Below are 288,358 nucleotides of genomic sequence, written 5' to 3'. Positions count from 1 at the left end.
CAGAAGACCACCAGTGCCTCAGCTTACACAGACAGGTCTATTCTCAACACAGAATCATTCAGTCTGGGCTATCAGATCTCTGAGGTATACAGTAAGTGGTTCAATCAGGCCATTAGAGAGCAGAGGGATTGAAACCTTTCTGTCTGATCTTCAGCTCTCCCTCCAACAGATGAACCTGCCAGCAGCATTGTTCAGTGGAGCATATGGTGTCTTAAAGGACAGGCCCAGTCGCCATCAGACTGCTCTGCCTCTCTGTTACGCCAGTCAGTGACTGCAGCCACTGCAACCATATTGCTACACTTTCCATATGCCCCTTTTCCTAAGGGCCTGAGCATCTGCTTTCCCTGCCCTGTGTTTGGATAGCGTCACAAAGACCTTTTACCTGGTGCATCACTTTCCACATGCTGAAACCCATGGCTTTTTTTTCTGACATATGCCCCATTGTTTTCATATCAGCGTCTTCTCTTCATAGGTCAAAGACATGTGTAAAATTTTAAAAGGTCATTATTATTGTTTGGAGAATGCAGGACTGCCAGATGAGGCAAGAGTAAATACTCTGAGGAGAGAAGTGGCATCCTCGTGATGGGGTTGAAGTGCTAGAAGCATAACAAAAGCAAAAGCACTTCCAAAGGGCATTTGGCCCTTCACATTCTGCTATAGGCTTTGCAGATATATTGTGTTAGGCCCTTACTTTGAAATAAAATGTATATTGCATGCTGTTTCAAATGTCATCTTCTGTGAATGCCAAGTTTACATTTTCTATGCCGTATTTAGCCAGGGGAATGCATAAGGACCTTTCAATCAAAAAAGGAACCTTCTTCTAGACTTTGTATTAATTATGAAAATGCATTCAGGGCAAGGCCATCGAGATGTCTAGTAGCAATTGGAATTTAAAAGCTTTTTTTGCTTGTTATTTTTAACTTCATACTTTTGGAAATCCCCAATGCATTTCAGGGGATTGCTTCCACAGTCCAATTAGCATTTGGAGCAATTACAGTGTAGAGGAAGGCCACTGTAATTTACCAAGCAAGAAATGTAACTGAACGAGGGTCAGGGTGTTTGGTTGTGTAACGAAGGGGTTGAATAGAAACTTGGCCAAATAGGGGCTTTCAGGAATTAGGAACACAGGTTAGGGTGAGGACATTTAGCTATGTTTGCAATATCTTTATTGTAGCCCTATTCTGTGCTTTTAAAAATATTTTAGCAGGTGCTGCTAAATGGTGGCTGGTATGGTGAAGTGTGTGTATAATGCGTAGTTTATATTACTTCCAGGAGAACGACTTCCCCCCTCTCATTGAAGCCATGAAGTTCAAGGCCGACCGTGGTACTACAGGCGGTTGTTTCCAGAAAGCAAGGTCCCCCATTATAGTGACTGGGAAATGGCAATCTTCGTCGTGAATATTAGTGTAAATAAAAAAACATTTTGAAGACAATCATGGTACCAACAATTGCTTCTTGTAATGGTTTTCTTCATCTGAAGGAGAGGCGGACCAAAGCGCAGCGTGGTGGTTATTCATATTCTTTAATTTATAAAGAAACTACACATGAGATAACTAACAAAAACAACAAATGTGAGAAAACCTAAAACAGTCCCATCTGGTGCAAACACAAAGACAGGAACAATCACCCACAAACACACAGTGAAACCCAGGCTACCTAAGTATGATTCTCAATCAGAGACAACTAATGACACCTGCCTCTGATTGAGAACCATACTAGGCCGAAACATAGAAATACCCAAATTATAGAAAAACAAACATAGACTGCCCACCCAACTCACGCCCTGACCATACTAACTAAATACAGAACACAGGAAATAAAGGTCAGAACGTGACACTTCTATTACACCAGATGTACAGGTACAGTATATACTGTAGCAGTTTAATAGGATTATGTAGTTAAATGGCTATTTGGTGACATTATAATAATTGTTGTTCGGCTAGCCAATGATTGGCTTTGTTAATTGTATGTTGTCAGAGTGGACCCTGTCTAGATCTGTTGACTGTGGGTTGGGATAGAGGTCGCCAATCGCTTAGCATCCTTGTAGTCTACAATTACAGGCAACGCATGCACCACTGAGAAGTGAGAATGTTACGGCACCTCAATGTTTAATGAGTAATTATCTCGACTAATGCCCACACTGTGTCTCAGCTGTCAGCAATCTCTCAGACTTTAAATGTGAGTCTGGTGTAAACTTCATAATTGCCCTCAATGTGGAGCCATGAATAATTTTACATTTACATTACATTTTAGTCATTAAGAATACACTCTTATCCAGTGACGTACAACTACTGCATTCATCTTAAGATAGCTAGGTGAGTCAACAACACATCACAATCATGTAAAAGTACATTTTTCCTCAACAAAGTTTTTATCAGAAAAGTCAGTACTAGTAGGAAAAGACAAGTGCCTTTTGGGGGGGATGTTGTCGAGCGTGAACCTGCAGGAGTGAGTCACTGCTTTGATGTTTGTAGAGAACGACAGGGTGTTGTCCAGGGTCACGCCAAGGTTCTTTGCACTCTGGGAGGGGGACACTGTGGTGTTCTCACACCCTGACCATAGAGAGCCTTTTTATTCCCTATTTTGGTTAGGTCGGGGTGTGACTAGGGGGGGGGGGGGGGTCCTATCTGTGCGCCTCCATATCCCAGTACGTCCTGTGCCAGCTCCCCGCACTTGCCGTGCAGAGTATGTCATCTGTCCGGTACCATGTGTGCCGGCCCCATGCATCAGGCCTCCAGTGCGCCTCCCCAGTCCAGAACCTTCTGCGATGGTCCACAGTCCGGCCAGGCAGGGCGGCCAGTCCCGCTCCAAGGCCGGAGCCTTCATCTGCGCCGGTGCACAGTCCAGGCACGGCGGCAAGGTACGGCGCGGCACGGCGGCCAGGCTTGGCGTCCAGTCCCGTTCCAAGGCCGGAGCCTTTGTCTGTGTTGGGGCCCAGTCCGGGTACGGCGTCCAGTCCAGATCCAAGGCCGGAGCCTTCCTCTGCGCCATTGCCCAGTCCAGGCACGGCGGCCAACTCAGCTCCATGGCCAGAGTCTTCCTCGGCGCCGGTGCCCAGTCCGGATTTGGCTTCCAACCCAGCTCCATGCCCGGGGTCCTCCTCTGCGCCGATGCCTAGTCCAGGCACGGCGTTCTACCCGGCTCCATGACCGGACCCGTGGTCTGGGCGGGGGGCAATGACCTGCACCGGAACCGACACTAGACCTCCCTGGTTGTTTTCAGGTTTTGCAGCCAGAGTCCGCACCTTTGGGGGGGGGGGTACTGTCACGCCCTGACCATAGAGAGCCTTTTTATTCTCTATTTTGGTTAGGTGGAGTGTGACAAGGGGGGATGGGTGTGTTCCTGTCTAGGTTGTTTATTTCTATGTTAGCCTGGTATAGTTCCCAATCAGAGGCAGCTGTTTATCATTGTCTCTGATTGGGGATCATATTTAGGCAGCCATTTCCCCACTGTGTTTTGTAAGAGCTTGTTATTGTGTTGTTATTTTCCACCATAATTTGCTAATAAATTCATTAAAAATCCTACAATGTGATTTTCTGGATTTTTTTGAAGTGTAGTTGAAGTGTACCTATGATGAAAATTACAGGCCTCTCTTATCTTTTTAAGGGGGAGAACTTGCACAATTGGTGGCTGACTAAATACTTTTTTGCCCCACTGTATACCTATCTATCCTATATATATCCTACCCTACCTTTCTAAGGTCTTCGAAAGCCAAGTCAACAAACAAATTACCGACCATTTCGAATCCCACCATACCTTCTCCGCTATGCAATCTGGTTTCAGAGCTGGTCATGGGTGCACCTCAGCCACGCTCAAGGTCCTAAACGATATCTTAACCGCCATCGATAAGAAACATTACTGTGCAGCCGTATTCATTGACCTTGCCAAGCCTTTCGACTCTGTCAAATCACCACATCCTCATCAGCAGACTTGTCAGCCTTCGTTTCTCAAATGATTGCCTCGCCTGGTTCGCCAACTTCTTCTCTGATAGAGTTCAGTGTGTCAAATCGGAGGGTCTGTTGTCTGGGCCTCTGGCAGTCTCTATGGGGGTGCCACAGGGTTCAATCCTTGGTCCGACTCTCTTCTCTGTATACATCAATGATGTCGCTCTTGCTGCTGGTGAGTCTCTGATCCACCTCTACATAGACGACACCATTCTGTATACTTCTGGCCCTTCTTTGGACACTGTGTTAACAACCCTCCAGGCGAGCTTCAATGCCATACAACTCTCCTTCCGTGGCCTCCAATTGCTCTTGAATACAACCAAAACTAAATGCATGCTCTTCAACCGATCGCTGCCTGCCCAACATCACAACTCTGGACGGCTCTGACTTAGAATGTGTGGACAACTACAAATACCTAGGTGTCTGGTTAGACTGTAAACTCTCCTTCCAGACTCACATCAAACATCTCCAATCCAAAATGAAATCTAGAATTGGCTCCCTATATCGCAACAAAGCATCCTTCACTCATGCTGCCAAACATAAAACCGACCATCCTACAAATCCTCGACTTCGGCGATGTCATTTACAAAATAGCCTCCAATACCCTACTCAATAAATTGGATGCAGTCTATCACAGTTCCATCCGTTTTGTCACCAAAGCCCCATATACTACCCACCTGTACGCTCTCGTTGGCTGGCTCTCGCTTCATACTCGTCGCCAAACACACTGGCTCCAGGTCATCTACAAGACCCTCCTCTGTAAAGTCCCCCCTTATCTCAGCTCGCTGGTCACCATAGCAGCACCCACCTGTAGCACGCGCTCCAGCAGGTACATCTCTCTGGTCACCCCAAAACCAATTCCTCCTTTGGCCGCCTCTCCTTCCAGTTCTCTGCTGCCAATGACTGGAACGAACTACAAAAATCTCTGAAACAGGAAACACTTATCTCCCTCACTAGCTTTAAGCACCAACTGTCAGAGCAGCTCACAGATTACTGCACCTGTACATAGCCCATCTATAATTTAGCCCAAACAACTACCTCTTTCCCTACTGTATTTATTTATTTATTTTGCTCCTTTCTACCCCATTATTTCTTTCTCTACTTTGCACATTCTTCCCCTGCAAATCAACCATTCCAGTGTTTTACTTGCTATATTGTATTTACTTCGGCACCATGGCCTTTTTTTTGCCTTTACCTTGCTTTATCTTGGCCAGATCACAATTGTAAATGAGAACGTGTTCTCAACTTGCCTACCTGGTTAAATAAAGGTGAAATAAATAAATAAATAAAAATCCACTCATCAACTGGTCTACGGGGGCTATCATCGGCTGGAGTCTATTCTGCCATGCCACAACCTGCCCCGGGACGTCTTCCTGGGTCCTCGGAGGTGGCTCCGGTCCTCTCTGACATTCCCGCAGAGTACCAGGACCTCCGGGAGGTGTTCAGCAAGGCCCATGCCCCTTCACTTCCACCGCACAGCCCCATGACTGTCGGATTGACCTTCGCCCTAGTACCATTCCACCCCGGGGACGTCTGTACTCGCTGTCGGGTCCAAAGAACAAGGCTATGGAGAACTACATTGGGGACTACCTAGCTACAGGATTTATCCTTCCCGCCTCCTCTCCCGCTGGTCGCAGGGTTCTTCTTTGTGTAGAAGGACAAGACCATACGCCAGTGTATTGACTACTGGGGACTCAACGATATCATAGTGAGGAACCGTTACCCGCTACCACTCATTTTCTCAAAACTCCTACCACATGGTGCGGATAGGGAGAGGGGGAGGAATGGAAAACCACCTTCAATGCCCCTTCCGTGTTACAAGCTCTGGTTAATGACATTCTCAGCAACAGACTGAACTGGTTTGTCTTCATCTTCCTTGATGACTCCCGCTCCCCCCAAGAACACGTGCTCCATGTCCGGCAGGTTCTCCAGCGCCTTCTGGAGAACCAGTTGTACGTTAAGGTGGAAAAGTGCAAGTTCCATCGCTCCACTATTCCCTTTCTGGGCTACATCATCTCTGCTGGGAGTGTCCAGATGTATCCCGATAAGGTGAATTACATTGGCCTCAGCCTATATCCAGGGTGCTGCCGCAACGCTTCCTGGGGTTCGGCAACTTTTATCGCTGCTTTATCCGGGGTTACAGTACCCTGGCCTCCCCCCTGTCTACCCTCACCTCTACCAAGGTTCTGTTCATGTTGTCCATGGCCGCTGACTGGGAGTTCTGGGACCTTAAACACAGCTTCACCACAGCTCCAATCTTGGGTCATCCGGACTCTTCCCGTCAGTTTCTGGTGGAGAATGATACTTTGGATGTTGGAGTGGGAGCTGTCCTGTCCCAACATTCTGCCCTTGACCTTAAGCTGCATCCCTGCCCCTTTTTCTCCCACAGCCTCAACACCACAGGGAGAGGATTTACAATGTGGGGAATCGGGAGCTTCTCGCGGTGAAGATGGCATTGGAGGAATGGAAGCACTGGCTCGAAGGGGCGGACCACCCATTCATTGTGTGCACCGACCACAAAAACCTGGAGTATCTCCGCACCGCCAAGTGCCTCAACTCCAGGCAGGCGAGATGGGCCCTACTGTTTACCCAGTTAAACTTTTCCCTCTCCTACTGGCTGGGGTCCAAGAACATCAAGACGGATGCCCTGTCTTGCCACTATAACCCCACGGCTACTAGCCCAGAGCCCGAGACTATCCTTCCCACCATGTGCTTGGCGACGGCACTCGGCTGGGATATCGGGAAACAGGTCTGGGAGGTGCAGCGGTCCCAGCTGAACCCTGGTGGGGGGGGGGGGACAGATAACCAGGTGTTCGTGCCTTATGCTGTCCACTCCACGGTCCTGGAGTGGGCCCATTCTGACCCCCCATCTGATGGGAATACTGCCATCCTGACCATGCTAGATCGCTTTTTCAAGGCCATCCATTTCATTCCTTTCCCCAAGTTACTCTCTGCCAAAGAGACGGCCCAGCTTATGGTGCAGCACGTCTTCCAGATCCATGGACTGCACGTGGACATGGTCTCCGACCGCGGCCCTCAGTTCTCGTCCCAGTTCTGGAAGGCGTTCTGCACCTTCATTGGGTTATCAGCCAGCCTGTCCTCTGGGTTCCACCCCGAGTCTAACGGCCAAAAAGGTATTAGGTGAACAATAGGTAAGTAAAGAAATGAAAACAACAGTAAAAAGACAGTGAGAAATAACAGTAGCGAGGCTACATATAGTCACTGGTTAGTTGGGCTGATGGAGGTAGTATGTACATGTAGATATGGTTAAAGTGACTATGCATATTAGAGGTCGACCGAATAATTAGGGCCGATTTCAAGTTTTCATAACAATCGGAAATCGGTATTTTTGGATGCCGATTTTATTATATTTTTTTACACCTTTATTGAACTAGGCAAGTCAGTTAAGAACACATTCTTATTTTCCATGACGGCCTAGGAACGGTGGGTTAACTTGTTATGGATGCAATCCCACTAACGGAATAAGTGTCATCAACAACCGCTGAATAGCATAGCGCTACATTCAATAAATATTACTAAAAATATTTATATTCATGAAATCACAAGTGCAATATAGGAAAACACAGCTTAGCCTTTTGTTAATCCACCTGTCGTGTCAGATTTTGAAATTATGCTTTACGGCGAAAGCAATCCCCTTACACTGTGTATAAGACAGTAGTTTTTTTGGAATTGTTAGTTAGATTACTTGTTCGTTATTACTGCATTGTCGGAACTAGAAGCACAAGCATTTCGCTACACTCGCATTAACATCTGCTAACCATGTGTATGTGACAAATAAAATTTGATTTGATTTGATTTTTGATTTGAGTCAGGGTATATGCAACAGTTGGGCAGCCTGGCTCATTGCGATCTAATTTGCCAGAATTTTACGTAATTATGACTTAACATTGAAGGTTGTGCAATGTAACAGGAATATTTAGACTTAGGAATGCCACCCGATAGATAAAAGACAGAATGGTTCTGTATTTCACTGAAATAATAAACGTTTTGTTTTCAAAATGCTAATGCATTAATGATCAATGGCTCGTATTTCTGTGTGTTATTATGTTATAATTAAGTCTATGATTTAATATTTGATAGAGCAGACTGACTGTGCGATGGTAGGCAGCAGCAGGCTCGTAAGTATTCATTCAAACAGAACTGTTGTGTGTTTTGCCAGCAGCTCTTTGCAAGCACAGCTCTGTTTATGACTTCAAGCCTATCAACTCCCGAGATTAGGCTCGTGTAACCGATGTGAAAATCCTAGCTAGTTAGCGGTATGCGCGCTAATAGCATTTCAAACGTCACTCGCTCTGAGACTTGGAGTGGTTGTTCCCCTTGCTCTGCAAGGGCCGCGGCTTTTGTGGAGCGATGGGTTACACTGCTTCGAGTGTGGCTGTTGTTGATGTGTTCCTGGTTCGAGCCCAGGTAGGGGCGAGGAAGGGACGAAAGCTATACTGTTACACTGGCAATACTAAAGTGCCTATAAGAACAATCAATAGTCAAAGGTATATGAAATACAAATGGTATAGAGATAAATAGTCCTATAAATACTATATTAACTACAACCTAAAATGCTGATTTGAATGTCATTGAGAAAACAGTGTCAAATATTTTTTTTTCGCTAACATCCTTTCTGAATTTAAAAGTAATCCTCTAAGTAATCATCTAGTTTTTCAAAAGTATCTGTAATCTGATTACATAACATAACGGATAACAGTTAACATTTTTATAATCCCTTACATGTAAACCGTTACTCCCCAACCCTGTCTGTGCTTCCAATGAGATTACAGTATGATTGCTCAGAGGGCCTTGAAATTATAAAAATCCATATCAATTGAGACAAAAATAGAATGAGGTGTCTGTTTTATAGTATGAAAGGATAACGTGGACTTTGTGCCAGCTCTTAGGTTAAGCAAAAGGTTAAAACCATTTCATCCATGAGGGAAATGTTCTCCCCATGAATGTATTTGTACTCTGGCTGTTTGCCATTTTTAGGAGTCCCCACAGTACAGATCGCTCAGCCGGCTGCTGCCCTCCCCCCTCCACTACCACCCCCTTCGACTTGGATGGAGCTGCCTGGACTGGTGGACTGGTCTCAGAGCACTTTGCCTTCCACCTGGGGAGGGACACCCTCAGAAAAACACCTACATGGAAATGCAATTAAAACCGTATTTCCCTGAATACAGAGAGTGGGGTGTTTTGGGACAGTGGCTGCGAGAGAGAGAGACATGCTGTTCGATGGCCTGGGGAATGGAACCTAAGGGGGATAGAGAGGGAAGTGGGGTGCACCTCTCACACAACACTTCAGCAAATCAACACCGCTCGTCACCACGTTCAACTCACACATAGCATTCAGACCACACATCTGCAGTATATAAAATGCATTTCCGCTGAAATAATCATAGACTGTCAAAACAAAATGGATGGGGCCCTTGGTGATGTCACCCAATCGTTTCGTATGTGAAATCTCAGTGGTGCATTTGAAGATCAGGAAGTGTTGTTTAAGCGTGTCGCCATCTTACTTCATTGAGGAGTTTTTGGAAATATTGCATGTGCAGTTTGAGCTACTCTAGGAAGTGATGTTGTAGGCTAGCTAAGTGCTGCTCCATCTCATTGAATATCTCAAGTTGAAGGCTGACCGGGTACTGCAGGCTGCCATTAGCAACTCAATTATCCTTATAACTTCTTCTGTGTGCAATTTTCAAATAATCGGTTCAATGACACACAGTATAATGCTTCAATGATGCTAAAAACATTCAAGGGGTCAAAACAATCACACCAGCTAGGGGAGATGTTATATAGTTGTTACAAACGTTGAGAAATAATAGATACTGAAAAACTCATAATAGCCTAAAGATTGTGGCAGTAGTGAGATGGCAGTCATTATTTGTTGTTAGTCTCCTACCTGAGCCTTTTCTTTTACTTCTTTGCACACGCCTATGCTAGGCTAGCACTAATTTCAGCCGACCAGTAAAGTCATTACAAGGCAGCATTCCATCCATTTTTGGACATTGGCAAGATTCAACCATCTCCTAGTCATGTGTTCTGTAAATTTCAAGAGCTAAAGGGGACCTGTAATTGCTGAATTTGGCCTTGTTTTTGGCTTGCTCCTCAAGAAATGCTGGCGGAAGCCAAATGTGAATTGGCTTGGGGGTGTGTTTGATATGGTTGTTTCCTGGGTGCAGGGTCGGGGAGTAACATGGATTACTTTTAAATTCAGTTAGGATGTTTGTGAAAAAATATTTGCCACTTCTGTTTTCTCAATGACATTCAAATCAGCATTGAAAAAATGTGCAAGTTTAACTTTTTTCCACCTGAGCAAGTCAGAGACCACTATGATGACACACCAAATGTGTTTGATTGATCACGGGAAAAGAGCAGGAATGGGCATTACTAGGCTACAGCCCAAGTTACGTCTTCCAATGGTGTGACTTCAGTCGGCATCCAAAGATTATCCAACTTGAAAAAAACACTTGGAGTTAAGGATGACAGCAGTGGTGAAGTCTACGATGATACAAATATCACTTATAGTTGATATCTACATAGTGCATTGATGTGAATCACACTGCTGCTCTCTCATTTAGCTACTTGCGCCTCACTGATAATGTTTGTTGTGGATGGCTGTTTACAAATATAAATGTATATTTGAACCCAATAATGGTTGAATTCAATAAGTTGAAGCTGCCTATCAATCATTGTTTTTGAAACCAGTGGACAGCCAGTCAAAAATGCGCTCTTGCATAAGCTATTACCAATGGCAGTTAGGGTAAGTCATATCTTACACACAAGCAGGTACTACGTTGAAGTTTGAACAGATCACATAAAACCTACCCAATTATGGTCTCCCCATCAAACGACCTGGCATCTGGCAATAGCATCTAAAGTCCTCTCCATCTGTCGAAATATGCAGAATTGAGGCAGAGTTCATCAGTGACGCATGGAATGAAAAGGGTGTTGCAAATACTAGACACTTCTTCTGTACTGTATTATTAGTAATCACCTTCAGTCCCACATTGTCAATGTATTGAGTGCCAGGTCACTCTCCATTCAAAGATGTCAGTATCAAGCCTGTCTGTCGGTCAGGACTAAACCTACATAATGCTTGTCTCCTCATCAATGACCGTTGGTGAGCAGGCAAGAGGTGAGGCTGGAGGTAAGGTCTTTGCCAGCGCCCCATTGATGGGAATGGCAGCGTAGATCAGCTCAAGACCCTTTATCAAAGACACTGGTCGGTCACACACAAACACACATATGAAGCACTGATTACATTATCAATGGTGGTTATGATTAGCATGGTGGAACCAACCTGATTGCTGCCACAGGAAGACCCAGAGTTACCTCTGCTGCAGAGGATAAGTTCATTAGTTAACTGCACCTCAGAAGTTGCAGCCCAAATAAATGCTTCACAGAGTTCAACAGACGCATATCAACATCAACTGTTCAGAGGAGACTGTGAATCAGGACTTCATGGTTGAATTGCTGCAATGAAACAACTTCTAAATGACACCAATAAGAAGAAGAGCCTTGCTTGGTCCAAGAAACACAAGCAATGGACATTAGACCGGTGGAAATCTGTGCTTTGGTCTGATGAGAACAAAGTTGAGATTTTTGGTTCCAACTGCTGTGTCTTTGTGAGACAGAGTAGGTGAACAGCTGATCTCCGCATGTGCGGTTCCCACCATAAAGCACAGAGGAGGAGGTGTGATTCTGCCGGGGTACTTTGCTGGTGTTGTTGTCTGTTATTTATTTAGAATTCAAGGCACACTTAATTAGTAAGGCTACCACAGCATTCTGCAGCGATATGCCATCCCATCTGGTATCATTTGTTTTTCAACAGGACAATGACCTAACACACTTCCAGGCTGTGTAAGGGCTATTTGACCAAGAAGGAGAATGATGGAGTGCTGCATCAGATGACCTGGCCCCAATCACCCAACCTCAACCTAATTGAGATGGTTTGGGATAAGTTGGACCGCAGAGTGAAGGAAAAGCAGCCAAGTGCTCAACATATTTGGGAACTCCTTCAATACTGTTGGAAAAGCATTCCAAGTGAAGCTGTTTGAGCGAATGCCAAGAGTGTGCAAAGCTGACATCAAGGCAAAGGATGGCTACTTTGTATAAAAATGATGAAGACATCAAAACTATGGAATCACGTAGTAACCAAAAACGTGTTAAACAAATCATGATATATTTTTGATTCTTCAAAGTATAAAATAGTAAAAATAAAGAGTGAGTAGTTGTGTCCGAACTTTGGACTGGTACTGTAAACACACACACACACACACACACACACACACACACACACACACACACACAGAGTTACAGTAAACACACACATACGGACATACTTACATACACAACACAGAACAGGAAGGTCAGGGTTTCAGATGTGCATTTGAGATCTGTAGATATGTATTGGCTTCCCAAAACTAACACCCAGGCTTTAGCTCAGCAGGCTAACACAGTGTTATTGGTTAAACCCAGTGGGTGGACACCAGCCTACCGTAGCACTCGGTGTATGGCACATTTCTGAGAATGCAGACGAAGTCTAGAACCCTGATCCGAGGCAAGGTGGAACTGGTTTCTACTAGAACGTTCTCTGTGTTGACAAGATGGAGAACATCTCGGGAGTGGACCTCTCTCATCGCCTCAACTAGCTACCTCAGAATGACCTAGAGAGAGTGGGGGGGGTATGAGAGAGGAGGGGAGGGGAGTGAGAGAAAGAGATCATGTGAAGTTAAATAGAATGGTAAATGCAGCGATCATGCTGGTTCTGCCAGGCTAGGTTCTGAAGGTGAATTGCATGTTTGGTTTTAAACTGGAAATCTCTTGAACAACTGCAGCAGGCAATCCTCATAAACAACGTACTTCCTCATCTTATGAGGTAGTGGTGCGTGAAAGGTCCTGTGACAGGGTGATACAATAGACAGCCAAATTGCATTATGTTATAAAGAAAGGACAACGTTTTTTGACAATCCACTTCACAACCAAAATGACTCTACAGTCTTAGAAAAAATGGTTGTGCAGCTGTCCCCATATGTGGACCCTTTTTGGTTCTACCTGGAACCAAAATGGGTTCTTCAAAGAGTTCTTCTATGGGGACAATCAAAGAACCCTTTTGGTTCTAGATAGCTCCTTTTTTTCTAAGAATGTTCTACTTGTATCTGCTTGGCTGGGTAATGTACCTACTAGTTACAACTTTTCACATAACACACATTACCATTGTTGATGAAGCCGTTTGTGTCATCAGGGTACTTACTCTGGTCCCGTGTAGCTCAATTGGTAGAGCATGGTGCTTGCAACGCCAGGGTTGTGGATTCGATTCCCACAGAGGACTTGTATGGCAGAAAAAAAAGTATGAAATGCATTCACTCACAACCGTGAATCACTCTGGATAAGAAAATCTACTAAATGACTCAAATGTAAGCTGATTCTAGGTTGTCACTAGTAACCAAAGTCATAAACCCAGTCTAGTTTTTCCATTTACCTTCTTAAAATGTGATTTTAAACCTAAGCCTAACCTTAACCACACTGCTAATATTATGCCTAACCCAAACCTTAATTTTGTTTTCATGAATTTTTACAATAGTTTAACTTTGTGGCTCTGGTAACTAGTGGAAATTCAAATTCTATAATTCTAAACAGATTTAGACTTACTGTATCTCCAGATTGGATTAGATTCAGGCCAGTGACATCATTATGGTTTGTTGCTCCTAGTTCACTATATTAGTCAGACTCAGAAATGACTTAAAACCTTGTGACTAGGGGGCAGTATTTTCATTTTTGGAAAAATAACGTGCCCGTAGTAAACAGGATATTTTGTCAGGACAAGATGCTAGAATATGCATATAATTGACAGCTTGGGATAGAAAACACTCTAAAGTTTCCAAAACTGTAAAAATATTGTCTGTGAGTATAACAGAACTGATGTTGCAGGCGAAAGCCTGAGAAAAATCCAATCCGGAAGTGCCTCATGTTTTGAAAGCGTTGTGTTCCAATGCGTCCCTATTGAGCAGTGAATGGGCTTTCAACCAGATTACTTTTTCTCTGTATTCCCCAAGGTGTCTACAGCATTGTGACCGCATTTATGTTGAAGAATACCCGTAAGCGGCTACATTGCGCAAGTGGTCACCTGATGCTCCCAGAGAGATTCTCACGTAAAATACATTATAGCCATTATTCCAATCGGTCCTACTGAAAAACGAATTGTCCTGGTGGATATATCATCGAATAGATATTTGAAAAACACCTTGAGGGTTGATTATAAACAACGTTTGCCATGTTTCTGTCGATATTAGGGAGCTATTTTGTAATATTTTTCGGTGTTTGTGACTGCAATTTCAGGAGATTTCTCAGCCAAACGTGAAGAACAAACGGAGCTATTTCATCTGAGATGACAGGGTGATTAAAAGGCTAAGCTGTGTCTCAATATATTTCACTTGTGATTTTCATGAATAGGAATATTTTCTAGGAGTATTTATGTCCGTTGCGTTATGCTAATTAGTGTCAGTCGATGATTACGCTCCCTCATGCGGGATGGGGAGTCACTAGAGGTTATTAACAACCACCATAGCTGCATCCATTATTTAGTTTTGCCCGATAAAATTCAGAAAACACATGTATGATCTACGAACTAATGTTAGCTAGCCAGTAGCTAGCTAACTAGACAGCCTCGCTAGCATTATCAAATGATAACATTAAATACAGTGCCTTCAGAAAGTATTCATACCCTTGACTTATTCCACATTTTGTTGTGTTAGTGTCACGATCGTCGTAAGAAGCGGACCAAAATGCAGTGTGGTATGTGTTCATGATGATATTTTAATTAAAGAAAGCACTGAACACAAAACAATAAACAAAAAACGACCGTGAAGCTATAAGAACTGTGCTGACACAAGCAACTAACATAGACAATCACCCACAACCCACAATGACAAAACAGAATACCTAAATATGGTTCCCAATCAGAAACAACGACTAAAACCTGCCTCTGATTGAGAACCATATCAGGCCGAACACAGAAACAGACATACAACATAGAATGCCCACACAGATCACACCCTGACCAAACTATGGTCAGGGCATGACAGTACCCCCCCCCCCAACAAGGTGCGGACTATGGCCGCAACACCTGGGTAGGCATCTGTCCGCGGTGACGGCCCTGGCACTGGACGTGGCCCCCACCCCACCATAGTCTTAGTCCCCCTTAGTAGCGTCCTTTGAGCGGCAACCCTCGCCGCCGACCTAGGACTGGGCCCCACTGGACTGAGGGGCAGCTCCGGACTGAGGGGCAGCTCCGGACTGAGGGGCAGCTCCGGACTGAGGGGCAGCTCCGGACTGGCTGACGGCTCTGGCAGCTCCTGGCTGGGTGGCGGCTCTGGCAGCTCCTGGCTGGGTGGCGGCTCTGGCAGCTCCTGGCTGGGTGGCGGCTCTGGCAGCTCCTGGCTGGGTGGCGGCTCTGGCAGCTCCTGGCTGACTGGCGGCTCTGGCAGCTCCTGGCTGACTGGCGGCTCTGGCAGCTCCTGGCTGACTGACGGCTCTGGCAGGTCCTGGCTGACTGACGGCTCTGGCAGGTCCTGGCTGACTGACGGCTCTGGCAGGTCCTGGCTGACTGGCGGCTCTGGCAGGTCCTGGCTGACTGGCGACTCTAGCAGCTCTGGACAGACGGGAGACTCTAGCAGCTCTGGACAGACGGGAGACTCTAGCAGCTCTGGACAGACGGGAGACTCTAGCAGCTCTGGACAGACGGGAGACTCTAGCAGCTCTGGACAGACGGGAGACTCTAGCAGCTCTGGACAGACGGGAGACTCTAGCAGCTCTGGACAGACGGGAGACTCTAGCAGCTCTGGACAGACGGGAGACTCTAGCAGCTCTGGACAGACGGGAGACTCTAGCAGCTCTGGACAGACGGGAGACTCTAGCAGCTCTGGACAGACGGGAGACTCTAGCAGCTCTGGACAGACGGGAGACTCTAGCAGCTCTGGACAGACGGGAGACTCTAGCAGCTCTGGACAGACGGGAGACTCTAGCAGCTCTGGACAGACGGGAGACTCTAGCAGCTCTGGACAGACGGGAGACTCTAGCAGCTCTGGACAGACGGGAGACTCTAGCAGCTCTGGACAGACGGGAGACTCTAGCAGCTCTGGACAGACGGGAGACTCTAGCAGCTCTGGACAGACGGGAGACTCTAGCAGCTCTGGACAGACAGGAGACTCTAGCAGCTCTGGACAGACAGGAGACTCTAGCAGCTCTGGACAGACAGGAGACTCTAGCAGCTCTGGACAGACAGGAGACTCTGGCAGCTCTGGAGAGGAGGAAGGCTCTGGTAGAGCTGGACAGGCGGGAGACCCTGTAGGCAACAGACGGAGAGGCAGCCTGGTGCGGTGGGCTGCCAACGGAGGACTGGTGCGTGGAGGTGGCACTGGATAGACCGAACCGTGCAGGCACACTGGAGCTCTTGAGCACTGGGTCTGCCCAACCTTACCTGGTTGAATGCTCCCCGCTGTGCTGGCGAACCGGGGACACCATGCGTAAGGCTGGTGCCATGTACGCCGGCCCAAGGAGACGCACTGGAGCCCAGATGCATAGAGCCGGCTTCATGGCACCTGGCTCGATGCCCACTCTAGCCCGGCCGATACGAGGAGCTGGAATGTACCACACCGGGCTATGCACCCAGCACCGGGGACATGCTCCACAGCATAACACGGTGCCTGCCCGGTCTCTCTTGCTCTCCGGTAAGCACATGAAGTTGGCGCATGTCTCCTACCTGGCTTCGCCACACTCCCTGTGTGCCACCCTCAATACATTTTTGGGGCTTCCTACCGCGCCGCCGTGCTGACTCCATTCGCTGGTATCCCTCCTCACACTGCTCCAGAGAATCCCAGGTGGGCTCCGGCACTCTCCCTGGGTCGTCCTCCCAAGTAGTGACACAGTCCAGATCTCGCTCCCATGTCCAGAAATCCTGAATTCGCTGCTGGTGCTGCTGCTGCCCATTACCACACCGCTTGGTCCGTTTGTGGTGGGTGATTCTGTCACGATCGTCGTAAGAAGCGGACCAAAATGCAGCGTCGTATGTGTTCATGATGATATTTTAATTAAAGAAAGCACTGAACAGTGAATACAAAACAATAAATGAAAAAATGACCGTGAAGCTATAAGAACTGTGCTGACACAAGCAACTAACATAGACAATCACCCACAACCCACAATGACAAAACAGGCTACCTAAATATGGTTCCCAATCAGAGACAATGACTAACACCTGACTCTGATTGAGAACCATATCAGGCCGAACACAGAAACAGACAAACTAGACATAGAATGCCCACTCAGTTCACACTCTGACCAAACAAAATGGTCAGGGCGTGACATACAGCATGAAAATTCAATAAATATTTTTCCCACACATATACACACAATACCCCATAATGATAAAGTGAAAAAATGTTTTTGGAAATATTTAATTTACCTAAGTATTAACACCTCTGAGTCAATACATGTTTGAATCATCATTAGCAGCGATTACAGATGTGAGTCTTTATGGGAAAGTCTCTAAGAGATTTGCACACCTGGATTGTACAATATTTGCTCAGTATTCTTTTAAAAACTTCTAGCTGTTTCGAGTTGATTGTTGTACTGTACATTGCTAGACAGCGATTTTCAAGATGATTTAAGTCAAAACTGAAACTAAGCCACTAAGGTACATTCAATGTCATCTTGGTAAGCAACTCCAGTGTATATCTGGCCTTGTGTTTTAGGTTATTGTTCTGATGAAAGATGAATTTGTCTCCCAGTGTTTGTTGGAAAGCATACGGAACCAGATTTTACTTAGCTCTATTCTATTTATTTAAGTCGCAAAAACTCGTTAGTTCTTCGCAATGCCAAACACACCCATAACATGATGATGCCATCACCATGCTTGAAAATATGAAGTGGGGTACTCAGTGATGTGTTGTGTTGGATTTGCCCCAAACATAATGCTTTGTATTCAAGACAAAGTACATTTCTTTGCAAAATGTTTTGCAGTTTTGCTTTCGTTATTGCAAACAGGATGCATATTTCAGAATGTTTTTTATTTTGTACAGGCTTCCTTCTTTTCACTCTGTCATTTATGTTTGTATTGTGGAGTAACTACAATGCTGTTGATCCATCCTCAGTTTTCTCCTATCACAACTGTTATAAAGTCCCCATTGGCCTCATTGTGAAATCCCTGAGTGGTTTCCTTCCTGTCCGTCAAGTGAGTTAGGATGGACGTCTGTATCTCTGTTGTGACTAGGTGTATTGATACACCATCCAAAGTATAATTAATAACTTCACCGTGCTCAAAGGGATATTCAATGTCTGCTTTTTTATTTTTACCCATCTACTAATAAGTGCCCTTCTTTGCTAGTCCAATCTTTGGGGTTGAATCTGTGTTTGAAATTCACTGTGCGACTGAGGGACCTTACAGATAATTGTATGTGTGGGGTACAGAGATGAGGTAGTCATTTAAAAATCATGTAAAAAACTATTATTCCACACAATGAGTCCATGCATCTAATTATATGACTTGATTAGCACATTTTTACTCCGGAACTTATTTGGGCTTGACATGACCTTATCTTGATTTATTTTACCTGTATATAACTAGACAAGTCATTTAAGAACAAATTATTATTTTACAATGACAGCCTACCCCAGTCAAATCCTCCCCTAAACCAGAAGACGCTGAGCCAATTGTGCACCGCCCTATGTGACACAGCTTGTGATCGAGACAGGGTCTTTAGCATTGAGATGCAGTGCCTTAGACCACTGCGTTACACATGGTTAAGTACTTGTTTACTCAAAACATTTGAGCTTTTCATTTTTTATTAATTTGCAGACATTTCTAAAAACATGATTCCACTTTGACATTATGGGGTATTGTGTGTAGGCCAGTGACACAAAATCTAAATTTATTCAACTTCAAATTCAGACTGTAACTGTCACGGCTTCTAGGAGTAGTGGGTGGAGGAGTCAGGTGCAGAAAGCAGGGTTAGTAATAACGTGGGTCTTTATTCCAGGAACAGAGTAACGGTCACGCCAAACACAAGGGCGCATAAAATACCACGTCCAAACCAACAGGACGAAGCGGTCCGGAAAAAGGAACCCACAAAAATCCACACACATGAACAGAAAAACAAGCCCGCACAAAAGCAGGCGGGCCTACAGGGTTTAAATAGCCCCAAAACAAACAGGTGAAACTAATCAGACAAAACTAACTGAAACAGAAAAGGGCATCGGTGGCAGCTAGTAGGCCGGCGACGACGACGCAGAGTGCCGCCCGAACAGGAAGAGGAACCATCTTCGGCAGGATTCGTGATATTAACACAGCAAAATGTGGAAAAAAAATCAAAGGATGTGAATAGTTTCTGAAGACACTATAACCAGCAGTATCTAGATAATACACAATTAACTTGTATGAGCTATGACCTAACTAAGTTGCAAAGATATAGCTAGCTATTTATCTATCAACCCATGCTAACGTTAGCTAAAATATTAGCTAGCCTGCCTCGCTAGCTAACGTTAGCTAGCCTGCCTCACTTTATCATAAGATACTGTGGCTACCTACATTACCGGCTATAATGTCATAACTAGCTAAGTTATGTCATTATACTCCAGTATCTTTGGTTATACTCACCAGGCATGATCAATCCGTATAGGGCTTTTCAGTCTGCCATCCTTTGAACGCGTTCGGGGCGATTTAAGTGGGCCCCATTTAATGAAGAGAAGCGAAGTGAGCAGAGGGGCGATTTGCACGTTGAGCTTGTCAAAAGAGGGCATAATTGTAATTCAATCCCAACCTTAATTTTCTTGTTGTGACCAACCGAGGTTCCAAACTTTGTTTTAGATTGGACTTATTTTATGACTAAAATTATCTTACACTTTGTAGCAGGGGTGTAGCCAGAATAGATTTTTGGGATAGGCCTAGAAAAACTTGGATAGGCATTTTTTCTACTTATTTATTTAATTTATTTTGCGACGTGCACTGCATATTCTTTTGTAATATAATTGTTTTATACTGGTGCACAGTACTTGGAGCAACCTCGTTACAAATACAAATAATTACATATTAAAATAAGACAGTAACTTTAGACCGGTTGCCAATTTGCAAAAACATAAAACTCATCTTCAGACGCGTTTTAATCTCGATGGGCAAGCAAGCCTATATTTGATGTTACAATTTATACCACGGCGGGCAGTAGTACTATAAAATGGTACTTTACCTTGAGTAGACGTATCATAAGGAGTGACCTATATCACAAGGCACAGACAGCGAGTCTTTGAGTTGAATGTGGTGATGATTTCATCATAATCCAATGTATCTGTAAATTGACGCTCAAAAGACAGCAAACTGAAGTGGTTCAGCCTGGCGCTTGTCATTGATGTGTGAAGACTATTTTTTATCATAGCTATTGTTGAGAAAAGTCTCTCCACATTGCATGATGACATTGGAAGTGTGACAATGATCCTTAACAGAGAGTTTATATTAGGGAAAATATAATCAGGGCAACTGTCACGTACATTCATTACGGAGGAAAAGTCACTCTTTCCCATGTTCATTTTACGACTCAACTACTGAGTAAAAACAGGGAATTCAGCGTCGTCAATTGATATCGCGTAATGATCGCATGTGGTCTTCAGCTGCTCTTTAAGGCCGCAGGTTTGGGATTCTATGGAAAAGGAGGCTGCCGGTTGCATGATCCAATATGTGTCTTCTTGAAATCTTGAGTTCAACTCAGTAATCTGTCTGTTTAGAATATTTGTCCAAAGTTGCCTCAGGTCACTGTCACTCATGATGCTGGATGTTTTCCCTAATGAAGTTATGACTATACTGTCTGCCAATTTTACAGGCAGTTTTCGCTGCTGTGATGCACTCCCATCCCAATTACTAATATCATGCTTAATCATCATCTCTCTAGTTAGCTTGAGAACTTTATCAAAGTCTCCCCCTGAGTTATCTCTGAACGTAGAAAAGCTGCTTTTGAGGATTTCAATTAAACCAATACAGTCTGTCATTGATAATGTAGAGCTTTGTAATCCCTTCGTAGCAAAATCACTAGTGTCAAACAATTTACTAAACGTGACTAACAGTAATAAAAAATTATTGTTCTGGATTTGTTGTAAGAGGGCATCGGCTTCTAATTTGGTTTGTCCACAAGCCTCTGAAAACTGCAAGAACCTTTAAAATGACATCTAGCAGTAACAGCACTTTACACACAGACCCTGATTTTGAACTCCTTCATACATCTGTGGATCTTTCTAGCTCTGGAAATTGTCTATCGTGATGCAACACTTTCTGTACTTCTAACCTCAGCAAAAAAAATAAACGTCCCTTTTTCAGGACTCTGTCTTTTGACAAAAATTTGTAAAAATCCAAATAACTCCACAGATCTTCATTGTAAAGGGTTTAAACACTGTTTCCCATGCTTGTTCAATGAACCATAAACATTTAATGAACATGCTCCTGTGGAACGGTGGTTAAGATACTAACAGCTTACAGAAGGTAGGCAATTAAATTCACAGTTATGAAAACTTAGGACACTAAAGAGTTATTTCTACTGACTCTGAAAAACACCAAAAGAAAGACGCCCAGGGTCCCTACTCAGCTGTGTGCACGTGCCCTAGGCATGCTGCAGGGAGGCATGAAGACCGCAGATGTGGCCAGGGCAATAAATTGCAATGTCCGTACTGTGAGACTAATAAGACAGCACTACAGGGAGACAGGCTAGACAGCTGATCATCCTCGCAGTGGCAGACCACGTGTAACAACACCTGCACAGGATCGGGAGATCCGAACATCACACCTGCATGACAGGTACAGGACTGCCCGAGTTACACCAGGAACGCACAATCCCTCCATCAGTGCTCAGACTGTCCACAATAGGCTGAGAGAGGCTGGACTGAGGGTTTGTAGGTCTGTTGTAAGGCAGGTACTCACCAGACATCACCGGCAGCAACGTCCGCTATGGGCACCAACCCACCGTTGCTGGACCCGACAGGACTGGCAAAAGTGCTCTTCGCTGACGAGTCACAGTTTTGTCTCACCAGGGGTGATGGTCGGATTCGCATTTATCGTGAAGGAATGAGCTTTACACAAGGCCTGTACTCTGGAGCGAGATTGATTTGGAGGTGGAGGGTCCATCATGGTCTGGGGCGGTGTGTCACAGCATCATCGGACTGAGCTTGTCATTGCAGGCAATCTCAATGCTGTGCGTTACAGGGAAGACATCCTCCTCCCTCATGTGGTACCCTTCCTGCAGGCTCATCCTGACATGACCCTCCAGCATGACAATGCCACCAGTCATACTGCTCGTTCTGTGTGTGATTTCCTGCAAGACAGGAATGTCAGTGTGTCAGGAATGTCAGTGATCTTTATATTCATCTGCTAGTATGGCAAAATACGTGGAAGGCGCAGAATGAACTTCACCTTTTATCCTCCACAGTGACAATGATGCTGCACACTCCAGCAACTCGTTCTGAATTTCGGGCCTCATAAGTGTGGCATTGTGAGGTAGCTCTTTAAGCCTGTTTTGTATTTCTGAGTCCTACTTTGACATGAAGTTGAAGATGTCTAAAAAGTTACCTTTGTTGGTTGCCTGTTCGGTTTCTCTATGCCCTCTAAGTGGAGTATCTTGCTTTGCACACATTAGAACAATATCTACGACCACTTTAACATGAGCAGTTTATTTCTATAAATCCATGTTTGCATCAGCATGTATTTGGTTCAACACAGTCCCACGACTTCTAGGCCCATGGGTCGCCTTGTAGGATCAAATTTTTGCCAGGGCACTAGCATGTAATTTGCCATTCTTGTATTTGCAGCAAGCATTTCTTGTGAGTTTCCAGTTTTGAAATCCATCTCGTATACATCTGAATTTGACATTTGCCCCAGGAAAGTGCCTACAAAATGTACAATGAATTGCATCTTTTGCTTTACTGTACTCAATCCACACGAACTGGTCATACCTCCTTGAGGATGAGCAGCATGATTTGCCATTTATCATACTCGAAGGGAACTTTGCTAGCTTTGGTTGACAGGCTGGTTCATCAACGGCAAGCAAATCTGTCGGTGTCACCTATTAATGTCTCAATCTGGAAGCTTATTTTCTGGCACACACTCCTTTTCCTCCAGATGTCTATTTTAAATAAACCTAGCGATCAACATTTGGCTTGTCATTGCTATAACTACTAAATTGCCTGAGCTGGTGAGTAATTTCGAGTATGCTAGCGTGGTAGAGCTTGCTAGCTTATGTGCTGCAAAGTTTAGCCACGTGACGTTGCCAGGTTGTTGAGGTAAACCACATATGAATAAAATTAAAACGCAACCAATAGTCGGAAGCCAACTTGATTGTCACGGAGTATTTATTTGTTACATTATAATAAAATGACCCATAGAAAATACATATCACATGCGTTTCTTTTAAAAATGTAATAAAATAAAACAATTCATATTGAATAATTTCTGGGATTTTTTGGGGGTAGGCCTGAGATCAATCTGAGTAGGCCTTGACTACATGGCTACGCCGCTGCTTTGTAGTACATTTTGACACCAGAGTTGGACTCATATCGATGCCACATTGGCCATTTTCAAAAGGGATTAGTTGCTTTTTAGGGGCAGTCGTTCTTAAGCCTTTACACTAGGGGAAATTGGCCTTCTTGTATATAGCCAAATTGAAACGTTTTAAATAGAAGAAATATAAAAAGCACATGACTGACCATGGCAACAATTGAAAGGGAACACTTTTGTAGTGTCCACACCTTTTAGCCAACACTTTTATCCAAGCAAGTCATGCGTGCATATATTTTACATATGGGTGGAACCATTAATTGAACCCACAATCCTGGTGTTGTACAGTGGGGCAAAAAAGTATTTAGTCAGCCACCAATTGTGCAAGTTCTCCCACTTAAAAATATGAGAGAGGCCTGTAATTTTCATCATAGGTACACTTCAACTATGACAGACAGAATGAGAAAAAAAATCCAGAAAATCACATTGTAGGATTTTTTATGAATGTATTTGCAAATTATGGTGGAAAATAAGTATTTGGTCACCTACAAACAAGCAATATTTCTGGCTCTCACAGACCTGTAACTTCTTCTTTAAGAGGCTCCTCTGTCCTCCACTCGTTACCTGTATTAATGGCACCTGTTTGAACTTGTTATCAGTATAAAAGACACCTGTCCACAACATCAAACAGTCACACCCCAAACTCCACTATGACCAACACCAAAGAGCTGTCAAAGGACACCAGAAACAAAATTGTAGACCTGCACCAGGCTGGGAAGACTGAATCTGCAATAGGTAAGCAGCTTGGTTTGAAGAAGTCAACTGTGGGAGGAAATATTAGGAAATGGAAGACATACAAGACCACTGATAATCTCCCTCGATCTGGGGTTCCACGCAAGATCTCACCCCGTGGGGTCAGAATTATCACAAGAACGGTGAGCAAAAATCCCAGAACCACACGGGGGGACCTAGTGAATGACCTGCAGAGAGCTGCGACCAAAGTAACAAAGCCTACCATCAGTAACACACTACGCCGCCAGGGACTCAAATCCTGCAGTGCCAGACGTGTCCCCCTGCTTAAGCCAGTACATGTCCAGGCCCGTCTGAAGTTTGCTAGAGAGCATTTGGATGATCCAGAAGAAGATTGGGAGAATGTCATATGGTCAGATGAAACCAAAATATAACTTTTTGATAAAAACTTTGCATCCAAAGAACACCATACCTACTGTGAAGCATGGGGGTGGAAACATCATGCTTTTGGGCTGTTTTTATGCAAAGGGACCAGGACGAATGATCCGTGTAAAGGAAAGAATGAATGGGGCCATGTATCGTGAGATTTTGAGTGAAAACCTCCTTCCATCAACAAGGGCATTGAAGATGAAACGTGGCTGGGTCTTTCAGCATGACAATGATCCCAAACACACCACCCGGGCAACAAAGGAGTGGCTTCGTAAGAAGCATTTCAAGGTCCTGGAGTGACCTAGCCAGTCTCCAGATCTCAACCCCATAGAAAATCTTTGGAGGGAGTTGAAAGTCTGTGTTGCCCAGCAACAGCCCCAAAACATCACTGCTCTAGAGGAGATCTGCATGGAGGAATGGGCCAAAATAACAGCAACAGTGTGTGAAAACCTTGTGAAGACTTACAGAAAACATTTGACCTCTGTCATTGCCAACAAAGGGTATATGACAAAGTATTGAGATAAACTTTTGTTATTGACCAAATACTTATTTTCCACCATAATTTGCAAATAAATTCATAAAAAATCCTACTATGTGATTTTCTGGATTTGTTTTCTTCTCATTTCGTCTGTCATGTTTGAAGTGTACCTATGACGAAAATTACAGGCCTCTCTCATCTTTTTAAGTGGGAGAACTTGCACAATTGGTGGCTGACTAAATACTTTTTTGCCCCACTATATGCGCCATGCTCTACAAACTGACCAGACCAAATACTGACAGGACACTTTGGAGATTGTGTGGACATTGTCAGTCAGACAAAAGGTGAAGACACAACAGTTCACCTGACGCACGACTGAATCTAAACATTACACTTGATTTTATATGCATTTTAAATTTACTCTACTTTTCATAGCATTTGTCAATAACGAAATCTGAAAATACGTAATAAGAGTATTGATGACAATTTTGGGGTGGGTGCAACATAAAAATATTAAGTATTACAAGTGGACACACACCTCTCTAAACTGTGGGCAATTCCTAAGTAGTGTCACTGCACTTCTGTGAAAAAAAAAGAGCCTTTAAACATAAGGTGCTTTTTTTCAGCTGCGTTTTTTAGCTGCACTTGTATTTTTTGTTTGCAACACAGCCCTGCATCCCCATCATCACACAATTGCTGTTTACTCAATCCAAAAACATCCATTATAAATTGCAATCTGGGTCAGGTCTCAGGTCGGCATCCTTTTAAAGCTTCTTCTATTGCAAACATGACTAGCTAAGTTGTACAATATCATTTTACAGTGATAGACTTTAACAAGGCACTTCAGACAAACATAGAATGGAGCCATGAGTGCAAGTTCCATGGCAAAGTGCGTGTTTCTTCACAATATGACAAACATGGGCCATTCTTTTCAGGACAACACAGGGTATAACGTATACATCAAATATAGCGATCATAAATGTTAATACTGTAAATGACATGAGTTTTAAAATATGGAAATGTGAAGTGCCCATTTGAACTCACTGGTGTGTGGTTTTCTTGTATGACATAAAATCTGTATTTATTACAATCCTCAATGTCTCATCTTTCAGAGCACATCGACTCCTCTCGATTTACAGCATTCCTCTCACTAAGACAACAAAAATGTGCAAAGGTAGCTTAATTAGTGTGAGGGATGTGGGCATATTTCTGGTTGCGCGTGGTATACAAATTTAGAATGGCTGTTCGTTGAATCCCATACATTGCTGTAAAGTGAAGAGCTTGGGCTGTGACATCATAAATAGTAATAGTATGTTAATGCACAGCCTCTGAGTTTCAATTTAGGCACTTATCAGTGACCAAATCTGCCATTTTCAACCTGTATTCGGGATGGCAGGAGCTATGTGTGTAAAAGAGCTATGGCTAAGAAAATGTGTCCAGTAGACTTTTTAATTGGTTTGAGTGTAACACTCGTCGTTGGTGGAAGGAAGAGTTGACCAAAGCACAGCGTGGAAAGTGTTCATGATATTTATTTTTCAAGAAACACTCAAACAAAAATAACAAATCCAAAAATCGAAAGTGAACAGTTCCGTCAGGCACAGACACTAAACAGAAAAGAACACCCCACAAAACCCACAACTTATACAGTGCCTTGCGAAAGTATTCGGCCCCCTTGAACTTTGCGACCTTTTGCCACATTTCAGGCTTCAAACATAAAGATATAAAACTGTATTTTTTTGTGAAGAATCAACAACAAGTGGGACACAATCATGAAGTGGAACGACATTTATTGGATATTTCAAACTTTTTTAACAAATCAAAAACTGAACAATTGGGTGTGCAAAATTACTCAGCCCCTTTACTTTCAGTGCAGCCCATGATGATCATTATGGGCTGCCCAAGAGGCCCATGATCACTCTGGATGAACTGCAGAGATCTACAGCTGAGGTGGGAGACTCTGTCCATAGGACAACAATCAGTCGTATATTGCACAAATCTGGCCTTTATGGAAGAGTGGCAAGAAGAAAGCCATTTCTTAAAGATATCCATAAAAAGTGTTGTTTAAAGTTTGCCACAATCCACCTGGGAGACACACCAAACATGTGGAAGAAGGTGCTCTGGTCAGATGAAACCAAAATTGAACTTTTTGGCAACAATGCAAAACGTTATGTTTGGCGTAAAAGCAACACAGCTCATCACCCTGAACACACCATCCCCACTGTCAAACATGGTGGTGGCAGCATCATGGTTTGGGCCTGCTTTTCTTCAGCAGGGACAGGGAAGATGGTTAAAATTGATGGGAAGATGGATGGAGCCAAATACAGGACCATTCTGGAAGAAAACCTGATGGAGTCTGCAAAAGACCTGAGACTGGGACGGAGATGTGTCTTCCAACAAGACAATGATCCAAAACATAAAGCAAAATCTACAATGGAATGGTTCAAAAATAAACATATCCAGGTGTTAGAATGGCCAAGTCAAAGTCCAGACCTGAATCCAATCGAGAATCTGTGGAAAGAACTGAAAACTGCTGTTCACAAATGCTCTCCATCCAACCTCACTGAGCTCGAGCTGTTTTGCAAGGAGGAATGGGAAAATATTTCAGTCTCTCGATGTGCAAAACTGATAGAGACATACCCCAAGCGACTTACAGCTGTAATCGCAGCAAAAGGTGGCGCTACAAAGTATTAACTTAAGGGGGCTGAATAATTTTGCACGCCCAATTTTTCCGTTTTTGATTTGTTAAAAAAGTTTGAAATATCCAATAAATGTCATTCCACTTCATGATTGTGTCCCACTTATTGTTGATTCTTCACAAAAAAATACAGTTTTATATCTTTATGTTTGAAGCCTGAAATGTGGCAAAAGGTCGCAAAGTTCAAGGGGGCCGAATACTTTCGCAAGGCACTGTATATGATCCCCAATCAGAAACAACGATAGACAGCTGTCTCTGATTGGGAACCACACTCGGAAAAAACAACAAAGAAATAGAAAACGCAGATTTTCCCACCCGAGTCACACCCTGACCTAACCAAACATAGAGAATAAATAAGGATCTCTAAGGTCAGTGACATTGAGATTCATATCTTTGTACTGAATGAATTGCAAACTACAGGAGAGTCAATAAGGATCCTCATCCTTGGAAGTTAAACCATGCTCATCATCAATTAAGAGTAAAGCACATTACATGGAATTTTGAGCTGTTTCATCTGCTCCTCATGAATAAAGGCTGTAAATGTTTTTTCGACAGGTTTTATTCTTTCAGATGAAATATTTACAATCTGATAACAGCCATGAAAGTCTATAATGACTGGTCCTATCAAGTAAGAGGTCATTGTTAAATGTTTTACATATTGTCTCCCATCATTGCTTTGTGTGCAGTCCTACCCCCCCCCCCCCCCCCCCCCCACACACACACACACTAAGGACACACCCCAGTGTTAAGGATCAGCGTGGCAGACGTGTCAATGCCTACTCTTACCAACTGGGGGCGGCCTGTCAGGAAGTCTAGGATCCAGTTGCAGAGGGGGCTGTTTAGTCCCAGAGTCCTTAGCTTAGTGCTGAGCTTCCTGGGCACTATGGTGTTGAATGCTGAGCTGTAGTCAATGAATAGCATTCTCACATAGGTGTTCCTTTTGTCCAGGTGAGAAAGGGCAGTGTGGAGTGCAATTGAGATTGTGCCATCTGTGGATCTGTTGGGGTGGTATGCGAATTGGAGTGGGTCTATGGGGGGCGGGAGTATGCTGTTGATGTGAGGCATGACCAGCCTTTCAAAGCATTTCATGGCTACTGACGTGAGTGCCACGGGGCGGTAATCATTTAGGCAGGTTAGCTTCGCTTCCTTGGGCACAGGGACTAGGGTAGTCTGCTTGAAACATGTAGGTATTACAGACTCGGTCAGGGAGAGGTTGAAAAGACACTTGACAGTTGGTTCGCAAATGCTTTGAGTACACGTCCTGGTAATCTGTCTGGCCCAGCGGCTTTGTGAATGTTGACCTGTTTAAAGGTTTTGTTCACATCGGCTTCCAATAGCGTTCTGGTTGGGATATGTATGTACAGTCACTGTGGGGACGACGTCATCAATGCACTTATTGATGAAGCCGATGATTGAGGTGATGTATTCCTTAATGCCAATGGATGAATCCCGAAACATATTCCAGTCTGTGCTAGCAGTCCTGTGGTGTAGCATCAGTGTCATCTGACCACTTCTGTATTGAGCGATTCACTGGTACTTCCTGTTTTTGTTTTTGCTTGTAAGCAGAAATCAGGAGGATAGAACTATGGTTAGATTTGCCAAATGGAGGGCGGTGGAGAGCTTTGTATGCATCTCTCTGTGTGGAGTAAAGGTGGTCTTCTTTTTTTCTCCTGGTTGCACATGTGACAGGCTGGTAAAAATTTGGTAAAACTGATTTAAGTTTGCCTGCATTGAAGTCCCCTGCTTCTGGGTGAGCATTTTCTTCTTTGCTTACGGCCTTTTAGAGTTGGTTGAGAGTGGTCTTAGTGCCAGCTTCGCATTGTGGTGGTAAATAGACGGCTATGAATAATACAGATGAGAACTCTCTTGGTAGATAGTGTGGTGTACAGCTTATCATAAGGTACTCTACATCAGGCGAGCAATACCTCATGACTTCTTTAATATTAGACATCACGCACGAGCTGTTATTGACAAAAAGACACACACCCCCACCCTTTGTCTTACCAGAGGTAGCGTCTCTGTTCTGCCGGTGCATGGAATATCCCGCTAGCTCTATATTGTCCATATCTTCGTTCAGCCACTTCTCGGTGAAACATAAGATGTTACAGTTTTTAATGTCCCGTTGGTAGGATAATCTGAATCGTAGGTCATCAATTTTATTTCACAATGATTGCACGTTAGCAAGAAGAAGAATGGAAGGCAATGGAGTAGGCAATGGAAGTTTACTCGCTCTTCTCCGGATTCTCAGAAGGGTGCCCCATCTGCAGCCTCTTTTCCGGATTTTCAGAAGGGTGCCCTATCTGTGACTCTTTTCCGGCATATTTTCTTCACGCAAAAGGCGTGGATCTGGGCCTGTTCCAATGAAAGCAGGATATCCTTCTCGTCTGAGTTTATTCCATTCCACGGTGAGTAATCGCTTTGCTGATGTCCAGAAGTTATTTTCTGTCATTAGAGACAGTAGCAGCAACATTGTGTACACAAAACGTTAAAAATGAGTTACACAAAACACAAAGAAAATAACAAAATAGCACAATTGGTTCGGGGAATGTAAATCGTCAGCCATTTTTTTCGGCACCATCTTATGTTTTTCATTAGTCTATTGTTGATACAGTCCCAAAATGTTTTGCATGTCAGTAATCAAGTTTTCACTTATCAGTAATCATGCTAAATGCCTCATACTGGCATTATTTCTGTATTTTTAAGTTATATATCTCAAAAGCGTAATTTCTGAAAATAATATTGTCTATATCAACAATGGACAATTGGATGGAGTTATTTTAAGTGTTTCAAGATAACAGCTTTCAAAAGGCTTCAGAGGGCTATAGTTTTACACCAACTCATACAATTAACTGTTCTTGACTTGGGGAAGTGTAATGTAAGACGTGTTTTTGTCCATAGTGTACATAACAGGATCTTCCATGTAGCTAATTATCATGTTTTCCAAGAATTTAAATCATTCATTTACATTGTGTAATTTGGTTCTCTCCATGGGTGAGGATTGTGTATGAATCATGCCTGTAAATTGGAACTTTATTTAAAGGTGGCCAATTGAATTGTTGAGCAACGCATCAATGGTGACATACATGGTTAGTTTCTTATTATACAGATCAGTGGTGACCTGTCACGCCCTGATCTGTTTCACCTGTCTTTGTGATTGTCTCCACCCTCCTCCAGGTGTCACCCATCTTCCACATTATCCTCTGTGTATTTATACCTGTGTTGTCAGTTTGTTAAGCGTACTAGTGGTTGTCCTGTCAGCGCCTGTCTCTGACCCTTGCCTGTCTCTGACCCTTGCCTGTCCTGAACCTGCCTGCCTGACCACTCTGCCTGTCCTGTACCTTTGACCCTATCTGGATTTCTGACCTCTGACTGACCTGAGCCTGCCTGCCGTCCTTTGCCTCTGTTGCTGTAATAAACATTGTTACTTTGCATCTGGGTCTTACCTTATCCTGATAGTGACCCATCATTAAGGGCAGGTTGGGCTCATTTGAGCACCACATTTTTTGCATGTTATTTTGGCATTAATATGTGTCACATGTCAGTTTGCAAACATTGTAAAAATATATATCATTGAGTTAATAAAGCCGCATACAAACATGGTCTCTTTATTGTTTTCTTGAGTAAAGAAGCTGCAAAATGGGAGTGATTCAGCCTAGCTCAGTGCTTTCTGTGGTGGTGGGGCAAGGCAGCAGAAAATACGGTATTCTGTCACTCATGGGGACAGTCTAAGGGTAGAGCTAGAAAATTCAAGCCCCTTCGGTGCTGCCATAGTTACATTAGAAGTGCGTGTCCAAGAAGGCTCAAGGTCATTGGCCACAGATAAAATGATGTCAAATCACATATCTACAGTAGCTTTGAATGGACTGATCATGTCAACATCTTAGCTAGCAGTCATGAATCAAGTTGACAATCTACTTGCAAATTCTTTTTAATCCTTGTCATATGAAGAGAAATTATAGATAAAATGTATCGGTGCTCATTGGCCATAAACATTACACAAGTTGGAAATCGCAATGCAATAATGAGTGGTTTGTAAGGAATCAGTGCCTAACTGCAAGCATTGCAAAGCAATCATTTGCCCTCTATTCAATGGAGTGGCAGTGTTGTCCTTCGTCTAAGATTAAGGGTCTCTTTTCCTAAATTTGGAACTCGGCCTCTTTCTAGAGCTACAACCTGAAGATCAACCTATTTTTTTCTTCGAATTCCCAGTTGTCTTGAAAGTACCATAAATCCAGAAAAGAGTTTGATGACAAAATCTGTTCAAGAAGGACCGTCATGCCACCTTCCTGTTCAAGTGAGCACATCACAACAAGGTGAGTCCAAAAATGTTATGTATGCTGCTGCATAAATGATTTAATATGCCAGGGAGATATGTATACTGCAGCTAAGAAAGTAATACTAAGTGTATGTTGTGTTTACTGAAAAATGGTCCAATTCACACCCTTATCAAGAGAACATCCCTGGTCATCCCGTATACTGCCTCTAATCTGGTGGACTCAATAAACACAAATTCATTGTTTGTAAATTATGTCTGAGTGTTATTGTGCCCTAGTGATCCATCAAAAAAAATTAATTGTTCCGTCTGTTTGCTTTAAATAAGAAGAGGAGGGACAGGTTGTGAGCTTTGGGCAAAGGTTTGACTCTGTAGGACAGACAGGTTCTGTGAAAACTCATTGATAGTCTCCAGAAGGGTTTTAAGAGCTTGGTCATGTTGATTGTGCAGGGCACCTTGACCAATGAGCATTTGGTAGAGAGTCAATGGCCAGATCCCACTGTTAAGGGGAGCGGCACAGGGGAACCCAAGTGCAGACTCAGACAAGGAAACAGAAGGTATTTATTGTAACACAGGGAGATATGGAGTGCAGATCCGGGGAAGCTTGGATGAGTTGTAGGAAACCAGATGTGGAGGCTGAGGTTTGAATGTGCTGGGTTGGGACAGGTTAAACAGGTCTGGAGAGGAATCCAAGGGAGTGGTGGTATGGTGAGATGTGAGACAGGAGCCAGAGGCAGGGCGGCAAAACTGCAGTGAGAGGATGAACAGCGTCGAGCAGGGTAACAGGATCTTTAATAATAATAATAATAATAGCTAGAAGCATGACTGAGTAGAGATTACGATCTGGCAGAGTGGAAGTGGCAGAACTGAGTATTTGTAGAGGTCTTGATAATGGAATGAGTTGCAGCTGGTAGAGATCTGCTCTGACTCCAGTACACCTGTCTCCAACCACAAAATCACACTCAAACAGAAAGGGAAGGGGAGAGAGAGAGAGCGAGAATGTACTGGGGGAATGGCTGCAGGTCAAGCAGACACCAGATGACCACTAGGGGGTGTGGCAGGAGCAGATGTGACACATTGTTGGCAGAATAGATGGATGCAGTTCAATGCATCATCAGTATAATTCACCAATACATTTCTTGGTAGTCCAAAAAATATTGCTATCAGTATTTACATATTTCCCAAAATCCATTCAGGAGTATTTTGTGTCTTTTGGCAAATGAGTTCTAATGATCTAAATTTGCACTGTCGTAGCTGCCTGTAAACACAAAGTCCAGTTCAAAGTGAATGACGGCAGGCCCGTGTGGCAAATGGCTTATTTACATAAAGGCCTCCGGTAGCTCTGATTGGCTATGGCGCAGTGTGCCTAGTCTCCAGTCCTGGATGAGATGTTTTTATTAGGTTTTATTTTACTGCAGTGTCTATTAATAGTCCCACTCTATATTGCTGTAGAATATACATAATTCCCAAACATTCTAAGAATTTATGAAAACGTTTGCCAGAAAAAAAAGATTTTAAAAGGATGTCATGTTGCTAAAACTATGTCAATTCCACTTTAAAGTACATGTAACCAGTTACACTTATTTCACCATTTTATTGTTCATGATTGTGTTTGTGTACTGTATGTTGTACTTGGTGTGATCACTTACTGTGTAGCCAATCAGATATATTATATTTATATGACAGTAGTTGAATAAAGACTGAGAGAACAACTCAAATGAAATTATCATGAACTGATTGCCATTACCATAGATAATCTGAAACACTCTTCATATGGTATTCTCCTACTGTAACTGCAAAAGGTCAAATATACTGAAAGTGTTAAATTAGATTGTTATTTGTCATATGCGGCCTTAGAGTGAAATGCTTACTTACAAGCCCTTAACGAACAATGTAGTTCAATAAATTTGACTATAAACTAAAATAAATAAACAAAAGTAAAAAAAGTAACACAATAAAATAACATTACGAGGCTATATAAAGGGTGTACCGGTACCGAGTCAATGTGCGGGGGGGTAGAGGTTTTTACATGTTGGTAGGGGTAAAGTGACCATGCATAGATAATAGACAGCGAGTAGCAGCAGTGTAAAAACAAAGAGGGGTGGAAGCTGTTAAGGAGCCTTTTGGACCTAGACTTGGCGCTCTGGTACTGCTTGCCACGCGGTAGCAGAGACAATTTAGGGACTGATCCAAGACAATGTCTGTGGATGTTCCAATCACATTGGCATACTTACATTTGTGAAAAACGGAAGTCATTTTTTCTAAAGTAGCAGAGTCAAAGAACTCAAGGGGGAAGCACAAAAGCACATTCACATTTACATACATGGTTGTACTTCACCAACATTATAGTTAACACCTTTATATATCAAACGTAGGTAAGTAATCCAAACTTCTGGTGAACACTTTTGTAGACTGGTGGCCTGCCAATGGTGTAGTCAAACTATGGTTATATACAGATGACATTTGTACTACACCATGTATCATAATGACTAGCATCCATTTTTCAATGCGTTAATAGTAGTAGAGGCATTGTTCATTATCATGAGCCTATTTTACAATACAAATGAATCCTGACCCCCTTTGGTGTGTATGGAATTAGTTATGCATGTGCTTGAAGAGAGATCCTGTCTGCTGTGTCACCAAACTAAATTCCATTTCCTCCCAAACGGGACAGCAGGACAGCCCATGTCATTGAGCCACTCATACTCAATTACCTTAGGGTCAACAAAAGGAAATTGGCTTGAACATGGATCATTTTTAATCCTGCGGGGTGTATGAATAATTGACTCATCTTATTTCCTAAGGTACAGGCTCCCTCTGTACGTCACATCATAGTAATCTAAATTATAAGAAGTTGGGGCCTGTCTTACCTGAGTGTGGTTTTAATCATCAGTTTGTGTGATACTGCCTTAGTGCCGTGTGCAAAGCCTACTGACGGAATCTTTGACTTCGATGTCACTTCACCTTCCAGCACAGTTCAGGAGGTGAGTGGACAAAGTATTATCCAACACATGTGGAGGTGTGGCCAAGGAGATGCCTTTGTGAAGAGCTCAGAACAGCCAGGATCTAAAAGGCACTGTCACAAAGGCAAACACATTCAAATTAATTATAATCAGTATAGCACATCAGCACTCAGTACCATAAAATCATTTTTAGTGAATTTGGTGAATTTCTACATGAACAACGTAAAACACTTTAAACACCTTATAATGTGTCATATAAATGCTATACATTAATGCAACATTACAAGATCATGATGATCGCATCTGCTGATGTAAAAATGGCTTTATAAATACATTTAATTGATGAGAATGACATCACAGACTGTTCAATAGATGATCGCAAGGACATGGCTGAGTCATCACTGAATCATCACAGTTACACCACTATACCATGAACAGTGTACTGTACCATCATGAAGTTGCACGGCAGCATCAAAACACAAACAAAACCGCTGTGAGAACTCATACCTATCAAATTGTATAGTTTATGGCTAGGTTTTGCACAGGAAAGAGACAGGGGACAATTTGAGGCTGAAGGAATTATGAGTGATCCCACGACAGTGAAAATAAAGAATCATTAACTATTTGCGTTGTAACAATAAATGAAGGCACTCGCCAATGGGCAAATAGGCTGCTTGCTTATTGTTTCATCTCACAAGGGAAATATAGCAACAATTTAAATCGAAAGACATTTCTACATATGTAAGAATTAGAAACAAAAAGATTGCCTAATGCAGTCAAACACCTGTTCATGGATTAATTATGCATATCTAAATCACAACGTACAGCAAAAAGGCATTTCCTTAAGATTTGAATACCTTTGGAAATGATATCCGCCATGATCAGTTTCTGTCTCCTACCTCTTATATCTACACTATTCTGTCAAGGCCTTGCCTTGTCAACACAGGAAATGGTTAGGCAAACCAATAGCCATATAGAGATGATCTGTAATGTGTTATACCATTATTACAAGAGGCAGTTTTTAATGTGTAGAGAATTTGCCAAATTGACTGCCTGCTGTGTATGGCAATGGATTACAGTGCTCTCTATACAGTTATACTCCCATAGTTACGACTGTGGTATGTAATCGCAGTCATTAAATTGAATAGCGACTGAAATATTTATTTTCGGACTTAAAGTACACTGCTCAAAAAAATAAAGGGGACACTAAAATAACACATCCTAGATCTGAATGAATGAAATATTCTTATTAAATATTTTTTTCTTTACATAGTTGAATGTGCTGACAACAAAATCACACAAAAATGATCAATGGAAATCAAATTTATCAACCCATGGAGGTCTGGATTTGGAGTCACACTCAAATTAAAGTGGAAAACCACACTACAGGCTGATCCAACTTGGATGTAATGTCCTTAAAACAAGTCAAAATGAGGCTCAGTTAGTGTGTGTGGCCTCCACGTGCCTGTATGACCTCCCTACAACGCCTGGGCATGCTCCTGATGAGGTGGCGGCTGGTCTCCTGAGGGATCTCCTCCCAGACCTGGACTAAAGCATCCGCCAACTCCTGGACAGTCTGCGGTGCAACGTGGCATTGGTGGATGGAGCGAGACATGATGTCCCAGATGTGCTCAATTGGATTCAGGTCTGGGGAACGGGTGGGCCAGTCCATAGCATCAATGCCTTCCTCTTGCAGGAACTGCTGACACACTCCAGCCACATGAGGTCCAGCATTGTCTTGCATTAGGAGGAACCCAGGGCCAACCGCACCAGCATATGGTCTCACAAGGGGTCTGAGGATCTCATCTCGGTACCTAATGCCAGTCAGGCTACCTCTGGCGAGCACATGGAGTGCTGTGCGGCCCCCCAAAGAAATGCCACCCCACACCATGACTGACCCAACGCCAAACCGGTCATGCTGGAGGATGTTGCAGGCAGCAAAACGTTCTCCACGGCGTCTCCAGACTCTGTCACGTCTGTCACGTGCTCAGTGTGAACCTGCTTTCATCTGTGAAGAACACAGGGCCCCAGTGGCGAATTTGCCAATCTTGGTGTTCTCTGGCAAATGTCAAACGTCCTGCACGGTGTTGGGCTGTAAGCACAATCCCCACCTGTGGACGTCGGGCCCTCATACCACCCTCATGGAGTCTGTTTCTGACCATTTGAGCAGACACATGCACATTTGTGGCCTGCTGGAGGTCATTTTGCAGGGCTCTGGCAGTGCTCCTCCTGCTCCTCCTTGCACAAATGCGGAGGTAGCGGTCCTGCTGCTGGGTTGTTGCCCTCCTACGGCCTCCTCCACTTCTCCTGATGTACTGCCCTGTCTCCTGGTAGTGCCTCCATGCTCTGGACACTATGCTGACAGACACAGCAAACCTTCTTGCCACAGCTCGCATTGATGTCCCATCCCGGATGAGCTGCACTACCTGAGCCACTTGTGTGGGTTGTAGACTCCGTCTCATGCTACCACTAGAGTGAAAGCACCGCCAGCATTCAAAAGTGACCAAAACACCAGCCAGGAAGCATAGGAACTGAGAAGTGGTCTGTGGTCACCACCTGCAGAACCACTCCTTTATTGGGGGTGTCTTGCTAATTGCTTATACTTTCCACCTGTTGCCTATTCCATTTGCACAACAGCATATGAAACATATTGTCAGTGTTGCTTCCTAAGTGGACAGTTTGATTTCACAGAAGTGTGATTGACTTGGAGTTACATTGTGTTGTTTAAGTGTTCCCTTTATTTTTTTGAGCAGTGTATGATTGTTGTTTGAGTCTAATTAGGCTTCAAAAAGCCATCAGTCATAATAATCTAAGACATCCAACTTGAGACCCCTGGTGGAAGAGTCCAAAAAATATATCCATGAGAGCTTGGCCCACTCACCACAGTAGATGAAGGCCTACTCTTTCAGAGATACATAAGATATACCTTTATGTTATTTCCTCAGAAAATCAACTTAGAATATTTAAAAAAAGGTTACTTTTGTCCATCACCATTCAAGACCTTTTCCTACTTGTTCCATTAATATTGCATGCAGTCCATAAGTAGCTTTTGTTGTACTTATCAAATAAATGATGCATTTGGTATGAACGCCTGAGTGAGGGGCAGCCTTGAAGGATATTTTGAAAATCTCTGCTCAAACTGATGCATGTCAGGTCGGGGTAGATTCTTCCTCTTACCATTATGCTGTGATGGATGCTGGCTCATTTGTTGGTTGCCAGAGTTAAGAGAAGACAAACATTAAAGACAAGGAAAAATGATGAATGTACTTTACAATATATGAGGCTGCAACATTTCAGTCATATCAGAATACATCAACAAGTCTGACAAGACAACAAACAGTATAATGTATTCTGGCACACAGAGTTAATCTCACTTGTTTGTTTGAGAAGTCTAAAACGAAAGTACATTAACATTGCATGAATACAACACTTGGGAGAAGAAAAAAACACGTTTCTGCCGGTCCAACAAAATGTTTACGACTACACCCATGGGGATATTGGTTGTGTATTTTCAAATTGACCAAAACACAAGCATACGGTACACACGTTCTCCACTGCAGGACATGCTGTCACTGCTATTCTCTGTAGATTCCTCTATCTTTCTAAACCAAGCACACAATTGGTAAACAGGTAACAATCATTGATGTCTCTCCCTTTGCCTGCTTTTCCTACCTACTTTATCCTTCCTCCATTGATTCCTGCCTCCCCTGGTCTGAAATTGACAGCCATCCTTGACAACCTAGACTGATAGCCACTACAGTCCTTATATTGTACTACAGTATGAACACAGACTAATTCACCCATCTTTGCTCTGTCTCACTCCAATGCAAATGTTAGTGCCAGTGACTAACTCCAAGAGGTCTGGCGGTAGCTCATCCCCACACTTCACATCCACTTTGCTGAAAGGGCTTAGTGGAAGGCTTGGGCTGAGAGAATCAAAGGTGTTATTGCAGTAAATCTTGACACCAATCTTAAACTAAATGTTATTTTGATATGTTCTCACCACATCTCCTAGCTTGCGAGATTGTGCCCTTGTTAACACACAAGCAGGAAAAACATGGGGAAATGCTTGAACCAATTTCTCATCTGTAGTTCGGATTTATGGGTTGTCTACTACCTCCAACACAGGAGTAAAGTTACCACCAGCAATATCGTTCCCTAGTAGCAATGTAGACACTACACCAACACGGAAATGTCCTGATAACAAGTCTGACAGTAAGTAGACCCAGTGTAGTGGTACAGGTACTGTTTTTGTCTCTATACCCTGTATTATGACATGCGAGCCACAATACATTTCACGAGACCAGGGTAAAGCATCAGTAACAATTACTGACTGCGCCGCCCCGGTGTCTCGTAAGATTTGGATAGGCTTTTGATCAGCTTGTTCTCCGGTTAAGGAAACACAACCGGCAGAGATAAACAGAGCATAGACAGGATCCGGTTTCTAAAATGCTGAATCAATAACTTGTTCCAATGGACGAGCCAAAGACTTATCCCAAACTTTTCATTTTTGGGGACAGTGACAGGGACTGTTTCAGTTTATTTTTCAAAACTGGGCAGTCTGCAATCACGGGACCCTTTTGGTGACAATAAAAACATTCACGGATTTCGTGAAAACGCTCAGGGTTGTCAGAGGAAAAGCGACCTGAACGAGGCTCTGATGACATAATCATCCGTCCTTTAAAACGAGGTGCACCAAAGACATTCCTGTGTGTCAAAGCGTACTCATCTGCCAACACTGCTGCTTGGGCCACTTTCTGTTCATTTAAATGAACTACAATTCTATCTGGGAGGTTGCTTTTAAAGTCCTCCAACAGCATCAACTCCCGAATATCAGCAAAGGTGTTACCTGAACACCAGCGATTAAACAGAGACTCTTTGTCCCTAGCAAACTCAAGGAAAGTACTGTGAGATGGTTTCTTGTGGTTCCTGAAGCGCTGTCTATAAGCTTCAGGCACCAACTCATAAGCCCGCAACACGGTAGCTTTAACGGTATCTTAGTGTAAACTGTCTTCCAGGAAGAGAGCAGCTACTTCTTTCTGGGCTTTCCCAGACAATTACATTGCAACAGGAGCGGCCAAACATTGAGTGGCCAATGCAGCGCAGCTGCCACGCGCTCAAACGCAGAGAAATAGGAATCAACTTCAGACTCTCGAAATGGAGGGACTAAAGCAATATTTTTACTCACATCGAAGTGGGCTTGATGATAAGCAGCTTGTGGAGTCGCACTGGAGCCAGCGTCTAGCTCTAGTTGTCGGATCCTCACCTCATTGTCAGCTTAAATTTTCTTATTTCAAGTTCAAAATTAATCTGTTTCTTATATTTTTGCTGCATTTCTAAACGGGCCAGCCTCACCTTCAGCCTAGCGGTCCCGTCTGAACGACCTGAAGCAGAAAATAAAGGGTCAAATCGGGGCAATGTAAAGGGGGTACGAACAAGCCCTTCCTCCGCCCTGTCCTCCGACTTGGCATCGGAAGGTCTACCAGTCTCCTCTCCTTGCAATGAGAGAATTCGTTCTCTCATTAAACCCTCCCTGACTAACACCAAAAGCTCAGTCTTAAGGGCTTTCTCAGGTATAACGCATCCATAATGGTCAGAAATAGCTATACGGTCTACTTTACGAAACCTCACCAAACAAACAATAGAGGGCGCTTCAAAGTACTTGGGGCAGTCATCTTGTACACAGCAATCTACTGAACACACAAACTAAACAAGTCATCCAAACTCTGAACCCACCATCAAACCTCAATCACTAAACACAGAGAGCTCAGAGCAGCAGGGTTCGGTGGGTTTAATGGAATGATCCCGGATGAGCCCCCATTATGTTACGCACGCCTCTATGAAGAGGGAACACAACACCCTGCTACAACTCAACTCTCCGTGAAGTGAAAGATGTATGGACTGTAGGTGTGAGTAAGGATGACAAAAAGGCAGAGAATTTACCGTTTACTAGGAATGAATTCCGTCACACGGTAATATGTGGAGAAGGGGCTGGACGGAACCAAAGCAAAGAAAGTAAATCTCAAAGCCCACTCTCCTACCTTACCTGCCTACCCACTACTTACCTAATTTAGCACCACCTGGTGCCCTAACCAAAATACAGGGGGTGGTCCGCCCAGGTCTTACCTAGTGTGCCAAGACAGTGAATATTCTACAGGTATATGTATGCCCGCGGGCCTCTTGCCTAAGCACTCCCTAGGTGCCTTCCCCTTTTATAGCTTCAGAAGGCATTGGAAATTGGAGACAGCTGCATCCTGACGAGGGGGCGGGGTCAGCTCTCCAATTAATCGTAGAGTCGACCAATCAGCTGCTGGGGGATTTCAGGAAGCCACAAATACACAAACTACAACACAGAAACTGGGGAACGTAACACTAGCTAAAGGCAATAAAAATGGAACAGTGTGGCCACTGTTAGAATCCCCCCAGTCGAGAGCTTGTATGTGAGTGGCTTATAAAGCACTTGACCAAAAACCTTGCACACTGTACATTGTCTATGCGTGTGTGTCTGCTTAAGGAAACATGTGGGTGTGAGGTAAGAAACGTACAGTACATCAACATACGACACAAGACTGACTTCATGTTACCTTTGCAATGGAATTCCTACAGCTTTTCTTTTCCCAGTGGTAAAACAACGGTCTAACATTGAACTGATTCCAGAATTGCATGTGCAAAAACCTGCAGAGATTTTGGCTGACAGAATATTGGTATTCACAGAATACTGGTCTTTAAACATTCAGTATTACAGATAAAATGCTACCGGTCAAAAGTTTCAGAACCACTACACATTCAAGGCTTTTTCTTATTTTGACTATTTTCTACATTGTCAAATAATAGTGAAGACATAAACTATGAAATAACACATAACATATGGAATCATGTAGTTACCAAAAAAGTGTTAAACAAATAAAAATGTTTTATTTGAGAGTCTTTAATAGCCACCCTTTGCCTTGATGACAGCCTTGCAAACTCTTGTCATTCTCTCGTCCAGCTAAACCTGAAATGCTTTTCCAACGGTCTTGAAGGAGTTCCCACATATGCTGAGCACTTTTTCCTTCACTCTGCAGTCCGACTCATCCCAAACCATCTAAATTGAGTTGAGGTCGGGTGATTGTAAAGGCAAGGTCATCTGATGCAGCACTCCAACACTCCTTGATAAAATAGCCCTTACACAGCCTGGAGGTGTGTTTTGGGTCATTGTCCTGTTGAAAAACAAATGATAGTCCCACTTTGCCCAAACTAGATGGGACGTTGTATCGCTGCAGAATGTTGTGGTAGCCATGCTGCTTAGGTGTGCCTTCAATTCTAAATAAATCACATACAGTGTCACCAGCAAAGTACCCCCACACCATAACACCTCCTCCACCATGCTTTACAGTGGGAAATACACAGAGATCAACCGTTCACCCACAACGCGTCTCACAAAAATCTCCAATTTGGACTCCAGACCCAAAGGACAAACTATTATTCTAAAGAAAAACCATTGAATGAGTGTTATAAAACTTTTGACCGGTAGTGTATATTCAGTGATACAACATCACATACATTGACATCAGATGACATTATCAGTAAATACTTGCTATTTATTTAGTAAATGTTATAGTACAGTACCAAAGCAGTCCTTCCTTGTTTGTAGCTTCATTTGAGTTCACTGTTATTCCGGTCAGAACAAAGCAATCAAATCGGAGAATTTTGGGGGGGAATTTAGATGGAAACCCATGCACACACATGCATTCCAACATACATGTCATATTTGCCTGAGTCAACTGGTTTAAGGAATGGTTTTAAGCAGCAATCGTATATTCACTCCTGAGGGTTTCAGTATTCATGAGAATGCATTCTCAATAGGTTGTACTGTACATCAGTGGCGGTCAGTGCAGTTTATGATCAGGGAGGATTTTTTTTTATGAGCATGCCTTATCTCTATCACAGCATATTGGACGACTGTCATTCATATGCTATTCACCCAGTTTAATGTAACATTGATAGGTTTAGGTTACTACTGTATATGATCCTCGAATTTGCCCATAACCCATCATGAGGTTGATACAATCTAGCCTAGAAAATAAAGTTTATAACGTATGTACACAGGTCGAGGGACTAATTGGAGAAATCAAGATGACAGACAGTGACACATTCAATACCGCCTTGTACGCTCTTGCCTGCATCTAGCTGAACTTGGGTGTAATCATTAGTGCAATGAGAGCCTATTTTGGACAAATTCAGGTAGGTCCTTCCCATTTTGTTCCGTTTCCTTCTGTTTAATAAAAGTTTTGCAACAGGATCAGCGGAATGAATACCCCCCTGATTACCCTCACACACAGTTCACGTTCATACCATACAAGCAGCAGCATCACATCTTGGCAGTCTTCCTCTCACATTTTCCCTTCACTTGTGGAATTTAGTGCACAACACAACAGCTGGCTAAATTTAAATGTATAATTGGTCGTGTCCAAGCTGAACATTCAATACATTACTGTGAAAGTTTATGGAAGGGGGTGAGAACCATGAGCCTCTTAGGTTTTGTATTGAAGTCAATGTACCCAGAGGAGGATGGAAAATATCTGTCTTCCGGCTACACCATGGTGCTATCCTACAGAGTGCTGTTGTGGCAATTGTAGACCTTCATTGCGAAAGAGTGTGTTTAATCAGAAGGCCAGCATCCAGAAGTCGCCTCTTCACTGTTGACATTGAGTCTGGTGTTTTGCGGGTACTATTTAATGAAGCTGTCAGTTGAGGACTTGTGTGGTGTCTGTTTCTCAAACTAGACACTCTAATGTACTTGTCCTCTTGCACAGTTGTGCACCGGGGCCTCACACTCCTCTTTCTATTCTGGTGAGAGCCAGTTTACACTGTTCTGTGAAGGGAGTAGCAGACAGCGTTGTATGATATCTTCCGTTTCTATGCAATTTCTCACATGGAATAGCCTTCATTTCTCAGAACAAGTATAGACTGACGAGTTTCAGAAGAAAGGTATTTGTTTCTGGCCATTTTGAGACTGTAATCGAATCCACAAATGCTGATTCTCCAGATACTCAACTACTCTAAAGAAGGCCAGTTTTATTGCTGCTTTAATCAGGACAACAGATTTCAGCTGTGCTAACATAATCAATTAGCCTTTTAAAATTATAAACTTGGATTAGCTAACACAACGTGCCATTGGAACACAGGAGTGATGGTTGCTGATAATGGACTTCTGTACTCGTATGTAGATATTCCATTAAAAATCCCGCTACAATAGTCATTTACAGCATTAACAATGTCTACACTATTTCTGATTCACTTTTAGTTATTTTCTTTCAAAAACAAGGACATTTCTAAGTGACCCCACACTTCAGAACGGTAGTGTACTTGCTTTTTTGTTAAAACCTCTTGGAACCACCCATCCCGGATCCGGGATAATTGTCATCAACTGTAGCCACCTTAGTGTAATCTAGTGTGATCTGGTTGATATCCATTTCAATGGGCAATAGGGATGCATAGAAAGACAGGGGTTTCAAAATAAGAGTCACTTCCTGATTGGATTTTTCTCAGGATTTCGCCTGCAATATCAGTTCTGTTATACTCACAGACAATGTTTTTACAGTTTTGGAAACTTTAGAGTTTTCTATCCTAAACTGTCAATTATATGCATGTTCTAGCATCTGGTCCTGAGAAATAGGCAGTTTACTTTGGGAATGTTATTTTTCCAAAAATAAAAAGTGCCCCCTAGCTTCAAGAGGTTAATTAACTAGTAAATAGTAGACGACAGCAAAGTGTGTTGACATAATTGCTAACTTGTTAACCTTTTGCGACTAGCTTCCCGATCCGGGAGCGTATCATAGCCTCAAACGAATTAGCATAACACAGCGGACATAAATACCCCTAGAAACTTTTCCTATTCATGAAAATCGCAAATGAAATATATTGAAACACAAGCTTAGCCTTTTATTAATCACACTGTCATCTCAGATTTTCAAAATATGCGTTACAGCCAACGCTAGACAAGCATTTGTGTAAGTTTATCATGGCATAATGCTATGCTAGGCTCTGCTTACAGCAGGCAACATTTTCACGAAAATAAGAAAAGCAATCAAATTAATTTTACCTTTGAAGAACTTTGGATGTTTTCACTCAGGAGACTCCCAGTTAGATAGCAAATGTTCCTTTTTTCCCAAAATATTATTTTTGTAGGCGAAATAGCTCCCGTTTGTTCATCATGCTTGGCTGAGAAATCGACTGGAAAATGCTTCCACTACAACGCCGAACTTTTTTCCAAATTAACTCCATAATATCGACAGAAACACGGCAAACGTTGTTTAGGATCCATCCTCAAGGTATTTTTAACATATGTATTCGATAATATATCCGTCGAGGCAATTGGTAAAAACGGCTACCTCAGTATTTTACGCAAGATTTTCTCCGGGAAACACCATGTGACCACTCGCTATATATGGTCCCTTACAGCCATTCTCCATTGGAAATGCCTAAAAAGATGTCACAATGATGTAGACACCTTGAGGAATGCGTGGAAAACATAAGCTCATTCGTAGCTCATTCACAGCCATATAAGGAGTCATTGGCATGAGGCGGTTTTAAAAAATGCGGCACTTCCTGATTGGATTTTTATCTGGGTTTCACCTGTAAAATCAGTTCTGTGGCACTCACAGACAATATCTTTGCAGTTTTGGAAATGTCAGAGTGTTTTCTTTCCAAAGCTGTCAATTATATAAATAGTCGAGCATTTTTTCGTGACAAAATATCTTGTCGGGAACGTTTTTCATCCAAAATGCTGCTAGTTAGTTTTGCTACCATGTGGGTTTTAGCTTACTTGAGCCTGCCAACTAAGGAGTGTTAATTCACCTGTTTCCATACATGGTTAATTTTAAAACATTTATCTTACCAAGGATTTGTTTAATCTAACTGCTTAACTATTTATCTATACATGGAATTGTATTTGTTATTTTTTTTACTCATTTCTTTCTCATCTTTACTGGAAATTGCCACGGGCACGATCTGATGTGTGGAGACATTTCACGGCAACTAATGTAGAAGGAAAAGCTGTGTACATGTGCAAATGCTGTGCCAAATCATATGTAAAGAATGCAACAAATATGCAGAATTGTAACGGTCGTCATCTGATGAAGGATCGGACCAAAGCACAGCGTGGTAAATGTTCATGATTTTTATCAACAACTGAACACTAGAACGAAAATAACAAAGTGCAAAATGAAACCGAAACAGTCCTGTCAGGTGCAGAACACTAAACAGAAAACAACTACCCACAAAACACAGGTGGAAAAAGCTACCTAAGTATGGTTCCCAATCAGAGACAACGATAGACAGCTGTCTCTGATTGAGAACCATACCCGGCCAAAACATAGAAAATTGAACATAGAATGCCCACACAAATCACACCCAAAATAGAGACATAAAAAGCTCTCTAAGGTGACAAGAATCATCTGGCCAAGTGCATAAAGTTCCCTCAGCGCTCACAACAAGCAACCTCTGAAAAAAGTCCCTCTACTTCTATTCAAGATGAAAATGATGAATCAGACACCTTATTGATAGCAACAGCTCATGGTCCTCTTGGAATCAGAAGTTTTTTTTTACTGAATGGAGAAACTTAGTCAGAGAAATGCTGATAAATGTCTTGCTCGAGTTGTGTATGCAACTGGTTCACCTCTGATGCTCACAGGCAATGTGTATTGGAAGAGATTTCTGAATGTTCTTCGCTCAGCATACACCCCTCCAACCAGACGTGCTTTATCTACTAATTTGCTGGATACAGAGTTCAAGTGAAGGTCAAGCAATTCATAGAGAAAGCAGACTGTATTGCAATCATCTCTGATGGGTGGTTTGAATGTTCGTGGGCAGGAATGATTAACTACATAATCTCCACCCTTCAACGAGTATTATACAAGAGCACAGACACATCGGTCTCTACATTGCAGATGAGCTGAAGGCAGTCATCAATGACCTTGGACCACAGAAGGTATTTGTACTGGTGACAGACAATGCTGTGAACATGAAGGCTGCTTGGTCTAAAGTGGAGGAGTCATACCCTCAAATCACACCCATTGGCTGTGCTGCTCACACATTGAATCTGCTCCTCAAAGACATCATGGCACTGAAAACAAAGGATTCACTCTACAAGAGAGCCAAGGAAATGACTAGGTATGTAAAGGCTCATCAAGTTATAGCAGCAATCTACCTCACCAAGCAAAGTGAGAAGAAGAGTACCACATTGAAGCTGCCCAGCAACACCCATCGGGATGGTGTTGTCATCATGTTTGACAGTCTCCTGGGGGGGAGGAGTCTCTCCAAGAATTTACCATATCACATTCACTGCGAGACATTGTGTAATTTCTCACACTACAAAGGGTAAAGTGTGCGAGAATAGCGGGAGACTGGCAGACATGCAGGGAGACAGACATGTTCTTGGTGCTTTCTTGAAACAGCAGGCCCAAGGAGGCCCAAGGAGGCTCACAGCTCACAGTAATATAAATGTGTAGAGGGGTGCACAGTGTGCAATCAATGAAAATGTGTTATCCTTCACGGAAAATGAGACAAGGCCAATGAGTCTCAGGTTGAAACAAGTATTCATTGTATCATTTTATTTTAACCTCTCTTGGGTAGGGGGCAGAATAGTCAAGTATCTATATCCACACTAAAACGAGTCCTATATTGACATAACCTGAAATGCCACTCAGTAAGGAAGAAGCCACTGCTCCAAAACCGCCATAATAAATTACATTGAAAATGCATTGAAAATGGGTCCCACAGACCCGAACACCACAGAAGGGTTAATCATTTTTCATATTACATGCACAACTCATAGTATGAAAACTTCAGCTATGTAGTGTGTCTACTTTTCAAGTCACAGTATTTCCTTCATAACATTTTTAATGTCATGACAAAATAACAAAACAAAATTACAATATTGTTCTATAGATCACCTCTGACCATACCCCACATTTTATGTTTAAAATATTGTTCCAGTATTGGCTTTTAAACGTGTTAGAGTTTCAGCAGCAAAAGGTCATTTTGAGAAAAAGCACATTCCTTTCGTGAATTTCAAGAGCACAGGGCTGGATTTTCTCCCTTGATTTACAACAGGACGTGAGTGACAATTCCCACCAGTTCTTTCCTCCCCACTCTATGGGTGAAAGCGAGTCTGATTAAAGTTATTCATTGCAAAACTTGATCTGACCTATTTCGATTCTCGTGGTCTGTCATGACATTCCCCCTCTGGTGGGTACAATCTTGGAATTATTCTGCAATTTGCAACCCACGACAACAATGACCATGGGATGTCCTGGTTGTGGATCGTCATGACAGTTCCACTCTGGTGTGTCAACCTGCTAGGATTTCTGCAAACTGCAGACCACCACAAGAATGGCCATGGGATATCCTGGTTGTGGATCATCATTCCAGACCCGTCGTCCTGTTGTCCAGGCTTGTCACGCCCTGACCTCAGAGAGCCTTTTTATTTCTCTATTTGGTTAGGTCGGGGAGTGATTTGGGTGGGCATTCTAGTTTTTCTATTTCCCCGGTTACGATCTACGATCCGGTTCCTCCGGCACCGATCCATGGTCCAGATCCTCCGGTGACGATCCATGGTCTGGTTCCACGGAAGCGGAGGGATCAGCGAGCGGAGCGGACTCTACGCCCCGAAACCGCCACCGAGGCTAGATGCCCACCCGGACCCACCCCCAAGGAGTCAGGTTTTGCGGCCGGAGTCCGCACCTTTTGGGGAGGGTCCTGTCACGGCCTGACCTTAGAGAGCCTTTTTATTTCTCTATTTGGTTAGGTCGGGGTGTGATTTGGGTGGGCATTCTAGTTTTTCTATTTCTTTGTTGCCGGGTATGGTTTCCAATCAGAGGCAGCTGTCTATCGATATACTTAGGCAGCCTTTTTTCCACCTTTAGTTTGTGGGATCTTGTGTGTAGTTGCTTTGTGCACTGCGTGTAGCTTTACGTTCATTTTTTTATTTTGTTGTTTTTTCGGTGTCATTTAAATAAAACTAAAATTCACGCCTACCACACTGCACCTTGGTCCAATCCATCTCTAAACAATCGTGACAAGGTGGATCTACACAGTAACTTAGGCAGACAATAACGCACAACACTCCCGCAATACATCATTACATTTCCCCAAATGAGCGGCATTGTGGCACTAATTGGTGGATGTATGGGGAACTTTGTCAAATAAATGTAAATAAAAAAATAAAAGAACAATCAAAAATGTATACTAAATATAGTTACCACACCATAATCATCTAATTGGACTCTATTCTATATACTTCCCATGGTCTTGGCTAAATGACTCTATCATGGCATTTTGTCTGTCTTAATATCTAAGGTAATCCTACTTAGTGGTGTGTTGCTTAGGGTACTATCCTAAGTTGATAACTTAGTCCACTCTGAACATTGATGCTTTGTTTCCTGAGACGGCCACGGTGCTTGCGGAAGTGTCTGAAGGAGATGAGAAGTTCATCTTAGCTGCAGTATCGCATGACTCCAAGGAGGAGTGAAGTTGCTCACTCACAGAGACTGCTGGCTAGAAATCATGAAACTAATGGTCTATCAAGTTTGAAGATTTTTCCGACCAGGTGACCAGTGTGGCATCCTCAACCATTGTGCCACTGAAGCAAACACAGCCTATCATTGGAGGGTGGTATGTAATGGCTGGAGACTCAGCCAAGCCACACCGGAAAACCTTAGTTTCGTTGAACTTGCCACACTGTCATTCCCCACCAATGGCGGACGCGTGACCAAGTTCACTAGGGGTTTGTATGTTGCTGTTGCCGTTTTGTCATTGTTGCATAATGTATTGCAGCTAGCCTTTGATGAAGGCAGTGGTGTCAGTGGAGATGGCATGGTTACTTGTGACCATACTTGGTTGTTTTTCCAATCCATTAGCGGTACCAAACGATGTATTTAAACTATCCCAATCAGCATCTGCTCATTGTCAATGCTAGTCACATACACAGGGTAGATAAGTGACATGCTCTGGAAGTTCAGATTTAGTAGGAGATGCCTGGTGAGAGGTGAGGTAGCCTGAATGAAACCTCGAAGTTTAGTGTCGCATCGTTTCATTTTTAACCAATGTTTTGCTGGGTCCCCTGCCCTTTGAGTTAGTCCATTAAGTTTAAGACATGAGGGAAATAGTCAAGCCTGAATCGATCAGAGCATCACAGGTTAAGTTGTCCTCAAAGACTTCTTTGAGGTATGGCCTCTGAGTTCATTTTCCTTGTCATATCACCAACAAAGTGGAGTGGGTGTTCACAATGGTGTGGTGTGTTATCTGTGTCAATTGTCAAGATAGACTGGCGTACTTCGTGATCAAGTGGGTCACTATCAGAGTGTGAGTGGAATCTGCTATTGCGATGTTACTTACCTTGTGTGTCGCAACATTTGTATCTGAGTCTATAACCAAAGCCGTGGGCTTGTTTCTTGATCGAGCGGGCACTGAACTAGGTTGAGTGAGAGCGGGGGTCATTTGATTAAGTCCTTGCTAATGGAGTTCATTTTGGCGGTTATTTTCTCCAGTAATTTTCACTTTTGATGCCTAAAAAGTTGTGCTCGCAAGCTCTCTGATTTCTGAGATTGTCAAACATACGTGGGCTGTAAGGAGCAAGCAGTTGATGAAGTTAGGCTACATGTTCGACAGAAACATTTCTTTGAATGGTAATAGCTCTTCCATCCTGTTTCAGTGAGTTGGCCAAAGTAATCTGAAAGAAGCCTTTGGTAGTATGCTTGCGGGTGTTCATTCTGATCTTGTTTGACAGTGTTAGCCAGCGAGCAGTCGTGTTCGCGATTTGCAGAGCCACTGAATTCTATTTTCAAAGCCGTAACACGTTTTGAATGGTCGTGTTGTTGTGTTGCACGTGTTGCTGTTGTGGACAGAAATCTTGTCATGTGTCTATTTGACGTTCGCTTCAACAGGTTAAGACTGTCAGTATCTGTAGCATTCGGATAGCCATCCAAGGAGACCTCTATGTCTGCTAAGAATGTCTCAGTGTCGTTTGGCTTCCATGGAAGCGTTACCCTCTCCCAAATTAAACTCTATAGATGTTTTAGGTATAATAGGTATTAATCATAATCTTGTATCATATCAACATTCTGAACAGTTGTAAACTCCTTGCATATGCAAAAACCCGAGCATTACTTATGATTCAGTACTACACAAATTGGTTTAATTATTTATTTACTAGCTAATTAAATGGGAACACAGGATAAACACACACACACACACACACACACACACTGCATCGGTTATTGACTGAAGACTTAATAGGCTGAAAACAGGTCCCTAGCAGAATAACAACAACATGTATGCTTATTAAGGAGAGAGAAGGACAGAGACACTTAACTTTTAAGGCTAGGGGGCAGTATTCGGAAGTTTCAGGTGCCCAAAGTAAACTGCCTGTTAGTCAGGCTCAGAAGCTATGATTGGATAGAAAACACTCTAAAGTTTCTAAAACTGTTAAAATAATGTCTGTGAGTATAACAGAAATGATTTGGCAGGTGAAATCCCGAGGACGCTAAATTTTTCTGAGGCCATTGGACTTTTCAATGCCTTTCTATGGGAAAGTCTAATAATTAGGATTGCAGATTGCAGTTCCAATGGCTTCCACTAGATGTCAACAGTCTTTAGAAATGTGAGTATTCATAGTATCAAGTATCATAGTATCCCTCAGAAGGACTCTAGTCTTTTGGCGTGCGTGAATGAGTGCGCGCTCCTTGTTATTTTTCTCCGGTATTGATCACAGTATATCCCGTCTTAAATTTGATTTGATTATTTACATATTAGGGTACCTAAGGTTCGATTAGAAACGTTGTTTGAATTGTTTGGACGAAGTTTACAGGTAACTTTTTAGATTCCTTTGTAGGCATGTTGGAACAGGTGTATTTCTGAATCAAATGCACCAAATAAACTGACATTTTTGGGATATAAATGTTGGAACAGGTGTATTTCTGAATCAAATGCACCAAATAAAGTGATCTTCAAAGGTAAGTGATTTATTTTTTCGCTATTTTTGAGTTTTGTGACACCTGTGCAGGTTATGAATTCATGTTATTAATGCAGGAAGTGGGTGAGGCGCTTTCCTCAGATGATGAAATGCTATGCTTTCGCCTTAAAGCCTATTGTAAATCGGACAAAGCGTTTCGATTACCAAGATTCTAAGCTAAAGTGCATAACACTTGTATTTTTATGAATGTTTAATATTACTACTTTTGTATTTTGAATTTCGCTCTCTGCAATTTCACCGTATGTTGTTGACGTGGGACGCTAGTGTCCCAATGGCCTGAAAGAAGTTAACATTACCACATTCAGAAACTACACTCACTCAGAAACTACACTCACAACAACCATGTACTTTGCACATGAACCGCTGCCCGCTTTGAGCAATAAAACATTAATGTATTGACGTAAATTTGCCTGGGATCTCTCAGCAGCCTTGGGAAGGGGGTTGGGCCTTGTCACGGCACGCTGGTAAAGCACTGATTGTCCAAAATGGTTCAAACAACTCTTCTCCTGTTGTCCTTGGTAATTGTCCGGTATCCGGTGACTTGTCGTGTGGTCCTGAACAGAACTACAGAGTTGATTTTCCTCCCATTCGCTCTTGAAGATGCCTATTTGAAGATAGGCTAGCTAGCCGTATTGATGGTTCCCCAGTGGGGTGGTGAGAGTAGCGCAATATGATGGTTTGAGCAGAGCAACAGGATGGTCCCACCTAAATTAACTTCCGAAGATACTTTACTTAGGACAGCTTATCAGCCGTACCAGTTATTGTCCGGGAGGTGAGTTTGTCTCCACCTCGTGTTGAGATTCGAAGTTCAAACCATTTTAACCTCTTGAAGCTTGTGGGCACTATTTTTATGTTTGGAAAAATAATGTTCCCAAAGGGCCAATTTCTCAGGACCAGATTCTAGAATATGCATATAATTGGCAGATTAGGATAGAAAACACTCTAAAGTTTCCAAAACTGTTAAAATATTGTTGCTGAGTATGACAGAACTGATATTGCAGGTGAAACCCTGAGAAAAATCAAACAGGAAGTGGCTTCTACTTTGAAAACTCCATGTTCCATAGCCTCCCTTTGCTTATCTATCAACCAGATTCCGTTTCCTATCGCTTCCTCAAGGTGTCAACAGTCTTCAGACATAGTTTCAGGCTTTTATTTTGAAAAATGAGCCAGAAAGATAACATCGCGTCAGGTGGTCACATGAGTTTTGCTCGCGCAACAGAGTTTGGACAGCTATTGTTTTTCCCTCTCCTACTGTGAAAGACATTTGCGGTTGATATATAATCGATTATATATTTTAAAAACAACCTGAGGATTGATTATAAACAACATTTGACATGTTTCTGTGGACATTGCGGATATTATTTGGGATTTCTGTCTGCGTTGTCGTGACCTCTCTTTCCTGTGGATTTCTGAACATAACGCGCCAAACAAACGGAGGTATTTTGGATATAAAAATAATCTTTATGGAACAAAAGGAATATTTGTTGTGTAACTAGGAGTCTCGTGAGTGAAAACATCCGAAGATCATCAAAAGGTAAACGATTAATTTGATTGCTTTTCTGATTTTCGTGACCAAGCTACCTGATATTAAGTGTACTTAATGTTTTGGCATGCAAACGCTTGGATTGCTTTTGCTGTAAAGCATAATTTCTAAATCTGACACGACAGCTGGATTAACAAATGGCAAAGCTGCGTTTTGCCATATTGAACTTGAACTATAATTTTTTTTAAATATTATGTGAATGTGGAGCTCTGCTATTCAGCGGTTGTTGATGACAATTATCCCGCTAAAGGGTTGGGTAGCGTCAAGAAGTTAAGCGCGCAGTTTCATCTTCACGCTTTTCTGGTCTAATGTGTCAATTCATAAATCATCATTTATACCTTTTGCTTGAAAGGGGTGGTTCTGGCAGGCTGGCACGCTCCCTGACCTCACTTTGGGGTGGTGATTACTCACTGTGCAAAGTTATGGAAAACAATTATCTCTTATAGCTTCTTAAATCACATCCTTCTCTCAAAACCTGTTACGGCTAGACGTAACCCCTCGAAAAACATCCGGTGAAATGGCAGAGCGCCAAATTCCAATTAAATTACTATAAATATTAAACTTTCATGAAATCACACATGCAATACACCAAATTAAAGCTACACTTGTTTTTAATCCAGCCAACGTGTCAGATTTCAAAAAGGCTTCACGGTGAAAGCAAACCATGCTATTATCTGAGGACAGCACCCCATCAAACAAACAATCATATTTCATCCCGCCAGGCGCGACACAAAACTCAGAAATAACAATATAATTCATGCCTTACCTTTGAAGATCTTCTTTTGTTGGCACTCCAAAATGTCCCATAAATATCACAAATGGTGCTTTTGTTCGATTAATTCCGTTGTTATATCTCCAAAATGTCAATTTATTTGGCGCGTTTGATCCAGAAAAACACAGGTTCCGTCTCGCGCAACATGACTACAAAATATCTAATATAAACTTGTTCCAAACAACTTTCCTAACACAAGTTTAGGTATTTTATAACATAAATAATCAATAAAATTGAACTGTGTTCAATACTGGAGAAAAACAAAGTGGAGCGAGCCTTCAGGTTGCGCGCCCCAACCACAACAGTCCACTTGACTCGACCCTTGTTCTGAACAGTCCTACTTCTTATTTTCTCAAAGGAAAAATATCAACCAATTTCTTAAGACTGTAGTGGAAGCGATAGGAACCGCAAGCAAGTGCCTTAGAAATCTAAATCCACATAGAAGCCCATTAAATAGTTACCTAAAAATAAATCCTGGATGGATTTTTCTCAAGTTTTCGCCTGCCATATCAGTTCTGTTATACTCACAGACATTATTTTAACAGTTTTAGAAACTTTTCTTTCTAAATCTACCAATGATATGCATATCCTAGCTTCTGGGCCTGAGTAGCAGGCAGTTTACTTTGGGCATGCTTTTCATCCGGACGTGAAAATACAGCCCCCTAGCCGAAGAGATTATCATCTCCACCCAGCACTGCCAGAAGAGGACTGGCCACCCCTCATATCCTGGTTCCTCTCTAGGTTTCTTCCTAGCCACTGTGCTTCTACACCTGCATTGCTTGCTGTTTGGGGTTTTAGTTTCTGTACAGCACTTTGAGATATCAGCTGATGTAAGAAGAACTTTATAAATACATTTGATTTGACATTGGCTGATGAAAAAAGGGCTTTAGAAATACATTTGAATGAATGATTGATTAGTGTTCTATAGATTGCCTCTGACCATTGCCCATGTTCTACGTTCCAAATATTGATTCAGTATTCACTTTTGTAAGTGTTAGAGTTTCAGCAGCAAAGGTCTATTGAGACAAAGCACATTCCACTTGTGCATTTAGAGTGCACAGGGCTGGATTTTCTCCATTGATTTACAACAGGAAGTGAGTGTCAATCCCAACTAATTATTTCCTCCCCCTCGACAGGTGAAAGGCGGTCTGATTGAAGTTTTTCATTGCAAACCTGATCAGACCTATTTGGATACTCGTGGTCAGTCATGACCGTCCCCCTCTAATGGGTTCAATCTTCGAAGGATTTGTAACATAGACGCTGGGAGTCGAAAAAGCAGGTGGTAAGTTTAATATAACATGGAACAATGCAACGTAGGAGTAGTGTCTGTGCAAAACTGAAAGTGCGAACCACTGCTTTTAATCATGGCAAGGCGACCAGAAACATGACTGAAAACAAACAGTGTAGCTATTCCTTCAACAAGGCAATCAAACAAGCTAAGCGTCAGTGTAGAGACAAAGTAGAGTCGCAGTTCAACGGCTCAGACACAAGACATATGTGGCATGGTCTAGAGTCAATCACGGACTACAAAGAAAAACAGCCACGTCGCGGACACTGATGTCTTGCTCCCAGACAAACTAAACAACTTCTTTGCTCGCTTTGAGAACATACAGTGCCACTGACACGGCCCGCGACCAAAACCTGTGGGCTCTCCTTCACCGCAGCCAACGTGAGTAAAACCTTGAAACGTGCTAACCCTGGCAAGGCTGCCGGACCAGACGGCATCCCTAGCCACGTCCTCAGAGCATGTGCAGACCAGCTGGCTGGTGTGTTTACGGACATATTCAATCAATCCCTATCCCAGTCTGCTGTGCCCACATGCTTCAAGAGGGCCACCATTGTTCTTGTTCCCAAGAAATCTAATTGAGCTAAACAACTATTAACCAGTAGCACTCACTTCCGTCATCATGAAGTGCTTTGAGAGACTAGTCAAGGATCGTATTACCTCCACTCCGCCCCCAGGTGGTGAGGGTAGGAAACAACATCTCCACCCTGCTGATCCTTAACATTGGGGCCCCACAAGGGTGTGTTCTCAGCCCCCTCCTGTACTCCATGTTCACCCATGACTGCATGGCCATGCACGCCTCCAACTCAATCATCAAGTTTGCAGACGACACTACAGTGGTAGGCTTGATTACCAACAATGACGAGACAGCCTACAGGGAGGAGGTGAGGGCCCTCAGAGCGTGGTGTCAGGAACATAACCTCACACTCAACGTCAACAAAACCAAGGAGATGATCGTGGACTTCAGGAAACAGCAGAGGGAGCACCCCCCCAATCCATATAGACGGGACAGTAGTGGAGAAGGTGGAACGTTTTAAGTTCCTCGGAGTACACATCACGGACAAACTGAAATGGTCCAACCACACAGACAGCGTGTTGAAGACGACGCCACAGGTCATCTTCAACCTTAGGAGGCTGAAGCTATTTGGCTTGTCACCAAAAACACTCAAACTTTTACAGATACACAATTGAGAGCATCCTGTCAGGCTGTATCACCGCCTGGTATGACAACTGCTCCGCCCACAACCGTAAGGCTCTCCAGAGGGTAGTGAGATCTGCACAATGCATCACTGGGGGCAAACTACCTTCCCTCCAGGACATCTACACCACCTGATGTCAAAGGAAGGCCAAAAACACCATCAAGGACAACAACCACCTGAGCCACTGCCTGTTCACCCCGCTATCATCCAGAAGGCGAGGTCAGTACAGATGCATCAAAGCTGGGACCGAGAGACTGAAAAACAGCTTCTATCTCAAGGCCATCAGAATGTTAAACAGCCATCGCTAACATTGAGTGGCTGCTGCCAACATAGACTCAATCTCTAGCCACTTTAATAATTAATAATTGGATGTAATAAATGTATCACTAGTCACTTAAACAATGCCAGTTTATATAATGTTTACATACCCTACATTACTCATCTCATATGTATCTACTGTACTCTATACCATCTACTGCAACTTGCCTATGCCTTTCGGCCATCGCTCATCCATGTATTTATATGTACATATTCTTAATGATTCCTTTACACTTGTGTACATAAGGTAGTTGTTGTGAAATTGTTAGATTACTTGTTCGATATTACTGCATGATATTACTGTCAGAACTAGAAGAACAAGCATTTCGCTACACTCGCATTAACATCTGCTAACCATGTGTATGTGACCAATAAAATGTGTTTTGATTTGGGCCATACCCATCCCAGTCCACCAGGTTCAGGCGCCGACCCCTCTGACGGAATAGGCGGGTGCTCCCTTGACTTCCAGGTGGGGCGAAGGGGTGTCGTGGAGGACAGCATCAGCAAGCATGGAACATGGAAGTCTCACTGCAGTGGCGGTCTGCCTGCTCCTTCTGACTGTGGACGGCACGCTGGAGTCTCACGTGAGCCTCACTCCACACTTCTTCTACGCGCCTGAACCACTCATCAACTGCAGGAGCTTCAGTCTGGCCCGGAATCTACGGAGCTGAAAACCCAGAACACACTGGAAGGGAGTCAGCCCAGTGGAGTACTTAACAAATTCTGGGTGTACTCCACCCATGGAAGGAATCAGGCCCACTTTCCCTGCCGGTCCGGACTGCTCAGGAACCTCCCCAGCTCCTGGTTCATCCTCTCCGCCTGCCCGTTGGAATGAGCCCTATGCCTTGAAGTGAGGCTGACTGTGACCCTGAGCTTCATGCCTGTGATGTAAATTGGGGCCCACGATCGGAGACAATGTCCTCCGGAAGGCCATAATTCTTGAAGACCTACTGGAATAGTCCCTCAGCGACTATTCCAGGAGGGAGACCAGAGAGAGAAATGAAATGGCAGGATTTAGATAATATATCCACACCTACCAAAATGGTGGTGGCACGGGAAGGGGAATGAGTTTCCCTGCTGGAACATGCCGGGGGGACTTGGTTTGAGCACATAAGGAACAGGAGTTGACGTAGCGACTAATGTCCTGTGCCAAGTTAGGCCACCAATACTTCTCGGAAATTGGGTAGGTTGAGAAATACCTGGATGTCCAACGATGACAGCTGTGTTTGCCCAGGTCAGCAGCCGATCCCTTATCTTTGTGGGAACGCAGATGCACTCAGGGGGACAGGTAGTGGGAGGGGGTCCCTCTCCAGAGCCTGGCAGATGTCCACATCTAGTTCCCAGACTACAAGGGCTACAACTCGAGAGGAAGGGATTATGGATGCAATCTGGACAGGACCCTCTCCCAAATCATAGAGACGGGACAGGGCATCAGCTTTGGTGTTCTTTGAACCTGTGCGATAGGTCAACGTGAAGTCAAAGAAAAGGGCCCATCATGTTTGGTGCGGATTCAGCCTCCTCACTGTCTGTATGTTCTCCAGGTCCCGATGGTCGGTGAGGATAACGAATGGGTCCTTGGTACCCATTCGTCTCCACTACTCTAATGCCAACTTCACTGCCAGGAGCTCTCGTTCACTGACGTTGTAATTCCTATATGCAGGGGACAGTTTCTTAGAGTAATAAGCACACAGTAATTATGTGGATTACCTCGTTGTTGAGACAGAACTGCACACACTCCCACCTCTGAAGCGTCCACCTCCACCACAAAGGATATCGTGGGATCTGGGTGTTTGAGCAATGAGGCGGAGGTGATACGTCCCTTCAGTAGGCTGAAGGCCTCGCCAGCTGCTGGACTCCACACCAACCTATGAGGACCACCCTTTAGGAGAGAGGTGAGAGGAGTGGCGATGGAGCTGAAGTTCCTGATGAAATGGCGGTAGAAGTTGGAAAACCCCTTTTTTGGTGGTTGGGACTGGCCATGGCCTGACCACATCTACCTTCTTGACGTCCATCTTAACTCCTTGCGGGCTGATTTAGTAGCAGAGGAAGGAGACAGCCTCCTCATGAATCTGGTACTTCTCTGCCTTGACAAACAGTTGGTTAGCGAGGAGGCGTTCCAAGTCTACTCAAATGTGAGCGATGTGATCCTTGTTAGTGTTCAAATACTGGAGAGTCGAGACCAAATCACGGACGCTGGACAGAGTGGATTTCAGTTGTAACAAAAGGCAGTTTTAATGAGTATAAAGATATCTTGTCCTGCAGTTTAATGTGCACGGACCTATTCGCATAACTCAGTAGGGAGTTAGGTGAAAAAGCGACCTATACAAAGGTTACAATCATTTTTATACATAGAATAAAGTAGGTAGAGTCTTGTCGCCTTCTGGATGGTCCTGAAGGGTTGGAGGCGGACCTGCTCTAGCCAGAGCAGGAGCCCCATTGGTGCACAGCAGAGTCTTCTGTTCTGAGCACCCGACCAGTAGAGGGGGGTTGAGATGTGTGTGTTTATACAAGGAGATATTTGTGTGTCAGGGGATCGTGAGGCAGGACAACAGAGAGGGGGCAGTTTTATGGCTGGGTGTATGTGTTCTTGCGATGGAATGTCTTTGTTTCCTGGGGTCGTGAGACAACAGAGCTGAGGGGGTAGTTTTAGGGGGGTAGTTTTATTGCTGGGTGTGTGAGCTGGTTCCTGTTTTAGCAGGGGTACGTAAGATGTCTTGAGTCAGGCGGTTTAGTTTGGCGCTGTATAATATATGAGCTATGTGTATGAATACATATATATATATATATATATATATGACATCCTCCAAGGTAGCCGAGTAGATCAGGATGTCATTGATATACACGACCACCTGGCGTCCAAGCATGTCTCGGAACAACTCGTTGACGAATGCCTGAAACACTGACGGAACATTGGTTAAGCCAAATGGCATCACCAAGTACTTGTAGTGACCAGACATTGTGCTAAAAGCTGTCTTCCATCAGATGCGGATGTATGCATTCTGCAGGTCCAACTTTATAAAAAAACGAGCCACGTGGAACTGGCACCAACGGAAGAGGTTAGCGGTACTTGGTGGTGATTTCATTGAGTCCTCTGTAATTAATACATAGGTGTAACCTGCCATCCTTCTTGGCCATGAAGAAGAAACCTGCCGACATTGGAAAAGTGGACGTGTGGATGAAACCTTATTGGAGCACCTCATGGATGTATTCCTCCATGGCCTGTGTTTCAGCCACCGACAGAGGGTAGATGGGGGGCACAGAGCCTGTCAATGGCACAGTCCCAGGGGCGATGAGTAGGGAGACAGGTGACACAGGTTTTGGAAAATAGCTCCCGCAGGTCCTGGTACACATCCAGGATGTGGGGCTGAAGGGCAACCACAGGACTCTCAACCAATTGGAACCACAGCGGACAGGGAAGCAGATCCTCCAGCATTCGGATGCCCAGTCTTGATTTTGATCCTCGACCATGAGATGGTGGGGTTGTGGCATTGAAGCCAAGGGAGGCTGAGGATGATCTTGTGAGATGGTTCACTGTTAATGAAGAAGGGGATGTTCTCCTGACTCCAAGGTGGGGGTGAATGGTTTGGTGATGTGTGTGATGGTCCCGGAACCTGATGGCCAATTATCGAGGGCTTGAACCGGGAAAGGAGAGGAGAGCGGATATGATGTGATGTTGAGAGAGGGGGCAAGGGTCTGGTCAATAAAGTTCCCAGCGGCACTGGGATCCACTTAAGCTGTTGAAACAGTACATGATGGACAGTCAACTAGTTTGATCGACATTAAAAATGGTTTGGCAGAAAGTGATGAATAGGGGATACACACACCTGCCCCAGGAGGTGGAAGATCACGTGACCGTCCCTCTGCTCTCGTGGATCCTGAGTTGGAACGTATCGGACACCGCTGGGGCTGGTGCCCTCCTTGACCACAATAGAGACAGAGCCTCAGCTGTCTCCGTCTGCATCGCTCCTGCGCGGGGAGGCGTGTGACTCCTACCTCCATGGGTTCAGGCTCTGATCCAAAGTGTTCACTGAAGGAGGGAGAGAAGCAATGAGAGTGCCGATGCTCCAGAAGAAGATTATCCAGACAGATGGCCATCACGATGTGTGTCCAAGGAGAGGTTGTCGCCTCGACAGGCCAGTTCTGTCTGAACCTCCTCGCGCAGTCCTCTTCTGAATAGCGCCAGCTCATTCCATCCCCTGGATGCTGCTACTGTCCGGAAGGTGAGCGCGTACTCGGGAGCCGTCTGCTCCTCCAGCCGTAGCTAAGAGTAGGTGCTCATCCCCCTCTCTGCCCTCCAGTGGATGATCGAAGTTACCTCTGAACCGAGCTATGAACCCCTCATACGAATCCAGCTCATCCTCTCCTCTCTCCCAGACAGCCATGGCCAATTCCATTGCCTGCCGCGTCTAGACATGAGCAACATAAACAATACTGCCGGTGGAAGGAACCTAAGGGAATGCCAGATGAAGGGGAGGTAATGAATGAGGTAATGGAGTCCAGGTGTGCTTAATGATGAAGTGCAGGTGTGCGTAATGATGAAAGCCATGGTGTGTGTAATGATGGTTCACAGGACTGGTGGGTAGTAAAACGTAGACATCGAATTCTGGAGAGGAGCGGGAGTAGACGTAACAAGATTTTGCAAGGTACAACCCACCACAAGAATGACCACGGGATGTCCTGGTTGTGGATCATCGTCACAAAAGTGTTAATGTTAGAAGAAGGCTGCAACCAAAAAAGTGTTTAACAAATCAAACTATATTTTATATTTCATATGCTTCAAAGTAGCCACCCTATCCCTTGATGACAGCTTGACACACTCTTGGCATTCTCTCAACCAGCTTCATGAGGAATGTTTTTCCAATAGTCTTGAAAGAGTTCCCACATATACTGCAAACTTGTTGGCTGCTATTTCATCACTCTGCGGTCCAACTAAACCCAAATCATTATTTGGGCTGCAATTTCTGAAGCTGGAAATTCTAATTTATCCTCTACAGCAGAGTTAACTCTGGGTCTTCCTTTCCTGTGGCGGTCCTCATGAGAGCCAGTTTCATCATAGCACTTGATGATTGTTGCAACTGCACTTCCCTTTGCTTTTTTGAGCTGTTCTTGCCATAATATGGACTTGGTGTTTTACCAAATAGGGCTATCTTCTGTACAACCACCCCTACCTTGTCACAACACAACTGATTGGCTCAAACAAATTAAGAAGGAAAGAAAATCCGCAAATGTACTTTCAACAAGTCACAACTGTTAATGGAAATGTAATCCAGGTGACTGCCTTATTAATTAAGCTGTTTGAGAGAATGCCAAGAGTGTATCTCAAGTATAAAATATATTTTGATTTGTTAAACACTTTTTTGGTTACAGCTTTATTCTAAAATTTTACATTTGTTACCCCAACTCAATCTACACACAATACGCATAATGACACAGCTACTACAAGTTTGTAGAATGTTTTTGAGAAATTATAAGAAAGCAAAAACAGAAATACCTTATTTACATAAGTAGTCAGACCCATTGCTATGAGATTCAAAAACAATTGGCTATGATTTGGAAAGGCACACACCTGTCTATATAAGGTCCTACAGTTGACAGTGCATTTCAGAGAAAAAAACAAACAATGAGCTTGAAGGAATTGTCCATATAGCTCTGAGACAGGATTGTGTCAAGGCATAGATCTGGGCAAGTGTACCAAAAAGCATTGAAAAAAAAGTTGTGAAGAACACATTGGCCTCCATCATTCTTAAATGGATAAAGTTTGGAACCACCAAGACTCTTCCTAGAGCTGGTCGCCTGGCCAAACTGAGTAATCCGGGGAGAAGGGCCTTGGTCAGGGAGGTGACCAAGAACCAGATGGAGCTCCAGAGTTTCTCTGCAGAGTTGAGAGAACCTTCCAGAAGGACAACCATCTCTGCAGCACTCCAGGTCTTTATGGTGGAGTGGCCAGACAGAAGCCACTCCTCAGTAAAAGGCACATGATAGCCCACTTGGAGTTTGCCAAAAGGCACCAAAAGATTATCTGGTCTGATGAAACCAAGATTAAACTCTTTGCTCTGAATGCCAAGCGTCACATCTGGAGGAAACCTGGCACCATCCCTACGATGAAGCATGCTGTGGGGATGTTTTTCAGAGGCAGAGACTGGGAGACTAGTCAGGATCGAGGGAAAGATGAATCAGAACAATGCACGAATAGGGAGTTCCTGGATGAACACCTGCTCCAGAGCACTCGGGACCTCAGACTGGGGTGAAGGTTCAACTTCCAACAGGACAACAACCCTAAGCACAAAGCCAAGTTAATGGATGCTTGGCTTTGGGATAAGTCTCTGAGTGTCCTTGAGTTGCCCAGTCAGACCCTGGACTTGAACCCAATCTAAAATTGCTGGAGAGACCTGAAAATAGCTGTGCAGCATCGCTCCCCATCCAACCTGACAGAAGTTGAGAGTATCTGCTCAGAATAATGGGAGAAACTCCCCAAATACAAGCGTGCCAAGCGTGTAGCGTCATACCCAAGAAGACTCGAGACTGTAATCGCTGCTAAAGGTGCTTCAACAAAGTACTGAGTAAAGGGTGTGAATACCTATGTAAATGTGATATTGCAGTTGTTTTATTTTTAATACATTTGTAAAAATGTCTAAACTTGTTTTTGATTTGTCATTATGGGTATTATGTGTGGATTGATGAGGATTTTTAAAAAAATTGAATCAATTTTAAAATAAGGCTGTAAACTAACAACGTGGAAAAAGTCAAGGGGTCTGAGTACTTTCCTGAATGTTCTGTATATTAGGATAATTTAGGATTTAGGCTGTACACCTTCATAAGCAGGACACAGTCTACACATTGCTTTGCGGAAAAACTATTTAATACGTAGCACATGATTGCAATTTGCCAGAGAAGCCTGTTACACCTCTGGGCAGCCAAATGTTCTGAGTTTTAACTACAAAGAACATACAATTGTTACAGTGCCTTCAGAAATTATTCACACACATTTTTCCACATTTTGTTTTTTTACAGCCTGAATTGATTGTTGAAATCTTTACAAATGAATTACATATTAAAAGCTGAAATGTGTTGAGTCAATAAGTAGTCAACCCCTTTGTTACAGTATGGCAAGCCTAAATAAGTTCAGGAGTAAAAATGTGCATAGTAAGTTGCATGGACTCCCTGTGTGCTATAATAGTGCTTAACATTATTTTTGAATGACTACCTCATCTCTGTACCACCCACATACAATTAACTGTAAGGTCCCTCTGTCGAGCATTAAATTCCAACCAAATAGACCAGAGAGGTTTTCCAATGACTCGCAAAGAAGGGCCCCTATTGGTAGATGGGTAAAAAAGCAGATTTAATACCCCTTTGAGCATGGTGAATATATTAATTACACTTTGGATGGTGTATCAGTACACCCAGTCACTACAAAGATACAGGCATCCTGCCTAACTCAGGGGCCAGAGAAGAAGTAGTCCACTCAGGGATTTCACCTGTTTGTAACTAGGCACTAAAGTAATTTTGCAAAAAATGTGGCAAAGCAATTCACTTTTTGTCCTGATTACAAAGTGTATGGGGCAAATCCAATACAACACATTACTGAGTACCACTCCATATTTTCAAGCATAGTGGTGGCTACATCATGTTATCGGTATGCTTGAAACTGTAAAGGATTGGGGAGTTTTTCAGGATGAAAAATATGTACAGAATGGAGCTAAGCACAGGCAAAATCCTATAGGAAAACATGGCATTGGTAGAAGAATTCACCTTTCAGCAGGACAATAACCTAAAACACAACGCTAAATCTACGCTGGAGTTGCTTAGCAAGAAGACAGTGAATGTTTCTGAGTGACCGAGTTACAGTTTTGACTTAAATCTACTTTAAATGATATTGTAGACCTGAAAATAAAATGGTTATCTAGCAAAAAAAAAAAAAAAAGATCAACCACCAATTTGACAGGTTAAATGATTTTTTAAGAATAATTGGCAAATATAGCACAATCGAGGTGTGGAAAACTCTTCAAGACTTACTCAGAAAGACTCAAAGCTGTAATCGCTGCCAAAGATGATTTTAACAGATTATTCTAGAATGAAGGTTTGGTTGTTTAGCTATCAGGAAGAGGCGTCCAGAGAATTTGCAATGTAGCCACTCTGTATTTTGAATGCCTTTGAGTTAAAGGGATTGACTGACAGATGCTTTATAAACAATCAATCAAGCACAGGCTGTCACCATCCAAACCATTCATTTTCATTGGCCTTTGATTTTTTTTTTTTACACTTTTTAAAATAAATTATTTATTTTGCCATTGGCATTTTTGTTATTGTTGTCGTTGATTTGACTACTTAACTTGTTGAAAGGATAAATAAACATGTTTATATTGCCATGCTCAAAATGTGTTAATATTGTAGAAATCTTTATCTGTACCAAATGGTTGGGGGTAATTGTGGGTTTATTGTGTTCATGGTTCATGGTGTTCAGGTTTTTTGTTCTTATGTTTTAGCACAGATAAAATGGAACTATCTGCATGTTGTTTTAGTGTGAAGGTTGTTAAATGTCCTTTGTTTGGTTCCTCTCTTCTCTGTGGATGGTTCACCAACCAGTTATAATTAGAATAGATTTAACTCCCATCTGCTCTAAATGTAGTTGACATGAAAGTCATACTGTATTGTCTGATATGTAGTGACAGAAAAAAATCTGCTATTACTCTGTTTTTATCCCAAGGTTTTGACATGAATGAGTACTATACATTATGCAAATTGATAAGATTAACATTTTGTGAAATATTCATACAAAGGATGTTTACTTTAGTAAACCTTTTATTCCAAACGTACACATTCAAACCTATTTACAGTAATTAACATGCCAATGATTCATTCATCCTGCTCTGAATCTGAGGGTCACATAATAAAGGGGACATTTTGTGTTGAACAAAATCAAAGTTTGTTCCACTTACCATGCAAATATGGCGTGTTTAGCCCATCAAAGGCAAACAATTTCCTTTTTTCATTGCTGAATTATGTTTAGAATAGCAATGCTTATAACTGTTAGCAAAATAAACAGAATAGCGATTGGAAAAACCATTCATCATTACCATATATATATACAATGTTTTGAATATGAAATTACTTTACCCAGTTAATGCATACTAAGTTTAAAAAGTTTCTTAAAAATATTCCGTAAACTGCAGAAATCATTTTGATTATTAGATAGCTAATGTTGTCAGGTTGTCAATAATTTCAATGTATGGGTTCATTCTGTCTGGCTATTTTAAAATGAAGTTCCTACACAATTCGATTTAGAATCTCTCAAAGATGTGCTTCTAAAACTCCAGAGTGTAAAAAGTATTAACAAACATTCTCCTACTACCACTAAACCATTGAAAAAGAGACTGAAAAATCTGTGAGAAATGGAAATTCTTAATAGAAAAAAATGTCTGACAGGGAATAAAAAAGGATGTTTCAAAGGGGTAAAGTAAAGTTATGCTTACCCACAAAGCAAATTGCTCTTGAGTTCATTGAAAGGCATTATGTGAGGAAAGCCTTGTTTTTGTGGTCTGACAGTTAGAGTTATCAGGGAAGGCAGAAGCTCATCCATCTGAGTTTGTGTGCAAGGATTAATCCACAATCACATACCTTTACAGAGGTCTGCTGCCAGTGCATCTCTGCCATCAATCACCCTATATCTCTAGCACAAACGCACTCTCACAAGTACGTACGCACACACAAATTAACTCAAACACACACAGATTTACACAATTATGAGCAGTCCTTGACTTTAATGGGAGCAGTGTTCTCTTCCTTTTAGTAAGGAAGCAAGTGTTTTGCTTGTCTTGTCTCTCATTTTCGCTTGTCATTTTGAATGTGGTCATCTGACATCTGATTGAGTGCCTTTTTGCAGTGGCAACAGCATGTTTACAAAAACACACATCTAGGTATCTTTAATAGTAAACAAAGCTCCCAAAGACTAAAAACATGAGCATATATCATTGTCACAGTCGTGTCACAGTCGTGTGTATAGGTGGCAGGGAAGTCAGGCGCAGGAGAATCAAAACTTGGTGGAATGGAGTAGTTTAATAACTTAAAACACATAACACAAAATACAATGAAACAAAGTGGGTGCGAGGACCCGTCGGGCACCAAATACAAAACACGAATAATGAACATAAAACAATCTCTGACAAAGACATGAGGGGAAACAGAGGGTTAAATACACAACAGGTAATGCATGGGATTGAAACCAGGTGTGTAGGAAGACAAGACAAAACCAATTTAAAATGAAAAATGGATCAATGATGGCTAGAAGACCGGTAACGTCGACCGCCGAGCACCGCCCGAACAAGGAGAGGCTTCGACAGAAGTCGTGACAATCATATTATAGCATAATTTACAGTAAATGAACACACCTACTCATTCAATGGTTTTTCTTTATTTTTACTATGTTCTATATTGTAGAATAACAGTGAATACATCAAAACTATGAAATAACACATATGTAACCAAAAAAGTGTTATACCAATCAAAATATATTTTATATTTGAGATTCTTCAAATTAGCCACCCTTTGCATTGATGACAGCTTTGCAAACTCTTGGCATTCTCTCAACCAGCTTCATGAGGTAGTCACATGGATTTCATTTCAATTAACAGGTGCGCCATGTTAAAACTTCTACAGGATCAGTGTCCCAACCTCGGGATGGTTGAGCTAACGTAGGCTAATGTGATTAGCATGAGGATATAAGAAACAAAATAAATTCCCAGGACATAAGAAAATCTGATATGGGCAGAAAGCTTAAATTCTTGTAAATCTAAATGCACTGTCCAATTTACAGTGAAAGAATACCATGCTATTGTTTGAGGAGAGTGCGCAATTATGAACTTGAAAATGTATGAATGCTGCTTCCATGTTTTGGCCAAAGCCTGGGCTAGAATGATTCATTATGGCCTTTCTCTTGCATTTCAAAGATGATGGTACAAAAAAACAAAAACATGTTTTTTTCTTTGTATTTTACCAGATCTAATGTGTTCTATTCTCCTACATTCATTTCAAATTTCCACAAACGTAAAAGTGTTTCCTTTCAAATGGTATTGAGAACATGCATATCCTTGCTTCAGGTCCTGAGCTACAGGCAATTCGATTTGGGTATGACATTTTAGGCAAAAATTGAAAAAAAGGGGGTGGATCCTTAAGATGTCTTTCCTTCTTAATGCGTTTGAGCCAATCAGTTGTGTGGTGACAAGGTAGAGGTGGTACAGAAGATAGCCCTATTTGGTAAAATACCAAGTCCATATTATGGCAAGAACAGCTCAAATAAGCAATGAGAAACGACAGTCCATCATTACTTTAAGACAAGAAGGTCAGTCATTATGGAAAATTTCAAGAACTTTGAACGTTTCTTCAAGTGCAGTCGCAAAAACCATCAAGCGCTATATGATAACACTGTCTCTCAAGAAGACGGCCACAGGAAAGAAATACACAAAGTTACCTCTGCTGCATAGAATACGTTCATTAAATTTCATTACAGCCTCAGAAATTGGAGCCCAAATAAAAGCTCCACAGAGTTCAAGTAACAGACACATCTCAACATCAACTATTCAGAGGAAACTGTCTGAATCAGGCCTTAATGGTTGAATTGCTGGAAAGAAACCGCTACTAAAGGACACCAATAATAAGAAAATACTTGCTGGGCCAAGAAACATGAGCAATGGACATTAGCCTAATGGAAATCTACCCTTTGGTCTGATGAGTTCAAATGAGAGATTTTTGGTTCCAACCGCCGTGTCTTTGTGAGACGCGGAGTAGGTGAACGGAAGATCTCCTCATGTGTGGTTCCCCCCATGAAGCATGGAGGAGGAGGTATGATGTGTGGGGCTGCTTTGCTGGTGACACTGTCAGTGATTTATTTAGAATTCTTGGCTATTTGACCAAGATGGAGAGTGATGGAGTGCTGAGGTCCTCCACAATCACCTGACCTCAACCCAATTGAGATGGTTTGGGATGAGTTGGACTGCAGAGTGACGGAAAAGCAGCCAACAAGTGCTCAGCATATGTGGGAACTTCTTATTTACAATGACGGCCTAGGAACAGTGGGTTATCTGCCTTGCTCAGGGGCAGATCGACAGATTTCTACCTTGTCAGCTCAGGGAATTCGATCTAGCAACCTTTCAGTTACAGGCCCATCATCCTAAAGGATACCTGCCACCCAATGGTTCCATATATGTTATTTCATAGTTTTGATGTCTTCACTGTTATTCTACAGAATAGAAAATAGTAGAAATAAAGCAAAACCCTTGAATGAGTAGGTGTGTCCAAACTTTTGACTGGAATTGTATATATTTGGTACTATATATATATATATGTAGGAAATAAATATATCATTTGTATAAATATTTATATATATATATATATACAAATTATGTTCTATATATTGACATGACATGTACTGAAATATCAAGATATGGTCTCCTGAGGCATTGTGACTTCAGGTCTCTTTCCTAAGCAAAAGGATATTCTGAAACAAAGCAGTACCCTCACACCAATAACCAATATTGTTTCATTTTTATTGGTGTGAGGGTACTGCTTTTTCAACATTTCACCGCGTTACAGATATTCACCCACACATTTTCTGTTGTATCGACATTTTGTAATGTTTATCATGATGACCAATGGACACAGATCCAAAAACAGCGACAATGGTATACCATCAACTCTTCAATGTTATCCACTTTACTTGGTTGTATGTGATTTGTAGTAAAATGTTGTTGTACATTTTGAAAGTTGTGAAGTGGTGATGTTTTTGTTCTTTATGCAGGATTAGCTCAGAGGAGTATTATGAGTGCTATCTAACCTCCAAACAAGCTTCAATGCCATACAATGCCATACAACACTCCTTCCGTGGCCTCCAACTGCTCTTAAACGCTAGTAAAACCAAATGCATGCTTTTCAACCGGTCGCTGCCTGCACCTGCATGCCCGACTAGCATCACCACCCTGGATGGTTCCGACCTAGAATATGTGGACGTCTATAAGTACCTAGGTGTCTGGCTAGACTGCAAACTCTCCTTCCAGACTCATATCAAACATCTCCAATCGAAAATCAAATCAAGAGTCGGCTTTCTATTCCGCAACAAAGCCTCCTTCACTCAAGCCGCCAAGCTTACCCTAGTAAAACTGACTATCCTACCGATCCTCGACTTCGGCGATGTCATCTACAAAATGGCTTCCAACACTCTACTCAGCAAACTGGATGCAGTCTATCACAGTGCCATCCGTTTTGTCACCAAAGCACCTTATACTACCCACCACTGCGACTTGTATGCTCTAGTCGGCTGGCCCTCGCTACATATTCGTCGCCAGACCCACTGGCTCCAGGTCATCTACAAGTCTATGCTAGGTAAAGCTCCGCCTTATCTCAGCTCACTGGTCACGATGGCAACACCCATCCGTAGCACGCGCTCCAGCAGGTGTATCTCACTGATCATCCCTAAAGCCAACACCTCATTTGGCCGCCTTTCGTTCCAGTACTCTGCTGCCTGTGACTGGAACGAATTGCAAAAATCGCTGAAGTTGGAGACTTTCATCTCCCTCACCAACTTCAAACATCAGCTATCTGAGCAGCTAACCGATCGCTGCAGCTGTACATAGTCTATTGGTAAATAGCCCACCCTTTTCACCTACCTCATCCCCGTACTGTTTTTATTTATTTACTTTTCTGCTCTTCTGCACACCAATATCTCTACCTGTACATGACCATCTGATCTTTTATCACTCCAGTGTTAATCTGCAAAATTGTAATTATTTGCCTACCTCCTCATGCCTTTTGCACACATTGTATATAGACCCCCCCTTCGTTTTCTACTGTGTTATTGACTTGTTAATTGTTTACTCCATGTGTAACTCTTTGTTGTATGCTCACACTGCTATGCTTTATCTTGGCCAGGTCGCAGTTGCAAATGAGAACTTGTTCTCAACTAGCCTACCTGGTTAAATAAAGGTGAAATAAAAAATAAAATAAATAAAAAAAGTGGTTGAGTGATGCTCTTCAGGTAAATCACTCAGAGTGATAATAATGTACCTCTGATGGATTATTGCTCCTATTAGGGGACTGAAAATTATGGTTTCAAACTAATCGGCCATGCTGATGTCACAGCTCTGGCTTAGAAACTTCTACAACCCACACCAGGAAAACATGAGCTGGCATCCTTGTGATACTGTATGTACTGCACTGAGTATTGATGTCTCAACCTGACCATAGAAAGCCTTTATTTTCTATGGTGGAGTAGGTCAGGGTGTGACTGGGGGGTGTTCTAGTTTATTATTTTATGTGTAGTCTAGTTTTTGTATTTCTATGTTGGCCTGGTATGGTGCCCAATCAGATGCAGCTGTCTATCGTTGTCTCTGATTGGGGATCATACTTAGGCAGCCCTTTTTCGCACCTTCAGTTGTGAGATCTCGTCTTTGTTTGGTTGCATATTTTTGCACGACAAAGCTTTTCGTTCGTTGTGGGTTTTTTTTCTTCGCTGGTTCACATTTTAATAAAGTATGATGAACCCAAATCACGCTGCGCCTTGGTCTCCCGTTACAATTGATGAGCTGCATGAATAGCCAAAGTAGTAAAGAAAATGTGCTGTAGTCCGAAACTTTAAATATATTTAGCAGTCTGCATTATATGATTTGAACAAATTTCATATTTTGTTTTTGTTTTTTCTATGAAAGTACAGAGTGAATTTACATTGCGACAACGACTGTGGAGGTTGGCGAACTACACATTTTTTACTGCCGTAATTTTGCAGTGTAACTGCAGTTATTCTGTAATTACTGAGTCCAAAATACCACAGTTTCAAAACTGCAGTCTTTTTTGTAAGTGTTCACAGGAGTTCACTGAACATTGCAAAAATGAAAAACAGATTAAATATTTGTGGAATATAACAGAAAAAAATTGAAACATAAGTACATTCTTTGAAAATATTAAAATGTGGTTTTCCAGCATTGAAGCCAGATTAATATTTTAAGCAGAAATGCTTTGGTTGTGCTGCGCTACAGAGAGCACTTTTTAAACATGTTGTGTTTCTGTCCAGCGGGGCCGTGGGCTCAGAGCACTTTGGCTGCAGCTTGGCGGTGGGAGAATGGCTTCCGTCCAGCTGAGATAATGGAATTGGTGTGTTCTCCCTGGGATGCGCTCCTGACTGGAGTCAGTTCTGTTAATAGCAGGAGCTTCAACTTGCAGACCCCTACTCTGGCTTGGGCGGCACATGGGGAGGAAAGAGGAGAGCAGTACATGAGGCAGTGTGAGTAGCACAGGCAGGGCAATGGATGTATAATGAATGAACCAGGGGCTGGAACATACAGACAGAGATCTGTATGTAATGACGAGATGATCATGTTTCCACCCTAACAATGGAAGCCGTTGTCCCAAAGGCAGAAAGGCAGGCTACATACTTAAGTCCAAAATAAGCCCATAGAAATGCATTGGGCTTATTTTGGACAGATTTTGGAGAGAGTGAAACCTCTTAATTCGCCTCTTCCTCTCTGCTATAGTTCAGAATTCTTCTTGGAGCTGCTAATATGTAATCATAAAAGAGACAGGCCCACCACACTTCACTCCAAATGACTCACAATACAAATACATCAGAAAAGCCAAGAGCACATTCTGTATTAAATACCTTTGGTGGAAATATCCTACTGGCCAGACCCTTTTGAAGCACAATCGCAACTGCTCTGCATAGCTTTTCACCCCCTATGTACTAAACCAATCAAACCGTTCTGCGGCAGTAACTGGTTGTATAAGGCTGGGCAATTTGCTATGGGAAGGTACAGGAATACATAGCAGTTGTGTTGTGGCATCTGTTTTCACACACAGATCTATCTTTGGGTAAGTGTGAATCAGAATGATTAGGTGCTTTAATACCCGATGATGAAATAAATAAAAAGTCATGGAATATCACAGTATCTTCATGGATATTACTCTTCTGTTTTGAGAATAATCTATTGCAATGTGAGCATGGTTGGGATCCAGTATGAGTCTATGCGGGATGCTCCTCAACAACCTGTAACAGTGCCTTGCACCCCCAGAAGGGAGAGACTGTCTGGTCCCTCCCATGAACATGTTGCTAGTATTCGATTGCAAATCTCTTCGCTCCATCTCATGCCTTCAGATATAATGGTCAAGCCGATGGTGGCTGTGTGGTAAATATTGATGGCAAATGCCAGCTGGATAGATTAGTGTGCGTTTTTGATTGTGGTCAATCCTATTCCGGATCAGCGTGGGCAGATGATATAAATGAGGCTCATTGTCTTCCAGCTCAGCTCAGTGTATGAATTCAGCATGATGTATTGCACACACTCTGTAGGAGGAATCAGGCTTAATCTTCACCTCCAGTTAATTACTGCAGACAAACAGAATGGACCACCAGAGACTCTTTTCTGCTGGCTGCCTCAAACCAGAAGAGATTTCCCCCCCACCAGCTGATTTGGTTTAAACTCACAGTAATCTTTGCTGCAAAACAATCTGTTTTCTCTATTATCAAATGCATTTTCACATGAGCTGAACAGATAGAGAAGGCTGTGTCTGTTCTCACTAATTACAGTGATTATTACTCAGTGATGACATAATAGGCACTCAAACACATTCACCACACACTTTGCTGCTACTGTCTATTATCTATCTTTTTCCCTAGTCACTTTACCCATATGATATGTATTACATATCTACCTAAATGACCTCTTACCCCTAAACAACAACTCGGTACTGATACTCCCTATATACAGTGCATTCGGAAAGTATTCCGACCCCTTGACTCTTTCCACATTTTCTTACTTTACAGCCTTATTCTAAAATGTATTAAATAAAATAACAAATAAAACAGAAATACCTAAATACTTATTTACATAAGCTCTCCCTCACTCTGCAGTTATTTTTCATTTTTTACACTCAAGTGTACGCTCGTCTATGACTGTTGACACACAGGCGAGACACATAGAGTTCACATCTTGTACTGAATGCCAACTCCCTGAAACTCCAACATGTGCAGCTTCACCGGGAGCCAAGTCCTTCCCCACTGAGCATAACATGTTAGGATGATGACACTCTTTATAGGCCAAATTACAAGACTGATGATTAAACACATGGCTGTTCACTCACACAAAAACAAGAGTCCTGCTGCCTGCAGTCCAAATAACTATTGTATGCCAGAGATTCATTGGACTATATCCCATCACATACATCACACCATACAAGCAAAATGTTTTCTTCATTTGTTTTTTGGGGGTTCAGAATATGTGCAACAAATCATTTCTATATGCATACATGTACAGTATAGTATATTCTCATGTTAGACTTTGTAATAGAGAGCGAGATAATATTTAATCACCAAATCCGGAGGTCTAGGATAAATTAGAATGGAATATACTGGAAGGTTCTATCTTGATTGTTACTGACTCTTCTCTAGGAGAGATTTGGAAGCTGATCTGAGGATGTTCCCTGATGTCTCAAGCTAGGCATCTCCGGGTGCCATATGGCAACATTGAAAGGCACGGCTGTGTATGGAATAGAGAGAGTGTGGTAAACAGGCCACATTAAACCGAGCTATGTGTGACACTTCACAGCCAGAGTCTCCCTCCTCTTTGTAGTCATTATTGTATGAAAGTGCTGACCAAAGCGATTGCACCGCAGCCTGTGATCTCAAACACTCGGACATTTTCACCTGTCTTTTGTGGATGAAAACATTGACATCTGCAAAAACAAAACCAGAAGTAAAAAGTCGGCTGTATACGCAAGAAGGGGAACAGAGATTATTAGAGGTTGTGTTCGTTGTTATGTTATGTAGTTATATGCTCAGTCATACATTCTTCATTTAAATAATACACACCCCAGGAATATATTATTGCATGAAGAACAATACATCACTATTTTAATGTTTATTTTGCATGTGACCTTCTGTGAATAATGGATATTCTTAATGGAGCAAAATAATCTAACATTGTTTCCACATTATAATGACAATAACTTTCAGAAAATACTCATATATACTTTCATGGACAGTGCATCTCAGTTCATAAAGTGTACATTGCTGCTGGCTCCGTACTGAAACTGAAGTATACCACTTGAGAGTACTAATCGCCTCCTAAGCATGTCTGGTGAGTGTTTCTCTGTGCATCAATGTGCCTGGTGATGGTCTGTCTAATGTGAGTGCTATGGCTATGCCTGTGAGTCCCTCCTCACTACACTCATCTGGTCGCTTCATTGCACCCTAGGAAATATTTCATGATCTCTAAGTGACTAAAACACACTGTGAGCATTTTTGATCAGATCTTTACATTTTAATCTTCATAAGATGTTTAAAAAGTTTGAAGTTCTTTGCCCCATGATTCATTATGCATACTCTGGCATTCCATTTTGAGAAGTCGTATATTTTCTGCAGGCCACCATTATTATTTTAGTATTATTAAACTCAGCAGAGACCTTGTCTTGTCATCCTCCAGTGTCACTCCGTAATGGTCCTGCACAAAAAGTCTCCTGACTTTGCAGTTCAGTAAATGTTTTGAGACAACAATTTTATTGGCAAGACCTTAAGAGGGACCCTGTGCACATTGTCAGTGTGACAGCCCATAAACGCCACAGGCTATCTTATGATGGACCACTCAGATTATATCTTGTGATCAATCTTCAATCAGACCAGCTGTCACAAATTTCACCAGAGACTTCTGGTGAATGGGACTCATTTATTTCTGTCCCGGATGGATATGCCTTTTGCTGATTCCACTGGCACTTTCACCATAAAAAACACACACAAAAACATAGATTTTGGGGTCTGAGATGGGACACTGCGGTGGAAGGATACAGTGAATCAGGAGACTAAGGGTGTGCAAACAATGAAACATGATGTTTGATAATAAATTCTGAGTATGGCTTACAGCCAATGATGGTAGTGACTTACTCTCTCCAATCAGATGACTCCCTAACTAACAGCACAAGTCATCATAATGTCAGTATATCAAAGGCTGTGTGAATCTCTACAAACAGCAATAATATCCAGAGAACCTAGTTAACATTCAAAAGGTTGAAAATTGGCATACAAATTGTTGTATGTCCATCCAGTGGCCTGTTATGCCCTGATGTCTCAAGTTGCAAGTGAGGCTTACATGAGAAGAAACTTGTGAGATGAGAAGGAACTGGCTGACAGGACTGGCCATGATGAGATGATTGGGACTCAACAGGGTAGAGCAGCAGAGACGTTGGACTTTCACCTGTGGTGCTTGCTCACACGTTGCCTGGTGTGTAAGTTTGATGTGCACGTGACACAAGTAGAAAGGGATAGTAGCAATAGGATTAGTGGCGGACTGCCGGCAGATGTATCTCCCCCCTCTGACAATCACACAGCCACTGATCCTGCAGGGAAAAGCGATGGTCGCTGGGATTTCCATGTTCACCAATTAGCTTTGCTCTCCTGCCTGTCCGTCATGAATCATAAGGGATCTTGATCTCCTAATGGGGACATTGAGAGACTGTCATGTTGAACTTGGGCTATATCCTGTTAATGTAACGCATTAGTCAGTGATGTAAGAAATAGGCTGAGCTGATCGGCACTGAGTGATCTCATCATATGATCTGTGGAGGGAAATGGAACATTCCTGCATTATGTTATGATAGAAGTTGATTGGCTGAGCAAGAGGGATGATTGAGGAAATGTGGTTGTGAATTTTATCTGAAGAAAAGCTGTACTGCATTTCCATAGTGACACATAACATGGGTCATGGGTCTGCAACTTGTTAAACAATCATGTCAGAATCTGTGATCTGTGTTACATTGTACAGCAGGTCAAGTTAAAGATAGAAACATCACTGAGGCCTATGAATATGATATAGTTCCTTCAGAAAGTATTCATACCCCTTGACTTATTCCACATTTTGATGTGTTACATCCTGAATTCAAATGGTATTAAATGTGTTTATTTTCTCACCAATCTACATACAGTACAATACCCCATAATGACAAAGTGAAAACATACATTTTTTAAATGTATTGAAAATGTAATGCAGAAACATCTAATTTACATAAATATTCAAACTACTGAGTCAATACATGTTAGAATCACCTTTGGCAGCGATTACAGCTGTGAGTCTCTCTGGCTAAGTCTCAAAGAGCTTTCGACACACCTGGATTGTACAATATTTGCCCACTATTCTTCTTAAAATTCTTTGTGCTATGTCAAATTGGGTGTTGATCATTGCTAGACAACCATTTTCAAGTTTTGCCATAGATTTTCAAGCAGTTTTAAGTGGAAACTGTAACTCGGCCACTAAGGAACGTTCACTTTCTTCTTGGTAAGCAACGGCAGTGTAGATTTGGCCTTGTGTTTAAGGTTATTGTCCTGCTGAAAGGTGAATTTATCTCAATGTGTAATGGAAAGCAGAATTAACCAGTTTATCCTATTTTGCATGTGCTTAGCCTCCCCAGTCCTAAATGATTACAAGCACACCCAGAACATGATGCAGCCACCACCATCCTTGAAAACATGGAGAGTGGTACTCAGTAATGTGTTGTATTGGAATTGCCCCAAACATAACACTTTGTATTCAGGACAAATGAAATGCTTTGCCACATTTTTTAGGTTCTTGTTACAAACAGGATGCATGCTTAGGAATATTTTTTTTATTCTGTAAGGGCTTCCTTCTTCTCACTCTGTCAATTAGGTTAGCATTGTGGAGTAACTACAATGTTGTTGATCCATCCTCAGTTTTCCTTAAAGGGATATTCAATGTCTGCTTTTTAAATTTTTACCCATCTACCAACACGTGCCCTTCTTTGCGAGGCATTGGAAAACTCCATGGTCTTTGTGGTTGAATATCTTCTTGAAATTCAGTGCTCGACTAAGGAACCTTAAACATAATTGTATGCGTGGGGTACAGAGATGAGGTAGTCATTCAAAAATCATATTAAGAAACACTATTATTGCACACAGAGTGAGTCCATGCAACTTATTGTTGAGCAAATTTTTACTCCTGAACTTATTTAGCATGGTAATTTCCTGACCATCTTAAATAATTATACCCCTTTCAAAAACTGTAGAACTAAGAACAGATATAGCCCTTGGTTCACTCCAGACCTGGCTGCCCTCGACCAGCACAAAAACATCCTGTGGAGAACTGCAATAGCATCCTGTAGTTCTAACTTCAAAAGGTTTTGGGACACTGTAAAGTCCATGGAGAACAAGAGCACCTCCTCCCAGCTGCCCACTGCATTGAGGCTAGGTAACACGGTCACCACCGATAAATCCACGATAATCGAGAATTTCAATAAGCATTTCTCTACGGCTGGCCATGCTTTCCTCCTGGCTACCCCAACCCCAGCCAACAGCATCCCCCGTAGCTACTTGCCCGAGCCTCAGCTTCTCCTTCACCCAAATCCAGATAGCAGATGTTCTGAAAGAGCTGCAAAACCTGGACCCGTACAAATCAGCTGGGCGAGACAATCTGGACCCTCTCTTTCTAAAATTACCCGCCGCCGTTGTTGCATCCCCTATTACCAATCTGTTCAACCTCTCTTTCTTTTTCTCCAAGATCCCTAAAGATTGGAAAGCTGCCGCGGTCATCCCCTGCCGCGGTCATCTCTAGACCCAAACTGTTATAGACCTATATCCATCCTGCCCTGCCTCTCTAAAGTCTATTTTCACCTCCGGATGAAAAGCATGCCCAAAGTAAACTGCCAGATGCTAGTATATGCATATCATTTGTAGATTGTGATAGAAAACACTCTAAAGTTTCCAAAACTGTTAAAATAATGTCTGTGAGTATAGCAGAACTGATATGGCAGGTGAGAACCTGAAAAAAATCCATCCAGGAAGTGAGATTTTTTTATGTTTGTAGTTTTCCTTTGACTGCCTTTACAGTATCCAATGACTTAGGACTCAGATTGCACTTCCTATGGCTTCCACTAGATGTCAACAGTCTTTAGAAATAGTTTCAGGCTTGTATTCTGAAAAAATTAGAGAGTAAAACCACTGTGAATGAGTGGACCCTGCAGTGTCCCAGTACTGTTTACTATGCGCGACCGAGAGTGCACCTTTCTTGTTTTTCTTTTGTATTGACGAAGCTATTGTCTGGTTGAAATATTATTGATTATTATGACTAAAAACAACCTAAGGATTGATTATAAACGTCGTTTGACATGTTGAGACGAACTTTACTGACACTTTTGGGATTTTTCTTCTGCCTGTTGTGACCGCATTGGAGCCATTGGATTTTTGGAGATTTTTGGATATTAAGAGGGACTTTATCGAACAAAACAAACATTTATTGGGTAACTGGGAGTCTTGTGAGTACAACCATATGAAGATCCTTAAAGGTAAGTGGTTAATTTAATCGCTATTTCAGCCTCTACTTGGCTGGTAACTGTAATGTTTTGTGTGTTGGGCGCTGTCATCCGATGGTATGCTTTCACCGTAAAGCCTTTTTGAAATCTGACACAATGGTTGAATTAATAAGAAGTTCATCTTTAAGCTGATGTATAACAATTGTATGTTTTCAAAAAATGTATTTTGCGAATTTCTGTTTTTGAATTTGGCGCTCTGCAATTTCACCGGATGTTGGCCAGGTAGGACGTTAGCGTCCCACACCCCCTAGAGAGGTTAATCAACAGATCACTGTTTAGAATAAAACTGTTACTGTGCAATCCGGTTTTCGAGCTGGTTACTGGTGCACCTCAGCCACGCTCAAGGTACTAAATGATATCATAACCAGCATCAATAAAAGACAGTACTGTGCAGCAGTCTTCATCAACCTGGCCAAGGATTTCGACTCTGTCAATCACCGTATTCTTATCGGCAGACTCAATAGGCTTGGTTTCTCAAATGACTGCCTTACCTGGTTCACCAACTACTTCGAAGACAGAGTTCAGTGCATCAAATCGTTGGGCCTGTTGTCCGGACCTCTGGGGGTCTCTATGGGTGTACCACAGGGTTAAATTCTCGGGCCGACTCTTTTCTCGGTATATATCAATGATGACGCTCTTGCTGCTGGTGATTCCTTGATCCACCTCTACGCAGACGACACCATTCTGTATACATCTGGCCCTTCTTTGGACACTGTGTTAACTAACCTCCAAACGAGCTTCAATGCCATACAACACTCCTTCCGTCTCCTCCAAATGCTCTTAAACATTAGTAAAACCAAATGCATCCTTTTCAACCATTCGCTGCCTGCACCCGCCCGCCCGACTATCATCACTACTCTGGACGGATCTGACTTAGAATATGTGGACAACTACAAATAACTAGGTGTCTGGCTAGACTGTAACTCTCCTTCAAGACTCATGTTAAACATCTACAATCCAAAATCAAATCTAGAATCGGTTTTCTATTTCGCATTAAAGCCTCCTTCACTCACGTCGCCAAACTTACCCTAGTATAACTGACTATCCTACCGATCCTCGACTTCGGCGATGTCATCTACAAAATAGCTTCCAATACTCTACTCAGCAAACTGGATGCTGTCTATCACAGTGCCATCCATTTTGTTACCAAAGCCCCTTATATCACCCACCACTGCAACCTGTATGCTCTAGTCGGCTGGCCCTCGCTACATATTCATTGCCAGACCCACTGGCTCTAGGTCATCTATAAGTCTATGCTAGGTAAAGCTCCACCTTATCTCAGCTCACTGGTCACGATAACAACATCCACCCACAGCACACGCTCCAGCAGGTATATCTCTCTGGTCATCCCCAAAGCCAACACCTCTTTGGCTGCCTTTCCTTCCAGTTCTCTGCTGCCAGTGACTGGAACAAATTGCAAACATCACTGAAGCTGGAGACTTTTCTTTCCCTCACTAACTTTAAGCATCAGCTATCTGAGCAGCTAACCGATCGCTGTAGCTGTACATAGTCCATTTGTAAATAGCCCACCCAATCTACCTACCTCATCCCCATATTGTTTCTATTTACTTTTCTGCTGTTTTGCACACCATCATCTGCTCATTTATCACTCCAGTGTCAATCTGCTAAATTGTAATCACTTCGCTTCTATGGCCTATTTATCGCCTACCTCCTCACGCCATACACTTTCTTTTTTTTCTATTGTGTTGACTGTACGCTTGTTTATTCCATGTGTAACTCTGTGTTGTTATTTGTGTCGCACTGCTTTGCTTTATCTTGGCCAGGTTGCAGTTGTAAATGAGAACTTACCTGGTTAAATAAAGGAGAAATAAAAAAATAAAAAAAAATAAACTTACCATAACAAAGGGTGAATACATATTGACTTAGACATTTTAGCTTTACATTTTAATTCTTTGTAAACACATTTAAAAACATCATTCCACTTTGACATTATGGGGTTTTGTGTGTATGCCCGTGACAAAAAATGTCCATTTAATTTTTTTTTTTATTCAGACTGCAATGCAACACAATGTCAAAAAAGTCAATGGGTTTTCTGAAGGCACTATATATACACAAACATTCAAAAGTTTGGGGTCTCTTAGAAATGTACTTGTTTTGGGCCTCCCGGGTGGCGCAGTGGTTAAGGGCGCTGTGCCACCAGAGACTCTGGATTCATGCCCAGGCTCTGTCGTAACCGGCCGCGACCGGGAGGTCCGTGGGGCGATGCACAATTGGCCTAGCGTCGTCTGGGTTAGGGAGGGGTTGGCCGGTAGGGATATCCTTGTCTCATCGCGCACCAGCGACTCCTGTGGCGGGCCGGGCGCAGTGCGCGCTAACCAAGGTTGCCAGGTGCACGGTGTTTCCTCCGACACATTGGTGCAGCTGGCTTCCGGGTTAAATGCGCGCTGTGTTAAGAAGCAGTGCGGCTTGGTTGGGTTGTGTATCGGAGGACGCATGACTTTCAACCTTCGTCTCTCCCGAGCCCGTACGGGAGTTGTAGCGATGAGACAAGATAGTAGCTACTAAAAACATTTGGATACCATGAAATTGGGGAGAAAAAGGGGTAAAAAAATGTAAAGAAAAACGAAATGCACTTGTTTTGAAAGAAAAGTTCAGAAATACAGTGTAGACATTGGTAATGTTGTAAATGGCTATTGTATGGCTGCTTTTTTAATGGAATATCTACATATATCTACAGGCGTACAGAGACCCATTATCAGCAACCATCACTCCTGTGTTCCAATGGCAAGTTGTGTTAGCTAATCCAAGTTTATCATTTTAAAAGGCTAATTGATCATTAGAAAACCCTTTTGCAATGATGTTAGGACAGCGGAAAACTGTTGTTCTGATTAAAGCAGCAATAAACTGGCCTTCTTTAGACTAGTTGGGTATCTGGAGACATCAGAATTTGTGGGTTCGATTACAGGCTCAAAATGGCCAGCAACAAATATCTTTCTTCTGACACTCGTCATTCTCTTCTTCTTCTGAGAAATAAAGGCTATTCCATGCAAGAATTTTCCAAGAAACGGAAGATCTCGTACAAGAACAGCGCAAACTGGCCCTAACCAGAAAATAAAGAGGAGTGGGAGGCCCCGGTGCCCAACTGAGCAAGTTGTGTCCACATTTGAGTCCAACTTGAGATTTTTGGTTCCAACCTCTTTGTGAGACGCAGAATATTTTAACGGATGATCTCTTCATGTGTGGTTCCCACCATGAAGCATGGAGGAGGAGGTGTGATGGTGCTTTGCTGGTTATGCTGTCATTGATTTATTTAGAATTCAAGGCACACTTAAACAGCATGGCTACCACAGCATTCTGCAGCGATACGCCATCCCGTCTGGTTTGCACATTGTGTAACTTTTATTTGTTTTCAATAAGACAGTGACCCAACACACCTCCAGGCTGTGTAAGGGTTATTTGACCAAGAAAGAGTGTGATGGAGTGCTGCATCAGATGACCTGGCCTCCACAATCACCCGAAGGAAAAGCAACCAACAAGTTCTCAGCATATGTGTGAACTTCAAGACTGTTGGAAAAGCATTCCAGGTGAGATATAATGCTAAGAGTGTGCAAAGCTGTCATCAAAGCAAAGGGTGGCTACTTCGAAGAATCTAAAATATATTTTGATTTGTTTAACACTTTTTTGGTTACCACATGATTCCATACAGTATGTGTTATTTCATAGTTTTGATGTCTTCACCATTATTCTACAATGTAGAAAATAGTTCAAATAAATTAAGCCCTTGAATGAGTAGGTGGGTCCAAACTTCTGATACTCTGTTTATATATATATTTATATCAGCACAGTACTGTTCATGTGACCTTTCACAATCTACGGAGCATCAGGTAAACACAACTGATGGAACCTATCCAGCATATTACATCTCTGCACATCTTTCTACTCCATGCATTGAATATTTGTATTCTTAATGTTAACTTTATATATCATGTGCTTTGTTCTTCAAAATAGTTTAAATATATTTCCCCAAAAATGTATTATGTTTGAGATGTAAGATTACGTCAATCACAGCAGGCATTTTGTCATGAAGTGGTTGTATTCCTCAAGTACGGATGTGACTGACCATACTAGGTGGCATGCAGACATGCTGCAGTACACACAGATCAGGGGGAGTGATTGTATTGCAGTGTCATGTGTTGTGATTGTGTTGTGCCTGGAGTGTTCCCAAGCCCTGTGCATTGTGTGGGGAGCAGATCAGCCTGGAGCTGCCTTGACAAGCACATCCATCAGTGCAGCATGCTCAAGTCCCCGTCAGAGTAGCTGTGCTGCCTCGTACAACGAGGGAGGAGAGGTGTCACTCTTAAACAGGATATATGGCCTCGCACTGAGACACAAATGACAGAGTAAATACATTACAGTGGTGCAAGTCACCTCCATGGCTACATCTCTGTACTCCTGCCTCTGTGGTGGAATCAACGCAGCATACCAAGTTACTTTAGGAGAGCCTGCCAACAACATCTCTTACACACTCACATTAGATTAGCCTGCACCCCATTCATTTTATTTATTTTTTTATTTTACCTTTATTTAACCAGGTAGGCAAGTTGAGAACAAGTTCTCATTTACAATTGCGACCTGGCCAAGATAAAGCAAAGCAGTTCGACAGATAAAACGACACAGAGTTACACATGGAGTAAAAACAAACATACAGTCAATAATGCAGTATAAACAAGTCTATATACAATGTGAGCAAATTAGGTGAGAAGGGAGGTAAAGGCAAAAAAGGCCATGATGGCAAAGTAAATACAATATAGCAAGTAAAATACTGGAATGGTAGTTTTGCAATGGAAGAATGTGCAAAGTAGAAATAAAAAATAATGGGGTGCAAAGGAGCAAAATAAATAAATAAATTAAAATTAAATACAGTTGGGAAAGAGGTAGTTGTTTGGGCTAAATTATAGGTGGGCTATGTACAGGTGCAGTAATCTGTGAGCTGCTCTGACAGTTGGTGCTTAAAGCTAGTGAGGGAGATAAGTGTTTCCAGTTTCAGAGATTTTTGCAGTTCGTTCCAGTCATTGGCAGCAGAGAACTGGAAGGAGAGGCGGCCAAAGAAAGAATTGGTTTTGGGGGTGACTAGAGAGATATACCTGCTGGAGCGTGTGCTACAGGTGGGAGATGCTATGGTGACCAGCGAGCTGAGATAAGGGGGGACTTTACCTAGCAGGGTCTTGTAGATGACATGGAGCCAGTGGGTTTGGCGACGAGTATGAAGCGAGGGCCAGCCAACGAGAGCGTACAGGTCGCAATGGTGGGTAGTATATGGGGCTTTGGTGATAAAACGGATTGCACTGTGATAGACTGCATCCAATTTGTTGAGTAGGGTATTGGAGGCTATTTTGTAAATGACATCGCCAAAGTCGAGGATTGGTAGGATGGTCAGTTTTACAAGGGTATGTTTGGCAGCATGAGTGAAGGATGCTTTGTTGCGAAATAGGAAGCCAATTCTAGATTTAACTTTGGATTGGAGATGTTTGATATGGGTCTGGAAGGAGAGTTTACAGTCTAACCAGACACCTAAGTATTTGTAGTTGTCCACGTATTCTAAGTCAGAGCCGTCCAGAGTAGTGATGTTGGACAGGCGGGTAGGTGCAGGTAGCGATCGGTTGAAGAGCAAGCATTTAGTTTTACTTGTATTTAAGAGCAAATTGAGGCCACGGAAGGAGAGTTGTATGGCATTGAAGCTTGCCTGGAGGGTTGTTAACACAGTGTCCAAAGAAGGGCCGGAAGTATACAGAATGGTGTCGTCTGCGTAGAGGTGGATCAGGGACTCACCCGCAGCAAGAGCGACCTCATTGATGTATACAGAGAAGAGAGTCGGTCCAAGAATTGAACCCTGTGGCACCCCCATAGAGACTGCCAGAGGTCCGGACAGCAGACCCTCCGATTTGACACACTGAACTCTATCAGAGAAGTAGTTGGTGAACCAGGCGAGGCAATCATTTGAGAAACCAAGGCTGTCGAGTCTGCCGATGAGGATATGGTGATTGACAGAGTCGAAAGCCTTGGCCAGATCAATGAATACGGCTGCACAGTAATGTTTCTTATCGATGGCGGTTAAGATATCTTTTAGGACCTTGAGCGTGGCTGAGGTGCACCCATGACCAGCTCTGAAACCGGATTGCATAGCAGAGAAGGTATGGTGAGATTCGAAATGGTCGGTAATCTGTTTGTTGACTTGGCTTTCGAAGACCTTAGAAAGGCACGGTAGGATAGATATAGGTCTGTAGCAGTTTGGGTCAAGAGTGTCCCCCCCTTTGAAGAGGGGGATGACCGCAGCTGCTTTCCAATCTTTGGGAATCTCAGACGACACGAAAGAGAGGTTGAACAGGCTAGTAATAGGGGTGGCAACAATTTCGGCAGATAATTTTAGAAAGAAAGGGTCCAGATTGTCTAGCCCGGCTGATTTGTAGGGGTCCAGATTTTGCAGCTCTTTCAGAACATCAGCTGAATGGATTTGGGAGAAGGAGAAATGGGGAAGGCTTGGGCGAGTTGCTGTTGGGGGTGCAGTGCTGTTGTCCGGGGTAGGAGTAGCCAGGTGGAAAGCATGGCCAGCCGTAGAAAAATGCTTATTGAAATTCTCAATTATGGTGGATTTAGTGTTGACAGTGTTTCCTATCTTCAGTGCAGTGGGCAGCTGGGAGGAGGTGTTCTTATTCTCCATGGACTTTACAGTGTCCCAGAACTTTTTTGAGTTAGTGTTGCAGGAAGCAAATTTCTGCTTGAAAAAGCTAGCCTTGGCTTTTCTAACTGCCTGTGTATAATGATTTCTAGCTTCCCTGAACAGCTGCATATCACGGGGGCTGTTCGATGCTAATGCAGAACGCCATAGGATGTTTTTGTGTTGGTTAAGGGCAGTCAGGTCTGGGGAGAACCAAGGGCTATATCTGTTCCTGGTTCTAAATTTCTTAAATGGGGCATGTTTATTTAAGATGGTTAGGAAGGCATTTAAAAAAAATATCCAGGCACCCTCTACTGACGGGATGAGATCAATATCCTTCCAGGATACCCCGGCCAGGTCGATTAGAAAGGCCTGCTCGCAGAAGTGTTTCAGGGAGCGTTTTACAGTGATGAGTGGAGGTCGTTTGACCGCTGACCCATTACGGATGCAGGCAATGAGGCAGTGATCGCTGAGATCTTGGTTGAAGACAGCAGAGGTGTATTTAGAGGGGAAGTTGGTTAGGATGATATCTATGAGGGTGCCCGTGTTTAAGGTTTTGGGGAGGTACCTGGTAGGTTCATTGATTATTTGTGTGAGATTGAGGGCATCAAGTTTAGATTGTAGGATGGCTGGGGTGTTAAGCATGTTCCAGTTTAGGTCGCCTAGCAGCACGAACTCTGAAGATAGATGGGGGGCAATCAGTTCACATATGGTGTCCAGAGCACAGCTGGGGGCAGAGGGTGGTCTATAGCAGGCGGCAACGGTGAGAGACTTGTTTTTAGAGAGGTGGATTTTTAAAAGTAGAAGTTCAAATTGTTTGGGTACAGACCTGGATAGTAGGACAGAACTCTGCAGGCTATCTTTGCAGTAGATTGCAACACCGCCCCCTTTGGCAGTTCTATCTTGTCTGAAAATGTTGTAGTTTGGAATTAAAATGTCTGAGTTTTTGGTGGTCTTCCTAAGCCAGGATTCAGACACAGCTAGAACATCCGGGTTGGCAGAGTGTGCTAAAGCAGTGAATAGAACAAACTTAGGGAGGAGGCTTCTAATGTTAACATGCATGAAACCAAGGCTATTACGGTTACAGAAGTCGTCAAAAGAGAGCGCCTGGGGAATAGGAGTGGAGCTAGGCACTGCAGGGCCTGGATTCACCTCTACATCGCCAGAGGAACATAGGAGGAGTAGAATAAGGGTACGGCTAAAAGCTATGAGAATTGGTCGTCTAGAACGTCTGGAACATAGAGTAAAAGGAGGTTTCTGGGGGCGATAAAATAGCATCAAGGTATAATGTACAGACAAATGTATGGTAGGATGTGAATACAGTGGAGGTAAACCTAGGTATTGAGTGATGAAGAGAGAGATATTGTCTCTAGAAACATCGTTGAAACCAGGAGATGTCATTGCATGTGTGGGTGGTGGAACTAATAGGTTGGATAAGGTATAGTGAGCAGGACTAGAGGCTCTACAGTGAAATAAGCCAATAAACACTAACCAGAACAGAAATGGACAAGACATATTGACATTAAGGAGAGGCATGCTTAGTCGAGTGATCAAAAGGGTCCGGTGAGTGGAGGTTGGTTGGTGATTTAGACAGCTAGCCAGGGCATCGGTAGCAAGCTAGCATAGGATGGAGGTCTGTTGTTAGCCACCTCCTGCGCTCCGTCAGTAGATTAGTGGGGTTCCGTGTGGTAGAGGGGATCAATCCAAATCACACAACAACAACAAAAATAAAAACAATAGATATAGTTATAGAGGCCCAAGAAGAAAACATAATAATAATAATAAATAAAAAATATTTTAAAAAAATTGTCCGATTGTCTATTCAGATAGCAGCCGGTAAGACAGCTAACGGTTAGCAGGCCGCAGATGGGCGTTCAGGTAACGTCGCGACGGAGGAGCCAGCCGAATATCTCCTTCGGGTAGATAACGTCGGCAGTCCAGTTGTGAAGGCCCGGTGGGGCTCCGCGAAGGCAGCAAAACGGGTCCGGATAGGCGACTGCAGCCCAGGTGCGATTGATGGAACTCAGGAGTGATTGACGGAGCTTGCTAGCTCCGGAACAATTGATGTTTCCTCCGGAATCGACGAAGGCCGATAGTCACACGGATAGCAGCTAGCTAGCTGTGAGATCCGGGCATGAATGTCCAGAGAGCAGTCGAAATCCAGGGACATGGAGAGAAAAATTGGTCCGGTATGCTCCGCTCCGAGCCGCGCTGCGCCGTACAGAACTGGCGATAGACTTTCGAGCCAAAGGATAGCCGATGACCACAAACCGTGGTTAGCTGAACACCAACGACTTGCCAGTAAAGGAGCCAACTAGCTTCTGAACTAGCTTCTGGATTAGCTACTGGCTAGTTTCAGGCCAGCCTCCTGGAGTTTCTGGCTAGCTTCTTGGAGGATTACAGATCTGAGGTAAATAATACTTTTTTATAAATATACATTGGTGAGGCGGGTTGCAGGAGAGTGTTTTGAAGATGAGTTGATGGAAAATAAAAATAAAATGTATGTGAAAAAGTTGTAAATATATATATATACAGGACACGACAAGACGAGGACAAAAGACGTCTGAACTGCTATGCCACCTTGGAGAAGAAAAATGAATTCATGATCACATTACAATAGAGCTATACAAATGCTCAAATAATTTAGAATAGGTGTTCCGTTACAATAGCCTATGACTCTTATGCAATCACATAAGTTCAGCCACCACCTTACACACTTACATCCACATATACATTAATGTTATGTACATGTCACATTTGAAAATGCATCAACATCCTGATCCTAGTAACACCCTGACAAATCAATTCAAATAAAATACATGTAATTTGATACATACCTGTTTCACACCATGGTCAGGCTATGCTCAATTAAACAAATACTTTGAATAGGGTCCACCCCCATTCACCCAAATACTGTACAGGTCACATACTTACCAACTTGGGAAAAAAGGTTATTGTAACAGTCCAGGCATCTCCCATGTTTTAACAGCCGCCAAAGAGCTTCCTTCCTCCAAAAATCAGCACAAGCAACATCCATACAGGAATGACATTGACCACACCCTTACTTCATTCACAGAACTTACACCCCTCCAACAAAGATGCCTTCAGTTGACGCTCCTCAGAGGAGAAAGGGGAGGACCATCCTTCTTACTGAAATTTCCTAAAAATAAAAATAATGATTATTTTTCATTATTTTCAGACAAGACAACACTAAATACAGTGGGGCAAAAAAGTATTTAGTCAGCCACCAATTGTGCAAGTTCTCCCACTTAAAAAGATGAGAGAGGCCTGTAATTTTCATCATAAGTACACTTCAACTATGACAGACAAAATGAGAAATGAAATCCAGAAAATGACATTGTAGGATTTTTAATGAATTGATTTGTAAAATAAGTATTTGGTCACCTACAAACAAGCAAGATTTCTGGCTCTCACAGACCTGTAACTTCTTCTTTAAGAGGCTCCTCTGTCCTCCACTCGTTACTTGTATTAATGGCACCTGTTTGAACTTATCAGTATAAAAGACACCTGTCCACAACCTCAAACAGTCACACTCCAAACTCCACTATGGCCAAGACCAAAGAGCTGTCAAAGGACACCAGAAACAAAATTGTAGACCTGCACCACTGAATCTGCAATAGGTAAGCAGCTTGGTTTGAAGAAGTCAACTGTGGGAGCAATTATTAGGAAATAATATTTTTTAGAAATATGTAACTTTCACACATTAACAAGTCCAATACAGCAAATGAAAGATAAACATCTTGTTAATCTACCCATTGTGTCCAACTTTACAGCGAAAGCACCACATATGATTATGTTAGGTCATAGCCAAGTCGAAAAAACACAGCCATTTTTCCAGCCAAAGATAGGAGTCACAAAAAGCAGAAATATAGATAAAATTAATCACTAACCTTTGATGATCTTCATCAGATGACACTCATAGGACATCATGTTACACAATACATGTATGTTTCTTCAATCATGTGCACATCCATATTTATTTGATTCCAAAACATCCGGTGATTTTGTAGAAAAACTCACAATAAACATTGATAAAAGATACAAGTGTTATTCACAGAATTAAATATAGATTTCCCCTTAATGCAACCGCTATGTCAGATTTCCCAAAAACTTTAAGGAAAAAGCATAATCTGAGAACGGCGCTCAGAACCAAAAACAGCCAGAGGAATATCCACCATTTTGGAGTAAAGAGAAGTTAGAAATAACATTATAAATATTCACTTACCTTTGATGATCTTCATCAGAAGGCACTCCCAGGAATCCCAGGTCGACAATAAATGACTGATTTGTTCCATAAAGTTTCATAAAGTCCGTTATTTATGTCCAAATAGCCACTTGTTGTTAGCGTGTTCAGCCCAGTAATCTTCATAAGGCGCAGGCACTTAATCCAGACAAAAACTTGAAAAGTTCCATTACAGTCCTTTAGAAACATGTCAAAAAATGTATGGAATCAATCTCTAGGATGTTTTTAACATAACACATCAATAATGTTCCAACTGGAGAATTCCTATGTCTTCAGAAAAGCACTGGAATGAGAGGTAACTCTGTCGGGAGTGCGCGTCATGAGACCAAGGCTCTCTGCTAGACCACAGACTCAAAGAGGTCTCATGAGCCTACATGAGGTTCAACAGCCGAGGTGAAGAGTGGTAGAGGGTAACGTTTTTTAACTGTGATGTCATTAAGGCCCCGGTAGTCAATATAGTACAAGGGGCTGGCAAAAGGTAAGTCAAGGCAGCCAATGAGTCATTATCCAAATCAGAGTCAGGAAGGTACAGGACAGGCAGGCAGGATCAGGGTCAGGACAGGCTGAAAAGTCAGAACTGGGAAGACTAGGAAAAACTAAAACTAGATCACAGGAAACACGGGAACATGCTGGTAGGACTTGATGGGACAAAACGAACTGGCAACAGACAAACAGAAAAAGCAGGTATAAATACACTGGGGATAATGGAGGCAGATGGGAGACACCTGGTGGGGGATGGAAACAAGCACAAAGACAGGTGAAACAGATCAGGGTGTGACACACATCTAACAAAGGTCATTTACAATCACATTTGCACTACACTCTCCACGCAGGTGACATTGCACACATATCATCCTCAACAATCAGTACACAATTTCCCAATCCATAAAATATAATGATATAACTTTGGAGCACTTTGACATGATTATTGGAGCGTTTGTTTGAAGCACAGCTGTAATTCTCAAAGCTACTCCCACAGATAATAAAGTGGCATGAGAGACTGTCTGTCAGTGTGCTGGAGGACACAGACATCTAGCCTTGCTCTACTTCCTTCCTCATTCCCCCACTCAGCATGCCTCGTGGCTCATCCAAACATTATCAGATACGAATAAACCACCCAAATATAGTTGTCGCTCTCCTCATTCACATTGCAATTAGAAATAGTGTCAAAAGCCATTTAGTGGTGTATTTCATAAACATGGTGGTCTTTTAATGTTGCCATGTACAATGATGCTAGCAGATACAGTGCATTCGGAAAGTATTTGGATCCCTTGTGTAATGCTCCGGGTGTCGTGGGTGTGGAGTCAAACGCATGAGACAGAGTGCAATGCTGTGCGTCTTTAATAGCACCAACACACCACAGGGTGCTCACAATAGTAACGGCCCCAAACACAGGGAATGAAAATGTAAAATGGTAAAATCAAGACCAGACACTAACGCGTACCTCTACAACAGAGCCGAAGGTTACACTGAAATAATCCCGCGCGCCGACACCGGCCTTGAGGTCGCCCCGGAGGACGAGGTGCAGGGCGATCCGGATGGAGGCGATGGCAATCCCTCAACATGGATGGATCCAAGATGTCCCCCACCGGTACCCAGCACCTCTCCTCCGGGCCGTACCCCTCCCAGTCCACGAGGTACTGCAGGCCCCTCACCCGGCATCTTGAGTCCAGAATGGCCCTGATCGTATACGCCGGCGACCCCTCGATGTCCAGAGGGGGTGGGAGGGACCTCCGGCACCTCACTGTCCTGCAGGGGACCAGCTACCACCGGCCTGAGGAGAGACACATGAAACGAGGGGTTAATACGATAATAGGAAGGGAGTTGTAATCGATAACACACCTCGTTTATTCTCCTCAGGACTTTAAAGGGCCCTACACACTGCGGACCCAGCTTCCGGCAGGGCAAGCAGGGAGGTAGGTTTCGGGTCGAGAGCCAGACCCTGTCCCCCGGTACAAACACGGGGGCCTCACTGTGGTGGCGGTCAGCACTCCTCTTCTGCCGTCCACTCGCTTGTTGTAGAGATTCCTGGACGGCCCTCCAGGTCTCCTTGGAGCGCTATACCCATTCCTCCACGGCAGGAGCCTCGGTCTGGCTCGGATGCCATGGTGCCAGGACCGGCTGGTACCCCAACACACACTGAAAAGGGGACACGTTAGTAGAGGAGTGGCGTAGTGAGTTCTGAGCCATTTCAGCCCAGGGAAGGTATCGTGCCCACTCCCCTGGCCGATCCTGGCAATACGACCGCAGAAACCTACCCACCTCCTGGTTCACTCTCTCCACCTGCCCATTACTCTCGGGGTGATAACCGGAGGTCAGGCTGACAGAGACCCCCAAGCGTTCCATGAACGCCCTCCATACCCGAGACGTGAATTGGGGGCCCCGATCAGAAACGATGTCCTCCGGCACCCCGTAGTGCCGAAAGACATGGGTGAATAACGCCTCTGCAGTCTGTAGGGCTGTAGGGATACCGGGCAACGGGAGGAGACGGCAGGACTTAGAGAACCGATCCACAATCACTAGAACCGTGGTGTTCCCCTGAGACGGCGGAAGATCGGTCAGGAAATCTATGGACAGATGTGACCATGGCCGCTGTGGAACGGGGAGGGGTTGTAACTTCCCTCTAGGAAGGTGCCTAGGAGCCTTACTCTGAGCGCACACTGAACAGGAGGAGACATAACCCTTAACGTCCTTAGCCAAAGTAGGCCACCAATACCTCCCCTGAAGGCTCCCCACTGTCCTCGTCACCCCAGGGTGACCCGAGGAGGGTAGGACGTGAGCCCACCAAATCAGTTTGTCCCGAACACCAAGCGGCACGTACCTTCGCCCCGCTGGACACTGAGGAGGCGCGGGTTCAGCCCGTAACGCCCGCTCGATGTCCGAGTCCACCTCCCATACCACTGGTGCTACCAGCTTTGAGGCGGGAAGGATGGGAGTAGGTTCGGTGGACCCATCCTCCGTGTCGTAAAGGCGGGACAGTGCGCCAGCCTTTACGTTCTGGCAGCCCGGTCTATAAGACAAAGTAAACTGGAACCGGGTGAAGAATATGGCCCACCTTGCCTGACGTGGGTTAAGTCTCCTAGCTGCCCGAATATACTCCAGGTTCTGGTGGTCGGTCCAGATGAGAAAGGGGTGCTTAGCCCCCTCAAGCCAGTGTCTCCACACCTTCAGAGCTCTAACCACCGGTAGCAACTCCCGGTCCCCCACATCATAGTTACGCTCCGCTGGGCTGAGCTTCCTTGAGAAGAAAGCACAGGGGCGGAGTTTTGGTGGCGTACCCGAGCGCTGTGATAGCACGGCACCCACCCCAGCCTCGGACGCGTCCACCTCCACTATGAATGCTAGAGAGGGGTCCAGATGCGCCAACACGGCGCATCAGTGAACAGCGCCTTCAACTTGTTGAATGCTCCGTCCGCCTCTGCTGACCACTGCAACCGCACCGGGCCCCCCTTCAGCAGTGAGGTAATGGGAGCCGCTATCTGGCCAAAACCCCGGCTAAACCTCCGGTAGTAGTTGGCAAAACCCAAAAACCGCTGCACCTCCTTCACTGTGGTTGGAGTCGGCCAATTACGCACGGCCATAATGCGGTCACCCTCCATCACTACCCCCGAGGTGGAAATGCGATATCCCAGAAAAGACACGGCTCGTTTAGAGAACAAGCATTTCTCAGCCTTGACGTATAGGTCATGCTCCAGCAGTCTACCAAGCACCTTGCACACCAGAGACACATGCGCGGTGTGAGTGGCCGAGTAGATCAGAATGTCATCGATATAAACAACCACTCCCTGCCCGCACAGGTCCCTGAGAATCTCGTCTACAAAGGATTGAAAAACGGCTGGAGCATTCTTTAACCCATACGGCATGACGAGGTACTCATAGTGGCCTGATGTGGTACTAAATGCGGTTTTCCACTCCAGACTATACGCGCTCCTGAGATCCAGTTTTGTGAAGAACTGCGCTCCGTGGAATGATTCCACCGCCGTAGCGATGAGAGGTAGAGGGTAACTATACCCCACTGTGATGGCGTTTAGACCTCTATAATCAATACACGGACGCAAACCTCCCTCCTTTTTCCTCACACAAAAGAAACTCGAGGAGACAGGTGAAATGGAGGGCCGAATGTACCCCTGTCCCAGCGACTCCGTGACATATGTCTCCATTGCCAACGTCTCCTCCTGGGACAGCGTGTACACGTGACTCTTGGGAAGCGCAGCGTCTACCTGGAGATCTATCGTACAATCCCTTCCCGGTCGATAAGGTGGTAATTTTGTCACTTTCACTTTACTGAAAGCGATTGCCAAATCGGCATACTCGTGGGGAATGCACACCGTGGAACCCTGGTCTGGACTCTCCACCGACGTGGCACCGATGGAAACTCCCAAACACCTTCCCAGAACACTCCTCTGACCACCCCTGGAGAACCCCCTGTTTCCACGAAATTTTAGGATTGTGCCGGGCCAGCCAGGGAGTCCCCGGCACCACTGGAAACGCAGGCGAATCAATAATAATCCATAAAGTTCCCAGCTGCGCCTGAATCGACTAGCGCCCTATGCTGGGAAGAGGGAAAAAAGTGAAGAAAAAAGGTTCAAACAAACATGTGGCCAACAGGGGGTTCTGGGTGAGTTTGATGCTGACTCACCTGGGGTGACCGAGAAGCGTTCCGCCTGCCATCTCTACTCCCAGACGGACCCCCCCAGCACCGATCAGATGTGTGTCCTCTCCGACCACAGTTGGTGCAGGGAAGGCCTCCTCCGGTACCCCTCGGCGCAGCCCCTCCCAACTCCATCGGAATGGGAGCGGAGGGGCTGGGTGGTGGAACGCACAGGACCCTCTCTGAACGCCCGCGGGAAGCCAGCAGATTGTCCAGTCGAATGGACATGTCAATCAGCTGATCCAGTGACAGAGCGGTGTCCCGACACGCTAACTCCCGGCGGACGTCCTCTCGGAGACTACACCTGTAGTGGTCCATAAGGGCCCTGTCGTTCCACCCAGATCCTGCTGCCAAGGTCCGGAACTCCAGCGCGTAATCCTGGGCGCTCCTCCTCTCCTGCCTGAGATGAAATAGTCGTTCTCCCACCGCTCGGCCGTCTAGAGGGTGATCAAACACGGCACGGAAGCGGCAGGAAAATTCTGGGTAGTGCTCCCGCGCTGAGTCTGGGCCATTCCAGACTGCGTTCGCCCACTCCAGAGCACGACCTGTGAGGCAGGAGATGAGGACACTCACCCTCTCCGCTCCTGAGGGAGTGGGTCTGACGGTGGCCAGGTATAGCTCCAGCTGAAGCAGAAACCCCTGGCAACCCGCCGCCGCTCCATCATAAGCCCTCGGTAGCGTCAGACGGAGGGTGCTGGAGTCGGGAGATGGGGATTCCGGAGCCGGGGGTGCCGAAGGTGGAGAGAGGAGACCACTCCTCTCCCATCGGTCCATTCTCTCCATCACTTGATCCATCGCGGATCCGATCCGATGGAGGACGGTGGTGTGGTGGAGAACCCGTTCATCCATCGATGGGAGAGGGTTGGCTGCTGCTCCTGCTGACTCCATTCAATTTCGGGTGCGGGATTCTGTAATGCTCCAGGTGTCGTGGGTGTGGAGTCAAACGCAGGAGACAGAGTGCAATGCTGTGCGTCTTTAATAGCACCAACAGGGTGCTCACAATAGTAACGGCCCCAAACACAATCACGACCAGGCACTAACACGTACCTCTACAACAGAGCCGAAGGTTACACTGAAATAATCCCGCACAACAACCAGGCGGGCTAATAAAGACTATCTAATCATACATAAACAGGTGCTACCAATAAACATACAAGGAGGGGGACAATCAGTGGCAGCTAATAGGCCGGTGACGACGACCGCCGAGCGCCACCCGCCCGGGAAGGGAAATCACCCTCGGTCGGACTTGTGACACCTTAACATTTTCCACATCTTGTTAACGTTACAATCTTACTCGAAAATGGTTGAAATAAAAAACGTCCCTCATCAATCTACACACAATACCCCATAATGACAACGTGTAAACAGGTTTTTTGATTTTTTTTGATAATGTACTAAAAGAAAAAACGAAATATCACATTTACATAAGTATTCAGATCCTTTACTCAGTACTTTGTTAAACCTCTCTGGGATATGTGGGACGATAGCGTCCCACCTGGTCAACATGCAGTGAAAATGCAGAGCGCCAAATTCAAATAAATTAGTCTAAAAATTCAACTTTGATTAAATCACACATTCAAAATACCAATTTAAAGCTACACTTGTTGTGAATCCAGCCAATGTGCCAGATTTCAATTTTATTTTACAGCGAAAGCAAACGATGCTACACTGCTCAAAAAAATAAAGGGAACACTAAAATAACACATCCTAGATCTGAATGAATGAAATATTCTTATTAAATACCTTTTTCTTTACATAGTTGAATGTGCTGACAACAAAATCACACAAAAATGATCAATGGAAATCAAATGTATCAACCCATGGAGGTCTGGATTTGGAGTCACACTCAAAATTAAAGTGGAAAACCACACTACAGGCTGATCCAACTTTGATGTAATGTCCTTAAAACAAGTCAAAATTAGGCTCAGTAGTGTGTGTGGCCTCCACATGCCTGTATGACCTCCCTACAATGCCTGGGCATGCTCCTGATGAGGTGGCGGATGGTCTCCTGAGGGATCTCCTCCCAGAACTGGACTAAAGCATCCGCCAACTCCTGGACAGTCTGTGGTGGATGGAGCGAGACATGATGTCCCAGATGTGCTCAATTGGATTCAGGTCTGGGGAACGGGCAAGCCAGTCCATGGCATCAATGCCTTCCTCTTGCAGGAACTGCTGACACACTCCAGCCACATGAGGGATAGCATTGTCTTGCATTAGGAGGAACCCAGGGCCAACCACATCAGAATGTGAACTCACAAGGGGTCTGAGGATCTCATCTCGGCACCTAGTGGCAGCCAGGCTACCTCTGGTGAGCACATAGAGGGCTGTGCGGCCCCCCCAAAGAAATGCCACCCCACACCATGACTGACCCACCGCCAAACCGGTCATGCTGGAGGATGTTGCAGGCAGCAGAACGTTCTCCACGGCATCTCCAGACTCTGTCACGTCTGTCACATGTGCTCAGTGTGAACCTGCTTTCATCTGTGAAGAACAAATCAAATCAAATTTATTTATATAGCCCTTCGTACATCAGCTGATATCTCAAAGTGCTGTACAGAAACCCAGCCTAAAACCCCAAACAGCAAGCAATGCAGGTGTAGAAGCACGGTGGCTAAGAAAACCTCCCTAGAAAGGTCAAAACCTAGGAAGAAACCTAGAGAGGAACCAGGCTATGTGGGGTGGCCAGTCCTCTTCTGGCTGTGCCGGGTGGACATTATAACAGAACATGGCCAAGATGTTCAAATGTTCATAAATGACCAGCATGGTCGAATAATAATAAGGCAGAACAGTTGAAACTGGAGCAGCAGCACGGTCAGGTGGACTGGGGACAGCAAGGAGTCATCATGTCAGGTAGTCCTGGGGCATGGTCGTAGGGCTCAGGTCCTCCGAGAGAGAGAAAGAAAGAGAGAAAGAGAGAATTAGAGAGAGCACACTTAAATTCACACAGGACACCGAATAGGACAGGAGAAGTACTCCAGATATAACAAACTGACCCTAGCCCCCTGACACATAAACTACTGCAGCATAAATACTGGAGGCTGAGACAGGAGGGGTCAGGAGACACTGTGGCCCCATCCGAGGACACCCCCGGACAGGGCCAAAAAGGAAGGATATAACCCCACCTACTTTGCCAAAACACAGCCCCCACACCACTAGAGGGATATCTTCAACCAACAACTTACCATCCTGAGACAAGGCTGAGTATAGCCCACAAAGATCTCCGCCGCGGCACAACCCAAGGGGGGGGCGCCAACCCAGACAGGATGATCACATCAGTGACTCATCCCACTCAGGTGACGCACCCCAACCAGTGACGGTATGAGAGAGCCCCAGTAAGCCAGTGACTCAGCCCCTGTAATAGGGTTAGAGGCAGAGAATCCCAGTGGAAAGAGGGGAACCGGCCAGGCAGAGACAGCAAGGGCGGTTCGTTGCTCCAGAGCCTTTCCGTTCACCTTCCCACTACTGGTCCAGACTACACTCAATCATATGACCCACTGAATAGATGAGTCTTCAGTAAAGACTTAAAGGTTGAGACCAAGTTTGCGTCTCTGACATGGGTAGGCAGACCGTTCCATGAAAATGGAGCTCTATAGGAGAAAGCCCTGCCTCCAGCTGTTTGCTTAGAAATTCTAGGGACAATTAGGAGGCCTGCGTCTTGTGACCGTAGCGTACGTGTAGGTATGTACGGCAGGACCAAATCAGAGAGATAGGTAGGAGCAAGCCCATGTAATGCTTTGTAGGTTAGCAGTAAAACCTTGAAATCAGCCCTTGCTTTGACAGGAAGCCAGTGTAGGGAGGCTAGCACTGGAGTAATATGATCAAATGTTTTGGTTCTAGCCAGGATTCTAGCAGCCGTCTTTAGCACTAACTGAAGTTTATTTAGTGCTTTATCCGGGTAGCCGGAAGGTAGAGCATTGTAGTAGTCTAACCTAGAAGTGATAAAAGCATGGATTAATTTTTCTGCATAATTTTTGGACAGAAAGTTTCTGATTTTTGTAATGTTACGTAGATGGAAAAAAGCTATACTTGTCAAAAGAGAGATCATGGTCCAGAGTAACACAGAGGTCCTTCATAATTTTATTTGAGACGACTGTACAACCATCAAGATTAATTGTCAGATTCAACAGAAGATCTCTTTGTTTCTTGGGACCTAGAACTAGCATCTCTGTTTTCCCTGATTTTAAAAGTAGAACATTTGCCGCCATCCACTTCCTTATGTCTGAAACACAGGCTTCCAGGTAGGTCAATTTTGGGGTAAAATATATGGTGAAAACAATAGTGGTCCTAAAACGGAGCCTTGAGGAACACTGAAATGTACAGTTGATTTGTCAGAGGACAAACTGATATCTTTCCGACACATAAGATCTAAACCAGGCCAGAACTTGACCGTGTAGACCTATTTGGGTTTCCAATCTCACTAAAATAATATGGCGATCGATGGTATCAAAAGCAGCACTAAGGTCTAGGAGCACGAGGACAGATGCCTCAGTCTGATGCCATTAAAAGGTCATTTATCACCTTCACAAGTGCAGTCTCAGTGCCATTATGGGGTCTAAAACCAGACTGAAACGTTTTGTATACATTGTTTGTCTTCTGGAAGGCAGTGAGTTGCTGCTCAACAGCTTTTTTTAAATGTTTGAGAGGAATGGGAGACTCGATATTGGGCAACATTATTAGATATTTTTGGGGTCAAGGTTTGGCTTTTTCAAGAGAGGCTTTATTACTGCCACTTTTAGTGAGTTTGGTACACATCCGGTGGATAGAGAGACATTTATTATGTTCAACATAGAAGGGCCAAGCACAGGAAACAGCTCTTTCAGGAGGTTAGTTAGAATAGGGTCCAGTATGCAGCTTGAAGGTTTAGAGGCCATGATTATTTTCATCAATGTGTCAACAGATATAGTATTAAAAACTTGAGTGTCTCCCTTGATCCTAGGTCCTGGCAGAGTTGTGCAGACTTAGGACAACTGAGCTTTGGAGGAATACGCAGACTTAAAGAGGAGTCTTAAATTTGCTTTCTATTGATCATGATCTTTTCCTCCAAGAAGTTAATGAATTTATCACTGCTGAAGTGAACGCCATCCTCTCTTGGGGAATGCTGCTTTTAGTTAGCTTTGCAACAGTACCAAAAATACATTTTGAATTGTTCTTATTTTCCTCAAATAAGTTTGAAAAATAGGATGATCGATCAGCAGTTAGGGCTCTTCGATACTGCATGGTACTGTCTTTCCAAGCTAGTCGGATGACTTCCTGTTTGGTGTAACGCCATTTCCTTTCCAATTTTCTGAAAGCTTGCTTCAGAGCTCTGGTATTTTCTGTATACCAAGGAGCTAGTTTGTTATGACAAATGTTTTTTGTTTTTAGAGGTGTGACTGCATTTAGGGTATTGCGCAAGGTTAAATTGAGTTCCTCAGTTAGGTGGTTAATAGATTTTTGTACTCTGACGTCCTTGGGTAGGTGGAGGGAGTCTGGAAGGGCATCTAGGAATCTTTGGGTTGTTTGAGAATTTATAGCACGGCTTTTGATGATCCTTGTTTGGGGTCTGAGCAGATAATTTGTTGCAATTGCAAACATAATGAAATGGTGGACTGATATTCCAGGATTATGAGGAAAAACATTAAGATCCACAACAATTATTTCACGGGACAAAACTAGGTCCAGAGTATGACTGTGTCAGTGTGTAGGTCCAGAGACATGTTAGACAAACCCACTGAGTCGACACCGAAAGCCTTTTGGAGTGGGTCTGTGGACTTTTCCATGTGAATATTAAAGTCACCAAAAATGTGAATATTATCTGCCATGACTACAAGGTCCAATCGGAATTCAGGGAACTCAGTGAGGAACGCTGTATGTAGCCCATGAGGCCTGTAAACAGTAGCTATAAAAGTGACTGAGTGGGCTGCATAGATTTCATGACTAGAAGCTCAAAAGACGAATATCTTTTTTTTTTGTAGATTGAAATGTGCTATCGTAAATGTTAGCAACACCTCCGCCTATGCAGGATGCGCGGGGGATCTATAGTGTTACTTTTCTCCCTCTAAATATTACCTCCCTCAACTGGTTTTGAGTGGATGTTTTGATGCTGTGCAGCTTTTCTCCTTCTTTCATGAAAACGTGTAAGCTCATGATATGAATCTCACTTTGGCAGGACTGAAACACTGCTTTGCATGAGCGGCTGTAGTGCTCTGCTCTCCTATCGCCCCAAGGCATGCAGTTGATTTGTCACCAGCATCCTGTGACTCATCGAAATACTGCAAAGACCCTCTGAGTTAACGTTCCCTATCTACATGCTTCGTCACCATGGGAACAGGCTAAGGCACAACAGGGCATTAAAGTTACCTCACCATGACTGGAGATTAAAGCACACACATTTTTTGGAAGAAAACTATTCAAATGGAAATGGACTGGCCATTGCATCACCACTGTCTGATAACAACACACACTGTCACCACACCCGCTTAAATTCCTCCTGAAAGGAGAAGCAAAGTAAACAGGCAATATTTAAGTAATTGGCTTTAGAATCTGTAGCTTTATTCATTTCATTTCCAGGCTGAATCAAAGGAACTTGACCTCGCCTGTCAGATCGTCTTCACTCTCGCTGTGATGAGAGATGGAGAGAGCTAAAATGTTCTCACAAGAGCTGGGAGAAAATACAAGTTTAGTCAAATGTGAAGGAACAACTCATTATAAAAATGAAACATCAGTTCAACTGAATTTTTTTACATTTAAAAATGAATTTTGGCTTCACATATTCTCCAACAAAAGAGCACTTTGTGGATAAATGGTTAGTGTTACAGAAAAAAGGATATCTTCCTCGCACTTCTCAATTCTTTATGCAGACAACTTACTGTATATTCCCATGAGGGTACTTTTCCTTTCTTACAGGAAACTGTGAAGAGGAAGTCAGAAGGTTATCAAGTGCTTTTCTCTTTCACTTCCATAACATTTAGCAATTTTTCTCCCGTGGATAAACCCAGAAAAATAAAGCTCTGAACAAAATGTAATACATCCACACTGTGAAGCTAAAGCAGTTGAGAGCCGGTTGTAAACCACCTCCCCAATTCCCAGGCCTACTAAAAACACATTTCCATCAAACATGTGTAATATAATGGTACTGAGAGAAACATGCCTAGTACCCTATTGGATTTGGATTGTACTGCACTGCTGTATGGAACCTACAACAGAGATATGATGGTGTGGGTCGGTAAGTAGCTGCGATGTTTGAATCTCCCTTATTGAACAGACTGTTTGTGTCTCCCTAGATTAACAGATTGCTAGGCAAGTCCCAAACCAAAACCACAAAGAGAAGCCTCCCAAAGGGGATCCAAAACTAGCAGCACTGGTGCAGCAAACAGGTGAGATACACAGAGAGTGAGAGGGAAAACGAGCAAGTATCTATTAAAGGAAAAAGTCCAATTCCAAAAGGCTTTGTGGAGTTCGAGGATAATGCCGAAAGCAAACAAGCTGGGTTTAGATTGCGAGGAGGCGTATTGTTAGGCCACTGAGGCTTCTCACAGCCCAAGGAGGGAGACAATGATCTTCAATTACCAACATCTCTGTTTAATTTAGTGAAGACATGGAGGGGAGAGAAAGAGAGGGTTTTATTCTGTTAAGAGCTGCAGGGAGATGGAAAGAGTGGTTAGACCTTTACTTAGAGGGAGAAGGAGATGGACACAGGGAGAGAGGAAGAATGAGACTTTTAATTAGTCAAGATCGACATGGAGAAAATGTGTGAGGTCTAATTAGATCTGATAGACAGCAAGAAAGTAGGTTTCATTCTGAGTGAAATAGCTCACCAGAGAGAGAGTTATGTCACTGTAAAAGAAAGTTATAGATTTTATATCGTTGACAGCTGACATTTGCGGGGTAAACCTGTCATTATATGACGTGATCATGCTTCGTTTTGTGTGTCAGCTTTATAAATGTAGGCATGTGTTGGAGTTGGAATTACCATAAAATACAAAGAGTCATGTTCCAGAAAGGTCCTTTCTCTGAAATAAATCATTTCTCCCTGAAAGATCGTGGCACTGTTGCTCACATGAATTGAGAAATATAACTTTTTGATTCATAACAGAGAAATACAGTAGACTGAAATGCATTAATTAATACATCAATAATAGGAACGCCTGCATCATATACTTTAAATGAAGTCAAAGAGTCTACCTTTGAACAACTTTCACAACTTCAATCAAATCAAGTATGGGTGTGCACCTGCCATTTTAGAATGAATACATATAGACCAGTGGTGATCGGTAAAGTTCAAGATTAGGGTTTGTAGGTAGTCTGTACAGCATCTACAGATGGTCTATCCAAATAAAGTTTCACTGACAATTTTTTTTAATGAGCTTGATTTTTATTACGGTCATTCATATTCCATTCACCCAGCTCAATGTATTTGTATGTATTATGGATCAGTAGCTGCCCAAAGCAGCAGCTACTCTTCCTGGGGTCTAGCAAAATTAAGGCAATTTATACCATTTTAAAAACATTACAATACATTCACATATTTCACAACACACTGTGTTCCCTCAGGCCCAAACTCCCCCCCTACCACCTATATACAGTACTAAATCAATGTGTATGTATACTGCATATGTATAGTGCATACTTGATGTGGAATAGAGTTCCATGTAGTCATGGCTCTATGTAGTACTGTGTGCCTCCCATAGTCTGTTATGGACTTCGGGACTGTGAAGAGACCTCTTGTGGCATGTCTTGTGGGGTATGCATGGGTGTGCGAGCTGTGTGCCAGTAGATAGATAGACAGCTAGGTGCATTCAAAATGTCAATACAGAGCATCTCTTTATTATAGACAGACTTCTCCCCATCTTAGCTACTACTGCATCAATGTGTTTTGACCATGACAGTTTACCATCTAGGGTTACTCCAAGCCATTTAGTCATCTCAATTTCCACATAATTTATTACACAATTTAGTTGAGTGTTTTGTTCCAAATACAATGCTTTTAGTATTAGAAATATTTAGGGCTAACTTATTCCTTGCCACCCACTCTGAAACTAACTACATAGACACTCTGCCTTTACTCAAAGTTAGTGGCATGTCGTTAGTGAAAATTGAAAAAAGCAAGGGGCCTAAACAGCTACCATGGGGAATTCCTGATTCTAACTGTATTATATTAGAGTCTTCCATTAAAGAACACAGTCTGTGTTCTGTTAGACAAGTACTCTTTATCCACATTCTAGCAGGGGGTGGAAAGCCATAACACATACGTTTTTCCAGCAGCAGACCATGATTGATAATGTCAAAATCCACACTGAAGTCTAACAAGACAAACTGTAGAACTAAGAACAGATATAGCCCTTGGTTCACTCCAGAACTTACTGCCCTCGACCAGCACAAAAACATCATGTGGCAGGCTGCACTAGCAATCGAATAGTCCCCACGATAACTTTTCAGCGAAGTCAGGAACAAACACACGCAGTCAGTCAGGAAAGCAAAGGCTAGCTTTTTCAAACAGAAATTAACTCCAAAAAGTTTTGGGACACTGTGAAATCCATGGAGAACAATAGCACCTCCTCCCAGCTGCCCACTGCACTGAGGCTAGGTAACACGGTCAGCACCGATAAATCCACGATAATCGAGAATTTCAATAAGCATTTCTCTACGACTGGGAATGATTTTTTTCCTGGCTACCCCAACCCCGGCCAACTGCTCGGCATCCCCCGCAGCTACTTGCCCAAGCCTCCCAGCTTCTCCTTCACCCAAATCCAGATATCAGATGTTCTGAAAGAGCTGCAAAACCTGGACCCGTAGAAATCAGCTGGGCTAGACAATCTGGACCTTCTCTTTCTAAAATTATCCACCGCAATTTTTGCAACCCCTATTTAGGGATCTCTTTCGTATCGTCCGAGATCCCTAAAGATTGGAATGCTGCCGCGGTTATCCCCCTCTTCAAAGGTGGTGACATTCTAGACCCAAACTGTTATAGACATGTATCCATCCTGCCCTGCCTGTCTAAAGTCTTCGAAAGCCAAGTTAAAAAACAGATCACAGACCATTTCGAAACCCACCGTGCCTTCTCCGCTGTGCAATCCGGTTTTCAAGCTGGTTACGGGTGCACCTCAGCCACGCTCAAGGTCCTAAACGATAACATAACCGCCATCGATAAAATACAGTGCAGTGCAGCCATCTTCATCGACCTGGCCAAGGCTTTCGACTCAGTCAATCACCGTAGTCTTACCGTTGACTCAACAGCCATGGTTTCTCTAATGATTGCCTCGCCTGGTTCACCAACTATTTCTCAGACAGAGTTCAGGGTGTCAAATCGGTGGGCCTGCTGTCCGGACCTTTGGCAGTCTCTATGGAGGTGCCACAGGGTTCAATTCCCAGGATGACTCCCGTCTCTGTATATATCAACGATGTCGCTCTTGCTGCGGGTGATTCCTTGATCCACCTCAGACTGCAGACGACACCATTCTGTATACATCTGGCCCTTCTTTGGACACTGTGTTAACTGACCTCCAAACGAGCTTCAATGCCATACAACACTCCTTCCGTGACCTCCAACTGCTGTTAATCTTTAGTAAAACCAAATGCATGCTTTTCAACCGTTTGCCGCACCCGCCCACCCGACCAGCATCAGTTTTCTGGATGGTTCTGACTTAGATTATGTGGACAACTACAAATAACTAGGTGTCTGGCTAGACTGCAAAACTCTCCTTCCAGACTCATATTAAACATCTCCAATCCAAGGTCAAATCAAGAATCGGCATCCTATTTTGCAAACAAAGCCTCCTTCACTCACGTCGCCAAACATACCCTCGTAAAACTCACTATCCTACCGATCCTCGACTTTGGCGATGTCAGCTACCAATACTCTACTCAGCAAACTGGATGCAGTCTATCACATTGCCATCCGTTTTGTCACCAAAGCCCCTTATACCACCCACCACTGCCACTCTAGTCGGCTGGCCCTCGCTACATATTCATTGCCAGACCCACTGGCTCCAGGTCATCTATAAGTCTATGCTAGGTAAAGCTCCGCCTTATCTCAGCTCACTGGTCACGATAACAACACCCACCCGTAGCACACGCTCCAGCAGGTATATCTCACTGGTCATCCCCAAAGCCAACATCCCCTTTGGCCGCCTTTCCTTCCAGTTCTCTGCTGTCAATGACTGGAACAAATTGCAAAAATCGCTGAAGCTGGAGACTTATATTTCCCTCACTAACTTTAAACATCAGCTATCAGAGCAGCTAACTGATAGCTGCAGCTGTACATAGCCCATCTGTAAATTGCCCACCCAATCTACCTACCTCATCTTTTGCACACCATTATTTCTACTTGCACATCACCATCTACTCATCTATCACTCCAGTGTTAATTTTCTATATTGTAATTACTTCACTACTATGGCCTATTTATTGCCTTACATCCTCACACCATTTGCACACACTGCATATAGACTATCTTTTGTCTATTGTGTTATTGACTGTACGCTTGTTTATTCCATGTGTAACTCTGTGTTGTTGTTTGTGTCGCACTGCTTTGCTTTATCTTGGCCAGGTCGCAGTTGTAAATGAGAACTTGTTCTCAACTGGCCTACCTAAAATAAATCAAATAAAAAGCTCCCACAACCATTTTGTCATCAATTTCTCTCAGTCAATAATCTGTTATTTGTGTAAGTGCTGTGCTTGTTGAGTGTCCTTCCCTTTAAGCATGCTGAAATTCGTTTGACAATTTGTTTTCTGTAAAATAGCATTGTATCTGGTCAAACACCATTTTTTCCAGAAGTTTACTAAGGGTTGATAACAGGCCTATTGGTCGGCTATTTGAATCAGTAAAGGGGGCTTTACTATTCTTGGGTAGCGGAATAACTTTAGCTTCCCCCCAGGCATGAGGTTACATGCTCTCTAGTAGGCTTAAATTGAAGATGTGGCAAATAGGAGTGGCAATATCGTCTGCTATTATCCTCAGTAATTTTCTGTCCAGATTGTCAGACCCCGGTAGCTATTCATTGATGATAGACAACAATATTTTTTCACCTCTTCCACACTGACTTTAAGGAATTCAAAAGTACAATTCTTGTCTTTCATAATTTGGTCGAATATACTTGGATATGTAGTGTCAGCGTTTGTTGCTGGCATGTCATCCCTAAGTTCGCTTATCTTGCCAATGAAAATATCATTAAAGTAGTTTGCAAAATCAGTGTTTTTTTTATGAATGTGCCATTTTTTCCCCCTAATATTATTTAAGGTGCCCCAAATCTTTTTACATTCATTCTTTGTATAATTAATCTTTGATTCATAGTGTAGTTTATTTTAATTTAGTTTAGTCACATGATTTCTGAATTTGCAGTGGGTTTGCCAATCAGTTGGGCTGCCAGACTTAATATGTCAGCTCCCGGCATCTGTGGTAGAACAGTCGGAAGCAGTCTTGTTATGTCCTGTACTCGTGCTCCTTGGTAGTACAGGGTTTTTGCCTTGGGGACTGAGATGTTTCTCACCATAGAGCTGCCTATGATGACAGCTGGTGATGTTGAATGGGCCGGTCTCTCAGGCAGCCTCGCGGTCTGGTGAGGCTGGGAGCACCGAGAACCTGAACCCGAGGTAGAATCCACCGGAGAGGGAGACAGAACCGAGGACAAAGGCGCAGGTACCTCTGGATCCGATCTTGATTGGGAAGCCACCAAGGAGGAAGGCGCCCGGAACCTCTGGATCCAAGGTGGCAAAGCTGTTTCTAGCCTGTGTCAGTTATGTGCTCTACATCTCGATGAAGACCCCCATTGCCAGAGGATGCCTTCTTGGACTTTGTCGGCGAGTTGCTAAGAGTAGCTACTTTGCTCCTGTTATCCTCTGCAAGCAGTTGCTACATTGAAAGTCAGCATATATATCAATGATGTTGCTCTTGCTGCGGGCGATTCCCTGATCCACCTCTACGCAGACGACACCATTCTATATACTTTCGGCCCGTCATTGGACACTGTGCTATCTAACCTCCAAACGAGCTTCAATGCCATACAACACTCCTTCCGTGGCCTCCAACTGCTCTTAAACGCTAGTAAAACCAAATGCATGCTTTTCAACCGATCGCTGCCTGCACCCGCATGCCCGACTAGCATCACCACCCTGGATGGTTCCGACCTTGAATATGTGGACATCTATAAGTACCTAGGTGTCTGGCTAGACTGCAAACTCTCCTTCCAGACTCATATCAAACATCTCCAATCGAAAATAAAGAGTCGGCTTTCTATTCCGCAACAAAGCCTCCTTCACTCACGCCGCCAAGCTTACCCTAGTAAAACTGACTATCCTACCGATCCTCGACTTCGGCGATGTCATCTACAAAATGGCTTCCAACACTCTACTCAGCAAACTGGATGCAGTCTATCACAGTGCCATCCGTTTTGTCACTAAAGCACCTTATACCACCCACCACTGCGACTTGTATGCTCTAGTCGGCTGGCCGTCGCTACATATTCGTCGCCAGACCCACTGGCTCCAGGTCATCTACAAGTCCATGCTAGGTAAAGCTCCGCCTTATCTCAGTTCACTGGTCACGATGGCAACACCCATCAGTAGCACGCGCTCCAACAGGTGTATCTCACTGATCATCCCTAAAGCCAACACCTCATTTGGCCGCCTTTCGTTCCAGTACTCTGCTGCCTGTGACTGGAACGAATTGCAAAAATCGCTGAAGTTGGAGACTTTTATCTCCCTCACCAACTTTAAACATCTGCTATCTGAGCAGCTAACCGATCGCTGCAGCTGTACATAGTCTATTGGTAAATAGCCCACCCATTTTCACCTACCTCATCCCCATACTGTTTTTATTTATTTACTTTTTTGCTCTTTTGCACACCAATATCTCTACCTGTACATGACCATCTGATCATTTATCACTCCAGTGTTAATCTGCAAAATTGTAATTATTCGCCTACCTCCCCATGCCTTTTGCACACATTGTATATAGACTCCCCCCTTTTTTTTCCTACTGTGTTATTGACTTGTTAATTGTTTACTCCATGTGTAACTCTGTGTTGTCTGTTCACACTGCTATGCTTTATCTTGGCCAGTTGCAAATGAGAACTTGTTCTCAACTATCCTACCTGGTTAAATAAAGGTGAAATAAAATAAAATAAAAAATGGTCCACATTGTCCTGGAACAAAGCAAAGTAAACACAACTCCAGCAATGCTGAAAACGTTCAATAGCGGCCTCCATTTGAGTCCGCCGAGCCAGCTAGGCTAGCTGGGCTTTTGCGTCTCTCCCCCTATACGGAATCTGTCAGGATCCAATAACAGATAGCAGCGGGGCTCCCAGCAATTTAGCCCAACAGAGCCGCATGATTCAAAATAAAATAAAAGTATAGAAAAACGCTGTCATAGAAAAACATTGTCAGCTTTTAAACCAAGGTCTTTAGTTCAGGTTTCGGCGTTAGACAGCGTTCAACTGCCTTCAACAACAACAAACATACGTCGTGCTCTGATGACGTACTTGTCTTTAACTGCCATTTCCTGAATGTCAGAAACTTCCCACATGCCTTTTGTAACATAGATAGTTTTAGACTACTAAATTGTACTCAAATTTGCCCTATATATACTATGCATTCAGAAAGTATTCAGACCGCTTGACACAATGATGAAAATAATCATGGCCTCTAAACCTTCAAGCTGCATCCTGGACCCTATTCCAACTAAACTACTGAAAGAGCGGCTTCCTGTGCTTGGCCCTCCTATGTTGAACATAATAAATGGCTCTCTATCCACCGGATGTGCACCAAACTCCCTAAATGTGGCAGTAATATAGCCTCTATTGAAAAAGCCAAACCTTGACCCAGAAAATATAAAAAACTATCGGCCTATATCGAATCTTCCATTCCTCTCAAAAAAAATTTGAAAACCTGTTGCGCAGCAACTCACTGCCTTCCTGAAGACAAACAATGTATAGAAATTGCTTCAGTCTGGTTTAAGACTCATAGCACCGAGACTGCAGTTGTGAAGGTGGTAAATAAAGGCGTCAGGCTCTGCATCTGTCCTCGTGCTCCTAGACCTTAGTGCTGCTTTTGATACCATCGATCACCACATTATTTTGGAGAGATTGGAAACCCAAATTGGTCTACACGGACAAGTTCTGGCCTGATTTAGATCTTATCTGTCGTAAATATATCAGTTTGTCTCTGTGAATGGTTTGTCCTCTGACAAATCAACTGTAAATGTTGGTGTTCTTCAAGGTTCCGTTTTAGGAGCACTATTGTTTTCACTATATATTTTACCTCTTGGGAATGTCATTCAAAAACTTCATGTTAACGTTCACTGCTAAGCGGATGACACACAGCTATACATTTCAATGAAACATGGTGAAGCCCCAAAATTGCCCTTGCTAGAAGCCTGTGTTTCAGACATAAGGAAGTGGATGGCTGCAAACGTTCTACTTTTAAACTCAGACAAAACAGAGATGCTTGTTCTAGGTCCCAAGAAACAAAGAGATCTTCTGTTGAATCTGACAATTAATCTTGATGGTTGTACAGTCGTCTCAAACCAAACTGTGAAGGACCTCGGCGTTATTCTGGACCCTGATCTCTCTTTTGACGAACATATCAACACTGTTTCAAGGACAGCTTTTTACCATCTACGTAACATTGCAAAAATCAGAACCTTTCTGTCCAGAAATGATGCAGAAAAATTAATCCATGCGTTTGTTACTTCTAGGTTAGACTACTGCAATGCTCTACTTTCCGGCTACCCGGATAAAGCACAAAATAAACTTCAGTTAGTGCTAAATACGGCTGCTAGAATCCTGACTAGATCCAAAACATTTGATCATATTACTCCAGTGCTAGCCTCCCTAAACTGAATTCCTGTTAAGGCAAGGGTTGATTTCAAGGTTTTACTAATAACCTACACAGCATTACATAGGCTTGCTCCTACCTATCTTTCCAATTTGGTCCTGCCGTACATACCTACATGTACGCTACGGTCACAAGACGCAGGCCTCCTAATTGTCCCTAGAATTTCTAAGCAAACAGCTGGAGGCAGGGCTTTCTCTAATAGATGTGAGAGACGCAGACTCTGTCTCAACCTCAAGTCTTTACTGAAGACTCATCTCTTCAGTAGGTCCTACGATTGAGTTTAGTCTGGTCCAGGAGTGTGAAGGTGAACGGAAAGGCTCTGGAGCAACGAACCACCCTTGCTGTCTCTGCCTGTCCTGTTCCCCTCTCTCCACTGGGATTCTCTGCCTCTAACCCTATTACAGGGGCTGAGTCACTGGCTTACTGGTGCTCTTCCTAGGAGGGGTGCGTCACTTGAGTGGGTTGAGTCACTGACATGATCTTCCTGTCTGGGTTGGCTACCCCCCTTGGGTTGTGCCATGGTGGAAATCTTTGTGGGCTATACTCGAGCTTGTCTCAGGATGGTAAGTTGTTGGTTGAAGATATCCCTCTAGTGGTGGGGGGCTGTGCTTTGGCAAAAAGTTATATCCTTCCAGTTTGGCCCTGTCCTGGGGTATCATCGGATGGGGCCACAGTGTCTCCTGACCCCTCCTGTCTCAGCCTCCAGTATTTATGCTGCAGTAGTTTATGTGTCGGGGGTCAAGGGTCAGTTTGTTTTATCTGGAGTACTTCTCCTGTCTTATCCGGTGTCCTGTGTAAATTTAAGTATGCTCTCTCTTTCTCTCTCTCGGAGGACCTGAGCCCTAGGACCATTTCTCAGGACTACCTGGCATGATGACTCCTTGCTGTCCCCAGTCCACCTGGCCGTGCTGCTGCTCCAGTTTCAACTGTTCTGCTTGCGGCTATGTTGCCTGTCCCAGACCTGCTGTTTTCAACTCTCTAGAGACAGCAGGAGCGGTAGAGATACTCTTATTGATCGGCTATGAAAAGCCAACTGACATTTACTCCCGAGGTGCTATCTTGCTGCACCCTCGACTGTGATTATTATTATTTGACCATGCTGGTCATTTATGAACATTTGAACATCTTGGCCATGTTCTGCTATAATCTCCACCCGGCACAGCCAGATGAGGACTGGCCACCAATCATAGCCTGGTTCCTCTCTAGGTTTCTTCCTAGGTTTTGGCCTTTCTAGGGAGTTTTTCCTAGCCACTGTGCTTCCACACCTCCATTGCTTGCTGTTTGGGGTTTTAGGCTGGGTTTCTGTACAGCACTTTAAGATATCAGCTGATGTGAGAAGGGCTATATAAATACATTTGATTTGATTTTGATTTGTATTTGGGGAGTTTCTTCCATTCTTCTCTGCAGATCCTCTCTACTCTGTCTGGTTTGATGGGGAGCGTCACTGCATAGCTACTTTCAGGTCACTCCAGAAATGTTTTATCGGGTTCATGTCCGGGATCTGGCTGGGCAACTCAAGGACATTCAGAGACTTGTCCTGAAGCCACTCCTGCATTGTCTTGGCTGTGTGCTTAGGGTCGTTGTCCTGTTGGAATGTGAAACATTGTCCCACTCTGAGGTCCTAAGCAGGTTTTCATCAACGATCTCTCTGTACTCCATTCATCTTTCCCTTGATCCTGACTAGACTCAAATCAAATCAAAGTTTATTTGTCACGTGCGCCGAGGCTATATACAGACACCGGTTAGTCAGGCTGATTAAGGTAGTATGTACATGTAGATAAGGTTAAAGTGATTATGCATGTAAGATGAACAAAGAGTAGCAGTAGCGTAAAAGAGAGGTTGGTGGGTGGTGGGTGGCAGGACACAAAGCAGATTTGTATTTACTAATTTCCCCTTTATTTAACCAGGTAGGCAAGGAAAATGCAAAAAAAAGGCCATGGTGGGGAAGTAAATACAATATAGCAAGTAAAACACTGGAATGCTAGATTTGCAGTGGAAGAATGTGAAAGGTAGAGACAGAAATAATGGGGTGCAAAGGAGCTAAATAAATAAATACAGTAGGGGGAGAGGTAGTTGTTTGGGCCAAATTATAGATGGGCTATGTACATGTGCAGTAATCTGTGAGCTGCTCTGACAGCTGGTGTTTAAAGCTAGTGAGGGAGATAATTGTTTCCAGTTTCAGAGATTTTTGTACTTCGTTCCAGTCATTGGCAGCAGAGAACTGGAAGGAGAGGCGGCCAAAGGAAGATTTGGTTTTGGGGGTCACCAGTGAGATTTACCTGCTGGAGCGCGTGCTAATGGTGGGTGCTGCTATGGTGACCAGCGAGCTGAGATAAGGGGGGACTTTACCTAGCAGGGTCTTGTAGATGACCTGGAGCCAGTGGGTTTGGCGATGAGTATGAACGGGCGAGTGCCAGCCAACGAGAGCGTACAGGTCGCAGTGGTGGGTAGCATATGGGGCTTTGGTGACAAAACGGATGGCACTGTGATAGACTGCATCCAATATATTGAATAGGGTATTGGAGGCTATTTTGTAAATGACATCGCCGAACTCGAGGATCGGTAGGATGGTTAGTTTTACAAGGGTATTTATGGCAGCATGAGTGAAGGATGCTTTGTTGCGAAATAAGAAGCCAATTCTAGATTTAACTTTGGATTGGAGATGTTTGATGTGAGTCTGGAAGGAGAGTATACAGTCTAACCAGACACCTAGGTATTTGTAGTTGTCCACATATTCTAAGTCAGAACCGTCAAGAGTAGTGATGTTGGACGGGCGGGCAGGTGCAGGCAGAGATCGGTTGAAGAGCATGCATTTAGTTTTACTTGTATTTAAGAGCAATTGGAGGCCACGGAAGGAGAGTTGTATGGCATTGGAGCTCGTCTGGAGGGTTATTAACAGAGTGTCCAAAGAAGGGCCATAAGTATTCAGAATGGTGTCGTTTGTGTAGAGGTGTTACAGAGACTCACCAGCAGCAAGAGCGACATCATTGATGTATACAGAGAAGAGAGTCGGTCCAAGAATTGAACCCTGTGGCATACCCATAGAGATTGCCAGAGGCCCGGACAACAGGCCCTCCGATTTGACACACTGAACTCTATCAGAGAAGTAGTTGGTGAACCAGGCTAGGCAATCATTAGAGAAACCAAGGCTATCGAGTCTGCCGATGAGGATGTGGTGATTGACAGAGTCGAAAGCCTTGGCCAGGTCAATGAATACTGCTGCACAGTAATGTTTCTTATCGATTGAGATATGGTTTAAGACCTCGAGCGTGGCTGAGGTGTACCCATGACCAGCTCTGAAACCAGATTGCATAGCGGAGAAGGTATGGTGGGATTCGAAATGGTCGGTAATCTGTTTGTTGACTTAGCTTTCGAAGACCTTAGAAAGGCAGGGTAGAATAGATATAGGACTGTAGCAGTTTCGGTCAAGTGTGTCCCCCCTTTGAAGACAGGGATGACCGCAGCTGCTTTCCAATCTTTGGGAATCTCAGACAACACGAAAGATAGGTTGAACAGGCTTTTAATAGGGGTTGCAACAATTGTGGCAGATATTTTTAGAAAGGAAGGGTCCAGATTGTCTAGCCCGGCTGATTTGTAGTGGTCCAGATTTGGTAGCTCTGTCAGAACATCAGCTGACTGGATTTGGGAGGATAAATGGGGAAGGCTTGGGCGAGTTGCTGTGGGGGGTGTAGTGCTGTTGACCGGGGTAGGGGTAGCCAGGTGGAAAGCATGGTCAGCCGTAGAAAAATGCTTATTGAAATGCTCAATTATAATGGATTTATCGGTGGTGACAGTGTTTCCTATCCTCAGTGTAGTAGGCAGCTGGGAGGAGGTGTTCTTATTCTCCATGGACTTTACAGTGTCCCAGAACTTTTTTGAGTTTGTGTTGCAGGAAGCAAATTTCTGCTTGAAAAAGCTAGCCTTGGCGTTTCTAACTGCCTGTGTATATTGGTTTCTAGCTTCCCTGAAAAGTTCCATATCACGGGGGCTGTTCACTGCTAATGCAGAATGCCATAGGAAGTTTTTGTGTTAGTTAAGGGCAGTCAGTTCTGGAGAGAATCAAGGGCTATATCTGTTCCTGGTTCTACATTTCTTGAATGGGGCATGCTTATTTAAGATGGTGAGGAAGGCATTTAAAAAAAAATAACCAGGCATCCTTTACTGACGGGATGAGATCAATATCCTTCCAGGATCCCCCGGCCAGGTCGATTAGAAAGGCCTGCTTGTTGATGTATTTCAGGGAGCGTTTGACAGTGAAGAGTGGAGGTCGTTTGACCGCTGACCCATTACGGATGCAGGCAATGAGGCAGTGATCTCTGAGATCATGATTGAAAACAGCAGAGGTGTATTTAGAGGGCATGTTTGTTAGGATGATATCTATGAGGGTGCCCGTGTTTACGGCTTTAGGGTGGTACCTGGTAGGTTCATTGATCATTTGTGTGAGATTGAGGGCATCAAGCTTAGATTGTAGGATGGCTGGGGTGACCCGTTAAGGTATAGGGGGCAGCATTTTCACTTTTGGATAAATAGCGTGCCCAATTTCAACTTCCTGCTACTCATGCAAGGAATATATGATATGCATATGATCAGTAGATGTGGATAGAAAACACTGACGTTTCTAAAACTGTTTCAATCATGTCTGTGACTATAACAGAACTTATGTAGCAGGCAAAACCCAGAGAACTAACTGTTCAGATTTTTCTTTTCTTTTTTGCCTCTGACCGTTCCCTCTGTTGTCTTTGCCAAGGGATATTTGATAGGGCCCATTTTACAGTTCCTACGACTTCCACTGGATGTCACCTGTCTTTGGAATTTGGTTGAGGTTAATCATTTGTGCAACGAAGAAGGAGCACATCCTTGAACAAGGTTACACTGTTGAGTGTTGCGCAAGATGAAAAAAGGAGCATGGTTTGTTTACTTGCTGTATTGAATACAGATTGCCCCGTCTACAATTTGATCGATTATTAACGTTTAAAAATACCTAAAGTTGTATTACAAAAGTAGTTTGAAATATTTTGGCAACGTTTATAGGCAACTTTTGAAATGTTTTGTAGTGACATTGTGTTTTGGTAAGCTGTTTTCTTCTGGATCAAACGTGCTTTATAAATGGACATTTTGGGTATACATGGACAGAATTAATCGGGAAAAAAGGACAAATTGTGATGTTTATGGGACATATTGGAGTGCCAACAAAAGAAGCTCGTCAAAGGTAATGCATGTTTTATATTTTATTTCAGCGTTTTGTGTAGCGCCTGCTACGCTAGCTCTTTTGTTTACTACTGGTTCAGATTGGTCCATGCTATCAGATAATAGCTTCTTATGCTTTCATTTTAAATTTTAAATTTTAAAATCTGACATGTTGGCTGGATTCACAACGAGTGTAGATTTAATGAAAGTTTGAATTTTATAGCATTTTATTTGAATCTGGCGCCCTGCACTTTCACTGGCAATTGGCCAATTGAGACACTAGCGTCTCCCTATCCTCAAGAGCATTTTCCAGTTTAGGTCGCCTAGCAGCCCGAGCTCTGAAGATAGATTGGGGACAATCAGTGTACATATGGTGTCCAGAGCACAGCTGGGGACAGAGGGTGGTCAATAGCAGGCGGCAACGGTAAGAGACTTGTTTTTAGAGAGGTGGATTTTTAAGAGTAGAAGTTCAAATTGTTTGGGTACAGACCTGGATAATTGGACAGAACTCTGCAGGGTATCTTTACAGTAGATTGCATCACCGCCCCCTTTGGCCGTTCTATCTTGTCTGAAAATGTTGTAGTAAGGGATGGAGATTTCAGAAATGTTGGTGGTCTTCCTAGGCCAGGATTCAGACACGGCTAGAACATCCGGGCTGGCAGAGTGTGTTAAAGCAGTGAATAAAACAAACTTATGGAGGAGGCTTCTAATGTTAACATGCATGCCAATGCTATTACGGTTACAGAAGTCATCAAAAGAGTGCTCCTGGGGAATAGCAGTGGAGCTAGACACTGCAGGGCCTGGATTCACCTCTACATCACCAGAGGAACAGAGGAGGAGTAGGATAAGGGTACGGCCAAAAGCTATGAGAATTGGTCGCCTAGAACGTCTGGAACAGAAAGTAAAAGGAGGTTTCTAGGGGCGATAAAAGACTTCAAGGTATAATGTACAGACAAAGGTATGGTAGGATGTGAATACAGTGGAGGTAAACCTAGGTATTGAGTGATGATGAGAGAGATATTGTCTATAGAAACATCATTGAAACCAGGTGATGTCATCGCATGTGTGGGTGGTGGAACTGAAAGGTTGGATAAGGTATAATGAGCAGGGCTAGAGGCTCTACAGTGAAATAAGCCATTAAACACTAACCAGAACAGCAATGGACAAGGCATAATTACATTAAAATTAATTAACAACTTGTTATGGCTAGGAGTCCCTCAAAAGGAACCCCCCCCCTCCCCCCATTCAGCTGAAAAGGTGGCACGGGAAAATTCAAAAATATTTTGGGGAAATATTTAATTTTCACATATTAACAAGTCCAATACAGCAAATGAAAGATAAATATCTTGTTAATCTATCCATCATGTCCGATTATTTTACGTTTTACAGCGAAAACACAACATATATTTGTTAGATCACCACCAAATAAAAATAAAAACACACAGCCATTTTCCCCAGCCAAAGATAGAGTCACAAACGCAGAATTAGAGATAAAATGAATCACTAACCTTTGATAATCTCCATCAGATGACACTCATATGACATCATGTTACCCATTCCATGTATGTTTTGTTCGATAATATGCATATTTCTATCCACAAATATCGGTTTACATTGACGGCATGTTCAGATATGCCTCCAAAATATCAGGAGTAATTACAGAGAGCTACTTCAGATAACAGAAATACTCATCATAAACTTTGACGAAAGGTACATGTTTTACATAGAATTAAAGATACACTGGTTCTTAATGCAACTGCTGTGTCAGAGCGACTCTACCATAAAGGCCTGATTAGTGCTGCAGAGATGGTTGTCCATCTGTAAGGTTCTTCTATATGTTCTTGGTCACCTTACTGACCAAGGCCCTTCTCTCCCAATTGCTCAGTTTGACTGGGCGGACAGCTCTAGGAAGAGTCTTGGTGATTCCAAACTTCTTCCATTTAAGAAGGATGGAGGCCACATTGTTCTTTGGGACCTTCAATGGAACCTTCTTGTGCCTCAACACAATCCTGTCTTGGAGCTCTACGGACAATTCCTTTGATCTCATGGCTTGGTTTTTGCTCTGACATGCACTGTCAGCTGTGGAACCTTATATAGACAGGTGTGTGCATTTCCAAATCATGTCCAATCATTTGAATTTACCACAGGTGGACTCGATTCAAGTTGTAGAAACATCTCAAGGATGATCAAAGGATGATCAAACAGATGTACCTGAGCTCAATTTAAAGTCTCATAGCAAAGGGCCTGAAAGTTTTGTTTTTTTTGCAAATATTTCTAAATGCCAGTTTTTGCTTTGTTATTAGGGGGTGTTGTGTGTAGATTGAGTATTTAAATAAAAAGTATATATTTAAAATAAGCCTGTAACGTAACAATGTGGAAAAAGTGTAGTGGTCTGAATACTTTCACAAATGCACTGTATCTGAGGTTGAGACAACCTAGCCTACAAATTAATTATAATCATAACATTCAGTAGGTGCACAGGTCGAGTGAACATTTCTATTGGACAAATTATGTAGGTTCCTCCCCGTTTCATTACATTTAGGAAATGTTTTGCAATTTAATCGACAGAATGAATACACCCCTGATCACCCACAAACACAGTCCATTTTCATAGAAGCCAAAGCATCATCACTATGCTTGTGGTGTAATTCCTTCTCGCTTCTCCCCCTGTCACCCTTTCTCTTCTCTTGTGGACTTCAGTGCACAACACAACAGCTGTCTGTGAGCAGGAGCAAAAACCTCTCCAAGCCAAACCTTCTTACCATAACCGTTACACAGCCTACATCGTTGTCACCATATTGTCACCATATTAATGTTATAGTGAACAAACTACAACCAACACATTAGTAAACCAACAATCCAATGTCTACAATCACGCAGTACAATGTACAGCAAGTAGATTAGCAGTTGCACTGGCAGGCTCCAGTGGCAATAAATTAACAAAACCAAAAGCTTACTTTGGCTTGGAAGATTTGCAGTGCTGGATAGCCTTAGTCAGCTACCTAACATAAATAGCATTCCTCTCTGTTTTAGTATGGTTGTTTAGTAGGCTAAATTAGCTTGCATTAGCTAAGTAAGTGAAAGGTAAATTAACACATGTAAAAAAAATACCATGAAACATAGCTTGTTCTCCCTCCCTTTTTCTGCTGCTTGTCCTTTATTTTTGAAGTAATTAATCTGTTCGACTATTTTCTCTCTTTGAGTCAACTACTCACCACACTTTATGCAACACCGTATTAGCTAGTTAGCTGTAGTCTATGTTTACAGTACTAGATTAATTATCTGATCCTTTGATTGGATGGACTGAACATATCAGTTCATACTGCAAGAGATCAGATAGGTTAGAGGACGTTCTCCGGAAGTCGTCTATGGAAGTTAAGTACTTAAGTAGTACTTTCACATGTTTTTACTTAAGTAGATTTTGGGGTATCTGGACTTTGCTTTACTCTTTACATTTTTGACTATTTTTTATTTTACTTCACTACATTCCTAACGAAAGGAATGTGCTGTTTACTCCATACATTTTCCCTGAAACCCAAAAGTACTGGTTACATTTTAAATGCTTATTAACAGAACAGGAAAATGGTCCAATTCACACACTTAACAGGAGAGCATCCCTGGTCAACACTACTGCCTCTGACCTGGCGGACTCACTAAACGCACATGCTTCATTTGTAAATTATGTCTGAGTGTTGGAGTGTGCCCCTGGCTATCAGTAAATTTTTAAAAAACAAGAAAATGATGCCATCTGGTTTTCTTTTTATAAGGAATTAGAAATGATTGTAAGTTTACTTTTCATAAGTAAGTATAATAAGTATATTTTAGCAATTACATGTACTTTTGATATTTAATTCAGTATATTCAAAACCAAATACTTTTCGACTTTTTCTCAAGTAGTATTTTACTGGGTGACTTTCACTTTTACTTTTTATGAAGGTATCTTTACTTTTACTCAAGTATGACTATTAGGTACTTGTTCCACCAGTGATGAGAACCATTAGCCTCCTAGTTTTTCTGTTGAAGTCAATGTGCCCAGAGAAGGACAGAAACTAGCTGTCCTCCTGCTACCCTAGAGGGTGCTGATGAGGCTACTGTAGATCTTCATTCAAAACAGTGTGTTTTAAACAGTTATTTTGTGATGTGAATATATTTAGTATAGTTTTATCTAAAAATGATAAGTAGGATGGTCCTCCCCTTCCTCCTCTGATGAGGTTCTATGATACAGACACACCTGTAGAAATAGTTTAATCTAAAGCTGCTTAACAGCCCAGGTATGTAGTTAATCAGAAGCGCTGCTCCTTTTGATTTCTGTTTGGACAGAAGGAACAGGTCCTCTGGGAATGTCCCTGTCAGCATTCATCTTTTAAATGAGAATCCCTTCTCCCCTCCATCATATAGGCTGTCTGTCCTTTTTGCAGGAGCTGTCAATTCTGCTTTCTCTGGCAGTTACAGCATCCCCAACCTAACGCAGTGCTCTCCATCTGTATCCCCCACAAACATCTTTACAAACCCATTAGCCAGGCATCAACCAATCACAGTTTTGCTGTTTGAACTCCCCAACTGTCTCCATAAACACAAAGCTAAGAGCTAACACTTTGCTCTTCCTCAAACACTTCAACAGACAAGGCTGCTGCTGTCCAATTGTTCATGTATCCACTTCCAGAGACCTAAGCCTATATACACCACTTAGTGGACACAATCCTACACTATCTGTCCGTACATATCCATCAACAAAAAAAATTCACCTTTATTTAACCAGGTAGGCCAGTTGAGAACAAGTTCTCATTTACAACTGCGACGTGGCCAAGATAAAGTAAAGCAGTGTGACAAAAACAACAACACAGAGTTACACATGGGATAAACAAACGTACAGTCAATAACACAATAGAAAAATCTGTATACAGTGTGTGCAGTTGAAGTCAGGAGGTAAGGCAATAAATAGGCCAAGTAATTACGAAGTAATTACAATTTAGCAATTTACACTGGAGTGATAGATGTGCAGATGAAGAGCAAGTAGAAATACTGGTGTGAAAAAGAGCAGAAAAAACAAAACAAATATGGGGATGAGGTAGGTAGTTGGTTGGATGGGCTATTAAACCTCTCTGGGATAGGCGGGAAGCAAATGTCCCACCTGGCCAATTAAAAAATGCTATAAAATTCAAATGTTCATTAAATCACACATGTAAGATACCAAATTAAAGCTTCACTCATTGTGAATCCAGTCAACATGTCAGATTTCAAAAATAATAATAATAAGCTATTATCTGATGATAGCACAACAGTAAACAAAGAGAGAATAGCATATTTCAACCCTGTTGGTACCACACAAAACGCAGAAATAAAATATAAATCATGCCTTACCTTTGACAAGCTTCTTTTGTTGGCACTCCAATATGCCCCATAAACATCACAAATTGTCCTTTTGTTCGATTAATTCCGTCGATATATATCCAAAATGTCCATTTATTTGGCGCGTTTCATCCAGAAAAAAACAGCTTTCAATTTGCGCAACGCCACTACAAAATATCTCAAAAGTTACCTGTAAACTTTGCCAAAGCATTTCAAACTACTTTTGTAATACAACATTAGGTATTTTTAAACGTTAATAATCGACCAAATTGAAGACCGGTCTATCTGTTTTCAATCCAGGAGGATCACAAACTAAGGCTACTTTTCAAATCAACTCTCAAACACTACACATAACGTTACCCTGTTCCAAGATGTCCGTACTTCTTCATTGCACAAAGGAATAACCTCAACAAAATTCCAAAGACTGGTGACATCCAGTGGAAGCGGTAGGAACTGCAATCAAGTGCCTTAGAAATCTCGTTTCCCAAAGACAGTGAATAGACGGTGACCTAAACAAAAACAATCTGAATGGTTTTGCCTGCTACATAAGTTCTGTTATACTCACAGACAGGATTCAAACAGTTTTAGAAACGTCAGAGCGTTTCCTATCCAAATCTATTAATAATATGCATATCTTATATTCTTGGCATGAGTAGCAGGAAGTTGGGCACGCTATTTATCCAAAGAAGTTCATATGAGTCTGGAAGGAAAGTTTACAATCTAACCAGACACCTAGGTATTTGTAGTTGTACACATTATTCCAAGTCAGAACCTTCCACAGTAGTGATGTTAGTCGGGCGGGAATGTGCGGGCAGCGATCGGTTGAATAGCATGCATTTCGTTTTACTAGCATTTAAGAGTAGTTGGCAGCCACGGAAGGAGTGTTGTATGGCGTTGAAGCTCGTCTGGAGGTTAGTTAAAGCTTGGTCGCAAATGGGACTTCCAAATGGACAATGACCCCAAGCATACTTCCAAAGTTGTGGCAAAATGTCTTAAGGACAACAAAGTCAAGGTATTGGAGTGGCCATCACAAAGCCCTGACCTCAATCCTATTGAAAATTTGTGGGCAGAACTAAAAAAGTGTGTACAAGCAAGGAGGCATACAAACCTGACTCAGTTACACCAGCTCTGTCAGGAGGAATGGGCCAAAATTCACCCAACTGATTGTGGGAAGCTTGTGGAAGGCTACCCGAAACGTTTGACCCAAGTTAAACAATTTAAAGGCTAATGCTACCAATTACTAATTGAGTGTATGTAAAACTTTTGACCCACTGGGAATGTGATGAAATAAATAAAAGCTGAAATACATAATTCTCTCAACTATTATGCTGGCATTTCACATTCTTAAAATAACGTGGTGATCCTAACTGACCTAAGACAGGACATTTTTACTAGGATTAAATGTCAGGAATTGTGAAAAACTGATTTTAAATGTATTTGGCTAAGGTGTATGTAAACTTCTGACTTCAACTGTAGGTCTGTAAGTGTTTTAGGGAGCGTTTGACAGTGATGAGGGGTGGTTGTTTGACCGCGGACCCATAACAGATGCAGGCAATGAGGCAGTGATCGCTGAGATCCTGGTTGAAAACAGCAGAGGTGTATTTAGAGGGCAAGTTGGCCAGGATGATATCTATGAGGGTGCCCGTGTTTACGGATTTGGGGTTGTACTTGGTAGGTTCCTTGATAATTTGTGTGAGATTGAGGGCATCTAGCTTAGATTGTAGGTCGGCCGGGGTGTTAAGCATATCCCAATTGTAACGGTTTTCTTGTGGTGATGGAGAGGCGGACCAAAACGCAGCGTGGTTATATTAATTCATGTTTAATAAAAAAAGATAAACACGAACACTACAAAACAATAAACGTGGAAAACCAAAAACAGCCCTATCTGGTGCAAAACACAGAGACAGGAACAATCACCCACAAACACACAGTGAAACCCAGGCTATCTAAGTATGATTCTCAATCAGAGACAACTAATGACACCTGCCTCTGATTGAGAACCATACTAGGCCGAAACATAGAAATACCCAAATCATAGAAAAAGAAACATAGACTGCCCACCCCAACTCACGCCCTGACCATACTAAATAATGACAAAACAAAGGAAATAACAGTACCCCCCCCCCAAAGGTTCCGGCTGACGGGCGGCACTGGCGGCTCCTGGCTGACTGGCGGCACTGGCGGCTCCTGGTGGACTGGCGGCACTGGTGGCTCCTGGCTGACTGGCGGTCCCTGGCTGACTGGCGGCCCCTGGCTGACTGGCGGCACTGGCGGCTCCTGGCTGACTGGCGGCACTGGCGGCTCCTGGTGGACTGGCGGCACTGGTGGCTCCTGGCTGACTGGCGGCTCCTGGCTGACTGGCGGCACTGGCGGCTCCTTGCAGACTGGCGAAACTGGAGGCGCTGGGCAGACGGGTAGCTCAGATGGCGCTGGGCAGACGGGTAGCTCAGATGGTGCTGTGCAGACGGGTAGCTCAGATGGCGCTGGGCAGACGGGTAGCTCAGATGGCGCTGGGCAGACGGGTAGCTCAGATGGCGCTGGGCAGACGGGTAGCTCAGATGGCGCTGGGCAGACGGGTAGCTCCGGCAACGCCGGAGAGGAAGGCTCTGGCAGCGCTGGACTGAGTAGCTCTGGCGCCTCTGGGCTGAGGGGCTCTGGCGCCTCTGGGCTGAGGGGCGGGAGCATTGGCAGTGCCAAACAGGCGGGAGACTCCGGCTGCGCTGGAGAGGAGGAAGGCTCTAGCAGCGCCGAAGAGGCGGGATACTCCGGCTATGCTGGAGAGGACGAAGGCTCCGGCAGCGCTGGATAGGCGGGAGACTCCGGCAGCACTGGACAGGCGGAAGGCTCCGGCAGCGCTGGACAGGCGAGGCGCACTGTAGGCCTGATGCGTGGTGCTGGCACTGGTGGTACTAGGCCGAGGACACGCACAGGAAGCCTGGTGCGGGGAGCTGCCACCGGAGGGCTGGTGTGTGGAGGTGGTACTGGATAGACCGGACCGCGCAGGCGCACTGGAGCTCTTGAGCACCGAGCCTGCCCAACCTTACCCGGTTGAATGCTCCCGGTCTCCCTGCCAGTGTGGCGAGGTGGAATAGCCCGCACTGGGCTATCCAGGCGAACCGGGGACACCGTGCGCAAGGCTGGTGCCATGTAAGCCTGCCCAAGGAGACGCACTGGAGACCAGATGCGTAGAGCCGGCTTCATGGCACTTGGCTCGATGCTCACTCTAGCCCGGCCGATACACGGAGCTGGTATGTACCGCACCGGGCTATGCACCCGCACTGGGGACACCGTGCGCTCCACCGCATAACACGGTGCCTGCCCGGTCTCTCTCGCCCCCCGGTAAGCACAGGAAGTTGGCGCAGGTCTCCTACCTGGCTTCGCCACACTTCCTGTGTGCTGCCCCCCAATACATTTTTGGGGCTGACTCTCGGGCTTCCTACCACGCCGCTGTGCTTGTCTCTCCAACTCCATTCTCCTATACTCCTCTTCGCACTGCTCCAGCGAATCCCAGGCGGGCTCCGGCACTCTTCCTGGGTCGACCGCCCACCTGTCTATTTCCTCCCAAGTAGTATAGTCCATACTCTTGCCGTCCAAAACGTCCTCCCATGTCCATTCCTCTTTTCGCTGCTCCTGCCTGTCACCACGCCGCTTGGTCCTGTTGTGGTGGGTGATTTTGTAACGGTTTTCTTGTGGTGATGTAGAGGCGGACCAAAACACAGCGTGGTTATATTGATTCATGTTTAATAAATAAAAAAACATGAACAAAACAATAAACGTGGAAAACCAAAAACAGCCCTATCTGGTGCAAAACACAGAGACAGGAACAATCACCCACAAACACACAGTGAAACCCTGGCTACCTAAGTATGATTCTCAACTAATGACACCTGCCTCTGATTGAGAACCATACTAGGCCGAAACATAGAAATACCCAAATCATCAAAAAACAAACATAGACTGCCCACCCCAACTCACGCACTGACCATACTAAATAATGACAAAACAAAGGAAATAAAGGTCAGAACGTGACACCAATTTAGGTCACCTAGCAGTACAAACTCTGAGGACAGATAAGGGGAAATCAATTCCCCTATGGTGTCCAGGGCACAGCTGGGAGCTGAGGGGGGTCTATAACAAGCACTCAACAATGTGGGACTTGTTTCTGGAGAGATGGATCTTTAAAAGTAGAAGTTCGAACTGTTTGGGCATAGACCTGGATAGTATGACAGAACACTGCAGGCTATCTCTACAGTAGATTGCAATTCTGCTCCCTTTTGCAGTTCAGTCTATACAACGGAAATGTTAGGATGGCTAGGACATCAGGGTTGGCAGAGTGTGCTAAAGCTGTGAATAAAGCAAACTTAGGGAGGAGGCTTCTGATGTTTACATGCATAAACCCAAGGCTTTTATGGTTGCAGAAGTCAACAAATGAGACTGCCTGGGACACACAGGGCCTGGGCTAACCTCTACATCATCAGAGGAACAGAGTAGGAGTCGGATGAGGGTACGGCTAAAGGCTATAAGAACTGGTCATCCAGTGCTTTGGGAACAGAGAATAAAAGGAGCAGATTTCTGGCTGTGGTAGGATAGATACAGGGCATAGTGTACAGACAAGGGTATGGTAGGGTGCGAGTACAGTGGGGGTAAAGCTAGGCATTGAGTGACGATGAGAGAGGTTGCATCTCTGGAGGCACCAGTTAACCTAGGTGCGGTATCCGCATGTATTTGGTGTGGGACAAGTGGGTTATAGAAGGCATATTGACGTTAGAGAGATGCATAAAGCAATCCCTTCTCACAGAAACAAACAAAGTTAAAAAAGTTCCCTTCCGATTAATAAAAGCTAGCAGGAAAATGGTTCCCATAGATACATCGAACACCACAATGTATTGCAGCACAAGGTTCCATCATGGTCCACAAAACCAAAAATATGTAACTGACAACAATACTGGAAATAAATAGAGTAAACGACTGACCACAATACCAGAAATAAATGAGTGACCATGAGGCCAGAAATAAATGGCTGACCATGAGACTAGAAATAAATGATTGGCCACAGAGCTGAAACTAAACCGTTGACCAAAGGAGGAGAAATAGATGACCGACCATCAAGTGAGGCGTGGGCTTAGCTCAGAGGGCTTGACAGCCATGGGCATCTCTTGAACTCAGTGGCTTTACTGTGAGTACATGCTCAGTCTCATCTCCTAGTCCAAGCTGGCTGTCCCTGAAGATATGGGTCAGCCACTCCTAAAGGTTAGAGTCTGCCACTCCAGAGGAGCCAGGTCAGCTGTTGGAAGAGATTAATATCAATCGGCTGCTGATATTAAGAGTCTGTGGAGTGCCACTGACAGAGCCTGTAGCTGATACAAGAGCGTAGAGTAGGTAGCTCTTCAGATGTCACTGTGGTGACTGTGAATTTATAAGATGGAACTGTGAATACAGAATACAGTGAGTCCAAATGGCCATGAGAGGATGCAAGACTATGGAGGTAGAACATAATGAACTGTGATGGTAGATTATGAACCTCTATGGGTATGCATTATGAGGATGTGTAATATATAATTCCCCATCAACTGGTGAGTCATCATTGATAGTTTGCTGGAAATTATCCAACCATTATGTAGGTTTGTGGGGTCTCCATTATGTTGAATAATAATAAACTCTATTTATCAATCTGACTCAATTATTATGTGAATGCTATAGGCCCATAATCGTATCCAGTGGGTATTAGCCAAGGTTGCGAGCATACATGCTATATTGTGAATAGCATTTACCATTAGACATTTCACCAAATAATAATTCAAGGAATACTATTCAGAAATGTGAGGACTATCCATTTAAAAGTAATCAGATTTTTTACAGTTACACAATAAGACTACAATTAACAAATGGTACATATGAGACATCTTCATGATAAAAGGAATACAAAATATCCTGTCTTAATGGCTTAGATAATTCACCACTATGACATGCATCAGGAGATTGGTTTCCCAATCCCATATTTTATTCTTCCAGAGTGCCAAATCCCAGTATCTCCCATCTTCTAAATAACAACCCTTTGCATGGCCCAAAACATTCAAACAAAGGCATGAAAACAACACACATTCTTGGATCTAATCATCACACCTCAACACCGTATGTCGCTCCTCTTTGAACTATCTGCCATCCAACGAACAGAATAACACAGTTTCTCTGTAAGAATAAATCCATAGCACTTAAAGCATATCAAAATGCATAACTCTTTATGAACTCTTGAAAAAATCCAAACATGACTATGTAATTCACACAGTAACATTAATTTAGTCAATTCAAGGTTTCGTCAGTCATCGCACCTCTCCTGGCGTTAGTGACCCCAGGACTTTCGTGGGAACGTTTCTTCATTGAAATTGACACAGATGTGGTGTTTTTGACCCCTGTGATAGCCCACAGATGGCCTACCATTCATACAATGCCATAAATCGTGATTGAGTCATCACGCTGTGCTCCCACACCAGCCAGTCACCAGTCGCGAGTATCACCTTTTCTCATTCTTCCACTACATGAGAATATTATGCCCTGAAAGTATGTTAGTAAAGACCAGATGATGAGAGTCAGAACCGTATATCCTGAGCCTGTCTGTGTTATTGCATGCATTGTGACTGCAAAGTACGACATCTTTGCAAAAGGTACACAGCGCTAATTCCATTTGGATTTATAGTTGTGGTTAATTAGATTACTGCCTAAGTGTCATGTTTCTCAGGTTTAGAAATGTAAATGTGGAGCAGTTTAAGTGTATCCTGCGAGGCAGGCCACGGCAGGCAGGGAGGGAAGTGGTAAGCAAGCTCTCCCAGCTGACACAGAGATCCTGTAGTGTTCAACATGCCTTTATACAGGCTATAGTACTGCACGTTAATCCCTAACGTATAGCTGATAACCCTGTATGACTTATAATGCTAAACCTTGTGTAGAGGGCGATAAAAAAAAAACATAAAAAAACATCTTACATTAAAGTGTGGTCATATTCATTAAAGTGGGATCTGTAGTGATGTTAGAGCTGTACTGTTTCACTTTGTTCTTTACAAACAGTACAATGGAGGAGAACTGCCTGCAAAACACAATTTTTTGTTACTTTACTGTACAAACAGCTGATGTTGCCTTTTGCTGCCTGTTGAAAACTGTTGGCCCTGATATGTTTTAAGTTTAAATGTCACATGCACATGTACAGTGAAATGCCTTTCTTGCAAACTCAAAACTCAGCAATGCAGTAATCAATAACATTGTACTACTAGAAAAAAGCACACGAGAAATAAGAATAAGAAATATGGCTATTAATAATGGCTGGAATGGAGTGAATGGAATGGTATCAAACACATGGAAGCCATGTGTTTGATGTGCTTGATACCATTCCATTGATTCCATTCCAGCCATTACTATGATTTACTGTTACTATGATTGCTATTACTATCATTACTATGATTTAAGGTGCCACCAGCCGCCGGTGATTGGAGGCCACAGGAGTGGAAATTGAGGCTAACAGTCACTTTGTAATACTTAATCAACTTTAATGTGATGTGAATGTGAATGGATGTCTTCTGAATCGGTAAGTACTGTGAAAACAAATTATTTCAGTAACAGTTTTTGTTGCAACAAAAATTGATTGTGTTTTTTTATGTAAGGTGATTTCGTCGTCTTTTGATTACTGCAGCAAGACACAGAATTACAATGGCCTAACATTAGCTGTATGCAATAAATTGGGGATAACAGCCATACCTCCTTAATGCGCGGTGTATTCAGATCCTACAACAATTAAGCAATACAGACAGACTTAACCTGTGGGGGAACGGAGTGGAACGGATAGGAGACAGCACACAGTGGGAATAGTCAGTAGCAGTGAGTGGGTAAAATTACCGGGGAAGCTAAGCCAGACGAAAAAGCCATATTGCAATCCATGTAACATATTACTTCATATGCCTTGACACCGTGATATACAGTACCAGTCAAAGGTTTGCACACACCTAATCATTCAAGGGGTATTCTGTATTGTTGTACTATTTTCTACAATGTAGAATAATAGTGAAGACATCAAAACTATGAAATAACACATATGGAATCATGTAGTAACCAAACAAGTCTTAAACAAATCAAAATATATTTTATTTTTGAGATTCATCAAAGTAGCCACGCTTTGCCTTGATGACAGCTTTCCATACTCTTGGCATTCTCTCAACCAGCTTCATGAGATAGTCACCTGGAATGCATTTCAATTAACAGGTGTGCCTTGTTAAAAGTACATTTGTGGAATTTCTTTCATTCTAATGTGTTTGAGCCAATCAGTTGTGACATGGTAGAGGTGGTACACAGAAGGTTGCAAGTTCAAACCCCCGAGCTGACAAGGTACAAATCTGTTGTTCTGCCCCTGAACAGGCAGTTAACCCACTGTTCCTAGGCCATCATTGAAAATAAGAATTTGTTCTTAACTGACTTGCCTAGTTAAATAAAGGTAAAAAAATATATAAAAAAGATAGCACTATTTGGTAAAGACCAAGTCCATATTATGGCAAGAACAGCTCAAATAACCAAAGAGAAATGACAGTCCATCATTACTTTAAGACATGAAGGTCAGTCAATACGGAACATTTCCAGAACTTTTTTTCTCTCACTATCGCAAAAACCATGAAGCGCTATGACTAAACTGGCTCTCATGAGTACCATCACAGGAAAGGAAGACTCAGAGTTACCTCTGCTTTAGCGGAAAAGTTATTTTGAGTTGCCAGCCACCTAAATGGCAGCCCAAATAAATGTTTCACAGAGTTCAAGTAACAGATACTGCACAACATCAACTGTTCAGAAGAGACTTTATGAATCAGACCTTCATGGTCGAATATCTGCAAAGAAACCTATACTAAAGGACACCAATAAGAAAAAGACAGTTGATTGGGCCAAGAAACACGAGCAATGAACATTAGACTGGTGGAAATCTGTCCTTTTTGAGATTTCTGGTTCCAACCGTCGTGTCTCTGTGAGACGCTGAGTAGGTGAATGGATGATCTGCGCATGTGTGGAGTTCTGCATCAGATGACCTGGCCTCTATAATCACCCGACCTCAACCCAGTTGAGATGTATTGAGATGAGTTGGACTGCAGAGTGAAGGAAAAGCAGCCCACAAGTGCTCAGCATATGTGGGAACTCCTTCAATACTGTTGGAAAAGCATTCCAGGTGAAGCTGGTTGAGAGAATGCCAAGAATGTGCAAAGCTGTCATCAAGAAAAAGGGTGGCTACTTTGAAGAATCATTTCATAGTTGATGTCTGCAATGTAGAAAATAGTCAAAATAAAGAAAAACCCTTGAATGAGTAGGTGTGTCCAAACGTTTGACTGGTACTGTATAGCTCTAAGACCGAGACAATAAGAAGAAACAGTGGCAGAATAAATTCAACCACACCTTTGTTTCATCACGACACGTGGTTAGAGCGTTGGGACAGTAACCGAAAGGTTGCTAGATCGAATCACCGAGCTAACAAGGTAAAAATCTGTCGTTCTGCCCCTAAACAAGGCAGTTAACCTATTGTCGCGCGAAAGTCATTGTAAATAAGAATTTGTTCTTAACTGACTTGCCTAGTTAAATAAAGGTTAAATATATATATACATATTTATTTTTTTATCACAAAACCAGAGAGCAAATTCTGCCCTGTGAAGTCTACAAAACATATTACATGTACCAAACAGTTAAATTACCTACAGTATAGTCAAGCAAGTTAACGTCTGACATTTTCGGACTACTAAACAACTATTGATTTGGAACCACAGAGTCGCAAAGAAAACAGGTGATGTCTTCACTATTCCAGCACCATTTCAACATAATCTAATCACATGTGCTTAGTCTAATACAATGACAAATAAAAGATAACAAAAACAATTTAGTCCATTCAACATAAGCTAAATATGATATGGCTGTCCATGGAACTGATTTCTGTGTGTGTGTGTGTGTGTGTGTGTGTGTGTGTGTGTGTGTGTGTGTGTGTGTGTGTGTGTGTGTGTGTGTGTGTGTGTGTGTGTGTGTGTGTGTGTGTGTGCATGCGTGCGTGCATGTGTGTGTGCATGCAAGTTGAATAACATGTTGACTCACCCAATCCTCTTTCATGTTGCCAAAACGGTCTGTGAGTCTGTCATGCACAATTTTAGTTTTAGTTTTCCTAGGCTACCTGACTAAAATGCTTGCTCGCTAGCCTAACTTTGATTCATGGGTAACGTTGCACCAGGCCAGCTAGTTAACAAGCCAAATCCAAACTTGCTTCCCTTGATACATTTTTTTGGTGTGCCAGTACCATTCACAGCTGAGCTCACTCAATTTAGCTCAATGCTAATTGGCTATTATTTCATATTGTTTTATCAGAGGAGGCCAAATGCTTGCTGACTTCCCTTGCATTCAATGTGACAGGCTGCAACAGTGTCATACTCTTTTTAACCATAAGGCATAGATGGGCTATACAGCTTTTTCAGGTGAGATAAATTCAGTTCTGCAAATTGAAGAACATTTCTGGAATATAGAGAAACAAAAGATACATTATTTAGTATGTTTTTTATTTCATAACTTAAAAAAAAAATGGGGGTGAAGCTTGGCTTACATTTATACGCGCCACTGGGAATAGGATATACTACAGTTTAAAATCATCATGGAAAAGCAATAGGCCTACATGTTGCGGACTGCTAACACAATTCCAATCTAACAATCCAATGTCATAAGAGATTCATCACTGTGTGCATTTTCACTGGTGAATATTTCAGTTGCACAATTGAGCAACTTTGAGTGTGTGGGCCTGGCTGAGTGCCTCGGAGACTGAACCTGACTCTGATCCCATTGGATCCCATCTCTACACACAATGTTGACAATGGTCAATTGGACATGTGTTTGATTCCTGATGTTTTTGGGTCTAGTGGTGATGGTTGTATATAAGTCAGGGAACAGTGTTGGGTGTGAGCTGGGACCTCTCTCCGAGTGGTCTGTGGCTATAATAGGGGAGCTGTGTCACAGCCAATAGAAGGCTCACAGGTATTTCAGGAATCACAGATGATTGGGAGATTGTAGATCAGGTGGGCACGAATAGACTTACACGAGCAGGAGAGAGCGTTCATAGACACAACAAAGTAGAGGCTGAACTTCATGCGTTTTAGAAAATGCCTGATAAATGTTTTTTTTTCCTCAGAACCAATTTCCTACTTGGCAAAAACGGATTAAATCAACGTTGTTTCCAATTTCAACAAAAACAATCATTGTGATGTTGAATCATCGTGGAAAACTGATTGGATTTGCAAAAAGTAATTCACTTCAGGACATTTAGACTTTTTTCACCCACGTTTAACCTAAATCCAATGACATGGTGAAATGTTTGTTGATTTCACATTGAATTCACGTTAGTTGAAAACTCAACCAAATGTAAATCAGGCTGTGTTCAGTGGCTTTTGTGTGTGCTGTTGTGTTTCTCTATGTGTGTGTGTGTGTGTTTTAAAAAATGAAGTTGGTTTATGCAGGACATGCTGTGCGGAATGTTCTCAAGTGTAGTTATCGACTTTACACAAAAACTCCTGTAATGATGATCCACTTTAAATGGCTTCATTGATTTTAATGCAGCAATTACATCTTTAGTGTATGGAAGGCAATACATAAGACAGTAATACAAATGGCTGGCTACAACTATACACCAGGGTTTACGAACCACAAACCTTTACTGAAATATGTGCTGTGTTAGTATAAAGGACAGTCATGCATGATTAAATACTTGTAATTGAAGGTACATCTGAATGAATGTTTATCTGCATGTGGTAAGTACTGTAACTACTGTATAAATCCCCAAGGGGGAAAAAAGAAAAACTAAATGTTTACATGTGCATTACTAGGACACACATCTGGATCAATCAACCAGAAAATTAGTTTTTTCCCAAAATAAATGTAGATGTTATTACATGGTGTTAGAAACATGTCACTGCCTAAAAGAGCATGGTTTGCCCTTCTGTTAACATGGCATTTGGAACAATAACATGCTAAACTTGGAACTTGATCGATTTCATAAATGCATCACTGCCTGTTATGGCAACTGCTCGGCCTCCGACCCCAAGGCACTACAAAGGGTAGTGCGAACGGCCCAGGTCCTGCCATCCAGGACCTCTATACCAGGCGGTGTCAGGGAAAGGCACAAAAAATTGTCAAAGACTCCAGCCACCCTAGTCATAGACTGTTCTCTCTGCTACCGCACGGCAAGTGGTACCGGAGCGCCAAGTCTAGGTCCAAGAGGCTTCTAAATAGCTTCTACCCCCACGTCATAAGACTCCTGAACATCTAGTCAAATGGCTACCCAGACTATTTACAGTGCCCCCCCACCCCCTCCAATGCTTCTCTCTGTTGTCATCTATGAATAGGCACTTCAATAACTCTACCTACATGTCCATACTACCTCAAATAACCTGTGCCCCGCACATTGACTTTGTATCGGTACCCCCTGTATATAGTCTCGCTGTTGTTATTTCTCTGCTGCTCTTTAATTACTTGTTACTTTTATATCTTATTCTTATCTGTATTCATTTTGAAACTTAATTGTTGGTTAGGAGCTTGTAAGTAAGCATTTCACTGTAAGGTCTACACCTGTTGTATTCGGAGCCTGTGACTGATTTGATTTGTTTGAGTATATTTGTAAGAAATATGGCTTTTGGACGCATTCATCTTCCAAAGCAAGCAGCACACAGTTCAGGCTTTAGAAACATGGCTGTGGGGCAAATGGTGTATTATATATAGAGAGGATGTAGCTCTGAGAAACATTTCTATTCGACAGTGTTTAATTGGCGAGTATGTTTCAAAGCAGCCAGCCCTGCCGCTGGTTTTATTTCTAATTGCCAGCAGCAAAGCACTTAACGAAGCGAGGGGAGAAGAGCGTGGGTGAAAGAGAGATATAGCGGCCAGGTTTCCATAGCAACGGCAGATCAACAGCGGCAGTAGCCAAGGGGTAGTTTAATCTTGAAGAAAAGGCTACAGGATCACCGTGTTTTCCCTGCTAGAACTCCTGCAACACAATATGTAACATGACGTTGTATCACCAACAGTAGTCATCTAATGGCATTCATGAACTCTATCTTCACGTTGATAAATCTAATGACTAGGGATGTGAAGAGAGAGAAAAATAAATGCAATATATAACTGTCTGGGAGTCCCAAGTTTGGATGACTGTACCTTTCCTCCATATCCTCTCTGATTGTCTCATTATTTGTGTCCAAAAGCTCACATTGCAGTTTCTTTAGCATCCAGAAGGGGTCAGTTTGGTCTGCCTCAACTTCCATGTTCCGCTTTGAGGTTGCACTGTGCTTTTCTGACCACTGTTTTTTTAAATCACTGACCAGTTTGAGTTTATTCTATGAGTTGGTGTAAATAGCTCTAATAGTATACATCATAAGACTGGGGAGTTATTGTTTACATACTAAAAAGTATCGGAAACCACTGCATGTAGTATGGATGACGACATACATTTTTTAGAGTGCAATCTTCATAGTCTTATCTTTATTTTATGGTCGATTATTGTGAGGTCTTAGGTCTTTCTCTCTATGGTTATCTAGCAAAAGAGTGACTTCTCTGAATAACAATGTGGACACTTTCATGAGTCCTAAAATCTGATAATATCCCTAACACTGAGCCAGCACATCCCTCAACTGAGAGAGTCTCCTTCATATCTGCAGAGCGCAGACACATTAATAATTGATTGATAGACAGTCAGTACTACAGTGTAATTCTGAAATCCAATGGCTTGTCCTTATACAGGAGCCATTTGCAGACCCAGATAGGTCCTGGAGGTGTCAGGTAAGTTGTCGTTCAACACGATGCTGAAATGTAATACCCACCTAGTCCAAAAAGCCATAGATAATAGCAGAGAGAGAGAACATGCTTTTCAGACAACATTTGGGGACAATTAAAAATTGCAAACTGCAGGAGTAGAGGGTATGAGTCATGACCTATGGATGCTATATGAATACAAAACACTACCAAGCTACATGTGATGGGATTTGTAGTTAATTTACACAATCAACGTAGTTGACACATGTACCACTGGAAAGAATGACTCCACTATCCTATCAATAAACATACTCAACACTCAATAAGTCACTGAAAGCATTATTTTTCCTGGACTCATTTTATTACAAAGTTCTTGAGGACTTATTACAAGGGAATTTTCTCAACATGCCAAAAACAGAACGAAATGGAACACATTGGAATTGAACAAATAGGTAGGATCCGACAATCCACTGTTCACGATCAACATAAAGTCTGATAAAGTCCTCGGGAGCAGGGAGCCAGTGAAGGACTACGGTGCAGGCATAGAACGGCCACATTCACACCGACTCAGCAAAGATCAATCCAACCAAGGCAAAATGTGCACATCTCAAGAAACACATTACAATTTTTATATGCCATCGGCTTTTGTAATACGTTTTAAAAAGCTTCACTTGCATGTACATAAAACTGTACAAAAACATGGCATCACAAGCATTTTGTTCTATATAAATATAACCAACAATTAGGATAACAACTTGGTACTCTCTTGCAACGACACACTTTCAAGGCAGCTTGTCTTTATTTTACTGTGTAGAACTGTCTCTGATGGTGATGAAATGTGCAGTGAATGTCAGCTCCTTGGGGAGAGGGTTCTTGAACCAAAACCAGCACTAAGATCTCATCAAAAACACTACTAATTATCTTTGGAATTCATGCTAAACTCATAGCCTGCTTGACAGCACACATGGGGATGTGTAGATCTATGTACAGTACACTTTCAAGAGAGATTTGTCATAGCTCACTTTGATTTTCTATTTAAGGAGGCTTAAGTCTCTATTCAATCCGTAGCGCTGAAGACCCACTTTATAGCACGACTGACAATAGGCAATGTTCCAGAGACTGCATTCACAGTAAACGCTGCATATGTCGGCATTACCTTTACATTTTAACGGGGATCTTCCGCGATACTTCGGCGATATGGATTGAATCCAGCCCTTTAGTCTTAGAGAAAACTCCTTTGCCTATTCTCCAGTATCTCATCATGTCCATCAGTCCACAGCCACAATCACCTTACAAGACCACTACAGAGAGGCAGAGGATACTCAGGTGAACTTGACATTAAATAAAAAATACAAACTACACATGATTGGACATACTGTGGAGTGTATCAAGGGTTTTCATGCTATTAATGCTTTGATCCAGGACTTGACAACCATCCTGCTTTCTAGAGAGCAGTCAACACAAATAATAAATTAAGTATGAGTTCAAAGGACAGGTAAAACCATGTGATTCAGGATATTCAAACATACTAATTGATATAGGCTGGAGAGAAAAAGGTATAACAGTTATTCTGGCTGAAAAAAAGAATGTGTATGCAAACACTGGTGTTGGTAAGCACTCAAACCCAGTGGTTTGATTTGAATAAGGGCTTCAGTCAAAATTGTTCAGACATGCCAGAGAGAAGCCACACCAAGTTATTCAGCCAGACCAAGTGATTAGCAAAGAGATAAGCCTGTTGATTTATGCCAGATTCAGGCTGGAGTCAGATGAATCAGCGAATCTGAAAGGAGTCAGACAGAGCATAGGAGACAAAGCCAGTGTTGAGGCTGTATGATGTTGGCTTTATCACTCATCGCAATCTTTCACACATATTAATAATTCCAGGTCAGTGAACTCACCCACTGCTCTAGCTCAGTGAAGCTCCTTTGAGAGGGGGTGGGCGGGGGGGGGGGGGGGGCTGCGACGGGGACCAAAAGGCTTCATCATCGTGTATTATGACTCTTGCTGGATTTTATTTCAGTGGGTAAATGGCTTTGAAAACAGCATAATGTGCTTTTTCCCCCTCAAGGCTAGGATAATCACCTGCCTTATTTATTCATGGCCATGTCCAGTAATTTCCACATGTTTTGAGTTGAATTATTCTACATGTGTTGCCAACGGCGGTGGGATGAGGTAAGTCCAGATAAAAATACCGCTTTTTAAATGATTGTAGTTTTGCAGATGTATTTTGATTATGTGGCTGTTGTGTTGTCTTCAGGCTGTATGCTCACATATGCCCTGGCTAAGGACTCATTACACAAAGTAATTATGGGAGCCCAGCATCCATTCCCTTCCAGGCCCTTCCACCCCTTGCTCAGACCAGACCCACTGTCTCTCTCTCCATAGAAATACACTGTGGTCAAAACAGGGGCTAAGATACAAATCGAATCGAATCAGTGTACAAATCAAAAGCTATGAGTAATGCTACTGTGCTGCGAGGCGGGCCGGTGGCGTTATCATCATCCAATTACATACTACTGTTCCTGTGTCCTCCAGATGTCTGCTTTTAAATGACTTTGAAAATAAGTATTTGTCAAAGACAGCTGCTGTAGCCTAAAGGAATGTCCTCTATCTAATTGTCAATTGAAAAATGAGGAACAACAGCTAACAGCTTAACAACGTAACATAACCTGGACTCTATGAATGTCAACTGGACTGAAAATATATGACTCCTGCAACCAATATTTAACTTTATTTGAAATGGCAACATGTCATCATTGTTTATAACATGCACCAATGGATGCAACAGGTAAATAATTTTTAAACAAAATGGTGACCTGAGTGACCACTTTTCTTCTTCACCAAAACAAAAGGTCTCCTGAGTGGCGCAGCGGTCTAAGGCACTGCATGTCAGTGCAAGAGGCATCACAACAGTCCCTGGTTCAAATCCAGTATCATATCTGGCCATGATTGGGAGTCCCATAGGGCGGTGCACAATTGGCCCACCGTCACCGGGGTAGGCCATCATTGTAAATAAGAATTTGTTCTTAATTAACTGACTTAACTGGCCTAACTGGCCTAGTTAAATAAAGGTAAAATAAAAATTAGTCCCAGATGATTACTGTAGCCTTCCTTTAAAGACGTGAGACCAACACAAGGAAACCTATCAGGATGTAAATGTAAAAAGCATAGTTTCTGTGAGACAGGGGAATTCAGTCACAGCACTCTAAGTCACCTTAGTGGCTCTCAGGACTGAAAAGTGCTGCGCTGAAACTCGTGTGAATAACTCCTTAGGCGGAGTTAGAACTATTGAAATTCACGCGGATCGTGAGGAGAAAACCTAACGAGGCTAGAGACACAGGGTTGAATGTAATGGTGACCTCTATGTGGAGAGCAACTGATTAGCTCAGTGTTATTCAGGCATTGAAGAGGAGCTTTTCACACAGAACAGAGAATATATATATTCTCATCTACAGTGTAGGTGGGGAACCAGGCTCTACTCTGAGAGGGGCAAACACTATCAGAATGTGTGCTAGGGGTTTGGGAAAGATCAGGAGTGATGGCCTCTAAGTGTACTGTTTCCAGGAAAAGAGACGGGGCACAGTGCTGAGGCTCAGTGAAACACACGTTATCCCATTAAATGCTGCCACACAGCTCGTATCACTGGCTTATAAGCTATCCAGGGAGCATGAGGTAACATGCTATGGTTCTATCATGATTGGGGGTCACAGATGTGTGTGTGAGATTGTGAGTAGTTGATTAATTCATTCAAGTGCCTTTCCACACTCTCCGTCCAAGTTTTTGGAAAACATTTCAATCAAGTGTTAAACAGCAGCAGCAAAGAAAAGCTCAAATACTAAAATTCTGAGGCTATTGTTATCAGCTTGAGCCAGACAGAAATATATACAAGATACAGTGTACACCATTCACATGTATTTACAGCACTGTACATTAAGAAAGACCATTCCATTTGATTGTTAATCAAAAATGTTAAGTCTACCCTTAGGGCTTCATTGCCTGTCAGATGAATGTTATCTGGTTATGGCACTGATCACACATTGGATGTTCCAGAGAACATATCACAACAGGTTAGGGCTTAGCTAAGAAAATCACTAGTGTTTTAGGGATTGATTGTATGTTGATTTAGTGTGATATTACCACAAGTGTTTAACCAATGTTTTCAAAGAAACTGCATCGATAAATAAATCCATTAACTCATTAATACATTAATAAACCAATAAATATGTAAATAAATAAATTGAAAAACTCCTATTGCACATACCAATGATTCCACAAATCACATCCCATATTTCCTACAGAATGGGTATTTATTTCAATAAATGGACTTTTCAGATCCTCTAAGAGCATGTTTCTTTTTCTAAAGTGGGTGTGTCTCTGTGGCTCCTCCTCTATCTGTGCACCAATCAGATGTGGGAGGTGGAGCTTTCTCACAGGTAGATCTCTTGTTTGGGGGTGTGGCTAGGAGGGGAGGTGGGCAGGAACTCAGAGGCCACGCTCAGGGGCACCTCCTCCTTTGGGCAGTCCTGCCTAGGGGCATGGCCGCTGTTGTAATAGGCACTACGGGAGGGCGGAATGCTGGCTCGGTACTCCTCGCCACCCAGCCTGGCGCTCCCGTTGGCCAGGCTCCCTCTCTCCTGGTAAGGCACGAAGGTGGAGAGTTTGGGGGGATTCCTGGTCTTGCGCACTGGGGAGGGCTGCCCAGGCATCCAGCAGGCGTCTGAGTGACCCAGCTCACTGCACTCCTGAGTACAGTTACCAGTCATGGCCACATCAGGAATGGAACGCATATCTACATGGAGAGGAGAGATAAACACCCATGTTCAGAGAGGTTCAAATATTTAACAGAAAAAGACAACAGAGGGAGTTTAACTGCAGATATAGCCCCTCACTGTTGACTGAGAATAAACAACAAGGTTACTGTGACTTCTAATCGGGAGTAGAAAACATGAGGAGTAGAAAACAGAAAGTTATTCTCATAACCCCGTGTTTGCTAATTAACTTGCAGTTGTTACCATGCACAGTACAACTGTTGCTATGTAGCTGTTGCTATGCACTGTGACATGGATGCTACAGCATGTGCAGTCCGGTGGTTGATATTAGAGGAGCCGAGATGTAGTTAATGTGTTCTATGAAGTCCTTCACTGCATTGGGCAATCATTGCTATAAATATTGAGCAATGATTACGACTGTGTGTCTAGTGTTGATTGATACAGAATCTTTTGATCACTATTTTGTTGCTGCTATTTTCCTGCACCGCATAAAACACACAATAGCCTATTTTTGGCCAGCTAATAGCCTAACCACCGATCAAGCAACATTATGGACTAAACGTTAAAATCCTGTTGCTGCAGGATTCTTTTGCCGTTGCAAAACAGGTCAAATTAAGATCCTATTTTTGTATTTCTGTGTGTGCTTTTTTGCATGTTCTGTTCTGCCCTGTGGCTCTATTGTGTTGTATGTAGGTTTTCATCTAGTATGTACTGGGTAAAAAAGGTGTCCCCAATGTGTTTCTAAGGATAAAATAGAAGTTTAACACACAATCACACGTAATGATCAGACAACGCACAATGCTACATGTGGCTCCAGAGAGATCCCTGCAGGGCCCCAGGGTAAACCCATTGTGGTATGGCTGTTATTGACTGGCAGGTCTGAAATGAGTCCATGTCCCTGATTCTGATCCATTTTTCATTCGACCATTCCTAATTAATTAAATAAGTCCACGACCTACTGACCTCCTTCCAAACAGCATTGATTCAAATCAATAGCTGGATATAGCTGTACTGTATACCTACACCATTTTTGGGCAGAAAATACAAAGTATGGTGACTGGGTCAAAGGGAACAACCCCTCAGTCAATTTGTACTGTAACTTGAAAGTACCTAGCTATGAACCCCCAAAACACAAATAACATAATTTTGTCAGTTCAGATTTATGTTCAATTCACATAGAAACAAGCAGAGCTAGCATAGCAAAACTTAGATGTGTTTGCCTTGAATCTGCAGATGGAAGTCTGTATGCCTGCAGAAAAGCCCCAGGGGGACCAGTTCCCAAACAGTCTCTCTCTGTCTATACCCACAGCCAGCCCTGATGCAGGCATTAGGCAGGACTTCTGGGCTGTTCCACCTGTACAACACAGGGAACAGGAGCCTCCCAGTTCCATTTAACACAAAGCCACAGTATTAACCCTTTTACCTACCATGCACATCAACTCAGCCCAGCTCACAATGCTGAAATAAACAGACCCCAAACACACAGTGGACATGGAAGACACATCAAAGGAGTTGCACAGTAGATTAAAGGAGCAGCCAAAGACAGGCAAGTGAAAACGTTTTTTTTTGGAAGCCTGTTTTCTCCTGGAGTGGAGCCTGAAGTAAATCAAGGTCTATGTCTGGAACAAACCCTTTAGAGTTTACAGTCTGGATAGCGCAGCTCCAATAGGCCGGGAGCAGGATGAGAGCGGGCAGCCCAGAGAGAGCGGATGGGCGAGCCACAGCACTGTAGGGCACTGGGTTTAACAGGGAGGTGATTGGATTTAGAGAGCAGGTGATTTGGTTTTGAAGAGAGGTGACTCAATGCTATTTTTCTCCCTGCACATCAAATCCTGGACTCTCCGGATGTGGAGACAGTACAGTATCAGCCAATGCAGCTCTCACTCTCGCTCATTCACTTAGTCTCTTTAATTTTACATTTCATATATTCCTTTTATTACATCAGACACACTTAGCCTTGAACAACAGGAAACCCTGCTGAGCCACATTCACTATCACATCCACCTCTCATTCTTTGATTCCCAGTGAACTTCATCATTGATTCCAAATGCACTTCCTTCACACTGGTGTAACATGCACTCTACCATGCAGGGCCATGGAGGAGAGAAGGGGGAGGGGGCTGTGTGCAGAGCTTAACCCCCTCAGCTGATAGACACATGGGAGGGGTGGGTTTGCATGCATGCTGCATCAGGGTGCCAGTGGGAGGTGTTGGGTGTCTGAGGCAGGCTTTCTCTCGTCGACTGATCCCCTGTCCACTGGCATGGGGGAAAGCTGCTCTTCCAGAGATTTCACACTGCTCCTCACTGTCTGATTGCAAATGCTCCTCTTGAGATAATTTAAAGTAGCCACCCTTTGCCTCAATGACAGCTTTGCACACTCTTGGCATTCTCTCAACCAGCTTCACCTATAATTATTTTATAACAATCTTGAAGGAGGTCCCACATATGCTGAGCACTTGTTGGCTGCTTTTCCTTCACTCTGCACTCCAACCATCTCAATTGGTTTGAGGTTGGGGGATTGTGGAGGCCAGGTCATCTGATACAGCTCTCCATCACTCTCCTTCTTGGTAAAATAGCCATTACACAGCCTGGAGGTGTGTTGGGTCATTGTCCTGTAGAAAAAATAAATGATAGTGGGACTAAGCGCAAACCAGACGGGATGGTGTATCGCTGCAGAATGCTGTGGCAGCCATACTGGTTAAGTGTGCATTGAATTCAAAATAAATCAGCGTGTCACCAGCAAAGCACCCTAACACCACCTCCTCCGTGCTTCCCAGTGGGAACCACACATGCAGAGAACATCCGTTCACCTGCCTTGCGTCTGACAAAGACACGGCAGTTGGAACTAAAAATCTCAAATTTGAACTCATCAGACCAAACAACAGATTTCCATCGGTCTAATGTCCATTGCTTGGCCAAAGCAAGTCTCTTCCTCTTATTGGTGTGTAGTAGTTTCTTTGAAGCAATTCAACCATGAAGGCCTGATTCACTCAGTCTCTTCTGAACAGCTGATGTTGAGGTGTGTCTGTTACTTGAACTCTGTGAAGCATTTATTTGGGCTGCAATCTAAGGTTCAGTTAGTTGCCGAATTCTGAGAATGGTAACTCTAAATGACCTCTGGGCCCTGGTTTCTTTCCTGTGGCGGTCCTCATGAGAACCAGTTTCATCATAGCACTTGATGGTTTTTGCCACTGCAAATTAAGAAACTTTCAAAGTTCTTCAAATGTTCCGCATTGACTGACCTTAATGTCTTAATGTATCAATGGACTGTCATTTGTCTTAGCTTATTTGACCTGTTCTTGCCATAATATGGACTTGGTCTTTTACCAAACATGGCTGTCTTCTGTATACCGCCAGTGGCAGCCAGTGTCGTTGATGATGAGGCAGGACCATTTTTTTGTTCATGAGTATGGCCTTATTTCTATTACAGTATGTTGGATGACTGTCATTCATATTCCATTCACCCAGTTCAATGTAACATTGATACTGTAGGTTTAGGCTACTACATGGAACTCACACTTTCCCTATACCCATCATGAGGTTGCTACAACCTAGCCTATGAAGTTTACAACGTAGGTGCACACAGGTCGAGATACATTTTTTGATGACAGACAGTGGCACATTCAATAGCGCCTTGCACACTCTTGCATGCATCTAGCATATCTAGTGTGTAATCATTAGCCCAACAGTTGCAAACAAGAGTTTCTATTGGACAAATTAATGTATTTTTATCCCCGTTTTGTTTGATTCAGTTTAAGAAGCGTTTTCCAACCGAATCGGCAGAATGAATCCACCCCTGATTACACATAAACACAGTTCACTTTAATACGTAGCAGCCACGTTGTATTCATTCTAGCCTCTATGCTCTCCTCCTATCACCTTTTCCCTTTGTGGACTTCAATGAACAAAACATCAGCTGTATATGACTAGGCAATTTCCCCCCCCCAAACCATATCATAACTGCTACACACAGCCTACATCGTTGTCCCCATATTAGCTAAAGTAATCATAGCTAATTGAACTAATGTTAACCAGCTTCAATCATGCAGTAAATAATCAGTAAGCAGTTAAACAGGCGGGCCTCTGGAATTGGTCATTAGTCTAGAGAAGGGGGTTGAACCAAGAGCTCCCTGGGTTTTGTATTGTCCTGCACCATGGTGCTACCCTACAGAGTGCTGTTGATGCTACTGTAGACATTTTTGCAAAACAGTGTTTTAATCTATTATTGGTGACGTGAATACATTTACAATAGTTTAATCTAAAAATGATCACTTTTTCAATGTTTTACCATTTTTAGTTTTGGGAAATTCACTGAGGATGATGGTCCTCCCCTTCCTCCTCTGAGGTGGACCCTCTGTATACCACCCCTACCTTGTCACAACACAACTGATTAACACAACGCATAAAGAAAGAAAGAAATTCCACAAATTAACTTTTAACAAGGCACACCTGTTAATTGAATTGCATTCCAGGTGACTACCTCATGAAACTGGTTGAGAGAATGCAAAGCTGTCATCAAGGCAAAGGGTGGCTACTTTGAAGAATCTCAAATATAACATATATTTTGATTTGTTTAACGCATTTTTGGTTACTACATGATTCCACATGTGTTATTTCATAGTGTTGATGTCTTCACTAATATTATACAATGTAGAAAATTGTAAAAATAAAGAAAAACCCTTGAATGAGTAGGTGTACCCAAACTTTTGACGTGTACTGTATATAGAATTGTGGTTAATGCAAAATGTTTAATTTGTGAATGAAACATGTATTCAAGGCAACCCACAGACAGTGGAAACAAGACCCCATTTATGCAGATATTGTTACTCTAGGTATTCTAAATATAGAGATGGAGTGTGATATTAAAATAGTCTGTAAATAGATAGTGATTTGTTCATGCATAGTGGGAAAAATAACATTCCTGGGTCTTGTGTTTGTTTGTTTTTCAGTGACATTGAGTGTGTTTACTAAAGCATTCACAGCAGTTCCCTTTGGTAGGCAGAGATACCTGACATTTTGTCACCCTCAAAATGAGGGAGAGAGGAAAAAAGAGGGGAATACAATTTGTGGCTAAACACATATGTACAGGTAACTGCCAAAATAAAGGAATCACCTAAGTAAATAAGGGATACAAGTATATTGAAAGCAGATGCTTCCACACAGGTGTGGCTCCTGAGTTAATTAATTAATCAATTAATTAATTAATATCCCACCATGCTTAGATTCATGTATAAAAATGCCCAGCTGACCATTATTTTGGCTACCATGGCTAGAGTAAGAGATCTCAATGACTTTGAAAGAGGGGTCTCAAAGGAGCATAAAGGGGGCTTGTGGTGGCCCAATGCCCTATTAAGACACCTTATGTTGGTGTTTCCTTTATTTTGGTAGTTATCTGTACATAACAACACACAAATAACCACAAATGCACAAGAAATATACACATTTTTCACGTATCTAATTCATACAAGAAATTCCTTGTTTTCAATAAATATAATTCTGATGTGCTTAGGTGGATTTAGGACAGCATATAAATTCTGCATACGCTCTCATTAAATATCAGTCCAAATTGCCATGGGAATTTTGGGGAAGCTCTTTGAGATCCTGAGACACTGATTGAGAGGAGAGGCAAAGCAACATATCCTCCCAGTGATTATTCCTGCCCGTCCTCCAGTCTTTAGCTGCACTGTGCATCCTTTCTTCAGGCTAAGGAAGCAAAACTCAGCATGTTAATTTTTCACACAAAAAATGAGAACTGAGTAACTTTCAAGAGAATATCTGATTAATTGTTGAACCTGTATCTGGTCTACTTTCTCACCCATAACGATCTTCTGAGAAATGCAGCAGCAACTCTGGGATTTAGCCTCATTAGATCTCCTCTGAAGTTCAGGCATCCCCTGCCATCCAGCCCGCGCCTCCCACCCTCCCTTGTTGTTCCCACCTGTGGACTAATCCCTTTCATTCAGCTTCCTGTGTTTCTGACCGACTTTAAGCTATGAGGAAGAGAGGTCAGCGCAGAAGTCCTTTGGAGAAAGCCTTGGAATCCTGGGACAGAAATAATCATAAAGTACAAAAACCACTGCACATCTAAGTGAGGTTCAGATGTGGCAGAACTGAGATACACAATGGCTCAGGTGTTTCTGTGAGGCCAACTGTTTTGTTAAAGTGACCGTTAAAGCCATAACAGAGCTCCCACCTGCCCTTCACTGGTGGTTGTTCTACAAACATTGGACTATATGTTTTGATTTTTAATACATTGACTGCATGATGCAACTCTAATGATGATTTGAAAAAAGAGTCTTGAAAGGCATGAGCTATGCTTTGTTTCTTTGCACAGGCTGTACACACTTCATCAGTCACCCATTCACAATTTGACAAGGACATGATAATGCCTCGAATTTCACGGCGGCATCCCATTTGTGTGGCCATAATGCACCCTAAAAAAAATCCATGCCTTTGTGCCCTTCTCCCTAAGTGTTGCACATTCTGAAGCAGCTCTCACTCACATGGTTCTCCATCACGTGATCGGGTATTTCTCTCAGGCTACAAGTGAAGACAGACACATCGGAGACGCAACTGCATGCGTGCTTATCCAATTCCGAGGCGCATATTGAAGAAATTGGAAGAACTGTCCACATTTACTTTTCGTCATCCAACAAGATGAGTAGGCCTAACGAACAGCAAAAGCATAAGCCTAAGTCAATCGACTATTCCCCATAGTACAAAAGTTGACCTGTTCTGTGCGAGAAATAAATATTCCAAACATAGTCTGAGATGCCCTCAATCTCACACAAATCATCAAGGAACCCACCAGGTACAACCCTAACTCTGTAAACAAGGGAACCCTCATAGACGTCATCCTGACCAACTGGCCCTCCAAATACACCTCCGCTGTCTTCAACCAGGATCTCAGCGATCACTGCCTCATTGCCTGTATCCGCTACGGAGCCGCAGTCAAACGACCACCCCTCATCACTGTCAAACGCTCCCTAAAACACTTCTGTGAGCAGGCCTTTCTAATCGACCTGGCCCGGGTATCCTGGAAGGACATTGACCTCATCCCGTCAGTTGAGGATGCCTGGTCATTCATTAAAAGTAACTTCCTCACCATTTTAGATAGGCATGCTCCGTTCAAAAAATGCAGAACTAAGAACAGATACAGCCCTTGGTTCACTCCAGACCTGACTGCCCTCGACCAGCACAAAAACATCCTGTGGCGGACTGCAATAGCATCGAATAGTCCCTGCGATATGCAACTGTTCAGGGAAGTCAGGAACCAATACACGTAGTCAGTCAGGAAAGCTAAGGCCAGCTTCTTCAGGCAGAAGTTTGCATCCTGTAGCTCCAACTCCAAAAAGTTCTGGGACACTGTGAAGTCCATGGAGAACACCTCCTCCCAGCTGCCCACTGCACTGAGGCTAGGTAACACGGTCACCACCGATAAATCCATGATTATCGAAAACTTCAACAAGCATTTCTCAACGGCTGGCCATGCCTTCCGCCTGGCTACTCCAACCTCGGCCAACAGCTCCGCCCCACCCCCGCAGCTACTCGCCCAAGCCTCTCCAGGTTCTCCTTTACCCAAATCCAGATAGCAGATGTTCTGAAAGAGCTGCAAAACCTGGACCTGTACAAATCAGCTGGGCTTGACAATCTGGACCCTCTATTTCTGAAACTATCCGCCGCCATTGTCGCAACCCCTATCACCAGCCTGTTCAACCTCTCTTTCATATCGTCTGAGATCCCCAAGGATTGGAAAGCTGCCGCAGTCATCCCCCTCTTCAAAGGGGGAGACACCCTGGACCCAAACTGTTTACAGACCTATATCCATCCTGCCCTGCCTATCTAAGGTCTTCGAAAGCCAAGTCAACAAACAGGTCACTGACCATCTCGAATCCCACCGTACCTTCTCCGCTGTGCAATCTGGTTTCCGAGCCGGTCACGGGTGCACCTCAGCCACGCTCAAGGTACTAAACGATATCATAACCGCCATCGATAAAAGACAGTACTGTGCAGCCGTCTTCATCGACCTTGCCAAGGCTTTCGACTCTGTCAATCACCATATTCTTATCGGCAGACTCAGTAGCCTCGGTTTTTCGGATGACTGCCTTGCCTGGTTCACCAATTACTTTGCAGACAGAGTTCAGTGTGTCAAATCGGAGGGCATGCTGTCCGGTCCTCTGGCAGTCTCTATGGGGGTGCCACAGGGTTCAATTCTCGGGCCGACTCTTTTCTCTGTATATATCAATGATGTTGCTCTTGCTGCGGGCGATTCCCTGATCCACCTCTACGCAGACGACACCATTCTATATACTTCCGGCCCGTCCTTGGACACTGTGCTATCTAACCTCCAAACGAGCTTCAATGCCATACAACACTCCTTCCGTGGCCTCCAACTGCTCTTAAACGCTAGTAAAACCAAATGCATGCTTTTCAACCGTTCGCTGCCTGCACCCGCATGCCTGACCAGCATCACCACCCTGGATGGTTCCGACCTTGAATATGTGGACATCTATAAGTACCTAGGTGTCTGGCTAGACTGTAAACTCTCCTTCCAGACTCATATCAAACATCTCCAATCGAAAATCAAATCAAGAGTCGGCTTTCTATTCCGCAACAAAGCCTCCTTCACTCACGCCGCCAAACTTACCCTAGTAAAACTGACTATCCTACCGATCCTCGACTTTGGCGATGTCATCTACAAAATTGCTTCCAACACTCTACTCAGCAAACTGGATGCAGTTTATCACAGTGCCATCCGTTTTGTCACTAAAGCACCTTATACCACCCACCACTGCGACTTGTATGCCCTAGTCGGCTGGCCCTCGCTACATATTCGTCGCAAGACCCACTGGCTCCAGGTCATCTACAAGTCCATGCTAGGTAAATCCTCCGTCACGATGGCAACACCCATCCATAGCACGCGCTCCAGCAGGTGCATCTCACTGATCATCCCTAAAGCCAACACCTCATTTGGCCGCCTTTCGTTCCAGTACTCTGCTGCCTGTGACTGGAACGAATTGCAAAAATCGCTGAAGTTGGAGACTTTTATCTCCCTCACCAACTTCAAACATCTGCTATCTGAGCAGCTAACCGATCGCTACAGCTGTACAGTCTATTGTAGACGGTGAAGACGGCTGCACAGTACTGTCTTTAAATCGATGGCGGTTATGATATCGTTTAGTACCTGTATAGTCTATTGGTAAATAGCCCACCCATTTTCACCTACCTCATCCCCATACTGTTTTTATTTATTTACTTTTCTGCTCTTTTGCACACCAATATCTCTACCTGTACATGTCCATCTGATCATTTATCACTCCAGTGTTAATCTGCAAAATTGTAATTATTCGCCTACCTCCTCATGCCTTTTGCACACAATGTATATAGACTCCCCTTTTTTTCTACTGTGTTATTGACTTGTTAATTGTTTACTCCATGTGTAACTCTGTGTTGTCTGTTCACACTGCTATGCTTTATCTTGGCCAGGTCGCAGTTGCAAATGAGAACTTGTTCTCAACTAGCCTACCTGGCTAAATAAAGGTGTAATGATTTTTTGGGGGGGGGATTCGATAGATCCCAAATGAATACAACCACTAGCATCAAAACCACTTTTTTTACGCAATGTGGCTGACACAACAGATCAGAATGTTTCGCTTAAAATGTTGATAAAGTATAAGGCTATTTCTTCACATTATAAGCGCAGCAGTGTGCACACGACAGTAGGCTATATGTGCGAATGTTCCATTAGGGGAAAACACCATTATCAAAAGTCACCACAAATACAATTATGCACGCAATGCTTTTATTATAAAGGTGCATTTTTATGGTGAAAGTATTCTTCCCCAAACTTGAAACTCATTCGCTGTTTATGTATGCCAGTTAGGCTCTACACCCCTTGTAAATTTGTCTTGATTTAGAATGGACCAAAAAAAAAGAAAAAAAATGGAGGACGCTTTTCCTGTGGTTCGTTTTCATACCAGCCTGGTAGGTGATACTGCTGTTGTAAATATAAGCAATGTGCTTAATATTAGGAAAGTTATAGTAGCCTACAGAAAGCTAAAGGGATCCTCCTCTTTTAAATAGAGGCCGTCACTCTGTTTTCTCTCGCAATTGCATAGCCTATAGAAATATTGGGCAACGTGAGCTCATGGGCTCTCATGAAGTGTTTGATTCGATTTTCCATAACATTTTCATGATGATTAGAAGGATAATAGAGTGCTGAGTATCAGGCAGTTACCAAGTTTGGTAGGTTACTAATGACCATCAGCAGCATCAGAACTTGGAGAAGCCTAATTACCGTGACTAAACGGTCACATGGAATATGACTGCCTTCATGAGTTGTGACCGCCGGTGTGGCAGTAATACGATCACCGCAACAGCCCTAGTTGTGGATTTGATTCCCATGGGGGACCATTATGGAAGAAAAGCATGCACTCAGTGCTATAAGCCACTTTGGATAAGAAAAATACATAAAATACAGTGTTACAAGTACACATCACACGAGGAAGATGGAAACATTTTAAGAAATTGTTCTGTGTCCTAATTGACCATATTAGACTGCAAAAACCCTGCAAGGGCACAGCTATTATTTTATATTTTTTTACTAGGCAAGTCAGTTAAGAACAAATTCCTATTTACAATGACGGCCTACCCCGGCCAAACCTGGGCCAATTGTGCCCCGCCCTATGGGACTCCCAATCGCGGCCGGATGTGATACAGCCTGGATTTGAACCAGGGACTGTAGTGACACCTCTTGCACTAAGATGCAGCACCTTAGACCGCTGCACTATCCCTTGGTGAGCAGAGGGTTAATGACCTGCTTGCAGATCCATGTTTCTTTTGAAAAAATATGGTGAAACTGAGACTCAGAAACACTCTACTAAAAGAGGATTTAATTATTTTATCCAGATTAATAAATCCAGTCAGAAATGCAGAATTTGGATTAACTGTAAAAAATAAGACACCCAATATAATTCCTTCTTTGAGACGCTTGACATGGTCCCCGCTGTCAAATGTTTCATGATCTGAAAAGCAAAAGTGATCCTATTTCAGCACTCATAGTCTTGGATACCTTGCAAATATGGGCCCAGAAGTATGCAGTATTTAAGAGAATGGGTGACGTGATGGTGAATAACCCAGTTACCAGTATTTCCCTGGGTTAGTTATGTCTAAGAAGCCTTAAAAGGAAGCATGAAATTCCTGATTGACAGTACTGCCATAGCTATATACCGAAAAAAAGAAGACGCAAGAGAGCTTCCCTGGTGGCACAGAGGATAAAAGACCTCACTTGGGAGCCAAACATTGCCAACTACAAATAAATTGTAAAAAATATGGTTGCGTTTGTATGATTAAATGCTGTTCAAATGTTCTATTAATTAAATAATGGGCAGTTTGTCAACATACAAAGTGTAAAAAATATGGATGGTTGTGCTTGTATGATTAAATGCTGTCCTACAGTATGAATTAAATTAAAATGCCGTGTGTATCTGTATCACCTTGTAGTGGGCCTACAATACAGTTATCAAATAGAAATTGCCATTACATCTGGAGAGAAACAAGTGGGGATGTATTCCAATCTGCTTTCTTATGCTTTAAGGAGCGACAATTTCGCATGCTGAGAATGTTGTGGTAATATTAGGTATATAACATTTAAATATAACATTTTCGAAATGGTCTTGAAATGTTCTTAGGTCCTCCAAGACAGGGTAAAATGTATATTGCGTGAACATCAATGGAATATCAACTTAAACCTCAAACAAATATTCTAGGAACATCATAAACAAAAACTCAAACTGGACCGTTTTATCTCAATCTCTTCATTCAAAGACTCAATCATGGATACTCTTTCTGACAGTTGTGGCTGCTTTGCGTGATGTATTGTTGTCTCTAACTTCTTTCCCTTTGTGCTGTTGTCTGTGCCCAATAATGTTTGTTTTGTGCCACTACTGTTGCCATTTTGTGTTGCTACCATGTTGTTGTCATGTTGTGTTGCTGCCATGCTATGTTGTTGTGTTAGGTCACTCTTTATGGAGTGTCCTATTTTTTTGTTTAATTTATTTTTAAACCCAGCCACCATCTCTGCAGAAGGCCATTTGTCTTTTGGTAGGCTGTCATTGTAAATATGAATTTGTTCTTAAGTGACATGGCTAGTTAAATAAAGGTTAAATAAAAAATACAAAAATAAATTTTAAAACGGTCTCATTTGGAAATTGTGGAACATTGTGGGAATGTACTGTGCAACCTTCGTGAATATCACAACAATCTTATTGCAACATTAAGGGAATGTCCTGTGCAACCTAACTTAAACTGTATGAATGTCATCACACCTGAGCATATTGTGTGTTATGGGAATCTCTCTCTTTTAATGTTCCCACAACCAAATAAAATATTCTGGGAACCTTTAAAGAACTCAAATGCTGTTATGTCAACATCAAAAGAATGTTGTGTGCACCCTGATACAAACATTACCTGAATGTCAGCACAGCTGGACAGTTTTAGTGTTTGGTCTCTTCTCATATCCCCACAATGTTCACACAAACTAAATAAACATTCTAGGAACCTTTAAAGAACAGAGAAAATGGTTCTGGTAACATTCTTGTCTTTTGGGATGTCCCCATAATGTTCCCACTAGACTGTTCCCACAGCCTAATGAAACATTCTGGGAACCTTCAAAGAACAGACAAAATGTGTTCTGGTAACGTCCTTGTAACATCAGGTAAATGTTTTTTTGCACCCTAAAAGAAACAGTTTGTGTTTTGGGAACATTTGCAGGGGTCATGAACCACGGTGAATTGTGGGACACCCTCCACTGGCTGTGAGAAAGTCTTAAAGGCCAGAGCGTCTCCATTCCTCTGTGACTCGCTGGAAATAAGGAAGTACATGGCAGACCCACACAGTTCCAGTCCCTCAAGTGCCATCCATCATGGCATGGCAGTGCACTAGTTAGAGAGCGATTGAGCAGCTTTCGGTCCTCGTCGCACTGTGATGGAGAGATGATCCCTGGGCCCTCTCTCTGATCCCCGTTTGAGCAGCCCAACTGGGGAAGCAAACGCTCTATGATCCCAGGGATGGGTGAGACTGGGCTGGGAAAGTCAGCGCCAATAAGACTCAGAGCTCCACAGAGCTCCATCACCACCACTCTCTATTTCTGATCCTCTAATTACCCCCTCCCTGGTTCTGCACCCCTGTTGCTACGGTGGGACCCCAAGCCGAATAGGCCTCTCCAGTGGCTGAGAGCAGAGTTAGACTAATGGAGACATTATTCTCCCCTTTTCATTATAACCACATACTCTCAGGACCCAGCTCGCACACATCTCATCACTTCCAAAATTGCAGCTTCAGCTCGCCAGTCCCTACTGATATGGTGTGAGCAGGCGCAAACCTATCCAAGCAGTCAATGGACAGAGAGAATGATTCTTCTTAAAATAATATATGCACACAGACTGTACAGTATATAGAGCTTAGAGATACTGGCATACTCGTCCACTTTACAAGCTTAGCGGTAAAGCCGGACATTTATAGTGTGTGTGTGGTATTAAGAGCAGTCATTTAATACTTGGAGACTGTAGTTAGAAAGATTATTTAGGGGAGCTAATGTGTATTCATATTCACGTGCTCTGACAAATAGCTACATCAATTTATAGTGATAATCTATGTTTTACAGCACTGGCATGGCTTTAAAGAAGCTTATTTTTTCACCCAGTGTTAAATTCAAGTGGAGAGGATTGGGATCAATAGAAACAGAAAGAATGTCAAGAAGTAGAACATGAGAATGTTAATAAGCCCTGTTTGAGTCAATCATGTCCCTCCTGACTTGTGTTCTTCTGGTAATACTGTGGATGAAAACCAAAACGTGTATTTGATGAACACAACAGTGAAGAAATGGAAACACAGAGCAAACTTCCTGACATCCATTTCAAATGCAACATGGAATGCAGCCAAAATGAATTCAAGGTTCTGTCAAAAATATTGCTATTATAAACAGTGTTATTATAGTCTTACAGCAAACTGGACTGGCCTCACTGAATTATGAAACTTTGGGGAAATATTTTTAAGTGGAAGACAAAATAGTGTGAATTTCTGGCAATGGGTATAATTTGATAATAAGGCATCCTTATGTAGTTGTTACTGCAATCTGTGTCATGTGCTTTCATGCCAATCCACCATGAAGGACAATGAGCCATATGATTTCCTATATGATACGGTAGATCCTAATGTTCTCTCTTCTCTTTAGGGGGTATAGTTTTACAGCCATTGCAGTGAGTGGTTCGATGCATTTTCTGAGTGTGTGGGTTAGGGTCATGTTGCCAGTGACCACAGACAGATAGGAGTTATCCAGACCCATAGAGGGGCCTCTAGAGACATCTATAAATATGACACATCACAACATTTGAGTCATTTAGCAGACACTCTTATCCAGAGCAAAATGGTTAAGTGCCTGGCTCAAAGGCACTCTGGCAGATTTGTCAACTAGTTGGCTCAGGGATTCAACTAGCAACTTTTCGGATACTGGCACAGTGCTCTTAACCTCTAGGCTACCTGCTGCCCCTACGTGAGACTTTTGTATTCAGCTCTATTGTCCCATAAACTAACCAGAAAAGGATAGGGTGAATCATTGTCAGTAGTGTCAAAGCGCTTGCCAGGTTAGAGAATGTAATTCTGCTACTGTAAGGCACTTTTCTACCACCGACCTGCTGGCTCTGCAGTAAAGATACAACAAAAAAACAGGGGCAACAAACAGCAGCAGCTGATTGGAGCTGAACAGAATGGCTGTGCTAGAATGTGCTCTGTATTAAGACCAGATTGCCCATGACAACATGCCTCGGGGGACCCTTTGCATGGGAGCCCATTGTTCAAACATTTTCACCCAGCCCCCAAAAAAGCTCTGAATCACATGACCTGTCTCCTCTAGGGTGGTGGTAGTCCCAGGATATGCTGGCATAGGCCACAGTCCTAGGAGAGACTGGCAGAGGCCCCTGCAATCAATTCTACTAACAGGCCGGGACTCTGACAAGGCCCAGTGCCATCTGCCTGAGCAAAACCATTCCCCCGGATCGCCACGTCACTCTGGCACCCAGGCAGCAGCCCAAACTGGCACCCGCAAGACAAACAAGCCCCCTCAGACTCACACTCTGTCTCTCAGTCTGTCTCTTTCTCCATGTACCCCTCTTCTCCCTCTTTTTCTCGCCTTCTGTCCATTTCCATATCACACTCACTGTTCTACTAAACTCACACACAACACAAAGCAGTGCAGTACATACACAGGGAAACACACATACACACACAGACAGAAAAACATGAATACACCCACACCCACGCACTCAGAGACACATCATCCAGGAATGGCACCACAGTGTTACATTAAAGTGGCAGTACTGTCAAAAAATGTGATTTTCTTATTTGTTTTTAAGATATTAACACACTATGATGCCGAGAAATAACACTCTGTAATTGTAAAAATGACAATGCCCTTTTAGTGTAAGAGCCTTGGAGAAAACTAAATTGGCCAACAGCATGTCACAATTGGATCTGTTTATTCTGACAAATGACCAGTCATCTTTTATTTGCATATGGATCCTCCTACTTTGAATGGGTAAACTGTAGAGCAGGGTTCCCCAACAGCTCAGCTGAATTTGGCCTGAGGGTGGTTTTATTTGGCTCCAATCCGGCACAAGGGTGGTTTGAGCAAAAAAAATAAGTCAATACACTTAAAAATGACTAAAGACAAATTGAAACTGTGTAGAAATGATAACGGGCCTACATTCATACAGTTTCTTGACTGTCAGGCTCAAGACGAAGAGGCTGTCCAGCTCGAGACCGAGACGAAGAGGTGATGCGAGATGCTCCACTCCCGTCAAAATCTGTCCATGCGAGAATACAGCGATAAGCAAACCAAGTGGGGATTTTTTTGAAATATAACACATCTTCAGTGAGGCCTTCCGGACAGAATGTGGCCCCCGGCACAAAATTTGTTTGACACCCCTGGTCCAGATGATCATATCCGCCAATCAGGGCTCTATATGTAAATATATAAACATTCATATCAACATGCCCACACAATCAGACTGAGCATTTCAATAGCAAAATGAAGCTGTGGAAAATAAATGATAAAAATATATTTGGAGTTATTTTCATGAAATAAACACACACAGTGTGTTATTAGACATACAGTGGTGATTTTAAAATAACATTAAAAAGACTGCATGGGGCCATTAATGAGTTACTGTACATCTAGGCTGTTGGGCAGAAGGGAGGTTCAGTGCTTTAAAACAACCACAGGTAAAAATCTCTGACAAAATTTTAAAAAAAAAAGAAATATTAGGCTACACACATCATCTGATACATTTGCGGTAGAAGAATCACACAGCATCGCTAAAGATCCTCTTTATTATGCAAATTCCATTTTATCTCTCCCTCTCACTGGCCCATATGTGCAGTGAGTCCGCACAGAGGAAGACATAGCACAGTGAGGCCCCATGCTGGGCACCTAGCCACATGGAAATGCCTCCATCTGGGGCACCCAGAGTGACTGTGTGTGTGTGTGTGTGTGTGTGTGTGTGTGTGTGTGTGTGTGTGTGTGTGTGTGTGTGTGTGTGTGTGTGTGTGTGTGTGTGTGTGTGTGTGTGTGTGTGTGTGTGTGTGTGTACACCAGGGGTCCTACCAGTGCCAGTGCCCATGCCACCACAGCCAGGAGGCTGAGCAATGATCCCGGTGGGAGTCATCATCAACCCGGGGAGAGGAGAACATGACTGGAATACTAGGAGTACTGTTGTCACTGACCCAGAGTATATGAGTATACTAAGTATACTGCTGGTCACCACTGACACAGAGTATACTGTTGCAGTCGCTGACCCAGACTGTATCATATATGAGTGGGGGCAGTGGGCACACTCACGCTGTTGGGCAGTGGGCACACTCAGTGACCCAGACAGAGAGGATGTAATTGGGACAGTGTAGTGTCAAAGACTTGAGGTCATTAGTAATGTGAGGCAATGGCTGCGCTGTGGCTCATTACTGGTCTGGGTTACTGCTTCATTGGTTTAGAGATGATGGAAATGAGCAAATAAAAGCTGTGATGATCAAGTCTTCTAATAATCATGACATAAAAAGACTGGAGGCACTTCACAAATTGTATGAAACAAAGTCACAACAACTCAATTAAGAGTTGAAGGAAGTGGAAATGGAATGCTGTCACTAGCTGGATGCCATTCCTTTACTTTCATCGCTGATTTTGTTTTGACAGGTCTAAGCTGTCTAATATGCCTAATGATTTTCTGAGAAAACTCACATTCAGACAATGGTAGATGAGTTATGATATTCTCCAAAGTCTGGCTTTGAAAACTGCTCAGGATTAGGAACAGTGTCATAATATTCAGAAATCGAATTACGCACTTGCACAAGCACACTCAAACAATCACTCCCACTATTTTAGATGTGCTATAGCAGTGTTTCCCCTATATTCTGATGTTGGTCAGACAATCTGATGTTGTAATGTGTCACTCTGATCTTAAAGGCGCGTGTCTATAGAAAAACATAAAAAAATATATTTAGTTTTTGACGTGACGTACTTTTAAGATCACAGTGGCACATTACAACATCAGATCGTCAGGGAAAGCTCCAAGTTTGCTTGTAATCCTGGAAGTGTAGCCAACCCTATTAATATATGTATAAATGTATGTCCCAGGAAGACCCCCCCTCCCCAAGGGAAACACTGGCTATAGTGTGAAGAGGGCGAATAAAGAATATGAATAAAGCAGTGTTTATGGACATGCACATAGGAGAAAGAAACTTAATGTAGGGCACTCCAACACAGACCCGGAGTCAAGAATGGAAATACAGAGGCCTACTGCTAAGGCCAACTAGAGAAATCAATAGCTGCAGATTATGTAGCATAAATCAAATATCACCGATTTTATTAACTCTGTCTGAACCTGCTCTCTGAAGACAAGAGTCTTAGCGCCAGGAGAGTGGATGCTTCCATCTCTATCAGTGACCCAGAGCCTGAGTCAAGGACCGCATACTCCCAACCACACAACACTACACAGGCCTATTCCATTGGAGTAAGAGAACACATTCCATTACACAGTATCAACCCCAATGCTTTCACATAACCAGCACTGATATAGTGACCAATTAAAAAGCTACAAGAAACTAGCGTACATAGTTCCTTAGGACATTTAGATTAGACAAGACAGGGCAAACTAGGAGAAAATGGTTTCACATATGGAGAGCATGTTTTGTATTAGGATAGATAATATTTGAAGAAAGCTTTATGAAATTGAGAGGTGTTTTAGAGCTCTACCACAGTAGTTTGGGATTTGTACGGTAGCAAAGTTAATTGAAGGTCTATTTTCAGTTTCTTTTCAGAAAGACTAACTTCATCCAACCTTCACGAACAAAGGGGAACATGTTACAAAAGACCACAAAATTAGGAATTAGAATACTAATAAACAATTTCAAAGTAATTTAATATGATCTCCATGTGAAAGACAATGGTGAATCATATCATTACTGAGTCATCCTAACTTCAAGCTGCTTATGCAGACTGAATATCAGTTCACCCAGCCAAAGTCAAAGTGGGACATAAACTACTACCCCCCTATCCAAAAACAGATACAGAAAACCCAGAGTTCATAGAACATACATCTTTTGCTGGGAAAACTTGGGGGGCCAAATAAAAACAACCGCAGGCCCCCAGTTGGGGACCCTGATCTAGGGCTTTGATGGTCATGGAATTTTAGATGACGGTTATTGGTCAGCAAAATGACCACGGTCACGGTTTTAATCATTTGAATAGCAAAAAAATATCGAAAAACAGTGAGGGAAAAAAGTATTTGATCCCCTTCTGATTTTGTATGTTTGCCCACTGACAAAGAAATGATCAGTCTATAATTTTAATGGTAGGTTTATTTGAACAGTGAGAGACAGAATAACAACAGAATCCAGAAAAACACATGTCAAAAATGTTATAAATTGATTTGTATTTTAATGAGGGAAATAAGTATTTGACCCCCTCTCAATCAGAAAGATTTCTGGCTTCCAGGTGTCTTTTATACAGGTAATGAGCTGAGATTAGGAGCACACTCTTAAAGGGAGTGCCCCTAATCTCAGTTTGTTACCTGTATAAAAGATACCTATCCACAGAAGCAATCAATCAATCAGATTCCAAACTCTCCACCATGGCCAAGACCAAAGAGCTCTCTTAGGATGTCAGGGACAAGTTTGTAGACCTACACAAGGCTGGAATGGGCTACAAGACCATCACCAAGCAGCTTGGTGAGAAGGTGACAACAGTTGGTGCGATTATTCGCAAATGGAAGAAACACAAAAGAACTGTCAATCTCCCTCGGCCTGGGGCTCCATGCAAGATCTCACCTCGTGGAGTTGCAATGATCATGAGAACGGTGAGGAATCAGCTCAGAACTACACGGGAGGATCTTGTCAATGATCTCAAGGCATAATCACCAAGAGAACAATTGGTAACACACTACGCAGTGAATGACTGAAATCCTGCAGCGCCCGCAAGGTCCCCCTTCTCAGGAAAGCACATATACATGCCCGTCTGAAGTTTGCCAATGAACATCTGAATGATTCAGAGGACAACTGGGTGAAAGTGTTGTGGTCAGATGAGACCAAAATGGAGCTCTTGGCATCAACTCAACTCGCTGTGTTTGGAGGAGGAGGAATGCTGCCTATGACCCCAAGAACACCATCCCCGCCGTCAAACATAGAGGTAGAAACATTATGCTTTGGGGGTGTTTTTCTGCTAAGGGGACAGGACAACTTCACCGCATCAAAGGGACAATGGAAGGGCCATGTACTGTCAAATCTTGGGTGAGAACCTCCTTCCCTCAGCCAGTGCATTGAAAATGGGTCGTGGATGGGTATTCCAGCATGACAATGACCCAAAACACACAGCCAAGGCAACAAAGGAGTGGCTCAAGAAGATGCACATTAAGGTCCTGGAGTGGCCTAGTCAGTCTCCCGACCTTAATTCCATAGAAAATCTGTGGAGGGAGCTGAAGGTCCGAGTGGCCAAACGTCAGCCTCGAAAACTTAATGACTTGGAGAAGATCTGCAAAGAGGAGTGGGACAAAATCCCTCCTGAGATGTGTGCAAACCTGGTGGCCAACTACAAGAAACAAGGGTTTTGCCACCAAGTACTAAGTCATGTTTTGCAGAGGTTGTCAAATACTTATTTCCCTCATTTTGACATGCGTTTTTCAGGATTTTTTTGTTGTTATTCTGTCTCTCACTGTTCAAATAAACCTACTATTAAAATTATAGTCGGATCATTTCTTTGTCGGTGGGCAAAAGTACAAAATCAGCAGAGGATCAAATACTTTTCCCCCCCTTACTGTATATACAGTACCAGTTAAAAGTTTGGATACACATGCTCATTCCAGAGATTTTCTACATTGTAAAATAATAGTGAAGACATCGAAGTATGAAATAACACATATGGAATCATAGAGTAGCAAAAAAACAAATCAAAATATATTTTAGATTCTTCAAGTAGTCACCCTTTGCCTTGATGACAGCTCTGCACACTCTTGGCATTCTCTCAATCAGCTTCATGAGGTATTCACCTGGAATACATTTCAATTAACAGGTGTACCTTGTTAAAAGTACATTTGTGGAATTTCTTTCCTTCTTAATACGTTCGAAACAATCAGTGGTGTTGTGACAAGTTAGGGGTGGTATACTGAAAAAAGCTATATTTGGTAAAATACCAACTCCATAGTATGGCAAGAACAGCTCAAATAAGCAAAGAGAAATGACATGGTCCGTCAATCCGGATAATTTCAATAACTTTTGAAGAATGGATGATGTCTGCATGTGTGCTTCCCACCGTACAGCATGGAGGAGGAGGTGTGATGGTGTGGGGGTGCTTTGCTGGTGAGACTGTCAGTGATTTATTTATAATTCAAGGCACACTTAACCTGCATGGCTACCACACCATTCTGCAGCAATATGCCATCCCATCTGGTTTACTCTTCGTGGGACTATCATTTGTTTTTCAACAGGACAATGACCCGAAACACAACCCCGGGCTGTGTAAAGGCTATTTGACTAAGAAGGAAAGTGATGGAGTGCTGCATCAGATGACCTGGCCTCCACAATCACCAGTCTTCAACCCAATTGAGATGGTTTGGGATGAGTTGGTTCATCCAACAAGTGTTCAACATATGTGGGAACTCCTTCAAGACTGTTGGAAAAGTTACTTTGTGTGGCTACTTTGAAGGATATAAAATATAAAATATGATTTGTTTAAAAAATGTTGGTTGACTAGATGACTCCATATGTGTTATTTCATAGTTTTGATGTTTTCACTATTATTCTACAATGTAGAAAATACAACAACAATACAAAAAAGCAACCCTTGAATGAGTAAGTGTGTCCAAACTTTTGACTGGTACTGTATATACTGTGTATACATACAGTACCAGTTTGGACACACCTACTCATTCCATTTGTAATTTTTCTTTATTTAGACTATTTTCTACATTGACTGACCTTCATATCTTAAAGGAATGATGGACTGTCATTTCTCTTTGCTTTTTTGAGCAGTTTTTTTGCCTTCCTGAAGATAAACAATGTATACGAAATGCTTCAGTCTGGTTTTAGACCCCATCATAGCACTGAGACTGCACTTGTGAAGGTGGTAAATTACCTTTTAACGGCCTCAGACCGAGGCTCTGCATCTGTCCTCGTGCTCCTAGACCTTAGTGTTGCTTTTGATACTATTGATCAGCACATTCTTTTGGAGAGATTAGAAACCCAAATTGGTCTACAAGGACACGTTTTAGGACCACTATTGTTTTCACTATATATTCTACCTCTTGGGGATGTCATTCAAAAAAATTATGTTAACTTTCACTGCTATGCGGATGACACATAGCTATACATTTCAATGAAAGACCCAAAATTGCCCTCGCTAGAAGCCTGTGCTTCAGACATAAGGAAGTGGATGGCTGCAAACGTTTTACATTTAAACTCAGACAAAACAGAGATGCTTGTTCTAGGTCCCAAGAAACAAAGAGATATTCTGTTGAATCTGACAATTAATCTTGATGGTTATACAGTCGTCTCAAATAAAACTGTGGAGGACCGCGGCGTTAGCCAGCAGCATACCACCCTGCATATCACTGCGGGCTTGCTTCTGAAGCTAAGCAGGGTTGGTACTTGTCAGTTCATGGATGGGGGACCAGATGCTGCTGGAAGTGGTGTTGGAGGGCCAATAGGAGGCACTCTTTCCTCTGGTCTAAAAAATATCCCAATGCCCCAGGGCAGTGATTGGGGACACTGCCCTGTGTAGGGTGCCGTCTTTCAGATGGGACGTTAAACGGGTGTCCTTACTCTCTGAGGTCATTCAAGATCCCATGACACTTATCGTAAGAGTAGGGGTGTTAACCCTGGTGTCCTGGCTAAATTCTCAATCTGGCCCTCAAACCATCATGGTCACCTAATAATCCCCAGTTTACAATTGGCTCATTAATCCCCCTCCTCTCCCCTGTAACTATTCCCCAGGTCATTGCTGCAAATGAGAATATGTTCTCAGTCAATTTACCTGGTAAAATAACGGATAAATAAAATTAAAATTAAATACTCTGGACCCTGATCTCTTTTTTGACAAACATATCAAGACTGTTTCAAGGACAGCTTTTTTCCATCTATGTAACATTGCAAAAATCAGAAACTTTCTGTCCAAAAATGATGCAGAAAAATGTATCCATGCTTTTGTTACGTCTAGGTTAGACTACTGCAATGCTCTACTTTCCGGCTACCTGGATAAAGCACTAAATAAACTTCAGTTAGTGCTAAATACGGCTGCTAGAATCCTGACTAGAACCAAAAAATGTGATCATATTACTCCAGTGCTAGCCTCCCTACACTGGCTTCCTGTTAAGGCAAGGGCTGATTTCAAGGTTTTACTGCTAACCTACAAAGCATTACATGGGTTTGCTCCTACCTATCTTTCCGATTTGGTCCTGCCGTACATACCTACACGTACGCTACAGTCACAAAACACAGGCCTCCTAATTGTCCCTAGAATTTCTAAGCAAACAGCTGGAGGGAAGACTTTCTCCTATAGAGCTCCATTTTTATGGAATGATCTGCCTACCCATTTGAGAGACGCAGACTCTGTCTCAACCTTTAAGTCTTTACTGAAGACTCGTCTCTTCAGTAGGTCATACCTAGTCTGGCCGAGGAATGTGAAGGTGAATGGGAAAAGGCTCTGGAGCAACGAACCGCCCTTGCTGTCTCTGCCTGGCCGGTTCCGCTCTCTCCACTGGGAATCTCTGCCTCTAGCCCTATTACAGGGGCTGAGTCACTGGCTTACTGGTGCTCTTACATGCCGTGCCTAAGAGGGGTGCGTCCCTTGAGTGGGTTGAGTCACTGACGTGATCGTTCTGTCTGGATTGGCTCCCCCCCTTGGGTTGTGCCGTGGCGGAGATCTTTGTGGGCTATACTCGGCCTTGTCTCAGGATGGTAAGTTGTTGGTTGAAGATATCCCTCTAGTGGTGTGGGGGCTGTGCTTTGGCAAAGTGGGTGGGGTTATATCCTGCCTCTTTGGCCCTGTCTGGGGGTATCATCGGATGGGGCCACAGTGTCTCCTGACCCCTCCTGTCTCAGCCTCCAGTATTTATGCTGTAGTATTTTATGTGTCGGGGGGCTAGGGTCAGTCTGTTTTTTCTGGAGTACTTCTCCTGTCTTATCCGTTGTCCTGTGTGAATTTAAGTATGCTCTCTCTAATTCTCTCTTTCTTTATTTCTCTCTCTCGGAGGACCTGAGCCCTAGGACCATGCCTCAGTACAACCTGGTATGATGACTCCTTGCTGTCCCCAGTCCACCTGGCCGTGCTGCTGCTCCAGTTTCAACTGTTCTGCATGCGGCTATGGAACCCTGACCTGTTTACCGGACATGCTACCTGTCCCAGACCTGCTGTTTTCAACTCCCTAGAGACAGCAGGAGCAGTAGAGATACACTGAATGATCCGCTATGAAAAGCCAACTGACATTTTCTCCTGAGGTGCTGACTTATTACACCCTCGACAACTACTGTGATTATTATTATTTGACCATGCTGGTCATTTATGAACATTTGAACATCTTGGCCATGTTCTGTTATATTCTCCACCTGGCAGAGCCAGAAGAGGACTGGCCACCCCTCATAGCCTGGTTAATCTCTAGGTTTCTTCCAAGGTTTTGGCCTTTCTAGGGAGTTTTTCCTAGCCACCGTGCTTCTACATCTGCATTGCTTGCTGTTTGGGGTTTTAGGCTGGGTTTACGTACAGCACTTTGAGATATCAGCTGATGTTAGAAGGGCTATATAAATAAATGTGATTTGATTTGATTCTTGCAATTAATAATGACTTGGTCTTTTACCAAATAGGGCTATCTTCTGTATACCACCTCTACCTTGTCACAACACAACTGATTGGCTCAAACACATTATTGTCACGAACCCCGCTTCCTGAGTCTGTGTTTGCCTGTGTTTCTGTCCTTGAGTGTGTTTCCGGTGTCCTGGAACGCACCCTGTCTGGTTGCCGGGCAGATTAGCTTGTTGGGAGATCGATGTTCACCCGCACCTGTATCCCATCAGTAATCTGCACACCTGTCCTGATCATCACCTCTCCCCTTCAAAAGCTCTGACCTGACATCCATTCCCTGCCGGATCGTTAGCCATGAACAGTATGTTGTGCCATAGTATCAGCCTCAAGTTGGATAGAATTTGTTTTGTTGTTTTGTACGTCTTGCTTGCCTTCAACTTACCTCCGTTTGTTCTGTCTTCAGTTACTCACCCGGATCATTTACCCCATTCCCGCCTGGTCATCGGAGGATTCCGCTTCCCCATTGGATCCACCTATTTACTCCCATCAACTCACCACCGCTGCCCGCTACGCCACCTGGATGTATCTACCCACTCACATTCACTTGTAAATAAATACTCACCTTCTTCCTACTCTCCTTGTCCTGGTCTGCTTCTGGGTTCGATTTTGAAGAAACGTGACAATTATAAGGAAAGAAATTCCACAAATGTGCTTTTAACAAGGCACACCTGTTAATTGAAATGCATTCCAGGCGAATACGTCATGAAGCTGGTTGAGAGAATGCCAAGAGTGTGCAGAGCTGTCACCAAGGCAAAGGGTGGCTACTTTGAATCTAAAATATAAAATATGTTTTGATTTGTTTCACACTTTTTTGGTTACTACATGATTCCATATGTGTTGTTTCCTAGTTTTGATGTCTTCACTATTATTGTACAATGTAGAAAATAGTAAAAATAAAGAAAACCCTTGAATGAGTAGGTGTGTCCAAACTTTTGACTGGTACTGTATATATATATATATATATATATATATATATATATATATACATATAATTTTTAAAATGCACATTATCTCCTCTCATTTGCTCCTGACAGCATGTGCTGATGCTGCAGGGAGGGGGCGTTTTCTTGGCCACCATATACTCATTTCTACAACACTTTGCTTGTTTAAGCAAGGAAAAACAAAGTTTCATCATGTTCTACCGAGTCCGTGTTGCCGTGGATATGGACTCCATTGCATGAATGCCTGGCTGTCCTGTCTTCAGTCAGCTGCACAGATTCATTTAATTTCCATGACAGTCTTCATCTATAATAATCGTTTACATGATTATACGTAATTGTGCCAGCCCTAAGTCGATCATAAACAACAGTTTTATTCTGCTGTTCCACAGAATTCCCATAACAAAATGCCACCCTGCATAGTATATTACATTCACGTCAGTCGTCTGCAGACCAACGACGCTTAAGGTGAGTGTCTCGAATTCACATATTGCTTTTCATCCATTCTAAATGCAATGACACAGAGTGCTCACCTCCTTGCTTTCCATCTGTCAATCATCTTGTGAGCCACGAATGATCCCAGGCATCAGTACACCCTGTCACTCAATTTCATTCTAACAGAACAGAAAAAAGACACGACTCCCCACCACCATTCAGGTGGAGCTGGTGAGGGAGGAATCCCTCTGTCTCTTTTCATTCATTTCTCATCCATCATTTTTCTGTGGGCCTTCTCTGTAATCTCCCTGAAGTGAGAATCACATTTTAATTAGGTCTATCTATGGTTAGTGGTTCATCTTCCAGTCTCCCAGTCCCTACGTGCTGCTACGTGCTCACCCTGTGGGCTTTGCATCCTTATCAAAGATGACTCAGTCCCAGCTGCCTGTCAGGATCCAACATCTCCCTCATCTCTCTGACTTTTCATTCTTTAACCGCTCAAGCTCCGATCACAATCTTGTCTTCCTGCCAACGACAACAAAGCAAACCTGCCTAACAAAGTCCTATTTTCCATGAAGGGAGTTTTGTTTTAATGCTCAGCCAATAAGCTGCCTGAGAAAGAATAAAACACAACAACACACCAGAAACTAAAGCATGTTTAATATATAATGTGTGAGGGAAGTGGCTGTGAATTCACAAACCGAACAGGAGACTGACTCCAACTGTTAGCCCATCACTCATCCTCTCCCCTAACACATAGCATTCCCAGGTGGAGCTGACATTTCTCTCCCTAAATGTCCTTTCTCTCCTCTGTCTGCTGCTGGGCAGATGACAGCCACTCCCCACTTGGGGAGACTGAAGCTCTGGGAGAAGGCCACAGGAAGCCATGTTTTACCCGGAAAAATAGGAAACAGAAAGACTGCTTTGGAGATAAAACCAGTGGAATGGGTAAAAAGGCTAAATATTGGAGATGAAACCAATGAGAACATGTTGTGGAACAGTAAACTATTGGCATACAAAGATAACTGAACCAGTGGATGATTTAGTGTATTGTGGTACAGGACTAACAATGCATTACATTGAGTTACTTAAAACCCATTCGTGTACTTGTACTACAGGGGTGTCAAATTCATTCCATGGAGAGCCTAGAGTCTGCAGATTTTAGATTTTCCTTTCAATTAAGGCCTAGACAACAAGGTGAGGGGATGAGTTCCTTTCTCATTAGTGACCTTAATTCATCAATCAAGCACAAGGGAGGACGAAAACCCACAGACACTTGGCCATCCATGGAATGAGTTTGACATGTGCTGTACTATATTTAGTACAATATCAAAACGAGCCACAAAACAAATTCTGTTTGGTGTAAAAGCATTACATTTGGAGTCAACATAGTTAGTACAAGTGTCTAGACAGGCCACAATGACATTTTAAGTTTGTCATTATTTATAATAATATTATATTTAAAAAATCTTAAAAATGACTTTTGAAATACATTAAATGTATTAAATAGTTTAAAAGCCTATAGTTTTGTTATTTAAAATGTTCAAAGCCCAAATATGACAAATGTATTATTCAATTGTCAGTAGTTTCTGTATAGTACTGTATTTAGTCTTTCGACACATAGGGTTACAGATTTTATTTTCAAGAATCAAGTCGAAATGATCTGATCTTAATAATTTTTGGTACATTGATTGCCTGGACCAATATACACTGAACCAATATATGAACCAAAATATAAATGCAACATGCAACGATTTCAAAGATTTTACTGAGTTACAGTTCATAGAAAGACATCAGTCAATTGAAATCATTTCATTAGGGCCTATTCTATGGACTGGGAATACAGATATGGTCACAGATGCCTTATATAAAAGGTTAAGGGCTTGGATCAGAAAAACAGTCAGTATCTGGTGTGACCCCCATCTGGGATATGTTCAGCTTCCAGGAATTGTGTACAGATCCTTGCAACATGGTGCCGTGCATTATCATGCTGAAACATGAGGTGATGGTTGCGGATGAATGGCATGACAATGGGCCTCCGGATCTCATCACGGTATCTCTGTGCAATCAAATTGCATTCGAAAAAAATGCAATTGTGTTCGTTGTCTGTAGCTTATGCCTGCCCATACCATAACCCCAGAGTCACTATGGGCACTCTGCTCACAACGTTGACATCAACGCTCACCCACATTTCTCCCACATGACGCCATACACGCCGTATCAACCTGTACAGTTGAAACCCGGGATTCATCCGTGAAGAGCACACTTCTCCAACATGCCAGTGGCCATCGAAGGTGAGCATTTGCTCACCTTCGGTTAAAACACCGAACTGCCGGCAGGTCAAGGCCCTGGGTAGGACAATGATCATGCAGATGAGCTGCCCTGAGATGGTTTCTGACAGTTTGTGCATACATTTTTCGGTTGTTGTAACATTCCCCAGTTTCTGTGTTATTGTGGGTTTGTGTTTGTGTATATGTGTATTTCAGGAAATGGCTTCCTGGATTCCAAAGCAGCTGATTGGCCGGCCCATCACTAGTTGGAGCTCTCACCCCACCCTCTCGTCAGGGGATACAGCTGTCTGCAATTACTGACTCCTTCTGCAGCTTGAAAAGCCAGTGTTCCTTTGTTAGGAGAGGGAGCTTCTTTGTATGTCCTGTGTTGGTTGTTGAGATGGTAAATTTGTTGAATTATTTTTATTTATTTTTTATTTTGTAGCTGCTGCTCCTGTAGTGGTATGTGTATACCATAGTACCTGGTGTTTTTGGTTTATTTAAATTGTTCACTAAATTTGAATGATTCTGTTTCATTTGTTCCCAGGGGGGGAAGGCACCTTGTGTGTGTGTGTGTGTGTGTGTGTGCACCTTCCCCCCTGTATTTAGGCAAGAGCCCTGCGGGCATACATATACCTGTAGTATTTGCTATGTCTATGCACACTAGGTATGACTGGGCGTACCACCCCCTGTATTTTGGTTAGTGCGCTAAGAAAAGGTAACCAGTGGGTAGGCAGGTAAGGCAGGAGAACGGGAAACTTTAACCTTTGCTTTGGTTCCGTCCAGCCCCTTTTCCCCACCTTATCGTGTGAAGGAAGAATACATTCCCTGTAAACTGTAATAATCGCTGCCTCTGTCATCCTTACCCGCACCTACAATCACATATCTTTTTTCTACTCCACGGGGAGTTCGAGTTGTTGCAAGGTGTTGCGTTCCCTCCAAGAGGCATACGTAACAGTTATAGAAACTCAGTTTTATCAGCTGTCCAGGTGACTGGTCTCAGATGATCCCGCAGGTGAAGAAGCCAGATGTGGAGGTCCTGGGCTGACGTGGTTACACGTGGTCTGAGGGTTGCGAGGCCGGTTGGACGTACTGCCAAATTATCTAAAACAATGTTGGAGCGTCTTTATGGTAGAGAAATTAACAAAATTATCTGACAACGGCTCTGGTGGACGTGCCTGCAGTCAGCATGCCAATTGCATGCTTCCTCAACTTGAGACATTGGTGGCATTGTTGTGACAAAACTGCAAATTTTAGAGGCATTTTATTGTCCCCTGCACAAGGTGCACCTGTGTAATGATCATGCTGTTTAATCAGCTTCTTGATATACCACACCAGTCAGGTGGATGGATTATCTTGGCAAAGGAGAAGATGCTCACTAACATGGATGTAAACACATTTCTGTAGAACATTTGAGAGAAATACATTTTTTTGTGTGTATGGAAAAATTCTGGGATCTTTTATTTCAGCTCATGAAACATTGGACCAATATTTCAAATGTTGAGTTTTATATTTTTGTTCGGTATAAATATCTAAAGAAGTCCACACACTCTCACATCCCTAGATTATATGCAGTATAAGCAAATTCAATGGTGACTGGAGAATGAGTGATTTTACAGCATTCTCTCTCTCTCTCTCTCTCTCTCTCTCAGATCTTAAACATGTTCCAATCATAACTGTCTGGACCGATATAAAAAAACTAAATCTAATGAAATTCTAATGAAATTCACACACAGACACACACTCCTAAAGTATATTATAGAGTACAAGCAAATCCAATGCAAATGAATAGAGAATGCTACAGCAGTGCTAAACATATTGCAAACCCCACCCTACCATGTTTGTGGTATGCATGTACACGTGTGCTTGTGAGAGAGGGAGAGAAAGAGGGAGAATGCTTTAGAATGCCTCACTTTCCATTGACTTGCATTGGATTTGTTAAAACTGTACAATATACTCTAGGAGTGTGTGTGAGTGGATTTCCTTAGATATTGCTTTTATGTACAGTCCCAGTCAATAGTTTAGGATTTTCTTTATTTTTCCTTTTTTCTACATTGTAGAAAAACTATGAAATAACACATGGAATCATGTAGTAACCAAATAAGTGTTACAAAAATCTAAATATATTTTATATTTGAGATTCTTCAAGGTAGCCAGCCTTTGCGTTGACAGATTTGCACACTCTTAGCATTCTGTCAACCAGCTTCACCTTGAATACTTTTCCAACCGTCTTGAAGGAGTTCTCACATATGCTGATTACTTGTTGGCTGCTTTTCCTTCACTCTGGGGTCCAACTCATCCCAAACCACCTTAATTGGGTTGAGGTCAGGTGATTGTGGAGGCCAGGTCATCTGATATAGCACTCCATCTTGGTCAAATAGCCCTTACTCATCCAGGAGGTATGTCTGGTCATTGCCCTTTTGAAAAACAAAACCAGATGGGATGGTGTATCGCTGCAGAATTATATGGTAGCCATGCTGTTTAAGTTCTAAATAATTGTCACCAGCAAAGCACCCGAACACCATCACACCTCCTCCTCCATGCTTCACTGTGGGATACACACATGTGGAGATCGTCGGTTCACAGACTCTGCGTCTCACATAGACATGGCAGGTGGGACCAAAAATCTCACATTTGGACTCATCAGACCAAAGGACAGATTTCCACCGTTGTAATGTTCATTGCTCGTGTTTCTTGGCCCAAGCGTCTCTTCTTCTTATTGCTGTCCTTTAGTAGTGGTTTCTTTGCAGCACGCATTATTCTCTGAACAGTTGATGTTGAGATGTTACTTGAACTCTGGGAAGCATTTATTTGAGCTGCAATCTGAGGTGCAGTTAACTCTAATGAATTTATCTGCAGCAGGGGTAACTCTGGGTCTTCCTTACCTGTGGTGGTCCTCATGAGAGCTAGTTTCATCATAATGCTTGATGGTTTTTGCAACTGCACTTGAAATGTTCAAAGTTCTTGAACTTTTCAGGATTGACTGACCTTCGTTGTCATAGTTCCACCTGTCACCATTGGGCGGCATAGACCCTTATGATTTCCCACTTAAATGAAGTGTGTTTTCTGTTGTCCTTTGCTGAAGCTTGATTTATGATTCCTAATGTGGTCTCTTCTCTGCAACTGTGTCCAACCTCCCCATGTCACAGCAAGCTTCAGCCCACAACATGGAGCTAGAAGTGATCACCCAGATTAAGAATGTTGTAACCCAACGAGGAGCACTGCTGGGGTGGCAGCAAGAAAAACTCTTCCAGATATCGTAAACCTTCCGGGCACTTACCGACTCCCTCCAAACACAGTCCAACTCCAACCCAGGAGGAGCCAATGCCCAATGTTCATCATCCAGTGCTACAGGCGTTGCCGTAGTTCCTCCAGGGGACCTGTATCAAGATTTGAGCGGTATGACGGCCACCCGGGAGGATGCAAGGGATTCCTCTCTCAGTGCTCTCTGGTGTTCGAACTACGGTCCTCCTCGTTACACACCAATCGGGCCATGATCGCAACCATAATCTCTGTACTCTCAGGCAAGGCCCTGGCGTGGGCAACGGCGTTGTGGGAACAGCAGCCACCATCCTGCAGCTCCATATTAGCTTTCAATGCTGAGGTGCGACAAATCTTCGACCACCCAGTCAGTGGACGAGAAGCAGCCAGCTCACTGTTCAACATCTGCCAAGGGGCCAGACCAGTGTCCTCACTATTATTCTACAATGTAGAAAATATTAAAAATAAAGAAAAACCCTTGAATGTGTAGGTGTGTCCAAACTTATGACTGGAACTGTAAATATACACATATATATACACATGCACACACTACCGCTCAAAAGTTTGTGGTCACTTAGAAATGTTGTAACGTGTGCGTGCGCTGGGAGTCGGGAAGCAAGTTTAGGGAGTGAATAATTTAATAAATGAAACATAATGCAAAACAAGAAACACGAACTACACACAGACAGGAAACTGAAACAGAAACAATAACACCTGGGGAAGGAACCAAAGGGAGCGATATACAGTTGAAGTAGGAAGTTTACATACACCTTAGACAAATACATTTAAACTCAGTTTTTCACAATTCCTTACATTTAATCCTAGTAAAAATTCCCTGTCTTAGATCAGTTAGGATCACCACTTTATTTTAAGAATGTCAAATAATACTAGAGAGAATTATTTATTTCAGCTTTTATTTCTTTCATCACATTCCCAGTGGGTCAGAAGTTTACATGCACTCAATTAGTATTTGGTAGCATTGCCTTTAAATTGTTTAACTTGGGTCAAACGTTTCCACAAGCTTCCCACAATAAGTTGGGTGAATTTTGGCCCATTCCTCCTGACAGAGCTGGTGTTACTGAGTCAGGTTTGTAGGCCTTCTTGCTCGCACATGCTTTTTCAGTTCTGCCCACAAATCTTCTATGGGATTGAGGTCAGGGCGTAGCGATGGTCACTCCAATACCTTGACTTTGTTGTCACAACTTTGAAATTATGCTTGTGGTCATTGTCCATTTGGAAGACCCATTTGCGACCAAGCTTTAACTTCCTGACTGATGACTTGAGATGTTACTTCACTATATCCACATTATTTTCATCCCTCATGATGCCATCTATTTTTTTAAGTGCATCATACCCTCTTGCAGCAAAGCACCCCCACAACAAAATTCTGACACCCCCGTGCTTCACGGTTGGAATGGTGTTCTTCGGATTGCAAGCATCCCCATTTTCCTCCAAACATAACGATGGTCATAATGGCCAAACAGTTCTATTTTTGTTTCTTCAGACCAGAGGACATTTCTCCAAAAAGTACGATCTTTGTCCCCATGTGCAGTTGCAAGACGTAGTCTGTATTCTTTATGGCGGTTTCGGAGCAGTGGCTTCTTCCTTGCTGAGCGGCCTTTCAGGTTATGTTGATATAGGACTTGTTGTACTGTGGATATAGATACTTTTGTACCTGTTTCCTTCAGCATCTTCACAAGGTCCTTTGCTGTTGTTCTGGGATTGATTTGTACTTTTCACACCAAAGTACGTTCACCTCTAGGAGACAGAATGCGTCTCCTTCCTGAGTGGTATGACCATGGTCCCATGGTGTTTATACTTACATACTATTGTTTGTACAGATGAACGTGGTACCTTCAGGCGTTTGGAAATTGCTCCCAAGGATGAACCAAACTTGTTGAGGTCGACAATTTCTTTTCTGAAGTCTTGGCTGATTTATGTTGATTTCCCCATAATGTCAAGCAACGAGACAGTGAGTTTGAAGGTAGGCCTTGAAATACATCCACAGGTACACCTCCAATTGACTCAAATTATGTCAATTAGCCTAACAGAAGCTTCCAAAGCCATGACATCATATTCTGGAATTTTACAAGCTGTTTAAAGGCAGTCAACTTAGTGTATGTAAACTTCTGACCCACTGGAATTGTGATACATTGAATTATAAGTGAAAAAATCTGTCTGTAAACAATTGTTGGAAAAATAACTTGTGTCATGCACAAAGTAGATGTCCTAACTGACTTGCTAAAACTATAGTTTGTTAACAAGAAATCTGTGGAGTGGTTGAAAAACGAGTTTTAATGACTCCAACTTAAGTGTATGTAAACTTCTAACTTCAACTGTATATAGGGAATGTAATCAAGGAGGTGATGGAGTCCAGGTGACTCTGATGACGTGCAGGTGTATGTAACGATGGTGACAGGTGTGCGCCATAATAAGTAGCCCGATGACCTAGAGGTTGGGGAGGGAGCACACGTGACAAATGTCCTTGTTTTTAAAAGAAAGCAATTTTTTGGGCCATTAAAATAACATAAAATTCATCAGAAATACAGTGTAGACATTGTTAATGTTGTAAATGACTATTGTAGCTGGAAATGGTAGATCTTTTATGGAATATCTACATAGGCGTACAGGTGCCCCTTATCAGCAACCATCACTTCTATGTTCCAATGGCAAGTTGTGTTAGCTAATCCAAGTTGATAATTTTAAAAGGCTAATTGATCATTAGAAAACCATTTTGCAATGATGTTAGCACAGTTGAAAACTGTTGTTCTGATTAAATACCAATATACTGTATATATTTCAGCGTTTTCTCTTATTCTCAGATCTCAAACATGTTCTGAATAATTGTCTGGACAAATATATATAAACAAAATCAAAAGAAATCTACACACACACTCTCTCACACACACCCCTAGAGTATATGCAGTATAAGAACTGAATATTTTTGGTATATTTCCATGGAAACGGCAGATCTTTTATGGAATATCTACATAGGCTTATAGTTTGAGAAACAGACACCTCACAAGTCCTCACCTGGCAGCTTCATTAAATAGTATCCGCAAAACACCAGTCTTAACACCATACTTGTTCTGAGAAATGAAGGCTATTCCATGCAAGAAATTTCCAATAAACCTTTGATCTCATACAACTCTGTGTGCATCTCCCTTCACAGAACAGCGCAAACTGGCTCTGACCAGAATTGAAAGAGGAGTGTGAGGCCCCAGTGCACAACTGAGCAAAAGGACAAGTACATTTGAGTGTCTAGTTTCAGAAACAGACACCTCACAAGTCCTCAACTGGCAGCTTCATTAAATAGTACCCTTAAAACACCAGTCTCAAAGTCAACAGTGAAGAGGTGACTCTGGGATGCTGGCCTTCTAGGCAGAGTTGCAAAGAAAAAGCCATATCTCAGACTGGCCAATAAAAAGAAAAGATTAAGACAAGCAAAAGAACACAGACACTGGACAGAGGAACTCTGCCTAGAAGGTCAGCATCCTGGAGTTGCCTCTTCACTGTTGGCAAAGAGACTGGTGTTTTAAGGGTACTATTTAATGAAGCTGCCAGTTGAGGACTTGTGAGGCATCTGTTTCTCAAACTTGACACTCTAATGTACTTGTCCTCTTGCTCAGTTGTTCACTGTGGCCTCCCACTCTTTATATTCCGGTTCGAGCCAGATTGGGCTGTTCTGTGAAGGGAGTAGTACACTGCGTTGTACGAGATCTTCAGTTTCTTGGAAATTTCTCGCATGGAATAGCCTTCATTTCCCAGAACAAGTATGGTGTTAAGACTGGTGTTTTCGGATACTATTTAATGAAGCTGCCAGGTGAGGACTTGTGAGGTGTCTGTTTCTCAAACTATAAGCCTATGTAGATATTCCATAAAAAATCTGCCGTTTCCATGGAAATATACCAAAAATTATTCAGTTCTTATACTGCATATACTCTAGGGGTGTGTGTGAGAGAGTGTGTGTGTAGATTTCTTTTGATTTTGTTTATATATATTTGTCCAGACAATTATTCGGAACATGTTTGAGATCTGAGAATAAGAGAAAACGCTGAAATATATACAGTATATTGGTCTAGGCCAGTGGTTCACAAACATTTTATAGTCCCATACCCCTTCAAACATTAAACATCCAGCTGCGTACCCCCTCTAGCACCAGGGCCAGCGCACTCTCAAATTTAGTTTTTTGCCATCATTGTAAGCCTGCCACACGCACACTATACAATACATTTATTGACAATAAGAATGAGTGTGAGTTTTTGTCACAACCCAGCTTGTGGGAAGTGACAAAGAGCTCTTATAGGACCAGTACACAAATAATAATATAATAATCAATTATTTTGCTCTTCATTGAACCATCTTACATATAAAATTGTGAATAACTCACCACAGATTAATGAAAAGGGTGTGCATGGAAGGATGCACACAACTCTGCAATGTTGGGTTGTATTCGATAGAGTCTCAGTCTTAAATCATTTTCCACACACAGTATATGCCTGTATTTAGTTTTCATGCTAGTGAGGGCCGAGAATACACTCACACATAGGTACGTGGCTGCAAAGGGCAGGATACTCTGACAGTGGCTTCTGATTCATTTACATTTTCACAGAACCGCTTGTTGCAATTTCGATGAGGCTCTCTTGTTCAGTAAGTGGACTGGAGGCTGGGCATGAAAGGGATAATGAATCCAGTTGTTTGTGTCATCTGTTTCTGGAAAGTACTTGCATAATTGCGCACCCAACTCACTCAGGTGCTTCGTTATATCACATTTGACATTGTCCGTAAACTTGAGTTCAGATGCACACAAAAACTCATACAATGAGGCCTCCCGGGTGGCGCAGTGGTTAAGGGCCACCAGAGACCCTGGGTTCGCGCCCAGGCTCTGTCGTAACCGGACGCAACCGGGAGGTCCGTGGGGCGATGCACAATTGGCCTAGCGTCGTCCGGATTAGGGAGGGCTTGGCCGGTAGGGATATCCTTGTCTCAACGCGCACCAGCGACTCATGTGGCGGGCCGGGCGCAGTGCGTGCTAACCAAGGTTGCCAGGTGCATGGTGTTTCCTCCGACACATTGGTGCGGCTGGCTTCTGGGTTGGATGCGCGCTGTGTTAAGAAGCAGTGTGGCTTGGTTGGGTTGTGTATTGGAGGACGCATGACTTTCAACCTTCGTCTCTCCCGAGCCCGTACGGGAGTTGTAGCGATGAGACAACATAGTAGCTACTAACAATTGGATACCATGAAATTGGGGAGAAAAAGGGGTGGAAAAGGGGTTAAAAAGTTATTTTTTTTTACTGATGGATACACTGATGGAAAGACCTGTGTGTTGTCCTTGTTAATGCAGACAGAGAAGAGATACAATTTCTTAATCATAACCTCAATTTTGTCCCGCACATTGAATATAGTTGCAGAGAGTCCCTGTAATCCTAGATTCAGATCATTCAGGAGAGAAAAAACATCACCCAGATAGGCCAGTCGTGTGAGAAACTTGTCATCATGCAAGCGGTCATGCAAGCGGTCAGACAAGTGAAAATTATGGTAAATAAAAACATCTTTAAGCTTGTGTCAATACTTTGCCCCTTGATAACCAGCACACTGTTGTATGATGTAAAAGCGTTACATGGTCACTGTCCACATCATTGCATAGTGCAGAAAATACATGAGAGTTCAGGGGCCTTGCTTTAACCATTTTCACTGTAGTATCCAAAATATCTTTCAAGCTGTCAGGCATTCCCTTGGTAGCAAGAACCTCTTGCTGGATGCTACAGTGTACCCAAGTGGCGACGGAAGCAATTGCTTGCACGCACATTACCACTCCACATTCTTCCTGTCATGAGTTTTGCGCCATCAGTACCAACACATCTTGACCACCAAAGTCCATTTGATATCACAAAGCTGTCCAGTACTTTAAAAATATCCTCTCCTGTTGTCCTGGTATACAGAAGAAGATATCTTCCTTAATTGACCCCCCATAAACGTAACGGACATATACCAGGAGCTGTGCCAGGCATGCCACGTCTGTTGGCTCATCCAGCGGTAACGCATATAATTCACTGGCTTATATGCTAAACAGTAATTGTTTCAAAAATATCTACTGCTATGTCACTGATGAGTCGTGAAATAAGTGTTGTTTGATGAAGGCATTGTCTGTAAAGTTTTTTCTGGCTTTTTCCCCCAACATTGTCCCAACCATATCCGCGGTAGCAGGAAGAAGAAGAATGAAGTCTTCCACAATAATATGGAGCTTGCCTGTATAAATATTATTAAGATCTGAACATGTGAACATGTATTCACATGACTTGATTCATGAAATGTGTAAAAAACAGTAACCCCATTCGTCCAAAGACTAAATATAGTACAATATCAAGAACTCACATTGTAGACAAATGCTTTGGCCAACTTAAAACAGTCAGATTTGTCAATCAGTATGCTCAGAGAACAAGTGTAACAAAGGTCATTTTTTATTTCCGTTATGGACATGTTTGAGATAAGGACCTATGGTTCTTATTACGGGTGCATGGATGATCTTGATAGGGTTATCACTCTTTACTATGGGTAAAGGTTTTTCCATGGACCTAGACATCTGTGTGTATTATGCATAGTGCACAGCTTATATGGATTTAGTTTTGTTGTTTGAGCACTGTATACGGTACACAGCAAAGGGAATGCATATCTAGATCTGGAACACCTAGCTACATTTGGCTGCGGAGAGAAAGCTTGGCGTAAGGAGGGGTAAATGTTTACGACAAACACAATGTTGTCTACCCAGATACTCCAGTAGTCTTTTTTTAAATTAGCACGCTTGTGTGAGAGGGTCATTAGGAATGACTTAGAGCTCTGAGAGAGGAGAGTAGAGGGGCTGCTGAGGTAAAAGACAGAGACACTGAATGCTGACTCCACAACACACAGATCTATTAATCTATCTATCTGCCCCAGCAGCCAAAACAACAGCTAACATATCAATACAACACTCTGCAAACACAACACACATCACTGTCACTAACACTGTCTGCACATCACCACCCTTTAATAAACAATCAAACAAACAAACACACACACACACACACACACACACACACACACACACACACAGCACAAACAAACACATCCCCACCTCAGGTCACAACCCTGAACCGAATCACGAAACACTTTACAAACACCAGACTAACAACTACTATTACATACAACAGACACTGAAACTCACAGAGAATACAGGATCGTACCATTTTCAGGGTGCTCCATTTCCCCAATGCTGCCGTCTGGGGTGGTCCTCTCGTAGTGATCCTCAGGCAGGGTCAGGGGCCCGATACGGGGGCCAGATGATGACTTACTGCTGGGCGTCTCTGACTCCTCCAGGCCGCTGTCATAGTAACTGTGCTGAGATGCATCCTGCAGATCCTGTACCGGATTGGCTGTGGAGAATGTCACTCTGCGATGGGGGAGCTGAAATCAGAAAATATCTCCATCAACATAAAAGTCTAACATAAACCTTCTTAATAGATTAATTCCCCCCTTGCAGAGATCAGTTTACTAAATGGCCAGTCGCCATATTCAACAATGGAAAGATGACTACTCATGGCCCACATACAGTACACTCCCCCACCCCCACCCACACACACAAACACCCCTCGTAAAACTGAGGAAACCATTGGTGTAGCAGAAAAGGCCTTATTGCCTATTCTGTGCTGCTGAGAGTTTGTGGTAGAGATCAATAACCCAGGTCTGTACTCCACTCTCCCCTTCTCCATCTTCCCTTGTTCTCTTAGGCAGAACAGATCCATTTTAGCAGGGATTGGAAGCGATATGCCAGTCATTTTAGCACATATAGAGGAACCATACAGGGCTGCTTTTAGAGTGTTCATAGAGCTATCAACACTGGGTTGTCAATCAAGTCTACCGGACCACTAATGCTCTCAGGATGGTTTTATTATTATCAATCATTTTTTATCTATCAACCATTAATTTGCTCTTCCTCTCTGTTTCATTTATTCTTTCTTTCACTCACAATCAGTACTTCCTATTTGTATTCTGAAGTGTGGCCCCACATACACTGCATGTACACTTCTTCCTCCCACATGGCCCATTTGCCCGGGACAATTAAGTGTTAGCCATCATTTTAAACCTAACTGAACGCGATGCTTTCTAACTATGCAGACACTTTATAAAAACTCGCTATGTATGTGTGTGTATATGTACAGTATGTGTTTGTGAGTCTGTGCTTGAATGTGCACGTGTGTGTCTTAGGGCACATGTGTTTCCTCCCTTAATTAAATTATTCGGGGGGGGGGGGTAGCATAGTGGTTAAAGCATTTGGCCAGTAACCAAAAGGTTGCTAGTCCAAATCCCAGAGCGGACATGGTAAAAATCTGTCATTCTGCCCCTGAACAAGGCGGTTAACCCACTGTTTCTAGGCCGTCATTGTAAATAAGAATTTGTTCTTAACTGACTTGCCTAGTTAATAAATAAACATATTTATTTTTATCTGTAATAAAAAAATGCATGCCGCACTTCTGGTGATACGTAAATGTAAGTGACATTATTTTATCTACCGTGAAAAATGTGGAGAATTGTAAATGGAATTGCTTGATCTACTGTATGAAAGAATACCATGGTCATGAAGAATGCAAATTGCATTGTTTGATCTGTGTTAAGGCCTACAAGTACAGTGCCTTGCGAAAGTATTTGGCCCCCTTGAACTTTGCGACCTTTTGCCACATTTCAGGCTTCAAACATAAAGATATAAAACTGTATTTTTTGTGAAGAATCAACAACAAGTGGGACACAATCATGAAGTGGAACGACATTTATTGGATATTTCAAACCTTTTTAACAAATCCAAAACAGGAAAAATTGGGCGTGCAAAATTATTCAGCCCCTTTACTTTCAGTGCAGCAAACTCTCCAGAAGTTCAGTGAGGATCTCTGAATGATCCAATGTTGACCTAAATGACTAATGATGATAAATACAATCCACCTGTGTGTAATCAAGTCTCCGTATAAATGCACCTGCACTGTGATAGTCTCAGAGGTCCGTTAAAAGCGCAGAGAGCATCATGAAGAACAAGGAACACACCAGGCAGGTCCGAGATACTGTTGTGAAGAAGTTTAAAGCCGGATTTGGATACAAAAGATTTCCCAAGCTTTAAACATCCCATGGAGCACTGTGCAAGCGATAATATTGAAATGGAAGGAGTATCAGACCACTGCAAATCTACCAAGACCTGGCCGTCCCTCTAAACTTTCAGCTCATACAAGGAGAAGATTGATCAGAGATGCAGCCAAGAGGCACATAATCACTCTGGATGAACTGCAGAGATCTACAGCTGAGGTGGGAGACTCTGTCTATAGGACAACAATCAGTCGTATATTGCACAAATCTGGCCTTTATGGAAGAGTGGCAAGAAGAAAGCCATTTCTTAAAGATATCCATAAAAAGTGTTGTTTAAAGTTTGCCACAAGCCACCTGGGAGACACACCAAACATGTGGAAGAAGGTGCTCTGGTCAGATGAAACCAAAATTGAACTTTTTGGCAACAATGCAAAACGTTATGTTTGGCATAAAAGCAACACAGCTCATCACCCTGAACACAACATCCCCACTGTCAAACATGGTGGTGGCAGCATCATGGTTTGGGCCTGCTTTTCTTCAGCAGGGACAGGGAAGATGGTTAAAATTGATGGGAAGATGGATGGAGCCAAATACAGGACCATTCTGGAAGAAAACCTGATGGAGTCTGCAAAAGACCTGAGACTGGGACGGAGATTTGTCTTCCAACAAGACAATGATCCAAAACATAAAGCAAAATCTACAATGGAATGGTTCAAAAATAAACATATCCAGGTGTTAGAATGGCCAAGTCAAAGTCCAGACCTGAATCCAATCGAGAATCTGTGGAAAGAACTGAAAACTGCTGTTCACAAATGCTCTCCATCCAACCTCACTGAGCTCGAGCTGTTTTGTAAGGAGGAATGGGAAAAAATGTCAGTCTCTCGATGTGCAAAACTGATAGAGACATACCCCAAGTGACTTACAGCTGTAATCGCAGCAAAAGGTGGCGCTACAAAGTATTAACTTAAGGGGGCTGAATAATTTTGCACGCCCAATTTTTCAGTTTTTGATTTGTTAAAAAAGTTTGAAATATCCAATAAATGTCGTTCCACTTCTTGATTGTGTCCCACTTGTTGTTGATTCTTCACAAAAAAATACAGTTTTATATCTTTATGTTTGAAGCCTGAAATGTGGCAAAAGGTCTCAAAGTTCAAGGGGGTCGAATACTTTCGCAAGGCACTGTACCTTGCAACTCGGATATAATGTACTTAGTATACAGACTTTTATTGGGACGTGGGTTAGCATTGTTATTATGATATTTCAATCAAGCCGTTTATTGCTTTACTAGAACGGACTGAGGTAATGGTATTCTCAAGGAGAACTCTCAAACTCTGATTAAAGGTATCCTAAGCAGACACATTACTATTTAAATATAAGGGTGTATTTAGTTGTTTAAATATGGATTCTTGCTAAAACTGCTCTTGTAGGCATTGCTCGAGAGTCAGCATTTCCCTGGGTAGGCTATGTATGGTACACTGGGAGGCTATGGCTACGCAGATGGGAAATAAGATTCATTTTTAGTCAGAACACAGCTACTCCACCAGGGCTGGAGTGGGTACAGAGAGGAGACAGTTGCACTAGCAGTCGGGGTCAATTCTGAGGGCTAGAGGCGACTTGGAGGAGATTGTATAGGACTAGAGGCTGGAAACTCAAAGAATTGGATCTTGGGGTGGGGCTTAAGCAAAATCAGAAAGCACTGTATGTGGTGCCGAAGAAGATGGCTGAAGTCTTCCATGCTCATAACCGATTGTGCTATTTTGTTCGTTTTTTGCATTGTTTTAAATCATTTTTTACTTATTTTGTACAGAAATTTGCTCCTACCATTGCTTATGACCGAAAATAACTTCTGGCCATCAGAACTGTGATTACTCAACACGAACTGGAAGAAGCTTTTTCCTTTAACGAGTCCAACTAGAAGTATATACTGCTCTCCCGGGGACAGGCCCAAATCCCCATCATTTGCGTGAAGAAAAGACGAAGGAACAGAGGATGCAGATCGGCCTGCCTTCTGAGAATCTGAAGGCGAGCGAGTAAACTCCCACTGCCATCAGTCCTACTTGCTAACATCATTGGAAAATAACATTGATGACCTACGATTTCGATTATCCTACCACCGAGTTGTGGCTGAACGACTGCACGGATAATATAGAGCTGGTGGGATTTTCAATGCACCGGCAGAACAGAGAAGCTATGTCTGTGTGTCTTTTTGTCAATAACTGCTGGTGCGCGATGTCTAATATTAAAGAAGTCTCGAGGTATTGCTCACCTGACGTAGAGTACCTTATGATAAGCTGTAGGACACACTATTTACCAGGAGAGTTCTCCTCCATATTATTCGTAGCCGTTTATTTACCACCACAGACCGATGCTGGCACTAAGACTGCACTCAACCAAGTCTATCAGGCCATAAGCAAACAAGAAAATGCTCATCCAGAAGCGGTGCTCCTAGAGGCCGGGGACTTTAATGCAGGCAAATTTAAATCAGTTTTACCAAGTTTTTACCAGCATGTCACATGTGCAACCAGAGGGAAAAAACTCTAGATCACATTTACTCCACAAACAGAGATGCATACACTGCTCTCCCCCGCCCTCCATTCTGACCATAACTATATCCTCCTTTCACGACTCCCGCCAAAGTCGGCTCCTCGCCTTGTTTGGGCGGCGCTCGGCGCTCGACGTAACCGGTCTTCTAGCCATCGCCGCTCCACCTTTCATTTTCCATTTGTTTTGTCTTGTTTTTCCACACACCTGTTTTACATCCCCTCATTACTCTACCTGTATATATTCCTCTGTTACCCCCCCATGTCTGTGTGTGTAATTGTTTGTTACATGTCATGTGTGATGCATCATGCTGTTTTTTTCGCCGGGTCTTGTTTGAAAACCGTAGTATTGTATGCTGTACATTATTTGTGTGACGAGTGTGCCATTCGCTTTTGCCTTTGGTGGGAGTGTCGTTACGCAGTTGTGTCAGACTGTTCTGCAAAATAAAGTGTGCCTGTTCACTCATCTCTGCTCTCCTGCACCTGACTTCAGTTAACCAGTTGCGCACACTGTTTACACCTCCTGATTCCTGCTTACATGCAAAAACTAAAGCAGGAAGTACCAGTGACTCGCTCAATTCGAAAGTGGTCAGATGATGCAGATGCTACACTACAGAACTGTTTTGCTAGCACAGAATGGAATATTTTCCGGGATTCGTCCAATGGCATTGAGGAGTATACCACCTCAGTCATCGGCTTCATCAATGAGTGCATTGATGACGTCGTCTCCACAGTGACTGTACGTACATATCCCAACCAGAAGCCATGGATAACAGGCAACATCCGCATCGAGCCAAAGGCTAGTTCTGCTGTTTTCAAGGAGCAGGACACCATTCCGGACGCAATATATGAAAATCCCGCTATGCCCTCAGATGAACCAAGCAAAGCCTCAATACAGGACTAAGATTGAATCTTACTATACCGGCTCTGACACTCGTCAGATGTGGCAGGGCTTGAAAACTATTACAGACTACAAAGGGAAACCCAGATGCAAGCTGCCCAGTGACGTGAGCCTAACAGATGAGCTAAATGCTTTTCATGCTCGATTCGAGGCAAGCAACACTGAATCATGCACGAGAGCACCAGCTGTTCTGGATGTCTGTGTGATAATGCTCTCGGTAGCCGATGTGAGCAAGACATTTAAACAGGTCAACATTCACAAAGCCGCGGGGCCAGATGGATTACCAGGACGTGTACTCAAAGCATGCGCGGAACAACTGGCAAGTGTCTTCACTGACATTTTCAACCTCTCCCTGACTAAGTCTGTAATACATATATGTTTAAATTAGAAAACCATAGTCCCTGTGCCCATGGAAGCGAAGGTAACCTGCCTAAATGATTATTGCTCTGTAGCACTCACGTCGGTAGCCATGAAGTGCTTTGAAAGGCTGGTCATGTCTCACATCAACAACATCCTCCCGGATACCCTAGACCCACTCCAATTCGCATACCAAGCCCAACAGATGAAGCAATCTCTATTGCACTCCACACTGCCCTTTCCCACTTGGAAAAAAGGAACACCTATGTGAGAATGCTTTTCATTGACTACTGCTCAGTGTTCAACATCATAGTGCTCACGAAGCTCATCACTAAGCTAAACGCATCCCTCTGCAACAGGATCCTGGATTTCCTGACGGGCCGCCCCAAGTGGTAAGGGTAGGCAACAGCATGTCTGCCACGCTAATCCTGAACACTGGGGCCCCTCACCCAATTCAGAGACCGTTTTCTCTGCTACCGCACAGCAAGCGGTACCGGAGCGCCAAGTCTAGGACCAAAATGCTCCTTAATAGCTTCCACCTCCAAGCCAGAAGACTGCTGAACAGTTAATCAAATGGCCACCGGACTATTACAACAACATTGACGAATACTCTGATTCGGTGAGCGAGTTCATTAGAACGTGCATTGAAGATGTCGTTCCCATAGCAACGATTAAAACAGTCCCAAACCAGAAACCGTGGATTGATGGCAACATTCGCGTGAAACTGAAAGCGCAAACCACTGCTTTTAACCAGGGCAAGGTGACCGGAAACATGACCGAATACAAACAGTGTAGCTATTCCCTCCGCAAGGCAATCAAACAAGCTAAGCATCAGTATAGAGACAAAGAAGAGTCGCAATTCAACGGCTCAGACACAAGAGGTATGTGGCAGGGTCTACAGTCAATCACGGATTACAAAAAGAAAACCAGCCCTGGCACGGACCAGGATGTCTTGCTACCAGGCAGACTAACTAACATTTTTGCCCGCTTTGAGGATAAAACAGTGCCACTGACACAGCCCGCAACCAAAACATGCGGACTCTCCTTCACTGCGGACTCTCCTTCACTGCAGCCGACGTGAGTAGAACATTTAAATGTGTTAACCCTAGCAAGGCTGCAGGCCCAGACGGCATCCCCAGCCGCGCCCTCAGAGCATGCGCAGACCAGCTGGCTGGTGTGTTTACGGACATATTCAATCAATCCTTATCCCAGTCTGCTGTTCCCACATGCTTCAAGAGGGCCACCATTGTTCCTGTTCCCAAGAAAGCTAAGGTAACTGAGCTAAACAACTACCGCCCCGTAGCACTCACTTCCATCATCATGAAGTGCTTTGAGAGACTAGTCAAGGACCATATCACCTCCACCCTACCTGGCACCCTAGACCCACTCCAATTTGCTTACCGCCCCAATAAGTCCACAGACGACGTAATCGCAACCACACTGCACACTGCCCTAACCCATCTGGACAAGAGGAATACCTATGCGAGAATGCTGTTCATCGACTACAGCTCAGCATTTAACACCATAGTACCCTCCAAACTCGTCATCAAGCTTGATACCCTGGGTCTCGACCCCGCCCTGTGCAACTGGGTACTGGACTTCCTGACGGGCCGCCCCCAGGTGGTGAGGGTAGGTAACAACATCTCCACCCCGCTGATCCTCAACACTGGGGCCCCACAAGGGTGCGTTCTGAGCCCTCCTGTAGTCCCTGTTCACCCTCGACTGCGTGGACATGCACGCCTCCAACTCAATCATCAAGTTTGCGGACGATACTACAGTGGTAGGGTTGATTACCAACAACGACGAGACGGCCTACAGGTCGGAGGTGAGGGCCCTCGGAGTGTGGTGTCAGGAAAATAACCTCACACTCAACATCAACGAAACTAAGGAGATGATTGTGGACTTCAGGAAACACCAGAGGGAGCACCCCCCTATCCACATCAATGGGACAGTAGTGGAGAGGGTAGTAAGTTTTAAGTTCCTCGGCGTACACATCACAGACAAACTGAATTGGCCCACCCACACAGACAGCATCGTGAAGAAGGCGCAGCAGCACCTCTTCAACCTCAGGAGGCTGAAGAAATTTGGTTTGTCACCAAAAGCACTCACAAACTTCTATAGATGCACAATCGAGAGATCCTGTCGGGCTGTATCACCGCCTGGTACGGCAACTGCTCTGCCCACAACCGTAAGGCTCTCCAGAGGGTAGTGAGGTCTGCACAACGCATCACCGGGGGAAAACTACCTGCCCTCCAGGACACCTACACCACCCGATGTCACAGGAAGGCCATAAAGATCATCAAGGACAACAACCACCCGAGCCACTGCCTGTTCACCCCGCTATCATCCAGAAGGCGAGGTCAGTACAGGTGCATCAAAGCAGGGACCGAGAGACTGAAAAACAGCTTCAATCTCAAGGCCATCAGACTGTTAAACAGCCACCGCTAACATTGAGTGGCTGCTGCCAACACACTGACTCAACTCCAGCCACTTTAATAATGAGAATTGATGGAAATTGATGTAAAATATATCACTAGCCACTTTAAACAATGCTACTTAATATAATGTTTACATACCCTACATTATTCATCTCATATGTATATGTATATACTGTACTCTATGTCATCTACTGCATCTTTATGTAATACATGTATCACTAGTCACTTTAAACTATGCCACTTTGTTCACATACCCTACATTACTCATCTCATATGTATATACTGTACTCGATACCATCTACTGCATCTTGCCTATGCCGTTCTGTACCATATCTTCATGTACATATTCTTTATCCCTTTACACTTGTGTGTATAAGGTAATAGTTTTGAAATTGTTAGGTTAGATTACTCGTTGGTTATTACTGCACTGTCGGAACTAGAAGCACAAGCATTTCGCTACACTCGCATTAACATCTGCTAACCATGTGTATGTGACAAATACATTTGATTTGATTTGAGATGTGGCCAGGGCAATAAATTGTAATGTCCGTACTGTGAGACACCTAAGACAGCACTGCAGAGAGACAGGATGGACAGCTGATCGTCCTCGCAGTGGCAGACCATGTGTAACAATACCTGCACAGGATCGGTACATATAAACATCACACCTGCGGGACAGGTACAGGATGGCATCAACAACTGCCCGAGTTACACCAGGAACGCACAAACCCTCCTTCAGTGCTCAGACTGTCCACGAGAGGCTGGACTGAGGGCTTGTAGGCCTGTTGTAAGGCAGGTCCTCACAAGACATCACGGGCAACAATGGGCACAAACCCACCGTCGCTGGAAAAAAATAAGTGCTCTTCTCGAGTCGCGGTTTTGTCTCACCAGGGGAGATGGAGACATCCTCCTCCCTCATGTGGTACCCTTCCTGCAGACTCATCCTGACTTGACCCTCCAGCATGACAATGCCACCAGCCATACTGCTCGTTCTGTGTGTGATTTCCTGCAAGACAAGCGATCTTCTGCTCTGGCCAGCAAAAAGCCTGGATCTCATTCCCATTGAGCACGTCTGGGACCCGTTGGATCGGAGGGTGAGAGCTAGGGCCATTCCCCCCAGAAATGTCCGGGAAATTGCAGGTGCCTTGGTGGAAGAGTGGGGTAACATCTCACAGCAAGAATTGGCAAATCTGGTGCAGTCCATGAGGAGGAGATGCACTGCAGCCCTTAATGCAGCTGGTGGCCATACCAGATACTGACTGTTACTTTTGATTTTGACACCCCTTTGTTCAGGGACACATTATTCCATTTCTGTTAGTCACATGTCTGTGGAACTTGTTCAGTTTATGTCTCAGTTGTTGATTGTTATGGTCATACAAATATTTACACATGTTAAGTTTTCTGAAAATAAGCGCAGTTGACCGTGAGAGGACGTTTCATTTTTGCTGAGTTTTTAATTTTTTTAAATTAATTTAGCTTATTTGGTAAATATTTTCTTAACTGTTGGTTAAGTATTTCATGGTAAGGTCTACACTTGTGGAATTCCACACATGTGACAAATAAACTTTAATTTGATTTGATGTAAATGTGAGTATCTGATAATCTGATCGTTGTCATATACAATGATCAGGATTTGATCAATGTCACATGGAATGATCATGATAGGAGTGCAAGAGAACATACAGATGGAATTTGTCAGAATCAGAGAGTTTGAGTCCCAGACTGAGGAGTTGCTTGACCTGGCACAGTAGAGTGTAAATGATGCCCTGTAGCCAATCGCTGGCTGATGGAACAGACTGGGATCAGTATGTTCCTCTCACTTTAGGTGTGGTCTGATTTGAAGTGCTGCTCTAATGGAAGGAGAGACATTCTCAGCTCAGCATGGGCCAGGGAGGCTGGTGGGAGAGCTTTTTTGTATGCAAGTTCATTCACACCATTACTCCTGCATCCTGTCATATGAAACGGTGTGAACAGTGAGATTCGTCATTAGATGTGCCAGCTACATTCTAACTCGCTGAGGCTGGCTGCAGTAATGCATGGTAGCACTGTGACAACATTATGGCATTTCAAGGCCGGTGCACTCGTTAAGTGCATTTCCTCGGCATAGAAAGGGTTTCCCATGGAGAGTACTGTATTCTTCAGGGACAGTGAAGAGCATGAATACAATACAATACCTCACTGAATGGCAAGATGTAGCAGATGGTTAATCTAGCCATCTACTTGCTCCTTCTCTCCTCTCTTTCCATATAATGGGGCCCCTCCCTCCATATCCCCTTACATAAACGAAGGTTTTCTCTTCCTTTGTCCTAACACGTGTCATGACGTGGCCCTTTCTTGGTGTAGATTCTCTCTCTCACACTCTCTCTTATACCCAGGTTTTGTTATCTAAGGTCATAAATTCCTGGCAAAGACTCTCTCCCCCTGGAGCACAGAGAGAGAACAAAGGACTTCACTTGGCCAAACTCCTAAATCCCCAAAAATTGGATAATTAAACATTCTTTCTACTTTTGAGAATGTGGGAATGATCCGTGGACACTTAAGTGACAGTTATGTTGAGTGTGTTTCATTTGGTGATCTCATGAAGGACAGGAAACACACACAACTATCAGGGATCAAGGTACGACCCAGATGCAGACTGTCGAAGTAACAATATTTATTTGTCGCAACGGGCAGGCAAAGAGAGGTCAAGGTAGGCAGGGGTCAAAAATCCAGGGTAAGGCAAAGGTACAGGATTGCAGGCAGATTCAGGGTCAGGCAGAGAGGTCAGGCGGGCAGGTACAGGGTCAGGACAGGCAAAGGTCAAAAACCAGGAGGACGAGGAAAGAGAGGCTGGGAAAACGATAGGCGCTGACAGGAAAAATGCTGGTAAGCTTGAACGAACAAGACGAACTGGCAACAAACAGACAGAGAACACAGGTATGAATACACAGGGGTAATTAGCAAGACGGGAGACGTCTGGAGGGGGTGGAGACAAGCACAAGGACAGGGGAAACAGATCAGGGTGTGACAATAACAGTATCTCTTAAAGTGTACATTTCCCAGCTGTCAGGTTTACATCTAAATATTGTGAAACGTATGTGATTAAACATTAAACTATTTGTGAAAAGATGTAATGTGATTTTAACCTTCTAAATTAGAGTATGGATTTTCATAAAGATTAACTAATCAGTGGCCACGCCCACGTGAGCATAGACATTACGTCGGCATCATGGAACCGCCCTTTCCTACTGAAACATACAAACCTACTCTTGATGAAATTCACACCAGACCATGCAAATGGTTGAATTTCTAAGACCAAATCATGCCGGGTGATGCTGATGTGTGAAGTGGCTTAACATCTTGACGCAACCCATCCCGTTAGCAGGATCATTTTCATCAACAACCGCTGAATTGCAGAGCGCCACATTAAAACATTTTTACTAAAAATATTTATATTCATGAAATCACAAGTACAATATAGCAAAACACATCTTAGCTTTTTGTTAATCCACCTGTCGTGTCAGATTTTGAAAATATGCTTTACAGCAAAAGCAATCCAAGCGTTTGTGTAAGTTTATCGAAAAAACATTATGAACACCTAGCATCAAAGTAGCTTGGTCATGAAAATCCGAAAAGCAATCAAATTAATCGTTTACCTTTGATGATCTTTGGATGTTTTCACTCACGAGACTCCCAGTTACACAATAAATGTTCCTTTTGTTCCATAAAGATTATTTTTACATCCAAAATACCTCAGTTTGTTTGGCGCGTCATGTTCAGAAATCCACAGGCTCGAGCGGTCATGACAACGCAGACGAAAATTCCAAATAGTATCCGTAATGTCCACAGTAACATATTAAACATTTTGTATAATCAATCCTCAGGTTGTTTTTAAAATATATAATTGATAATATATCAACCGGCACTGTCTCTTTTTCAGTAGGAAAGGGAGAGACAATGGCTGCCCCACTTTGTTGTGCAAGCAAAACTCATGGGAACACCCAGCAATCCACTACGCAATGTTATCTTTCTCGCTCATTTTTCAAAATAAAAGCCTGAAACTATGTCTGAATACTGTTGACACCTTGAGGAAGCGACAGGAAAAGGAATCTGGTTGATATCCCTTTAAATGGAGCAAAGGCAGGCTATGGAACACGGAGCTTTCAAAATAGAAGCGACTTCCTGGTTTGATTTTCCTCAGGTTTTCGCCTGCAATATCAGTTCTGTTATACTCACAGACAATATTTTGACAGTTTTGGAAACTTTAGAGTGTTTTCTATCCTAGTCTGTCAATTATATGCATATTCTAGCATATGGGCCTGAGAAATAGACCGTTTACTTTGGGAATGTTAGTTTTCCAAACTTAAAAATAGTGCCCCCTAGCGGAAAGAGGTTAAACTTACAACTCTACCAAAGGACAAGACTATAACACATGGAGCATTGGCTACACGGCTGGAAATTGTTAAACTCTGAGACTATCGATTCACTACAGAATAAGTGAGACATTCTAGATGACACGAATTACTAGACTGAAGCTAGAAATTACATACATTTATGATGAGAATACCGACAACCGCCGAAGCATCTATCTATGAGAACATTTCTGAATGGTACTCTGAAGTATCGTTTCTAACCACATGCAACCACAAAAGCCTGACTTCAATGAAAGTTTACCAGACACTCCGATGAAACCTACAGGATGATCGAGGATTCCAACAGAGAAGACAACAACGACATACGGACGTAAATATATATACATTGCAATTATTCTCTAATGAGCGTCTGTTCATGGGCAAAGGATTAGCATTTCAATTAATATAATTATAGACTGTGTAATGAATCCATTTGTCTTTCCCGCTCTTTCACAGTCCCACCCCTTTCCTTTTGTCTACCAAGCTGTCATATCTGCTTATCCCACTAGGGACTTTCCTGTCATTGTTACTAACCAATTTTTACTGTTTGTTTGTTTCTGTGATTATTTAGTTAGTTGGTAATGTGTCGAGTAAATAAATAATTAAATTACAAAAGGGAAAATAAATAAATAAATATGGTTTCTATTGACAATGGTGTTTGTTCTTCACGGGTTGCCCTTTTCTTGTGGCAACAGGTCACACATCTTGCTCCTGCGATGGCACACTGTGGTATTTCACCCAGTAGATATGGAAGTTTATCAAAATTGGGTTTGTTTTCTAATTCTTTGTGGATCTGTATAATCTGAGGGAAATCTGTGTCTCTATGGTCATACATTTGGCAGGAGGTTAGAAAATGCAACTCAGTTTCCACCTCATTTTGTGGGCAGTGTGCACATAGCCTGTCTTCTCTTGAGAGCCAGGTCTGCCTACGGTGGCCTTTCTTAATAGCAAGGCTATGCTCACTGAGTCTGGTCAGTCACAGTGGTCAGTTATTCCGCTACTGTGTACTCTCTGATTAAGACCAAATAATATTCTAGTTTGCTCAATTTTTTTGTTAATTCTTTCAAAATGTGTCAAGTAATTATCTTTTTGTATTCTCATGATTTGGTTGGGTCTAATTTTGTTGCTGTCTTTGGGCTCTGTGGGGTCTGTTTGTGTTTGTGAACAGAGCCCCAGAACCAGCTTGTTTAAGGGACACTTTTCCAGGTTCATCTCTCTGTAGGTGATGGCTTTGTTATGGAAGGTTTGGGAATCACTTCCTTTTAAGTGGATGGGGAATTTAAAGTCTCTTTTCTGGATTTTGATCATTAGCAGGTATCGGCCTAATTCTGCAAGGCATGCATTATTTGGTGTTTTATGGAGGATATTTTTGCAGAATTCTGCATGCAGAGTCTCAATTTGGTGTTTGTCCCATTTTGTGAATTCCTGGTTGGTGACCAGACCCCATACATCACAACTATGAAGGGCAGTGGGTTCTATAACTGACTAAATTATTTTTAGCCAGATCCTAATTGGTATGTCACATTTTATGTTCGTTTTGATGGCATAGAAGGCCCTTCTTGCCTTGTCTCTCAGCTCGTTCAAAGCTTTGTGGAAGTTACCTGCGGCGCTGATGTTTAGGCCGAGGTATGAATCGTTTTTTGTGAGCGCTAGGGCAACGGCGTCTAGATAGAATTTCTATTTGTGGTCCTGGCGACTGAGATTTACTGTCAGGACCCAGGTCTGTCAGAATCTGTGCAGAAGATCTAGATGCTGCTGTAGGCCCTCCTTGGTTAGTAACAGAAGCACCAGATCATCAGCAAACAGTAGACATTTGATTTCAGATTCTAGTAGGCCGTGTGCTGCATACTGGTCGTGCCCTCGCCAAATCGTTAATATAGATGTTGAAGAGAGTGGTGCTTAACCTGCGTCCCTGTCTCACCCCACGGCCCTGTGGAAAGAAAGATGTGTGTTTTGACAATTTTAAGTGCACACTTGTTTGTGTACATGGATTTTATAATGTCATATGTTTTTCCCCCCAAGACCACTTTCCATCAATTTGTATTAGACCCTCATGCCGAATTGAGTCAAAGGCTTTTTTGAAATCAACAAAGCATGAGAAGACTTTACCTTTGTTTTGGCATGTTTGTTTGTCAATTAGGGTGTGCAGGGTGAATATGTAGTCTGTTGTACGGTAATTTGGTAAATAGCCAATTTCACATTTGCTCATTATATTGTTTTCACTGAGGAAATGTACGAGTCTGCTGTTAATGATAATGCAGAGATTTTCTCAAGGTTGCTATTGATGCATATCCCACGATAGTTATTGGGATCAAATTTGTCTCCACTTTTGTGGATTGGGGTGATCAGTCATTGGTTCCAAATATTGGGGAAGATGACAGAGCTAAGGATGATGTTTAAGTATAGCCAATTGGAATTTGTTGTCTCTATTTTTTATCATTTCATTGACGATACCATCAACACCACAGGCGTTGGGTTGGAGGGTTTGTATTTTGTCCTGTAGTTCATTCAATTTAATCAAATGTTATTGGTCGCATACACATGGTTAGCAGATGGTAATGCGAGTGTATTGAAATACTTGTGCTTCTAGTTCCAACAGTGCAGTAATATCTAACAAGTAGCCTAGTGGTTAGAGTGTTGGACTAGTAACCGGAAGGTTGCAAGTTCCAACCCATGAGCTGACAAGGTACAAATCTGTCGTTCTGCCCTTGAACAGGCAGTTAACCCACTGTTCCTAGGCCGTCATTGAAAATAAAAATTTGTTCTTAACTGACTTGCCTAGTTAAATAAAGGTGAAATAAATATAAATATATGGATGAGCGAAGGCTGTGCGGCATAGGAAAGATGCAGTAGATGGTATGAGATGAGTGATGTAGGATATGTAGACAATATTAAAGTGCTGTTATTTAAAGTGACTAGTGATCCATTTATTACATTTATGAAAGTGACCAGAGATTTGAGTCTGTATGTTGGCGATGGCTGTTAAACAGTCTGATGGCCTTGAGATAGAAGCTGTTTTTCATTCTCTCGGTCCCAGCTTTGATGCACCTGCTCTGACCTCACCTTATGGATGATAGCGGGGTAAACAGGAAGTGGCTCGGGTAGTTGTTGTCCTTGATGATCTTTTTGGCCTTCCTGTGACATCGGGTGCGGTAGGTGTCCTGGAGGGATGTCTCTCTGGAAGGCAACTCGTGATGCTAATTTCATCCACCTTGTTGTCTAGAGATTGGACATTGGCGAGTAATATGCTCAGAAGCGGTGGATGGTGTGCTCGCCTTCTAAGTCTGACCTGTAGGCCACTCTGTCTGCCTCTCCTGCGGCGACAGCGATATTTTCGTTCGGCCTCTGGGATAAGATCCCATGTCCAGGGTGGAGGTCTGAACAAAGGATCTGCATCAAGAGAGTCGTAATTGGAAAATCCAGTGGGTTCTGGTAGTCTTTAATAGTTGATTATAAGATTTGTATTTGATCATGTATATGTTTTTGCTGTAGTTCTGATTTCTGACGTGCTGTTCCTTCTTTTTCCGTTGTGAAGTTCTGCATTGTTTTAGTAATTCACCATAGTGAAGGCGTAGACTCAGGTTTTCTGGGTCGCTATGTTTTTGGTTGGATAGGTTTCTCAATTTCTTTCTTAGGTTTTTGCATTCTTCATCCAACCATATGTCATTGTTGTTCATTTTCTTCGGCTTTCTGTTTGAATTGTTTTAATTTGATAGGGAAGCTGAAGCTAAAATATATTGTTTAGGTTTTCTACTGCCTCTTTCCCCCTCGCTCCCCCCTCCGCTTGTTGCCCCAGCCTCCTGCCCCTGTCCCCCTCCCTCCCCCCTCTGCTTGTTGTTCCATCCTCCTGCCCCCCTCCCTGCCCCCTCTGCTTGTTGGTCCAGACTCCTGCCCTTGTCCTCGTCCCTTCCCCCTCTGCTTGTTAAGCCAGCCTCCTACCCCTGTCCTCCCCTATCTACTTCTTGTCCCTGCCTCCTGACTCTGTCCCCCTCCCTCCCCCCTCTGCCTCTTGTCCTCTAGTTTTCTGGTAGCTGTGTCTCATTGATAAGCCTGGATTATTTGAAGACTCCCGTTTCACACTGCTTGCCTCCAAGCTATTGCACCTACAGTACAAACACAACTATATGATAGAGAAAGAGAGAGGGAGCAAGAAAGAAAACGAGAGGGGTTTGTGGTGGTAACAGAGGAGACAGGAGTGAAATCGAAAATAAAAACAGAACCGTATGCAATTCTTTCGCTTCTGCTTCACTTTCTATGATTTTATGCTTGCTGCATCTCTTCAGAGGTGCACTCCTTCATTGTCATATTTGTTCGTGTAGCTCATTTTTCCTGTGCTCTCCTCCATGAATTCAGAGGAAGCGGCTCATTGATCCCCGCGTACACGCCCAGAGTGCCAGAGCCACAGCGCACTCACAACACTCTACAACTAACTGGTAATGCTGCTAAGATGTACATGCAGGGCCACTAATAAACTGTTAGAATTAACAATACATGCAGGCTCTCTCTGACTAATGCATGAGTTTGAATTGAACAAGGTACTGTATATACTGCTATAAACCTATATAACAGTATTATATAAGAAACAAGTTTTGCTTTACAGAACTCCTCAAAGGTGTGGAGAGTTACACACAGGTGTTAAATGTTGTTATATTATGATTTAATTGATCTTGGCAAATCTATGTCAAATGAGTATAATTAATCTCCAGATTAACTTTCAAGAAAAATCCTTGACCTTCTAACACACATACTGTGAAGCAAAATAGATCCCAAGCGGCATCCCCCTTGCTAGAACTTGCTCGGAAGTGAATCATCTGACTTTGATCAGTTGGAATAAGGGTAAATTGGTAAACAACTGGTCTCCAAAAAAAGCTCTGCTTACATTACTTGATAGACCATTTACTGCCACTTCACTATAAAATGTGTACTTTTGCTATGATTGCCCTAGTTAAACCATTACCCCTATCAACCCCTCTCTCTTTCTCTCCCTCTCTGCTGTCTTTTCCATGCTCCATGCAATTCTATCTACTTCTCTGCAAAAATCCTCCCCTCCCTCCATCTCTATGTGCCTCTCTCTCTCTCTCTCTCTCTCTCTCTCCTTTGTCTCAATCTCTTTCCACACCGCTCTCCCGCACCATCTTCCTCTGTATCCCTCCCTTTCTGTGTCTGTCACTCTTGCTCTCTTTGGCAGAGTAGCTTGCTATTGGGATTTAGAGGAAATTGAATTTAATTATGAAGGAATTTCTCTACAGTACGATTGGCATCATTTCCCCCTCACAATAGAACATCATTCTCATATCTCTTGGTGTGGGGGAATGAAAATAGGCCGTGCCCCATTCTTTCTCTCATCCTTTTAAATTGAATTTTTCATATCACAAGTCCACTGAGACATCTGCCGTTTTCTTTAAGATGAGCAGAAAACCCATTTCATAACATCCGAAAGGCACAAACTGTGATTCAATGGGAAAAGTCAGACTTCCATCAGCACCGTATGTATTCCTCAACACTGAATGATAAAAGAGGGCAGCATTGGACTCTGCAACTTGAAAAGGTGAAAACATACTAGTACTATGCACTGTATAAGTTTGCTTTCACAACCCATTTGGAACACTCCATTCCAACCTTAGTGGAGCTGAGTGTCTTATTCCTGACCTCACTCCTCTCTCTCCCACTCCTGTTCTCTCTGCCTCTCCCTGGGGCATATGAGGCATTCCGTGTCTTTGTTTTAAACTTTAAAGAGGCAGTGGGTCTCATTCAATCTCCAATTGTTTTGTTTTAAGAGACTTAGGGCTGAAATGACAAACAAGGGAGGCTTTTACAGAAGAAGAGAAAATGCTTCATGAATCTACAAAATTATAAAATTACAGTAATTGTCGTCATTGACAATACCTTAGCCATTACGAGAAATGTAGAAAAACCCTCTATACAACATGACCCCCCCCCCCCCCCCCCCCCCCCCGACATTTTGAAATGCTGAGTGACAGATTAGGGGAGGCAGCCTAAATATCATGCCAGATAGGGAACGAGCAAGATGGTGAGCAGGAGAGGCGAGAGAGAGTTGGAGAGGGAGAAAGAGCGAGGAAGAGAGAAAGAAAGAGAGGGCAGGGAATGAGAGAGATAAATGAATCTTCAATATTCACTCTACAGTGGATACCTTATTCCATCTTTCAGAGTGAATATCTCTATTCCTGCAGCATCTGGCTGGGAGGCATGCACATAGACTCCAATTGCTTAAAAGTGGAACATAATGGGATTGCGAAGTGAAATGACAAAGCCTTCAAGCATGCTTAAGACTTTTCTTCTGGGCTTCCTCGGGTATTGTCTTTTTTTTCTTCATCTTTTTTTCCCAGTAACTCTATTAATAGATTCTCATAGCCTTGGCACCCTTCTTCATTTGTTAGCCTGCATAGGAGATGTGATGTTCTGATTGACAAGTCATTTAAAAAGACAGGGACTCTTGGAAATGCTTCTGCAACTCATTCATGCGCTCTAAGTAATCCGTTAGAAACAATTGACGGGCATTCTGTGTGTCCCTTCATCTTATCAAATCAAGGAACTGATGACAAAAACAATAGGGCTTAATTAGTTCCGGAGCGGCTTTTTTCATTTCTGGCTACAAGCACCCTGCCACTGCCAAAGCAGTGGGACATGTTCCCTCACTTGATCTATCTCAGCAGACCAGGGGATTCTGCAGGGCCCTAAATGACATACCAAAAGTCATCAGATCAAGAGATTATTCTATATGAGCTAGCGAGATGTGCTGTGTCTGTCTATGGCCAATCAATCACATGACTGCACAGGCTAGATATAATCTAGTCTTGAAAAAGCAAAGGTATCAAAGCCTGAGAAGTATCAAAGCCTAGAAAACAAATACATCAGATGATCCAGTGGTACATACATTATATTGTAGCAGTGTTTATCCAGCATGCTGCACAGAGGCCAGGCTCAGATAGATGTCAGGCTGATAAATCTGCAACTTTCTCTACTTAAAGGGATACTGCAAGATTCTGGAATTTACTTACCCAGAGTCAGATGACCTCATGGATTTAAATAAACATGTCTCTGCATCCACTATGAAGGAAGTTAGCGGTACTGTAGATTTGCGAGCCAATGCTAACTAGCATTAGCACAATGAATGGAAGTCTACTGGTATGGTAGCATGGCGTTGCCAGAATATCACAGTAGCCCTTTGATGAATTAAAAGCTGTTTAATGATTGATAGGGACAGGGCTGGCTGTGGGGAGTAGGAGGTGACGAGGTTCAGCGAGGAAAAATACAGGTTAAGGCTTCAAAGCATTGTCGTAAGCGAGAAACAAACTATACAGTGAAGCCTCAGTATTTTCAATTAAGTGTGAATGCATGTAGGGCTGAAAAGTTTGGACAAGTGCTCACTCATGTGCATGCGTTTGCAGGGTGCAGTAAATCTCTGGCTTTGCAATTAAGAAAGGATTTTTACTATCTCTCTAAAACATAAATTGCATAATTTAGCGACGTGCTCAGAGTATGTTAAATAAACCCACACAAACATGTCAACTATAGGCCTAGACTATCGTCTGGCCATGAAGCCACAAAAGCTAACTAAATGGACAGACGTAGTAATAGTCTATATTCTCTTTTTAAAAAGATTGCTGGGAGCATTGCTATGGTTTTAAAAATGAAACTTATGTCTTCAGGTGAGTAGTTTGAGTTGGTCACAATAACTAATAAGAGTGTGCAGGCTAGGCTGTAGGATAAAAATGTGATAGTGTTGAAATAGATCCAGCATGAGATTGATGACAGATCTGATTAAATGATGGCTAAAACTAATGACACTGGGCCATGGTGGAAGTCCCTAAGCACAATATCTGGCATACATATTCTATCCCAATGTCCCTTCAAAGCTCATTTGAGTCATATCTGACACATTCATGGCTCATCATGTCAAATGCTGGTCATCAGAGGACAAGAATGATGAACCCTATAAGTACTGTGGGCCATTCTGTCATCTCCTGTTAGAAAAATACTGCTGATGCTTCAGAAATGACTTGAGTCTTTGATGTTCAGATTGATGCATGCTTGAAAAGTTAGTTTCATCACTGTGGATTTAGTGAGTGGTTAAGGATGGTCAAGTAGGACAGGGTGTGGAGTGAGTCAGTGGTTCTGAGAGGTTAACACATGTTATAATGTCTATGGAGTATAAGGCAGGGTACAGGAGTCATCATATGGCAAAGCATACTGTTTCATATGGTGGAAAGATTGTTATCCACTTAAGTTCAATGCATATACAGTATCACGTTGCAGTTGATATAACCAGCATGTCAAGTCTTTCTTGAACTTTTATTGAACGCAGTTGGATGCATTAGGGACTCTAGAGGTACAAGTTATCACTGCACTCATAAACAGCATTCCTTTGATGTGAATTAAAATGTCAAACTATTAATACGTCCCTGTTACCCACAGGCTACAACATGCATGTACTGTTACACTTAAGCCTTTAAACTATTTGCTAAGGTGGGGAAAGACTTGAAGAAAGAGCATCCTCTATGTTCTGCATGGTAATTCCAATAGCAGCAAAGCAACATTGCCTACTGGTGTAGGTGGTAAAGAAGCAACACAAGTTATTGGCTGTCCATAGCTGACTGTAATTGAAGAGTATAATTCTAAAACGCTACATATCCATTTTCTGAAATGTTGTTAATTTAGATGTATTTCTTTCAAGAACTTATTAAGGAGATTGTTGTGTTTTTTCACCATCCAATCATGTCATGGGGTTGCTAAATGACAGAAGTATTTGTTTGTCTCTCTGAAATTAAACTATCACAATTTGTTGCAAAGAAATATATTTCCACCTCACTCTTTAATAAAAAAACGTGCACTGCACACAGTCAAATGTGCCAAATAATTACATTTTTTGTACAAATTATACATTTGTGAAATCAATATTTTAAAAAATATACATTAAAACATTCATCAATACAGTACAGTAAAATTAAATCGGGGCTCTGGTCAAAAGTAGTGCAATATATAAGTAATAGCATGCCTTTTGGGACTGGGCCTTACTCTAACTAAACACCATAGCATGAGAATAGATTCATGATACGAACATTCCATTCCGGCTAAACAATGGATATATAGCATTTTGCATCAAAAGCCATTTTAATTACACATCGAAAATATATGAAGTAAAACTCTGAAAACAGTCATATTTCTCACACACAAAGTTACCCATAAACATTCCTTTCTGATGAAAATCAATTGTGGATACACATATGTTTTATTTTTATTTTTATATATATTGCTACTGCTGTGCACCAGCTGTAGGGTTACACTTTGTCATTTCTATTTATATATATATATATATATATTTGTAATTTTAACAACAGAGGTCACATTGAGATTTACATCTCTTTTACAAGTGAGCACAGGCCAAGAAAGCAGCACACATATAGGAAAACACACGTGATACAACACAAGTTAAAACAAGTGCAAAGTGCATAAAGATCTCCAAAGAGCAGGCATAAAAACATGTGCAATTCGTGTTCAGCAGCCCTCCAATCTGTGATTTGAAATCATCAGGTCCTTCAGAAAAGTGTTCAAAGATGGGGCAGCAAAGCTAAAAGTACTCTTACCAGACTCAGTTCTTGTGCTGGGGACATTACAGTGCCTACAGGTTCAAATTTTAATGTCGTATGCACAAGTTCAGTGAAGTGCCTTTCTGGCAAGATCTAACAAAAAATGCAGTAATCGAAAAACAATGTAATACTAAAAATAACAGGGTAGAACAAAAAAGCACAATATATAAAAAATAAGAACACGACAAAATAAGTAAGCATACTATATACACATACTATATACATACAATATACACTATGTTCCAATCCCATATTTACAATATGCAGGGAAACTGGATCGATAGAGGTAGATATGTATAGTGGTAAGGTGACTAGGCATCAGGATACACACTATCTGACCAAAGGTATGTGGACACCTGCTCTTCGAACATCTCATTCCAAAATCATGGGCATTAATATGGAGTTGGTCCACCATTTGCTGTTCTGTGAAGGCTTTCTACTAGATGTTGGAAGATTGCTGCGGAGACTTGCTTCCATCCAGCCACAAGAGATTTAGTGAGGTCGGGCACTGATTTTGGGCGATTAGGCCTGGCTCGCAGTCCATTCCAATTCCGTTCCAATTCATCCCAAAGGTGTTCGATGGGGATGAGGTCAGCGCTCTGTGCAGGCCAGTCAAGTTATTCCACATTGATCTAGACAACCCATTTCTGTATGCTTTGTGCACAGGGCATTGCCATGCTGAAACAGGAAAGTGCCTTCCCCAAACTATTGCCACAAAGTTGCAAGCACAGAATCATCTAGAATGTCATTGTAGGATGTAGGGTTAAGATTTCCCTTCACCGGAACTAACGGGCCTAGCCAGACCATGAAAAACAGCCCCAGACCATTATTCCTCTTCCACCCAACTTTACAGTTGGAACTATGCATTCGGGCAGGTTGCGTTCTCCTGGCATCAACCAAACCCAGATTCATCCACAGGACTGCCAGGTGATGAAGCGTGATTCATGCTGAAGCTTGGCATTGCGCATGGTGATCTTAGGCTTGTGTGTGGCTGTTCGGCCATGGAAACCCATTTCATGAAGCTCTCAATGAACAGTTATTGTGCTGACATTGCCAAGGACAGGCGACTTGTAAACGCTACGCGCTTCAACACTCAGCGATCCCTTTCTGTGTGCTTGTGTGGCCTACCTCTTCACATCTGAGCCGTTGTTAATCCTAGACGTTTCCACTTCACAATAACAGCACTTACAGTTGATCAGCACTTTTTTGAAATTTGACAAACTGACTTGTTAGAAAGGTGGCATCCTATGATGGTGCCACGTTGAAAGTCAAGGAGCTCTTCAATAAGGCCCTTCCATTGCCAATGTGTCTGTCTATGGAGATTGCATGGCTGTGTGCTTGATTTTACACACCAGTCAGCTGAAATAGCCAAATTCACACATTTTAAGGGGTGTCAACAAACCTTTGTATATGATAAACAGAGTAGCAGTAGCATACTTGATGATTGTATGTACGTGGGTGTTTGTAGAGTCAGTATAAATGTACAGTGCATTCGGAAAGTATTCAGACCCCTTCAAATAAAATAAAATAAAATGTATTTATATAGCCCTTCGTACATCAGCTTATATCTCAAAGTGCTGTACAGAAACCCAGCCTAAAACCACAAACAGCAAGCAATGCAGGTGTAGAAGCAACATTGTGACATTACAGCCTTATTCTAAAATGGATTTTAAAAATCCTCAGCAATCTGCACACAATACCCCATGATGACAAAGCGAAAACCGGTTTTTAGAAATGTTTGCAATTTTTTTAAATATATTTAAGATATCTTATTTACATAAGTATTCAGACCCTTTGCTATGAGACTCGAAATTGATCTCAGGTTCATCTTGTTTCCATTGATGATCCTTGATGTTTCAACAACTTGATTGGAGTCCACCAGTGGGGCCAGCATCCGGGAGACGCCTCTTCACTGTTGACATTGAGACTGGTGTTTTGCGAGAACTATTTAATGATGCTGCCAGGTGAGGAATTGTGAGGCATTTGTTTCTGAAACTAGACACTCTAATGTACTTGTCCTCTTGCTCAGTTGTGCACCGGGACCTCCCACTCCTTTTTATATTCTGGTTAGAGCCCGTGTGCATTGTCCTGTGAAGGGAGGAGTGCACAGCGTTGTACGAGATCTTCAGTTTCTTGGCAATTTCTTGCATGGAAAATCCTTCATTTCTCAGAACAAGAATAGACTGACGAGATTCAGAAGAAAGCACTTTGTTTCTGGCCATTTTGAGCCTGTAATTGAACCCACAAATGCTGATGCTCCAGACCCTCAACTAGTCTAAAGAATGCCAGTTTTATTGCGTCATTAATCAGAACAACAGTTTCAGCTTAGCTAACATAATTGCACAATCGTTTTCTAATGATCAATTAGCCTTTTAAAATGATAAACTTGGATTAGCTAACACAACGTGCCATTGGAACACAGGAGTGATGGTTGCTGATAACGGGCCTCTGTACGTCTATGTAGATATTCCATAAAGATATCTGCTGTTTCCAGCTACAATAGTAATTTGCAACCTTAACTTCTTATGTCTGGGGGGCAGTATTGAGTAGTTTGGATGAATAAGTTGCCCAAAGTAAATGGCATGCTCCTCAGTCTCAGTTGCTAATATATGCATATTATTATTAGTATTGGATAGAAAACACTCTAAAGTTTCTAAAACTGTTTGAATGATGTCTGTGAATATAACAGAACTCATATGGCAGGCAAAATCCTGATGAGAAATCAAAACAGGAAGTGAGAAATCTGAGCTTTGTATGTATTCACCAGAGTCCCCAAATGAAATCCCCTTGAGATATTAATGATGTTGCACTGCCTAGGGGTTCCACTAGATGTCAACAATCAATATACATTTTAATGAGACCTCTATGGTGTTGTGGGAGTGAATGATAGCAGAATCTATCAGGTGTCTGGCAGTCAGCCATTTTCTGATCATGCTTATTTCTCATGGTACCCACTTGCGTTCCATTGCTCGTGAAGACACGAAGGAATACTCCGGTTGGAACTTTATTGAAGCTATATGTTAAAAACATCCTAATGATTGATTCTGTACTTAGTTTGAAATGTTTCTTCGACCTGTAATATAACTTTTTGAAGTTTTTGTCCGATGTAACGCTGACCAGAATGAGCGTTTGGATATGTATACCAAACTAACAAAAGAAGGTATTTGGACATAAATAACAGACATTATTGAACAACACAAACATTTATTGTGGACCTGGGATTCCTGGAGTGCTTTGTGATGTAGATCATTAAAGGTAAGGAAATATTAATCATGTAATTTCTTGTTTAAGTTGACGCCATCATTGCAGCTATTGTGGCGTTTACTTCTGAGCGCCGTCTCAGATTATTGCATGGGTTTTCTTTTTCTGTGAAAAAAAAGAAATCTGACACAGTGGTTGCATTAAGGAGAGGTATTCCTTGTGTATAACTTGTATTATCATCTACATTTATGATGAGTATTTCTGTTGAATGATGTGGCTATGCAAAATCACTGGATGTTTTTGGAACTAGTGAATGTAACGCGCCAATGTAAACTCATATTTTGATAAATATGAACTTTATCAAACAAAACACACATGTATTGTGAAACATGAAGTCCTATGAGTGTCATATGATGAAGATGATCAAAGGTTAGTGATTAATTTTATTTCTATTTGTGGTTTTTGTGACTCTGGCTGGAAAATCTTTTGCTGGAAAAAATGGCTGTGTTGCTGTAAAGCATATTTGAAATCGGACACTGTGGTGGGATTAGCACCGCCTGCTACGGAAACGGCTCCGCCCACAACCGTAAGGCTCTCCAGAGGGTAGTGAGGTCTGCACAACGCATCACCGGGGGCAAACTACCTGCCCTCCAGGACACCTACACCACCCGATGTCACAGGAAGGCCATAAAGATCATCAAGGACAAAAACCACCCCGCTATCATCCAGAAGGCGAGGTCAGTACAGGTGCATCAAAGCAGGGACCGAGAGACTGAAAAACAGCTTCTATCTCAAGGCCATCAGACTGTTAAACAGCCACCACTAACATTGAGTGGCAGCTGCCAACACACTGACTCAACTCCAGCCACTTTAATAATGAGAATTGACAGAAATTGATGTAAAAATATATCACTAGCCACTTTAAACAATGCTACTTAATATAATGTTTACATACCCTACATTACTCATCTCATATGTATATGTATATACTGTACTCTATATCATCTACTGCATCTATATGTAATACATGTATCACTAGCCACTTTAAACTATGCCACTTTGTTTACATACCCTACATTACTCATCTCATATGTATGTACTGTACTCGATACCATCTACTGCATCTTGCCTATGCCGTTCTGTACCATCAATCATTCATATATCTTTATGTACATATTCTTTATCCCTTTACACTTGTGTGTATAAGGTAGTAGTTGTGGAGTTGTTAGGTTAGATTACTTGTTGGTTATTATTGCATTGTTGGAACTAGAAGCACAAGCATTTCGCTACACTCGCATTAACATCTGCTAACCATGTGTATGTGACAAATACATTTGATTTGATTTTGATTTGATTAACAACAAGATTAGAGTTAAAATGGTATGAGATACATGTATGTTTGAGGAATTTTAATTATGAAATTTTTGATGTTTTGAAATTGGCGCCCTGCTGGCTGTTGTCATATCGCTCCCGTTAACGGGATTGCAGCCATAATGTCTACACTGTATTTCTGATCCATTTGATGTTATTTTAAAATATCATCCAAAAACAAGGACATTTCTAAGTGACCCCAAACTTTTGAACAGAAGTGCATGTATATTATTTTACTGCTCTAGGGATATAATTATTGTTTGGATAACCTTATTTACTGTTATGTATAGATTTTTGAAGTTCATTTCTTGAAGCCCTCGACCTGCTCCCGTCGAAGTGGATGGGTGCATGATCCCCCCCCCCCCCTTTTCCTATAGTCAACGATCAGGTCCTCGACGTTGAAGGTGAGGTTGTTGTTCCAGCCCCACACTGCCAGGTCCCTGACCTCCTCCCTGTAGGTCAGGCTTACCACCGTTGTGTCTTGATGATGGTGTTGGAGTCGTGCGTGGCCATGTAGTCGTTGGTGAACATGGAGTATAGGAGGGGACCAAGCAGACACCACTATGAGGCCCCCCATGCAAAACGTCATTATAGAGGCAAAGTGGAGTTGCAATTCAACGGCTCAGACACGAGAGTCAGGGTCTACAGACAATCACAGACTACAAAGTGAAATCCAGCCACGTCTCAGACACCGACGTCTTGCTTTTGGACAAGCTAAACGCCTTAGCCCACTTTGAGGATAACACAGTTTCACCGACGCAGCCTACTACCATGAACTTTGGGCCCTCCTTCTCCGTGGCCCAGACGGCATCCCTAGCCGCATTCTCAGAGCATGTGCAGACCAGCTGGCTGGAGGGTTTATGGACATATTCAGTCTCTCCCTATCCCATACTGCCGTCCCCACTTGCTTCTTGATGTCCACCATTGTACCTGTATCCAAGAAAGAAAAGGTACCTGAATGAAATTACTATCTCCCCGTAGCACTCACTTCTGTCATCTTAAGTGCTTTGAGAGGCTAGTTAAGGATCATATCACCTCTACCTTACCTGACACCCTAGACCCACCTCAATTTGCTTACCGCCCCAATAGATCCATAGACGATGCAATTGCCATCGCAAGGCACACTGCCCTATCCCATCTGGTGAAGGTTTTGTCTATATACAGTGAGTTCAAATTAGGTAAGATAAGGGAGTTAAGGCAATAAATAGGCCATGGTGATGACGTAATTACAATATAGCAATTAAACACTGGTAGAAGTGCAGAAGTGCAAAAGATGAATATGCAAGAAGAGATACTGGGGTGCAAAGGAGCAAGATAAATAAATACAGTATGGGGATGAGGTAGATAGATGGGCTATGTACAGGTGCAGTGATCTGTAAGCTGCTTAAAGCTAGTGAGGGAGATATGAGTCTCCAGCTTCAGTGATTTTTGCAGCAGAGAACTGGAAGGAAAGGCGACTAAAGGAGGAATTGGCTTTGAGGGTGACCGGTGAGATATACCTGCTGGAGCCCGTGCTATGGGTAGGTGCTGCTATGGTGACCAGTGAGCTGAGATAAGGTGGGGCTTTACCTAGCATGGACTTGTAGATGACCTGGAGCCAGTGGGTCTGGCGACAAATATGTAGCGAGGGCCAGCTGACTAGAGCATACAGGTCGCAGTGGTGGGTGGTATAAGGTGCTTTAGTGACAAAACGGATGACACTGTGATAAACTGCATCCAGTTTACTGAGTAGAGTGTTGGAAGCAATTTTGTAGATGACATCGCCGAAGTCGAGGATCGGTAGGATAGTCTGTTTTACTAGGGTAAGTTTGGCGGATTAGATTTGATTTTCGATTGGAAATACTTAATATGAGTCTGGAAGGAGAGTTTACAGTCTAACCAGACACCTAGGTATTTGTAGTTGTCCATGTATTCTAAGTCAGAGCCGTCCAGAGTAGTGATGCCGGACGGGCAGGCAGGTGCGGGCAGTGATCGATTGAATAGCATGCATTCCTTTTTACTAGCGTTTAAGAGCAGTTGGAGGCCACGGAAGGATAGTTGTATGGCATTGAAGCTCGTCTGGAGGTTAGTTAACAGTGTCCAAAGAGGGGCCAGAAGAATACAGAATGGTGTCGTCTGCGTAGAGGTGGATCAGAGAATCACCAGCAGCAAGAGCAACATCATTGATGTATACAGAGAAGAGGGTAGGCCCAAGAATTGAACCCTGTGGCATCCCCATAGAGACTGCCAGAGGTCCGGACAACAGGCCCTCCGATTTGACACACTGAACTCTATTAGAGAAGTAGTTGGTAAACCAGGCGAGGCAATCATTTGAGAAACCAAGGCTGTCGAGTCTGCCAATAAGAATGTGGTGATTGACAGAGTCGAAATCCTTGGCCAGGTTGATGAATACGGTTGCACAGTAATGTCTCTTATTGATGGTGGTTATGATGTTGTTTAGGACCTCGAGCATGGCTGAGGAGCACCCATGACCAGCTCTGAAACCAGATTGCACAGCGGAGAAGGTACGGTGAGATTCGAAATGGTCGGTAATCTGTTGATGTGGCTTTCGAAGACCTTAGAAAGACATGGTAGTATAGATATAGGTCTGTAGAAGTTTGGGTCTAGAGTGTCACCCCTTTTGAAGAGGGGAATGACCGCTTTCCAATCTTTGGGAATCTCAGATGATACAAACGAGAGGTTCAATGGGCTAGTAATAGGGGTTGCAACAATTTTGTCCGATCATTTTAGAAAGAGAGGGTCCAGATTATCTAGCCCTGCTGATTTGTAGGAGTCCAGATTTTGCAGCTCTTTCATAACATCAGCTATCTGGATTTGGTTGAAGGAGAAATGGTGGGGGCTTGGGCGGGTTGCCGTGGAGGGTGCCGGGCAGTTGACCGGGGTAGGAGTAGCCAGGTGGAAATTATGGATGCAGGCAATGAGGCAGTGAACACTGAGATCTTGATTGAAAACAGCAGAGGTGCATTTGGAGGGCGAGTTAGTTAGGATGATATCTATAAGGGTGCCCGTGTTTACGGATTTGGGGTTGTACCTGGTAGGAATGAAACAACACCTCCACTTTGCTGATCCACAACACAGAGGCCCCACAAGGGTACGTGCTCAGCCCTCTCTTGTACTACCTGTTTAACCATGACTGCATGGCCACGCACGCCTCCAACTCAATCATCAAGTTTGCAGATGACACAACAGTAGTAGGCCTGATTACCAACAATGACAAGAGAACATACAGAGAGGAGGTGAGGGCCCAATGTCGACGAACCAAAGGAGCTGATCGTGGAAAGCAGAGGGAGCAGGCCCCTATCCATATTGACGGGACTGCAGTAGAGCAAGTGGAAAGCTTTGAGTTCGTCTGAGTACACATCACTGACAATCTGAAATGGTCCACCCACACAGATAGTGGGATCCACTGGGATTCTCTGCCTCTAACCCGATTACAGGGGCTGAGTCACTGCCTTTCTGGTGCTCTTTCATGCCGTCCCTAGAAGGGGTGCGTCACTTGAGTGGGTTGAGTCACTGATGTGATCTTCCTGTCTGGGTTGGCGCCCCCCCCTTGGGTTGTGCCGTGGCGGAGATCTTTGTGGGCTATACTCGGCCTTGTCTCAGGATGGTAAGTTGGTGGTTGAATATATCCTTCTAGTGGTGTGGGGGCTGTGCTTTGGCAAAGTAGGTGGGGTGATATCCTTCATGTTTGGCCCTGTCCGGGGGTATCATCGGATGGAGCCACAGTGTCTCCTGACCCCTCCTGTTTCAGCCTCCAGTATTTATGCTGCAGTAGTTTGTCTCAGGAGGCTAGGGTCAGTTTGTTTTATCTGGAGTACTTCTCCTGTCTTATCCGGTGTTCTGTGTGAATTTAAGTATGCTTTCTCTAATTCTCTCTTTCTATCTTTCTTTCTCTCTCTCAGAGGACCTGAGCCGTAGGACCATGCCTCAGGACTACCTGGCATGATGACTCCTTTCTGTCCCCAGTCCACCTGGCCGTGCTGCTGCACCAGTTTCAACTGTTCTTCCTGCGAGTATGGAATCCTGACCTGTTCACCGGACATGCTACCTGTCCCAGACCTATTATTTGACCATGCTGGTCATTTATGAACATTTGAACATCTTGGCCATGTTCTGTTATAATCTCCACCCGGCACAGCCAGAAGAGGACTGGCCACCCCGCATAGCCTGGTTCCTCTCTAGGTTACTTCCTAGGTTTTGGCCTTTCTAGTCAGTTTTTCCTAGCCAACGTGCTTCAACACATGCATTGCTTGCTGTTTGGAGTTTTAGGCTGGGTTTCTGTACAGCACTTTGAGATATCAGCTGATGTACAAAAAGCTATATAAATACATTTGATTTGATTTGATAGTGTGGTGAACAAGGCGCAACAGTGCCTCTTCAATCTCAGGAGACATATGAAATTTGGCTTGGCACCTAAACCCCTCGTCCTTTTTTAGAGATTCACAATTGAGAGCATCCTTTCGGGCGGTATCACCGCCTGATACGGCAACTGCAGGGTCGTCCAGAGGGTGGTGCGGTCTCCCGAACACATCACCGGGGGTCAACTACCTGCCCTCCAGGAGACCTACAGCACACAATGTCACTGAAAGGACAAAAATATCATCAAGGACAATAACCACCCTAGCCACTCCTTGTTCACCCCGCTATCATCCTGAAGGTGAGGTCAGTACAGGTGCATCAAAGCTGGGACCGAGAGACTGAAAAACAGCTTCTATCTCAAGGCCATCAGACTGTTAAATAGCCATCAGTAGGCGTCTTCCACCCGGTTACGTAACCCTGCACCTTAGAGGCTGCTGCCCCATATACATAGAATTGAAATCACTGGCTACTTTAATAATGGAACATTAGTCACTTTAAAAAATATATTTTTGCTTTACTCATCTTATACATACAGTTGAAGTCGGAAGTTTTAAACTATTCCTGACATTTAATCCAAGTAAAAATGCCCTGTCTTAGGTCACTTAGGATCACCACTTTATTTTAAGAATGTGAAATGTCAGTATGATTGATATCAGCTTTTATGTCTTTCATCACATTCCCAGTGGGTCAGAAGTTTATATACACTCAATTAGTATTTGGTAGCATTGCCTTTAAATTGTTTAACTTGTGTCAAACGTTTCAGGTAGCCTTCCCACAAATTTTCAACAGGATTTAGGTCAGGGCTTTGCGATGGCCACTCCAATACCTTGACTTTGGTGTCCTTAGGTCATTTTGCCACAACTTTGGAAGAATGCTTGGGGTCATTGTCCATTTGGAAGATCCATTAGCAAACAAGTTTTTACTTCCTGAAGGATGTCTTTAGATATTGCTTCAATATATCCACATACTTTTCCTTCCACTTGATGACATCTATTTTGTGAAGTGCGCCAGTCCCTCTTGCAGGCAAAACACCACCACAACATGATGCTGCCACCCCCGTGCTTCACGGTTGGGATGGTGTTCTTCGGCTTGCAAGCCTCCCCCTTTTTCTTCCAAACATAACGATTGTCATTATGGCCAAACAGTTCTATTTTTGATTGATCAGACCAGAGGACATTTCTCCAACAAGTACGATCTTTGTCCCCATGTGCAGTTGCAAACCATAGTCTGGCTTTTTTTATGGTCATTTTGGAGCAGTGGCTTCTTCCTTGCTGAGCGGCCTTTCAGGTTATGTCGATATAGGACTCCTTTTACTGTTAATATAGATACTTCTGTACCGGTTTCCTCCAGCATGTTCACAAGGTCCTTTGCTGTTGTTTCAGGATTGATTTGCACTTTTCGCACCAAAGTTGCTGCCTCAGGGCCTGGACAACTTGCTATCAAGTTTGTCAAGACATTTTGCAGGAGAATGTAAGGGTATCTGTCCACCAATTGAAGCTCAACATAACAACAATGCAAAAATTTAAGTAAATCAACAACAGATTGGCTTGAGCAGAAGAAAACACACCTTCTGGAGAGTCCTGACCTCAACCCAATTGAGATGCTGTGACATGACCTCATGAGAGCAGTTCACACCAGACATTCCAAGAATATTGTTGAACTGAAACAGTTTTTTAAAGAGGCATGGTCCAAAATTCCTCCTTACCATTGTGCAGGTCTGATCGGAAATACAGAAAATATTTGTTTGAGGTTATTGCTGCCAAAGGAGGGTCAAACAGTTATTAAATCCAAGGGTTCACATACTTTTCCCACCCTGCACTGTGAATGTTTACACGGTGTGTTCAATAAAGACATTAAAACACATAATTGTTTGTGTTATTAGTTTAAGCAGACTGTGTTTGTCTATTGTGACCTAGATAAAGATCAGATCGAATTGTATGACCAATTTATGCAGAAATCCAGGTATTTCCAAAGGGTTACATACTTTTTCTTGCCAATGTATGTGACAAATACAATTTGATTTGAGGGACAGCATTGCGAAGGTGATGTTGCCTACCCCCACCACCTGGGGTCAGTCCATCAGGAAGTCCAGGATCCAGTTGCAGAGGCAGGTGTTCAGTCCCAGGGTCCTAAGCCTGGTGAGGAGCTTGGAGGAGACCATGATGTTGAACACTGAGCTGTAGTTAATGAACAGCATTCTCACATAGGTATTCTTCTCATGTAAGTGGGTGAGGGCAGTGTGGAGTGCAATTGAGATTGCATCGTCTATGGATCTTTTGGGGCAGTTTGCAAATTGGAGTGTATCTAGTGTGTCTGGGATGATGGAGTTGATGTGTGCCATAAGCAGCCTCTCAAAGCACTTCATGATTACAGATGTCAGTGCTACAGGGCTGTAGTCATTGCGGCATGAAGCCTTAGAGTTCTTGGGAACAGGAATGATGTAGGTCATCTTAAAACGTGGATAGAAAGTCTACACACCCTTGAACCTTTTTCACATTTTGTTGAGTTACAAAGTGGGATTAAAATAGATTTAATTGTAACTTTGTGTCATTGACCTGCATAATGTCAAAGAGAAAATAACATTTTACACATTTTTACAATTCGTAAAATTTGGCTTAACAAATCACATAATAGGTGATATGGACTCACTGTGCGTGAAATAATAGGGGTTGACAATGACTACTGTGATAGAAATATTATATATTTACTTGATTTGTTTGATATTAATAGTTAATGATTATATACAAATAGTAGGACATTTCTGTTCTGTTTAATTCTGTGTTTCTGTAAAGTGGTGGTTTCCACTCTAGCTTCCTGCAGTTAGTCTGGTCGTATGGTCAAGGAAAATTGTTTTTTCCTAGCGATAGCTTGAGCTGACAATGACTTGGTGATAAAAACCTAAAGATGCCATTCCATAGACAATATGTGGTGTGTGTGACCCGAGATAGAGATAGCCTGGAAGAGTTTAGAACAATCCCTCATTGTCTCGTCTTCCTGGCATCTTGGAAACTAAGCCGGGTTGGGGGTTAAACAACAGCCCCGTGCAGATGACCACATGATATGAACCTATTTAATTTTTTATTTTTTATTTAACCTTTATTTAACCAGGTAGGCTAGTTGAGAACAAGTTCTCATTTGCAACTGCGACCTGGCCAAGATAAAGCATAGCAGTGTGAGCAGACAACAAAGAGTTACACATGGAGTAAACAATTAACAAGTCAATAACACAGTAGAAAACAAAGGGGGAGTCTATATACAATGTGTGCAAAAGGCATGAGGAGGTAGGCAAATAATTACAATTTTGCAGATTAACACTGGAGTGATGAATGATCAGATGGTCATGTACAGGTAGAGATATTGGTGTGCAAAAGAGCAGAAAAGTAAATAAATAAAAACAGTATGGGGATGAGGTAGGTGAAGAAGGGTGGGCTATTTACCAATAGACTATGTACAGCTGCAGCGATCGGTTAGCTGCTCAGATAGCTGATGTTTGAAGTTGGTGAGGGAGATAAAAGTCTCCAACTTCAGCGATTTTTGCAATTCGTTCCAGTCACAGGCAGCAGAGTACTGGAACGAAAGGCGGCCGAATGAGGTGTTGGCTTTAGGGATGATCAGTGAGATACACCTGCTGGAGCGCGTGCTACGGATGGGTGTTGCCATCGTGACCAGTGAGCTGAGATAAGGCGGAGCTTTACCTAGCATGGACTTGTAGATGACCTGGAGCCAGTGGGTCTGGCGACGAATATGTAGCGAGGGCCAGCCGACTAGAGCATACAAGTCGCAGTGGTGGGTGGTATAAGGTGCTTTAGTGACAAAACGGATGGCACTGTGATAAACTGCATCCAGTTTGCTGAGTAGAGTGTTGGAAGCCATTTTGTAGATGACATCGCCGAAGTCGAGGATCGGTAGGATAGTCAGTTTTACTAGGGTAAGCTTGGCGGCTTGAGTGAAGGAGGCTTTGTTGCGGAATAGAAAGCCGACTCTTGATTTGATTTTAGATTGGAGATGTTTGATATGAGTCTGGAAGGAGAGTTTGCAGTCTAGCCAGACACCTAGGTACTTATAGACGTCCACATATTCTAGGTCGGAACCATCCAGGGTGGTGATGCTAGTCGGGCATGCGGGTGCAGGCAGCGACCGGTTGAAAAGCATGCATTTGGTTTTACTAGCGTTTAAGAGCAGTTGGAGGCCACGGAAGGAGTGTTGTATGGCATTGAAGCTTGTTTGGAGGTTAGACAGCACAGTGTCCAAAGAAGGGCCGAAAGTATATAGAATGGTGTCGTCTGCGTAGAGGTGGATCAGGGAATCGCCCGCAGCAAGAGCAACATCATTGATATACACAGAGAAAAGAGTCGGCCCGAGAATTGAACCCTGTGGCACCCCCATAGAGACTGCCAGAGGACCAGACAGCATGCCCTCCGATTTGACGCACTGAACTCTGTCTGAAAAGTAATTGGTGAACCAGGCAAGGCAGTCATCCGAAAAACCGAGGCTCCTGAGTCTGCCGATAAGAATATGGTGATTGACAGAGTCGAAAGCCTTGGCAAGGTCGATGAAGACGGCTGCACAGTACTGTCTTTTATCGATGGCGGTTATGATATCGTTGAGTACCTTGAGTGTGGCTGAGGTGCACCCATGACCGGCTCGGAAACCAGATTGCACAGCGGAGAAGGTACGGTGGGATTCGAGATGGTCAGTGACCTGTTTGTTGACTTGGCTTTCGAAGACCTTAGATAGGCAGGGCAGGATGGATATAGGTCTGTAACAGTTTGGGTCCAGGGTGCCTCCCCCTTTGAAGAGGGGGATGACTGCGGCAGCTTTCCAATCCTTGGGGATCTCAGACGATATGAAAGAGAGGTTGAACAGGCTGGTAATAGGGGTTGCGACAATGGTGGCAGATAGTTTCAGAAATAGAGGGTCCAGATTGTCAAGCCCAGGTGATTTGTACGGGTCCAGGTTTTGCAGCTCTTTCAGAACGTCTGCTATCTGGATTTGGTTAAAGGAGAACCTGGAGAGGCTTGGGCGAGGAGCTGCGGGGGGGGCGGAGCTGTTGGCCGAGGTTGAAGTAGCCAGGCGGAAGGCATGGCCAGCCGTTGAGAAATGCTTATTGAAGTTTTCGATAATCATGGATTTATCAGTGGTGACCGTGTTACCTAGCCTCAGTGCAGTGGGCAGCTGGGAGGAGGTGCTCTTGTTCTCCATGGACTTCACGGTGTCCCAGAACTTTTTGGAGTTGGAGCTACAGGATGCAAACTCCTGCCTGAAGAAGCTGGCCTTAGCTTTCCTGACTGACTGCGTGTATTGGTTCCGGACTTTCCTGAACAGTTGCATATCACGGGGACTATTCGATGCTATTGCAGTCCGCCACAGGATGTTTTTGTGCTGGTCGAGGGCAGTCAGGTCTGGGGTGAACCAAGGGCTGTATCTGTTCTTAGTTCTGCATTTTTTGAACGGAGCATGCTTATCTAAAATGGTGAGGAAGTTGCTTTTAAAGAATGACCAGGCATCCTCAACTGACGGGATGAGGTCAATGTCCTTCCAGGATACCCGGGCCAGGTCGATTAGAAAGGCCTGCTCACAGAAGTGTTTTAGGGAGCGTTTGACAGTGATGAGGGGTGGTCGTTTGACTGCGGCTCCGTAGCGGATACAGGCAATGAGGCAGTGATCGCTGAGATCCTGGTTGAAGACAGCGGAGGTGTATTTGGAGGGCCAGTTGGTCAGGATGACGTCTATGAGGGTGCCCTTGTTTACAGAGTTAGGGTTGTACCTGGTGGGTTCCTTGATGATTTGTGTGAGATTGAGGGCATCTAGCTTAGATTGTAGGACTGGCGGGGTGTTAAGCATATCCCAGTTTAGGTCACCTAACAGAACAAACTCTGAAGCTAGATGGGGGGCGATCAATTCACAAATGGTGTCCAGGGCACAGCTGGGAGCTGAGGGGGGTCGGTAGCAGGCGGCAACCGTGAGAGACTTATTTCTGGAGAGAGTAATTTTCAAAATTAGTAGTTCGAACTGTTTGGGTATGGACCTGGAAAGTATGACATTACTTTGCAGGCTATCTCTGCAGTAAACTGCAACTCCTCCCCCTTTGGCAGTTCTATCTTGACGGAAGATGTTATAGTTGGGTATGGAAATCTCTGAATTTTTGGTGGCCTTCCTGAGCCAGGATTCAGACACAGCAAGGACATCAGGGTTAGCAGAGTGTGCTAAAGCAGTGAGTAAAACAAACTTAGGGAGGAGGCTTCTGATGTTGACATGCATGAAACCAAGGCTTTTTCGATCACAGAAGTCAACAAATGAGGGTGCCTGTGGCTTATGGTGACCCAAAATACAAAGACTTATGTTTGGGGAAAATCCATCACATCACAGAGTAACTTCCTCCTTATTTTCCTTATCCTCCTTATTTTCAAGCATGTAGGTGGCTGCATCATGCTATGGGTTTGCTTGACATCGGCAAAGACTGTGGAGTATTTCAGGATGAAAAGAAACAAAATCCTAGAGTAAAACCTGCTTAACTTTTTATGGCTGCAGGGGCAGTATTGAGTAGCTTGGATGAAAAGGTGCCCATTGTAAACGGCCAGCTCCTCAGTCTCAGTTGCTAATATATCCATATTATTATTAGTATTGGATAGAAAACACTCTAAAGTTTCCAAAACTGTCAAAATATTGTCTGTGAGTATAACAGAACTGATATTTCAGGTGAAACCCTGAGGAAAATTAAAACAGGAAGTGGCTTCTATTTTGAAAACTCCATGTTACATAGCCTCCCTTTGCTGGATTTAAAGGGATATGAACCAGATTCCTTTTCCTATCGCTTCCTCAAGGTGTCAACAGTCTTCAGACATAGTTTCAGGCTTTTATTTAGAAAAATTTGCCAGAACGATAACATCGTGTCAAGTGGTCACATGAGTTTTGCTCACACAACAGACTTCGGATAGGTAGTGCTTTTCCCTCTCCTACTGTGAAAGACATTTGCGGTTGATATATTATTGATTATATATTTTAAAAACAACCTGAGGATTGATTATAAAAAACTTCTGGGGACATTATGGAAACTATTTGGAATTTATCGTCTGCGCTGTCGTGACCGCTCTTTCCTGTGGATTTCTGAACATAACGCGGCAAACAAATGCAGGTATTTTGGATATAAAAATAATCTTTATGGAACAAAAGGAATATTTGTTGTATAACTGGGAGTCTCTTGAGTGAAAACATCCGAAGATCATCAAAGATAAACGATTAATTTGATTGCTTTTCTGATTTTCGTGACCAAGCTACCTAATGCTATGTGTACTTAATGGTTTATCATGTGATCGATACATTTACATAAACACTTGGATTGCTTTCGCTGTAAAGCATAATTTCAAAATCTGACATGACAGGTGAATTAACAAAAGGCTAAGCTGTGTTTTCCTATATTGCACTTGTGATTTCATGAATATAAATATTTTTATATTTATTGAATGTAGCGCTATGCTATTCAGCGATTGTTGATGACACTTATCCCGTTAGTGGGATTGCAGCCATAACAAGTTAAGCCTTTCTTTACACCAGACACTGGTAAAGTAATTCCCCTTTCATCGGGACAATAACCTACAACACAAAGCCAAATCTGTGAAGGTTCCTGAGTTTTGACTTAAATCTGAAAACTTCTGTCTAGCCATGATCCCAAACGCCTTGACAGAGCTTGAATTTTTTTTCAAATGAATAATGGGCAAATATTGCACAATACAGCTATGCAAAGCTCTTATGAGACTTACCCAAGAAGACTCACAGCTGTAATCGCAACCAAAGGTGTTTCTAACATGTATTGACTCAGAGGGGTGAATATTAATGTAATGAAGGTATATTAGTGTTTTATTTTTCCTAAATCTAAAAAAATGTTAGAATTTTTCTTCCACTTTGACAGAGTTCTTGTGTAGATCGTTGTCAAAAAATTACAATTCAATCCATTTTAATCCCACTTTGTAACACAATAAAATGTCAATAAATCCAAGGGGATGTAGACCTATGGGCATGGTATATAAAACACAGTTTTGAGATCTCAGACGGTAACGTCCATACATTTGGTATAATCATTTGATTTGATTTACTAGGATCCTAATAAATATATAAGATGGAAGAGTCGCATGCACTCATGGGTCTGTATAATACTGTACCTTTCCTTAAATTTGTTCTGGACCTGGGGACTGTGAAATGACCCCTGTGGCATATCTGGCAGGGTAAGTGTGTGTGTGTCAGTGCTGTGTGTAAGTTGACTATACAAACAATTTGGAATTTCCAACACATTCATACTTCTTATAAAAACAAGACGTGATGCAGTCAGTCTTTCCTCAAATCTCAGCCGAGAGAGACTGGAATGCATAGTATTAATATTTGCCCTCCGATTACAATTAAAACCTGTTAAAGATAGGGCCGACTACTGCCCCCTTTGGAGGAATTGCGTGCCCATAGTAAACAGAAAAGAAATCTGTTAAAAATTGCTAATATATGCATATAATAATTATTATTGAATAGAAAACACTCTAAAGCTTCTAAAACCATTCAAATTATGTCTGTATGTAAAGCAGAACTCTCAGGGCAGCCATTATACCAAACTCTCTCTTGCCTTTCACGAAAGTTGGACCAACTTTGACGTCATCGCCCCCACCCTTCCCAACCAGCTACAGACCTGGGAACAGTTCCTATGAGTTTTGGCGGGCTGAAACCTCCGGGTCACGCGAAAATACATGTACTTTCATGCGCACGTCTGGTCCGTAGCTCTCTTTCTTCCAGGATTGACCAAACGATTTCGGTTTGTCTGTTCGGGCTAAGGTTTGTATGTTTAGAACATGTTTAAGCTTGATTCTGCACTTAGTTTGACCAGTTTAGTCGACATATAATATGTAATTTTGAAGTTTAGATGCGCATCGACTAGAATTTTGGCTGCATTTCAACCGGATTTTGTCGCGTTTGGTAACCTAAAGACACAGACTTGAAAACCAAACGCAGTTTTTGGTAAGTATAACTCCTTCCACGTCTTCTGATCGAAGAACATCAAAGGTAAGGGAATATTTATGTGTTAATTATGGGTTTCTGTGGACTCCGAGATAGAGGAGACATAATGCTAATTTCTGAGCGCCGTCTCATATTATAGCCCAGTGAACGAATTCTGTAACGTTAAAAATAAATGTAACACAGCGGTTGCATTAAGAAGAAGTGTATCTTTCTATCTATATGTAGAACATGTATATTTAGTCAAAGTTTATGATGTGTATTGCTTGTTATCTGATGTTAGCTCCGGCAGATATCATAATTTCTCCGGACATTTGAGTAGCATTATGTGAACATGCCATCATTGTAAACAGAGATTTATGGATATAAATAGCATATTATTGAAAAAAAAAAAAAATGTACTGTGTAACATGTCCTATTACTGTCATCTGATAAAGATTTTCAAAAGGTTAGTGAATTATTTTTCTTTTAATCCTGCGTTTGTGGATTGCATTTTTTGGCTATGCAAATTAGCTGTGTCTTTGGTGGTGGTTTGACATAAATATGTGCTATGTTTTCGCCGTAAAACATTTTAGAAATCTGACTTGCTGGCTAGATGAACAAGGTGTTTATCTTTCATTTGAGCTATTGGACTTGTTAATGTGTGGAGGTTAAATATTTCTACGAATATTTTTGTGTTCCGTGCGCCACCGTTCCAGCTGAACGTGGGAGGGGTCGGTCCCAAAAGGGAACCCTAACCCGTCAACAGGTTTTAACCTCTAATGACACCCCATCCCGTGAACGGGACCGTTGTCATCATCTGACACTAATTAGCATAACGCAACGAACATAAATATTCCTAGAAAATATTCCTATTCATGAAAATCACAAATTATATATATTGCGACACAGCTTAGCCTTTTGTTAATCACCCTGTCATCTCAGATTTTCAAAATATGCTTTACAGCCAAAGCTAGACAAACATTTGTGTAAGTTTATTGATAGCCTAGCATAGCATTTTGTCCAGCTAGCAGCAGGTAACTTGGTCACGGAAATCAGAAAAGCAATCAAATTAAATTGTTTACCTTTGATGAGCTTCGGATGTTTTCACTCACGAGACTCCCAGTTAGATAGCAAATGTTCCTTTTTTCCAAAAAAGATTATTTTTGTAGGTGAAATAGCTCCGTTTGTTCTTCACGTTTGGCTGAGAAATCGACCGGAAATTGCGGTCACTACAACGCCGAAAATATTCCAAATTAGCTTCATAATATCGACAGAAACATGGCAAACGTTGTTTATAATCAATCCTCAAGGTGTTTTTCAAATATCTATTCGATAATATATCAACCGGGACTGGTGGCTTCTTAATAGGAGAGAGAAATGCATTTGTCCTTTACGCACCAAACACTATGAGAGACTTCAGCTGACCACTGACGCTATGTTGACATTCAGGCTCATTTTTCAAAATAAAAGCCTGAAACTATGTATTGTGACAGTAGACACATTATGGAAGCCATAGAAAAACTAATCTGGTTGATTTACTGCTCAATAGGGACGCATAGGAACGCAGATCCTTCTAAATAATAGTCCCTTCCTGTTTGGATTTTTCTCAGGCTTTCGCCTGCAACATCAGTTCTGTTATACTCACAGACAATATTTTTACAGTTTTGGAAACTTTAGAGTGTTTTCTATCCTAAGCTGTCAATTATATGCATATTCTAGCATCTTGTCCTGACGAAATATCCAGTTTACTACGGGAACGTTATTTTTCCAAAAATGAAAATACTGCCCCCTAGTCACAAAAGGTTAAGAGCAAGACGAGCCTCTTTGTTCTGGGCCAGCTGCAGCTTAACTTTACCATATGATTGGACAATAATCAAGACAAGTTACACTAGAGCCTGCAGGACATGCTTTGTGGAGTGTGGTGTCAAAAAAGCAGAGCATATCTTTATTATAGACAGACCTCCATCTTTACCATTGAATCTTTATGTTTTGACCATGACAGTTTACAATCTAAGGTAACACCAAGTAATGTAGTCTTCTCAACTTGTTCAACAGCCACACTATTCATTAACAGATTCAGCTGGGTTCTAGAACATAGGAAATGATCTATACCAAATATAATGCACTTAGATTTAGAGATGTTCGGGACCCGTTTATTACTGGCCACCCATTCCAAAACAGACTGCAACTCTTTGTTAAGGGTTTCAGTGACTTCATTAGATGTGGTTGCTGATGCATATATGGGTGAATCATCAGCGTACATGGACACACATGCTTTGTTTAATGCTAGTGGCAGGTCACTCGTTGTGAATCCAGCCAACATGTCAGATTTTAAAAATGTTTTTCGCCGAAAGCATAAGAAGCTATTATCTGATAGCATGCACCCATCTGAACCAATAGTAAACAAAAGAGCTAGCATAGCAGGCGCTGCACAAAACGCTGAAATAAAATATAAAATATGCATTACCTTTGACGAACTTCTTTTGTTGGCACTCCAATATGTCCCATAAACATCACAATTGGTCCTTTTTTTCGTTTAATTCTGTCCATGTATACCCAAAATGTCCATTTATAAAGCACCTTTGATCCAGAAAAAAACAGCTTACCAAAACACAACGTCACTACAAAACATTTCAAAACTTTGCCAAAATATTTCAAACTACTTTTGTAATACAACTTTAGGTATTTTAAAACGTTAATAATCGATCAAATTGGAGACGGGGCAATCTGTATTCAATACAGCAAGTAGACAAACCATGCTCCTTTTTTCGTCTTGCGCAACTCTCAACAGTGTAACCTTGTTGCAGGATGTGCTTCTTCTTCGTTGCACAAATGATTGACCTCAACCAAATTCCAAAGACTGGTGACATCCAGTGGAAGTCGTAGGAACTGTAAAATGGTCCCTCTCAAATATCCCTTGGCAAAGACAACAGAGGGAACGGTCAGAGGCAAAAAATAAAAACAAATCTGAACAGTTAGTCCTCGGGGTTTTGCCTGCTACATAAGTTCTGTTATAGTCACAGACATCTTCAGAGTGTTTTCTATCCACACCTATCATATCATATATTCCTGGCATGAGTAGCAGGAAGTTGAAATTGGGCACGGTATTTATCCAAAAGTGAAAATGCTGCCCCCTATACCTTAACAGGCAAAACCCTTTTACTTTTATTAGATAGATAGCTCTGAATCCACGATATGGCAGAGGTTGAAAAGCCATAACACATGTTTTCTCAACAACAGGTTATAGTCATTAATATCAAAAGCTGCACTGAAATCTAACAGTACAGCTCCCACAATCTTCTTATTATCAATTTCTTTCAACAAATCATCAGTCAATTAATTTGTTTACAGAGAAATAGGGTTGTATTTGGTCAAACACAATTTTTTCCAACAGTTTGCTAATAGCTGGCAGCAAGCTGATAGGTCTGCTGTTTGAACCAGTAAAGTCCGCTTTACCACTCTTGGGTAGTGGAATGACTTTGGCTTCCGTCCAGGCCTGAGGACAAAGACTGTCCTTTAGGCTCATATATGAAAGATAGATGGAAAGCTACTGAGGATGGTAGCTTACTCTATAGCCACTCCTATGAGTGGCAGATAGCTTAGCGGTTAAGAGCATTGAGATCGTAACCGAAAGGTTTCTGGCTTGATTACCTGAGCAGACTTTGTGGAAAAGCTGTAATGTGCCCTTGAACAAGGCATGTAACCCCAGTCGCTCTGGATAAGAGCATTTGCTATATGACAATCTTGTGAATGTTGTCAAAGCCAGGAGGTTTGTCATTGATCGATAACAATTATTTTTCCACCTCTACCACACCATCTTTACAAAATGCAAACTTACAGTGCTTTTCTTTATGCACCAGTACGTTGGCTCACTGTTCGTTGTTGGCATTTCTGTCTAAATTTGCCCACTTTGCCAATGAAGTAATCATTAAAATAATTGGCAACATCAAACAATAATGGCGCCGAAGGAGATGGCTGCCATTTTACGATCCCGTAACCAATTGTTATATTGTGTATATTTTTTGTTTGTTTGGTTTGACACCTTTCAACACCCCTCATTATCACATCTATGCACGCAACCACTCACTTACACTGCAGATTAGTGACTACACACAACATTGTTAATTGTCTTAGGTTACTTCAGTCAATATATATATTTTTGTTATTCCTCATTTCCATGTTGTCTCCGTTTTTGTTACCGACTTCGAGCTGGACAAAGGAGATATTCATTAAGTACCAACGCATATTTTCAACTGGTTCTATTACCGAAATATGGTTCCTTTCCCCCACTTGTTTGATGTTCCCAGACTCTATGTTTAATAACAAAGGCTATTCAAGAGTCCTTCAGTAGAGTCAGAGAGAGAGGGAAGGGAGAAAGGTATTTATGGGGGGTTCATAAACCTTTACCCACAGGCCAACGTCGTGACAGGAGTGATAGGCAGGATAGGAACTCTGTAGGTAAAGCAAATGTATTTTCATTCTGCATGTGTCCCCTAATAACTATTCAATTAATTACACATCAAAACAGGGCATCATCAGAAAATACAACTGTACATCTGTTAATATCGTTGCTGTTAGGGCTGTGTTGGTCATGAAATTATGTCAGTCGGTTACTGTCATGCAAAATGACCATTATTTTTTAAAAGCACATTCAAGTTGCATACAAGCCGCTGATGCGTGCCTTTGGAATATCTACACTGAACAAAAATATAAACGCAACATACAACAAAGATTTTAATGAGTTACAGTTCATATAAGGAAATCAGTCAATTGAAATAAATTCATTAGGCCTGAATCTATGGAGGGGCGTGGATCAGAAAATCAGTTAGTATCTGGTGTAACCACCATCTGCCTCATGCAGCACAACATCTCCTTCACAGAGAGTTGATCAGGCTGTTGATAGTGGCCTCTGGAATGTTGTCCCACTCCTCTTCAATGGCTGTGCAAAGCTGCTGGATATTTGGCGGGAATTGGAACACGCTGTCATATATGTCCAATGGGTGACATGTCTGAGTATGCAGGCCATGGAAGAACTGGAATACTTTTCAGCTTCCAAGAAATGTGTACAGATCCTTGTGACACGGGGCCATGCATTTTCTTGCTAAAACAGGATGTAATGGCATGACAATAGGCCTCAGGATTTTGTCACAGTATCTCTTTGCATTCAAATTGCCATTGATAAAATGCAATTGTGTTCTTTGTCTTTTGCTTATTCCTGCCCATACCATAACCCCACCGCCACCATGTGACACTCTCTTTACTATGTTGACATCCGCGAACCGCTCACCAGCACAATGCCATGCACTACAACTACCTACATGACTGGCTAGACTGTAAACTCTCCTTCCAGACTCATACCAAACATCTCCAATCCAAAATCAAATCTAGAATCGTCTTTCTATTTCACAACAAAGTCTCCTTCACTCACATCGTCAAACTTACCCTCATAAAACGAACTATCCTACCGATCCTCGACTTCGGCAATGTCATCTACAAAATAGCTTCCAATACTCTACTCAGCAAACTGGATGCAGTCTATCACAGTGCCATCCATTTTCTTTTACCAAAGCCCCTTATACCACCCACCACTGCGACCTGTATGCTCTAGTCGGCTGGCCCTCGCTACATACTCGTAACCCACTGGCTACAGGTTATCTACAAGTCTCTGATAGGTAAAGCTCCGCCTTACTTCAGCTAACTGGTCACGATAACAACACCCACCCGTAGCATGCGCTCCAGCAGGTATATCTCACTGGTCATCCCCAAAGCCAGCACCTCCGTTGGCCGCCTTTCCTTCCAGTTCTCTGCTGCCAGTGACTGGAACGAATTGCAAAAATCACTGAAGCTGGAGACTTACATTTCCCTCACTAACTTTAAACATCAGCTATCTGATCACTGCAGCTGTACATTGTCCATCTGTAAATAGCCCACCCAATCTACAAAGCTCATCCCCATATTGTTTCTATTTACTTTTCTGCTCTTTTGCACACCAGTATCACTACTTGCACATCATCATCTGCTCATCTATCACTCCAGTGTTAATTTGTTAAATTGTAATTACTTCACTTCTATGGCCTAATTATTGCCTTACCTCCTCACGCCATTTGCACACACTGTATATAGACTTTATTTTTTTCTATTGTGTTATTGACTGTGAGCTCGATATACTCTGTTGTTGTTTGTGTCACACTGCTTTGCTTTATCTTGGTCAGGTCGCAGTTGTAAATGAGAAGTTTTTCTAAACTAGCTTACCTGGTTAAATAAATGTGAATTAAAAAAATAAAATGCATGCCCCCTCAACTTGATACAACTGTGGCATTGTGGTGTGTGACAAAACTGCACATTTTAGAGTGGCCTTTTATCGTCCCCAGCACAAGGTGCCCCTGTGTAATTATCATGCTGTTTGAGAGAAATACGCTTTTTGTGCGTATGGAACATATCTGGGATCTTTTATTTCAGCTCATGAAACATGGGATCAAAACTTTACATGGTTGTAGTTATATTTTTTTCAGTATACATTTAAAAAAGTATAATTAATAAATGTAATATACACCATCACAATAGTTCCATTATTTATTTTAGGCAGGTCTGAAGAAAATGTATTTTCCTACTGTATGTTATCTGGCTATGCGTCATGCCATAGGCTGTAGAATTGTTAATTTAGCAGACAAGATATGCTTATAAGCCCCATGCCATTAATTTATATTAAGAAGAATATATTTTTCCCATTCTGGAGCGAGTGCGCATATGAAGTGGCTATGTTGTGCGTAAAAGGGATCATTAGAAACAGGTGCTATACGATAGATTTAGAGTAATTTGGCCATTTATTTGTGAATGATACAAACTCAGCAAAAAAAGAAACGTCCTCTCACTATCAACTGCATTTATTTTCAGCAAAATTCATCCCTTTACAATGAAGATCTGTGAAGTTATTTAGATTTTTATGAATTATCTTTGAAAGACAGGGTCCTGAAAAAGGGATGTTTCTTTCTTTGCTGAGTTTATATGTGTTGCATGATGTGACTATAGGCTGTTGATTGATTTAAATTCTTATGGCTGCAGGGGCAGTATTGAGTAGCTTGGATGAAAGGTGCCCAAAGGTGCCCAAAGTAAACGGCCTGCTCCTCAGTCCCAGTTAATAATATATGCATATTATTATTGGTATTGGATAGAAAACACTCTGAAGTTTCTAAAACTGTTTGAATGATGTCTGTGGGTATAACATAACTCATATGGCAGGCAAAAACATGAAAAGAAATCCAAACAGGAAGTGAGAAATCTGAGGTTGGTCGATTTTCAACCCAGCCCCTTTTGAATTCACTGTGGGATATGGATGGGCTTCCACTAGGGCTTCCACTAGATGTCAACCGTCTTTAGAAAGTTGAATGAGGCTTCTACCGTGTTGTGGGGCTGAATGGTTACTGGCAGAGAGCCATTTCCTGGTCACGCGCATTTCACATGATATCGACCTGCGTTCCATGGCTTTTCTACTCACAAAGGAATTCTCCGGTTGGAACTTTATTGAAGATTTATGATGAAAAATTCCTAAAGATCGAATCTATACTTAGTTTGAAATGTTTCTAAGATCTGTAATATACATTTTTGAAGTTTTTGTTCCGAAGTTATGCGGGACCTGCACAAGCGTTTGGATTTGTATACCTAAGCACTAACAAAAGTAGTTACTTGGACATAAATAAATGACATTATCGAATAAATCAAGCATTTTTTGTGGAACTAGGATTCCTGGGAGTGCATTCTGATGAAGATAATCAAAGGTAAGGGAATATTTATAATGTTATTTCTGGTTTCTGTTGACTCCAACATGGCCGATAATTTTATTATTTTTCTGAGCACCGTCTCAGATTATTGCATGGCTTGCTTTTTCCATAAAGTTTTATTGAAATCTGACACAGCGGTTGCATTAAGGAGAGGTCTATCTATAATTCCATTTGTATAACTTGTATTTTAATCTACATTTATGATGAGTATTTCTGTTGAATCGATGTGGCTATGCAAAATCACTGAATGTTTTTGGAACTAGTGAACGTAACGGGCCAATGTAAACTCAGATTTCTTGATATAAATATGAACTTTATCAAACAAAACATACATGTATTGTGTAACATGAAGTCATATGAGTGTCATCTGATGAAGATCATAAAAGGTTAGTGATTCATTTTATCTCTATTTGTGCTTTTTGTGACTCCTCTCTTTGGCTGGAAAAATTGCTGTGTTTTTCTGTGGCTTGGTGGTGACCAAACATAATCGTTTGTGGTGCTTTTGCTGTAAAGACTATTTGAAATTGGACACTTTGGTGGGATTAACAACAAGAGTACCTTTAAAACATGTATGTTTGAGGAATTTTTATTATGAGATTTCTGTTGTTTTGAATTTGGCACCCTGCACTTTCACTGGCTGTTGTCATATCGATCCCATTAACGGGATTGCAGCCCTAAGAAGTTTTAAGGAACATCGCAAAAAAAGTGTGTGCTCTGTGCCTCTGCTGCAAACATTGTTTTTTCATCAAGTGATCATACACTACTCAAAAAAATAAAGGGAACACTAAAATAACACGTCCTAGTTCTGAATGAATGGAATATTCTTATTAAAAACTTTTTTCTTTACATAGTTGAATGAGCTGACAACAAAATCACACAAAAATGATCAATGGAAATCAAATTTATCAACCCATGGAGTTCTGGATTTGGAGTCACACCAAATTAAAGTGGAAAACCACACTACAGGCTGATCCAACTTTGATGTAATGTCCTAAAACAAGTCAAAATGAGGCTCAGTAGTGTGCGTGGCGTCCACGTGCCTGTATGACCTCCCTACAACGCCTGGGCATGCTCCTGATGAGGTGGCGGATGGTCTCCTGTGGGATCTCCTCCCAGACCTGGACTAAAGCATCCGCCAACTCCTGGACAATCTGTGGTGCAACGTGGCGTTGGTGGATGGATTCGAGACATGATGTCCCAGATGTGCTCAATTGGATTCAGGTCTGGGGAACGGGCGGGCCAGTCCATAGCATCAATGCCTTCCTCTTGCAGGAACTGCTGACACACTCCAGCCACATGAGGTCTAGCATTGTCTTGCATTAGGAGGAACCCAGGGCCAACCGCACCAGCATATGGTCTCACAAGGGGTCTGAGGATCTCATCTCGGTACCTAATGGCAGTCAGCCTACCTCTGGTGAGCACATGGAGGGCTGTGCGGCCCCCCAAAGAAATGCCACCCCACACCATGACTGACCCACCTCCAAACTGGTCATGGTGGAGGATGTTGCAGGCAGCAGAACGTTCTCCACGGCGTCTCCAGACTCGGTCACGTCTGTCACATGTGCTCAGTGTGAACCTGCTTTCATCTGTGAAGAGCACAGGGCGCCAGTGGCGAATTTGCCAATCTTGGTGTTCTCTGGCAAATGCCAAACGTCCTGCACGGTGTTGGGCTGTAAGCACAACCCCCACCTGTGGACGTCAGGCCCTCATACCACCCTCATTGAGTCTGTTTCTGACCGTTTGAGCAGACACATGCACATTTGTGGCCTGCCGGAGGTCATTTTGCAGGGCTCTGGCAGTGCTTTCCTGCTCCTCCTTGCACATAGGCGGAGGTAGCTGTCCTGCTGCTGGGTTGTTGCCCTCCTACGGCCTCCTCCACGTCTCCTGATGTACTGGCCTGTCTCCTGGTAGTGCCTCCATGCTCTGGACACTACGACATAGCAAACCTTCTTGCCACAACTCACATTGATGTGCTATCCTGGATGAGTTGCACTACCTGAGCCACTTGTGTGGGTTGTAGACTCCGTCTCATGCTACCACTAGAGTGAAAGCACCGCCAGCATTCAAAAGTGACCAAAACATCAGCCAGGAAGCATAGGAACTGAGAAGGGGTCTGTGGTCACCACCTGCAGAACCACTCCTTTATTGGGGGTGTCTTGCTAATTGCCTATAATTTCCACCTGTTGTCTATTCCATTTGCACAACAGCATGTGAAATGTATTGTCAATCAGTGTTGCTTCCTAAGTGGACAGTTTGATTTCACAGAAGTGTGATTGACTTGGAGTTACATTGTGTTGTTTAAGTGTTCCCTTTATTTTTTGAGCAGTGTATTTTCATCTATCAGACTATTCTGAATTTAATCTTGTCTTTACTAATACCTGATTTTTGGGAGGATTTAGAATGGCCCCCAGGCGCAGGCGAATAAAGACGTAATCTGCATCTCTCTCGTATAGCCACTGTTTGAGGAGCATGCAGACTCTCGTTTCATGACAGGTGATATTCCGCCCAAACTCTGCATGCCATGGGCTCTCCAACCCTGTTCCTGCAGCTACCCAGTGGTTAATGTGGGAAATCAATTGAAATATGTTTGTGAACATCAATAGTAACAGGCTTGATTGAATCCCTGAGCTGACAAGGTAAAAATCTGTTGTTCTGCCCCTGAGAAAGGCAGTTAACCCACTGTTCCCCGGGCGCCGATGACGTGAATGTAAATTAAGCCAGTCCCTCTCTCTGTGCACTTGAGAATGGAGTTAAGGAGAGAGAGAAGTTGGAAACGCACGGCGGTGAGATATGTTGCTAAAGCTAATGTCAGCCTATTAATTATGAAAATATAAAAAATGCCCAATTACTCGACAATTCAAAATCAAATTCACTGTAATTGTAGGCTAACTCCGTAAGCCGCTCTGCAGAATCAATGAACCAACAGCATCGCCTAGGCCCATACTTCTCTCCCAGACTCATGAATAGTAAGTTTGGCACATGGCATAAGATAACCAGTCCATCCAGTATGCATAATAACACAATCCACACTCAAAGGTGAATACTACAATTAGTTTAATTTTAGAGTATACTAGACCAATTATGTACCAAAGACATCTTACATTTTTGTTTAAAAAAATGTATACCATGCGTAATATGCGATAGGCTATGTATTGCACAATCATTATTTTAATTACGTTTTTTTTCGGGCTTTGGCTCATATATAAGCCTATGTGTATGCATAAGCTCTAATATGCATATTGGTGTTTTTAATTAATCATCACCTTAGAAAGTGCTGTCCATTTCATTGTGTAAGGCTTTGAAACAACATTCACAATGACCATGCTTTCCCCTCAGTTTCAACCTGTTGTTGAACTTCTTTCTTCAAATTGATCAATTACAGTGAGGTCGGCTTTAAAAGCGCAATACTGTTTTGATGATTAGTGTTTGACGTGATTTTCGATCTCATTTGTATTGATGTCAGAGTGGTTAGAGGGACAATAGAGCCCCGGGTACCAGGTCATTAGCCACTTGATGGTCATTAGTGAGTTGGATACTACCAACACATGTCAAGAGTGCATAAGAGATTACCATGACTCAACCATAAAATTAATACATAACTGACGAGCTGACAAGTGATGGACACACGTGCACACACATACACATATCTACCCACTCACGCACATCCACACCTCTCATTCTATGCTGCTCATACATCATTTCACACTGAACAATGAACTGATCAAACAGTGTTTACTCAAAGAGACCCTAATGAGATATTGATTGAAGGTGGATTCAGTGCTCAACCAAACCTAACACTGAGCTTCTCAATCACACAAATTCATGATTAATACATCATTATTACAAAAAGTATCAGTTCCGCTCCCTCTTACCTGCATACACGGACACATACACACACTGCCCCCTCCCTCATGGTTAATACATCAAACAGGATTGGATTCCGGAAGCTTAGACAGACATGATTCTGACAGCCCATGATTCCTCAGTCGCTACTGCCTCCCCCTCCTGCCTTTCCAGCTTCTTTATTATCTATGAAGTATGTACGGGGGGGGGGGGGGGTTACAGAACCCACTGTCAAACTAGATTCATTTATGTATTACCTTTGCTTTTGTAAGCTTGTATAATGTCATGTTAGAAATCAAACCTTACAACATAACAAGGCTTTGTAGACTCCAGAGACATAACAATCAATAAACACATGCATTGATTAACACCTCCTTATTGTAGTAATACTACATCCCATCTGCATGGTGGTTATGTATATGTCCTTTATGAATAGCCTACCTTGTGCTAGTGGTATACAGTGGTGCAAAAAAGTATTTAGTCAGCCACCAATTGTGCAAGTTCTCCCACTGAAAAAAATACTTATTTTCCACCATAATTTGCAAATAAATTCATTAATAATCCTACAAATGTGATTTTCTGGATTTTTTTTCTCATTTTGTCTGTCATAGTTGATGTGTAGCTATGATGAAAATTGCAGGCCTCTCTCATCTTTTTAAGTGGGAGAACTTGCACAATTGGTGGCTGACTAAATACTTTTTTGCCCCACTGTATATGTAATCAGTTCCTGGAAAGGGAGTTTCCCCATCCATTCAAACGGCCACCTATACATATGTTAAGTTATGCCCTGGGAAATTAGGCTGCTTTTCTTTTAACCATTTGTAGTAAATAAGGCCTCTTCTGACAACCGGCCACTGAATGGAGAGAGCAGGTGGCCCATGGGATCAAAGCCTAATAAAATGGATAGTCATTAGTATATCAACAGCATTGAAATGCTTTATAATTACCATGGGTACTCCACAGCCTGTTTTCCCTATAAATACTGGGCCTAAGTTCTCTTTACAATTTACAATGCTTTCATTATGCTATTGAATTTTGAACAGGGTGCTGTATGCTTGCTGTCGCCGCATGAATTAGGAAACAAAAAGACTGTCTTTAACCTTCATTTCAATTTCAACAACAACTATAATCTTGGCCCTGCCTCACATCATCAGTGTCTATGATCTGTTTTCCACATTATAATGGATGAATAAAAGCTATATTCTCCCAAGTGTCAATCTGGCTCCATTTCCCCATGTGCATTAGAAAAGACTACTGGGATTCTATGTCCTAAATGCACCTTGCCAATCTGAAGGTAAGACACTTGACAGATGGATGTGAGAGAAAAGGGGGAGGGCTCTCGGTGTAATGGGCATCCCATTGGACTGCTGATATGTGGCAAGACTCAAAGTGTGGCAAGACTCAAATGCATGTGATCCACTGCAAATCCTAAAAAGCAGATAGACAAGGCATTAAAATCACATTTCCAGGAGCATCATGCCCACCACTGCAGAGCAAAGGAGGCACGTAAATAAAGACCATAGAGTTAGACCCTGTCCATCAGCACATTTACACAACCTGATTTCTAAACTGTCCCCTGCATCCATCTAGATAGATGTTTTTCCTATGTCAGTCAGAGGCTAAAGGGTGTCAGCGCAAACTAAAAGGGCCTCATTCACATAGGCCTGCACTGGACTCACTCTGTTATGCCCTGATCTGATTCACCTGTCCTTGTGCTTGTCTCAACCCTCTCCAGGTGTCGCCCATCTTCCCCACTTATCCTCTGGGTATTTATATCAGTGTTTTCTGTCTGTCTGTCTGTGCCAGTTCATCTTATTTTGTTCTAGCCTACCAGCGTTTTGTGTCTCAGTTCCTGCCTTTTCCAGTTTCTCTTTTCTCGCCCACCTGGTTTCGATCCTTGCCTGTCCTGTCTCCAAGCCCGCCTGCCTGACCACTCTGCCCGTCCATTGCCCTGACCCTGAGCCTGCCGTCCTGTACCTTTGCTCCTACTCTGGATTATCAACCCCTGCCTGCCTTGACCTGTCGTTTGCCTGCCCCTGTTACAATAAACATAAATAAACATTGTTACTTCACACAGTCTGCACTTGGGTCTTACCTTGATCTGTGATAGTACGAACTGGCCATGACTGACCTAGCAGACTTGGACCAGCTCCGCAACACCATCTCCTCCCAAGGAGCCACCATTGGTAGGCACGAGGAGTTTCTTCGCGGTCTGATGGAAGGGTTCCAGGACGTGGCTGAACGTCCCGACCTAACCTTGGACACATTGTGGGAGCAATTCTGTGGGTTGCCTACTAGGCAGCCTACCATGACGGTAACCTCTCAGCCCCTCTGTAACCCGGCTGGTAGCAGCGCCGTCACCCCGGTTTCCCGGAACCCCGCTTACCCCCCCCCCCCCCCCCCCCCCCCCCCAGAGTGCTACGATGGAAATTTCAGAACCCGCTGGGCCTTTCTTTCCCAGTGCTCCCTCGTTTTCAAGCTGCAGCCTTCTTCATTCTCCTCGGACCGATCGAAGATAGCGTACATTATTACGCTGATGTCCAGGAGGGCACTCGCCTGGGCTACGGCAGTGTGGGAGCAACAATCCACCATCTGCCTCAGTCTGGAGATATTCGTGGCAGAGGAGAGAAAAGTTTGAGAACATAGGAGGGAGAAGAGGTCCCAATCGCTCACTCAGGGATCCCACCTTGCAGCTGATGAACTCCGGAAGACCCCGGCGTCTACGTCCCCGAGTGGATCCAAGCTTACCCGAGTCCCTCCAAGAGCCTCCGGAGACTGCCGATTCACCGCTTCCTGAGCCGATGCAGCTCGGCAGGGCTAGGCTGTCTCCAACCAAACGCGTACGCAGACTTGAGACCCAGAGTTGTCTGTATTGCGGTCATTTTGTGTCTACCTGTCCCTTCAAGAGAGTGAGTACACACCAGTTATGCATTAGGGGGTGCTATTAAAAATGTTGGATGAAAAACGTTCCCGTTTTAAACAAGATATTTTGTCACGAAAAGATGCTCGACTATGCATATAATTGACAGCTTTGGAAAGAAAACACTCTGACGTTTCCAAAACTGCAAAGATATTGTCTGTGAGTGCCACAGAACTGATGTTACAGGCGAAACCCAGATAAAAATCCAACCAGGAAGTGCCGCATTTTTTAAACTGCCTCATGCCAATGACTCCTTATATGGCTGTGAATGAGTTACGAATGAGCTTACGTTTTCCACGTTTTCCCCAAGGTGTCTACAGCATTGTGACGTCTTTTTAGGCATTTCCATTGAAGAATGGCTGTAAGGGACCATATATAGCATGTGGTCACATGGTGTCTCCCGCAGAAAATCTAGCGTAAAATACTGAGGTAGCCATTTTTCCAATCGCTTCTTATGAGAAACCAATAGCCTCGACGGATATATTATCGAATATATATGTTAAAAACACCTTGAGGATGGATCCTAAACAACGTTTGCCGTGTTTCTGTCGATATTATGGAGCAAATTTTTAAAAAAAGTTTGGTGTTATAGTTGCAGCATTTTTTGGTTGATTTCTCAGCCAAGCATGATGAAGAAACGGGAGCTTTTACACCTACAAAAATAATATTTTTGGAAAATAGGAACATTTGCTATCTAACTGGGAGTCTCCTGAGTGAAAGCATCTGAAGTTCTTCAAAGGTAAATGATTTAATTTGGTTGCTTTTCTTATTTTCGTGAAAATGTTGCCTGCCGCCAGCAGTGCCTAGCATAGCATTATGCCATGATAAACTTGGCTGTAACGCATATTTTGAAAATCTGAGATGACAGTGTTGTTAACAAAAGGCTAAGCTTATGTTTGAATATATTTATTTTATTTAATTTGCGATTTTTAGCGTATTTATGTCCGCTGCGTTATGCTAATGCATTTGAGGCTATGATTACGCTCCCGGATACGGGTTTGCTCGTCGCAAGAGGTTAAATATAATTGTTCTTCTCCCCTTACTCACCCCCCTCTCCCATACCTCCCTACTGTGGGGGCGACTAGTCCAAGTCTCTCCAGGTAGTCATTGAGCCGATGTGAGTCTCATGGACGTTACCCTGGCATCCAAGCTGGGCATCCCACTGAACCCCTCTCTATAGACCGGGTCACCCACGTCAACCTACGAGTGTCAGGGAACCACTGCGAGACGATCCAATTCCTGATGGTTGAGTCTCCACAGATTCCCGTGGTATTGGGATTCTCTTGGCTCCAGCGACACAATCTCTCCATTGACTGGGCTACTGGTGCCATCATGGGCTGGAGCCCGTCCTGCCACACTCATTGCCTTATGACAGCTCTGCATGTACCAGGACGTCTTCCTGGGGGCACGGAAATTGCCCCAGACCTCTCCGCCAGCTTCGCAGAGGACCAGGAACTCCGGGAGGGGATTCAGTAATGTCCGGGCCACTTCGCTTCCGCAGCACCGACTGGTATCCAAGAAGGTCAAGCCTGAGGGGCTGGCATGCCGCTATAGTGCCACGGTTACAACCCCAGAAGCCGAGACCGTTCCCACCCGCTCCAAGATCATCAGCCCCTCTGCCGTTCATCCTCTGTATTTTTCCTACCTTGTCTGTGTCTAGAGTCAAAACCATGTCTGACTGCCACGTGTCTTCAGTTTCTAGGCCCATCCCACCCCTCGTGTCATCGATGGCCAGCCAGCGTACAAGGTGAGACGCCTCCTGAGGGTTCGACCAAGGGGCAGGGGTTTCCAGTACCTGGTTGACTGGGAGGGTTATGGCCCGGAGGAGAGGTGTTGTAAAGACATCTTGGACCTGGCCCTCATCGCAGACTTTCACCGCCAGCACCCCAGTCAACCAGGTATCTGCCCAGGTGGAATGCCAAATGGCATCCCTAGAGAGGGGAGGGGTACTGTCACGCCCTGATCTGTTTCACCTGTCCTTGTCTTGTCTCCACCCCTCCAGCTGTCGCCCATCTTCCCCACTTATCCTCTGGGTTTCCGTCTGTTTGTTCTAGCCTACCAACGTTTTGTGTCTCTCAGCTCCTGCCTTTTCCAGTTGATCATTTCTCGCCCTCCTGGTTTTGATCCTTGCCTGTCCTGACTCCGAGCCCGTCTGCCTGACCACTCTGCCTGTCCCTTAGCCTGCCTGCCATCTTGTTCCTTTGCTCCACCCCTGGATTACTGAACTCTGCCTCTCCCTGACCCTGAGCCTGCCGTTCTGTACCTTTCCACCTGCTCTGGATTATCAACCCCTGCCTGCCTTGACCTGTCGCTTGCCTGCCCCTGTTACAATAAACATTGTTACTTCACACAGTCTGCATTTGGGTCTTACCTTGATCCGTGATACACTCTCAACAACAGGACCAGTTTTGAAACCCATAGAACAATGAGGGCCAATTTAACAGAACTACGGCTGATTGGATTCTTGATAAATATCCACAGTCATTTAGGCTGTCATTGTATATTCATGGTGATGGAAATAGAGGCTAGAATAGCCCACTGGGACTCTTTGGAAAACACTCAACTGACACGAAGATCCCTCAATATGTGCGGATGATATGGATTTCTGGAAGTGTGTGTGCAAAGGTCCATGTGTGATATCAGTCATGTATTAATTGTGTGGATTGTTGCCATTTCAAAAAGTATTACAGTACACTGTGTTACAGCTCTTTATAGAGGTATCATTTAGGTGACAAGTTAGGCTGCAATTAGTGACAACATAGGGAATGTGCATGTACAATACAATACCAGTATTTTGTGAAAAATCCACATCAGTGATATTAAGTGACATTACCCCAATTTTATTAGTAGAGAAACACAACAAATTCTTATTAGTGATGGGGGGAAAAAACACTTATTTTGAACAATATATCGACACTGTGACTTCATACATATACAAATATGTAGCATTCGGTAGCGCTAGTTGGCTGTACCTTCACCAAAACTCCAACTTCTTTTTAAATAGCGAGCCAATGTGTTTTCAGCTATTTTTTTCAAAGACTAATCAAAACCCATGCTCTCGTGTCTCTGCAGCAGACATATAGCAAACAATATCTTTGTAATATCAAATCGCAACAGAATCACAGTATCGAATCGCAATACATTTCGCATCGGCACCTAAGTATTGTGATAATATAGTGTCGGGATGATACTGTATCGTGACATCCCTGGTAATTCCCAACACAGCAGGGTGAAGACATCCCCACACACGCATGAACAACGTGCAACTGAGGTTTCACTCGGGGAAGGTTGGTTGAGTTTACTGGCTAGCTTCTCCTGTTTTCATTAAATCTACAAAACTTTTTCATAGACCACAATCTTCCCATCCAAAAGCATCATACTTAAGGATTAAACCAGTCAGTGTGACATTTCTAGAAGTGTTTTCTGAGTATCAGCCTAACATATGCCTTCACCATTAACACACAGAAAAACATACGAGAAGATACACCGCAAGAGTTAATTTCAAAAGACCCGACATTAACTTGTCAGGATGGAAATAAATTATGAAAAAACATAGAGGAACTCTTCGGACCCCAGGAAGAGTAGCTGCTGCCTCTGACTGGAGTAGGTGCTGCCTTCAAGTCAGATAGTGTGGCTCTGCTTTGATACACTTCATCAAATATAAAGCACGTTTTGAAATAAAGTTGCAGCTCCAACTCCATTATATGGACAATACTAGAAAAAAAACACGAGACAATCGGCTTGTTTTAAATCATTTATATTTAATCTAAATTTGATTTGATGCCATTGCAATGCTAGCTTGCATTCCTAATCAGATCTACTGATGTGGCTCAGCAGAGGATGTTGATATTTGCTGGAGATAATGAACCATTCGAGGAATCCTGCCAATTATTTTTTTCAAACGTTAGTAGAGTCTAGGAAAAATGCCTCTATTTCGCTGCTGGCATTTTAGTGGCATTTTGATGTGAGGGTGTCTGGAGTGTCCCAGGAGGGTGTGCTAAATCCAATACAGACATTATAATCAACGATTTCCCTGCACCAGCTAACCATCCCATCCCTAACATCTTTGATCAATACCTAAACCCAAATCCAGGTGACCATCTCAAATCAATAGGGAGAAATTAAATGTATGTACTTTAACGTTGCATTATACTAACTCCCCCATCCTTTCATAAATAAAGGGAGCATTTCTCCTCATTGAGCAAGCATTTGGCGGACATAAAGCAGGTAACTGGGAGTAGTGCTGGGCTGGGTGACTCAGCGGCAGAAACTAGCAGCTTCCTGCTTAATTTAAGTTGGTGGTTTTCTCTTGCGCCTCCCTCCTCACCCATGTGATTCATGAATGGACTGGACAGCCCCGGCCTGCATTAGAGGTGTAATGGGAGCGTCTTCAATAAGGGTCCAACAACAACTCTTTCCTATTCCCTTTTAACTCTACATGTGACTCCATTCAACAGCCTTCCCAAATTGCTGAGTGGTGAACTCAACATGCTCTAAAAGGGTCAGTGTTTCCCTTAGGTTTCTTTTCAGCGGCAACAGGATATTTTTTAGATTTATTTTTTGGGGTGGCCACAATATAGCAGTGGGGGTGCACTGCTGCTACAGTAAATGCATATAGACAGTGCTTGACTTGGACTGGAGCTAACCGGCGCTGAGGACGGGAACCTCAGAATTTCTACTGCTTGAGCTCCTGCACCTTAATATAAACAGTACCAGAACCCAGATATTAGTATCCGCACATATTTCAGTCCAAGTAAAGCACTGCAGTGTAGCTATGCTATAACGTTTTCTTTAAGACACTAGCCAGCTGCTTGGTTTATCTGGAAAGCAATTTTTTGTTAAGGATATTCACTGCCCCCATCTACTGTTATTACATGACTGCTCGGGTTTTGCAGGCACGCATGCACAGTTACACTGCTGAGCCAGAATAGAAGATGGGAGAATGCATGAATTAATATACTTAATAGTGCTGCTGTAAAGGTCTAGGGGGTTAAGATCAGAGCAGAAAAGCAAATAATATTCTGGGCTGCTATGGAGCTTTTAACAGCGGGTTTATCATACAGATGAATATTGAAGAAAGGGAGTGGAATAAACCACAGTAGCTAAACAGCAGAGAAAATGTTACCCAGCTCCTGGTCATCACAACATCTTCAGCTACACAGACCTTTTAGTAATTTAGCAGACACTCTTATCCAGAGCAACTTACAGGGGCAATTAAGTGCCTTGCACATCCGACAGATGTTTTACCTAGTTTGCTCAGGGATTTGAACCAGCACCCTTTCGGTTATTGGTCTAACCCTCTTAACCGCTAGGCTACCTGCCACCCAGACAAGAGGATAATAAGAGTGCATTTTCTTTATTATCCTTTCTCTCTCCACTGTTTCTCTCTCCGCCCTCTCCTCACAGCCTTTCCCCCCTCTCCTCAGCTCTCTGTCACTCACTGCCCGCTGGGTGGAAGACCATGTCTGACACACTTACATTAGAGAGGAGACTGTTCTATTAGCTCAGCTCAAGATGTTTAAACCCTGCCATTTACTGATACATATTCCCTTTAAATGATGCATACACAGAGTTTCTAAGGTTGTGTGTAATGATCATTTCCTTTTGACACCATCCCAGTGTGTTTTACTGTGTCCAGTTCAATTCACATGTGAGAGAGGGAAAGGCTCCTGGATACCTGCAGTCTGCTTCAGTTCCCATAATGAAACAGTACTAGGCTATATACCCCAACCACCCTTTGCTTTACTCTGGGCATATTTACGATTCAATCCTAGGCTGAAGTGCTCTACAATAATTTGCCCTGGTCTGCATGACATTACATTCACACAGTCTCTCTGTAATGCACTGAGAAAGCACCCCCTCTCTTTTCCCCAGTATCTTAGCAACCCCCTCCATTTCAGACATGAGGGATACACCGTTTCACCTTCCAACTCACAACGCGTTCTGGCCTCCGCTCCTTGTCCTCTGACTTCCATCCTTCTACCTTTATCTGACCCCAATCCTCAGGTGAAAAGCTACAATCCTGTAGTTCCACATGGCCATGTCAGTGCTTGTCTCTCTTCACCCTCCTCCCACTCTCCATGGTGGTTCTTATCAATCCTTTCAAACACACATACAGTTAAACACAATATAAACTCTCCTTTTCAACATACTGTACATACCCGTCTGTCTCTCTATTGATCAAGTAATACCACACATACCCTCTCTGTCTCTCTGAGTGCTCTATGCTATCCCCGCCCCAGGTGAGCTAGAGATGAAGTTCTCCTTTAAAAGGGAAAGGTTGTAGCATTCACTGGGGCTCTCTGGAGGTATCTTTCCAAGCTGATATAACCACACTATTTTCTGGTAAGCATTATTACCAGTGAAATCAAGGAGAAGGAATTGAATTATGTTCAAGTCATCAGGGTTCCCTATAGGTAATTGTTTCTGAGCCAGTGACTGTGGCCAACAGCAGACCACAAAGGCTGAGACACACAAACAAGCCCTCAGCTGGAAAAATAAATAGCACATAGTCACAGAACCGTAATCAAGCAATGCACAAATTGCTATAGTCAAATATGCAGGCTGTATCAAACGCGCACAGAGCCCTAGACACACACGGAACTGTTATCAGATTGTATCAAAAACACACAGCTAATGAAATAAACCAAAAGTCATTATCAGATTCATTGGTCGTGTGTGCTCACGCAGGCAGTCGGAAATTGGGCTTTGTCAAAAACACACAAAGACCAGAAACAAATTAACAGGCTGACCCAAAACGTATGCATACAGTGCCATGATAACAGATACACTATAGGCAGAGATGGGACAGCAAGTAGCATTGGTCCAGTAAGCGAAAGGTTGCTGGTTTGAATCCCTGAGCCGACATGGTAAAACATATGTTGATGTGCCCTTAAGCGTCACTCTGGATAAGGATGTCTGCCAAATGACTCAAATGTAATGTGGCCTATACATAGGCTTTAAGACATTTACACAAAGTGAGGATTAAATAAACAAATTCACAGAGAACCTTGATCAAAGACACTTGGCTTTATGAAGAGTAATAATCAAACACAGTGGCTTATTACACTCATACATATAACACAAACTGTGTGGCGAAACTCAAATCTGACATATTAGCATTGCGCGCACAGATATGGGTGTGTTTGAAGGAGTTTATGTATTTCACAGGGTGGGTCCCAGTGTGTAGTTGACAGCGTGTTCATTTGATGAGGTTTCTGTGTGTGTTCGAATTCACAGCCCAAACATTGCTTTGCATCTTTCTATTAACTCTTCTTCTCTGTGCCAAATGAGTGTGTTAAAGATCTCTACACAAACATTTGATTAAGCTGATTGATTGATATCAGGGGGACAATGTTTTCTAGACAGCCCGATAACACACAGATAACAACATTCTCCCTGCTCTACTGATTTCTGGTTTAATCAGAGTAGCTGTTGGGCTTTATTGACAGAATCGACTGAATGTTGGCCACCACTGATACAATAGGTTGAAGCTAATTGAGGCTGTATCCATTATCTGGTGTTTAGTAGGAGACGTTTTCTCATAATGCTGCCTTGTTTCTGGAAATAAATTGCTGTTTGTTCACACATCCTTCCCGGAACGTTCTGGGTCAGTGGGCCAGGTATATGGCAGCCAAGACAAAAAGATAAACACGGTCAGGGACCGACTAAAGCAGCACAGCCCCTTCAAGAGTCTGAGCCTGCCTGGCAGGGTTGGTCCAACAAAGCCAAAGCCACTGGGTGGATGAGCATAATATACAAGGAATTTCTCAAAGCTTGACAACCTTGTACCTATCTAGTTATAGCCTCAGATACACATGGATGAGGAACAGAACCCAGACTGAGTATATGGACAGACAGTACCTTTATGAGATGGTTTTTAAAATGTCTCATACTTGACAATGATGCCGTTGTATGATTAGATTAGATGAGTTTATTAGTCAAATGAACAGAGTCGCAGATGTAATCGCAGGGTACAGTGAAATTATTATGCTCCGAGCTCCTACAGTGCAGGTAAAAAAAATGTGAATGAGACAATACAAATAATAATAACAATCTCCTGTATACAACTGTAGCAATGATAAATGTGCATTGATAACCCAACTGTTCTGAGACACCAAGACTACTCCATGGGTATTCTAAATAGTAATGGAACACCCAATTCTATCCATGGTAGGAATTGTACAAAAAAAACAGGAAAACAAAATACAACAATGAATAAAGAAATAAACTACAAATACACTATGCCATTCAAGACAGGAGTGTTGTAAAATAATTAGTATTCAACTTTATTGATAGTGTTTATAAAAATAGAAAAGATAGCATTAGAAGGACAATTATTGAAATAATACATCTTCAAATATAAGTAACTAGAACACAAAAGCACTCAGAAAAAGGAAGTTACGTAAGAATCAACATGGTAGTGATACAAACACAGCAAACAGAGGACATAGAAGGCACAGTATGTGGGTATGTGTGGGTGTATTGTGATGGAAGAGGGGGTGTGTGTTTTTGTGATTGGAAAAGTGTGGTGAGTTAAGTGAGTGAAAAAGGAAAATGGTTGCAAATGCCAGAGCCCATGACCAAGAGAGTTTTCATTTTTGTGCAGAAAGGGGACATACATTTTAAAATAAATTACAAATAGTCTATTTATTTATTGTCCTATCATGATGGAACGGTCCCCAACCCTATACCCTAGACACATACCTGAGCGACCTTATGTGTTATAGGCATACTGCAAGTAGCCTATACGCAGCCAAGACAAAAAGATAAACATGGTCAGAGACCGACTAAAGCAGCACAGCCCCTTTAAGAGTCTGAGCCTGCCTGGCAGGGTTGGTCCAACAAAGCCAAAGCCACCGGGTGGATGAGCATAATATACAAGGAATTTCTCAAAGCTTGACAACCTTGTACCTAGCCTGTGTGTATTCTGGTGGAGTTCCCACCCAGGTAGCGGCAGTGCTGGCAACACTAGCTGCAGATAACCCATGGGGAGGGGGTCACACTCGAACAATCAGAGAGGTGGCAAATTATTGTGTCCCTGGTGGCACAAAATAATCCAAAGGTCTGACTGCTCAGAGATGCTTGGGAAAATGGTCACAACGGAGTACAGCATGTGTGTCTTGCAGAGGAAAGGGGTGTATTTGAGCTCCATCAGCTAGGACTTTACATTGGTTAAGCAAATCTCCCCATTCTTGCTAAAAATACATACAGCTACAACTGTATGCACTTGCACATCAACTCTTCTTGAGTTGGGCTTGGGGAAGGAAAAACTATTGAAGATCTGAGCTTGTGGTTGTTTGTGGGGAAAGGGTGGGGAGAGTGTGTGTGTATGTATCCCACGTCTGTTGCTAAGGAGTAATAGTGTTAGAGACTGTATAGGAGGAATCACAATAATTGCTTTCCAACAAAAACAAAATGTAATGCCAGTCCTGGTTATAGGTAACATTCCTTCGTATGACTTGCCTACATTATTACACATATTATTAATTCATTGTGGAAATAAATTAAGATATGCAAGTCTGAAGTTTACATACATCTTAGCCAAATATATTTAAACTCAGTTTTCACCATTTCTGACATTAAATCATAGTAAAAAGTCCCTGTCTTAGGTCAGTTAGGATCACCACTTTATTTTAAGAATATGAAATGTCAGAATAAAAGTAGAGAGAATTATTTATTTCCCCTTCAATTTCTTTCATCACATTCCCAGTGGGTCAGAAGTTTACATACACTCAATTCGCATTTCATAGCATTGCCTTTAAATTCTTTAACTTGGGTCAAACATTTCGGATAACCTTCCACAAGCTTCCCACAATAAGTTGGGTGAATTTGGTCCCATTCCTCCTGACAGAGCTGGTGTAACTGAGCCAGTTTTGTAGGCCTCCTTGCTCGCACACACTTTTGCAGTTCTGCCCACAAATGTTCTATAGGCTTGAGGTCCAATACCTGTACTTTGTTGTCCTTAAGCCATTTTGCCACAACTTTGCGCGTACGCTTGGGGTCATTATCCATTTGGAAGACTCATTTGCGACCAAGCTTTAACTTTCTGACTGATGTCTAGAGATGTTGCTTTAATATATCAACATCATTTTCCTACCTAATGATGCCATCTATTTTGGGAAGTGCACCAGTCCCTCCTGCAGCAAATCACCCCCACAACATGGGAATTGTGATACAGTGAATTATAAGTGGAATAATCTGTCTGTAAACAATTGTTGGAAAAATTACTCGTGTCATGCACAAAGTAGATGTCCTAACCGACTTACCAAAACTGTAGTTTGTTAACAAGAAATGTGTGGAGTGGTTGAAAAACAAGTTTTAATGACTCCAACCTAAGTGTATGTAAACTTCCGACTTCAACTGTATATATATATATTTAAATGACAGTATATAATACAATATAGGTGAGGGCATTGGAAATGCTTTTGGCAGTTAACCTGCTTCTGTTTTGTAGGTGACACTTTGTGCGCTCTTTTTAAAGTATGGGTCCCAATCTCTCAGAGGCCCTAGGATCCAGGTGGACAGGGGTGGTCTGCCAGTCACTGGATCAACAAGCTAACTTGGGATGGGGGGGGGGGGGGGGGGTGTTTAGCGGGTGGAACAGCAGAGAACATTTGGAGGTTCTCAGTAGGAGTGAAAATATAACGGTACAGCTATTTTACACTCAATCATTATGGAATTGTTAATGGTAAGTTTAAAAACATATTTTATGATGAATAGTATTTAACATGTATCTAATTTTGGAAAATGGGTAAATAAGTGTATCCAGTTATAATTGTAATTCCTAAGCAGATGATCAGAATATACCTGGCTAAAAGAGAAGGGGGGAGGGGGGAATATACAGTGGGGCAAAAAAAGTATAGTCAGCCACCAATTGTGCAAGTGTAATTTTCATCATAGGTACACTTCAACTATGACAGACAAAATGAGAAAAAAAATCCAGAAAATCACATTATAGGATTCTTAATGAATTTATTTGCAAATTATGGTCGAAAATAAGTATTTGGTCACCTACAAACAAGCAAGATTTCTGGCTCTCACAGACCTGTAACTTCTTCTTTAAGAGGCTCCTCTGTCCTCCACTTGTTACCTGTATCAACTGCACCTGTTTGAACTTGTTATCAGTATAAAAGACACCTGTCCACAACCTCAAATAGTCACACTCCAAACTCCACTATGGCCAAGACCAAAGAGCTGTCAAAGGACACCAGAAACAAAATTGTAGACCTGCACCAGGCTGGGAAGACTGACTCTGCAATAGGTAAGCAGCTTGGTTTGAAGAAATCAACTGTTGGAGCAATTATTAGGAAACGGAAGACATACAAGACCACTGATAATCTCCCTCGATCTGGGGCTCCACGCAAGATCTCACCCCGTGGGGTCAAAATGATCACAAGAACGGTGATCAAAAATCCCAGAACCACACGGGGGGACCTAGTGAATGACCTGCAGAGAGCTGGGACCAAAGTAACAAGGTCTACCATCAGTAACACACTATGCCGCCAGGGACTCAAATCCTGCAGTGCCAGACGTGTTCCCCTGCTTAAGCCAGTACATGTCCAGGCCCGTCTGAAATTTGCTAGAGAGCATTTGGATGATCCAGAAGAAGATTGGGAGAATGTCATATGGTCAGATGAAACCAAAATATGACTTTTTGGTAAAAACTCAACTCGTCGTGTTTGGAGGACAAAGAATGCTGAGTTGCATCCAAAGAACACCATACCTACTATGAAGCATGGGGGTGGAAACACCATGCTTTGGGGCTGTTTTTCTGCAAAGGGACCAGGACGACTTATCCGTGTAAAGGAAAGATTGAATGGGGCCATGTATCTTGAGATTTTGAGTGAAAAAACTCCTTCCATCAGCAAGGGCATTGAAGATGAAATGTGGCTGGGTCTTTCAGCATGACAATGATCCCAAACACACCGCTCGGGCAACGAAGGAGTGGCTTCGTAAGAAGCATTTCAAGGTCCTGGAGTGGCATAGCCAGTCTCCAGATCTCAACCCCATAGAAAATCTTTGGAGGGAGTTGAAAGTCCATGTTGCCCAGCAACAGCCCCAAAACATCACTGCTCTAGAGGAGATCTGCATGGAGGAATGGGCCAAAATACCAGCAACAGTGTGTGAAAACCTTGTGAAAACGTTTGACCTCTGTCATTGCCATATATAACAAAGTATTGAGAAACTTTTGTTATTGACCCAAATACTTATTTTCCACCATAATGTGCATATACATTCATTACAAATCCTACAATGTGATTTTCTGGAGAAAAAAATCTCATTTTGTCTGTCATAGTTGAAGTGATGAAAATTACAGGCCTCTCTCATATTTTTAAGTGGGAGAACTTGCACAATTGGTGACTGACTAAATACTGTACTTCTCCCATGGGCAAAGAAAGTCAAAAGGGGTAATGATATTAATTAACAATAATTTTGATCCAAATGTGCAAACTGTCCAAAAACAGATCCGCAAGGTAGATGGATTGTTAATGGACCATAAGCATATTTTGTTCATTCATTTACATGGTCCAAATAATCACGATCCATACTTATTTGAAAATATATACAGTATAAAATAATTGATCAAGCCTACAAGCAATACAATACTTTTTTATTATGGTGGGAGATTATAATACGGTTTTAAATATATATTTACATACATACATATATACATACATACATACATACATACATACATACATACATACATACATACATACATACATACATACACAGTTGAAGTCGGACGTTTACATACACTTAGGTTGGAATCATTAAAACTTGTTTTTCAACCACTCCACAAATTTCTTGTTAACAAACTACAGTTTTGGGAAGCCAGTTAGGACATCTACTTTGTGCATGACACAAGTAATTTTTCCAACAATGGTTTACAATCAGATTATTTCACCTATAATTCACTGTATCACAATTCCAGTGGGTCAAACGTTTACATACACTAAGTTTACTACCTTTAAACAGCTTGGAAAATTCCAGAAGATTATGCCATGGCTTTAGAAGCTTCTGATAGGCAAATTGACAACATTTGAGTCAATTGGAGGTGTACCTGTGGATGGATTTCAAGGCCTACCTTCAAACTCAGTGCCTCTTTGCTTGACATCATGGGAAAATCAAAAGAAATCAGCCAAGGCCTCAGAAAAAAATAGTAGACCACATGTCTGGTTCATCCTTGGGAGCAATTTCCAAACACCTGAAGGTACCACGTTCATCTGTACAAACAATAGTAGACAAGTATAAACACCACGGGTCCAAGCCGCGGTCACACCGCTCAGGTAGGAGACGCGTTCTATCTCCTAGAGATGAACGTACTTTGGTGGGAAAAGTGCAAATCAATCCCAGAACAACAGCATAGGATCTTGTGAAGATGCTAGAGGAAACAGGTTTAAAAGTATCTATATCCACATAACCTGAAAGACCGGTCAGCAAGGAAGAAAGCACTGCTACAAAACCGCCATAAAAAAGCCAGACTGTGGTTTGCAACTGCACATGGGGACAAATATTGTACTTTTTGGTCTGGTCTGATGAAACAAAAATATAACTGTTTGGCCATAATGACCATCGTTATGTTTGGAGGAAAAACGGGGAGGCTTGCAAGCTGAAGAACACCATCCCAACCGTGAAGGATAGGGGTGGCAGCATCATGTTGTGGGGTGCTTTGCTGCAGGAGGGAATGGTGCACTTCACAAAATAGATTAAATCATGAGGTAGGACAATTATGTTGATATATTGAATCAACATCTCAAGACATTAGATAGGAAGTTAAAGCTTGGTCGGAAATGGGTCTTCCAAATGGACAATGACCCCAAGCATACTTCAAAAGTTGTGACAAAATGTCTTAAGGACAACAAAGTCAAGGTATTGGATTGGCCATCACAAAACCCTGACCTCAATCCTATAGAAAATGTGTGGGCAGAACTGAAAAAGCATGTGCGTGCAAGAGGCCTACAAACCTGACTCAGAAAAACGTTATAAATTGATTTTAATGAGGGAAAAAAATATTTGACACGCTCTCAATCAGAAAGATTTCTTGCTCCCAGGTGTCTTTTATACAGGTAACGAGCTGAGATTAGGAGCACACTCTTAAAGGGAGTGCCCCTAATCTCAGTTTGTTACCTATATAAAAGACACCTGTCCACAGAAGCAATCAATCAATTAGATTCCAAACTCTCCACCATGGCCCAGACCAAAGAGCTCTCCAAGGATGTCTTTCAAGATTGTAGACATACACAAGGCTGGAATGGGCTACAAGACCATCACCAAGGAGCTTGGTGAGAAGGTGACAACAGTTTATTCGCAAATGGAAGAAACACAAAAGAACTGTCAATCTCCCTCAGCCTGGGGCTCCATGCAAGATCTCACCTCGTGGAGTTGCAATGATCATGAGAACGGTGAGGAATCAGCCCAGAACTACATGGGAGGATCTTGTCAATGATCTCAAGGCAGCTGGGACCATAGTCACCAAGAAAACAATTGGTAACACACTACGCCGTGAAGGACTGAAATCCTGCAGCGCCCGCGAGGTTCCCCCTGCTCAAGAAAGCACATATGCATGCCCATCTGAAGTTTGCCAATGAACATCTGAATGATTCAGAGGACAACTGGGTGAAAGTGTTGTGGTCAGATGAGACCAAAATGGAACTCTTTGGCATCAACTCAACTCGCCGTGTTTGGAGGAGGAGGAATGCTGCCTATGACCCCAAGAACACCCCCCCCCCCCCCCCGTCAAACATGGAGGTGGAAACCTTATGCTTTGGGGGTGTTTTTCTGCTAAGGGGACAGGACAACTTCACAGCATCAAAGGGACGATGGACGGGGCAATGTATCGTCAAATCTTGGGTGAGAACCTCCTTCCCTCAGCCAGGGCATTGAAAATGGGTTGTGGATGGGTATTCCAGCATGACAATGACCCAAAACACACAGCCAAGGCAACAAAGGAGAGGCTCAAGAAGAAGCACATTAAGGTCCTGCAGTGGCCTAGCCAGCCTCCAGACCTTAATCCCATAGAAAATCTGTGGAGGGAGTTGAAGGTTCGAGTTGCCAAACGTCAGCCTCGAAACCTTAATGACTTGGAGAAGATCTGCAAAGAGGAGTGGGACAAAATCCCTCCTGAGATGTGTGCAAACCTGGTGGCCAACGACAAGAAACGCCTGACCTCTGTGATTGCCAACAAGGCAAGTCATGTTTTGCAGAGGGGTCAAATACTTATTTCCCTCATTAAAATGCAAATCAATTTATAAAATTTTTGACATGCGTTTTTCTGGATTTTTTTGTTGTTATTCTGCCTCTCACTGTTCAAATAAACCTACCATTAAAATTATAGACTGATCATTTCTTTGTCAATGGGCAAACGTACAAAACCAGCAGGGGATCAAATACTTTCCCCCCTCGCTGTATATACGTATATAGTGCGTTCGGAATGTATTCAGATCCCTTTACTTTTTTCACATTTGTTACGTTACAGATTTATCCTCATCAATCTACACACAATACCACATAATGACAAAGCATAAACAGGCTTTAGACATCTTTGCAAATGTATACAAATAGCTTATGAATATACAGTACCGGTCAAAAGTTTGGACACATATTCATTCCAGGGTTTTTCTTTATTTTTACTATTTTATACATTGTAGAATAATAGTGAAGACGTTAAAACTATGAAATAACACATATGGAATCACGTAGTAATCAAAAAAGTGTTAAACAAATCAAAATATATTTTATATAAGGGGATTCGTTAAAGTAGACACCCTTTGCCTTGATGACAACTTTGCACACAATTGAACCGTTCCGTGACCTGTAATGAATGATCTGTATGAATGAGATATATGAACCCTGTCAACATGTTCCATAGCTTTTCTGCCAACAGTTAAACAGCATAATGAGGCCTTCAGTAATGTATCAATAGAGGGTGACAATCATCTCCAGGGATAATAATGAGCTTTATCACACAATGACACACAGAAAGACACAATTCTATCAGCAGAACAATAGCAGACACTATGTTGTGGCTCAGTGGAAATCTCCAAAGGGGACTGGCTGCTTCATATAATACTTATCAAATCTCAGGTGACATTTCATATGGCTGCAGATCAGAGACAATCCGTCCCAGGGAGATTTCCTGCAGTTTCTGATAATCATTTTGTTGAGAGAGCAAGAAAATCCTGTGGTGCACCATCTCAGTCTTCGCTGGGAGTGCTTTGTTTACACTGACATGAATACAAGAAGGCGAGGCGAAAGATAAAATCTGATTTCTAAATCAGTAGGCATGGCAAGATAATGTTGGTTTACATGGAAACGGTTGCCAATAGCAAATACAAAAAACACAGTGAGTTCAACAGAGTAAATTGAGAGCTGCATAATATTGACTGTGCAATGTAAAAGTAGGAAGCAAATACGGTTTATTTTCGACTTTTTTTTAATCAGCCTTGCTAAATTGCACTAGAATTGATCAACAATATTCGCGTGATATCTGTCATGCCTTTCTTTGCCCACAACAGACCCTTCTCTAAATGAAAGTCCATACTGGGCCGGTGAGCCGACATATTTTTCCGGATCCATCTTTATAATCTTTGTAGTTTTGACCATATGTTGATTGATACATACACTTCTTTACTCGGATTTCATTATACTGTATATGCAATAGTTTCTCTGGCAATTCTGATAGATTTGCATTCATCTTGTATGCACTGCACCGCACTGTATACTATTGCAGTACAGGCCCTACAATTTGCATTATAATAAACTATCAGTTGCCTGCTCGCTGTATTCCATTTATGAACAAGATTGCGTAGGCTTTGTACAGGCTGTTCTGTAACTGCTCTACTCTATTGTGTTGATCATATTGAGTATTGGATTTTATAGTCCTCTTACTATTGCCTAACAATGGGTAGTCTTCAGCAGACTGGAGCTGCTGTATTAGCATGGGCATGGTGGATCTGGGAAGATTAAGACAGACAGCTCCACAGCATATCACGGTGGCCCTGCTGCTCTCTCCCTTATCAGGCTTCAGCCCAATACACAGAACAACAGGGCTGAAAGAACAACAGCAAAGGAAGCCAAGCAATTAATTGCCTTCTCTGCCTGGCATCCCATTTCAACACTCAAGCAAAGAAAGTCTATTAGAGAAGCAGGACGATGATTAAAGCTCAACAATAATCACAGATGAAATATACCTTTTATCCCGCCTTTAGTCAAATAGCACTAGACTGTAACCATACTATTGAAATGCAATACAAGTTGTGATACAGCCCTAGGCAATCTATGGGATTTCAATTGTATTAGTAGCTTGAATATTAGGCTAGTCACACGGGAATAATATATATATATATAATGTACAAAGACCTTTTCCATGGCAAAAGCTTCCTGTGCTTATACAACAAGGAAGGAGAAGGGAGAATGAGAGCAAGTTAGAGGAGAGAGGGAGGCTAAAAGAAAAAGAGAGAGAGAGTAAGAGCAGAAGCAGGAGCGAGAGAGTAAAAGCAAGAGAGAAGTGGAAAGAAAGGTGTATACAGTATTTAGGACAGGTGGATAGTGGATATAAGAGTCAGGGAGGGAGGAAATAAAGATTATAAGGGTGATGGAGGAGGTTGAGAGGGATGAGGCTGGCAGTTGGGGGAGAGGAGATGGTTCATTTGTCACTGTCAGATTGGTTTGCTTCTCCTTCATAAAAGCGAGGACAGGCCCTGCCCCCCCCCCCCCCACACACACACACACACACTCCATCCACCCTCCACTCCATCCAACCATCCTCCCGTCCATCCATCCACCTCCCTTTCTCCCTACACTTGCCCCTCGTTCCAGAACTGAAGATGAGGTTCCACCCTGAGCTACAGTTCATTTTGTACACACAGTATTCTTTCTGCTTGCATGGACACAGTATTGTAACGACACTCAGTACAGTATATAGGCATATATCCAGAATGGAAAGTCCTAGAATGTTTAGCCTCGTTCCATGTAAAAAAAAGACTTTACCGCTAAGCAATGCTATTGAAATCTCATTTAGAACACAAATATAAAAACGTAATTGACAGAATGATCATATTGGAGTGTGTTTGTTAAGTGTTTGATAATAAAGTACGTCCATATAATCTCATTAATTCTTACAAAGCCTGAATGCCCTAATGAAAAAAAGATGGAGGTTGGAGAGGATAAATGGACGTTTTGCTTTGGTGAAGCAGTAGCTAATATGATGGAAAAACAACGGTTCCGTTTGCCCAGTGCACCCATGGCCCCCCTTCCCTCCTCCCTGTATGTATCCCTGGTCCAGGAGCAGAGTGGATGCTGACATAGCACTCCTGATGCATCGCAGGCAGAATTGGACAAACTCATTTATTGGCTGAGAGTCGCCTGCGACCACCTCCATGTAATGAATGGTGTAGTCTGCGTCCTCTGTCGAAGCAGAGAAAAAAACTATTTGGCATGGCATATGTGGCAACCAGACTTAAGAGCTGGAGGCTGCAGGTTCAATCCTCAGATGGGGACACCACTGTGTATCCTTGAGCGACGGTAATTAACCTGAATTGTCTGTGGTGTGCACTCAACTGTGTAATATGTAAAACCCAGAGATATGTTATTCAGCCATGCTGGATAATGATGTCTCCTGAGCAATTAAACAACTAGGGTAATATTTGTATTATGATTTATAGTATGTGTATTATTAGAGGTTATGTGTTTGTGTTGGGTCCTCTATAGTGGTCTCCTCCAGCCAAGAGCTGGTCCAACAGTGGGAGAGTGGGAGAGCTGGTCCTACGGTGGGAGAGTGGGAGAGCTGGTCCTACGGTGAGAGAGTGGGAGAGCTGGTCCTACGGTGAGAGAGTGGGAGAGCTGGTCCTACGGTGAGAGAGTGGGAGAGCTGGTCCAACAGTGGGAGAGTGGGAGAGCTGGTCCTACGGTGGGAGAGTGGGAGAGCTGGTCCAACAGTGGGAGAGTGGGAGAGCTGGTCCTACGGTGAGAGAGTGGGAGAGCTGGTCCTACGGTGAGAGAGTGGGAGAGCTGGTCCTACGGTGAGAGAGTGGGAGAGCTGGTCCTACGGTGAGAGAGTGGGAGAGCTGGTCCTACGGTGAGAGAGTGGGAGAGCTGGTCCTACGGTGAGAGAGTGGGAGAGCTGGTCCTACGGTGAGAGAGTGGGAGAGCTGGTCCTACGGTGAGAGAGTGGGAGAGCTGGTACTACGGTGGGAGAGTGGGAGAGCTGGTCCAACAGTGGGAGAGTGGGAGAGCTGGTCCTACGGTGAGAGAGTGGGAGAGCTGGTCCAACAGTGGGAGAGTGGGAGAGCTGGTCCTACAGTGAGAGAGTGGGAGAGCTGGTCCTACGGTGAGAGAGTGGGAGAGCAAGTCCTACGGTGAGAGAGTGGGAGAGCTGGTCCTACGGTGAGAGAGCGGAATAGGAAGATTATTTTACCAGCAATAGACAGAGACACTGAGGCAAATTACCCATCTCATGCCTGTCTCTCCCATTCAATCCTATCTCCTTATCGCCTCACATACTACAGTGTTTATCCAATTTTCTTGCTTGATTTAAAGCACTTTAATTGGATTTCATCATCCAGACAGGTGTTTTTAAACAGATAATTAACACTGGTGTTTCGTCCATCTCTCTCTCACACACAAACCCACTCATCTCTGATCTTCTCCCTCTCCATTTGCCCTGTGTGGAGATAACAGTGTAAAACCACCATGAACATAATAATCAGTAGGCCTAAAGCACAAACATCTGAGTAGGTAATGGTTTGGTAATGTCAATAGAGTGAAAGGAGCTCCATTTGGTAGAGAGAAGAAATGCATTAAAGAAGTACTTCATACTGTATTAAAAGGATTTCCAAACATGATATTGAGATGAAACCATAACATTGGAGAAAAATCGTTAACATTGAGAAATGTTAAAGACTTCAGGCCCAAGCTATTCATCATACCTACAGTAAATCAGTATTCCCCAATATAATCATGATTCTGCTGCATACCAATTAAGCAACGGACAGATATCTTCAGAAGGTTAATCAAGACTGAGTTGGAGCACCCTGATAACACCTGCATGCCCTACAGGCCCTAGCCTGAGGAATATTAGCCAACGCCTTTAATTAAAATACATGCGCTGATCATTACTTTTCACCGTAGGCTAAACAAATACATTCAGAACCACACTCATGCATTGTAAGCCAAAAGAGATTGAAGTACATTAACATGTCTCAGAGCAGCATGCACAATAAACTGTCCTTTTGACTAAGAAACACAATTAAAAGCTTGGTCGCATAGGCCATTAAAGCTGAGCATGGAAGGTTTTGTCTTCATCTATTCCAAGGATTTTTTTCATCTGTCATGCTGGAACATATTGAGTTCAACAAAGTTGTGTATGACTGATACAGGCAGGCCGAGCCATCAGAACAATTCCCATTGTCATAGATGCTAAGTTCTTCCCTATCATCCCATTTTCAAAGATTTATGCAATTAAGTCATGTTCTTCAGGGCCAACATGAAACAGCAGTGAACATCTTTTTGTAGCAACCCAAGAGCCAGCAGGGTTCAATATTTATGAAATGTTTTAGTATCTTTGGTCCCTAGTGTGGCGAAGACACAGAAAGAAATAATGATCACTTCTCATGTCAGCCAGCATTGGTCAGCAAGGGAAATGAAATTATGCAATTACTTATTGAAGAGTGGGTTTTTTTCAGGGCTTTTGGGTGATTTTGAAAAGTGGATCATTATCCACAGCGATGCACCAGGAAACAATCATTTACGGCCAAGTCAGGGAATCAGCTATTTTGGATTTAGAAATTCCCAATCGCTGCCTAAAACACGTCTGCCTTTCAAAGATTTGGGTCAAACTCATCAAACGTAATTAGCATTGCACTAATCACTCGAGAGGCAGAGCCCTCACAGCTGCATACAGTGTTCCCCCAGAAATGAGTACAGAGAGGAGGTGCTAGAGGAAATGCTAGTGGAGGTGCTGTATGTTGGAGTGCAGTTAAGTGGGGTAAACTTCAGGACAAGCACACAATACACTATTTCTGATGCATTCTGTTCTGCTTTTAAGTCAGAGAATATTACATTATTCATGTCATTCATCTTTAATGTTTGGCATTTTTTTCTTGGTTACATGACGTTTTACTACGGGCACCTCATATAACCGAAGTTGCTGCCAAGCCCAGACCTCATGAAAGCAAATCAGCCTTAATGAAGAATATGTAATCAACTTCAGAGATAAAAACACTGTAAACACATGAGAAAACTAATCAGTCATGTGCATAGCGGTTACCAATCAAATCTACATCACAACAATTACTGCCAACAATCCATGTCCTGGCTAACTTATTGAAACACTGTATAAATTGGTATTATCATATTAATAAATATGTATTAAAATGAGCCTCATGTAATCAGATACCACAGCATAACGAATAAAATCCATTGGGAATAAAGATTTCCAGTGAAAGATAGCCTTATGCTGACTTGGGTATTATGCAAAATATGACATTTAAATCTACAATTAAATAAATAAGCTTGATTGAATCTGTGTAACTGGGCACCTCTGTGGCTGAGTGGCCTTCAAGGTGTATGTGTGACTGTATACTTTCCTAATGGGTCTAAATGGATTGTATGGTGCTCTATACTGGACCTCTAATGGGGTTACATGTCGGACGGGTCTGTTGTTCTCCTCCCCATTTTTCTGTCTCTGTCTGAGTTTCTAATATGACCTTTAGACAAATACAAACCCTTCCCTCTTTCTTCCTTTTTTCACCTCTCACTCATTCACCCCTCGTCTCATCCCATACCCCCCTCTCTCTCTCCCTCTCCATCACTCTCTCTGTGTACAAGGGATAAAACACCTCTGCAATGTTAAACATTCTGGAGGTTCTGTATGTTTCCATTGGCATGCACCATCCTGATGCTTGGTTAGAGACAGTCTAGTCTGGGTTTTTATCTTTTTCAATTCCCTCACTGCAGAGATGGGAGCGCGTTCACTGACTAAGTAAACACGATAGCTATCTGGCCTTAAGAAAACAGTTCTCTTTTGAAAATTAGCTTTGTTACACAATACACATATTTCATACTGCACCAAGTTACAGACGAGAGGAGAATGAACAATATTCAGAGTTAGAAAAAGTGAGGAAGAGAGAGAAGGAAGAGTGCAAGAGAAAGTGAGGAAGGTAGAGGGAGATGGGGACGAGAGAGGAGTCTAGAAGTTAAACCAGCAGGAGAGAAAATACCGTGGCACATTATTGAGGGACGCTTTGGCGCTAAGCTGCTTATTGATAAAAGCACTAATCCGCCTGGCAGAAGGTAAGGAGGCTGGGATGTGTGGTGATAAAATATCTGAGCTAAAGGCAATGCCATCAGGGACCTACGCCTCCACAGAGTTTTACCTAAAGGAGCTTCTCTTTGTATTTTTACATAAAAGTGGGAATCTGACCATGGGCAGCCCACAGAAAGCACCTGTCTGCAGAGAAATGAGAATGGAACATAGGCAACCAAAGGCTTAGCTTTACTTTAGTTTCAGATAGATGCTGGGAGAGTGTCACTTTCTAATATTATTCTGCCTGCATTGCCAGGTAATTTGATCCAATCAACATGGGGAAAAGGGAGTCATATTATAAGGGGGCACATTGGGCTCGAATATCATTATCATCGTCATTTTTCCTGTGTACGGGTGCCACATATTAGTTACCATGACAACCTGTCTGTACATTTGCTCTGGCTAGGCTGTGGGTTTGAATGTGCCCTGGGAGCCTCACTTGGTCTCCAGCTGTAATCTCTCATAACAAGTAATCAAAGGAAAGTTAGTTGTAAATTGCCCACTTCAACATAGCGGCAGTGCAGAGTGCACTGTGATTTCACTTTACATTCTCACCATTCACACCCAATATAGGGTCTCTGAGACCAACCATCCCCGGCAAGTCAAACTCTGAGGTCATCCACATTTGCTAATCCCTTAATGCTAGGCCAGGCCAACCAGTCTCAGATGGCAAGCCTCGACTATTCTGTCTAAGAATGCTATGTCAATTAAATCAATCCCTATGTCCCGGTTCAAAGACCCTCAATTTCATTAGAGTCAGTGTGCTAATTGAAGTCGTTTGCTCCTCTGTTTCCTCCTTGTCCTCACTGTGTTGACTCGATCACCCCAGCGGGAGGCTTGCTGTGGCTCCAGGTGTATTAGAATGACTCATTACCTGGTGAATTTCCCTCACTGGGACATCTCTCTCCAGTATCTACGAACAAAATATTTGCTGACAATTGATCTGTCTTTCCACTCAGGGTAAATTAGGGTCTTGGTCTGCTATGAAATACTTCCTCCTAATTCTACATTGTTTCCTGGTACATAGGATGTTAGTGGGAAATGTCTGGTAGTGTTTTGAATCAGATAGTAGAAGATGTCTCTGCACTGTGTGTGTCTGATAAGGGTGCTATCCAGATGGATGGATCGAGAGAGAGGGTGGGGGGGTGGAAACAGAGCGAAAGAGAGAGTAAGAGAGAGCAGAAGAGAGGGAAAGTCTACATCATGGATGGCATGGATTTGCTCTGAACTGAGAGTTTCTGTGGTTTCAGAAAGAGAGAAAGTGATAAACAGAGTATTAGGCGTGACGGCATTGTAAAACATCTGAGGAGATGGAGAGGAGATTCTGCTTCTGGCCTCGCCCCTTGAAATGCATCTATTCACCTCTCAGATAGCGAACTCAAACTGGGGTAATCCTAGCTCACAGGGATGCCTAGAGTACACCCAGTGCATGGCCAGTTTAATAATAAAGTAGGGTTAATTAAGGCTAGCCCTGAATCCTCTCTGAGAATCCTTCAGGTTGGCTGAAGATGGAGTTAGGGAGCTGCCCGCTGCAGTGGCCGAGATGATGGCGGAGCCCCACAGGGGGACAACATTTAGCTATCTCTGACTAATAAGGCATTTTAATTGCGTGGATTTAATTTAAGTACAGATTTACGGCTTCACAAGCGCTCCTCACGCCCACTTACAAATGAACTGGGAAGGCCTTTCCCTTGATCTTTCTCTGTGTGCTAATATCTCTCACACTGGTTATTTCTCTCCTACGGAAGAGGGACACATCATTAAAATGCTATTTGAAAAAAAAGGTGTCAGATCTTTGGCCCGACTGTGCTAATTATCAACACTCTGGGCTCAATGTGAGCTAGTGGTCTCCCCGTTAACCACTACGTAATTTCACACATTTGGAATGAGGGAGAGGGTGTTGGGAAAACCCATAGATACATATCCCTCAACCCAACCGTAAGATCCCACCTTGCCGTAACATCTCACTCACTCACCTAGCTCTGTATAGGCTTCAGATCATGTCACTGGAAAATGAAGAGGTTGTTTACTCTTAGATATCATCCTCCATGTCAAACATGCTTGCCCTGCATCCAGTTTTGGAGTTAAATAGAGAAGAGGTGAAACCACCAGAGATATAAATATGTGCTGACAGAGAATGGCAGCACCAGTGTGCTTACATTCAACACTGCCAAAATCTTTGAGAAGCTCAGACACCTGAGCACATCTCCACTGAAAATGTGAGTCATTGTTGAGAGCAGCCTGGATGACTAGAGTAAGCTCTCCACACCACACTTGTCACTCCGCTAGGCAGCGACTTAATTATTTATTTGGGTAAATCTGTTCTTCCTGATGTGAATGGGGATGCCATACATGGAGGTAACATCTGCTAAGGTATGTCACATGAGTTTCATCATCTGTCTGTGTTTTTAAAGCCACCTGTCAATCAAATCACACACATCTCGAAACACTGTACACAGTCACGCAGAGAAACACAAACACCGAGATGGAGAGGCTAGCGTGATGCACAGGTGCACAAAACACAGTAGCAGTAGCGTGTAGCTGGACTAGACATTTATTTCCTCAGATATATCCAAAACCTACCTCGACACAGACGTACTCACATAGACCCAAACAAACAAACCCACTGCTGGGCTGCATTCCATTGTCACTTTGCTCACATATGCTGTCCATCACTGACACAGTGGTGACAGTGGGTGGCTGTTCTCTCTTCTAACTCTCTTCACCCACAGGGGCTTGCAATCGGCCAAACTGTCAGACAACATCTGCTGAAACTACCAACCAGCCACTAGCCAACCAGTGGTAACTGACTGGGCTAGAGTGTCACACACATATAAAGAGTCCAGTCACCCATTTCCCCTTAACAATAGGATCAATTCTTGAACATACTTTACCACGCAGGTTAAGCTAATAGACTTGCAGAGATGCACACAATCAGTACATACAGTATGCACAAGGACAGACATACTGTCCCTAATTTATTTTTGCATTCTAATCCTCTCTGAGCCAATTAATATTTATGTTTCCATGGCAATGGTAGAAGGGTCAGAGCCTAGCCTAGGCGGAGTGCAGTGTGAAGTGTGAAGATAAGTGCAGTGTGAAGATAAGAACATATGACCTGTATGGTCTGCAGGGCACGAGGTCAGGCGGAAGTGTAAGAGTAAGTCACTCAGAAATGGACCTCGCCCTCTTCCTCACCTCCTCTGTTCACCAGCTAGCTTAATGAACCCAGGGGAAAGGGGGAGAGAAGAGGCAGGAGAGGCAGGCTCCGCTCCACCTCCCTAAAAGAGACCAAAAGCTATTTCTTGTGCCCTTTCTCCCTGAAAGTGAATGTACATTATCCTAATTGCTAAAGCCTTTTTGAAGTACTGATTGTGTGTGTAAATCAAGCGGTAAAAAGCAGGCAGCCAAGAGCATTCTGAAAGTACTGCTTGATAATTTTTCTGCTGGAATTTCCAAGCTTAAGACCCCCCTCAATAGCCTTAAATATCACAGCCGTTCCACTAACAACACACCACCTCCTACCATTGTCAGAGACAATAATAAATAAACTGACTCTTACCTGTTTGCTGTTGTACTTTGGCTGGCTGGCCTTGTAGCTATAATCCGAGTACTGGTCTGAACCTGTTGAGTTGTCATCTCCTCCAATCCCTACGAAGGTGTTAGTGGCAGGGAGGTCCTGGACCACATGATGTTTCTGGGAGGCCGACGGCGACTGGGCCTGCAGCTGGATGGAGGGCAGGGGAGAGTTGGAGCGGTAGTGTCTGCCCAGGTCAGGGCTACCTGGGGGATATGTCAGGGGCAGGTGGATCCTGGGGCTGTCGTTGACCCCATCCAGGTTGAACTTGAGACTCTTCTGGAGACTGACCTCTTCCTCCTCTCCCAAGGGCTTGGGGGACTTAGAGGGCTTTCCTTTCCTTCCCTTCTTGCCTTTGCCGTTCTTGGGCCCCTGCTTGGGGGTGTAAAGGTCCTTGGTCTCCTTCTTGCCAGCCTGGTAGCCACTCTTCGTCTCCCTCTGAATGCGGTGGCGGATAAACACCACTACCACAATCACCATGACAACGCCTGCCACTCCAGCCAGGCTGCCGTACAGGATGTTACTGCGCTGGGCAGCAAGGCCGTAGTCAGGGTCACCAGCGATGTCTGTCTCCAGAGGCGTGTAGAGACTGTGTCCCACCAGCGCCTCCACCAGGCTGACATTAGAGATGGTCTCATTGACGAAGATGTGCACCAGGGCAGTAGTGTGGCGTGCAGGCTTGCCTCTGTCACTCACCCTAACCACCAGGCGATGGAGCCCACCATGTTTCTGGGTCAGCTCCTTGGCCAGGGTGATCTCCCCAGTAGTGGAGGAGATGCTGAAGAGTTCATAAGGGTTTCCACCAGTGATGCTGAAGACCAGCTCTGCATTGGGCCCAGTGTCCAGGTCTTCAGCTTCCACTAGCTCCACACGGCTGTCTGGGGAACCTAGAGGGGACAGGTGTCTGAAGGAGGAGTTGGAGGGCTTGGTGACCACAGGATCATTGTCATTTTCATCCAGGACATTGATGGTAACGCCTACATAGGAGGACCTGGGAGGCTCTCCCCCATCCACGGCCTTCAGACGGAAGCTGAAGCTGCTCTCCTTTTCCCGGTCAAAGGAGATGCTGGACAGGATGGTTCCTGTTCCATTCTGAACCACAAACCTTCCTCCGTCTGGCTCCACAGAGAGCTTCACTCTTGCGTTCTCTCCCTGATCTATGTCCAGCACCGTCACCATCCCAACAGCGCTGAGTGGGGGCATGTTCTCCAGAACAGAGAAACTGTAGCCACTCAGCATGAACTTAGGGTCGTTGTCATTGCGGTCCAGCACATTGACCACGACCGTGGCTATTCCTCTGTGACTGGGGGAGCCTTTATCGGCTGCAGTGACCCTGAACTCATAATGCGCTCTATGTTCTCTGTCCAGAGGGCTTTGTGCCCTCACCTCCCCTGAGTCAGGGTCAATCTCAAACAGGCCTCTAGTAGATGTGTCTGCTACGATGCTATAGACAAGCTCTGCATTAGTGCCACTGTCAGGGTCTGTGGCAACCACGTCCACAACCTTGTCCCCTGGCTGGTTCTCCTCTGTAAAGTTAACCTCGAACAGGGTCAGGGAAAACACTGGAGAGTTGTCATTAACATCAGTCACCTGCACCTTTAATGAGTTAGTACTGGAGAGAGCTGGATTGCCAGAATCAACAGCCACAATCTCCACACGGTATTCCCTTACCTTCTCATAGTCCAGTGGGGTGGTGGTCTGCAGGAAATATTTTCTCTTGTTGTCAGTGGACGATTCACTGGCCGGGCGCAGCTGGAAAGGCACGTCCCCTGCCACCACACAGGTGACCACTGCATTCTCCCCCTCATCCCTGTCAGACACCTGGACCAAGGCCACCGCCGTGCCCACGGGCATGTCCTCTGATATGTTGGCCACACCGTCACTGTGGCTCACCAGGCCGATCCCACGGATCTCCACAGCAGGGGAATTGTCGTTCTGGTCAGTCACCTCGATAGTAACAAAGGTCTTGGAACTTTTGGGTTGGGGACCTTTGTCTCTGGCCACTACGTAGAATGTCAAATCGCTGATTTCTTCCCGATCCAAAGGCCCTTTGACATAGATGATGCCAGTGGAACGATCAATTCGCAGGAGTTTTGGCACTGGGTCTAATGCCTGGTGTAGCGTATACTCTATCTCTCCATTGGGGCCCATGTCAGAGTCATTGGCTTTCACCTGCAATCAGAGACAAGGGATTATGTAAAACGTTGGAATAAGGGTAAGAATTCAGGGATTATGTTAGCAAATGGAGGTATGGGTAAGAGGTTTAGGTTTGTCATTGAAGTTAGCTTACAGCAGGTGGGAGATAAGGGCGTCTCAATGTGCATATTAAACATATTTTGCCATAATATGTAAACACACCATCTCAGCTTCAGAGACACATGCTTGTAAAGGATGCAAATGTTAACGGAGGGTTTTTTTCAGCTCAAAAAATGTAAACCAAAACACCCACTCAGGAAGAACATTTCCTGAGTGGGCTAGTTGTTCAAAAAACTTTCAATAAATTGCCTCTGCTGCTTTTGGCAACAGTTCAATAAGATGCCATTCTGAGAACATGTCAATTCAGGCATTTCATCATGGTAAAGCTTAGAAACCCAGCACTACATGCCAGATCCTAATGAGTTGTGGATATACAAACTACTATGTCTTCTCATAGTAAGAGTTGTATAAATCTATACAGTAGCGTACACAACACACTGATCACTCTGCAAGATTTAAACATTTTACCTGCAACACGGAATGTCCCACAGGGCTGTTTTCTGACACTTCAGCCTCATATGTGGCCTTGTCAAACTTTGGCGCATTGTCGTTTGCATCAGCAACCACCACTCTCAGCAAGGCACTGCTGTAGCGCTGGGGGTTACCTCCATCCACAGCCTTAATGTTCAGGTCGTAACTGTCCTTGAGCTCCCGGTCCAGACTTCCCAGGACGATGAGTTGGGGCAGCTTCTCTCCCCTGTCCTCTGCCACTTGCAGGCCGAAGAGAGTCGCTGCATCTGGCCCCGCGGTTAGGGCGTAGTCGGCCACCCTGTTCCTCTCCGAATCCCTATCTGTGGCCAGGGGGATGGAGAACAGCGCCCCCATGTGGGTGTTTTCTGGGACAGAGATGGTGAGCACGGGGGAGGGGAATTGCGGAGTGTTGTCGTTGATGTCCTGGACCTCGATGCGACCCTCGATGAGCCTGGGGCTCTGGTTGTGGATCAGGTCTGTGACAGACACTTCAAACTCCAGGAAGCAGGGTTTGCCCCTGACCATGCTGCGGCAGGCTCTCAGTGTCTCCCTGTCTATGGGAATTTCTGTGGTAAAGATGTCCCCTGTCTTCCCATCTACACGCAGGTATGGAGCGCCCACCTCTAGCTTGTAAAGGTGACCAGAGTCTGGCAGGCCCTGGTCTGATGCCAGGCTGCCTATCAGCGTGCTGGGCGGCTGCTCCTCCTGGACACGGTACAGGATACCAGCCTCAGCCCAACCACAGAAATCCAACACCAGGACCCACAACAAAACCGCTCCCATGTGCAGCTCCATGAAGTCCATCACCAGATTACTATCCTGCAAAGAAAGAGGGAAAAAAATAACACTTACATTTTTACTTGGGCTTAAGGAATTATCAGATATATGTAATGTGCTCTGAAAACAACAGTTATACATGCAGTATAACATGTTTTCTCCCAAGCACCATTGTCACTGTAAAAATGTTTGACTCTCAAAAGTTTATATATAACAGGGCCTTTTCCAAAATGCAAATCTTTGCAGTTATTGAAACACAATGGTTCAGATGTTGGAGATTTTCTCCTCATCTTAGTGCTGTACTGGGAACAAAAAGAGAGCAAGTAGCTGTCACGTTCATTGAAATGAGCGGACCAAGGCGCAGCGTGCATAGAGTTCCACATGTTTATTAAAATGAAACTCACCAACAAAAATAATAAACAGCAAACGAGACGTAACGACTGGAGTGCTCACAGGCACTACACAAAAACAAGATCCCACAAACTAAGGTGGGAAAAAAGGCTCACTAAGTATGATCCCCAATCAGAGACAACGATAGACAGCTGCCTCTGATTGGGAACCATAACCGGCCAACAAGGAAATAGAAAAACTAGAATGCCCACACAAATCACACCCCGACCTAACCAAATAGAGAAATAAAAAGGCTTTCTAAGGTCAGGGTGTGACAGTATCCCCCCCCCAAAGGTGCGGACTCCGGCCGCAAAACCTGACTCCATGGGGGAGGGTCCGGGTGGGCATCTAACCTCGGTGGCGGCTCCAGTTCAGGACGTAGACCCTGCTCCGCTCGCTGATCCCTCCGCTTCCGTGGAACCAGACCGTGGATCGTCGACGGAGGCTCTGGACCGTTGATCGTTGCCGGAGGAACCGGACCATAGATCGTCGCCGGGGACTCCGGACCGTAGATTGCCGACGGAGGAACCGGACAGTGGATCGTCGCCGGATGCTCCGGACTGTGGATCGTCGCCAGATGCTCCGGACCGTGGATCGTCGCCGGATGCTCCGGACCGTGGATTGTCGCCAGAGGCTCCGGACCGTGGATCGTCGCCGGGGACTCCGGACCGTGGATCGTCGCCGGGGACTCCGGACCATAGATCGTTGCCGGAGACTCCGGACCATAGATTGTTGCCGGAGGCTCCGGACTGGGAACCCTTGCAGGAAGCTCTGGACTGGGAACCCCCGCTGGAGGCTCTAGGCTGCAGACTGTCGCTGAAGGCTCTGGACCGCAGACAGTCGCTTGGTCCTCTGGACTGCCGACCGCCGCTGGGTGCTCTTAAAAAGATGAGAGAGGCCTGTAATTTTCATCATAGGTACACTTCAACTATGACATAATGAATAATGAATTTATTTGCAAATTATGGTGGAAATTAAGTATTTGGTCAATAACAAAAGTTTATCTCAATACTTTGTTATATACCCTTTGTTGGCAATGACAGAGGTCAAACGTTTTCTGTAAGTCTTCACAAGGTTTTCACACACTGTTGCTGGTATTTTGGCCCATTCCTCCATGCAGATCTCCTCTAGAGCAGTGATGTTTATGGGCTGTTGCTGGGAAACACAGACTTTCAACTCCCTCCAAAGATTTTCTATAGGGTTGAGATCTGGAGACTGGCTAGGCCACTCCAGGGCCTTGAAATGCTTCTTACGAAGCCACTCCTTCGTTCCCCAGGCGGTGTGTTTGGATCATTGTCATGCTGAAAGACCCAGCCACGTTTCATCTTCAATGCCCTTGCTGATGGAAGGAGGTTTTCACTCAAAATCTCACAATACATGGCCCCATTCATTCTTTCCTTTACACGGATCAGTCGTCCTGGTCCATTTGCAGAAAAACAGCCCCAAAGCATGATGGTTCCACGCCCATGCTTCACAGGAGGTATGGTGTTCTTTGGATGCAACTCAGCATTCTTTGAGACAGATCTTCAGCACAGTGCTGAGGGTATCAAAAATGACAAAAGCCAGTATTGAAAACGTATTTAATACATATTAGATTTCCAGAGCTTACACAGAAGTGAAAGTAAGTAAAGTGAAAGAGGCCCAGTGTACATTACAGCAGCTGTACAATACAATGCAGATCCAATGCACAAGCCTTAAAGAGCTAGAAGAGTGTGATGGTTCAAGGTTAGAGACCTTCCTAGACATCATTAAATGTGTACAGAAGCAGCTTGTGGACCCAACACCACAGAAAATATCCAACACCGTTGGAAAAAAACACGCATTAAGTTTCTTAACCTCGAAGACATGATGTAACGACGAGACTGAAAGCTTCAGAATTGGACTGATCGAATACTAGAGCGATACTAGAGAGGTCTGTTCCACCCAAGACTCCAGGTGCAGCACCCAGAGTCTCCCAGAGGCAGCCACACACCATTGTTTGGCTTCATGTGGAACATGTTGCAGATTAGCAGGCTTGGCCTACGCCTTATCACAAAATACAGCTTTACTTTAGAGCTGATGAGAAATCCATCCTACTCTGCTGTTATGGCCTAATTTACACATTGTAATGTTCATGTTTTATTTCTAACCTGCTATGCCTCCTCATTAATCACTACCCACTAGTTTAACTTCTGCTTTGATCCATATTCTCCAAGCTAAAGAATTCACTATTTTTGGGGGCTGCAAACTTTAGACTTTAATTATTTTCTGTGTGAGAGTTCTAGCAGTGTATGTCAGAATTCTACACCTCCGTGCATGTAACATTGTTCCAAAGCAGAGCAAAGCAAATACGTGTTCAAACTAAACAGCAAAACACAAGCATGTATAGAAATCCAATTAGAAATCCAATTCTTCTGGATCCAATGAGATTGGAAGTGCAGGTTATTGATGCGCTAATTGCCTAGTTATTGATGTGTCCCTTTTTACATTTGCAGGGCAGCCTCCAATCAATGTGGATTGAATGATAGCTTGTGAGGTAAAAGCATGATTAGAAAGTACAATGTAAAGCACCATTTTTAAACTATAGACTACAACTACACACAAACTAAATATGTTGCAAGCTATTGAGATGTAACATATAAATTTAATCGGAGGAGATCAGAGAAGATATTACTTTTCTAGCCTGATATAGACCATGCGGTGACAATGTGGAGACAAATGTAAAGACAAAGAGAGCTAGGTAATCTAAAGTGCATTATCATCCTCCACATCCACCCTCGCTGATAAAGACAGTCAACAAGTTCAAAAGTTATGATCCAATACAATATCTCCTTAAATATTGTTGTCCCCAACGATGAAATCGGGGAGGGGACTGTGGATCGGTCTCCGTTCGTCCCACCGTCCGTTTACTTTACTAAGGAGCATGATGAGAGCTGCAGTGAACTGAGCTACTGTACTAGAAAGATCTAAACAAGGTGGCCTCTATGCCTTTTGTAGATAGACCTAATAGTAATCATAACCAAGCCTCATCATCCTCCAATTCAGCCATCCATTTGCAAACAAGAGGCCTAATATCCAGAACGACAGTACTGTATTAACTAACGTGATAATAATTCAAAAGCTTCTTGGATGACTTGTCTAAAACAGATCCAAAGAGATCCAAAATACTAGAAGCTAAAATAAATCCTAATAAATAAATACTACCCTCTAAATTAAGCTAAATCCTATAATACCCACCCCCAATAAGTGTCAGGAGTCTCCATACAGTGAATGAATGTCTCTAAGAGGTAATTTAAGTCTCCTTAATAAAGCACCAACCACACTTCCCTTTAGATAAGAGACTCTCCAAATACTCATTAGAAGTGATCACATCATCACTTACAAGGAGATAATTACAACAATAGTCTTTCAACAGTCTCTACTCCAGATCAGGTACACAAACATTGTATTTTGTATGAGTGTGTGGACAGTAGCAACTCGGATTATAGACACATTCATTGTCAGATAGTCTATGGAACCCTCAATTCCAGATTAGAGGCTATAGGCTACACCAAGTAACAAACATAGTTTACTCATACCTATGAGTGGACTCTACTCCACTGAAGAGTCTAAGCCTAGTTTCCATTTCAGATAAGAGTCTATACGCTTTCGTATAACAGATAAGAGCAGAAACACAATTACAACTCAACCTGGACTGCAATGAAGCGTGCTTTTGAGGGCCGCAGCACTTCAAATTGGGAGCATCCCTTCAACAGAGGGTGAGTTCAACAGCACTGGAATTGTGGAAAACCCAGAGCGGGTAATGAGGGAAATGGCTTGTGTGATATTCACCAAAGAAAATAAATAAACAAAATCTCATGAAATTGTGATATTAAATTACTCATGCAGTTCCAGCTGTTTTACAAGTAAATATTAATAAAACATAGTCCCAGAGTTCAGAATCTGTTTAAAAGTGGATTTCTATCATATTGAGTGAGACAAAATATTTGAAGAAGAATATCAGCTACTCAGACCATGTTGAATAATTTCAACCATAGCAATAGCCATTACTGGGTCAGAAAAGCAACCCAAGGATTCTGTGTGTTGAGTTGTGCTCTGAAATCATGTCTCTCCATTCATCAAAATGCCATAGAGATTATAACCTTCGGCATGCAGTGAAAAATTATAGACATGAAAATGATCTTATCCTGATGTTTGTCAGCTATTTTCATTATCAGCTGCAACACGAGCAGCTTTTATCAACAGCTTGTACAAGCCATTCTGGTGACATCTGTCTTCCGTGTGGCAGTGACCTTTTCTCTTCCCTCACAGCCTGTTCACTGAAAGATCATGATCATCAACAGGTTATGGGATGAGCCTCACCAGCTATGCATCATTAACTGACTCATCATTCCTCTGCTTCACAATGATTGCATTCCAAATATACAGTAGGCCTATATTGCTATGGAACTAACGGTTTTCATTCCTTGGCTTTATACCACATGGCAACACATTTCTCTTGAAATTACCCTGTTAGAGTTTAAATCACTCTGTCACAAACACACAGTACTGAATTATAAGAATGTGTGTAGCTCGAAGTTGAGTAAATCAATCATTGAAAGATTGAATTAAATCATGAATAAGCATGTCAAATTTAGTTTGTTTTCATATGGTAAGCCTTCGTCCCGCAAAGGCTTTCAAGACATACTGTCTGACATAAATATGTACTGTAGTTCAGTGATGCTTTTGGGATGGATGGAAATGCTAAAACATTTGATGAATCAATGGCTGAAGATAACACATCAGGGGAATGGCAGTCTGATTGAATCAACAGGTTTGAATGGCCGACGATGAAAACCCTGGCTTTAGCTTCAAGCTATACCCATACCTCACATATAATATGTACACAAATACAGAACTTTATCAGCTCATCTGACTCTAAAACATACCAGAAGCAGCTTACCAATAAACACATAAAAAAATGTTTTAAACACAATGGTTGAAAAGGGAACCCAACACCACGAGTCTGTCAGTTGCTTCATTCAGGCTCCGCTTACACAGGCAGCCCAATACCGCTATTTCTTCCCACTAATTGGTCTTTTGACCAATCACATCAGATCTTTTCAAATCGAACCACCGAAGCGGGCACCCGCAATTCACGGGGACTGTGTTCTTTCATTGTCCGTGGCCGACGTGCGTAAGTAATTTAAGCGGGTTAAGCCTCACAAGGCTGCCAGCCTAGATGGCATCCAAAGCCACATCCTCATAGCATGTGCAGACCAGCTGGCTGGAGTGTTTAGGGACATGTTCAATCTCTCCATATCCCAGTATGTTGTCCCCACTTGCTTCAAGATGTCCACCATTGTTCCTGTTCCCAAGAAAGCGAAGGTAACGGAACTAAACAACATTCACAAGGCCGCAGGGCCAGATGGATTACCAGAACATGTACTCAGAGCACGCACTGACCAACTGGCAAGTGTCTTCACTGACATTTTCAACCTGTCCCTGACCGAGTCTGCAATACCTACATGTTTCAAGCAGACCACCATAGTCCCTTTTCCCAAGAACACCAAGGTAACCTGCCTAAATGACTATAGACACATAGCACTCACGTCTGTAGCAGTGAAGTGCTTTGAAAGGCTGGTCATGGCTTACATCAACACCATCATCTGAGAAACCCTAGACCCACTCCAATTCGCATACCGCCCCAACAGATCCACAGATGACGTAATCTCTATTGCACTCCACACTGCCCTTTCCAACCTGGACAAGAGAAAACCTATGTAAGAATGCTGTTCATCAACTACAGTTCAGCCTTCAATATAGTGCCCTCTAAGCTCATCTTTAAGCTCAGGGCCCTGGGTCTGAACCCCTCCCTGTGCAACTGGGTCCTTGACTTCTTTACGGGCCGACCCCAAGTGGTTGAGGTAGGCATACAACACCTCCGCCACAGGGGTGCATGCTCAGACCCCTCCTGGACTCCATGTTCACCCTTGACTGCATGGCCACGCACATCTCCAACTCAAACAGTGGTAGGCCAGATTACAAACAATGACGAGACAGCCTAAAGGGAGGAGGTGAGAGTCCTGGTTGTGCGGTGTCAGGAAAATAACCTCTCCCAATATGTCAACAAAATGAAGAGCTAATTGTGGACTAAAGGAGACAGCAGAGAGAGCACACCCCAATCCACATTGACGGGGAAGCAGTAGAGAGAGTCAAAAGCTTCAAGATCCTTGGCGTGCACATCACTGACGACCTGAAATGGTCCCTCTTCACAGACAGTTTGGTGAAGGCGGCATAACAGCCTAAAACCCTCACAAACTTCTACGGATGCACCACTGAGAGCATCTTGTATCACCGCCTGGGTCGTCAATTGCACCGTCTGCAACCGCCGGGCTCTCAAGAGGGTTGTGCGTTCAGCCCAATGCATCACTGGGGGCACATTGCCTGCCTTTCAGTATACTGTATCTACAAGACCCACTGTCACAGAAAGGCCAAGAAGATCATCTGGCCTTCGAGGCAGAGTTCCTCTGTCCAGTGTCTGTGTTATTTTGCCAATCTTAATCTTTTAATTTTATTGGCCAGAGATATGGCTTTTTATTTGCAACTCTGCCTAGAAGGCCAGCATCCCGGAGTTGCCACTTCACTGTTGACATTGAGACTGGTGTTTTGTGGGTACTATTTAATGAAGCTGCCAGTTGAGGACTTGTGATGTGTCTGTTTCTCAAACTAGACACTCTAATGTACTTGTCCTCTTGCTCAGTTGTGCACCGGGGCCTCCCATTCCTCTTTCTATTCTGGTTAGGGCCAGTTTGTACTGTTCTGTGAAGGGAGTAGTACACAGTGTTGTACGAGATCTTCCGTTTCTTGGAATTTCTCACATGGAGTAGCCTTCATTTCTCAGAACAAGAATAGACTGACGAGTTTCAGCAGAAAAGTATTTGTTTCTGGCCATTTTGAGCCTGTAATCGAACCCACAAATGCTGATGCTCCAGATACTCAACTAGTCTAAAGAAGGCCAGTTTTATTCTTCTTTAAATCAGCGCCACAGTTTTCAGCTGTGCTAACATAATTGCAAAAGGGTTTTCTAATTATCAATTAGCCATTTAAAATGATAAACTTGGATGAGCTAACACAACGTGCCATTGGAACACAAGAGTGATGATTGCTGATAACGGGCCTCTGTACGCCTATGTAGATATTCCATTTAAAAAATCTGCCGTTTCCAGCTACAATAGTCATTTACAACATTAACAATGTCTACACTGTATTTCTGATCAATTTGATGTTATTTTAATGGACAACAAAAAAAGTTTTTCTTTCAAAAACGAAGACATCTCTAAGTGAACCCAAACTTTTGAATGGTAGTGTACGTACATACTGTATTCTAGTCATGGCTCACCCTATATAATTACTGCTGTACACTCATTTTCTATTCTTATAATGTCCATACACAACATTTATATATATATATATATATATATATATAAATATATATACACACACACACACACAAACACACACACACACACACGAGTCAAAACTTTAAACACACCTACTCATTCCTGGGTTATTCCTTATTATTTTTTTACATTTTCTATATTGTACAATTATAGTAAAGACATCAAAACTCTGGAAAAACACATATGGAATCATGAAGTTACCAAAAAAGTGTTAACGAAATCAAAATATATTTTATATTTGAGATTCTTCAAAGTAGCCACCCTTTGCCTTGACAGCTTTGCACACTCTGGGCATTCTCTCAACCAGCTTCACCTGGAATGCTTTTCCAACAGTCTTGAAGGAGTTCCCACATATGCCGAGTACTTGTTGGCTGCTTTTCCTTCAATCTGCAGTCCAACTCATCCCAAAACACCTCAATTGGGTTGAGGTCGGGTGATTGTGGAGGCCAGGTCATCTGATGCAACACACCATCACTCTCCTTCTTGGTCATATAGCTCTTTCACAGCCTGGAGGTGTCTTTTGAGACATTGTCCTGTTGATAAACAAATGATAGTCCCACTAAGCCCAAACCAGGTGGGATGGCATATCACTGCAGAATGCTGTGGTTGCCATGCTGGTTAAGTGTGCCTTGAATTCTAAATAAATCACAGACAGTGTCACCAGCAAAGCATTACACCTCCTCCCCCATGCTTCAAGGTGGGCAACACACATGCAGAGATCATCCATTCATCTACTCTGCGTCTCACAGAGAAGACACGGCGGTTGGAACCAAAAATCTCAAATTTGGACTGATTTGGACCAAAGAACCAATTTCCACCAGTCTAAATGTCCATTGCTCGTGTTTATTGGCCCAATTAAGTCTCTTATTCCTATTGGTGTCCTTTAGTCGTGGTTTCTTTCCAGCAATTCGACCATGAAGGCCTGATTCACGCTGTCTTCTCTGAAGCATTTATTTGGGCTGCCATTTCTGAAGCTGGTAACCATAATGAACTTATCCTCTGCTGCAGAGTTAACTGGATCTTCCTTTCCTGTGGCGATACTTATGAGAGCCCGTTTCATCATAGCACTTGATGTTTTTTGCTATTGTACTTGAAGGTCAATCAATTCGAAAAAGTTTCTTCATGTCTTAAAGTAATGATGCACTGTCGTTTATCTTTGCTTATTTGAGCTGTTCTTGCCATAATATGGCCTTGGTCTTTTACCAAATAGGGCTATCTTCTGTATACCACCCCTACCATGTCACAACACAACTGACTGGCTCAAACGCATTAAGAAGGAAAGAAATTCCATGGCTAGACAGCACATTTCAAGTCTTGCCGTAGATTTCCAAGCAGATTTAAGTCACAACTCAGGAACATTCTGTGTCTTCGTGGTAAGCAACTCCAGTGTTGGTTTGGCTTTGTGATGTTGGTTATTGTCCTACTGAAAGGTGAATTCCTTTCTCAGTTTCTAGTGTAAAGCAGAATGAAGCAGGTTTCCTCCTGGATTTTTGTTTGTGCTTAGCTCCATTCCGTTTCTTTTCATCCTAAATATTCCCCAGTCTGTGCCAAAGTCAAACATACCCATACCATAATGCAGATACCGCCATGCTTGAAAATAAGGAGGTAGTTACTCTGTGATGTGTTGGATTGGCCCCAAACATAAGGCTATGCATTTAGGCCAAAATGTATATTCCTTTGCAGTGTTTTTTTTGCAGTATTACTTCAGTGACTTTTTGCATACACATGCATGTTCTGTGTATTTTTTTTATTATCACTGTCATTTAGGTCATTATTGTGGAGTCACTACAATGTTGCTGATTCATCTTCATTTTTCTCCCATCACAGCCATTGAACTCTGTAGCTGTTTTAAAACATAAATGTCCTCATGGTGACATTCCTAAGCAGTTTCCTTTCCTGTCCAGCAGCTCAGTTCATTAGGACGACTGCATATTTGAAGATTATGGGTGGTTTAATTATTATCTTGACTATGTTTTAACATATATTCAATGTCAGATTTGATTATTTTTACCCATCTACCAATCACTGTCCTTCTTAATGAGGCTTTCTAAAACCTACTTGGTCTTTGTAGTTGAATCTGTGCTTGAAATCCAATATTTGACTGAGGGACCTTACAGATGTAGTCAACCACAGAGTGACTCCATATAACTTATGTGATTTGTTAAGCCAAATTTTACTTCTGAACTAATTTAGGCTTGCTTTAACAAAAGGGGTGAATACTTATGCAACGACTATAGTTGAGTTCATTTGTAAAAATGTGTAGAATAAAATTATTACTATGACATTATGGAGTATTTTGTTTAGATCAATGAAAAAATATATAAATCTATTTCAATCCCACTTTTTATGTGAAAAAAGTCCAAGCGGGTGTAGACTTTCTATAGGCACTGTATACACTATATATAGATATACCCACAAAGTATGTGGACACCCCTATTTCAGTTTATAATATGAAGTACACAGCCATGCAATCTCCATAGACAAACATTGTCAGTAGAATGGCCAGTATTGAAGAGCTAAGTGACTTTCAACGTGTCATCGTCATAGGATGCCACCTTTCCAGCAAGTCAGTTAGTCCAATATCTGCCCTCATAGAGCTGCCCCGGTCAACCGTATGTGCTATTATTGTGAAGTGGAAATGCCTAGAAGCAACAACGGCTCAGCAGCGAAGTGGTAGGACACACAAGCTCACAGAATGGGACCGTCGAGAACTGAAGAGCGTAGTGCATAAAAATCCTCTGTCCTCGGTTGCAACACTCACTACCGAGGTCCAACTGCCCCGGGAAGCAACGTCAGCACAAGAACTGTTCATCAGAAGCTTCATGAAATGGGTTTCTATGGCCGAGCAGCTGCACACAAGCCTAAGAGCACCATACGCAATGTCAAGCGTCAGCTGGAGTGGTGTAAAATATTCTCTGGAGTGATGAATCACACTTCACCATCTGGCAGTCGAACGGATGAATCTGGGTTTGGGGGATGCCAGGACAACGCTACCTGTCCGAATGCATAGTACCAACTGTAAAGTTTGGTGGAGGAGGAATAATGGTCTGGGGCTGTGTTTCATGGTTCGGGCTAGGCCCCTTAGTTCCAGTGAAGGGAAATCTTAACGCTTCAGCATACAATGACATTCTATATGATTCTATGCTTCCAACTTTGTGGCAACAGTTTGGGGAAGGCCCTTTCCTGTTTCAGCATTATAATGCCACCTGTGCACAAAGCGAGGTCCAAACAGAAATTATTTGTTGAGATCGGTGTGGAAGAACTAGGCTGGGCTGCACAGCCAAAAGCGAGCCAGGCCTAATCCCCCAACATCAGCGCCAGACACCACTATTGCTCTAGTGGCTGAATGGAAGCAAGTCCCGGTAGCAATGTAGTGGAAAACCTTCCCAGAAGAGTGGAGGCTGTTATAGCAGCAAAGTGGGAACCAACTCCATATTAATACCCATGATTTTGGAATGAGATGTTCGACAAGCAGATGTCCACATACTTTTGATCATAAAATATAAATACAACATACATATATAAACTCAGCAAAACTGAGCGTCAATGCCATACAACACTGCATCCGTGGCCTCCAACTGCTCTTAAATGCTAGCAAAACCAAATGCATGCTTTTCAACCGTTCGCTGCCCGGACCCGCCCGCCCGACTACCATCACCACCCTGGATGGGTCCGACCTAGAATATGTGGACAACTATAAATACATGGGTGTCTGGCTAGACGGTAAACTCTCCTTCCAGACTCATATTAAACATCTCCAATTCAAAATCAAATCTAGAATCGGCTTTCTATTTCGCAACAAAGCCTCCTTCACTCACGCCGCCAAACTTACCCTAGTAAAACTGACTATCCTACCGATCCTCGACTTCGGCGATGTCATCTACAAAATAGCTTCCAACACTCTACTCAGCAAACTGGATGCAGTCTATCACAGTGCCATCCGTTGTGTTACCAAATCACCTTATACCACCCACCACTGCAACCAGTATGCTCTAGGCGGCTGGCCCACGCCACATATTCATTGTCAGACCCACTGGCTCCAGGTCATCTATAAGTCTATGCTAGGTAAAGCTCTGCCTTATCTCAGTTCACTGGTCACGATAACAACACCCACCCGTAGCACACGTTCCAGAAGGTACATCTCACTGATCATCCCCAAAGGCCACCTTTCCTTCCAGTTCTCTGCTGCCAGTGACTGGAACGAATTGCAAAAATCGCTGAAGTTGGAGACTTTTATTTCCCTCACCAACTTCAAACATCAACTATTTGAGCAGCTAACCGATCGCTGCAGCTGTACATAGTCCATCTGCAAATAGCCCACCCATTCTACCTACCTCATCCCCATACTGTTTTTATTTTATTTACTTTTCTGCTCTTTTTCACACCAGTATCTCCACTTGCACATCATCTGCTCATTTATGACTCCAGTGTTAATCTGCTAAATTGTAATTATTCGCTCCTATTACCTATTTACTGCCTAACTCATGCCTTTTGCACACACTGTATATAGACTTTATTTTTTTCTACTGTGTCTTTGACTTGTTTATTGTGTTATTGGCTTGTTTATTGTTTACTCCATGTGTAACTCTGTGTTGTTGTCTGTGTCACACTGCTTTGCTTTATCTTGGCCAGGTCGCAGTTGCAAATGAGAACTTGTTCTCAACTAGCCTACCTGGTTAAATAAAGGTGAAATAATAATATATATATTTTTTTTAAAGAAACGTCCTCTCACTGTCAACTGTGTTTATTTTCAGCAAACATAAATATGTGTAAATATGTGTATGAACATAACAAGATTAAACAACTGAAACAAACTGAGCAAGTTCCACAGACATGTGACTAACAGAAATTGAATAATGTGTCACTGAACAAAGGAGGGGGTCAAAATCAAAAGTAACAGTCAGTATCTGGTGTGGTCAACAGCTGCATTAAGTACTGCAGTGCATCTCCTCCTCATGGACTGCACCAGATTTGCCAGTTCTTGCTGTGAGATGTTACCCCACTCTTCCACCAAGGCACCTGCAATTTCCCAGACATTTCTGGGGGGAATGGCCCTAGCCCTCACCCTCTGATCCAACAGGTCCCAGATGTGCTCAACGGGATTGAGATCCGTCCTCTTCGCTGGCCATGGCAGAACACTGATATTCCTGTCTTGCAGGAAATCACACACAGAACGAACAGTATGGCTGGTGGCAATGTCATGCTGGAGGGTCATGTCAGGATGAGCATGCAGGAAGGGTACCACATGAGTACAGGCCTCGGTGTAACGCTCATTCCTTTGACGATAAACACAAATTCGACCATCACCCCTGGTGAGACAAAAGTGCGACTCATCATTGAAGAGCACTTTTTGCCAGTCCTGTCTGGTCCATCGACGGTGGGTTTGTGCACATAGGCAACATTGTTGCCGGTGATGTCTGATGAGGATCTGCCTTACAACAGGCCTACAATCCCTCAGTCCAGCCTCTCTCAGCCTATTGAGGACAGTCTGAGCACTGATGGAGGTATTGTGCGTTCCTGGTGTAACTCAGGCAGTTGTTATTGCCATCCTGTACCTGTCCCACAGGTGTGATGTTCGGATGTACAGATCCTGTGCAGGTGTTGTCATACGTGGTCTGCCATTGCGAGGATGATCAGCTGTCCGTCCTGTCTCCCTGTAGCACTGTGTTAGGCATCTCACAGTACGGTCATTGCAATTTATTGCCTTGGCCACATCTGCAGTCCTCATGCCTCCTTGCAGCATGCCTAAGGCACGTTCAAACAGATTAGCAGGGACCCTGGGCATCTTTCTTTTGGTGATTTTCATTTCCTGAAAAAGGGAAGTTTCTTTGTTTGCTATATATATATATATATATATAGAAATATGTAATGTATGCGTAACCGGCTGCAGGGAAGTCAGGCGCAGGAGAGCAGAATTGGGTAGCAAACGGAGCCCTTTATTACGGCGAACAGACACACAGCACTAAGAACAATAAACAAATATGGGTTGACATAACCCGGCGCAAACCAGTCTGATGTACACATGCACATAACAACAAACAATTCCACACACAGACATGGGGGGGACAGAGGTTTAAATACACGTGTGCGCAAAAACAAAACAAAACAGATGGAAAATATAAAGTGGATCGGCGATGGCTAGAAGACCGGTGAAGTCGACTGCCGAACGCCGCCCGAACAAGGAGAGGAACCGACTTCGGCGCAAGTCGTGACAATATGTAAATATGTTACACACACACACACACCTACACTACCATTAAAAAGTTGGGGGTCACCTAGAAATGTCCTTGAATACAGTGTGGACATCGTTAATGTTGTAAATTACTATTGTAGCTGAAAAAGGCAGATTTTTTATGGAATATCAACACAGGCCCAATATCAGCAACCATCACTCCTGTGTTCCAATGGCACGTTGTGTTAGCTAATCCAAGTTTATCATTTCTAAAGGCTAATTGATCTTTAGAAAACCGTTTTGCAATTATGTTAGCACTGTCACGCCCTGATCTGTTTCACCTGTCTTTGCGATTGTCTCCACCACCCTCCAGGTGTCGCCCATCTTCCCCATTATCTCCTGTTTATTTACACCTGTGTTATCGGTTTGTCTGTTGCCAGTTCGTCTTGTTTCTCAAGCTTACCAGCGTTTGTTCTGTCAGCACCTGTCTTTTACCAGACTCTTTTTCTCACCCTCCTGGTTATTGACCCTTGCATTTCCTGACCCTGAACATTCTGCCTGCCCCTGACCCTACCTGCCGTCCTGTACCTTTGCCCTTATATGGATTTCCGATCTCTGCCTGACCTGACCCCGAGCCTGCCTGCCGTTGTGTACCTTTGCCTCTGTTGCTGTAATACATATTGTTACTTCGACACGGTCTGCATCTGGCTCTTACCATATCCTGATAAGCAAAACTGTTGTCCTGATTAAAGAAGCAATAAAACGGGCCTTCTTCAGACTAGTTGAGCATCAGCATTTGTGGGTTCAATTACAGGCTCAAAATGGCAAGAAACAAAGACTTTCTTCTGAAACTTGTCAGTCTATTCTTGTTCTGAGAAAGAAGGCTATTATTTGCAAGAAATTTCCAAGAAACGGAAGATCTCAAACAACGCGTTGTAATACTCCCTTCACAGAACAGTGCAAACTGGCCCTAACCAGAGTAGAAAGAGGAGTGGGAGGCCCCTGTGCACAACTGAGCAAGAGGACAAGTACATTAGAGTGTCTAGATTGAGAAACAGATGCCACACAAGTCCTCAACTGGCAGCTTCATTAAATATTACCCGCAAAACACCAGTCACAACATCAACAGTGAAGAGGTGACTCCGGGATGCCTGACTTAGATTTGTATATTGTATATATACAAATTTTTGGCATTATGTGTGTATTGCTTGGTATTACTGCACTGTTGGAGCTAGAAACACAAGCATTTCACGCCACCTACAATAACATCTGCGAATCTGTGTACAGGACCAATATTGATATTTTTCAGTACTGATCAGATTGGTCAAATGACCAATTAGTTAAAACAAATATCTTAAATTGGGCTCCCTGTCTAAATGCAGCCGACAGGCAGCCCAATTCTGCCCCCCCCCCCCCCCCCCCTCACCCAATCACAGCTCTGAAAAATATATTGTGAAAAGATCTAAGACCAATTAGCGGAAGATCAGAATTGGGCTGCCTGTGTAAACACAGCCTTAGATTATCTGACTAAACTAATTCCTGTAGAACTAGTTTATACACATCATATCGATTTGAGTAGCCAGCCTATAGACTGTATATGCCTATTGACAAGACAGCAATAATGTATTAGCTAATCACCAAGAGAATAAATGCTTACCCATACTCTGCCCATGTGTATTGTTGGTCAATATATGTGGGAGGGGTAGCCCCTATGAAGGTACAGTATGGACAGAGCATAGATGTGAATCACTAATGAAATGCTTCCAGTCTCTGTAAAATAAAATGATGCACTGAATAGCTGCGTCTTGAGTCATGTATAACAAATAATTTATTGTTAAAATTAGTTTTAATATGTGGGCTGGTTATCTTGATAGGCGATGTTAAACGAATATGGTCTGTATGTCTGGTCAGTATTTGCAGAGAGCTGACCGATAGGAGATCTCTTGCCCTCACTGCGGGAAGTGAGAGGGGGGTGGGGGGAGGGGGGGGGGGGGGGTAGAGTGATGACTCCATACCTTTAAGGGCTTTTAGTCACACAAGTGTCTGATTCAAGCTCTTGCACCTGCTTAATCGGATTCTCGGGAAACGAACTAATGGGGAGTGGTTTGCATTATAAATCTTTTAATGTGTAAACATGTACACTAGGTTATTTAGTGACTGACTGTAGCCTTATCTGTATAGAACTAGGTGGTTTACCAGTATTTGGTTATTTGGTTTTTGGACATAACACAGATGCTGACCTAAAAACAAATGTATTAGCAATTATGCCTCCAGCAATGAATGATCTCAACATAATTACCCATTTAGAAATAGAGAAAGAACGGCTGACTTTTAGCTTAAACATGACATACTGCACAAGCATTTCTCATGGATGGCATTATTCTGGTTTTATGCAAATATATTTACCTTTGCCAAAGACTTAGGATCCTCTTCCCCGGTGGTCTTCCGCGTAACACAAATCTTGCCTGGGTTTGTTTTTCCTTCTGCAGTCCCAGAGGCAGGTATCTAACCCTCAAACCTCAGTCTCAATTAATGATTTCAAATACTGTATCACGAAGAAAAATCCCCAGTTGAGAGAAAATCCATTAGGACCATAGATAACTTGTCATTTAAATTCGAGGAATTCATTCCCATGTCATTATGCATCCATCAATGTTACCACTGGCAAAAAAAACGCTATTTTTCTGACCGAGGAAAATACCACAAATCAAGCTATCAATATATTTATTTCGTTTGTATAGATAGTCAATAGTAATGAACTCTTTGGGATTCTGGCCGTGACGTTCAATTGCTTTTCTCTACTCTAAAAAAAAATGTGCAACTGCACCTTAACGAAGATATGCGCTCATCTTTGACGAAGGTACAAGTTTCTCAACCATTGCGAAATACAGATTCAACAATATTTTAAAACGCGTATAAAATGTCACTAATTTGTCTTCATCACAGAACGGAATATATCGCCGAGAGGAGTAGCCTAAACGAAGCACGTTTGCTATGAGAAAGCAAGTTGGGATAATTTTTCAGCACTTGCTCTGCTCTCTAGACCGCGCATCAGAGCGTAGGAGGAGGTGGAGCTCCAGCCACGGAACCGCTCTCAGCCTCAGCAACTTCTCATCCACATCACTTTATGCCACAGGCTGAACACTGGACAATGACTTGAGACTTACACTGGGATTTTATCAACTACCGAAATCATGATGTTGGAACGTCCACACTAGGCTATATGTTAAAACACAGGGTTGCTGAAATGAATTATTATTTTAGGCTACTTAAGTTATTTGTTATATATTCCATCTCCAGATGGGTGTTTCTAGATGGATAGGTTCCAGGTGTGATGTCATGCGTCAATAACCTCATGATAAATGTTTTTCACAAACTTCTAAAAACCTCTACCCACATATGTGATTATTTACTTGTTGATATATTCCATTTATCAGCTTTTGGCATTAGCTTGAGTGTAATGGAATCCAATTCAACAGAGAAAAGCACAAGGGGTGCTTTTTGCTCTTTTGGCGCCACCCTGAGGTGACTAGTTTATAGGGAGAAACAGAATTAATAGACCACGCAGCCATCTTGTCTAAAATAATAGAAAATAGGCAGGCTACTGTACACATGGAATCTTTATTTGATTTGATGATTCATTGGGGCAGTATATCTATAGCCCAGTCATGTGTCTCCTAGTCCCCATTTGATGAAAGGGTAGCACATCAGTGGTCTCTGTGAACAGACAATTTGGAACAGGTTCTTAAGCAAGGCATTTCATTGCTGAACCTCACAAACTCCTAATACTGTGAGTTATCAATTAAAAGATGCAAGTGGGTTTAGTTAAATAACATTGCTTTGGGCAATAAATCATGTCTCTCTCAACAGCCCAGCCTCCCAGTCCTCCCCCCACACTCCTTCCTTGCCACTGACACCAGTGATCATAGCTGCTGAGCATAAGCAGTGGCCCAGGAACAATGAGTCAAACACAATGCTCTGACACAAAGGAGAGTCCTGAACGTCTTACTCTGGAGGAAACATTATTTCCCCTCTTTCCACCCCTGGTAAAAGCAGCCTTTATCAGAGTTCACATCTCTGATCGACACTCCTCCTCCAGTCTCTCATTAGCTGCAAACAAACCGCTGTTGGGTTACCTCTCCAGGGTACTCATTAGGGGCTGCCACTCAAACGCACAGCTGCTCGCAGCCAATCGCGGCAAAGCTTCCACCCACGCACACCGGAGGGGTCAGAAGTGACATGTTGCCAAAATTCAGGTCTTAAACAATGTCTGACTCTCACACGGTTATTCTTAAAACATTTGCATGTCTGACTCCAAGCCCCCAAACATTTGCTGGTGGTGACGACCTCTGGAGAAGGACAGACACATATAGGTTACATTAATGAACAGAAACACCTGTGGGTGGACATGATAGGTCCCGCCTGGTGATCTCTCACTTTCCCAATGTAAAATAGTTGCCATCCAGTCATGTGTGCCCACCTGTTGATGAGAGTGTTTTGTATCCCTAATGAAGGTGTTAATTATGATCACTGTTATGTCCAGTCAGTCAATCATTTCATTTAGAAAATACAACAACCCACCTCTTCTGCGCATCTGAGTTTAAGTTTGCTCTTGAGAACCCAAGGGGGGGTATGCCCTTGCTTGGCTACCCAGACTATTTGCTCCGGCCAAATGCTACGCCATACACACAGACGTCAGTTTCTTCTCCGCAATGACTCTGGATCTGAGTACCTCCCCGACCCGTCACCGAATATGAACACTTTCAGGGCCGTCTGATTGGTCCAGAAACCGATGGGTTGGGCCAGAGCCAGAACACACATGGGTAAAACCAGAGTTTGAAAATTGTCATTGGCTTTGATACGCGGATTCGTTAGAGACAATCCAAATCGCTGATGACTTTGTTTTATACAACGCCCCTCATCACCACAAACGACTCCATGGTAGTCTCAGTATGTAGCAAACGACAGAGCAGTGGAAGAATTTAGTTTGAGTTGTCAGGCTAGGTATACCCAGCCCTTGAGTTCTCAATTTACCGTATGGTCTGGATCAATGAGCTATTATCCCAACGCTCTGTTTTAACATTTAGAAAAGTTAATAATCCTCACTTACGATACAGTTTTGGAAACCTTTCACATCAGGGAGAAATAATCCTTCGAACACAAAATATACACTTACAGTACGCAATTTAGCAAAGCTACATCCTGGTTGCACCCATCAGAATAAAAAAAAACACAACCACCAGCTGAGGTACCAAACTTCCTCCCCAGTTACGCTCCATTGGAGACGTTTGAAGCAAAAACATATGGATGGGAGGAAGTGTAGTCTCGGTTGGAGGCGGTGTTCTTTAAAAAAAACCCGGGTGCAACTTTCCTAAACTATTATTATTTTATATGAAAGTTAAGTTCCAAATGTTTCCGAAACTGTAATGTTTGCAAGGCATATTTGCATTTAGACAGAGCATTTGGGCAGTGTTGGAGATTTGGGGAATTTCCCTCACAAGGCTAAATTGGAGTCATGAATAAGGGCTAAGTTTAAGTGTGTTTCCAACACAGCAACAACATTTCACATACTTTTCCTTGGACAGTCTTCTTCCAAAGACCTCTCAACGTAGGTGGACATTTATTTACAATCATTTGGTGACAATGCTCCTTGATTACAGCCCCAAGATGTTCACAAGATTTTGAGCTCCTAGAGTAACCATGAAATATACCATCCCCATGTTTGATTCCCACACTTCGGCCAGGTGTTCATTTTTCAAGATCTCTTTGGGTTAAAGCAGCCACTGAACAGATTAATTGTGGGTAGTGATAATGTCTGAGTACAAATGACCTACTCCACCGCATGACACTTTCTTAGAATCAGGAAGCTTTTGTTTCCTGATTGTGTGACACAGGTGACTAATTTGCAGTACAATTTGTGGTAATGGCAGCCAACCCTGCTGTCAATCACCTGTAGTTCAGATTTTAATGGAAAAATACTTTATAATGATGTACTGTACAGTGTGTTCAGTCCGTGTGTGTGCGTGTGTGTGCATGTGTGTGTGCGTGCGCGTGCGTGTGTGTGTGCGTGTGCGTGCGCGTGCATGAGGAACAAGGGAAAACATTGTAATAGTTTGTGAATCACAAACAAAGCTGTTTGATTATGCATTTGTTCAGAGAGGAGATGGGTTCAACATTTCAGCACACAATATACATTTGCACTCGAACATGAGAATAGATTTCTTCACGAAAAATGTTCGATTATCTCTTGCAATGTGTCTTTATCACAAAAGCTATTTCATGCAAGAGCTTTGTCGATTTATTTATAATTCACTAACAATTTGAAAGGAATTGAAGAGTTTGTGTTTGTGCTTCATTGTACAGTTTGCTACACCTTCCTGCTAATAATTCAGACATTACACTGTAAAACGGTAACTTCACCCCCATCATCATCGACGGGGCCGCAGTGGAGAGGATCAAGAGCGTGAAGTTCCTCAGTGTCCACATCACTGAGGACTTAACATGGGCCTCTTATACCAACACAGCCGTGAATAAGGTACGACAGTGAATCAAGGCTCAGACCAACAGAGTCCTAAAAAGTTTCTATCCCTGGCCAAAATATTGTTAAATGGCTAACAACTACTGCTCCTCCACACCTATGCTGCTGCTAAAACGATTAGTAGTTAGATTTACTACTACCACTACGCTGCTGTTAATTAAATATTGATTGCCATTACCACTAGTGTATATCTATTTATGCTGCTACTTTTCACTATTGCTCCTGTTTACATGTATATATTATTGCAAGTACTTCGATATTCCTGCTACAAGTCACTTTTCAGCCCTGTTTACATGTACTGTATATCTGCCTATCACACACACACTCACCACCACGTTAACACCCAACCACCCACCACTTATGCTACTGCCATGCTGTGTACTATTAGTATTATTATCTATCCTGGTACCTATCACTTTCTTCCTAATCCCTGCCCTATACAGCGTGTACATGTCTTGCTCACTACTCCAGTATCTCTGTACATTTGGTACTGGCACTGACCCTGTATATAGCTTGCTCTCTTTGTTGTTGTTGTTTTTTATTATTAGTTGATATTGAATACTGCACTGTTGGGTAGGGCTTGCATGTGACAAATAATACCTGAACTTGAACATCATAATTACCTAATAATGTGTATTTGTTTACTCTCAAACCTAGACCGTGGGACAGGGTACCGTTGAAAATGTACTTTTTGCTCATTCTAGTCAGTTAACATCAATTTGCGCAATCTCTTGGCATTAGTGATCACAACTGAAATGAAGATATTGTTTTGGACTGGCAAAAGGAGAGGGAGAGAGATGAGTGCAGAAGTGGAAACCATAGCTAACGGTCTGACAGGACAAGGGATGAGACAGTGGCTGGTTTGATCTCTTGATTAGCCACTTGAAATACTACAGTGCTGTTTGATTCTCCACACAGCTCTCCTGATGTCCCCATATCTGCATATTATGAGAGGAGGCCCAAAGGAAGGGAAGAGAGCAACACATTAGAACAGAAACAGAGAGTATGTGTCACGTGTTGCTCTCCCTTGTTTTTCTCCCAATTGGAGACCCGGTTTCCCGATAGCAATTAAATTTAGGCTCACAAGTGTTTTAATTATGCAACTACCCTACAACGGCAGAAGGTAACAGCTTTCTCTACTCAAATCTTACCTAACATTACAATTATTTCTCAATACTGACAACGATTCAGCTCCTAGAGAGATGTTGCCACCTACGGCTGCAAATATTGAGGCATCTTATTCTAATGCTTACCCAATAAAATGCACTAAATAAACAATTTAGCACATCATCACGTTAGACTACACATCATTAAATATATTGAGACACATTACAGACAGTAGCTTACAACTAGAACTAGAACATATTTTTATGCGTTGCTTGTTTGTATCAATTGCAAAGAAATTGGCAACTTTGTATTATAATCAACCTTTTTCTGAAGTTATGGCATCAGAGAGATGGATAAACCATGTGAATCTATGTTTAACGGAGATCTTCTGTGTAGAGATCTTCTGTGTTTTCAAGTGCAACATTAATAACAGTGGTTTTGGGAAACAGGAAGGTTTCCCACGAAGGTTCTAACGATGAACTTAGCCTTAAGATGCTTTTGGGAATGTCCCACTCAACCGCCAATGACTTTGCAACCAGAGGGGGAGCATACTTGTGAGTTTGGTTGAATACGTCTGTTCAGCATGTCTCCCTCTTCATGCATGTTTTCCTCTCCCCTCTCTATCATCTGCATTGGACCGGACCATGGGTTGGGTTCCACAGACGCTTGATGACGGAACGACTACCTAACGACTATATCTCTGGGACTGAACATATGGTTGGTGTGAATGTGTGTGTGAATGGTGTGAACCCAAGATAGTTGTTTGATTAAATATATTTTTAAATATTCATAACCTTGTCTGTGTGGTGGCCTGGGACCTAAGAAATCTGTTTTTGACATCCCTTGAAGATCTCAACGCACCTAAATGACACATGGTGATTCTCCAAATGAGTTTGCCTTCAGCATTCCACCAGCCTACTCTATGTGAGCCAATGAATAGCCTTCACAGATCTATGCTTTAATGCCTGTTCAGTTCAGATGTGAAGAAAGACTATCCTTGATTCATTCTAATGGTTATAGGGAACTAATCTATACAGGTTCTGCAGATGACATGCGGGGGTTGTGTTGTGTCAAGGTACAGTTTGTATGGTACGAGCTGGTAGAGGCAGGTGTTATTCTGTTAATCTCGTGACTAGTGTCATAAGGTTGTGTCATGTCCAAACAGGCATGTAGTTATGCGCCAAGCAGTGTGTCGAAAAGCTTGAGTAAGCAAACCAGGTTGAAAAGGAAGAGGAAGAGGGCATGAGTTAATTATCACTGAAAATGACACTATCACAAACGCCAGTCTAATGCTCATTTATTTCGGTAGAGAGACAGACATCCGACAAACTATTTTTCAATATGCTTCCGTTGTGTTTGGATTACTACAAATGTTATTGTGCAAAGTGTATTTTAGCACTCTATCAAATAGGCAGAGCAATTAGAAAAAATGTATCATTGTCATCCAACCGAATAAGAATAGGCAGCAAAAACAGTGGAAGTTTCATAGAATGACTATAAAACGGTAATTTTGGATTCTGGACGTTGATTGGTTGATAGCCGTTATTTATTTCTGATAATTAACACGACACCATAATGCCATAATTACATTTCAAGTCTCAATGAGCATCCACAGCCCAGCCAGACATGTATTAACTTAATCTCCCCCGAAAAAAAGTGTGTTAGACAATATTTCCCCATGCTTCTTGCCTACAATTTGGTTTGGTACAGTGGGGTTAATATAAGCCTTGCTGCGTGCCTATCCGACCTGTGAAACATTTGTTATCCCCACCCCCTATGCTTGAGTTTTACATGTATTTATTGCAGTTTTACAGCAAATTTCCTGCAATTCTACACATTTTGCCATAACTTATGTCATGTTAATGAGCGTGACTAACCAAATCAATCGTGAACCCCTGAAGGTCAGGGCTCCTGGGCACATGCCCTGCATTCCCAGTTGGTAATTACTACAAGTTCAGATAGCCTATTTTAAAAATCTAAAACATTTTAACAGACATGGGATAAGTGACATATAACAAGAGGAAAACTGCTGTTGCACAACCAAATTTCGAAATTGCACCTTGTGTATTCTACTATTCTAATTCTCAACAGTAAGATGAGACACCGACTGAGTTTCTAACATTTTTTACATTCGGTGACCTAGTTTGAAGCTACGGTCCTGCTTTGTGCTGACAACTTCTCCGATCCAGGCAAATTAATTTATCAGGATCATTGTAATGCATACGGTGCCTTCGGAAAGTATTCAGACCCCTTGACTTCTCCACATTTTTTACTTTTCAGCCTTATTCGCAAATATACTAAATATAAAAAACAAAAATACCTTATTTACATAAGGGTTCAGATCCTTTGATAAGAGACCCTAAATTGAGCTCAGCTGCATTCTGTTTCCATTGATCATCCTTGACATGTTTCTACAACTTCATTGGAGTCCAGCTGTGGTAAATTCAATTGATTGGACATGATTTGGAAAGGCACACACCTGTCTATATAAGGTCCTACAGTTGACAGGGCATGTCAGAGAAAAAAAACAAGCCATGAGGTCAAAGGAATTGTCCAGAGAGCTCCGAAACAGGATTGTGTCGAGGCACAGATCTGGGGAAGAGTACTAAATAATGTATGCAGCATTGAAGGTCCCCAAGAACACAGTGGCCTCAATCATTCTTAAATGGAAGAAGTTTGGGACCACCAAGAGTCTTCCTAGAACTGGCCACTCAGTAAAACTGAGCAATCGAGGAAGAAGGGCTTTGGTCAGGGAGGAGCTCTAGAGTTCCTCTGTGGAGATGGGAGAACCTTCCAGAAGGACAACCATCTCTGCAGCACTCCACCAATCAGGCCTTTATGGTAGAGTGGCCAGATGGAAGCCACTCCTCAGTAAAAGGCACATGACATCCTGCTTGGAGTTTGCCAAAAGGCGCCCAAAGACTCTCAGACCACGAGAAAAAATATTATCTGGTCTGATGAAACCAAGATTGAACTCTTTGGCCAGAATGCCAGGCGTCATGTACGTAGAAAACCTCACACCATCCCTAAGGTGAAGCATGGTGGTGGCAGCATCATCATTTTGTGGGGATGTTTTTCAGCGGCAGAGCCTGGGAGACTAGGCAGGATCGAGGCAATGGATCAGGGCTCCCAAGTGATGCAGCAGTCTAAGACACGTCACTACAGACACCCAGGCTGTATCACAATCGGCTATGATTGGAGTCCCATATGTCAGCGCACAATTGGCCCAGAGCCGTCCGCGTTTGGCCGGTGTAGGCTGCCATTGTAAATAAGAATATGCTCGTAACTGGCATGCCTAGTTAAATAAATAAAAATATATAATTCAAAGATGAATGGAGCAAAGTACAGAGAGATCCTTGATGAGCACTCAGGACCTCAGACTGGGGCAAAGGTTCACCTTCCAACACGACAACGACCCCAAGCACACAGCCAAGACAACACAGGAATGGCTTTGCAACAAGTCACTTAATGCCCTTGAGTGGCCCAGCCAGAGCCTGGACTTGAACCCGACCGAACATCTCTGGAGAGACCTGAAAATAGCTGTGCAGAAACTTTCCCCATCCAACCTGACAGAGCTTGTGAGGATCTGCAGAGAAGAATGGGAGAAACTCCCCAAATACAGGTGTGCCAAGCTTTTAGAGTTATACCAAGGGATCTGAGTACTTTCCGAAGGCACTGTATATCCAAAGAATTGGCAATAGAAACAAAGGTCAAACAAATGAAAATGCACATAGTTTGCTGTCATTTCAGCTGCTTGAAGTGATTGCGTGTTAGGCAAACGAGATGTGACATTATCCTAGCTATCCTCCATAACTATCTTATTGGCTCGACAATCAGCGATATGTTGCCTATTTATGAAAGATGTATTAAATCATTATTTATTGAAGTTCTTGCCTTTCCTTTTTGTGCAATTCTACAAGATGATTTACATGAGATGTCGTTAGATCTGAAGCAAAGCAAAGCAAATCTAATTTTATTGGTCACATACACATACTTAGCAGATGTTATTGAGGGTGTAGCGAAATGCTTGTGTTCCTAGCTCCAACAGTGCAGTAGTATCTAACAATTCACCACAACACACATATCTAGAAGTAAAGAATGGAATTAAGAAATATAAATATTAGGTTGAGCAGCCTAATATCAATTATATTCTGATGAGCAGCCAACCACAGGTATGCCAAAATCAATACCATCATTACATGAGTATTCTGTCAG

The 288,358-nt window shown here is 43.0% G+C and overlaps 1 protein-coding gene across 1 annotated transcript; it reads right to left on the bottom strand.

Annotated features, from left to right (window-relative positions):
• Positions 1-136,946: 136,946 nt before the first annotated feature.
• LOC109892086 (protocadherin-1-like) lies at positions 136,947-279,543 on the bottom strand. Its single transcript, XM_020484507.2, has 5 exons — positions 278,905-279,543; positions 261,736-262,557; positions 258,997-261,183; positions 178,558-178,777; positions 136,947-140,058 (listed from the first exon to the last, which is right to left on the bottom strand). Exons 2-5 carry the CDS (start codon positions 262,540-262,542, stop codon positions 139,697-139,699), a joined length of 3,576 nt encoding a protein of 1,191 aa, XP_020340096.1. The 5' UTR covers positions 262,543-262,557; positions 278,905-279,543; the 3' UTR covers positions 136,947-139,696.
• Between the last annotated feature and the right edge of the window lie 8,815 nt (positions 279,544-288,358).

The sequence above is a fragment of the Oncorhynchus kisutch genome, linkage group LG6, assembly GCF_002021735.2.
Source record: "Oncorhynchus kisutch isolate 150728-3 linkage group LG6, Okis_V2, whole genome shotgun sequence".
Classification (NCBI taxonomy): Eukaryota; Metazoa; Chordata; class Actinopteri; order Salmoniformes; family Salmonidae; genus Oncorhynchus; species Oncorhynchus kisutch.
This window is presented reverse-complemented; position numbering and strand designations above follow the sequence as displayed.

Bases quoted from the DNA above. Each gene is read 5' to 3' on its own strand.
- LOC109892086 (XM_020484507.2), bottom strand. From the start codon at position 262,542: ATGGACTTCATGGAGCTGCACATGGGAGCGGTTTTGTTGTGGGTCCTG. The intron at 261,184-261,735 runs GTAAAATGTTTA...CTCTGATTGCAG, and splicing joins TGGGACATTCCGTGTTGCAG to GTGAAAGCCAATGACTCTGA. The intron at 140,059-178,557 runs GTACGATCCTGT...CTCTCCATGTAG, and splicing joins AATGGAGCACCCTGAAAATG to ATATGCGTTCCATTCCTGAT.